Raw genomic sequence first — 257868 nt, forward strand, 5'->3', positions numbered from 1 at the left:
ACTTATCAGGCTATTTTGCTCATTTTATTAGGTAAGTTCTAGAATAGTTCCTCAATATAAATCACTTATAAATAAATCACAGAACACAGCCTAGTTCTTCAAAGTACCCAGTGTGTTCATTGAAAGTTACAGGAAAGTATATGGGCTATGTTCTGCAGCGTTCCCATCTCAGTCCCAATAAAAAAGTCTTTGGCTCCAGAATAACGCAGATAAACAGGTTTTGTTCATCAGCTCTTCCACCAGTCAGGTTTGCTCCTCATGTTTTCCCACTTCTTCCTGCACATTTTCCACATCCCCACCTTTTGAATTGAGTTTTTTCCGTCCTTTTTCACAAACATCAACGCAAGTCTCTGTCATTAAAACGATAGTTTGAGAGATCCATTTTCTGTGCCGTATAGCTTCAGTTTTCCCCCTTCCTCTTTTTCTCCCTCCATGCACCTTTCACTCCCCCCTCTCCTCCTCCTCTTTTCCTCTTCCTCCTCCTTTCTCTGCTCCCCACTGGATATCAATCAGAATCTATCACTCCACCTATTCCTGCTGCCTTTGTGTCAGAATTCACAGGAACTTCACGGAATAGGAAACTGTTTTATTGTTACATCGAACTCTCGCTGTGTGTGTTTTTGTGAAGGAGTGCGTTGAGCTTCAGTGGCAGAATTAATGGAATGCATACACACACTCACACACACACACGTCCTTGCCACCCAGCATCACCACAACGCTTCCACACACACTCATGCGTTCATGCACACATTAGGGTGTTAATTGTTGTGATAACACCTTCCAATAACAAGACTCTAATTATCAACATGTTTGGCTGTGGGAGTGTGTATCTGGCACTTGCGCGTAGATCGTGGGGTGAGCGTTTCTGTGTGCGTGCCAGTGTGAGGTGTGGCACCGAGGGAGGAAGGTTTGATGATTTTCGAACATGCTGCTGTGCCTGCTTCGGTGTGAGGGGTGGATGCTCTCATGTATGGGGCGATGATGTCTCAGTCTCAGTCCGGATTTGCATATGACAAGAGGTCTTTTGTTGTTTAGTTAATTGCAAAAGGCTCTGCTTGAGAAATGACACCACCGCAATGCATTCCACTGAATGTGTTTGTTGTATTCACAGAGAGAGATTTTTGCAGATCTTTGTCATGTGCTTTGCAGATCATATGGTGTCACAATCATCCTGCAGAGCCAAACTGGAAGACGCGTGTCATCATTTGAAGGAATAGTTTTTGAGTTTTAAATCTGGACATGAGCTATAGTTGTCAACAGTCATTATCTGCTGACTCTAATATCAGAAAACTGGCTCTGTCTTGGCAGCAAGAAAGTTTTACTGTCCAAACTGCTTTGCTAATGCTAGCTTGTACGTAAACCAAAGGATTAAATTTAGGACATTTAAATTTAAAACTGGACAATTTGTTTTGATTTATGTTCTCCATTGCTCACAGAGCTAATCATTCAGTATTTTACTGAGATCTTCTGGAAAATACACACTTTCTTGGCCGCTGCTATATTTTTGAGCACACTGTATCGCTAACTTTCAGCAGCTAACTAAGGGATCTGCGTGGTTGAGACAAACTGCCGAAAACGGTTCTCAATGTCGCAGTTGCATGACAAAAATCACATTATTTTGTTCTCAGTCTCATCTCGTCCCCTAAATCTTATCACAACCCAGCTGGCAAACTTTTTGCCCCCCTCTCCATGGAAAAATATTGTGTGATGGTTTGCATATCGGTTTGAATTATAAAAACTGTTCAGAAAAAACAGTAACAAACCAGATTTGTTTGAGACAGCTGCTTGCTGAGATAAGAACAATATTTCTTCCCAGCTGGAAGAAATATTTTGAGTTTCACATATAAACCACTTCAGATTTTAAAAAGAGAACTGGTCCAATTTTGATACTGGTTTGTATTCTTATCCAAAGCCGAGATTGACCAGTAGGCCAATGCACCAGAGAGGCCAAAACGTAGCAATACAGGTTTACTCACAGTTACCAGTTTGGCACATACACTTATGTTCACCCTGGACGGATTTAGATTTAAAACAATTTTTATTCAACCCTGAAATTAATTTCTGATCAGAAATAAGATAAGTGTTTCAAAAAAAGATAAAACGATGTAAAATTTGATTTATACCCTGAGAAAATCTTTAAGGATCTCGCAGCAATCAAACTCTCCTTGACAATTTAACTCTCATGATGATGTCCAGGTCAGTGACGTTGGATGACCTTCTTACCATCACCCTAATCTTTAGCATCCTCCACTGTTTCTCTATCAAACTGAGGTCAGGACTTTTACTGGGGCAACTCAAATCTTTAATATTACTTTACTAAATCTGTAAGGAGTATGAAATATTTTTGGCTTAGTAGAGACTGACGCCATGGTGGCCCATTGGACCAACACATCCAGCACCATGTGGTGAACATTAAACCCTGGATACTGGGCAGTTGGACAATGCAAACCTTCAAGGTGACCTCCATGAGACCCTCCTCATTCCTGATGGTTTGCAAACTGAATCATTTATACACCTATCGCTAGGCTGCATGTAGAAGAAATTACATCTAAATCTGAGTGTTTATTGGTGTTTTGTTCATTTGTTTAAAGCTGCAGCATGTAACTTTCATTAAAATTATGTTTTTTTTACATATTTATTAAAATTATAATGTTGTGACAGTATGATATAAAAAATTATCTGAAAAAATCCTGCTGTCATCTGAACAAATACGCTGCTCCATCAGAAACTACCAATCACAGACAGGAGGAGGGTCTTAGGGTTGCCAATCACTCTTATGTACCAGCTAGTTCACCACAACATAGCCTGCCATGAACACTAGGGCTAATTAGCATGGCTATTGATGATGCCGGATAAATGGTTTTCCTGGACGTTGTTTGTCTGCACATTGAGCAGCATGTGCTCAATGTGCACATTGATTGACAGCACTAAGACCCACCTCCCGACCCTGATTGTTTGTTTTTGACTGGGGAGCCAATATTAGCATTGAGAGGAATTGGATTAGCTTAATCTGTTCACAGATTATCTGTCTCATGCCATAGTTTGATAACCTATTGGAGCCAAAAAGGAGCAGATTATGGCCAAATAAAAAGAAAAATCTGAAAAAGAAAATTTTGAAAGCTCAAAAAATTTGCTAGAAAATAAAAAAAAATTAGATTAACCTCAGAAAATTTCTAGAAAAAACTTGGAAATATTCAGTTTCAAAAGTCGAAAATTTTCCAGTTTTGAAACTCAGAAATTTCCAAAGTTTTTCTAGAAAATTGCTGAGATTAATCTCAAAATTTCAATTTTTTTCTTGCAATTTTTTGACTTTTGAAAGTCAGAAATTTCAAAACATTTTCTAGAAAATTTATAGATTCATATCAGTTTTTTTTCTTGCATATTTTGGACTTTTGAAAGTCAGAAATTTCTTTGTTCTAGAAAAATTCTTAGATTAATCTCAAGATTTATGAGTTTTTCAGTGGAAATACAGCTACTCCTAATTTTTATTTTTTTTTCTATAGAAAAAAAAAATATATATATATATGGTCCTATTATGCATTCTTACGGCACAGTCACGAGATGGTGTCAATTTTAGTAAATATGTAATGAAAAAAAACATATTTACACAAATAAAGCAGTGCTCTTTGTTTAAGAAAATCAGTCAGTGTTTTACAGTGGAAGATGATGCAGGCAAAAATAAGGCATCTGTCTTATAAAAACATATTTACCCTTGTTACAACAAAGATCACATCATGTAGACAAAAAAAAGCCTTGAGAAACCCGCAGCCTCTTCATGCAGCAGGATGTTTGATTGTGACTGGCTCTCATGGAGGCTTTAACGGCCCGGTAGGTGAACTGAACAGACTGCTGGTCGGTTTCCCGGCTGGTTGACTGTTTGACTGGCTGTCTGAGTGGGCGGCTGGCTTCTTGCCTGCCTACTTGGTTTACTGGCTGACTGGTTGGCCCGGTGCCTGATTGGCAAGCTCACCAGCCTTAGTCGTGTCCCAAGCCAAGCCCCTGCGCCCCTCCAGATCTTAATTGGGTTAAGTTTGTCCGCCACAGATAACACTTCCTCTTTCTTCAGAGAGTATGGAAACAAAAAAAAATGGCCTGGCAATAATGACGCTCTTTAACGGAGCTCTTTTCTGCTTTAGGTGGAGGAAAATTAGGATAAAGGGGGAGGCTCCCTGCAGAGGGACAGTGTCGGGGGAAGTGCGGCATTGTTCGGCGCTACGCACTCAATGAGAATCGAGAGAACGAAGAAAGAAAAGGGAGCGAAGGAAAGTAGATTTGGTTTTCGTTGTAGGGCTGTCACATTGCCACGGTTTCTTTTTAACAACGTCTCATGGCACAGACACACACGACCCTGAGAGACGGGGCACACACCCAGGAATACAAACGTGTCATTGTGTGTGTGCACATGGTTTTTAGACACACGATTTCCCACTTTCCTGTTCAAAACTAACACAAAGAAAATGTTATTTCCTGCAGCTGAGCCAAGAAATTTACAAAGAGAGCAGTAATAACAGCTTTCAGTTAAATTGAACAAAGGTGTGTGAAGCTATGACCAACTCAGGCTGAGCAAGCCTGCCTCATGGTGGTCATAATGATGCTTTTCACTCTCCAGGAATTCATATTTTACCTTTCCTATTATATGTGCTATCAATAAAAATGGCCACAAAGACAAATAACTCATATTTCATTTTACCACTAAGGGGCAACTATTATGCAAAATAGTTGCATAATAGTTTTTGCATTTTTTTGTTCTTCCATTTGGGTTTCTAAACAGTCCAAGTGCTTTTTCTGCCAATAAGTTATTGATTTTTTTGTTTTTGGAAAACGAGCCATTTCAAAAACCTCCCAGTTCTGAAGTCACAATCAGCTAGCGACCCAAGTGGAGCTGGTTAGCTGGTTTTACCGCTGTATGTGTTGTAAAAAAACGAGTGTTTTGTTGACATTGACTTACCATCCTGAAACTACTTACTGCATTCTTGTTGGTTGTGCAGGAGGCTCCACCACTGCTTTTCAAAGATACACGGTTGTATAGTTGCACATCTGTTTCCCGCCATTTTAGAGCGCGAGATTAAACGTTGATTTGGGGGCGTGGCCAGCAGCAGATTTGCATAAAAGTGACAGAGCCCTAAAGCAGCTCATTTCGAAAGAAACTCAAAATTTAAAATTAATGCTAAGCTACTTTAAAATCTAACTTTAAAAGCTTGGACGACCTTGAACCTGGATGAAGAACCTTTCGGAGACTTTAGATGTGTCAAGTTTTATCTTCTAATAAGATGATTAAAATTACTCCAAACTCAACAACAAGAACTTCTGCTGCATTCATTCTGCACAGAAACACATTATTTCCTCTGAAAAATCCTTGGCAAGCGAGTCAGGCTGGAAATGAGCAAAGCCTCAAAGCAAACATTAAAATGATGTTGATCTTTTTTCTCTGTCTCCACGCTGAATATTTATTGGTATATGGCTGCAGGCTAAACTCTCTCCCACTTTCTCACCTTTGGATCAGTTGACGAATGCAGCTTACACTGAGACAAACACACAAGCAGCAGTGAGCACACATAATCAGATTGTTTTGCTTTTTTATACATTCATTCATGCATGTGTGCAGCATGCACACCAGGGCATGTGTTAAATTGAAATTCAAACTAGTTAGGAATAATGCAGGAGACTGCATTGCATCTGCAGAAATCTACCTTCTTTCTGTTGTTAACAGCCGATAAACGATGCAGCTTCATGTTAGCATTTTAATCGGTCACACATGAACTTGTTTCAAATAAAAGAAGGCAATACAAAGTGTAAAAGAATGAGATTTGAGGAGAGGCAGAGCGACACAAGAGGCAGCAGAGGGATTAAGGCAGGCGGAGAGAGAGAGAGTGTGCTTTAGGCTACATAAATATAACATGAACTGTGTTCGCAGGTGGCAGGTGGGGAAGCAGCACAATGCAGAGGAGCCATGTTCAGCAGCACTTTGTTCAGCAGTGGAGAATAGACTTTCAGTGCCTCTTCACCTCAGGAACTCCAGGCTTTGATAGCTGGGAGACAGAGAGCGGGCTGACGTGGAAACGGCTCGCAGCGCTCTCTGACCCTGACTCCACTCTCACAGCCTCTCTGTCTTATTCCTGTTGCAGATGCTCTCACCTCACATTGTGTCGTCGTCCAGCTGACGCCAGGTGAGCTGCGAAAATCCTGAGTCTGGATGGAAGGATGATGTTTAAAAAAACTAATTCCCATTTTCTGAAGGCTGAATATTTATTAAAAGTTTCCCCTCAATTCATTTTAAATCAGTCTTTACATTATTCATTAATTAAGTTGTACTTTGTACTTTTCTTTTGAATTATCGTCATTTTTAAAAAATACATAAAATTAACTTCTTTTCACCTCTAAATTGGAGTGAATAATGTTAATTTTTGACAACTTATCTTTCTTTTGAAAGGACATTAAAAAGTGAAAACATAACAGATTCTGTCCTAGTTGGTAAAACCTGCATCTGAGAAAGTAAATGCACCTTTCCTGCTTATGCCAGAGGTTCACTAACTAACCAGGAGTTCAGGCAGTTTGCAGCTCAGGAGCAGAGAGGAGCGAAACACAACGCCAAGATGGGAAGAGATCAGCAATGACTGTTCCATCCATCCATCCATCCATCCATCCATCCATCCATCCATCCATCCATCCATCCATCCCATACTCAGTAATATGTGGTTTATTTTAAGTTTTTAAAACGATTCATAATGTCTAAGAGTTGTGTAACTCAATCATCCTAAAACATTGTCTTAATAAATTAGCCTAATGGCACATTTTTGTTTAATTGTCAGAGAAATTGAACACAATACAAATCCAGAAGAGAACATCATTATCTTCCTGGATACGTTTCTGAAGATGTGGTAGAATGTGTTTCTTGTGCATAGCTATTTAGAAAACTAATTAAATTCTAAAAACATTTATGTAAATGTTGCCTTCATGTAATAAGTTATGCAGGTTTAAAGTTTAATTTAACCGCAGCTCACTGAATAAACCAGTGTCCAGCCAGCAGCAGGTTTTATTTAATGTGAAGGTGAAAGATCAGTGAGATCTTCATGGAATCACCTCCGGCTCCTTGTTTTCCGTCTCGCTGCTGTTAAGGTATGAAATCTTTGAGCCAAATCCCCATTTTGGAGCCATAAAGCTACATCTGCTGCTGGTTTATTCCATTGATGTCCTGTCTGTATCAATTCCCGCTGCATGTCTGTTGGCGGACTTATTCAGAAGCTGCTGCTTGATGTTCTCTTGTTGTGTGCATTAAAAGCCAAATCCTTGTGGAGATGACAGAGGGTGTAATCGCTGGCTATGTGATTCAACAATAAGGCCCTTAGAAGCCATTCAGAGTGGGGCCTGTCCTTGACCCTTAAGGAGCTTGTAATGTGGGCTTTTTCCCCCCGCTCTTTGTATTTACAGGCATAAACGGGGAGGGGCGCCGGAGGTGGAGGGGGGACCGACCGCTGAGCGGGGGCTTTTGGCCCTCCATGCCACTGGCAGCATACAGGGGGAGCCTCACACACGCACGCACGCACGCACGCACGCACACACGCACACACACACACACACACACACACACACACACACACACACACACACACACACACACAAAGACATGCACACCTGGGTGTCTTGCATGACCAGAGTTGCATAGTAACTAGTTACATTTACTCAGTTACAGTTTATTTGAGTAACATTTTGAAAATTTACTTTTTACTTTACTTGAGTAATTTAATTATGAAGTATCGATACTCAAGTAACATTTCTGGATATTTGACTCACTGTGAGTACCTTCACCAAATGAAGAACAAGTTTATTTTAACCAAACAATTCACCAGACTCAGTCAACCTGCACAGTTTTAGTTAAGTTTATATCTGGGGTTCCCTCTCTACAGTGACACCAAATACTCCCGGAGTTTAGTCTTTCTGCAGAAGAGGCAACTTCTTGTACCAGGATCTCATTCTGTCTGTAAGTTTTATATTGAAAAAAATTTTTGGGAAAAACTTTTATTTTCCCTGATTTTGTTATGTTTTTTTAATGGAGTCTGTCTGATGGGAGAAAAAATTTAACCCAACTTAATCATAAAAGGTTCAGGGGTTTTTCTCCTATGGCACCAGGCGAGCTCTGTAATTTGAATGATAATTTATATAAATTATTTTCATTTTGGTCTTTAAACTATCAAAATTTCCACACAACTTTAAATTTTGGTCCATCTGATGATGGAATTTCTGAATATTAAATGATAATTTTGATCAGTTACTCAATACACAGGAAAACAGACTGTCTTCAGTCAGAGGCTTCTTCAAATTCACAGCAATACAGACTGCTGCAAAACATCTTTCCTGCAGTCATCACCATCCATAATAACTCTATGAAGGATTTGAGTTAATGAGTCACAACAACATTTAATTTTAATATAGTTGCTTTGAATTGAATTCCCACAAGTCTGAACCTGAAATGATCTGCGCCACTGAACCGCCATGTTGGTAGGCAGGGCACAGAACAGTGATGTTTGTGGGCGAGTATCAGTGATGTTCAGGTCACATTTGAAAAGATTGGATATGTATCGGATTTAGGAACATATATTCACACTGCAGCCTACAGAGACCCAATTCCGATTTTTTGTCAAATCTGGTTTTTTGCCGTGTTTGTTCACACTTCCAAATATATGCTACTGGTCCAGTGCGCATGCACAATAGAGGTCGCAATAGTGTCACACACAGAGAGCGTGCTCAGTGTTTGCAGAAGTAAACATGGATGCTAAAGGTGGAGCGTATCTTAGGACTTTAAAGTTGATGTCCGCCCGGAGTCAGCACATTAACAACTTTATCAACATTGTCCGCCATGGTTGCTGCTTTTCTTCTTTCAGGACGCAGAATAGTGACGTTTATCGAGTATTAATGACATTCAAGTCTATGGGATGAATGCAACCTGGCTGTTCAGATTCAGGACACATTTGAAAAGTTTGGATACGTATCGGATTTATGAACACATATCCAAGCAGAGTGGGTCGCACTCAAAAAAAATGCAATCTGTGTTGTTCAGACTGTCATGAAAAGATGAGATACAGGTCGCATATCAGATTTGGGTCACTTCAGGCTGCAGTGTGAACGCAGCTTTAGTTGGGTACATTTTTGGTCACTTTACCCACCTCTTGCTCTTTTCATTTTGGAGGGAAGGGTGAAGGTTTGTGAGTGAGACAATTGACGGGATGGAGAGAGAAAAGAAGTCCATCTTCCTCCTCCTCCCGCCTCTAGCAGCTCCAGCGGGGGGCCGATCTTAAAGGCTTCTCTGCCTCTCCGCGGGGCGGACAGGGTGTGGTAGGGGGGCAGGGAGGCTCAATCTGCGGCCCCGCTGGTCAGCACTGGGAGCTCCACGTTGCTGGGCTATCCATGACAACCAGAGCGAGAGCTGGGAGAGGGTTAGTCAGGGAACATGGAAAAGCTCAGCTGCGGTCAGAGAGCGCTCGGTTGGAGCAGAGAGACGAGAACAAAGCACCCAGTGATTTTCATTTCTCCCTCTTTGTTTGCTTTATATTGTCCACAGACGTGTCCCCTCTTTGCTTTACTGGGAATAAAGGAGCTTCAAAGGAGACACAGCCACACACAACCATGTAGACATAAATGCACACACATGTGTGGCTAATTGAATTATGTGTGTACAGTGAGTCAGATGCTTTCTGTTCGCCGTGAAAGCAGCTCTCCGAAGGGGCGCAGGACTCCTAAAGGCCAGCGGAGGACGCAGAGAGGCGCATTTTAAGGAAAATGTCACCAGATTTTAAACCTAGGAGTAACGTCCCCTTCGCACAAAGGGCCATGCTTGTCTGCGCTCACTGCCAGATTGTAAGTCAATGTGGTCCAGAGAAAGAACAGAACAGGAAGGTTAAAAGAATGTAAAATCAACTTTTTTTTTAGTTTTACATAATGTTATAATGTTAATGTTATCTCATCAAAAACATACTTGGAATATTTTCTTGATTCTTTCATGCATGTTTGAGTAATCCTTTAAGATTGCTCAAACCATTCAGCTACAAAACACCTGGTTGGACCTAGCTCCACCTTCAAGGCACAGCTCCTACTTGGAGTAGCGGTTTCCATCTCTGCTCCTTCAGACTAGCCTGCAGCAATTAGCAAACACTTGGTGGAACTGTACAAATGCTGAGCTGATTGTAGGAGCTACTTCTCAGTGAAATGCTGGTAAAAATGTTGTTAAATAGTAAATAGAGGAGCAATGGTGTGATGACTTCCTGATGGCAGAGTTTCAGAAAGAACAGCAGCTCTTAAAGAGACAGAGGCGCAATTTCAAGATGTTAAATTACAAAGTAAAAGTTATTTTAAGGTATGTTGGATCTCCATAGCTTTTCATAACCACTGAAGATAACATAACACCATTTTATAGCACAATCAAGTAACTATGTAGCTGGAAAACACATGTTACTGCCACTATGATAAGTTTTAAATCTCATGCGTCCATCCACTGGTCTGTCCAATCTGTCCAATGTGCCCGATCCATAAGCACAGATCTATTCAGTCTAATTCTGTTCTCTGTTATCTGAAAAATACAGACATTTCTAGATTGATTTCAGAAATTTAAAAAGGAAATTTCTGAGCTCCAGAAGTCAAGAATGTATAAGAATAAACTATTTTGTTTTTTAATTTAACCTCAGAAATTTGTTTGAAAATAGCCTGGAAATTTCAGAGTTTCAAAAGTCAAATTTGTGTTAGAAAAAAGTCTGAAACTTTAATATTAATATTTATATAAAATTCAAAGCTCAGAAAGTCAAGAATTGCCAACTTCTGAAACTCCAGAAATTTCTTCTCTCTGATTTTGCAGAACATTTCTGACATTAATCTTTTTCTCCCATATTTTTGACTTTTGGAGCTCAGAAATTTCTAGTTTATGCAAGTAAATGTAACTAGTTACTACCCAACTCTGGCCAAAAAGGAAAATGGTTTTGACACCCCTGTACTGTTGAGTCCAAAGGTGGACAGAAAACCCAAAAGTTGTACTCAAGTAAGAGTAGCACTACTTCAACATATTTTTACTCAAGTAAAGAGTAGCACTCCAAAAAATGACTCAAGTAAAGAGTAAAACAGTATTTGGTAAAAAAAAAAAAAAAAGTCTACTCAAATACTGCGTAACAGATCAAATTATCATTAATTTAATATTTAAAATGGCATCATCAAATGGACTAAAATATAAAGTGGAAAGTTTGGTATTTTAAGGGTGAAAATGACAATAATTCAAATAAGTAATAAAAAATAACAAAATCAGGCAAAAGGAAATGTTTCCAAATCAGTTTCTTCCAATAAAAAACTTATAAAACTTTAACCAAAACTGCAGGTCTGTGTCAGGTGAATTTTTGGTTAAAACATGTTTGTTTTTCATTCACTGAGTACAGAATCCAGAACTTTCAGTCAAATTAAGAGTAGCAATACTTCGTAATAAAATGACTCAAGTAAAAATAACTACAGCGTAGTAAAAATACTCCTAAAAGTAATTTTGGAAAGCTACTCAGGTAAATGTAACTAGTTACTACCCAACTCTGGCCAAAAATGAAAATGAGTTTGTCACCCCTGCTCTGTTGAGTCCAATTCCAGGTTGCAGTTGCGCCATTTGGCCACAGCTCGCCGCTGTTGCACAACTCTCCTCCCCTTTATCCCGTCTCTCCCTCCCTCTGCCCATCTTGTCTCTCTTGCTCTCTCCCTCTCTCTCTCCTGCCTCTCTGCCTCAGCCAACCCGGGCTGTGCCGAGCTGCTCCCTGCGGGATCAGAGCGCTCCCCCGCCGGGACCCTTCTCTCACATCCCCCTGCTGGGACGCGGCTACATTTCCAGCCAAGCACTGCCTGCCTTGGCTTTATTATGTGTGTCTGCGCCGCAGCCCCGCCAGCAGAGGCAGGCAGAGGAGGAGGAGGGAGGCTGGTAGCCAGAGTCAGGACAAAGAAAAAGCAGGGAGACAGAGGCTAGCGCAGGGTTAGACCGCTCCAAACATCAGCCTGCCGTTTATTAGGAAATATTAACAAACTGAACGGCTTGTAAAAGCAGCTTTCCCCTCGGGGTGGAGAGGCAGGGGGAAGCAGCGCACTGTCCATGCCACCAGATCCACAACACCTAGAGTAGAAATAACGGACGGTTCTGGCCGGTTCGGCTCCTGGAGGGGTGGGGGGAAGAGAACCAGAACAGCCTGAAACAGTGACACTAAACTAAAGAAGCTGAGAGGAAGAGGAGAGGAGGAAGAAGTCGCGCTTCAATCGATAGAAAATATTAGAAAAAATACCCAAAAAAACAAAAACAACAATCCGTACGAGGTGCTGGCTGTCACTTCTCTCTATCGCAGCGCGTGGAGGTCCTGTCCAGGTGTTGGTTGGTGTTTTTTTCTTTTCTTTTTTTTTTTTTTTGGACGCGCGCGTGGGTGGCAGCTCGCGCACAGGTCCGTCCGCGAGCGCTGGAAGAGGTCGGAGAAAGCGGAACGCGTGCGGCAGCGGCGGCGCGGCGAGGAGACGAAACAAAATCAAGGTTGTCGGAGTCGCGGCGAGCGAGGAAGTTGTGTCCGCTTCTCCCACAAAACGCAGCAGCTGCGGCAGCTGCCTGGCTCCAGTTCCCAGTGCGTCGTGGCCGGACTGACGGCAGTGACCGAAGCTGCCGCATTGCAACAGGCGAAGAAGCAGCGAAGAGGTGGTGGAGGTGAAGAAGAAGGAGAAGAAGAAGAAGAAGAGGGAGGAAGAGGAAAGGACAGCCCGGCTGCTCCGCCGCCTGCATGGGAAGCTGAAACCAGGAGCGGAACGAGAGCAGTTAGAGAAAATCCAGGTTTCAGAGCGCAAAGCGGAGATGTCCAGGCGGAAACAGGCCAAGCCGCGCTCTGTTAAAGGTAAGAAAAGTGCTGGTTTGGGAGCGGAACCGGAGTTTGTGCCGCTGCAGCGTTGACTCTTAATTTAATTTAAGTTGATTTCCCCCCAAAGGGCTGTAAGCAGGCTGTGTGAAGCTCTACAGCTGCTTGGCTTAAGACCTGAAGTTTACTGAGTCAGATTGTGGAAAATAAAAAAGAAGCAAGTCCTGTATACCTGACTGAGTGGAAATTGGTTTTTAATTAGCTGACACGGGTGGATCATTGTTCTGACAGCGTGGGCTGTTTTTTTTTAATTATTATTATTATTTTTACACCAACTTGTTGTGGTTCACTGAATAAAGCAAATTAGAGTAGAAATCCCAATTTTTAATTTACTCTTAAAAATGTACTACAGTAAAGAGGCTATTAGAATATGGAAAAGCGCATATTTTAGCGGTTTGAAGGTTTTCTGTCTTATTTAAGTCTAATAACTGCTATTTACTCGCATATTTACTATCTAAACATCGATCAAATTGATTGTTTCTGTTTGAAAAATAAGTTTTATTTGCTGCTAAACGAGGCGTGAGTTTTTCCGCCATCGTCATGAAGTGGCGTTCATTGCAGTGCATGGCTGAGTGGGCATCACGCAGGGGCGGGGTGGAGGGGGGGCATGTGGTGTCCTTGGCCTCCCTGTTTCCTTTATGGGACCCAGATGGGCAGCGGGACTGTCCGACCATGTGGTCACCAACCCACCTCCCCCCTTTTCCTCTATTTCCTAGAGCCATCCACGCTTTTCCTTTGCTTTTTTCCTCCTGTGCCCATGAAACCTTCCTGGTATTAATTATAAATCAGGATTGTTGGATATTTTTGGGGGAATGTTTGGTGGGTTTTAGCCTTTGCTTTTAGGCGGGACGCTTTTTATTCAGTCCACATTAGAGGGGAGGCTGCATGTGCTGTGCAGGAATCTCTGACGGAACGTGTTAATGCGCTCCCTCGGGGATGGGTTTGTGGTTTTTATGTCTTTCTACTGCGGGTTGCGTGTGCAGGAAAACGGTTTAAAACTGTTGCTTTTTAGCTCTCGTAGGGAGGAGGATGTGATCGGCAGTGACAGCTCTCGCTTTCCACAGGAATCCTGGGCAAACTCTGGTTCATTTTGTGTCGATTCCTGCATGGATCTGTTTCTGGTTTAAAATGTATCACATCGTCCACATCCTTCAACAGTAGCTGCGTTTCCATCGACTACATAGTTGCACGACTTGGATTTACAAAAATAAATTTGCTTAAGATTAAAAAAATTCAAGTGTTTTTATAAAAAGCTTTTGTACTGGTGTATTAGTTTATTTCACAAAGCTGCAATGGAAACACGAGTCACAAAATTAAAGGGAAAATGGTGAAGAAGACGACAGGAAGTGGTGAGAGGATGATGGCTTAATGACTTATCACGTGAACAAACTTTTTCACATGTGATTTTAATTGCATTTCTTAGTTAATGGAAACAACACAATTGTCAAATTGTGTTTTCTTTTCTACACTAGCAGAATATCAACAAAGTTTATAATGAAAACGCAGCTAGTGTTTCTATATTTTAACTGTGTGTGCACCGATTGCACCTTTTAAAAAACCTGACCTGCTGATTCTGATTTTGGCCGATGCAGATTTTTTTTCTTTTTATTCTGAAATGTCGCTAAATAGAGAAAGAACGTTGCTGAGTGGGCAACAGTGGGGCAATTATTGTTAACTGCAAACATGCAGACGTGACCTGGTGCGGGTCTGTCAGTCAAATGCCTCAATGCTGAGGTGGATAAGATCGGGTTCAACTGTTAGTATTGGCCAATCGTAGATCTCTCAAAAGTAAGGAAATCGCGGTGGATTTATTGAAACTTTATGTACAGCTGGACTGAAGAGTCTCCAATAAAGACTAAACAAAAATCAATACTGTAAAATAACAGAATTACTCAAAATTGCATTAAATAATGTCACGTTTAGATCTGGAGAACATGAGAATCTACAATCCTGTTTTTCTCTCTGATCGGAATGTGAGAGATGGGATGAAGATGGTTGTTGCATCCCGTCCAGATCAGTGGATCCGTGTGTGCATGTGTGTGTGCGGGCGTGCATGTGTGTGTGTCGGCTTGTGTGTGTGTGTGTGTGTGTGTGTGTGTGGGTGTGTGTGTGTTTGTGCTCATGTTTTTGGAAGTGGGATCTCGTTGAGGCCGGCAGGTCTCAGCAGCCTGGATAACCGGAGCTTAGCTTCAGTGAAGCAGTCGAGCGGAGCGAAGCGAGGCAAAGCCGATGCAGACGACCACCACACACACTCACACTCTCTCTCTTTCTCTCTCTTCCTCTTTCTGTCTGTTTCTCTCTCTATCTGTGTGTTTTCTGCAAATACAGCCCTTGTTGTCTTGCCTTAAGCACCATGTGTTGTGTGTACTCCTGTGTGTGTTTGCTATCTCCCGTCCGCACCTTGCCCCTCTGACAGTTTGGCACGACCTGGCGTTGGGGCGTTGGGGGGGTTTAGGGGGAGAGAGATGGAGGAGGAAAGTAGGGAGGGGGTGAGGGGTAAAAGGTAGGAGGGGTGCAGCAGGTGAGGTGGGCATCACCGAGGGATTATCTGTGTTTTCATGTTCTTCTGTCTTTCACCTGCTCACCCGACTCTGACCGGCTTAGCATCAGCAGCAGAATCCCAACTCGGCCGTCTCTGCTGCTGCTGCAGGTCCGGACCGGATCACAGCGACCCGATCAGAAACGGATCTTTCACTCACCAGTCTGAGGTTAGATAGCAGAAATATTGTCAGGTTTCTGTCATCCTTCATTAAAGCTGCAAAGAAAAGCTGTCTACATACGTTGGTCTTAATGAGATTCATCCCACCAAACTCCTCTTTCCAAAGTGCTTCTCTATATTATATCAAATAATATAATTTGCCTTGGGTAGTTTGTGCATTAATTGCAACATTTTACGTTACAAATAGCTTGCAAATAGTGAATCAAAAGCGGCGTGATAATACACGCATTTATAATTGTTGAACTTTAACTTGTCACTCTTTCTTTTTTTATTTTAGCATGAAATATAAAAGTAAATTCTCAGAATCTGGAATCAACCAATTTCCCCCTGCATTGTTAGATTGAGTACTAAAGTCTTTAAATGTATTTTCCCCCTATTCATTAAATGCAGCACTGTTTGTGATGTATATTCTTGTCAGCTGACAGCAGGTACTTTGTTGCACTTTTGAGTTTGATAAAAAATCTTCAAAATGTTTGCAACATGTTTTGATGCATAAAAGTTTTTGTAAAATCTTTAATTTGTTCTTTAATTACAAACCAACACCTCTGTCATAAACTTGAAGCTCGTTTTTTCAGAATGTTTCGTAATTGGTCAAAATCAGAATCGGTTGATCAGGGCTCGGTATTGGCCAAAAAATGGCTGATCAGTGCATTTCTAATCCTAATAAATGTCTTTTAGTCAAATATATTGCAAATCAGAGGATAAATGCAAAGAACTTTAAATATATCAGTGAATTTTTTTTAAAAGTGAGCTTTCTTCTCTGCTCATTAAATGCATAAAAGCTTGGAACTTCCTCCATTTTCAGTTGTTAAATGCATCAACCAGCAGCATGCACTTTGATCCAGTTAGTTTTTTAATATGGATTGGGGCTAAAGTTTGAAGAATAAATGAAGATAATCTTAAACCGACCACCTCATCAAGGAACCTTGAAGATTTTGATCTGATGAAAAACTGGTGTTGTCTCCTGAAAAGTCTGTTTGGTGTAATGAAGGACAGTAAACGTCCGTGCAATTGATCCAATATAATACAGTCATGCAGATGCTAATAATCTGATTCATTTTGTTTCAAAGTAGACCTTTAGGATTGTAAATATAGATATTGCCACGATTATTATGATTTAATGTTGTGCAGGCCGAACCTTGGTATATTCTTTTCCATCAGACAAATTAGTCTCACTCTTTGATCACCGTGTCAGATTATGATTCGTATCTTATCTATATTTCTAGGTAGAAAGCTAAAGTTGGTTCAGTTTCTGTAAAGAAGAGGTTGAAGTGTTTAAGATGTTATTCTGAATCTTCGGCTGTTTATCTTCTGAAACTATGAAGTTACATTTATTTTTGTTTTTCAGTTATTTTCTCGCGTCTTTACTCTCTGCAACATATTGCTTATGTTTTTTTTAATAGCTGAACAGATTGTTTTTCTCTCAGCAAAAAATTGAGACAGAGTTTTATTTGATGTGTTATATTTTTATAAAGCAGCATTCCTTTAATACATGAACACATCTTTACAGAAATTTTCCCTATATTTTGAAAAAGATAAAAATAATATGCATGAGCACTTAAAGGCATATTTTAATATCTCCGTCCAGTTTTCTCTGGATATTATTATTATTTGAATTAAGTGATAAGCAGCTGCTCTAAGGAATCCATAGCAGGATTAGAGTGGTAAAGCCTTCCTGTATTTATCAGTTGACATTTTCCTTGGAAGCCTGAGAGAATGAGACGTTGGTCAAGTTATCAGAAAGCTTTACATCAGTCAGAACTTTCACTCAGTCTGTAGAAACTGCAAATGTAATAAAAAAAAGTCTTGTTTAATAAGGATAGTAAGGATTGTCTATTTCACAGAATTGTAGCGTGAAGAAATGCGGTCAGATGTTTGGAAATGTCCTGATGAGCAGCGGTCCTCAGGTTTGTTTGACGGATTTGGTGGAACGGTCGAGCCTCTGCAGCGATTAGACCCTGTTAGCAGGGACGGGACCTGACTAATTGCTGTCTGTTAATTGAACATGGACTAATGGTGCGATGATGGAGCTCCTGGGTTAAAAAGAAAGCAGGGATGAGCCTGAGGAAGAAATGAAAGCAAGCTCCGCTTCCCTCTTATCTAAATATTATTTCAGTGGATTAATCCGTTTTTAATGTGTGTCTTTAGTGAAGCGAGGAAGGCAGAAATCTCATTCTGCGTCTGCTATCTCTCTCTCTCTCTCCCTCTCAGCCCTCAGCCCCTGGAGTCTCTCATGCATTATGTAGTGATGATTATTACTTAATTACACATTAATAAATCCGCTTCATTTGCAGGACATTAAACGGGAGCTGAGCGCATGTGACAGGGAGATGGAGGAGAGTGGGAAGACCGGAGCGGGCGCTCACTTTTTAGCTGTTCTTTGCTTTGTTTTCCACTGTTTGTTTGGAGCCAAATGATTTCTGTGGAGGTTGGATTTGCTGCTGGAGGGATCTGGGATAATGACATCACTCCGTCTCCTCCTTCCTACTTCTCCTGCTCTCCGCTCTTTCTGCTCCATGCTTACATGCAAACAGGGTCAGGGTTTTACCCATTAGTGTAAACATAGATTCTCAGCAGAGTTACATCATCGGGATCCTTTGTCTTTCACTTTGTTTGCTTTGTATTTTAACAGAGAATGAATTATAGTCAAGTATTGGACAGAATAGTCAGTAGTTAAGAAAAAGTCTAAATGTACACATTTACAGATCAATACTGGGGCAAGTCAAGGTTTTTGTTTTACACCATGTTCCAAATTATTATCCAAATTGGATTTAAGTCTCATAAAATTAGATTTTTTGTTGTGCTATTAAATTTATAGGTGGTATTGTGTGTCAGGGCTCTTTAAATCACTATAATTAATTTCAGAGAGCTGGTTGATTAGTTTGTCTGGTGAGCGCAATTAAAGGAAATCTACTTAAGAAGGATGTTCCACATTATTAAGCAGGCCACAGGTTTCAAGCAATATGTGAAAGAGAAATTTTCTGTCTGTCAGACAGTTTAAAGTTTCCCCTTTCCTTACGTTCCTGTTTTGTGTTTGTGCATCTCTGGAGTTTAGGAATGTTTTTCAATGACCGATGAATGGAAAGAAAGGAAACTTTGTCAGGGAAATTGTCATCTCTGTCTCCCATACATAAAACACCTAAAACTTTAAAACATGTGAAAACGTTAGCCCCTCCGAGTCTTGAATGACATGGATAATGTACTGAAATAAGTGGAAAAGCAGTTTCAAGAAAATTGTGGAAGACCTTATGCTCGACTGCATAAACCCATCCTAATATGGTAATTATTCTTTTCCTGGTGTTGTTGTCAGTTAACAGCTCAGGTGCCAAATAACTGCAACACCAACACGTCATATTGAAATTAAGTTATTTAGAAATGACATTCAGTTGGAAGCCAGTTCAGGAATAGCGTTTAACCAGCACTGAGAGTAAGTTTAATTTGGAAAGACGTTTCACGGTTCTTGTGTTTTACTATACAGGCTGAGGATTATGTCACACAAAGATGGTGTGTTCAGCACAGATCTGCTGTCTGTCTGTCTTCCTCCTTCCATCTGGCTTTGCCATCAGCGGGTCTTTAATGTCACCCTTTGGCAGAGCGCGGACTCTTTCACAGGGCGACCCGCTCTCATAAAACTCTAACCTCCAACATGTGGTTTTGATTACATGAAGGCTGCAGTGTTTCGCAGGTGCGCATGACTTTTAACAGCACTGTAAAGGCTGCGTTTTGCTTTGTGTGTCCTTTTTTAAAACATCCCGTTCAGTTAGCGCTGCTTTCGAACAGGTTTGTGACGGCTGCACGTCGCTCCTGTATAAAAAGCCTGTTGTTGCTTTGCATTAAGGCTTGCTGAACCATTAAATGGCTCTCTGAAAGCTTTGTTAGAAATTCCATTGACTCCTCAGCAGGAGGTGGATTTGAGTTTTTGCTATTTTTCTTTGATAAACGGGACAAAACAAGCTAATGTAATTGGTGATTGGTGGAGCCCAGCGGCACCATGAATTGAATGTAATGGACTCATGTGGATCTGCGCTCAATTAGAACCAAATTACTCCACAATGGAAAGCTTAGAGAGTAACACATACCTAAATAGATTAGGCCTTCTTTCACTCTGGGAAGAAAACAAAGTGAATGTGTGAATATTGAAAGTAGTCACTCTTAAATTTCTTTTAGCTGACCCAGAAAGGATTTCAGGTATCATTCAGGAATAAAAACCAGTGTAAACAACATCTTTATAATAATACCTTTTAAAGCAAAGACTAGTGAGATGTAAGCAGATATCAGGCTACACTTCCAGTCAGAAATGATTCATGTGGCTTTTTTAATGGTTGATTTTAATTGCTCTTTTTCAGGGTAGAAATATTGGCTGATATATGTACATGTATCCCATGAATATTTTGCCTAATTTCCTGTAGCAAGTTGTACCTGTACCACACATTTTTCTGGGTTTCTGATTACTGTTCTTTGCAGAATTGGTGCAGCTCATTTAAAGCATGGTTTCCAAATCTTTAAAGGGGAAGTATCATGTAAAATTACTTTTTTGGGCGTTACCTCATGTTTTAATGTTATCCCTTTTTCTAAAACAAACCAGGAGTGTTGCTTTGATTCTCTCTTGCATGTTTGAGAAATCCTTTAATCTCCATGGCAACCATTCACCTGAGCAAACGCCTGGGTAGACCTAGCTCCGCCTTCAGGGACACAGCTCCTCCTCCTCAGAGGTGCTGTTCCCAAGCTCCCACCTCACAGAACAGCCCTTCTCCATGGCTCTACCAATCGGCTCCTTCAGACTAGCCAGCAGCAATTAGCAAACACCTGCTGAGCTCATTATAGGAGCTACATCTCAGTGAAACGCTGGTTAAAACGTTGTTATCGGGTTAATAGAGAAGCCATGTTGTGATGACTTTCTGCAGGTGGAGTTTCAGGAAGAGCAGAAGTTTTTAAAGAGACAGAGGCCCAATTTCAAAGTTAGTTTCTTTTAAGGCATATTTTATATGTACAGCTTTTTTTTTCTTTTTTTCTTTTTTACAACTGAAGGTACTTGATAGTGCTGTAAAATGTCACTATGTGACTTAAAGAATATGTAATACAGCCCCTGTTAGGTCTTTTGTTAGGCCCTGGAAACTTAATGCTAGCCTGTTTAGCTAGTTGTTGTTGTTTAGCTGTTCTGAAACGTGTTTTTGATCATCGTCATGTTAAAAGACCAAACTAGTTAAAATCATTTATCTGTCAATTTGAGAACAATTTCCAGTTAGTTTTGCTCCTTCATTATTCCCATTAACTCAGTGCAATTTACCTCTACTCCATAGCAACATGCTGCCTCCACTATGCTCAGCAGTTTGTTCGGTGTTTTTACATTTAAACGACTTAGAGAATCCGTCTAACATATTTTCATCTGATGATAAAAGTTTCTCCAGAGGGAATCTGACTTTTCTCTGTGTGCGCAACTGCAAATTTTAGCGTCAGTTTTAAACTGACCTCTAATGTCTGCACCCTCTCAGACTTCGGTGATGATTGCTCATGGTTGCTGTAGATGACAATTTTCAAATAAATTATGAAGTCGTTTTATATTTCTACCAAATAATTAGATTTAAGGGGTGACGTAAACTAGATGTTTGAAATATTGGATGAGAAAATGTGGTACCAGTTTGATCTGGTTTGCTCCTCAGTGAGGTGTGCATCATGCCAGCACATCTCCTTATCAGCAGCCGGCCTGGTGCGGTCGGGCGGCTGCATGTGCGTGGGACCAGCAGACCAGGCCAATGCCACGGTAGCGGCTTAGCTAGTCTTGTCTATCAGCTGCAAACTCACTGAACCTGAACACCATCCCTGTCCCCAACGGCCTGGAAACAAACACACACTGAAACAAACAGAAACGGTGTCTTTAAGTGTGTAAGATGTTATTGTGGTGCATAAAGGCAATATTTTATTTTATTTTAGTCTCAAAGATGTAAATTCTTCACGTTTAGAACGGTGATTTTGTAAATATCTGTAGCTGTCTTTGAATTTTTGGGATTTTGGACAGATTTGCACCATTTCTCTAACACTTCTTAGTTATTTAAGCCTTCCTCTCCTCTCCCACCCCAACATATTCTGTACATTAAACATTAGTGGAGGGGCAATTAGCAGTTCCCCTTTGCACACCTGGCTGATGCATAATGAATTTACTGCACTCCCCTTCCTCTCTCTGCGCCACACACTGATGTTGATGAAAGGAGGACTTTTGGGAAAAGGGAATTTGCGTTTCTTAGGGTGCTTTCACACCAGCCATGTTTAGTCCGCTTTAATTTAGTCCGATTTGTGTGGGGAAGTGTGAATACATAATACTCTGATCTGGACAAATACATTGAACTCTGGTCTGCCTACAAACCTTAATGTCAGTTCGGTTGAAGTGAACTCTGGTGCGGTTTGAATGTGTATGTGAATGGGAAGCGGAATGGAGACCACTCCAAAAGCAGGAGGCGGACCTCAACCCAGGGCATTCTGGGTAAATACAACCAAAACAAACACGAGTCTAATGCTAGCAGGAGAAATGACTTGTGGTCTTTTACCAAAGACAAGAGAGAAATCCTACAACCGCTAAGATTTTTTTTTTTTACCAAAGTGTTGCGGAAAGTTCCTCCACTGTATGTGATGATAGCTCAGTAAGTGGTGTGTATGTTGAGTGTAGGTGAGCGAGATGTGTGGCAACCGTCCTCCGGTCCGAAGGGGGGCGCTGCGTGCTGTAAACAAGAAGAACCGGGATGCTGGGGGAGCGAAGAGGAGACAGTATGTGTGGGGGGTGAGCGTAGCCGACGACCGGAGCAGTGGCTAAAGGAAAAACGTCTGTTAACTTTCAACTGTAAGCTGGCGCTATTAAAAGTTAACTTCCAGCCACCGTGTGGTTCATGTTCAAGGCGTATGAAGGAGTTAACCCCGAAGTAGACTTCACTTCAGCCCTGGAGGAAGAACTGCCCTGTGTCCTCCGACCACGGCCAGAAGACTGAGCAGGAAAGGTTAACAAAAGACAAAAAACACAAGGAAAGGACCTCATGTTTCTTTCAACGTTAGTAAGAAAAAATGCTCGTTTGGTCAAGAAATGACTACAAATAAATGGTTCCTGGCCTAAACCTGTAATCATCTACAGCCAGAGTAATGACTGAAATGTTAAAACATGTCAGACAGTTCAGGCTGGGTGAGGAGCTGAGATAACTTTTAACATTTGCCACCAGTTTTTAAGTTCACAACCCAAAGCGATTCCAACATTTTACATTTTTGTTTCCAGTCTTGCCACTTCAACATTTGCTTAGTTCATACATATACATTTTGAAGCATCCACACAGTCCCCAAAACGCCCAGAACCCGGGCTGGGACCCAGACTAATGTTCATTGTCCTCTGAGCGGGGAGTCTTCTGCAGAACAAGCTGCTTCTGTTGTGTTTCTGCTTTTTATCGAGCGCTCTCCCAGCTCTTTGTAGAGAGCGCCCCGCTATAGACCCACCGATGTTTCCTTTCAGCACTGGAGTCTTCAGTTGGTTTTTCTAACTCCTTTCCATTCACCTCCCAGTCAAAAGGCAACGGCGTCCAGCTGAGAGGCCTACAATGGAGCGAGTTGCAGCAGGAGAAAAGAAAGAGTAAAACAGCGAGAGGCAGAGAGGCTCCTGGCTGAAAAAGATGTTGCAGAAACTGTTTCGGTGAAAAATAAGACCTGACGTGTGTCTGTAAATTAAGTTTTCTATTTTCTAAATTCCTCCTTTGCTTAAGTCTGAAAGAAATGTAGAAACTTTGGTTCATAAATAAAAATCTAAGGAACAAATTGAGAGTTCCTTCACATTCTTAGGGAATTCTTGTTCGTCTTGTATCTAATTTGACTTTTAACTACTTAAACCATCTTTAAACAAATGGAGACACGAACAAAATTGTGAAAAAATACTTCTCTTTCTGAAAAACAAAATCTGGACTAGTTAGAAATAAATACTCAATTAAGGTACATCTTCACATTACAGTAACTTAGTTACTCCTGATGGCAGCAACATGCAAACCTTTTTGAAAAGTTACTTATTCACTGCAGATTTTTTCTTATTTGTTGAAAAAACTGTTAATCAAAGCTATTTTCCCAAACTTGTTTATAAAGTAATTTTTTAGCATGCATATTAAAACCGAATGAATTTACAGAAGATCATTTCAGATGTGATTAGGAGGTAATGCTAAAACCGGAGTAGTTTGCTTCAGGAAAAAATTTAGAAGTGGAAATTCTGCAAAAATGCGGGTCATCGTTTGTTTTTTTATTTATGGAAAGTTTTGTTACCAGTCTGGTCTACAGCAGCCAACAGCTTATTAATAAATTAGCTTAAATCTGCAGAAAGAAATGATCAAAATTACCTTTTGAGTTTACAGATATACGTAAAGAATATAGTTTTCAGATAGTTTGACTTTGAATGATTGAGCATCAGGTTTTCTGTCTTGACCTACATGATTTCTCATGCTGACAAATGATTAGTATCACTGAAAAAAGCAGTGGGAAGATTAAGAGGAAAAAGAGACGATTATCTTACTGAAGCATGATGCAAACTCAACTTGGATGAGATTCATCACAGATTTCTCGTGCAATTTGGAGAAATTACTATCACAGAGAATGGGTTCAGGGCCTTTAGATATAAATCTGCTGCTTCAGCCATTTTCTACGTCCAGATTTATCGTTTTTGGCTTCTTCTGGTTTAGAATTAAGACGCACTTCTTTTACATTATTGTCCAGTAATCTAAAAGTTGGACAAAACACAACATGATTGTTCTGATTGCAGACGTTTTGAAAACTGTTGGATATATATTTATTTAGTGTCACATATAAAAGTGGCACAAATTGAATTTTTTGGGTGAAATTATTGAAATTGGGCTGTTAAAAATGTTGCATATAGATTGCATTTGCCCGCTGTGTAAACATAGTCTCTGTTTCACTTAGAAAACAATTAAATTTGTTGTAGTTCGTGGTTAAAAATGTTGAAAAATGCTCACAACTCACATCTGGGAATGACGTCACTAAAAGCTTTCAAGTTTTCAGGATAAAATCGTCTCAGGTGTGGGATTTCCAGGTTAACTATTAACAATTGGCTTTTCTTCTTTTTAGCACTAAAAATTAATTTGCCTTCGAAGCTTACAGTTTTATCCACAGAACTGAAGAACAATAAGTCTGTAACTGAGGAAGCCTTTTATACATACAGCAGCCATGTTGGATTTAGAAGTTAACAAACATCCAACTTCTGGGTATAAATGAAAATCATGGTTGCTGCAGGCCTACAGTGAAGATTTGCTCAGGTTGGGAGACTAATTGTTATCTTCAGAAAACTTAGAGTTGGTTTATATCAGCAGAGGAAGTGTGTTCTCTGCTCTCATGAAAAGTTCACACCATCTGAGACTAAATCAAAAGAGGAGACTGTGGAGAAGAACAACAGACTGTGTGGTGGGGTTTTGATGCAGGACTCAGTATCTGTGGACATTATGCAGGTTCAAAACTAAACTTGTTCTGTCTGCTGAACTCGAAGGCATCAGAGTGGAAAATGGGGTGAAATGAGGATCTTGAACCCCTGTGGAAACTCAGAAACAACCCAGCTAAACTTTAAGAAAACTAAGAAAAGAATGTATTTCTTCTCAAAAGTTATGGTAAAAGTTTTCAGCTGCTACGAAATAATTTATTTCCTGTTTATTTTGAACATAGCTTTAGCATTGTAGCGAAGTACACTTGTTTTTGTTTATTGCTTGATGGCAGCTGTTGTTCTCTACTGCGGTTCAACCAGTTATTGTGTTTAGAAGAAATTACTTTTCACACATGATCAAGTCGAATTGGATTTTAACGTTTAATGAATGAAACCATGATTTGAAAACTGACTTTTTGGATACTACTCATCATAAAACAAATTTCTCATTTGCTATATCCTCTCCATATTTTTGGCTATTTGCTTGAAACGGTTTTTTTAAAAAAAGTTGTCTGCAGCATAACAGTAGCTGTGTTTCCATTACAAAAGTGTGGAAAAAATTGTCGATGTTCTGCTAAAGTAAAAAAAACACGATTTTGCAATTGGAGTTTTTTTATTAAACAAGAAATCACACAGGAATAAGTTTGTTCACGACATAAGTTGGTAAAAAAGATGCTGCGCTGTCGTCCTCCTACCACTTCCTGTTGACTTCTTCGTCTTTTCCACCAGTAGTAACATCCGGTTGTCGATCATGTGACTTGTAACGTGTGGAAATGTTTCCATCGTAGTTTTGCAAAATACATTAATTTTGATAAACCAAAGGACCTCCTCATCCTAGTGGCAAAACCTTTTATTGAAAACAAGAATTTTTCAAAATTGACGTGTTTCCATTAAGCAAATTTACTTTTGAAATGTCAAATTGCGCAATTTTACTTCTAATGGAAGCCCAGCTACTGCTAAATACATGCATAATCTCTCTGTTCTTTAATTGTAGACATCAACATGGAGAACAAGCGAGTTTAACTAAACTTGGTTGGTGCTCGTGCTTCAATGCCTGCAGGGAAGGATTAAAAAATTATAAGCTGTGTGAAAAGGCTTTTAGTCTCTTTCTCCTTCATTATCTGTGACTGAGCAACAACCAGTCTCCACTGAAGGATTTTAAGGTTTATCTTCATTTTATGACAAAATATTGATAAGATATTGTTTTCCTAAGAGAAAGCTCACAAACAAGCTGAAACAGTTTGAGTGTTTCTTTTAAAAAAAAAAACAATTTAAAAATAGAAAGTATGGCAGCATATTTGATTATAAGACTGGTGGAGAATAATAAAGCAAACAACGAGGCACGCTCCGAGCGCACACTCGCTGTGCTGTGTGTATATTTTCCTCGTTTCTCCCAGAAGGAGCATGACGAGCGAGTTAATCTGTCCGCCAGCGACACAAAGCTGTTTATTTCCCTTTTTTCCTCTCCGACGGTCCCTTTCTCTCTCTCTGTCTCACCTCCCTTAAAGCCTAATCAAGTTTGTATCAAGCTAAATAATGCCTTAGCGTGAAATTGGTGTCTTCAGTCAAAAAGCACTCCTGAGCCTGCGCTACAAGAGAAAGCAATTATGTTCCCCTCCAAACCTCGCTGCCCTCGTTGTTCATGTTCTGCATATGTGTGTGCGATCTGCTGCAGCTGAGGTGTTCTGACGGTGAGCTCTGGGCCCAGTCTGTACTGGTGGATGCAGGCGGTGTTTACTGGGAGGTGGGGGTGTCTTCTAGTTCAGTTATTTCTGGAGGCTTCCCCAGAGTGGAGGTGCTCCAGAGGAATGTTTTCCTCCTCCTCCTGCTGCCCTCTCTTTTCTTTCTTTGCCCTCCTTCACCTCTCCTCCTGTCTCACATGTGTGCTTTTCTTCACCTTCTTCACATTTATTTCAAACACATGGATCAATACAAAGACAATAGAAGAAGAACTGAAACTAAAAAGACTTAAAACATTGTTTTATCTCATGAAGGCTGTTTTCAAAAAGCATGAAAAACAAATTTTCAGTTCAGATTAAAGATAGTACATGTGCACCTCCACTTAAAAATAACATTTCAGATGGATTTCTTTTCTTAAATGTATGTTAAAACAATGTAACGCATATGAGATATATATTTATTCCTTGTATTTGAGTACTTACAGTAACCATAATCAGAGTTTGAAATGTATTTCAATATTATGAAATGTTAAAATAAGCTATTTTAAAAAACCAACACCGCTAATATAATATTTATACATATATTCTGGAACTTTTTTATTGCATTTTTAGCACAGATGTTTCTGTGTTTTGTGGTTTTGTCCACTTTAATATTTGTAAACTCTGTAAAAACCACATTGTTCATATGTTTTAATTGGTTCTGAAATGATTCATCGTGATGAATCAATTATTGCAATAATTGTCAACTAACTTAGTAATCGACGAATTGTTAACTGCACTCAAATGTAATTTGGTGAAAGAAAATCATACTTAGAGCAGGAATTAAACTAAAACTATACAAAAAATACACTTTTCATTTAAGACACAAAATAATTTCAGATTTCAGATTTATTCATATCCCAAATTGGGCAATTGATGCTGCAGCAAGTATAAAAACTAAAAGACAAAGTATCAAAGATTAAAAAATAAGGAACAACAAAAAATACCAAAAACACATAATATACAAATCAACACATAATAATGGGAAGATACAGCAGTGCATTTCATTATTGACCAACAGTTACTACACTAGATCAGGTGCAAGTCCTCCTACCTTGTCCTGCATTTAAAAGAGATATTGCTGTAGGAACAAAGGAGAGTTTGTACCTGTTACTTTTTATACAAGGAAGTCTGAGCCTGAGCCAGAAGGCAGAAACTGGAACTCAGCATGTAAAGGATGATCAGCAATAATGGCTTTAGTTTTCCTAATGATTTGTTTTTTACACAGTTCTGTAAGTGAGCATTGTTCAACCCCTAAGATTTTATTGCTAGCATTGCTCTGCTAAGGGCATTTTTGGTCTAAAACTAAGATTCCCAAACCAACAGAGGAGTGAAAAGGTCAACAGAGATTCAATATAGGATCTATAAAATAGGATCATAAATGATTTATCAACTTGAAACTTTGCGAACCTCCTTAGACAAAAATAATCTTTTTTTGTAGGTTTTCTGAATGGCAGGTAAATTTTAACTTATTATCCAAAATAGTCCCAAGATATTTATAGTTTTCCACTGTCTGACCTTTAATCACTGTTTGATTTGTGTTATGGGGTTTCTGTCTGAAATCAATGCACATGTCCTTTATTTTCTGTACATTTAATAAAAGAAAAGCTTTATTACACCAGTCAACAAATTCATCGACCACAGGGCTAATGTAGAAGGCTAACTATCACTGAGTCATCTGCAAATTTTAATATTAACCTTTGATCATGCCGGGGAAAGGACGCAGCCTTGAGGCGACCCGGTAGACAGGGACATCTCTCTGGACATGCATCCATTTACTCTGACTTTCTGCGTTCTGGACAACAACAACGAAACTCTTTAAGTTGCAGTTTTAGCTTCACCCAGTTCATATTCACAAACAGAATGCTATTTTTTGCATTTTAGGAAATAAAACGATTATTTTCTCATTTAAAAATGGATCTATTGTTTGTTTATTTACATCTTTTAATGTATTTCTAATATTAAAAGGCTTAAGTGGTTAAATGAAAAATATCCAGAATATGGCAATTTTTTTATCCGATTAATCGTAAGAATAATTGATAGAATAATCAATCACTAAAATAATTGAAGTTGCAGCTCTAGTTAAAACCCTGGATTTGTTGTTGAGTGTACTGTTTTATCATGGTTGTACACCAGACCATATTGTATTTGATATTTGATTTTTACGTTGCTTCTTCCCTTTTCTCTCTCTTTTACTTTCATTTTTTCCCAACTCCTTTGTCGTTTTTAACCTTCTTGTTCTAAGTTTAGTCCTCCACCTCATTTCTTTCCCCTCCTCTACACGTTTCTCCTGTGATCGATTTCTCTTCCCGCCACTCTCTCTCTCTCTCTCTGACAGACAGAAAAACAAATGTCAGATCAGAGAGGCTCTTTAAACTCAAGCTGTGTTGTTTGGCCCTGAACATCAACTCTGTGCTCATCTGATTGTAAGCGTGTGTGTGAGAGAGAAAATGAGTGCTGTACTCCATAGATTTGTTCTGTGTTGGAGCGCTTTCTGCATTTATAAAGCTTTGTAAATACTCACTTTTTTTTTTGTTCGGTACAGATAAGAGACGGAGGTAAAACAGTTCAACCCTTAAGCAAAATAAAAGCTTCTTTCTTGGTTTTAGGTTTTAATATCATTCAGTTCAACACAATTTGTCACCACTGACCTCCTAACTTTCTTCTTTAACATATTTTGCACCTTCTTGTCTTTATCTGGTCAATTTAAACTCTAAATTAATGTGAATTTTATTCCTGTCAATAATATAATGTAACAGCAGTTAAAGTTTTATTCCAATTTAAGATGTAGCCACAGAATCCCAGATGCAAATAAAAATTCATCAACGTAACTGCTGTTGATGAAATAGTTGAATTTATTAACTTTGCAGTTGTAACAACTCGTTAGGTATTTATCTTGTGAAGTTTATAGACGGTTTTAAATTTGTCTGTTCAATTTAAAACAGTTATAAAGTACTTAGGACCACAAATATTCAGCAACTTCTATTACCATCCAGACCTTTTATACACTTTATTAATTAAACTTAAGTAAATGCAGAGATATTTTGAAAGATGAATTGACTCATATCCTCATCTTGTTCCTTAGAATAAACTTTTTTGTTTTGTTTTAGCAGACCAAGAAAAAGAAAATGAATTGACTCCAGAATTAAAGCATTATGTGTCTTTTGCTTAATGATCCAAAAATCCAAGACCCTTTTTATTTTCCAGGCTTATAATTTACAGATTACATTTCCAGAATGTTGGATTTTCAGTTTTAAGCAGGAAAAAAAACATTATTTGTTCCCCACAAGTTTTTTTTTAACTTGACAATTTTGCCCTGCCTGACCAAAATATTGGGCAACACTGACTAAAAACTAGCCTAGTAACTAATAACTTCTTAGCTATATAACATTTTAGCTTATGAAATCATCAGCTAACAATTGTGCTGTTACGTTGTTTGCTTATTATCCTGTTTGTAGCTAAATTGGTTAATTACGTTGTAAAAATATTAACCTACTTCATGTTGTCAGACATGTTCTGCTTAGGTCATTTCTTGGTTATTCAGATCTGGCAGGATTTGGCTTTTAAATAACAGTTAGTCTGTATAGTTGTTTTACTTAAATGGGACCTATATTTGCACTTTTTGTTATATAATGGATTTGTTTTACAATGGCTGCTGGAAAAAAAGTTTTACTGTTGGCTTACCATCCAGAAACCACTTGCTGCATTCTTGTTGGTTGTCCAGGAGGTTCCACTTCTGCTTTTCAAAGATGTATGGTTGTGTAATTGTGCATCTGTTTGCAGCCATTTTCACTTGCTAGTGCAAACGCTGAGTTGAGGATGGCTGGCAGCAGCTTATTTGGATTTAAAGTGACAAGAGTCTCTAAAACAGAACTGACCAGACTAAAACCTAATTATCTAAGAATGTGCAAAAGAATAATGGAGATGTTTGGTATAGGCTATGTTCAAAAAAGCATAATAGGTCAGCATTAATAAGTAAAAAGCCTTTTTACAAATAGTCTTTTGTGCTTCCTTTGGTTGCTTTATTTGATTTAAATTTGAAGGACTAGCTAAAGGATTTAAATGTGAAACCAGAACCAGAATAAATCTGCAAAGGGTGGAAACTGTAAGTTGTACAACCGTGTCTCTCTGACCGAAGGTGACAACCAAACCTACTTTGCCGTCGCAGCTGGAGACAGAATCAGATAGCGCAAACATTTTGGGTCAAATCAGAGGAAAAGGGAAGAGACTTGCGATAAGAGAGGCAGCGGAAAGGGAAAAGATAGCGAGGGCGACGGAGCTTGTCCGCCAGGCTTTCTGTGCTTGTTTGTCTTCCTCTCTGCCATCCATCCAAGCCCGCTGCTAACTCTGTCCCCCAACGCGCTCACAATGTCACAGACAAAAGCAGACATGGACGAACACTCGCCCAGTCCCAAATCTCTGAGTGGCCTGGTGTTTCTGGCCCGTGACAGTGCTGGGGATGTTTTTTTGTGTTTTAAGGCTGTTTTGTGCAGAGTGCAGGCAGGCAGAGAGAGCAGTTTCACTGCTGATAAAAGTATTTGGTTAATCAGCTTCTGTCCCCGTCCCTCGAGTTGATCTGTTTGCGTGTGTGTGTGTTTGACACAGGCCATTGAAGTTTGTGATGTTGGGATGGAGATGGAGAGGGTGGGGGTGATGGTGGTCCCTGAGGGCTGGCTGGGGATGGAGATTGGCATCAGCTCCAGGCCAGTAGCGTCACAAAGTCGCTCCGGAGGGATGTGAGGGCTAGCCAATGAGAGAGTCCTTCTGGACCCAGGAGGGAGCGCTGGTCTGGGTGGAAGATATGGGGGAGGAAACGGGTTGTAGAGGGGACACAGGGAGCAGAAACAGAGATGGGAGAGACAGACAGATAAAGAGGGGGAGAGTGTCAGATGACAATTAGCCTCTTGACTCCCGTCCAACACCGGTTGTCAATCAGCGCAGCCCTCTGAGAGGAGAGCCCGCCTATCATTGGCTACGCTGACCCAAAGTCCCGCCTCCTTGGGCTGCCTGGCCGACGGAAGATTGGCCGCGCTGACCCGTTCGTCAAATAGATGTGGGAATAACCAGAACCTCAGGCTGCTTTGGGAATATATGGCCCTGATACTGTGGGTGCAGGCTGTTTAGACAGAAAAAAGACAAAGAATTTCCTTTGCTCTGCTTTGCTTTTGCTGGATAGTTAGAGATAAAACAAAGATTATAGCGAACTAATGTGTGCTTTAAGTAGGCCGCTGCGATAATCAATAAATCAATTAATGACATGATAAATTAAAAAGAGCTCAATAATTTCCATTTGTGTGATTTATCATTTTTCTTTTTTCTCTCTTTCTACCAAAACCTGGATCTTCAGTTTGGTCCTCTGGTCTCAACTAGCGCTTTTTTCTGAAGGACAATTTTGTTTACGGACCCCAGAATTAATTTTATTTGTTAATTATGTTGCTTTGTCTATTTATTTTGGATAAAAGTTCCAGTGTTAAATATTCATAAGAATTTAAATATTATTGATCTTTGTGAATGTGTTCAATTTATTGTCCAGCAAAATTTGCTGGAAATAAACATAAATCAGTGAATCGCTGTGGTTGATAGGGGATGAAATCACAAGCAGTTAAAGTATGTAACTTTTACAAAAAAACACATATTTGTTAAAATTATCATTATGTCGTGACAATGTAACATAAGAAAATGCACCGCTCCCAGTCAAAAACAACCAATCAGAACCAGGAGGAGGGTCTTAGCGTTGTCAATCACCCTCATGCTCACCCTCTAACCGATGCTCTTTGCTACCCTACACCTGGTTCACTATAACTTAGCCTGCAACAGATGCTAAGGCTAGTTAGCATAGCCTCCCTGGACGGTAGAGAAATGTTTTGTTTATGATTTACACATTTAGCAGCATACACGACTATTGACAGCTCTGATTGGTTGTTTTTGACTGGGAGCGGTGCATTTTTGCAGACTGTAACAGTAGCTCAGGGAGGAGGTGGAAGGGCTTGATGTTTTTATGTCTCATACTGTACTGTCACGATGTGGAAAAAACATATTTCTGCAAAAGTTCCATACTGTAGCTTTGAGAGACGACGAAAGGAAAACTAGAAATGAGGTGTGTGGCGGAGTAAACAGTGGAAATGGGTTAAAAACACAGGAGGAAAATGGGAGCGACAGGGAAGGCTGGGCTGCTTTGCTTTGCAGGAGCGTGAGCAGATAATTAATGACAACAACAACTGTGTAAATATTTGTACTTGAGAACCTGGTGATGATGATGCAGAGGCATGCTGTAGCAGTGCTCCACCATCTGATCGTCTGTGATGAACGGAAAAAATATGGAGCGTGAAAAAAACTCCAACCATCATGAACCAGAATTTATTACAACGGATGAGGCTTGTTACTCCAGTTTGTCTAAAAGCAGCGTGAAGCATGGCCTGAATCTAGTGAAAGGTTTGTTAGCAGGCCTCTGCAGAGCTCAATGACTGGATGCTGATGAGGAAATGTATTTGTTCCAGGAACCTCTGCGTTAGGTTATCCAGTTTTCTGGGCTTCCTCAGATAGTTTCTTTTCCTCAGCTTCAGAGGTTTTCTGTAGTATTTTGGTCTGAGATTGTCTAGGAAAAGGTGAATTTTGTGTCTGTTGAACCATTAATGGCTGAAAAGAAACAGACAGAATCCACCAGATTTAGGCTACATTCACAATGCAACCTGAAGTGAACCAAATCACATTTACTTGTCTTAATGTGACCCATATCTAATCTTTTGAATGCAACCTGAATTTGTATCCAACCTTAATGTCATTGATACTCGACAAACGTCACTATTCTGTGTCATAGAGCCCAACTTATAACGAGAACAAGGCCCACAGGATCCTGGATCCTCCACTGTACGCGGTACTTGGTTTCACATCTGGAGTGATTGTTGCTGGAAAGCTCAACTTTACTCTCATCTCATTCCTCCTGTAGTCACCTGAAATTCAGAAGATGAAAACTTTCCTAAAAACAGCATCAGGAAGTCATATTTGTGTTGGGTTTCAAATCCTCATGTTCTGGTGTTTTGTTAATCAATCAATCAATCAATCAATCAATCAATCAATCAAGTTTATTAGTATATTAGCATAGCAACAAGTGCTTTACATCATAAAAACACAAAAAATCAACGACTGAAACATCACAGTTTTCCAAGTTCCGTCATCACACATCAAAATGTTGGTCAGTGTTTCATTTATTATGGTTCAAAAGTAACTCTAAGCAGCTGGGTTTTTAGTCAAGTTTTCAGTGTTTTGGCAGTTTTGGGGTTTTCTGGAAGTTTGTTCCAGATTTGTGGTGCATAGAAGCTGAATGCTGCTTCTCCATGTTTGGTTCTGTATGCAGAGCAGAGCAGAACCAGAAGACCTGAAGGTTAATACAACAACAGCAGATCTTTAATGTATCATTACGTTAAGCCCTTTTAAAACTAACAACAGTATTTTAAAGTCTGTTCTCTCAGTGGAAGGACTTTAAAACTGGATGATGTGCTCTATCTTCCTGGTTTTAGTCAGCACGCCAGCAGCAGCGTTCTGGATCAGCTGCAGCTGGAGGATTGATTTTTTTTAGGCAGACCAGTGAAGACGCTGTTGCAGTAATAAATACGACAAAAAATAAACGCATGGATGAGTTTCTCTAGATCTTCAGAGACATTAGTCCTCTAATATCTCTGCTCTGGTTTCACTCCAGGCTCCTGTCTGCTGTTGACCGACAGACCCTGGTTTTGGTAAATTCTCATTTGCATCTCAGGTTCGATTTGCATGTAAATGTGTGTTTTGTCGCTGTGGACAACCTGGTGTAATTGTGTGCTTAATGAAGCGTAGCATCTCATTACAACAGAGACAGGAGCGTGCTGTTGTTTGGTTCTGTAGCTGCTGTAATGCAGAGGTTACTGCTGGAGTGTGTTCCTCTGCTTGTGTGACGCATGTTTTTGCATCTGACTACTCTGTTCTCAAAAAGAAGCAGGCACTAAAAACTCGGGTCACCTTACGGGAGATAAATAATGAGATTAGACATCAATATATGAACTATGAACAAACAAATTCAGTTTATTGATTTGGTTCAAACAAAATAATGCAAATAATGTTTAGAGCAAAATTAAGTTTATGAATCCAGAGATTATTTGTGAATTTACAAAACATCAATCAATCTAGTAGATAAAAAGCAGGTATTTTGCTGTAGTTTGAATTAAATTGTGGAATAATACAAGCATGGACTTAGCGTAGAGTGTAGTTCATTATGAGTTTTCAAAAAAAATTGATAAAGAGAAAATAGCTGATGGCTACAAGAATAAATAACTTCAAATTGTGTTGCATCTATTTTGGTTTTCTTTCCTTTTATGTTTCTGCTTAATGATTTTATATATAAAAATTATTTGTTTTGTATTTATATATATATATATATATATATTAATAGTTTATGAAGGGGTATTTTAGTTTAATTTGATGTGTAGCATAGAAATAAATAAGCCTTGTGCTTTTGCTTCTACCTTTTCAGTCAAGTTATTTAAATTGTGGCATTATTTTAAAGTATCAATAGCAAATTATTTGATAACTATTTGAATAAATAAAAAATCAATCAATCAATCAGTTAGATATTTAAACATTTATTTAAATATTTGCATATTCGGAATATTTTATATTTGAATATTCGGAAAAGAACCGAATATTCAGCTAATTTCTACTAGAGTTGGACATAGAATCAATAGCCATACATATTGCGGTAGACGCATGATCAGTATCAATATGTTTGATAGACTTTTCACTGAGCTCTGATTCAGAACCGCACGGCATTCTGGGGGATGTAGGCAGAGGAAAAACATTAGCTGCTCAACCTCTCATGGCTGGTCACCTTTTTTTGGAAGGAGTAATGTTCTGCAGTGAGTCGTTTCAAGTTTAAACAATAAATTTTTATCAGTCAAAATTTGAAACAAGTTTATTTTGAAATTGAGTTAACTTATTTTAGCAGCAAAAGAACATTTTAAGTTGAACCACCCTAATAATTTTTACATTGAACGACCCGAAGCATCCAGCTGAAACTACACAGACGACAAGAAGGTGGTTGTTCTGTAGTGGCCTAGTCAAAACCAAGATGTCAACCTAATAGATAATTTTTGGGAAGACTTAACAAGAGCTGATCAACCTGAACTTTAGCAGGAAGAATGGAAGAAGCCTGCTGTGCATCCATTAATACTAACTAGAAAAAGGTGAATATTTATGCTATAACTTGTTTTAAGTATTTTTATTTAGTTGTCATTATTTTTGTATATATTATGAAATAATATTCAGTTATTTTTTCAATAAAAAATTATTATTTTTCAGTTATTTTTTAATATATTAACACTTATTGAGGAAGTAATTTAGTTGCACTTTAACAACAAACTTGATCTTGTTTTCATCATTAGAAGCTAAAAATGTGTTGAAAAGATTCAGATACCCTAACTCACGTTCACATGAAATATTGTTTTTTTGTGAAAATAAAAATCCAGATTTTGTTGATAGTGCTTGTCTTACAAAAGCAATAAAAATGTAAAACATCCAAGGTGGAGAGTACTTTTTATTAGTTAGGAAGCATCTAGAGGTGTAATTATATCATGCCGGGAGCCTTTTTCAACATTTTCCGTACAGATTTAATGAAACATGCTTCATGTTTTGTCTTCTGTGTGAATCAATGTCTTCTTTCATGCAATGACGGCATATTATCTGCAGAAAATCCTCGTCCTGCTGTGCCAAAATGTCCAGAGATTTCTTGATTTAATGTGCGAAGACTCACTGGACATTACTCCTGCGCAACTAAAAACGGAAATCTATTAATTGACCCGTTTCTGCAGGTGTTCAGGAGGAAATGAAAGGAGTGGAGTATAAATGTGTTGCTTTTGGTGTAAAAATGAGAGTTACTGGTGTTGGGTTGTTAATTGTTTTCTTGTGCCAGTTTTAAATTTCCAAAGGAAGGATTTCTTCTTGTTAGTGTAAAGACATTAATTGGACTTTTTTTTTTTTACCTCTCCCACTCATTCTTCCTCTCAGATGTTAATAATCAAATGCAGATTTCTGCTCCCTCATTTTCCCTCCCTGCACATAGTTGCACATGTGCTGCACAAACGCTAACGGCTCACGATGTGCGAGTCTCCAAGGAAGACACAGAGTCTAAATAAAGCTGTGTGTGTGCGTGCCCGGCTAATGAAACACATGTTATTCCCTACAGCCTCATCAGGAAAAATGGACTTTTATCGGATCCAAAGTTACTCTTCCAATCGTAGCATTTTATTTTTAAAAATCCAAAATCTTCATTTTGTTATAGATGCTTCAGTTTGAGATTTGCAGCTTTTCTTCGATCTTCAGGTTTTGTAATACTTTGATTTTCTCAGTCCAGGTCAGGCAGACTAGCAATCCGATCCAGGATTTGTACAGAACTTGATATTGATTTCTTTTAAATGGATTTTTGGCTGATTTTACTTTGGAAATTTAAGCATTAAGCCAGTAGAAAAGTTGCATTTTGAGATTGTTTTCAGAAATATTCTAGAAAAAACAAGGAAATTTCTAACCCTCAAAAGTTGAACATTTTCAAAGAACAAACTCAGAAATTTTGAGATTAATCTCGGAAATTTTCTAGAAAAAAACTTTGAAACCTCTGATTTCAAAAGTCAAAAATTTTCGACTTCTGGAAATGTGACAGATTTCTTCTTTTCAAACTCAGAAAGACGTTTTCGCTCTAGAAGATTTCTGAGCTTATTTTAGAAATTTCAGAGTTCTTTTGGCAGAAATTGATTCTTTTTTTTGCTATCTACAATGGCCCTGACACGCCGCCATAGTATTGTCATAGCCTATATATAAATACAAACCTTTACGCAAAAATCTTGAATCGGAGCTTTCCTGTTGAATTCCCAAAAATCAGATTTTTTTTCTTGTTCATTGAATACATCAAACTGAAAATAATTTTTTCTGGGTGGTATCAAATGCACTTCAGTTAAAAAAAGACAGAGGAAAGGCACAGATGGTTTGATGGATAAATTTGGATCACCATACAATCATTGGAAAGAAAATTAGACTCTACAGAAAGCCAGAAATCGGTCAGAAAAAAGCTTGATCTGTACTTTAGGGGGATTCCCTTCCTTCACACACAGCTGACGGCAACAACCGGTCAGAGCATCAATACTCCACACAGCGTGCAACCAGAAAGCATCACTCTCTGTAAAAACCTGCAACTGATCCACGATTGTATTTATTTACAATCAGAAAATTACAGACACTTGTTTAAAAGCTTATAGAGAGCTAATCAGATTTTTCTCTTTACAGAAATGCAGTTCAGCCCCATTCCTCAGTGTTTATCTTTACGAAGGAACAATCGGCTGATTTATAACTTCTTGTTTTGATCCGAGTTCTTGGCTCAGGTCTGACGCAAGGACGGCGGCGGTCCGGGGGGAGTTGTTGCGGACGTGGAGGGAGGTGTTGCTGTTCTGGGAGCGGAGGGAGGGTGGAGGTCAGCGGTGGGAGTGGGGATAGAGTGGAGGATTTTCAGGGATCAGAAGCGGCCGTGCGTAAGCGGGGAGAGGTGCGATGCTGCGTGCTGGGGAAGGGGAGAGGAGGAAATCCCATTGTGTGCTGACTCCGGCCGTTTCCTGTTTGTGTGCCAGCTGTGCTTCCCTTCTTCCCGTCGTACCCAGGAAGTTGGTATCACATTCCTGTTGTGATCGGCTCAGCGTGTGAATGTGAATGAGCTTTAAAGAAGTCGTCCTGAAAGTTCTCCAAAAATAAAACTCCATACAGTCGTCAGTTTAAAACTACTATGAATCAAATAGATCAATAAAAACACCGACCACATGTAATGGTTCATGTTTCTGCTGAACTGTCCTATTACATAAAATTCATATCTTTCATGTTGGTTCTTATCTTTGAAAATGCAAGTTGTTGTATGCAAATCATAAAGTTTCCGTCTTCTTTGTGTCTCTGTTTTTTTCCCCTCAGCGGTGGAAGAAGGAGAACCGTCGGAAGGAGGAGGGACTTGGGATGAATCCGCCGTCCAGACAGGTCAGTTTTTATGACCTGAAACATTTTAATAAACTTCCAGAGACTTTTTCTGATCCACACCAGGAGAGAAAGGCCTGCTGGGAAAGATTTGTGAACTAACATGAAGGATGAAGGGATTTTTAAAAAGTGTTAGATGAAGGAGAAGGATGTAGAGGAGAAACAAGGGGATTTGTGAAGAACAGGAGGAGAAGGAGGGAAGAGCGAGAGATTTTCTCTCTCTGTTGTCTGATATCTGGGGAAGAAGTTTGAGAGATAGATGAGCTTTTCTTCTTTTTTACTTTTTCTTCAGTAAGATCGTCTCCAAGTCTGTCTGTCGCTTCCTTCTTGCTTCCGCCGCCAACTGGAAACTTAAGTGCATTTATGTTTCAACATTAGCCTTTTGTTTTTTTACAAGGAAAAAAATTCCAAACATTTAAATTTTTCCTTACATCTTATAAGCATCTGCAGTAATAATTGCTTAAATTATCTTCCACAAAATCACAAAAGAAGAAATAGTTGCTTAAATTTACTATTTTTACCTGAGTAGCTTTATGATATAAAAATATGCAGTTTAGTTCTGCGTATTATGAGCTCCTTTCAGAATGAGTGTCTTGTCACTTTAAATGCAAATGAGCTGCTGCTGGCCAGGACCCATAACTCAACGTTTACACTCGCACGTCAAAATGGTTGCAAACATTTACAACCATATATCTCTGAATAGCATTAGTGGAGACCCCTGTACAACCAACAAAGATGCAGCAAATGGTTTCTGGATTGCAGGTCAACAAAAAACAAAATGCATACAACGCTGGATTGTATGTGTTGTACAATCCAGCAGCCATTGTACAACGCATATGGTGGTAAAACCAGCTGACCAAATGTGGTGCAGCTATGCTTAGGTTGCTAGGTAACCAACTGGGTTCTGCTTGGGTTGCTAGGTAACGGGCAGTGCCTGCTGATTTGTGATGTTACATTCTGGAGGTATTTGAAACTGCTCATTTTCCAAACACACAAAAAACAAAAAAACATTTTGCCAAAAAATGCAAGGGTGGTTTTTTAAGAGCTTATCCTGTTTTTAGAAGACATAGAAACCCAAATGGAAGTAAAGAATGGAAGCCTTTTTACCAAATATTTTTTCACAGTTGCTTGAGTAATTTCTTGGATGGCTTATTTTTTGCTTTTACTTGAGTAAAAATCTGTTGAAGTAGTGCTGCTCTTACTTGCATATAGTTGGGTATGCATCTGTAAATGGCCTTGTTGTTCCAGGTGCCTCCCTTACTTCAGAGTAGTTGAAACCTGCGGCGTTACCAGGTTGACGTTAATGTCCACGTCTGTCCTGTAGGTGCGATCAAACTGCAGAGCATGCTCCCGACCTGTTGTCATGGACACCCCGAATGTTAGCCAGCTTCATCCTCGCCTTTTGTTGCGAGTTTTTAGCAAGTATCAACACACTTTTTCCCATATCTTGGCAGAAAAAGAACAGTTAGGTGTTTTTCTGCTCTAGTGAATTTTCCCTGCTCTGGTTTTCAACCTATCAGGGAGCGGTGAAGCACTTCCTCTGACTGGATCCCTGCAGGGAAACGAGATACTGCTGAATGTGGTAAATATCCAGTTAGCTCCCTCTCAGCCTCTCCTGGCCCTGTCTCTCGTTCAGCTCTACGGGGGATGAAAGGGAAGGAGAGGAATCACTCCTGGGGTGTGTGTGACGTGCCAAACCCTCCATACCTGCGCTAACGCTCCTCCAGGGGCCGCCGTGCAGCCTGAAGTCTGCAGCCGTGTGTGTGGGTGGGTGTGTGTGTGTGTGTGTGTGTGTGTGTTTTCAGCAGGGTGCTGACTTTGGTCCTGAGTGGTTCACTAGAAATGCTGTGTGTGTCAGTTCCTGCAGGAAGCTGGAGTCCCATGACACACACACACACACACACACACACACACACGCACACACACACACACACACACACACACACACACACACACACACACACACACACACACACACACACACACACACACCTATCAGAGTGTTCCTCCAATGAAAACATTCTGTCCCATATTCCCTTACTCAGCCACACTTTCAGTTTTACCGCCTGTACCTGATCCCAGCAGCTTTCTGCATCACATTTTTACAGTTTCTCTGCAAATTTCTCCCATTCTGGCTCCTCTCTCTCTCTTTATCTATCTCTCAGTCTCTCTTTATCTCTCTGTCTTCCACAGCTCTAACTTCTTACTTTTCCATCGTTTGCTCGTTAACTGTGTGTGCAGAAGAAGTTGGGAGTGAGAATTACGTCTTATTCCCCAGATTCAACGTGACGACTCCCTCATTCTCAGGGATGCAGTGAGAGCGATGTAACTAAGACAAGATTCTGAAACTTTTACTCATCTGTCACTCTTCCTTTCTTTCTTTCATTCTGTCTTTCTCTGGAAAATGTGTGTTAAGTTTGGAAAGAACGACAGGAGAGAAACTGAACTTATCCTCCCTTTTTCTCCTCTTCTCTTTCCCTTTTCTCCTTCGTCTTAAAGCTGCAGTATGTAACGTTTATAAAAATATTTTTATGTATTTGTTGAAACTGACACTTTGTCATGAGACAGACAATCTGTGGAAAAAATCTGGCTTCTCCCAGTGCTCCCAGTTCTAACTAGAAACAACCAATCAGAGTGAAGAGGCGGGTCTTAGCGCTCCCTCTCTTGCTCCCTGCTATGCTGCAGCTAGCATAGCCTGTTGTGAATGCTAGGGCTAGTTAGCATAGCCATCGATGGCGGTGGATAAACTGTGTTTCTGTAATGCTACACTGCAAAAAACTCAAAATCTTACTGAGTATTTTTGTCTAATATATTAATACAATTAAAATAAGACAAAACTAACATAAAAGTAACTTTTCAGCAAAATATAGGAGCTATTTTTTTAGAAAATAATTTCTTAATTTTGCTGAAATTAGATTATTTTATCAAAATAATCTATAAGTTTTTTTATAGATTATTTCTTGTTATAAGTGACATAATAAGAATAAGATTATTTCACTTATAACAAGGCAACACTGTCTTGTTATTAATTATATAATCTGTTAATGAAATAAATATCTCTTTCACAAATTTTAAGGAATCATTTACTTAAAACATTTACTTAAAACAAGCTCATATGTCTTGCTGAAAAGTTACTTGTAAGTTAGTTTTGTCTTATTTAAAGTGCATTAAGATATTTGCACTAGACGAAAATTCTTGGCAAGATTGTGTTTTTGCAGTGTAACATTACAGGAGCTTGTTCAAAATGTTGATTGACAGCTCTAAGACCCGCCTCCTGGCTCTGATAGGTTGCTTTTAGTCGGGAGTGGCTCATTTCCTCAGACGGCAACAGCAGCACAGATTGATCTTTTTACAGATTTTCTGCCTTCTGGTAAACTATCAGAACATGGTGGCAAATCTGTAAAAACACATTTCTTACAAAAAATTATATACAGCCGCTTTAAGATAAGTTCGCTGCAGCTAAAGTTGCCCCAACAGAAAACTTCTTCTTTTCTTGTTTTCTCCTCCTCTGCATAGAAAACGCAGAAGAGACGGCCTCTTTCTTTTCTCTTCTCTGGACGGTGTTTCTCTCAAACTACAGTCAGCAACCCGTTCCGTGTGTTCACGCTGACACTTAAACAGCCGGTGAGTCATCGTGGAAAAGGTTTGTCAAGTCCCCAGGCTGAAAGCGAGAAGCTGAGACCAACCGGATTATTGTTATTCGCTGTGTGGTATCACACACTCGAGTGGAGCACCGAGAAGCAACTATCACATGACGGATCTGTGTCAATTTTAGAGCCGCAGCTCTCCGCTTGTCTAGTAATCCAACACTCCATCGATTATTTTGAACACAAGGAGACATATTTACAGTTTTGGATAGAAGTTTCTCTCTCCCTGAGTAATTATTTCTATGTTGTAATGCTGCTTCTTGGCGGTAAATCTGTGCCTCATTTGTAAGGAAGATGCAGTTAGCAGAGACGCAGCTTTATTCTGATTCTTTCATGCGTGTTTGAGAAATCCTTTCATCTCTATGGCAACCATTCAGCTGTTCAAAATGCCTGGGTGGACTTAGCTCCGCCCTCAAGTACGAAGCTCCTCCTCAAAACTGCAGTTTCCAAATCAGCTCCTTCAGACTAGCCAGTAGCAATTAGCAGTCACCTGGTGAAACTGCGCATATGCTGAGCTCATTGTGGGAGCTACTTCTCAGAGCAACGCTGGTAAAAACTTTGTTAAAGGGTTAATGAATGAATGTTGTGATGACTTCCTGAAGGAGGAGTTTTAGAAAGAGCAGGAGTTTTTTAAGAGACAGAGACCAAATTTCCTCCTCAGTTTTGTTTTGTTAAATTTGGATGGTTTGCTCAGACAAACCAGGGAAAATGGTTTATCTTTCCAGATTGTCTTATTTTTTTCTTTCTGAGGAAAAAAATAATCTGGAGAAATGGAATAAATCATAAGACATAAAGTATGACTTAAAATATTTTTTATATGCAGCATTTTTATAGCAACTGAAGTTAACATAGTAACTTGATCGAGCTATAAAACACACAATTCTGCCCCTTTAAAATGATTTGAGGAGAAGTGGAAGAATTTTGAGGTTGTGCAATGCACCGACACAATGGTAGGAGACCTGATCCACAGTATCATACTGACACCACCATGCTTGACAGGTAATTCAGTGTTTTTGTTTTTTAGGTTTGAAAGCTACTGAGGTCAAACTGTTCAGTATTTGTCTCGTTTGTAGATAAACATTTTCTCCAGGACTTCTCCTTTCTATGCTGCGCAGAGACCCGACCGGTTGTCCTCAATCATGATCACAATCACAACCTGTCCAGGTTGTTCCTTGCCTCTAGTCCCGTGATCCTGCACAGAATAAGAACGGCACTGGAAATGATGGATGCATTGATTTATCAGTGAGAAAACAGGATTTGCAGGTCAGATTCCCTCTTATCAGTGAGCGTCTTGTTGTGGCCGGAGCTAAAAAAAAAACGAAAGGGGACTCTTTCCTCTCCTTCGTTCTCCTGCTTCCTCTCCCGTCGCCCTCTTCCTCCGTCGCTGTCTCACTGCTCCCCTCTGGAGCTCCGTAATGTAGTTTTAATTTCCCCAAGGCTGCCACAGGAAAACAGTTCCTGTGTCTCTCTCTCTCTCTCTCTCTCTCTGTCTCTCTCTATCTCTCTGTGTGTGTGTGTGTGTGTGTGTGTGTGTGTGTGTGTGCGTGTGTGTGTGTGTGTGTGTGAGACTGAGCTCCTATTGTCTGCTTGTGTCGCTGCTTCTGCGTTTTCTTCTGTCTCTGTTTTGCACCATTTAAGCACATTCTTGTTTTGTTTTTTTTGTGAGTTTATGCGAATCATAAATAGGAAAATTGCCCAGCTGTCAGCATATTTGTGTTGTGTTTCTGCTGATCTGTTTGTGGCTGGTGTTGCTGCTTCAGGTTTGCGTTATTTTAGCATGTTTTTATATAAATTTATTGTTCAGCCTGTGTGTTTGTGTGTCTCTGTCACTTCCTTCCATGACGTTAATGGCTCTTTCATCATCCTGTTTCCAGACATGGGTCTTGGGTGCTAACCTCCCTGAGCACATCCTGTCCCAGAGGAGTGTGTGTGTGAGTGTGTGTGTGCTCAGCTACATGCATGGATCCCAGTGTGGTCTCTGTAGGTCTTGTCCCATGAGGATTGGAGGCCTTACATTGTGGAAACAGACACATACAGGCTGCAGGAACCTCCTTATGTAGAAATCAGCTTCTTCTTCACACACACACACCTGAGTGATGACTCAGAGGAGGCAGACGGTACCGCAGAGGTTGGTGGGCTCCTGGGACACACGGAGCAGGCGTGTTGTTGTTGCGTCCAGCTGCACCTGTTCAGCCACTATGACACGTTCGTTTCTGCACCTAGAACCAAACCTGTTCATCTCTTTACCTTCACAGCACCTCTTTAAATCTTTTTGTGAGAAAATCGAGTTACAGTTGCATGATGTTTGAGATGTGCACAATGGATAATACACTGTGTTCCAAATTATTATGCAAATTGGATTTAAGTGTCATAAAGATACATTTTTTTTGTTGTGCTATTAAATTTATAGATGGTATTGTGTGTCAGGGCTCTTTGAATCACTATAATTAATTTCAGAGAGCTGGTTGATTAGTTTGTCTGGTGAGCTCAATTAAAGGAAACCTACTGAAGAAGGATGTTCCACATTATTAAGCAGGCCACAGGTTTTAAGCAATATGGGAAAGAAAGGATCTCTGCTGACGGAAATGCTCAGATAGTGTAGTGCTGTATAACAAGGTATGAAAACATTAGATATTTAACAAAAAGTGAAGCGTTATCGTAGTCTTTCAACTGCGGAGATAAGTCAAAGTTAGCGCTTTAGTATTAGCTTTTGCTAAATGCTAAGGAAAAAGTTTTTGCGTTAGCAAAGCTAATGTTTATCATTAGTGCTTTAGGGTTAACCTAACTTACGTTTCAGTTAGCGGCGTCCACCACAATTTTTCTTTTACTTTTTTCTTTTTTTTTGTTTATTGATTCTGATTGATTTTTATTTATTTTGTTTAGATTTTTTCCTTCATCCCATAAACAGAAATTAAGATTTACAGTTCATGATAAGAGTATAATTTTACCTAAAACAATAACATCACTGTTTGAAGTTATTTTAATGCCTGGTAATAAAAGTGCAACAGTTGTGGAATCAAAAAAGTAAATTTTTTGAGTCAATGGCACAAAAAATCTTGAGATTTCTTTAGCTATTTGCATTGGAAACTTGACCAGAAATACTTGGTAAGATTTGCTTTTGCAGTGGAGGTCAGGGGTCAACCTCTGCCTGAAACAGAGGAGTTCAGGTATCTAATTGTTCTAGCATTAAGAAAGGAAACTGGGTAAATAGAAAAGGTTTTCAATGATTCAAACATCTGGATTCAGCTGAAAATGTTTTTCTTTAATCACTGATGAAACTAGAGTCCCTTAACTGATGATCTGGTTTATGTTGGGTAAAATATGTCCTTTTTGTGCATTTACTTAATAAAATAATCTGCCAGATGTTGCTTATTTAAAGTGTTGGTTGTGTTTTGAAGCCCAGCCGATATCACACATGCTCTGATTACAGTAAGCAGTCTATATGAATAAATAATGCGGCGCAGGTCTGATGTGAACCCGGCGGCCAGGACAGAGCGGTGTGGGTTTCTATTACTCAGCTACGTTCCTCTGAAACCGGCTCTGCTGCACAGCAGAATGAAGGCCTTGTGCTGAAACTGCTGGGTTTCTAAACATCCTCCTGGAAGCTTGACACACACCTTTTCAGCCGCTTTGATTCCTCCTTTAGCATGTGGACTGAGACGCGTGTGTTTTATTCATGCTTGGCCGGCAGATCTGCAGAATGTGTCCCAGACAGGCCGCAGTACCTGCTCCTGTTTGCCAAATCAAACATGGGAACCTTTTGCAGGATTACAGCATGTTTTATTCCCCTTTAACTCCCCCTCCAGCTCTGCCGCTCTCCTCCTCTGCACTTCTATCACCCCGGGGCGGTTCAGGAGCGTCTCCCCGAGTTCATTACTTACCGAGGTTTCTTCCCACAGGATGGATAGGCGGGTTTGGTGGTCGCTGACTGTATGTGTTTGATTTTTTTCCTGTTTTACTTTGTGCATTAACTAGCTTAACCTGGCAACTGCTCACAGCAAAGAAATGAAGCCAGAGTCGGGTTGAAAGGTAACTAACTAAGCTGGGAATGTTTGAACTCAGATCCTCCAGTTTGCTTTAAGGCTGCAACACACCAGCCATGTTTAGTCCTCTTTAATCCAATTCTAGTTCCGATTCTCTTGGGGAGATGTGAATGTAAATTATTATTGTTATTCTACTATGAAGTGAACTCTGATGTGGCTTGAATGCATATGTAGATGCAAGCGGACCAGAGAGCGCTCCAAAAGCAGGAAGCGGACTACAGAGCTGCGCATTCTGGGTAAATACAAACGTGTGAGTCGAGCGCTAGCAGGAGAAATGGCTTGTGCTCTTTCGCTAAAGACAGAAGAGAAATCCTTCAACCACTAGAATCTGTCACCACTCCATTTTGTTGTGCTCAGTGTCTTCTTTGGATGTTTTTGTTGTTTCTTTCAGTGGTTCAGTGGTTCACACCCATAGGCGAGGAGGGGAACTGGTTTTTCAAAGCATTTAGTTCATCTGACATGGTGTAGTGTGGAAGTGAATCACAGCAGCTGAAAATATATCAAATGTTGCGATTTGGTCCCCAATCGAACAGATTCTACCAGACTATCAGGTGTGAAAACAACCTAAATATTCAAGTTATGTGAGCTGACATGGAGCAAGTTCTCCATCTCCACCTAATCTGTGAAGGCTACAGCTTTATTATCACTAAGCTGACTAATTACCTCTCTGAACTTATTTTGAATGTGTTTAATGAGAGAAAACACACACGCAATCTAATAAACACAGCGATGCTCTGAAAACACACTAGCCTCCACATGTGAGCCTAACGAGCGGTGATTAGTGGGTCCCAGCTAGGCGTGGTTCGGCTGTGTAACATCATTTCTGCGCGGTGGACTCTGCTAATTCACTCCTCTTTATCTAATTACCCAGGGTGAGCATGAACACACTTATATGCACCAATACACTGCATATAAACACACACACACACACTCTTAAGCAGCACCTGCATGCATCTTGTTCTGCAGATATGCAGAATGACCTCATTATTCCTGTTATATATTTATATTTTCATCTATCAACAAACATTTCCTTGTCCTCAGGTTACAGAGACTGGTGGAGACTGAAGAATAATGCTTATTATCTTTACTCTAGAGACACACCGCCTCATACATTATGTCACACAGTCAGGCCTGCTATTTAAGGGCTAGTTTGGTGCGCCGGGTAGTTATGAACTGTCAGTATCTTCCTCCTTACCCTTTTGCACAGAAATTACTTGAAAATTTTGAAATTGTTACTCAAATGTCTGGTTTAATATGAACATGCAGATGTCTTTTTATGTTTTTCTCCTCAAGCTCAGGCAACCCAAAAACCTATTTGCAGTTGTTTGTGTCAAAACTGTTTATTTTAGCTAAACATCAATTCAGTTCAATTAAAGTCAAAAATGCTTTATTTATCCTAAAGGAAAATATTTCAATTTCATAAAGAAAATATTTCAAGTTACTTAAGTTAAGTAACTTACTTAACTTGTTGGATAAGTATCTTAACTTGGGTATCTTAAGTAAAGATACTTACGACTTTTCTAAGTATCTTTAAAGAGTCTTTGTGGGCAGTTTTTCATACATGTGTAATGGAAATGCAGCTAGTGTTTGGTTTATAAAGGGGAAATTTGGAGAAAATAGGATTTCCTCATATTTTCTGATATTTTTTTATTCCTCCTAATATGACATAAGAATCAACTGGGTGTCTGTTCTGAGGTTGGAATCAGGTATTTAGCCCATTTTCTGTGCGTCTGGCTGAGAGCGTGCAGTAATGCCTGGTGCAGGAACAGTCTGTGACTCTGAGATAATGGTTTTCAGGAGCGTAAGTGTGTCTGCAAGCGGCTGCAGCTGCATGTCTCACCAACATGAATGCAAGAGATATTTGCTGGGGACCAATGTCATAGCATTCAATCAGCAGCCAAACAGGCAGACTGCTCTGCTCCCTCAGCCCCGATGGGAGTAATGTCTGCCTTCATTAAGTAGGCCTGCTGCTGCTTTCTGCTGGAAATGGGCTGGGCATGGAGCGTCGCACCGGAGATGAAGGGAGATCTGGAGACTTTTGTTCAAAATGAGAGAGAAAGATGAAAAGTTCATTCTGCAATGTGAAAATTTACACCGAAATAAGCTCAAATAAAACTTCCTAATTACTAATTAGAATACACAAATTATTAAAGTTTAACATTTTGTTTAACATTTTGACCGATTTACTGGTCGATCTACGTTCCCACCCTCATCTATGGCCATGAGCTTTGGGTCATGACTGAAAGAACGAGATCGCGGATACAAGCGGCCGAAATGGGTTTTCTCCGTAGGGTGGCTGGGCTCTCCCTTAGAGATAGGGTGAGAAGCTCAGTCATCCGGGAGGGACTCAGAGTAGAGCCGCTGCTCCTTCACATCGAGAGGAGCCAGTTGAGGCTCGGCCATCTGGTCAGGATGCCTCCTGGACGCCTCCCTGGTGAGGTGTTCATGTCCCACCGGGAGGAGGCCCCGGGGAAGACCCAGGACACGCTGAAGGGACTATGTCTCTCGACTGGCCTGGGAACGCCTCGGGATTCCCCCGGAGGAGCTGGAACAAGTGGCTGGGGAGAGGGAAGTCTGGGCCTCCCTTCTGAAGCTGCTACCCCTGCGACCCGACCCCGGATAAGCGGAAGAAAATGGATGGATGGATGGATGGATGGATGGATGGATTTTGTTTTCCTAAAATGTGACATAGCCGAGTTTCCTTTACAAATGTGCGCAAAACTTTGTTGATATTCTACTAAGAATTTTGCAATTGTGATGTTTCCAATAAATGACAAGCAATTAAAATCACACGTGAAGAAAAAAATATTTATTTTTGACCAAGCTTGTGAAGCTAATGGTGTATTTAACTGTGCTGTACTGGTGCAGAGTTATCAAATAAATTGTAATTCAATACATTCATCAAAGTTTCATTTCAGCTGTTTTTCTGTACCGGATTGGTACCATCCGATGCTAAACCTCAGATATTGGTATCAGAAGTGAAAAAAGCGGATCGGTGCATCCTTAACTAAGACCTCCTGTATGAACGTAGTGTTAGCTTGGATCAGCTTTTATGCTGACACCGCTCCATCAACGGCACATCAAGTGACGAATTCTCACCGCCTCTTTAGGCTAACTGGGACCAGAACCCGATCACACCGTCTTCCCGGAGCCGCGCGGGGTCAGCATTCCTTTGAAGCCTCCAGAATCGGCTTCCCTGGGAGATCCGTAAGAGGAGCCGTAATGATCCCGTCCCTGAGCGGAGTGAGGTGGGTGGGCGGCAAACCGACAGAGAGAAACGCTCCCAGCTGCCATCCGTTCTCACACCCAGCTCTGGTTCATCCGCGTTCCCGAGTCCAAATGAAGGAATGAGATGAAGAAAGGAGAGGCGGTTACGCCAGAGAGCAAGATGGAGAGGTTTCATCTGACTCTTTCCTCTGTTGCTATGACAGCAGGTTGTGTTGGCATGCGCTGGAGCTGGCGCTGCCCTCACCTCTGGCATCAGGGCGCCCCAGGGAGAGCGTGCACGTAGCGTGTGCACGCTCTGATTGTTTCCATGTAATGATTCCCAGCAAAATGTAGAAAGAAACGATTTTTAAAATTTTTTAATCAAATGTTTTTATGTTTTGGCAGCTAAATGAAGAAATCACAGCAGAAACACTGATGATTGTGTTTCATTTTTAGCGAGACGTGTTTGTGAGCATGTGCACGTGAGCGTGCACGAGGGGCTTCTCCCCGGCCAGACGGCGCTCCCACCACTGGACAGATGGCCAGCACCCTCCCATCGTTCCCTCCATCACTGTCCTCCTCTCTCCTGCAGCACCGCTGATCGCCCCAGTCCCTCGTTCCCCACCTCCCACAATCCCTCCATCCCAGCGTACCTCTACCCATAATAAATCAAGGAGGGGAACCCGGTTCTGTCCCTCTTTCTCTCTTTAAAGCAAGGCTTTTTTCAAAATGCTTCATGAATATGGAAAGCAGTGGGATGGAGTTGGGTTATTTATGTTTAGAAAGATTAAAAATAATAATTTTGGTCCTCTCTCTTTTTGTTGTAACTGAACCAGAACCACGATGCGTCTTGATTGATGGAGGATATTTAGGGTGCCTTCACAGCAGCCATGTTCAGTCTGCTTTAATTGAACTCTGGTTCGTTTGTGGAGGTGTGAATGTGCAAAACTCTGATTTGTACTAAGAAGCGAACTATGGTCCGGCTACAAACCTCGGTCTCTGTTTGGATGAAGTGAACTCTGGTTCGGTTTGAATGCTTATGTGAACGCCAAGCGGATCATAGACCACTCCAGAAGCAGGAAGTGGACTACAGAATAGGGCATTCTGGGTAAATGCAACCAAAACAAAAGTGCCAATCTAGCAATGGCTGTAGAAATGAGTATGATTTGTTGCCGAAAACAAAAGATAAAATGTGATGCTGCTCCATTTTTGTTTACATTTTGTGAAGGAGGAAGTTGCACTGATTTTTTTTTTAGACGTTATCATGGTGTTTCCTTCGATATTTCTTGGTGCAGCGCCCCCACAGGCGAGGAGGGGAACAGGTTTATAATTAGTTTGGATCGTTTGACTCAGTCCAATGAGAAGAAAGTACTGCAGCAGCTGAAAATGTACCAAATGTTGCAACTTTGTTCCCCAATTAGACCGAGTCTACCGGACTATCTAGTATGAAAACTTGATAGAAAGTTGATCACTGTAAAAACTTATTGGTTCAGTGGTGATAAAATCAATATATGTATTTTAAAGTACTTGTTTATGTTTCTCAGTGTTTTCCAGAACACTGAGAGCATCTTCCCTAAATGTTAAATGCTCTCTAAAGTTTCTCCTAACCCGTTTATGTCGCGCTCTCATTGTTCTCTCTCAGGTTCCAGTGTGACCCATTTAAATCACCCTTTTTACTGGTTTGTCTGCTGGTTTAGCTCCGACAGTTAAATGTTCCACTGTGTTTTGTAAAAATTGGTTTTTACTCTTAACAATCAGACTTTATTAAGAGTTTCAGATCTCTTTTTCTTTCCTTTCCTTTATTCTCCTCTCCTCTCTTTTCCTCCACTCTACTCTACTCCTCTTCTCTCCTTCACTTCCTCCCCTCTCCTCTTCTCTCCTTCACTTCCTCTCCTCTCCTCTTCTCTCCTTCACTTCCTCCCCTCTCCTCTTCTCTCCTTCACTTCCTCTCCTCTCCTCTTCTCTCCTTCACTTCCTCCCCTCTCCTCTTCTCTCCTTCACTTCCTCCCCTCTCCTCTTCTCTCCTTCACTTCCTCCCCTCTCCTCTCCAGACCTCAGAGTCTTCAGTGTCAGTCCTGTTGGATCCTCAGCATTTATAATGTGATAATAAGGTGTGAAAATGGAGACACAATGGAGCGGTGAGGATTGGGCCGTCGCAGCCCTCCGCTGGTGTCCTCTCACACTCTGACTGCTACCAGAGCGCGCGCGCACACACACACACACCCACACACACCCTGTCAGAGTGGAGTGAAGATCAGGACAGGGTTGATCATCTCTCTGCTCTGGTTAAATACTCAGAAACATCCAGTTTGTTCAGCTGGGAGAAACAAAATCAGTAAAAATAAAAGAAAAACATGAGATGTGTCTGTTTAGTATGACAGACGGAGTATTAGAGCCTTACTAAGGAAATATAAAAGATCATATTGCAACTTTATTCTCATATTATTTTGACTTTATTGTCAAAATATTGACTTATTTTCATTATTTCAGCTTTATTATATTTATTTTGACTTTATTTTGATAATATTGCATATATTTTCATAATAGACTTTATGCTCAAAATATTGACTTTAATCTTGTATTATTTTTACTTTTTTGTAATTTTATGACTTTATTCTTGTATTATTACAACTTTATTTTCATAATATTGTGAATTCTCAAAATATTGACTATTCTAACATTACTATGACTTCATTTTTGTATAACTTTATTTTAGTATGATTTTGACTTTACTCTCGTAGTAATAAGACTTTATTTTCAAAATATTGACTTTATTCTCATATTAGTTTGACTTTATTCTTGTAATGATAAGACATATATACACTAGCATGAGAATTATTCTCATAAAGCTTTCTCATATTATTATTACTTTATTCCCGTTAGTTTGAAAGAAAAAAATTCTTATCCCAAGTGATTCATCATATTTTAATAATTATTTCATATGCTCTGATTAAAAACCTTTTCCTCGTTTCATCCTCAGACGTTCCGGCGCCCAGCAGAGAGGCGGGGCTTAAGGACGGCCAACGGGGCGTGGCCGAGGAGGGCGAGCAGGAGGAGCACGACGACGACCTGGACGACGAGTCCATCTTCACCTGCGATAACTGTCAGCAGGACTTCGACTGCCTGGCCGAGCTCAGCGAACACAGAACCAACCACTGCCCTGCCGGTGAGACAGCGCCCGGTTCCGGTTCTGGTTTTAACGCAGCGCTCCCAGTGTGACGCGGTGATTAAACGTGCTGCAGGTTCTTCAAACACTCGGGTGGCTCGGTGTTGGAGTTTCCTTTCTGCATACCGTTAGCTATAATCAGTAATATCCACACGCTCCGCTGGGACCGGCACAAAGGCTGCTGTTGGTGCCGCTGTAATTAATGGAGCGGCTGAAAGGAACGCGACAGGCCCGGCTGGTTCCCCCAGATTAAACCAAAAGCCCACACACACTCTGTCTCCCTGTGTGTGTGTGTGTGATGAGGAGGTGTGCAGTTTAAACTTAAAGATGATGTTGTAACTTTTAATCAGGGTCATCTGACAGCAGAGCTCTGATTTTAACGTTTTCCAGAAAAAGAAAAAATCCCTTTCCAGACTTTGGTTCTTGTTCCTGTTGTCGAAAAGTTTAATCTTTCCTTTCCTTCCTTGCATTGTTCCTTCTTTCCTTCCGTTTTTGTGTCCTACCTCCATTCTGTTCTTTTCCTTTCCATCCTCCCTTGTTTCTTCCTTCTTTACTTGTTTCAGTTTAGTTTCTCTTCATTTCTAATGTCCTCTCTTCCTTCCATTACTTCTTTGTATCCTTCCTTCCCTATTGCCTTCCTTGTGTTTTCTCTCTTTCATCCCATTCTTGTTTCAACAGTTTTCTTCATTTTATCATCTGCTTTCTTTCTTCAGTCTTGTTCTTTCTTCATTTCCTTAATGACTTTTCTTTCCTTCATCTTTCCTTACTTGTGTCATTTTTGGTCGTTCTTTATCTCCTTCTATCCTTCCCTTTTCCCTCTTTTGTTCCTTCCTTGTGTCTTCCTTTGCTCCTTTCATACTTCGTTCATTCCTGTTTTCCTTAATTTCCTTTTTCATTTCTTCCTTCCTTTTCTCCCTCCTGCCCTTTGTTCCTTTCCTTATTTTTCTTTTATATTGTCATTTCCTTCCTCCCTCATTTCCTTCTTTCCTTTCCTTCATCCCTCATATTTTTCCTCCTTTCCTTCCTTGCAGTATCACGTTTTTAAAAACTCAACCATGTAAAATGTTAGAAACTGTTATTATAATTCCATGCTTGAAAATCTTTTTTATTTTTTGATCTGAATCTCATTTCCACCTCTAAATCTTAAAAAGTCTTAAATCTGAGTTGATGAAATCTGCAGAAACCCAGTAATAGCATTGCTTCAAATGCACCAGAAGCTTTTAAAATACAATTTTTCATCAGCAGACCCTGGACAGAGGACAGAAAATGCAAGATATAACATCTGATATATGCAAACAACTATTAAAATATAAATACACACAAAAGACTGACTAACTGCTATAATCAGGCATTGAATAATAAACTACCAAAGGAGAGAAAGTGCTAAAACTACCAACATGTTGTTAAAATATTCTAATATTTAAACAGAGACGGAAACAGAAGGACAAGACGATAAGGTCAGGACAAACTTCCTGTGTCAGTCCATTATAAAGCTGTGTTCTTCACAGCTTTATAATTTTTAGATGAATTCAACAGATTATATGAGGCTCATTCTCTGATGTTCACTAAAACAGAGTTAAATTTTCCAAGAACCAGCTGCAGTTTGCACCAATCTGTACCAATCAATGTCCATATACAGCAATTTCCATAATCTGTGATTAACTAGGTGATTTGATTTTATATAAGCTGTGTTGCTGTTGCTGTTTCTGAGATATTCCGTATGTTTGCTCCCGGCCTGTGCGTAAACACACAGCTCCGGTCGTCTCCGCCGTGTCGCACTCAGACTCCCACTCAGAGAGCATCACACTGGGCTGCTGTCAGAGCGCAGGATGTGGCCTGTGATTTCAGCACAGGAGTCTGTGGAGGGCTACATGTTGCTGAGCGAGAAATCCGAGGGAGGGAGTGAGTGAGGGAGCAGAGAAGAAATGAAATGATAAACCATGTTTTTCCCTGGAGAAGGAGCGGGTGAGATTGCAGCGTAATCCCATGGCTCTGCAGGATCTGCCGCACTTGGATGCAGGCTTTTTCTGTACTTGTTTTCATATTTATGCCGCTTGGTCTTTAACATGTGAACTGCTGCTGCTGCTGGTTGTGGTGGGATGACCCGGTTCTGGTGGCTAAATGAGATTGGACACAATGAAGAATCCTCTTTAAGTCTCTGGGGGCTCTTGGGAGTCGGGGCATGGGGCAAAGATGCTCAGAAATGTTCGGAAAATGACAGGAAACTCGCAGTCTGCCGGGGATAAACACACGCCAGAGAGAGAGAGTTAATGCGTTCGTGATCTCTGCAGTTTGATGTTTGTCCCTGAACAGAAACACTCACACATCAGCCATGTTGATGGGTTCTGATGGATGGGGCCATCTCTGAGGAAAATTAATCTCCACCATGTTACTTTATAGTTAGCTTTTTAAAGTACAACAAATATTGTTTACATATTTGTTAGAAATGTCTCCATGTTGTGACAGTTTATGAGACAGATCTCGATGTGCTACTGTTACCTTCTGAAGACAAAAAAACAACCAATCAGAGCCAAAAGGCAGGTCTTAGCGCTGTCAATCAATGTTGTCTAAATGCTGCTAAATGTGCTAATGGCAGAGAAACAACTTACTCTGGTTGATTCTGGTCAGCACTGGGAGAAGGAGCTCGATTTTTATTTTCACACATTATCTGTCTCATACTGTCACAACATAGTGAGAGTTTCTACAAATATTTTAACATTTTTTTAATAAAAGTTACATACTGCAGCTTTAATGGTGTTTTAATGGGTTTGACTGGGGACCACAATTGCGACATTTGTTGCATTTTCAGCTGCTGCGGTTCTCTTTAACTCTAAACTGTGTCAAACGATCCAAACCCTTTGAAAAACCTGTTTTCCTCATTACCTGTGGAACAAACCACTAAAGGAAATGACATGTAAACGTTTAATTAAAACGCAGAGATCAACTTCCTTCTGGAGTAAAGTCAGATTTTAGTTGTTTCAAATTGAGCAAAGTGTTTTTTGCTTTCTCACCGAAGCCCTACTCTGGTGAATTAGGAAAAATCAGCAACAGAGTTATCAAAACTCAACAACTTTGAAACTGAAAACTTTGTTCTACAGAATCACTTCCTGAAGCAAAAACGGGTACAGGTGAGTGTTTAATGACATATTTGATCCTGCTGAGGGCGACTGGCACATGTTGGGTATCAAAATGGCTGAATTTGGCACAGTAGCATTATCTTCTGCTAAATATAATGTGAGTGTAGCACTTAAGTGTTCATGTTTATCATTATTGCTTTAGGGTTAGTGCTGCTAATGTTTTAGTTAGAGGTTCCTAGCACTTGAAACTATTTTATAAAGATGTGAAAACAGTGCTAAGTAGTTCATTTCATTGCACGTTTTAGGTCAGAAGTACCTAGTGTTTGTTTAACTGGTTAAAAATTGACTTTAAAGAAGATAATTCATATTATTACAACTTTGCTTTTTTTAATAACCAAGGTTGGATATCTTGCAGGGTTCCAGCTCAGAGCAAAGCTTTAACGAAGATTGTTTTCTTTATTTCTTGAGCAGATGTTTCATCTTCAGAGCTTTTCTTTAGCCTTAAAGCTTTACTCCTAAACTCTGCGGTATTAACTGGGAATCAGTCACCTGTTCTTCACAGCTTTATTTATTCTAGAAACTGAAACAGACTTTTTTTAAAATTTTCATTTCATTAAAGGCATTCTTCACATTGAAAAGTAATGAAACAGAACATCTGTGGCGATAATACTGATGTTTGACCCGTGATGCTTCCTGGTTGTTTATGGTTTTGCTGACACTCTTTAAGTAAACTTCTGGTCATATTTGTGAATTTGAAGGTTCAGAAAAGGAACTTTAAACCACTTCATGATTATGACATTTCCTGATATTGCTTGAAACTTGCATTTGTGTCTTGAGTCTTGATTTAAGAAGATGCACAAGATTTTCCTACTTGACAGGAATCATCACATTTTCACTACTCTATTGCTTTGCTGTGCTTTAAATGGAAAATGAGGAAAATAGAAGACATACTTTTATGCAAAGGCTGAACAAATCTTTGCATTTTTAAATAGCTGTTCTGAGTTTTTTTTTAAATAAAATTTTAGTTGAAACATGAACTAATGCTTGTCCCAGGTGGTGGTTTGAGAGCACTGTTCGTTAGCAGCGGCGTTCAGCTGGTATCTGTTATGCTAACTACACTGTGGTAGTAAAATGAGTCCCAGGTTAGCAGCTAGCCGCTGCATGCTGTAACACTGAATGGGTCCCAGGTGCGGGAGTGAAGCACCAAGTAATTCAGAACCCACTCCAGCAGAAGGCCTGTAAAGAGGCTCCATTAATTTGAGTGGAAATTGGACAAACACACGCAGACACACAAGCTGCGGCTGCAGATCAATGACGAGTGCGGGCACTCAAACACGCACATACCCACAGACACCGCGCGTCTGCTTAATGGAGCGCTGCCTTAATGTGCACAAGTGTGATAGCTCAGCTGGCTGTGTGTGTGTGGGCGTGTGTGTGTGTGAGGGATATAAGGATTACATGTTTCTGTCTCTGCAGCGTTGTTGTTATTCTGCAGCGCTGCAGCTTTAAGCCGCCGTGCGACGGCTGGGGTTGAATTATGGATCAGTTATTCAGGTTGTGTGTGACCTCGCATTCGCTCCCTGTGTTGCTGTTCATTACATTCGGTTAGATCTAATTAGACATAAACAACTGTCGTACTGTTTTAATCAGACTTGAAACAATTTTTTATGTTGGATATCCTCACAGTACCGTTGATACTAAACACATAACAGTAACTGCAGGCCCCTGAGGTCCTATAATTGTGTTTTCAATTAAGTTTTTGGAACTTTGAATTAGATCTAAAATGTTTAAAAATGAATCACAAGGTGACTAAATAATCATTCTCAGTGCTTCAGTGTAAGGTTTTTGGAATGAAATTTTCAGCATTCATCCATTCATTATCCTCCACCTATCTGCATGGCAAAAACACAAAATCAAACCAAGTATTTTTGGTCTAGTTTCTAGTGCAAATATCTTATTACATTTAAAATAAGACAAAACTAACTTACAAGTAACCCTTTAGCAAGATATCATTGTTTTAGATCAATAGTTCCTTAATTCTGATTAAAAAGTGCTACTTACACTGGTAGATGATTTCACTTATAACAAAACATTTTCCCCATGTTATAAGTAAATTATCGGCCAAAGGTACTAGAACCTTTTAATAAACATTAAGAAATTATTGACCTAAAACAAGCTTGTATATCTTCCTAAAAAGTTAATTTTGTCTTATTTCAAGTGTAGTAATATATTTGCACTAGAAAGTTGATCAAAAATACTTGGTAGGATTTTTTGTTTTTGTGGTTCATTGAGAAAACAAGTCCAGGAGAGAAACTAAGGCCTTCATCCTCCTTGTGACTGTCTCCATCTCATTCCCAGGTGACCCCAGGGAGTTCCCAGGTCAAAAGCGATGTATCGTCCCTTCAGCGTCTCGTTTCAGTGAAATTCACCCATAAAACCTTAAAAGGTGGCGTCCTGATCAGATTATTCACCTCAGTGAAATAATTTCACTGTGAAGAAAGTTTCAGCCAGCAGCTTTTATCCGAGATGAAATGTTGCAGCCCCCTAAAAATGTTGCACCCTGGGTGCTTTGCCACGTTGCTTATAAACAAACAAACAAAAAAGAAATCACCCTCAAGTGTGATGGTTGTATCAAACTGTGTGGTTATCCAGTTTGCATCCACTAAAAATGTTGCAGATTTCGTCACATGACGTTTGCTCGCTCCAGCTCTCAGTTCTGGTTAGACCGTAATTTGTGTAGCGTGTCTGCCCCCTTTTAGTCCTGGCGGGGTGTGTGTGTGTGTGTGTGTGTGTGTGTGTGTGTGTGAGCCCTGGATATGTGAGCGAGGCAGGCCGAGAGCGTGAGTCGAGGGAGTGTTGATGGGTCTCAGTAGGAGTCAGAATGTGGAGCAAAGGCTCCCTTAGGAGAGGAGGAGCGGAGAAAAACCTCCTGCAGATCAAATGGAGAACATTCTCTGGCCGAGCACACACGAAAACACACACGTATCCCATCAGGGAACACCGAAACGCTTCCCCGAACTGCCGCAACGCTCCAAGGTTGGGTCAATGTGAAGTGTTTGGAGATTGAAACCGATTTAAAAGCTTTGTGTTTGGCCGTTTTGCCACCAAGCCTTCCACAGAAGAAGAAGTGCGAGAAAGTTGTTAAAGATGGGGTGAGTAATGCTGCGTTCCAGTTGTACTCAGAAATGGGGGATTCCGACTTCCCAGTCGGAAAACATCAACTGGAACGCCCTCTGAAATCGGATTTCCCACTGGGAAACCGAGGGCAGCACAGACTACCCCCAATCGCGACTCCTAAGGTCGACTTTGGCCGCTCCTCACATCAGCAGTAGTAAGCTGTGATGAAAATATGTTCATTTTGTAAAAGTGCGTCTTAAATCAATGTTTCATGTAACAAATGCAACTCCAAGCTGAACAAATTCAAAGTTTGTTTATGGAATGTAAAGCTTAAAATGTTGTTTGTAAGTGATACTGCAAGCAATGTCTATGTCGAGTGTGTGTTTTATGCTGCGTTCAAGTCTGAACTGGGAAATCTCAACTTCCACTAAGGAAAATCAACTGGAACACCCGCCATTATCAGATTTCCCCCAGTTACAATTTGTAAGCTTGACAATATGGCCACTCCTCACATCGACTGTAGAGGAGGGGCCTCTTCAACTCCAAAGATGTTGGACTGGTTGTTTTTGGAAAGTAACGATAATGTTTGTAAGAGGTACTGCAAACAATGTTTATAGGTGTCGCCATTTTAGAGTTTCAACTTCTTAAAGTTACTGTATGTAATTTCTATTTAAAAAAATATGTTTACGTATTTTTTAAAACTGTTACTATGTCAAATAACATGAGAAAAACATCCGATCAGAGCCAGGAGGAGGGTCTATCATTGTCAATCATGCTCATGTACATGCGCTCACACCTTCCTGCATGCGCTCTGCTACGCTGACAGTTGATCCAGTCATGAATGCTTGTTAGCAAAGCCACCGATGACGGCCTATAAACAGTTTATTAGGAACAGAAAGTTGTTTCTCCGCCATTAGTACTTACACGTGGTTGATTGGCAGCGCTAAGACTTCCCCCCTGGCGCTGACTGGTTGTTTTAGATTAGGAGGGATGCATTTCAACAAGAGTAGCACAGGGAGGAACAGGAGGAGCTTGATCTTTTCGCAGATTATGTGTCTCATTCTATACTGCCAAGAAGAAGTGACAGCTTTAACGAATATGTAAAAATCATAGTTTTTATAAATGTTACATACTGCAGCTTTAAGTAGCCATCAAACCCAGCTCAGAGTTCCCACTTCCCAGGTAACTGGAACGCAGCATAAGTAAACGAGGGAGCTGTCCGTCATGGTGGTGGGCAGAAAGCGTCGCTGTCAGTGACAAATAGCTCGTCATTAACCCAGCTAGCTGCTGGGAAGGGGACACAGGAATACCGAACACACTCCTTCTGCTCTCTTCCTCCCTCATAGGAGACAAAGGAGAGCAGGAGGAGAGAGGGGCCTTTAGGTGGTTCTCCCTCCTTTGGGATGTCCTCCCCCCTGCAGAGCTCTCACCGTCTGTTGCAACCCGCAGAAAACACACACACACACCTTGCTGTGTCTGTCGTCAGGAAAGCAGCTGAGTCCTGCGAGGCCGAGACTCTTATTAGAACCACAGATCACTTTCTAGAGAGGAAGGAGGGATGTAATTCAAACCAGAATGACTCTGATCTCCATCTCTAACCGTTGTTTCAGTGGCATCAAACATTTGTGCTGCAAAAAGTTTCATTTGTGCCGATAGCATCTTAAGGATACTAATAAATGTTTCCAGATCATCTAAAGTCAGATCATATATTTACAAAATAAAACAAAATATGGTGTCAGTCAATTGTCCTACATTCGTGCAGCACAAATTTGTGCTGCTGTAATTTTTAAGGTTTAATCTTAAAATCATTTTTAAGATTTAAGAAAAATAGTTTCCAGAGATCAATCCCCAAACCCACATTAACAAAATCAAACATTTATATACATTAATATTTTGTATGCTTGTGCTGCTTTGTGCAGCTAAAAGTTTCATTTGTGCTGCTGATAAAAGGTCATCAGAGGTCAACTGGCCTTCCCTACCACATTTACAAAATCACACAATATATGGTGTCAATCCATTGTGCTACATTTGTGCTGATTTGTGCAGCAAAAAATTTAGTTTGTGCCACTAGCACTTGAAAGATATTGATAAATGTTTTGAGAAATCATCAAAGGTCCCGCATTAACAAAATCAAACAAAGCATTCTGGGGGATGTAGGCTTTCGCCACTCAACCTCTCCTGCTTGCTAAGTAAAGTTGGTGGCATCAACTAAGTCACTGGTTGACCTTTGATGACCTCTGGAAACGTTTATCAATATCTTTCAAATGTTAGCAGCACTATTGAAAATTTCTGCTGCACAAAATTTATCAATTTTGTTCGATTTTCTTATGTGCAGGGGATGACAGTTGGATCTCTGCTGGACTCTGGAAACAATCTTTTAAGATCTTAAATTATAGCGGCATAAATAAAAAAAATTACTGCACAAACGAAGCACAATTTGTGCTTGAAACTATATTTTGTTTGATTTTGTAAATGAGGTGGGGGCTGGCGGTTGACCTTTGATGACCTCTGGAAACTTTTATCAATATCTTTCAAATACTAGCAGCACAAATTAAATTTTTTGCTGCACAAACAGACAACAAATTACTTTATATCAATTATGTTTGATTTTGTTAATGGGCGCGGGGAGAGCAGTTTGATCTCTGGCGTGTAGAACCTTTTTTTTATCTTAAAAATTAGAGCGGCACAAACGAAAATTTTTGCTGCACAACTGATTGACACCATATGTGTTTGATTTGAAGAAGGTGGAGGGATGGGGGGCATCTTCGCTCGGGTCCCGCAGATTCCTTCACTGAGCTCCTGGCAAACACACAAGTGTGCAGCACACACACACACACATGCGGACACACACACGGACACAGCTGGCTGCCGCTCAGGTTTTCCAGGGAGAAAGCCGGAGAAGCACCAGAGGAGAAGAAGAAGAGGAGGAGGAGGGGGCTTGGGGGTGGCGGTGCTACGGAGAAGTCATTTTTCATCACGGGGTTCATTTTTCACTGCAGAGTTCTCCCAGTCTCTACATCGCTCTATTTCTCTTTATCTGTCCTCTCCTCCTCCTGTTCCCCTCCCTTGATCCCGCTTTGTCTCTCTTTATCTTCCCTTTCCTCTCCCCTCCACCCCCTCCTCTAAACTCTTTCCATCCTCTCTCTGTCTCTCTCTTTTTCAGCCTACTTTCTCCTTTATGAAATATGGATGGGAGCAGTTTTGGGCGCGCTGAGAGGTTTGCAGTCGGAGGGAGGGATGGATGGAACTTGGGAACCGGCGAGAAAACGAACGGAGGAAGGGAGGGGAGTCGGTGTCTCAGCAGACGTGCCTTGTGCATGCACCTAAACACCTCACTGAGCAATCTGTCAACATGTCAGCAACACATGTTTGGTTAAAAAAAAAAAAGGAAGGAGAAGAAGAGGGAGAGGTGGCAAGGAAAAAAAAGTTTCCCCCTCCGGTGGGAGTAATGGCTCCCACCAGGACTCTGGAAATGCTTTGAATTCAGCAGATTTCTATTGCGGGGTTCTCCCCCGAGGCCCCCTCTCTCTTCCTCTCACTCTGTTTTTTTTTTTTTTTAACCATGCCTGCATCTCAGAAATTTGAGACCAAGGACCCCTGGGGGCGTCCTTTCATAATGCCTGAAAATGTAGGGTTATATTGTGTGCTCCTACCCATGGGGCTTTTATTAATACCTGTATTCACTGCCACTGGAAATTACACAGGCGGCGCTGCAGGGCCCCGCGCTCGCTCCAGGAAGGCAGAAAGGCTCTGCAGGGACGTTTTCTCTCTTTCTCCTCTTCCTCCCTCCTCCTCTTCCTCCTTCCCCTCCTACTTTGACTCTCTTCCCTTTTCTACTTACTTAATGCAAGAGTGAAAAAGAAGAATTTGCCAAAGGACACAGGGAAGTGAGTGTGAGTGTGTTGGCACCGGCTAACCCTCTTGTATTCATCCCTACTTTGCTCCGAGGAAAAGAAACACTCGATTAAAAATGCAGCTTCCTTCATCCTCTGTGTCCTTGTGTGACTGAGAGTAGATCTGGCAGCGAGTAAATATTTGTGAGTGAAGTTTAAATCCATCGTCCAGTGCAGTGTGTGCGGTTCATTAGAATTCGATCAGCCGAAGGCTTTCTCTCTCTGTGTTTACGCATATTGATCCAATATTTACACAGCAAGTTATAGAGATCTACATTTGCATTTTACTGAATAAATAAACTGGGATTTTTTTTTTTGCAGTTTTTATTTCACAACCAGGAGGATCTTATGCTTGCTGTTTTAAATCTGGATTTTTATTGTGACTTGTTGCTTAATTTAAACACCTTTTAAGTCCACAGACCATCAGTATTTTTCGGTTTCTTCAAATTAATAAAAGTGACATAATGTCAACATTGAAGATTTTAAAAAAGTGCAATTCTATAGCAAAATGAACATCTGTAAGTCCATTTTAGGTTGCTTCAGATAAATAAAAATGTAGAAATGGAAACAAATGATAAAAAATAAAGTTTTCAGAATGTTGGAACATTTGTGTCTACACACATCTGAAACACATGTAAATAAAAATTTAATCTGTTTGAAAAAAAGGAAAGGAAATATTGATTTATAGAGAGAAAAAATAAAAAGCAAAATAAATATTAAAAATTGAGGAAAATATAAACAAATATGCCTAAAAAAGGATCAAATATAAGAAAATTTAAAATATTTTAAAAATCCATTAAAAGCTATAAAAAATTATAATTATAGATATTTAAACCCGTGTATAAATGTTTAAAAAATAATAAAATAAAAATTAAGCGTCTCTAACTCCTAGCCCTAACTGCCTTCATCTGGCTGAGAAAAATACCAAGTAGAGTTTTCAAAAAAATTCTGATGCGAAGTTGGTTCTTTTAATTTTATTTTGGAGCAACAGTTTTAAAAATCAGCTTCTGTGACTTTATCGCCACCTGATGGACAAAAGCCTGGTACTGTTGCATGCAGCAGGAGTTCAGTGCTGGAGTGAACTCTTCCTGACGTCTTGTGAAACAAGCTGAGAATTTATTTTGCTCCTCTTGAACCCAGGGTCAAGAGCGAAGCTTTAACACATAAACATGGAAACAAACAGTTGATTAATTCAGCTCTCAGAACTCGTGTGTGGAAGAAAAACACTTCAGTGTAATGTTTTTCAAAGCGGCAGCCTGAAAGTTGGAGCAAAGGTGATAAAAAAAAAAAGCAAATAAAAAAAACATTTAAACATAACATTTTAGCTACATATATTTTATCATCTTTTTAATCATTATTATAAAAGATGCTAAGATAACTTACTGATATGTTTTTTGCTATGCTAATTTTTCTGATTGGCTGCCAAATTTTGTGCATAATACTTTGCTTTTTAAGCTAGCGTAGCGAGCGTGAAATAGAAAAGTTAATGACATTAAAAAACCAAAGGAACCACCCAGCTGCCCTGCTCTGGATGACGACCCTCTGAAAATCCCCCTAATAACTCATGGACGACTAAAATCAGAAGGTAGGAGGCAGCAAACATGCTAAAGGAATGTTAAAATGATTGAAGATAGTAGTAGACTTGGTTTGATTGAGGATCAAAATTGCAATATTTGTTACGTTTTCAGTTGCTGTGGTTTTTCTTTTTCACTGCAGTTAGTCAAACGAACCAAAATCTTTGAAAATCTATTCCCCTCCTCGCCTGTGGAGGCGCTACACCATTGAAGGAAATGACTCAAAAACCTCTGAAGAAAACACTGAGTGCAACTTCCTTCTTCACCAAATGTAAACAAAAATAGAGTAGTGTCAGATTTTAGTGGTTGTAGGATTTCTGTTTTGTTTTTGGTAGAAGACCTCAAGCCATTTCCCTTGCTAGCGCTAGGCTAGCACATTTGTTTTGGCTGTATTTACCCAGAATGCCCTGCACTGTAGTCCACTTCCTGCTTTGGAGTGGGCTCTGAAACGCTTGTCGTTCACATATGCATTCAAACCGCACAAGAGTTCACTTGAACCGAGCTGAGACTGAGGTTTGTAGGTGGACCACAGCTAGTTTTTGTGGTTCGCACCAGAGTTTTACACGTTCACACCTCCCAAACCGAACTGGACTTTCGAGTCAAACGAACTGGAGTTTAATTAAATCAGATTAAACCAGGCTGGTGTGAATGCAGCCTAAAAGTCAATGGTTCTTTAAATATTTTGTTGCATTGTCTCAAACAGAAGCTAGCTTCCACTTTAGCAGATTCTTCCTCCATAAATCCCAGGTTCCTTGAACGCAGCATATGAATAGAAGTGTATATTCGTTGCTCTCCTCCTGCAGACTCTAAGACCCGGCAGAGGCTCAGGGGTTTCCTACGTAGCGACGCGTCCTGGTGGATCCGGGCTCTTCTGCGTGTTTGCAGTGTTTTCAGAGAGTCGGCGGGTCAGGATAGAGCCGTCATGGGGCCGTGTGGGGCCCCCTTCATATGTGTGTACATGTGGGGGGTGTTTGGATAATGAGGAACAGGCCATTGCCTTGGATTCCTGCACCCCTGCCAACAACCCTCCTGCTGCCATCTGGGACGTCTCGTTTTTTTTCCTCCTCTTCCTCCGTCTTCTTCATCTCGTTCCTACCTTCCCGACTGGAACTCATCCCTCATCCCTCAACCCTCCCTCCATTTTTGCACACCTCTCCCCTCTCAGCCCTTGAGCTCAGAGCCCCCAGTGTCTTCGTCCCGCCCCCCCACTGAGTTCTCAAACTCCAAACTGACCACATCCTTTCCTCTCACCCTCTTCCACCCTTCCCCCACCGCCTCCCTCCATTCTCTCCCCATCATCCCTGCTCCCTGTGGAGCTGGCCCCAAAGCTCTGATCCCTTCCTCCATGCCCCTTCAAAACTCCCCACTGTGCCCTCCGAAGTCACACACACACACGCACGCACGCGCGTACACACACCCTGTGGTAGCTGGCCCCAAACCAACCCTTCTCTACCTCCCCCCTCCTCTGTTTTTCCACTTTTTCTTTCTCTATTTTCCCCACCTCTCGCTCTCTCTTTCTCTTTCTCTCTGTCTCTCCCACACCCTGTTTGATGCTTTGGATTTGATATGCAGGATGTTTTTCTTTACTTATTTTGTTTAAATTTAAGAATAATTGCATTGATTACGGTTCTGGGAAATAATTTTAATCATATTTTTGAATCTCATTAACCTACACACTGCAGAAACACAAAATCTTCCCAAGTATTTTTGGTCCAATTTCTAAAGCAAATATCTTAGTACTCCTGAAATGAAATTAACTTAGAAGCAACTTTTCAGCTTGCTTTAGGTCAATAATTTTTGAATACAGATAAAATATTACCAGTTTCATTGGCAGATTTGTTTGCTTATAACAAGATATTTTTCATATTAGTGAAGAAATCTGCCAGTGGAATTAGTATTTTTTTATTGACTTAAATCAAGTTCCTAAATCCTGCTGAAAACCTGCTCCTAAGAAGGTCTGTATTATATTAATTGTACTAAGATATTTGCACAAGAAGCTGAGCAAAAATACGTGTTAAGATTTGGTGTTTTTTCAGTGTAGATGCAGGTTGCAGGTTAGGATTGTGCAGCAAACTGCAGACTTGACAAAGTAATCAAACAATCCCGATGCATTTTTTTTCTGTTCTCTATATACAGTTAGAAATTATTTAAACTAATGAGACATTTCTGAGTAGATTTTGTTGAGACATCAAAGTTTTTGTGCTCTGGATGTCAAGAACTGGGAGAAATAAGTAAATAGACGACGGGAGATCTGTCATTTTTCCATGTTTAGGTCCATAAACATTAATCTGAGAGTGCAATGTTTATTTTCCATTCATCTCTTCTGCTTTTTGGAGGTCGTTTCCTGAGGTGATAGATTTAAACTACAGATTTATTTCCCCCTAATAAAACATTACAGCTCCTGCTGAGATACAGACCAGTTCTGGGTTTACTTTTAGTTGGACTTGCCAGCAGAACACTGCAAAAACAAAAAGTCTTACCGCGTATTTCTGATTGACTTTTTAGTGAAAGTATTGTAGTAAACCTGAAATAAGACAAAACTAACGCAAAACTAACTTTTCAGCAAGAGACGGGAGCTTGTTTTGAGCCAATAATTCTTTAATAATGATGAAAAAGTTGTAGTTGAAAGTGAAATAATCTCTTATTCTTATTTTATAATCTTTTTGTAAATCTGCATTCTTTCATTTCCTATCACTCTGCTACTGTTATACCTGAATTTCAACACTGAAGGACAATAAAGGACATTTCTGTTTTTCTGTTCTGATCTGGGGACAGTTTGAAATCACCCAGAATGGAGAGGTGAGGAGAAGAAAGTCTGTTTTTCCTCTTCTTCTTTCAACACATCTCTGATTTGTTTTTGTGCTAACTTGTCTTAGACTAAAGGAGGAAAATTAGCTATTGTGCTAATTGCTGCATATTTACACTGCCATGAATTGTAGTAATGTTAATGCACAGTGTCCCAATCAAATCAATTAACTAAAAAATAAATAAGTGGAGAGGAATGAATAGATGAAGGTCAAGTTAGAAGTTTGAATTTACAAACAGGAAGGTTTGTGGCGTTTTGTTTGTTGCACTATTCTCTGGTAATTTGAGAGCATATTTTGATATTTGAGCTTTGAATATTTGTTTCATTTCATATATAAATCAAAAATTAAAACAGCAAAACAGACCCTGATCATGATTCTCCCTAAGCCATGTTTCACTGAAGCAATCCGGTTTCATTGATGATGATGTTTGAAAATCGACCTGCTCAGTTAAACGTATATCTTTGTCTTCCTGGAGGTAGCAGCAGAAAATGTCATTTCTCTTACTTAAACAATTTTTTAAAATTACAAACAAAAACGCTTGCTTTGCAATTTTTGTAGTTTTTATTGTGAACAAACTTCGGCCTTCTGTACTTCTTACTTTGACCCAAACTGCAGGATGTTTCGCTCTCAACGATGCGCAGTGCTTTATGTCCGACACAAAGGTGCATCCAGGTGCACATGCACACTCACATGCACACTCACACGCGTGCTGACGCGTCGGAGTGGCAGACATGGCAAAGGGCAGAGTACCGCAGGGAGAGGACCTATAATAGTTTTAACCCAGTGCTCAGGTGTGTCTCTCCTTTGTCCGGCCAAATGTCAGAGAAAAGCAGAACCAGGTGGGGAGGGGGCAGCAGAACATGGATGGGAACTTTCATCTCCACTGCAGGTGAAATTTTGATGTTTAAATCTGAATTTTATTTGGCAAATGGCTGATTTTTGTTTTTTACTGTCTGCGCCGACGTTTTGCTCCGTTCTCTCCACTCCTGAACAGCTCCCTGGGGGACCAAGAGGGCCAAAACTCTGCCAGGACACACACACACACACACACACACACACACACACACACACACACACACACACACGCACACACACACACACACACACACACACACTCACCCCCAAACTGACGTCAGCTGCTCCGGGCCTTCTCCCCTGGGTGCTACCAGAGCCCTTTGTTTCCAAACCCCCCTCTCCATCTCTCCTTCCACTCCTCCTCATGGCTCCCCCTGTCCTTTGTCCCTGGAAATAGCTGTCCTGCTTACTGCCTGATTGGAATTCACTTCACTCTGAAGTCACAGGGGAGGGCCTTTGTGTCCGTCATTATGTGTGCACATGCATGCAATTTTTTCTTTTTTTCATAATGATGAGGGCATCCATATTTCAGATGCATGTGTGGCTTATAAACGCAGGCGGTTGCTGAGAAACTCAGTAAACATTGTTCTGATCTGGAATCTGAAGTTCAGGAAGAAAATATCTGTTAAAAAAAATAAGTATTTTCATAAATGAAATGTTTTATACAGGCTAACTTTTTGTAGATCAGGACATGGATCAGTGTTTCCTTACAAGTTCAGAGATAATCATGAACTTTAGAGGGAATGTTTGTATCTATAAAAATGATCTGAAACGTACTGAGATATGGAAACTTCAATATGAGGCAAATTTATTTACACATTATGTTCATACATGAGGATGTCCAAAATGCTTTTCAGGACAGAAAGAAATTGTTTTTTAATATACAGATAATAAAGGTGTAAATGAAGGAACTCTTTCAGTGTATTAGTCAGGTTGTTTGATTAAAAACTGATGAAAACTTTTGTTTTCTGTTCTGATTTAAAGGAACCATCAGTTTCTGCACATCTCAGGTTTTCAGGGAGTTTGTTCCAGATCTGAATAGCATAGAAACTAAACGCTGCCTCCTCTGGTTTAGTTCTGGTCCTGCAGATCTTTAAACACCTGATGGCTCTGCATGGTTCATATTTGAGAAGCAAACAAATGTAGTAAAAAAAAAGTAATTTCAGTCCAATCACTCTGTCCGAACTGATCCCAGTTAGCAGTTAAATTCAGTTTATTATTCAAATTAATTAAAAATGTTTCCTGTCGGAGGAAACCAGCTGATTGCATCAAGTCGATTTCAGTTAACTTCATTTTTTTTTACTTTGTGATGGAAGATTTCCAAAACCAATTTGTCCGTTTGTTTTCTTTTTTTTTTTTTTTTTTACCAAGGTCATTCATAAGTAACAAAACTAAGTTTATGATACCGAATTTCATCACTCAGGAAAATACAGGATATTTCGATTCTATTTCTGAGTAGGTTCTTGGCTGTAACTGAATTTATTTAAATATTATTTCTGCGTCAGTAAAAAAGTTTTGGGCCAAATCCTGTAGAAGTTGAATTGTCACCTCTAAAGAAGTGATTAGTAGAACTAGACAAGCTACAAAACATTTCTTCCCACAGAGTTAGAATCCAATGAGAATCCTCAAAATACATTTTCTTTTTCTGGTGCAAAACCACCTTCAAGATTCAGAAAGATTCAAAATGTAAGCGCTGGTAAGACGGCTTTCATCTCAACTCTCCAGACTGGTGGACATTTTACTAAAACGTCCAACTTCTAAAGGTGATAGCAAGAAAGAAATGGCTTAAATGGGACCAATTATGCAAAATTCACATTTTGTACATTTTTGTACTTCCATTTGGGTCTCAGCCTCTTCTGAAAGCTGAGACCCAAATTAAACATTAGTTAATGTTTTTTGGTGTCTGGAAAATGAGTTGTTTCAAAAACCTTCCTGTTGTTGAGTCATATTCGCTGGAAGCAGCCAAAAGGACGTTCAAACAGTTTGGCGTTTGGCTCCATCAAACCTGAATCCTTTATATACCATCAAGTTCACCAGACATCTGGTCATTAATCATTGATTTTATGCAGGTGTTTTGGAGCATTGATGTGTCTAAAAGCTGCAGGACAGTGGGACCGGAGGACTGGAGCATCAGATCCCTGATTGAGTCTTTTTTTTAAAAAAAAAACAGCGGTGAATTCCTGAGTTTCTGTCACAGTTTTAAATCCCTCCACCTGCAGATTTCAAAATTTTGCAGTAGTCATTCTGCTGTGTTTTATTTTTTTAAATCAACATTTTCTAAGCAGCCTCCTTTTCATTGTGTTTTCTGGCTGTGTGTTTTTGTGTTCATGCATTTTTCTGCTCCCAGCAAGAATCCAAGTATTGGGGTTAAGGAACAAGAGAATTCCTCCTGCGTGGTCCCTCTTTTCCTCCCCTTCTTCCCCTTCCTCCCCATCTCCGACTCTCCCCTCCGTCTTTGTCTCTCTCTCGCTCTCTCTCGGCCTCACCCCTGCAAGTGGGATGTCTTAAAATATTAACCGATCTGCTCCTCCTTTTTTTTTTCTTTTTCTTTTCCAGATATGATAGAAAACATACTTGTGAATAAGTCAGGAGCAGAGCTTGCTGGGGAGAGCAGCAAGACGGATAAACAACATAAGACAAACAACACCACAGAAGAAATGGGGAAGGAGAAAAGAGGCGGAGGGCTTTACAGCCTTCCATCAGCTTATCCTCCAAAACTACTTTTATTTAGTGGCTTTTCCCGTTTTTCTCTCACTTTGCGTTTATTTCCTTCATGCTAATGAGAGCTGCTTTGTTCACTCAGGTGGCTCTGAGTGTCGGTGGGACAGTCTGGTTCTGTGGCGGCATTTGTGGGGGTATTTGGGTTTTCCTCCTCCTGCAGGCTGCCAAGCAGTGCGGCCTGCGAACCGGCAGATAAAACAGCGTTTGTGAAGTCAAGAAGCGCGCAGTTTTGTGTTCAGAGATTTGCAGTCGGACGTGTTTGCAGTGCATGTGGGTGTTTAGTGTGTGTGTGTCCTTGGAGAATAGTTTGTGTGGTGGTGGGGGTGACAGTGACAGCTGCAGAGGGGGCCAGGAGGGCTGACTGCTCGCCGCCTGATAACGGGGGGGAATCGCATCAGAGACACAAGAAGAAGAAGAAGAAGAAGAGTGATAATTCTGCAGTGTAACATGAAGGCCCTCAGACGTGAAGCGAAGCGGTGAGGGAAAGCGAGACGAGCATCAGGACAGGAACGCCGTTCGGTTCGGTTTGGGTCGGAACCATAAAATGTCCCAGAAGTTATTGCGACCATTTTCATGTGATGTAATAATGCAAGAGCACATTCTCAAATATGAATAAACGTTCAATTCTAATGAACATTAACATTAAATAGCAGTAGTAATATTTAGCATAGTCATAAAAGAATGAACAAAGTTATATACAAATAAAATAAATTTAAAACAAAAGCAAACAAAGCAAAAGAAGAGCAGCAGTAAGGAGTGGGTGGAAGTATGAACTTATTTTTACAACCACCTCTCTAATATCCATTAAATTACTATTCATGTTGGTTTTAACAGCCTTTATCCAAAATAATTAAACAAAACAACAGAAACAACAAACCAAAGCGCCAGACTGAAGATTTTTGTCTCCCATTTTGGTAGAAAAAGAGAAAAACTCATTTATTGTGCAGTTAACTGATTGCCTTCCTGTGCAATTCCACTCAAATAATAAGTTTTTGAAGTTTCAAAGGCCATGCTTCCATAACCCTAATAGCTCCCATCCGCAGTTTCTCTATCAGATTTATGTTAATCTGAGCCTCTTACTGAAACTTTAATCTGACTTCAAATTCAAGTTAAACGATTAATTTAAACCTAAATCCACCAGATTCATTTCTTACTCTATAGGTAGAATAATGAACTTGTTAGAATTGGGGAAAAAATGTGTAATAAATTCAAACTTGTGCACCAGACTGCACATAAAATCATAGTTAATCTATTTAATCTCTTTAAACCTAAACCTTTCCACTAAAAACAAATCAACTTCAGTTGCAGTTTTTCTTATAGATCTTTTGAAATCCTCCAGCTTTTGCTTTATGGAAATGATTTTTGGACAGATTTCAGTGTTTATGGTGAATTGGTTGTTTGGAAGATCAAGTGTTTTTGTTTGGAGCTGCAGCCTGTAGGATGTGATGCTTCTTATATTCTCATTTGTCTGCATTGCAGAACGCACTCAATCTCCATGCACAGGTTGCTACACTTCCTAATATGCTCTAAAATGTTTTACTCTGTTCTTTTTTCTAAATTAAAACTGTCATGAAGTAGGTTTTGTTCAGGAATGTCAGGTTGCAGTAATTTGCATGACAAAAACTCATCCTATGCAGCTGAAGTGAAACCATTTCCCATTAAATCCATTCCTGCAGCCTGATACATTTCTCCTCATCTTTCCTGATGTAACATCAGCCCCCACCACTCCTTAATTATTCATATTTTAGTAATACAATCCAAGTTAGCAGTTCAAACATTAGTACATAATAAAACTCCCGAGGCTTCGCTTTTAATTTAATTCCTCCGTTTAAATTAATTTTGGGGCATGCTTGTGCTTTTAGCTTGTTCCTCCGCAGAGGGGGGGTGGCGGGGGAGGAACAGCGGTGCGGGTGGGGTGGGTAGAGGAGATGGAAGAGACGGAGGAATCGGCTGAGGGAGACAAATCTCCTGCAGGTGGAATAGGAGAAGCAGCAGCAGTGCAGGTGTTTGTGCATGAATGATACTGGATAAAAAATCCAGACAGAGAATAAAATGGCTTTAAAACAAGATCAGTCACTTGAACAGACACGGCTAAAAGCATCGCCGCCATACTTGCATGTTCATTACATGCTTCATCCTTCAGTTATATGAAGCATTTTCAAGTTATGGCATCAGGTTTTAAGAAAACTTTTAAACCTTCATTGTATAAAGAGTTGTGTTTGTATTAAGGCAGATCTTTGTTATATTATGAGTTGGTCTTGATCAATAGTTCTCAAAGCTCTTTATTTGTCTTTAACTGTTCTCCTTTTTTTAATCATCAACCAGTTCTGTCTGTGAACTTGAATGACTGCATGCTGTGCTGGGTTTTCAAAAATTAGAAAACAGGTTGTCCAAATATAGAAATATTTTCAAAAATGGGATAAAAGGAACTTCATAGAAGACCTAAAACTGGATCTGAGAGACTCTTCAATGTTCAACTGGTCATTGTATGCGATCTAATAAAACCTACCAGCTCTTATTAGACATGATTTTATGTGTGCAAACCACATTTAGACAGATTAAAGTACCTATTGACATACAATATAAGTATATTTGATGCTAAAGCTATGGAATAACATCAAATTATTACCATCTATAGCTCAGGTGTAAGCTTTGACACAGACATCAGATTCAACAGCAATTGAGTAGAGCTTGATTTTATTTTTCAGATTATCTTTTGTCTTATTTTGTCAGACAGTTTTAACAAACTTAAAAAAAGAACATATAAAGTTACCTTCTGCAGCTTTAATGTGGGTTTAATATGAAATTTTGAGTGGAGAAAAATTTTATAAATATAAAAAAGATGCAAAAAACCCATAGAAATTTATTTTGGTGAATTTTATAAATCTTCATGTGAAACTAAGTTAAAATAGACTAATCTTCAACAAGCTAATATTTGCTAAATTAAGCTAATTTCAAGCAAGACAATGTAGGCAAACATTTAGCTAAGCTAAGTTCAACTAATTAGATGCTAAGCTACAATAAGTTAACATAAACAAAGCTAACTTAAAGCAACATACATCAATGCCTTGTTTATGTTTATGTAGGATAAGCTAATGTCAGTCATTAAACTACTAGGCATCTTTTATCTGCTTCTACTCAGAGATGTGAACATAATTGAGGGTTTGAATGTAGATCTTCCCAAAACTAATACAAATTAAGTTACATTTTTAGCTACATTTAAAATGTATTTAACCATACTGTAATGAGGCTACCCTACGCTAAGCTAAATCGAGCTAAGCTAAACTAGCTGTTTTAAAGCGTAACAACATTTCGCTCTTTTTCTGTTTCAAGGACAATTCTTGCTGTTTCTGGGTAAAAAAAGTCCAACACTACTACTGATTTTGTTACAGTATTTCTGTCTGTTTAAAAATAAAAAAAAAGAGATGCATGATTTTGTATTCTAAGTTTTCAGTTAGTAGCTAACCTTGTTGGAGCTAAAATCCTATTTAGACTGTATTATATTTAAGATTTTTCATGTCTTCCATTCAGCTAAAAAACAAAAACAAAAAATCAGGCTTTTTGGCAGAATGCTGGCAACAAAGAGCCTAAAAATCCAACCTATACTCAGTTCTTTGCTAAATTCTAAATGCGTCGACACAGCAGTGGTTCATCCCTGGAGCTAAGGAACCTTTTTGTACCTGATTGATTCAGAGGTCAAAATAGAAAATAAGATTTGGCTGCTTAAAAGGGAAAAGGGATTTGTAACCTCTCCATTTGCATGGAGAAGCTGTGATCTTCTCTCTCCCAACCTTTCCTGCTATATGTTGATGTGCCTCTGGGCAAGGCATTTCAGTTGATCTGCATATTATTGTGCAAACATTGTGACCATTGAGTAGAAATCAGTTATTTCCATTCACAGTCCCTCTGTGTAAAAAATACTGTACCTTGACATTAATGTCTGAAACAGTTTATATTTTGATATGTAAGATTTTAGTCTGAGCTACCAGTTCTCAGGTGTTTCCATTTCTCCGTTGCGTCTCGTTTTACCAGACATCCTGTATTCTGTTCATGTTCCTGTTCATTTGTGGTTTCATTTCTTGTTCTTATGTAGAAGTTGCAGTGAAGAGAAAGGAGTGTGTTTTTGTCTGCGTGGCGTTTTAGCCTAAAACACCTTGCTTTGTTCCCCAACCACACGCCTGCCCTATACCTGTGCGCACACAGAACCGCAGCTCAAAGGTTGCTATTTGTAATTACGGGACCCCCTGGCCTTACTCTCGCTCCGTCCCGTCGACCTCTCCCCCTTTGATCTTGCTTCTTGTCACACACAGATTTTGTCCTCCAACTAAATCCACCTTTGTTTCTTTCTTTGCACCCCTCCCAGTGTGTTTTAGCACTCCTTTTTGTTGCAGACGCTGTGGGGTCTTTAATTCACATGAGCCTCTTTTCTGGCCGGTTTGCCTCAAAATCCCTGCTTCTCCTGCAACGTATTGATCCCAACACTTAGGAATATTCCCCTCTTGACTTACCCTAACACTGGAATTAAAGCTGAAAACATTGCAACATACAGTGAAATGTTTGTAATGTTGTTGCACTAAATGAAAGCATCAAACTTTGCAGGATTTTTGTTTATTACTAGAAAGGAGATGAAGGAACATTTGAGGTTTTGTAAAAAAGCAGAAGAAATACAACATATATCATTAAAAAATAAAATTTGGCATACAAAAATGTTTTAAATAATCAAAAATGTAATAAAAATCTTTACCGTAAGAAATAAAATTTGGGGTAGAAAAATTAAAATTAATAAAAATGAAATGATAAAATAAAATAAATAAAAATATAAAAATTAAATAAAGAATATAAATATATATAAAAATAAAATGGTGATTTAAATTTTTTTAAAATAATGAAATAAAATGAATGAAAAATATAAATTTAATTTAAAACATATGCCATAAAAACAACATTTTGTGGATTAAATTTTTTTTAAAATAATGAAATAAAATTAATAAAACATTAAAATTTTATATAAAATAAAAATATGTACTACAAAAATAACCTGCATTTAAAATTCATACATTATACCAAGAAATGCAACAAGATTTAACTTTATTTTATGCATCTTAAAAAGTCAGAAGAAATAGCACATAGTCACAGTGATAGCTGATGGTTTTAAGTTACAGCTCTTTTGCATCACAGATTTTAAAATCTTTAAAGCAGTGAAGATTTGGATGCATTTGTAGCACTCTAAAATAATGCTACGGCTGGTTTAGTTCGGCTTTTGCACATTTTCTTACTATCGTCTCCATCGTAGCATCTTATTCACAAATCAAATAGCGCTTAAGCAAACATCCAGTTTCCGCTGGCAGTTATTCTCTCTTCTACAACGTTTATTTACACATAATACTGAGGAACTCCTTCAGACTGCGTGCACACAGATAACTGTAATGAGGGATCAAGCATTAAAGTGATGATGTTTAATTTACTATTGATGCATGATTCAGAGCTGTAAGAGGCAGATACATTTGGCTTAATTTAAACGGGATTGCTGCATATTTGCAGGTCAGCATTCACAGATTTTTCTGCGGAACTTAAATCAAAATTATTCATGTTTTTTTGTGTATTTTGTGAAGATGAAATACATAAATTTTCTTTGGCTCTGATTGGCTCTGCACTTTAAGAGGAAGACTGTTAGATTCTGTGGTACACCAAAAAAAAAACCATTACCAAGTACTTTAGGTTTTGTTTCTACTGTAAGTATCTTAGTACAGTTGAAATAAGACAAAACTAACTTACAAGGGAGGCATTAGTAAGATATAGGATCTTGTTTTAGGTCAAAAATTCCTTAATATTGATTAAAAAGTACCAGCTTTACTGGCAGATTATTTGACTTGTAACAAGATATTTTGTCCCATCCTGTAAGTGAATTAATTTGCCAATGGAATAAACATTAAGGAATTATTAACCTAAAACAAGATCCTACATCGTGCTACAAAAGTTACTTATAAGTTAATTTTGTCTTAATTCAAGTGTCCTGAGATATTTACATTAGAAACGAGACCTAAAGCACTTGGTAATGTTTTGTGTTTTTGCAGTGCAGTTGTAAGATGATTTCCACTGTGCGTATTAATGTATATTACGGCATATTTGCACAATTAATATAGCCAGTTATTGTGTGGAAATCCAAGTGTTTTTAACCTTGGCTGAGCTTTTTAATGGCTCCTGATCTTAAAAATGTTTCTGACCCACACGGTGCGGCCCGGTTTGTGCTCTCCAGAGGAACCTCCCTGGTTCTGCCTGCTTATTTTTGCTGCAGTTGTCATTATTTCGTGCCTGTGAGTGTTTATGCAGATTACTTTCTGGATGCTGCGTGCATCCCAGTGTGCGTTCTCCCTCTCCATGCCTCCTGCCGTCTGTGCCTCTAATCCCTGAGTGTGTCAGTAATGGCAGGTCCAGGTGTTCTGCACCGCTCCGTACCTCCCCCTGGGGATGTCTCTTCCATGTGTGTGTGCATGTTCTCCTCTCATCAGGGGGTTTAGGAGCTGTGAGTGAGGGGGCTGTCCAGGATCCCGTCCTCCAGAAGGGAAGGGAGGGAAGGGGGAACGTTATGCTGGAGGTACCCGCCTCTCACAGCTTGCTCTCAGGCCTCCCTTGGGTCCCAGACCCCCCTCTACTGGTCTCCCCCAGGACTTCAGCAGCCTCATTGCCCCGCTTGTCTCTTTCCCCCTCGTTTTCTCTCCTGATCTCCGCTCAGATCCAGCTCTTGCTGCTGCACTGCAAAAACACAAAAGTATTTTTGGTCGAGTTTCTTTTACAAAAATCTTAAAATACGACAAAACTAACTTACAAGTAACTTTTCAGTGAGATATAAGAATAGACCTGTCACAATAAGCAATTAATCAAGTAACTGCATGATAAATTCAAAGAAACTAAATGATTTCGATTTGCATGATTTATCATTTTTCTCTTTTCTCTCTTTCTACCAAAAACTGGATGATAAAAGTCTTCAGTCTGGTGCTTTGGTCTCAACTAGCTACTTTTTTAAAAGACGATAATTCATTTTATTTGTTGTTTCTGGGATTTTTTGTTAGTATATTTTTAATATTTAAAATATCTTCCAGTTCCGGTGTTAAATGTTCATTAGAATTTAAAGTTTATTGACCTGTGAGAACTGCGATGGACTGGAGAACTGTCCAGGGTGACTCCGCCTCTGGCCCGAAGTGTCTCGCTGGAGATAGGCACCCACCCGACCCCACTAGGGACAAGGGTGTAAGAAAATGGATGGATGGATGGATGGATGGATGGATGATCTGTGAGAGTGTTCTCGCATTATTACATAACCATTACCATTTTATTACTGGAAAATGGCCTCAAAACAAACAATTATCATTTATCGCAGTAACTTCAGGGACAATTTATCTATAACTTTTTCATAAATAATAAGGAATCATTTAAAACAAACTCCTATGTTGTCCTGAAAAGTTACTTTTGTCTCATTTCAAGACTACTAATATATTTTCCCTAGAAATTGGATCAAAATTACTTGGTAAGTTTTTGCAGTGTATGGAGCAGAAATGTTTTGAAGTGGGATGAAAGATTCTGGATGTTTCTATCGGATGGCAGTGATCAACTCCCAGTAAAAAAATGCTTCTTTTAATGAAAATTTAAAATCGCTCTGTAGTTTGCAGTTTGGATTCTTTTTACTATGAACCTATTTGTAATCAGGACAGGAATCAGACTTTGTTCCATAACTAGTAGAACCATTTGCCTTTAAATTCAACCTAAAGCCTCATTTTAAATCTACTTTACAAGATTTTGTGTTTTTGCCGTGTGCAGTCGACCCGCTGAAACAAACACGGCCTTTGCAGGTTTTGCAGCTTGACTTAAAACCTGTAAAGAAAAAAGTTTACCTGCTGATGATTTTGTGTTTCTCCTCTGAACAACAAGCTGCAGCTGCTTCACTTATTTATAAGTCCCACCCCTGCGTAGGTGAAGACGTGTGCGTTAATGCCGTTTCATTCATCAATCAAAGCCATTTCTCACAGAGAAAGTGTGTTTTAAAACAATCTAAACTTTCATTACCAGCACATATATCGCTAAGAAGCGAACCAGCGCCTGGTAATTCTGACTGTGAGTGCTATCGCAGAGAAGTGGGAGCTTTAATAGCTGGAAAACGCCTCAGACGTGTGTGTCCGCTGGATGTGCATTGTGTGTGTGTGTGAGACTCGGGTGAACATGTTTCTGGGTTAGTGAGCGGTCTGCTCGTCCAGCAAACCTCATTCTTATAAATAGATGATGTAGCCGGCGGCGTGCACACAATGGGATGGCTGCTGAGTGTGTGTGTGGGTGTGTGTGGGTGTGTTGGCATGATGTTGTTGTTTATTTAACACTCCTGCCTGACAGCTGGTTCTCGTTTCTCAGCGAACAAACAGCAGAAACAAAGACGGACAGAAGCAGAGAGAGGGATAGGTGGGAATAAGTTGCCACATAGGGAATTGAACCAGCAACCTTTGTAGGTTTAGCTGCAGCGACACATGTTTGGTGGATTTACAGAGGAAGACAGCAGAGATGAAGAGTCTGTTTAAAACCTGATGAGGGGAAACAGATGTCAGCTTTGTATTTTAGTGAGTAATTTGCATGTAGAGGTGGAAATACTTTGGACTTTGTTGGGATTGTGTGTATGAATTTTGTTTTCTTTAGTTTATTTACTGTTGAAATTGGTGCAGCTGAGATTGGAAATGAATCAAAAATGAAGCTCCGTTTGGAAATCACAGGAGAAAGATGGAAAAATCCTGAAGACTGTCAGTTTCCATTACAAATGTCCTGAAAATGTTTTTGATATTCTGCTCGTGCCAAAACAACAGAATTTTGCAATTGTGATGTTTCCATTAAATAAGACATGCACTTAAAATCATGTTTATTCATTAAAAATCATTTCTAATTCCACTGGCAGAATATTTCACTCATGGGAAAAATGTTTTAGATAATCTGCATGTTGAAGTAAAATCTTTCCTACTGTCATCCTGATGATTTTGCACTGCAAAACACAATTTCTTACCAAGTATTTTTGGTATAGTGTCTAGTGCAAATATCTTTGTAAGTTTGAAAGGAGTCAAAACTAATCCACTCGAAGCTTTTCAGCAAGATATACACACTTCTTTTACGTCACATGTATCAAACTCAAGGCCCATGGGCCAAATCTGGCACGCCATAGTTTTTTATGTGGCCCTCTAGATTCTAGACTGAACACTAGATGTGCTTAAATATTGTTATCAATCAAATTAATGCAGCTTGTATCTGTTTACTGCCAAATTATATCAATCAGTCCCTCCAGTTTCTTGACAATTATGATGGAAGTTCATGCAAAATCAACAAATCCTCACACTTTAATTAATTGGGACTTTATTGCACATTTTTCTCAAAAATTGTCGAAAACTTTCTTACTTGTACTAAACAGCTACTTCAGACTTAATTGATGTCGGACAGTCCATAATCTATACAGCGAGTAATAAAAAGTCACATTTACTGTCATAAATAAGCGCATATATTGCAAATATTTCCAAATTAGTGCCACAAACACTTGGATTTTTATTGCGAAAGATTACTAAAAGAATAACAAAATCCTGGAAGGACAGAAAAGATCTTCAATAAAATCAATTCATTTTAAGGATTCATTGATATTTTAACAGTTTGTGAACAGGTTTTATCAATACATTCTGGCACAGCTGGCCCTTTAAGAGCCTTCATGATCTTGATTTGGCCCCAAACCAAAATGAGTTTGACATGCCTGTTTATGTCAATAATCCCTAATATTGATGAAAAAGTAAAATTTTCACTGGCAGATTATTTCACTTGTAAAACAGGTAAAATGTCTTGTTATAAGTAAAATAATCTGCCTATGAAACTTTTTCATCAGTATAAAACACTATTTGATTTAAAACAGGCTCCTATTTCTTGCTGAAAAGTTAATGTTTTATTTCAAGTGTACTCAGATATTTGCACTTGTCGTTTTCCCAATCGTTGCAGGTTTTAAAACCGATTTTGCAGCTTGTCGTGTTCTCTGCCTTGTTAAAACTTTTTTTTTTTTGATATGTCAGGACAAACTTGTCATCTGTCTGCCCACCCCCATCCTTAGCCCCCTGCCCTTTACCTTCTGCCCTCCAACAAATTTTGCACGCACACACAAGCCCACTCCGGCCATATGGTGCAGTTGGCGCCCAAAAGCAGCCGGACCCATTCCCAGGGCAGGAGGTGAGGGTCCCTGCAGTCTGCACAGAGTGTACCAATGCATGTGTTTGCCTCCTCGAGGGCCCGGGCCCCGGCCCCGGCCAGCCTGCCTCATCGCTGATCTCTCACTTATTTATTTTTCCTGCACTTGTCCCGATGGACTGCCTCCCGTCTGAGCTGCAGCGGAGGATTCTGGAGTCCTCCAGAGTCCTCCAGAGTTGTGTTTGTGAACCGTTTCACCCCGTGCAAAACCTCACTGTGAATGCAAGTTGCGTGCATTCGAAACCATTCACTAGGGTTCAACTCCATGTACTCATATAGAGCCAATTCAATGCTCTTTACAAAAAGAATTTCAGTTAATTTCAGTTCAATCATTTACATTCAAACAGAACAGTATGCTCAATTTATTATTCAAAGTAGTTTAAAGTTTTTATAACTGCAGTGTCTCAGGATTAACTAAGCCAATCTTAACTATATGCTTTATCAAAAAGGAAAGTTTAAGCCTGCACTGCAAAATCACAAAATCTTACCAAGTTTTGATTGTCTAGTTTTCTAGTACAAATGACTTAGAACAATTGAAATCAGAAAAACTAACTTAAAGGTAACTTTTCAGCAACATATAAGAGTCATTTTAAGTTATTAATTCCTTAATATTGATGGAAAAAAGTTCCAGATTATTTAACTTAAAACTTGGAAAAATGTCGTTTTAGCAAAATAATCTGACTTGCAAGAAACTAGTACTTTTTTATTTTGATCAATATTAAGTAGTTATTGACTTAAAGCCAGCTCCTAAATCTTGCTGAAAAGCTACTTGAAAGTTAGTTTGGTTTTATTTCAAGTTTTCTACGAGATTTTTACTAGAAAACTTGGAAACATTTTGTGTTTTTATAGTGTAGTCTTAAAATTAGACAGGGTTTCTTCCTCACTGACTAAAACTGGGAGCTGATAACTAAAGGATCTACTTTTAGAAACCAGCAGTAAACCTGCAGCCTGAGAGCGAAGCGCTCTGTTAGGAACCAGTCAGATGTCTGATGTGAGATGAATCTGATTCTATATGCTGTTCTTCATATGGACTCTGCAGCAGAATGAATTCGCATCCCTCTGCAGCAGCAGAGAGACGACACAACAGGTAGTTTCAGCCAAACAATACGACTTGTCAAAGAAGCCGTCCTACTGCGCCGGTTTCATTATGCATGGCAACCAATAAGCTGCTCTTAGCTTTCTGGTTGCCATGTGAACTCGTGGTAATCAGTCGGCCAGGTAGGGATCATTCTTCTGTTTTCTCGTCAGTTCTCTGTGTGCAGCATTTGGAAAAAACCTCGGAGTGTTTCGGTGCAACGAGAGCCGATGGGTGGCTCATTATTCCTGTCATTTATTGTCACTGGTGGGAGATGACTTTGGTTACATCTCCTTTGTTATTTTGCATCAAACGGAAATAAGAGCCTTCAAACACTCTCTTAGAAATAAAGATTTTCAGTAGCAGCTCTTTAAATTCAAAGAGCTGTAATTTCGCGATATATTAAGGAGGCTTTTCAGCGTGAAGCTCAACAGAAGGAGGCCCTATATGGATACTTTAGCCCTTTTTATTCAGTATTGAACATTAAATATCCCCCTTTTACGTGTTTGCATGTGCAAGTCTGTGCAAAACAGTGAAAGCCAGAATGAAGCCAAGGGTGGAAGTTGTTTTTCTGCCCCCTGTGGCGAGTCTGGGGCTGCATGTGTGCACGCCTGGGGCAGCCTGGGGCCATCGGAGGGAGCCTGGGGAGCAGAGGGAAGGAGGGATGAGGCTCTGGTGAACGGAGGGATGGAAGGTCAGCAGGGGTCTTTCAGGGAAAGGTGCCCGTCTGGGCCGAGGGCCAAGCAGAAAGGTGGGACGGAGAGTTGGATGGATCAGGCGCGGAGGAGGAGGATTAAAATAAGATCAGACATGACGCCTTTAAAACGGCAGAGGGTTAACTTTAACCTAAAATTTCAGCTTAATCTTCGTAGCGGTTCATTGCACGTTTACAGCGCTCTTCGTTTAGGTTGTTAATTGAGATGTTGCAGCACATAGCTGCAGGTTGTCTGCAGTTTTAACTTTTGTAGCAGCAGCTCTGGGACAGGAAAACCTTTTTGCTGCAACCAGCTGAGCTCCTTTGATTCAAACATCAAAGCAACAGAGAGGAAACATGACATAGATAGACGGTGTTTCCATTCCAGGCGCTTTGCAGACAACGCTATCCTGATGTTCAGCTTCAGACCGGCACTCAGGTGAACTCAGAGAGGCGATACAAACCCGAGAATGTCTGTTTTTGAAGCTTCTACCTTGCCTGGAAAATGTATTCAAATACCTGGAATATTTCCACATTTTGTCACATTACAACAAAAATCAGAGTGTATTTTTATTGGGCTTTAGGTATTGCATCATTGGAACTGGTGAAGAAGATGACGCATGCATGCATTTGCATCATTACTTTTAACGTTATATTAAATTAGCAACCAGAGTCCAATAGGGTGTGATTCAATGTTTTCAAGTCTTGTTTAATTTGGGACCAAACTTTCAACATTTGCTTCATTTTCAGCTGCTGTGGTTCTGTTTCACACTGCACTGTGTCAAATGAATCTAATTGAGATGAAACCAATTGAAAAAAACCTGTTCTCCTCCTCGCCTGTGGGGGCACCACACTAAGAACAACTGAAGGAAATGACATAAAAATCTCTGAAGACACAATGAGTTTTCTTAAACAAAAATGGAGTGGCATCAGATTTGAGGGATTGCAGGGTTTCTTTTTCGTCTTTGGTAGAAAACAAGTCATTTCTCCCACTAGGTTAGCGTGTTTGGTTTTGGTTCTATTTACCCAGAACGCCCTGCGCTGCAGTCCACTTCCTACATTAGGAGCGGTCTCCACTCTGATTGGCGTTCACATATGGATACCCACCACACCAGAGTTTGAATAGCATTCACACTTCGAACGAACCGGATTTTCTACACAGACGGACTGGAGTTGGATGAAAGTGAACTAAACCTCAGTATTTCTTCTATTTTCCAAAGATGCACTACTTTGTTTTGTTGTAGCTGATAAAATGTGTGTCGGCTTTTGACGTTATGGCAGGTGGAGCTAAAGGAGCGACTGATCAGTGTGTGTGAGGCTGTTTCCTCCACGTGTTGCCTTGCTGTCTAGCCTATTAGAGACTCTGTGTGTGTGAGTGCGTGGGTGTGTGTGTGTGTTGTTTCAGGTAGACGCAGGCGGTCCGTTCTTTTTTATCCCCGACCCCTGGCTCTCTCTTCTTCTCCCCTCTTTCATCCCCCCCTCATCTTTCCCTCTTTTTTCCGAGTTCAGAGTCTGTCCATCTGGAGCATCCCCCCCCTTTCCCTCTTCTCCTCTTTTCTCCCCCCCTCCCTCGGTCCCATCCAGGCCGAGACGACGGGGGTGAAGGCCAGAAACTGCCGGAGACGTGGCGATACGGAGGGCGAGACGTGGACGCTGTAATGAGTAGCAACATGAAAGATGACGGAGGGAGGGAAGAAGATGAAGCGGGAAGGGAGTGGTTGAGTTTTCAGAAGAACAGAAACAGGAGGAGGAGGGGGGACAGAGCTTCATTTTCCCAACACTTTCTCCTGCTAACCCATCCATCAGCACTCCTCCTGGAGGACCTTTCTCTAATTTAACTTTTCATTGAGCTTTTCCCTGCTCCCCCTCCACCCGGCCCTCCAGTGTCTCCCAGTTTGCCGTCCGGCCTTGTCTTTCCAGGTCCCCTCGCGACCGACCGACAAAGGCGCCGTTAAAAAGCCGTGTGATCCTCCATTTTAGCGCAGCCACGCTAGTCAGAGGATTAGGCCTCTTTAATGACGCTAATCTCCCTCCCCTCCAACCCACCAACCCGCTCTCCCCCAAATCTCTGCAGGCCGATTCTGCTGCCTCTTCACCCCATTTTCCCACCTCGGAGAACCTTGAGCTTCCCGTAACGATCCAGATTTCTCTCTTCTTGTGTCCCATCTTTAGGAATTTCTGATTTTATTCCTTCTGTTTGAGTCAGTTGGAGTTTAAACACTTCCACCTTGTCATGCAGCCAGCAGGGGGTGTCTGGATCGACCTTTTATAGACAATTTTTACTGTTAAGCCGCCTTTTCTCTGTGCAGATGCTTTATTTATGGGTTTCACTTCGTTGCAGCTGTTCAAATTTATCGCTTCACTGCAAAAACAGCAAATCTTACCAAGTATTTGTGCTCTAGTTTCTAGTGCAAATATCTTACGTTTTATCTTATTTCAAGTTTACTAACGGACAAGTAACTTTTCAGCAAGATACAGGAGCTTGTTTTCAGTCAATAATTCCTTACTATAGAAAAAAAAGTACTAGTTATAAGTGAAATAATGGAAAAATGTCTTGTTCCACTTGCAGATTATTTCACATGTACACTGCAAAAATACAAAATCTTCCCAAGTATTTTTGGTCTAGTTTTATAGTGAAAATATCAGTTTGTTTTATTTCAAGTGTACTAACTTCAAATAACGTTTTAGTTGTTTTATTATCTTGTTTTAAATCAACAATCCCTTAATATTGATGAAAAAGTCTTGCCACAGGAATGAGACATTTTTCCATACTGTCTAATTCCTAAAATAAATCCTAAGTCATTTTGACAAAAGATGATTTAAACAAAACTAATCACTTTTGGCAAAAAAAGACTTATGCCATTATTTTAGAAAGGCATGGCAAAATGTTTTGTTCCACTGGCAGATTATTTGACTTGTAACTAGGATTTTTTTCAACAATAGCAGAAAAGAAAATATATTAGCTTGTCTAGCTTAAAACAAGCTAATATATTTTGCTGAAAAGTTACTTGTAAGTTAGCTTTGTCTTATTTCAAGTGCACTAATATATTTGCACTTTAAACCAGACCAAAGATACTGGGTAAGATTTTGTGTTTTTGCAGTTTACTATTGTGTCAGATTTCTCTCTGAAGGTGAAGTTAAGCTCTGGATTTGACTGGGCCATTGCAGCACCTGGATTTTCTTTTTCCGCAGCCATTTTGTTGCAGGTTTTCTGCTGTATTTTGTATTTATCTTGTTGACCCAGTTTGGGCCAATCGGCAGCTGTTCCACAGATGGCCTCTCTTTGCCTCAAAGGTGATTTTTTATTTTTAAAGAAGTTAGCGATAGCGTCACTGTTCACCTTCCAGGACAGAAAGAAATGGCTGCTTACATCTTGGTGCCTGTTTCTACTCCAGTCCCTAACTTTGCTGTTTGGCATCGAAAAGACAACCAACACAGTTGCAGGCAGGTGGTCATAATGTTTTGCTAGATTTCTGTTTAATTAAAGGGGATCTATTCATATTTTGCATGTTTTTATACTTCCATTCTGTCTCAACTGCTTTTAAAAACAGTTCAAGCACTTAAAAAAAACCACCCAGCAATATTTTGGCAATAAGTTTATGTTTTTTGGTGCCTGGACAATGAGTTGTTTCAAAAACTTTCCGAATGTGGAGTTACAATTGATGGGAACTGCCCGTCACCTAGCAACCCCAACAGAGTTCCTGCCCGTCACCTAGCAACCGCAGCAAAGTTCCAGCTCATTTGGTCAGTTGGTGTAACCGCTGTACAATGGCTGCTGGAAAGAACAAGTGTTTTATTGTTGACTTTCCATCCAGAAATCACTTCCTGCATTCTTGTCGGTTGTGCAGGAGTCTCCACTTTTCACATATGTGTGGTTGTATAATTGTGCATCTGTTTGCAGCCACTTTCACTTGTGAGTGCAAACGTTGAGTTGAAGGGCGTGGCCAGCAGCAGCTTGTTTGGATTTAAAGTGACAGGAGGCCCTAATGGCCCATAATGGGCAGAACTGAGCAGACTGAAAACTCCTCATCGAAGAATGACTTTGTGTAAAAACAAATTTATGAACATGTTTTATTTAGACCATAGATCTATCCTAACCTGCTTAAGGAAGCCTAATAGGTCACCTTTAATGTTGATTTAGTGACTGGAGTCCAAGCACGCCCCCATCATCAGCCCTCCACCTCCATGTTTAGATGTTTTCTTAAGTCAGTGAATTTATTTTAGAGCCTTGCTTTAAGGCTTCATGTTTGTGTTCCTTTAGTCTGATTTTTGAGCTCGGTGCCCCCTGCAGAGTTATATTTGCTCATCCCAGTGCCTTCATTTCACCCACCGTATTTTAATCAAACAAATTTGTTTTTGTCGCCTCTCTGCACGCTGTGATGCAGCTTCCACTGAAACTTCACTGCGAAAACACAAAATCTTACCAAATACTTTTGATCTGGTTTTAGTTCAACTATCGTAGTACCCTTGAAATAAGATAAAAAATAACCTACAATTAACTTTTTAGCAAGATATAGAAGCTTATTTTAAGTCAATAATTTCTTAATATTGAACTGAAATAATCTGCCATTATAATTAGTAAATTTTTTATTAATATTAAGGAATTATTTTCTTAAAACCATATATCTTGCTGAAAAGTTACTTATTAGTATTTTTTTCTTATTTTAAGTGTAATAAGATATTTGCTCTAGAAACTAAATAAAAATACTTAGCAAGATTTTGTGTTTTTGCAATGTTGCAATATTTAGTACACTTGACATAAGACAAAGCAAATTTTCTGCAAGATATAGGAGCTTGTCAATAATCCCAAATTATTGATAAAAAAGTATTAGTTATAAGTAAAATATTCTGCCAATATTATAATATGTAATATGGCAAATGTCTTATTTCACTTATGTCAAGTAATTTTTCAATATTATAGGATTATTGACCTAGAAGCTCCTATATCTTGCTGAAAAGTGACTTCTAAGTATTTTTTTTGTTGTGTAATAAAATATTAGCAGTAGAATTTAGACAAAAATACTTGGTTAGATTTTGTGTTTTTGCAGTGTTCTCTGCTTCTCTTCTGTCTAATCTGACATTTTCTTCTTTCTCCGTTATGCCTCTCCAGCGTTTCTCCCTTTTTTAATTTGTTTTCTGGCTTCACTGATGCGACTCTCAGATAACGCGGACGCTGCTCTCCTTTACATTTTCCAGGCGAACGTTGAATATCTTCGCCGCTCTGCTGCGGAGCGCACAAAGAGCAACAGAACAATATCAAGCATAATTCAGCCCGCTCTTTTGTTGCATCCAATCCATTCTGAAGTGTCTATTAAAGGAGCTGTGGCCTTTCTGTCGCCTCCGTGCACGACTACGCCGGAGGGGGGGAGAGAGAGAGAGAAAAAGAGAGAGAGAGGAAAAAAAGAGCAGTGCATAATCTGGTATGTCTGACAGATAAAGGGAGCGAGTATCGCCATCTTTCCGCTCTGTTCTTCTCATCTCCTAATCGTTTTTCTGACGTTTCAATCTGCCAAGGCCCTAATGAAAATATGATGAGGCGGATCTGCGGTCCTCGGGGACGGAAGGGAGGGATGGAGCGAGGGATGGCTGCAGAGGGAGGATGAAGGGAGAGAAAATACACTCTGTCCTTATTTCCGGGCTCCGGTGGGGATACATAGTTCTTGGAGCTTTCTATTTAGATGTTGCCACTGCAGGAGCGCATCTCTCTCCCTCTCTTTCTCTTCCTCTCTTTATCTCTGCCATCCTCATTTTTTTATGTATATTTATGTATGAATGTTTGTGTGTGACTAGGATAAATGTGTTTATTTTTTGATTATATCCTCCTATGAACTCCCACAGGCTTCTCCCTTTTGCCATCCAAGAAACATAAGACTTCTCCTTAATCATCCCACTTCGCCCTGCTTTACCCTCACTTTTCCTCTTTTTTTACGATCCTGCAGCTGTGAGTTAAAATACGTCTCCCCCTCCCTCCTTTCCTCTAGATGGCGACGATGACCCCGCCGGATTGTCCTGGGTGCCCTCCTCGCCCTCCAGCAAGGACGTGGCGTCGCCCTCCCAGATGCCCGACGGCTGCTGCGACCTGGGCATGGCCACCGGTGGCGAGGAGGAGGGCGGCGCCGGCCTGCCGTACCCCTGCCAGTTCTGTGACAAATCCTTCAGGTATCTCCTCCACATCTGGATCCCGCTCATGAATATCTGGGTGCTCATAAATAAGCTGCAGCCGCCTCACTGTTATTTCCATAATAAAGTGGAACGCTAAGGCAACAGTAAAGGGAATGAGGTGAATACATTTCTCACCAGCGTCTCCGGAGACTCAGTCAAGAGCCATTTTAAGAACAGCTGTCTTACACACACTCCAGAGTCATCATCATTATTATTCTCTGTATTAATCGTTCTGCCGAGCTCACCTCCTTCTGTCATTCTTCAACACTCACACCCTTGTTCTGCCGCGCAGAAGCATCTAAACCCCTTCAACTTCTCGCACATTTAATGACATGTAATGGATTTTACTAGGATTTAATCTGACAGATAAACTCATAATAATTATATATTTTCAATTTATCTGCTTAAAAAACATACAAATAAACTAGGTGTGAATTTGCTTGCAGAACTGCTTAGTTGGATACCCCTAAAGGAAATCAAGTGTAAATATATGTACAGCTGTGGAAGAGGATCAGGAACACTGAAAAAAACTAATTCAGACTCTCATCTTGTGAAATCAAGAGCAAAAATTCTGGGGGAAAAAAGTCAGAATTCTGAGATTAAGGTATGAATTCTAAAAAAATTACTTTAATCTCAGTAATCTCAGAATAAAAAAAAGAATTCTGAACTTAATCTCAGAATTTTGACTTTTTTCAGAAATTTCACTTTCCATTCAGAAGATTAAAGTCAGAATTCTGAGATTATATTTGAGATTAAAGTCAAAATTATGAGATTAAATCTGAGCCTGAGAATTTTTACAAAAAAAGAAGAACTCTGACTTTTTTCTCAGAATTCTGAGAAATAATCAGAATTTTTAGTTTAATCTTAAAACACAGAGCAAATTCAGACGTTATTCTCAGAATTCTGATGAAAAGAAATTAGAAATCTGAGCTTGAAGTGACAATTCTGAGATTTATCAGATTTTTTAAAAACTGTCTCTAATCCTCTTCCTTAAACAGCTGTTCTGTGAACATTATTGGAGTTTATTGTGACGTTTACAGCAGATTTGAGTTATGAAACAATTTTCCAAGCTTTGAACATTTAAATGAATCAGCCAAGAGACTCATGAGAACTCTGGGGGAGTTGCAGAGATCCACAGCTCAGGTGGAAGGTAGCTATTTGTTTTACACGCCACAAACCTTTACTCCGTCAGCCCCTCCAGGATATTTTATTGTAATCAAAATCACAGATTTTATGGTTCTATTCCAGAAATATTTGCAAGGAATTTTCCTCATTATATCCCTTCCAAAAGATACAGATTTGAACTTAAAGAACTTAAATAGCTTGACTTTTGTTACTCACCAAATCGATTTCGAATAAAAACTTGACATCAAGTTAGGCTGAGGCAGCAGTGTTAGTAGAAGTAAGTAACACTGCCACCTGTAGGTGGGAGGTAGCATCACTTAATCGCAATGTTTTTGACTATTTTTGCAGAAAATTAGCAATAAGCTCAAAATTATGCTTTAGATCTGTTGGTTTTTGGTGAATTTCTGTGATAAAGGATTTGCAAAAAACTAAAAGGCTTAACTGGTTTTCCAAATTAAGTGGGAACATTTAGTTTCAGTGTTTAGGTTTATGTTAGCTAGGAGCTGAAATAACACCTGGTTCTGTCCGCTTTCAGCCGCCTCAGCTACCTGAAGCGACACGAGCAGATCCACAGCGACAAGCTGCCTTTCAAGTGCACGTTCTGCAGCCGCCTGTTTAAACACAAGAGGAGCAGAGACCGCCATGTGAAGCTCCACACAGGTTCGTTCAAACGCCTCTACAGGTCATTACTCCCTCAGCCTGGTTCTCTTCTCTTATTGACTGAAGATTTGTCATCAGGTGGCCTCTCAGTCCACCTGATGACGGAAAAGATCCAATCAAGTATTAGAGTTACTGGAAATAGATTTATTAAACCACAGTTCTCCACCACTTGTCAAACATTACATGCTTCTTTCTGTTACTTTCCCAGAGTTGAAATCTTTCTTTACAGAAATCACTGAGCCTGAATTATCTCCAGATTATTGAACAGATTGTTAATAAGTCAGATTGTATGCATTATGCTTAAGCAGCCTTGCAGTAAGCATTAAAAATTAAAAAGCAATAAGAATTAAAAACCTCCTCTTTAACTTTTTTTTGTTTTATTAAACATAAACGGACATGTTCCACCAGGAATTTCATCTTTAGTTTTTTTCGCCTGCAGGTGATAAGAAGTATAGCTGCCAAGAATGTGAAGCTGCGTTTTCTCGCTCCGATCACCTGAAGATCCATCTTAAAACACACAGGTAGTAGCATTAAAAATCTCTTAACAGAAAATTTGTATTTCTGTTTCTTCAGTCTGATTTGTGGCTCATCGATTTTTCCTCTGCAGCTCCAGCAAACCATTTAAATGCTCAGTGTGCAAACGTGGCTTCTCTTCCACCTCATCACTGCAGAGCCACATGCAGGTAAACGGCTTTTTATCATTTTCTCTAGGGATGCACCGATCCCCTTTTTTCACTTCTGATACCGATATTTGAGGTTTAATATTGGCCGATACCGTTTCGAAAAACAACGGCATCGGTACTGATACAGATATTAATATTGGGTCGGTGCATGTCTAATTGTCCTCCAAAGCTAATAGATGAGTGTGTTAAAATGTTCGGACCTTGCAGGCTCACCGTAAGAACAGAGAGCATCTGGCGCTTCGGAGCGAGAAGGACGGCGGGAAAAAGGGGACGGGCGGAGACGTGGACCTGGACCAGGACCTGTACATGTGCGATTACTGCGAGGAGACGTTCAGCCAGACGGACGAGCTGGAGAAACACGTCCTGACCCGACACCCGCAGCTGTCCGACCGGGCCGACCTGCAGTGCATCCACTGTCCGGAGATCTTCCTGGACGAGGCGTCGCTGCTCACGCATATCGAAACGCAGCACGCCAACCGGAAGCACAAGTAACGGCGGCGTTCCGCGTTCTGAATGCTCCTCATCGGAGAATCGCTGCAGCTGGAGCTCACTGTGGTTCTCCTTCCACTCCCAGATGTCCGGTCTGCTCAGAGCAGTTCCCGTCGGTGGAGGACGTCTACTGCCACCTGGACAGCCACCGCCAGCCCGACTCGTCCAACCACAGCGCCGCTAGTCCCGATCCGCCGCTCGGAAGCGTGGCCTCCATGAGCTCGGCCACGCCGGACTCCAGCGCCAGCCTGGAGAGAGGCTCCACCCCTGACTCCACCCTGAAGCACAGCCAGAGCAGCGAACGAGGTCGCAGGAGAGGCGGAGACTCCGGGGAGGATGCAGCGATTAGTCTGGCCCATCAAGGTACTGGTACCATCAGCTGGTACCATCAGCACCCTAACAGGTTTGCCTAAAAAAAATCAGTCCGGGGCGTGCTGTGGTGCTGTGGTGGCGTTTGGAGGCCTTGGGTCCTCGACCCGGCCGTCACGGGTTTGGTTCCCGGACCCGGCGACGTTTGCCGCATGTCTTTCCCCTTTCCTTCCCCCTTTCCTGTCAGCCTACTGTAATATAAGGGACACTAGAGCCCACAAAAGACCCCCTGGAGGGGAGAAAAAAAAAATCAGTACTCCACCTGGATTTGATCCAGAATGCTGCTGCTGGCTTTCTGACTAAAACCAGGACGATAGAACACATTACTCAGTTGTACAGTCCTTCCACTGAGAGAATAGACATTAAAATACTGTTATTAGTTTATAATTCACTAAACGGCTTAAAAATATTAAAGATCTACTGTTGTTGTATCAACCTCCCAGATCTCTCAGGTCTTCTGGTTCTGCTCTGCATCCCCAGAAGCAGAACCAAATGTGGAGAAGCAGCGTTCAGCTTCTATGCACCGCAAATCTGGAACAAACTTCCAGAAAACTGCAAATTGAAATTTGCTGTACAAATAAACTTGATTGATTGTTTTAGCAATTAAAACTGTTTAAGAATTAAGTGCAGAGAAGATACTGACTGCTCATGCATACCTGTTAAAACCCCAATTTAATAGTAAATAATTGCGGAGAAACATTTTCCTGCCAATGATTGACAGTGTTAATGTCCAGCTCTTGTTTCTGCAGGCTCGGGAGGGAGTTGGTCTAAGATGACGTATTCTTGCCCGTACTGCTCAAAGAGAGACTTCCACAGCCTGGCCGTGTTGGAGATCCATCTGAAGACCATCCATGCAGACAAGCCGCAGCAGAGCCACACCTGCCAGCTCTGCCTGGAAACCCTGCCCACGCTCTACAACCTCAATGAGCACGTGCGAAAAGCCCACCGCGCCAGCGGCGGGAGCGTCGGCTCGGCGGCGGCAGCAGCGGCTTTCCCTCTGCTCCAGTTCACAAACGTCACGGCGTTTCACTGCAACTATTGTCCGGACATGTTCGGAGACATCAACTCCCTGCAGGAGCACATCCGAGTGTCCCACTGCCTGCCTGGGGGGATCATGGCAGGATCCACCACGCTAGGTCTGCTCACTCTGAAGCTAACGGCCTCTGTCTAAAATATCTGTCAGTCTGACCAATCACCTGCTCCCACAAATACTGATGTTTATTTATAGCTGCCACTTGAAATAAGTCATAAAAGGAATAAAAATAAAAAAGTAAAATAGGATAAAACATATGAAAGCTAATTAGAATTTTTAAAAAAGACTGACTTTGGCTAATTAAACATTTTTATATGCTTTTCATTGTATTTATAAGAATAAAAATAGACAAAAATAAAATGAAGAAAATCATAATAATCAACAAACATTAAATAGCAAAATTTCTATATCCAATTTGAAAAAGAGTAGGAAGCTTATTAAATAAGGAATAAAAATAAATAAGTAAAATAATAAAAAAACCCATAAAAAGCTAGTTAAAATGAAAAGACAGCAACTTTAGCAAATAAAAGATTTTTATGTTTTTCATTATATTTATAAGAAAGAAAATGAATAAAAATCCGCCTAACGGTTTTCTAAAAATATCGCGCATTATACATATTTACACATCTAATGTTTATAATTATACAAATCCTTTGTGTAATCCTATAAAATAGGATTAATATTTGGAACTTGACTTTTGTAAAATGGGAATGTTTAAGACAATCTCGGCAGATTCATTATTTTTTGCTGGTACTTAAAGTAAAGTATTGAATGATAAAAACTGATTTCTGACTTTAACTGATTTTAACGTCCTGTCGCTCTTCCAGAGGGGAACCACGCCTTTTTCTGCAACCAGTGCTCCATGGGGTTCCTGACGGAGTCCTCGCTGACGGAGCACATCCAGCAGACGCACTGCACCTCGGCTACAGGAGGCGGGACGGCGGCTGGAGGGGCCGTGGCCAAACTGGAGTCCCCCGTCCTCCAGGCTGCGTCTCAGTCCTTCATGGAGGTGAGAATCAAAACAAATAAGAAAATCTCCCACTACTTTAATTCTCGGTTTTTGTTTGTTTGTTGTTGTTGTTTTTTTTTGCAAATGAAATGCCAAATTTGAGTTTATCTGTTGTAGTAAATGAAGCTAAGTTTGATTTGAGCTCAGCTAAAATCAGTTAGCTTACTCATGAGTTAGCTTACTTTTAAGTAAGCTAAGTTAAGTTAGCCTATTTATGTTGGTAGGCTAACCTCATATTAGCTAATTAGCTAAGCCTTGAATTAAATTTAATTTTCTTGGACATTATTAAAAAAAAGCTTCATTGTTTAGATTTTATTATTGTGGATTAGCTAATTACATTAGCTAATATGAGGTTTACTAAAGTAAGCTAATCTGATATTAGCTTATTTTATTTAACACTAGCTAGCATAGAACAAAAATAGTGGATTAGTTAATTTGTGTATTTAGTTTTAGGACATAGAAGGTTATTTCTAAATAACCTTTTTCTGTCGATCAAAGAGTGTTATTTTTTCATGGGTTTAATTACAGAAATGTGAACAAATTGTGGTTCTTTCAGTTCAGAACCGAGAATGATTCATCGATCAGAGTGAAGTGGCTTAATTAGCACAAAAGCCTGAACTTAAAGGTCAAGACCACTTTAAAGATTACTCACACTTTGGAAGGGAAAGGAGTTTAAAATTGACTCCAGATTTCTGCACAGCTCTAAAAACAAGCCGTCAAATCTAATTGTGATTTAAGGAGTGTGCTTGTTTGTCTTCCTTCTGCTCTGCATATCTTTCTCCATTTCCTCTCTCCCTCCACAGGGACGCAGCGTTCACCGTTGGGGACTAACGGTGAATGCTGATTTTTATGAAAATGTATTTTCCATGTCCAGGTCTATTCCTGCCCTTACTGCACCAATTCTCCCATCTTTGGCTCACTCCTCAAGCTCACCAAGCACATCAAGGAGAACCACAAGAACATCCCGCTGGCTAACAACAAACGGCAGGCAAAGGTGGCTGACCTCAGCCCAGCCTCCTCCGACGTGGAGATCTCCTCTCCCAAACGCCACCGCCTGGCCGGTGACTCCACCCCATCCCTGGGAAGCAACGGCGATTATCCCTGCAACCAGTGCGACCTCCGATTTTCCAGTTTCGAGGGTTTCCAGACGCATCTAAAGTCTCACCTGGAGATGCTGCTGAGGCGCCAGTCCTGTCCGCAGTGCAACAAAGAAGACTTCGAGACACAGGACGCGTTGCTGCAGCACCTCACGGTGCATTACACCACCACGTCGACGCAGTACGTGTGTGAAAGCTGTGACAAGCAATTCTCCTCCGTGGACGACCTGCAGAAACACCTGCTGGACATGCACACCTTTGTCCTGTATCACTGCACCCTCTGCCAGGAAGTCTTCGACTCCAAGGTCTCCATACAGGTATACCACACACTGCCCTGGACAACATGGCTGCTGGACTCATGCAAATGAGACGATAATAAAACCTCTAAAGTCTTTCTATAACCAAACCCTAAAAGATGTAGATAAAAAAAACATCTGCTTTATTTCTATTCTAAAAATTAAATGTAATTAAAATCACACGTGAAAAAGTTTGTTGTTCTTTAGTTTTTAATGGCAGCTTGCATCCATCAATGTTACACTGCTGCCAACTCGAGTTTTTTTACAGAGTCTGTACTGTTGATATTGTTGTAATTTTATGATATTTTATATTAATTGTATCTATACAGTAGTTTATGGGTACTTTCATTGTGTCTCATGATTATGTTTTATTCACTCACCTAGTCAGGGACTAAAGATGGAAACAAGCTAAACTAAATCTGACACAAAGTCTCTTTTATTAGTGGTTTTTGCACATTGTCCCTATTTGAAATAAACTAATAAACTGAACCAATGCATGTGAAGAAAAACAGTCTGGAAAAGTCCAGTGAAGCGTTTGATCTAAGTTTCACACCGTTATTTGTTAAGTGTCCAGCCATAAAATCCTTTCCTCTGTAAATCTGCTGCACAACTTTTGTATTTATGTTTCAAAATTTGAGGAAAATGTGGAAAATAGATTAAGGAAAAGTGTGGAAATTTAAAATAAAAACCCATGGATTTATGTCCTCCTGTCTTCCAGGTGCATTTGGCTGTGAAACACAGCAACGAGAAGAAGCTGTTTCGCTGCACAGCCTGTGCCTGGGACTTCAGGAAGGAGGCAGACCTTCAGCTCCATGTCAAGCATAACCACCTGGGTCAAAGGTCAGGCCTTCCAGGAGGACTCGCAGGTACATTCATATCTCTCCACACATTTTCTCTGTTTCGCTTTGACCCTCACACTTATTTTAGTATCTTTGGCCATATTTTCTTATTCAACCCTTTACGAAGACAAAAACTGGGATTTCTACCATCTGATGCATCAAGAGAGGTTGAAGTTACTACCTTTAGCAGCTAAAGGAGCCGAAATGACGAGTAGGTGGGAAGTAGAGGGCAGTGTGAGGCGGTTAGATTTATTTTTAAAGACCTTAGTTGTTCTAAGAGAAGCTCGTATTTGCAACCTTCCAGCTCTGCAAGCAATGTTTCTGCTCTAGTTTCTAGTGAAAATATTTTATTACACTTGAAATAAGACAAAACCAACTTACAAGTAACTTTTCTGCACAATATAGGAGTTTGTTTTAAGTCAATAATTCCTTAACATTGATTAAAAAGTAATTGAAATAACCTGCAAGTGGAACAAGATATATTTCTTATATTAAGCCAAAGTGTCTTGTGTTACTGGCAGACAAGCCAGAGATGAGAGAATTAGCTTAAAATGTCATTAACAGTAGAGTTAAAGTAAACACTTTAGATATTAATGTGCTAAAGTGGATCTATTATGTAAAATTCACATTTTGCATGCATTTGGGTCTCAACTGCTTCTAAAAACAGCCCAAGTATTTAAAAAAGCCATTTTTTGGGAATAAGTTAATGTTTTTTAGTGTCTGGAAAATGATTATTTTCAAAAAACTCATGATGTCAATCCACATTTGACAGGCACTGGGCTGTTACCTAGCAACTCCAGCAGAGTTCCACACGTTACCTAGCAACCTAAGTGGAGCTCTAGCACGTTTGGTCAGCTAGTTTTACCGATGTACAATGGCTGCTGGAAAAGAAGTGTTTTGTTGTTGACTTATTATCCAGAAATCACTTTCTGCATTCTTCTTGAATGTGCAGAAGTCTCCACTTTTCAAATATGTGTGGTTGTATAATTGTGCAATTGTTGTGCACTTCCTGCATTCTTGTTGGTTGTCCTGGAGGCTCCACTTCTGCTTTTCAAAGATGTATGGTTGTAAATTGCGCATCTGTCTGCAGCCATTTTCACATGTGAGTGTAAACATTGAGTTTGGAGGCATAACCAGCAGCAGCTTAATTGGGATTTAAAGTAACAGACGCCCTAAAACAGCTCAAAATATGCAGAACTGAGTAGAATAAAATCTCATTATCTAAGAATAATTTTGTACAAAAATAATAATAATGAACATGTTTTGTATAGACCATAGACCTATCCTAATCTGTACAAGGAAGCGTAACAGGTCTCCTTTAAAGCAATGTGGATTCTGAAATCTTTCCTATCTAGGGCTGAGAGGAGAGAAAAAAACGTAACAGCACACAGTTATCATAGTTTTGACGTTAACGAGATGTTTCTTCCTGCAGGGCTGAAGCCTCGGAAATGCATCTTCTGTGGGGAAACGTTTGGAACAGAAGTGGAGCTCCAGTGTCACATCACCACCCACAGCAAGAAGTTCACCTGTCGCTTCTGCGGCAAAGCTTTCCACGCCATCTCGCTGCTCGAGAGGCACCTGCGGGAGAAGCACTGTATCTTTGATGGCAGCAACGGCGGTGGCACCGGCAGCAGTGGGAGTCAGAACGGGACGCCCAACGGCCTGGCTCAGACGTCCAAGCGGGGAGGAGCAGGAATCGGCGGTGGCGCAGCGGCAGCAGCAGAGAGAGCGACGGTAGCGGCCGCCGAACAGGCCGACCTGCAGAACATCCTGCTGAAGGGCGGGGTCGTTGGGGGTGGGGGGTCGTCACAGGCAGGAGACACGGCCAACAGTCATGAGGCGAGCGGCGGAGAGGAGGAGCTGGACAACTCCGAGCCCATGTACGCCTGCGACATCTGCGGCGCGGCGTACACCATGGAGTCGCTGCTGCAGAACCACCGGCTGCGGGACCACAACATCCGGCCGGGAGAAGACGACGCAGGTAAAACTGCTCTACTATTCAGTTGGGAGGGCTGGACGATATGTAAAATGTTACAAGTCATTTTGGCTTAGTTTGTAGTGAAAGTCTTTCAGTATTCTTAAAATAGAACAAAACTATTCAAAACTACCAAAACTAACTATAGTGACTTTTCAACAAGCTATAGGAGCTTTATTGAAGTCAGTCATTCATTAATATAGATAAGAGATGTAAGTTAGTTTTGTTTTATTTCCAGTGTATTAAGACATTTGCAGTAGAAATTAGAGAAGAAATATTCTTGATTCATTTCATATGAGTCCATATCAATAATTACTGGTTATTTTTTTGTTTTAAATATCTGAAATGCAGCCTTACTAGTGGCGTAACCTTTCCTTTATTATCCAACATTTTCACACTGGACCATTGTTTTTTTTTTATTTTCATGACGGAATCTTAAACTGCTGCTCTGCCACTTACTCACACGTTGTTGCTAGGCAACCAAAAAAAGAGTGAGTTGCTAGGTAACCAAAGAGAGTGCGAATTAGTTGATTCTACCAACCTTCATTGAAATTATTGCTTATTCTACCTCATGTATTGTCTATTGATATTTATCTTATGTCGATTGCGATATTTATTGTTATTGATTTATTGCACAGGCTGGATTTCAGATTGTTGTTTTTTTCTTTCTGCTTTCCAGGTTCCAGGAAGAAGAAGGCAGATTTCATCAAAGGGAACCACAAGTGCAACGTGTGCTCCAGGACGTTCTTCTCTGAGAGCGGGCTGCGTGAACACGCTCAGACGCACCGCGGCCCCGCCAAACACTACATGTGTCCCATATGTGGGGAGCGCTTCCCGTCTCTGCTGACTCTCACTGAACACAAGGTACAAACTGATCTGCAGCTCTGGGTCTGTGTTTCAGTCCACTAAATGTTTGTTTCCTTATTGATGGCAGATCAAGAATGCTGAGAGGTTGCAGTACCAGCTGTAAACTGTTTATTTTCCTCATAATAACTTATTAAAGGTTTTATTTATTGGGTGAATTTTTGAGACGGATAAATATTATTATTAATGACATTTCAGACTGAATGAAGTGTCTGATGACTTACCCATCAGATGGGCCAGACATTTTATAGGCTGCATTCCCACAAGCCCTGTACAGTCCAACTAAAACAAACACAAGAGTCTAACGATAGCGGAAGAAATGACAAACGAGAAATCTAAAATCTGACGCCACTCATTTATGTTTACATTTTGTGAAGAAGGACGTTGCACTCAGTGTCTTCAGAGGTTTTTGTTGTTTCTTTCAGTGGTTCTTGGTGCAGCGCCCCCACAGGCAAGGATGGGAACATGTTTATAATTAGTTGGGTTTGTTTGTCTCAGTCCAGTGTGAAAGAGAACCGCAGCAGCTGAAAATGTAACAATTGTTTCTATTTTGTCCAATGGAACCGAGTCTACGGACTGTCAGACGTGAGAACAGCCTAAGAGTTTCCTCATTGTTTTTTTCCCTGCCTTAAAATGCAAAGCAACTGCTGCAACTAATGCTGCAACTAGCAAGTTCAGCTTCAGTCTGTAGAGTCTGAGCTTTCAACCCTGGATTTCTCCAATCTAATAATAGTTTCTGTTTTCTGACCTTCTATCTGTATGCTGTTAATTCCTGGGTAAACTCTTCCTCCAGGTGACCCACAGTAAAAGCCTGGACACAGGAACCTGTCGGATTTGCAAGATGCCCCTGCAGAGCGAGGAGGAGTTCATAGAGCACTGCCAGATGCACCCTGACCTTCGCAACTCGCTCACCGGCTTCCGCTGCGTCGTCTGCATGCAGACCGTCACATCAACGCTGGAGCTGAAGATCCACGGTACCTTCCACATGCAGAAGCTCTCCTCCGGCTCGGCGCTGGGGGGAGCCGGAGGAGGCAATGGCGGAGCGGGCGCAGGCAACGGCTCGGCCTCCTCGTCCCCCAACGGGCAACTGCATCCGCACAAGCTCTACAAATGCGCCTTCTGCTTGAAGGAATTCAAAAATAAAGGGGATCTGGTGAAGCTGGACGTCAATGGGCTGCCTTACGGCCTGTGTGCAAGCTGCATGAGCAGGTAGGAAGGGAGACCACCAACCCAGTTTAGCTATAAATTAAATGATAATTCAAGCATTCTCAGTTCTAAAGATTTTTTTTCTCTTGATTGTTATTCCATCTTCTCTGTGCATAATCAGTTCTTCATATTTCAACTGATTTTAGCTACTTGTATGTCGAAATGTTCAGCTTTTTCTGGAGAATTCTGCTGTATCTTTTTGTAATTTCAACTTTTATGCAAATTTTTCCTCAATTGAAATGCACTGAAGTTTTGTGGAATTTCACAAAATTTAGCAAAAACTTTCACAAGCTACTACTTCTGCCTACTTCAACCTAGAAACTCCATTCAAGTATTAAGCAAGTCACAAGATGTAAAGCTATCTAGAAATGATTCGGCTTTTTGATATCTCCTACAGTTTTTCTAAAATCCCTATTTAAGTTTTATCAGATTTTGGGGCGTTTTCAGTTTTACAATGTAATCCAATGACGTAATTCTTCAACTGACAGAGTGCGCCATCTAGTCGCTGACACTTGACTGATTTTTCACAAACAAAATGCTGCTGTTGGTACAAATGTTACTCTAAAGAAATAATTTATACATCAAAACGTAGCCTTAGTTGTCTGTTTTGAGGAAATGTATGTGTCATTAAGTAGGTTTTCCGATTTTCTTTCAAACACTTCCTGAGAGCAGACATGTCACCCCTTCCTCCATTGGTTTATCCACCATATATCTGGTGCATTCTTTCAGCAGATTAGCATTCTTATGTCTGTTTCGCTAAGTATTGCCATTTTTCTTATGTTATGATGTTTAATCCATTCAGGGGAACGAACGGCCAGAGCCCCAGCCAGAGCGGAGGAGCGGTGACGCCGGGGGACACGCCAACAGAAAAGGCCCTGACCGGGCTGAGGTGTCCGGAGTGTGGCGTGAAGTTTGAAAGCGTCGAGGATCTGGAAAGTCATGTCCAGACGGATCACCCTGAGGTCAGCCCCGAAACCAGCGCAGCAGGAAAGAAAGCCGAGGCTTCGCCTGCACCCAAGGTGAGACGGAAACTGTGGAGTATTGGAGAATGTTGTGGTTTAATTCATGCAGCTCATCCGGCTATGGTAGTGTTGCAGCAATTTACACTAATATGAATTACAGAACATTAATAGGTAATTCTGCAGATGAACACATGATGCCATCGAATGATTGTGGGTCTAATACATAGTCATTTTAGAGCAGGTTGTGGTGGAACGGACCTTGAGTTTAACACATGCATTACAGAGTAAACCACGCAAACAGAAAAATTATAAATGGTCAAAGTGATAATGTTCTGAGGAAAGGAGATTAAGGCCACATTTGACTTTTTTTCTTTTTTGTCTGAAACTAAAGTCAGAATTTTGAGAAAAAGAGTAAAAATTCTGAGATTAAAGAAATTATTCTGAAAAAAAGTCAGAATTCTAAGATTAAAATCAGAACTCTGTGATTCCAGTTAGAATTATGGAAACAAGCCAGAATTATGAGATTACGGTAAGTATTCTAAGAAAAAAAGGGTCAAATTTCTGAGAAAAAAATGGCAGAATTCCGAGATTACAGTTAAAATTTTGGTCTTTTTTATAATTCTGAGATTAAGATAAGAATTATAGAAAGAAAAATCATAATTCTGAGCTTTCACTCAGAATTCTGGAAAAAATGGTCAAATTTCTGTGAAAAATAGTAATAATTGTGAGATTAAAGTCAGAATTCAGAGAAAAATGTCAAAAGTCTTCTTCTTTTCTCCTTTGATCCTCATCCTACTCTGTAGCGTACAAGTTGTCCTCTGCTGGTAAGATGTTTGTTGCCGGTAACCTCTCAGCAGCATCCCTCCCGTGCAGTGTTTGATACCTGAGCAGGAGTCAGCAGATGGAGACGTTTCTAGGAGAGCGGCAGACAGTTTGTGTTTGTGTCGGGCGTTGCTGCGTGTTCCCGCGGTGGATGTGCGTGTGCGCACGGCGTTGTGTGTGTCAGCCGGGCCCCAGCGGCTCCTGCGGCTGGGCTATGCTGCTGCATTGTGGGAGCTGTTCACTCTACTTGATATTGACAGTCAGGCTCTCCGGGACCTGCCGTTGTGTTTCTGAGTGAGTGTGTGTGAAGGTGTGTGTGTGTGTGTGTCAGTTCCCAGGGACTCCCTGTCTTACCTACACCTTTGTTTCTGCTTAGTCTAACAGCACAAAGCAGACAAAGTAGGATTTTTCTGAGTGTGTGGGGGTGTGTGTGTGTGTGTAGTGACTGTAGCAGAGTGAAGCAGCAGAGGGAAAGTGGAAGTGGGGCCTTTGTGTATTTTGTATGTGTTTGTGCATGAGTGATCGCTGTGTGCAGTGAATGGATAAGCAGAGCTGCTCCTCAGCTCTCACTTTCTGTGACTCATCCTGGATTTTCTGCATCTTTCTTTCTCTCTTTTGTTCAGACATCTTTCCTAAATGTTTTCATTACATTATTATTCTTTATTTCTCGCTGTTTCTGCAGCTGTTGTGCATCTGAAACATTGTTTTCTCCCCCCAAACTTTTATTTAAAAAATTAAAACCAAAACAGGGGCAAAACGCAGAGTTATTACCTTGCTTTATTATGATCTTGTTAAGCTGCTATGTTTTGTCGTTACAGTTAGAAACTAGAGATCAGGCTGAAAAAGGAAAATACCAAAATTGCATTGTTCTGGGTGTAGTGATGAACTCTGACCTGAACCTTAAAGACGATAACAAAGTCGGCCCTCTGTCACCTGAAGAACATTTCCAAGATTAAAGGACTAATGTCCCAGCAAGATCTAGAGAAACTAACTCATCCATGTGTTTATCTTTAGTTGCATTAGCTGTGTTTCCATTATAGATGTTTGCAAAATTGTGTCAATATTCTGTTAATAATTTCGCAGCTGTGGTTTTCCATTTAATAAGAAATGCAATAAAAATCACAATACGTTAGTTCACATGATAAGTCACAATCCTCCTACCACTTCCTGTGATCTTTTCTTCGTCTTTTCCGCCAGCAGTAACATCTGGTTGTTGATCACATGACTTGTGTGCAAAAAGTGTTTCTATTGCAGTTTTGCGGAACATACAAATTTTGATACAGCAGAAAAACCGCCTCCTCGGAGCGCAAAAACTCATCGGTCACCCAAATGTTTGAACAAATCTTTCTTCCAGATTTGCACCTGAAATCTGTAGCAAACTACCAGAAAACTGTAAACCAGCCAAAACACAGTGTTCCTTTAAATCAAGACTTAAACCAACCTGGTTACAGTTGGATAATTGGAACATTGATCAACTTATTTGATGCATTTTTGCTTGATGACTTTGATGACGACATTTGACAGAAAGTAATGTTTATCGCTTGTTTCATAATTGTGTAACTGTTAGCACTTTGAACCACCTTGTTGCAGAAATGTGACTCGTTTTGTTTGATGTCTTTTGTGTTTTCTATTCTAGAAAAAGACCTACCAGTGTATTAAATGCCAAATGACGTTTGAGACGGAAAGAGAGATCCAGATTCACGTGGCTAATCACATGATCGGTGAGTAAAACTGCTTTCTTTTTAATGTGTGTGTTCTGCCGTTGTCATCTCGATGTTGGTTCTGTGGCGCTCCAACGCGAATATTTTCCCCCGATAGCACATGCAACACACTCATACATGTTCAGAACACACAAACTGGATATTTGTCATTTGTTGGTTGTTGTGTTGGAGCTGCTGTTCATCTTCTACCTTCTGAGAGGTTGAAATTGTTGATGTTTTCACATCAGATGCTAAAAAGAGTTGATTGGTTCCTCGGTTGTTGTGTTTATTTGTTGCCTAGGTTCGCTTTTGCATTAAGCGATATAAGCGTACAGACATTCAGAGACTTGATTAATTGTGGGAAAGGGCTCTAAAGTTTTGCTCTCATTGTTGCCGAGCAGCACAAGTTAAACTAAAACCCTTCCTTGTGGCTTGGATGTTCTTTTGGAAACCTCCTGCGGGACTCTTATTATTTTTTTCTCTGCTCACCACTAATTTGCTGCCTTAGCATCCCTGTCGTCATGGAGATTAACGAGGTGGACCCTCGAGTTGTTCTGGAGGAAAAAATGCTCTGCTCGCCCCACACACACACACACGCAGACACGCACACAAACACATGCACACACCTGACAGGTAGAGGCGCTGATGCACTCCGAGGGGCTGCGAGTGTGTGTGTCTGAGTTTTCCAAGTCGGCTCTGATGCAGCTGCAGAACCTCTTACTTCATCTAGCCAACACACACGCACAACACACACACACCCCCACACACACCAGATGGGATTTTAGGTATTATCAGGTCTCCCATAATTGCTGCAGTATTGCTATGAATAGTAAAAAGCTGTTGGTGAACCAGTTATTTTTGGAGCTTATTCGAATTACAGAAAAAGACGGAAACTGGAACTCAGTAAAAGTTGACGTTAGTTGGTCCTGAAGACGAGACACAGAGAAATATCTGCTGCCGCCATATTCGTTTTTAACAACAACAAAAAGACTTTAGACACAAACGTTAATAAAATGTAATGTTGAGAACCATTTTTGGTTGAAAGCTTTTCTAAGGTGTGACTTATTATTGTCAAAATATTGATATTTCGGGATGTAACAACTGCACACAACCCTGTTATGATGGATGGATGGATGATGGATGGATGGATGGATGGATGGATGGATGGATGGAAATGTAAAAAGGTACATTTTATATATAAATAAACAGAGACACTGTTACTGTAAATGCTTGTCAGTCTTTTCGTAGCATTACTTTGCTCAGATGCTTCCTAATTCCTGAAACTGCGATCAGCTGAGCGAAGTCCTGTTTCAGGTGCTTTACTGCTACTTTCTGAGTGAGGAGGAAAACTGTGTTTGACCTGGAAATGCTAATGAAGAGAATTATTAAACCTGAAAGAGGAAGACGTTAATTATCAAGTCCTTTTGTTCTCTCGGCTGCAAGGAACTTTTAGTTGGTATTATGAGCAGAAATTAATCCGCAGCTTCATTTACAACACAAAAAGCTCCGTAACTAATGGTCAAAAGGATAGAAAAGTAAGTTATGATGTAGAAACGCCAGAAAACATCTAGTAAGCTTCAGACCATCTTCAGATAGCTGGGATGTCTTTTCGTTTGGGATTTCAGGAGGATAATTCAGAGCAAAGCTACAAACTGTTTATAGAGGTCTAAATGTTCAGCTTTTGATGCAAACAATGCAATTTTGGTATTTTCCTTTTAGAAATATTATTTTTATGCAGTAACAAGTAGTTCACAAGCTTGGCAATGATGCTGTGTGTGTTTATGTCTGTATGCTGGTATAATGGTGCAGAACATGCAAACATGGTGGGAATATTTCTGATCTGGTCCAGTTCTGCTCTTCATTCTGTTTCACCGATTCGCCTCACTTTTTTCTCCCTCAGTGACAAATTCCTGTCATAAAATCGTGTCATAATCTCTTTTTATGTATCAATTTTTGAAACGGTAACATTCAGCAGTTTTTAATTTTCATTCAGTTTAATTAATATACAAAAACCTGAAGAGAGAATCTGCATCTCGCAGCCAAAGTTTTGAAATCAGGGAACATTTCTCCAACTGCAGAGATCAGAAGTCGGTAAGACTCTCTGAAAGAAGAGTTTCTTGTTCCACAAGTTTTCTCTTCAATCCTGCAGCAGTGGTTCAGCTGCTCCAAACCACAACTGTTCAACGTGCTGTTAGCTCCCAGGTAGCGAGATGCATGGAGTCCAGTCAGGTGTGTAATTCACACATCTGTAATTCAGGTGTGTGAATTACAATCTGTCAAAATGACTGCTGGCCTTCAGATTTTTATGTCACTATTTTAAGAAAATGGTCAAAGACAGAAAATATTTGGTTAACGCCATCCCTGCTCCAGCCTTACATCTACCACCTCATGGTTCTTTTAGTTACACCATCACAACCAACTAAGTGACATAAATCATAAAGGATGAATATCAAAACTTATTTTTATTCCCTTATCTACTTTTTTGACCAACTAATTTATTTCTAGATTTATAGTCCTCCACTTTACTCAGCAGCATCTCTAAAAAACAAAAAAATAATTAAGATGTTTTTTTAGATTCAAAAAGTCCATTTTGTAAGTGAACCTGGAATGTAACTGCATCCCAAAAATCTGGATCAATAATATCCAATCAACATGAATAATAAGATTATATTTTTATTCTCCAATCCATATTTTTTTGATGAACAAGACGTATTTGAACTTCGATTTGACACAAATGTAATGTATTATTCTACTTTTCTCATCATCCTACTCAAAAAATGAAATGGAAGAATTATTTAGAGGCAGAAATCTCATTTTGCTTGTGGCTAAAATCTTCTTTATTATGTAAACAATACCTCAAATAATAACTTTTATCTATAATTTTCTGATAACTCTGATATAATATCTTGTTCTTCTGTGTAAAACTCTGATTTTTTTTCTTTTTTCCATCTGATCCGACCGGGTTTCCTTTAAACTTTTCCTGATCTTTTGTTCTCCGGGTTTTCTGAATGAAGCAGAAAAAAAAAGAAACGAAAGCTGGTTTAAAACTTTTGCTCAGTGTTATATTTATTCTGAATTATTCTGATGATCAAGGGCCCACACACTGATCTCACTTCATCTTCAAAGTGAGGTCCTTAAATTGCTGCTGGTTCCCAGTTCAGATTCCCTCTGATTGGACCGTCACGCCCCGTGTGTGTTCTCCCTACCTCCGGCTCCGATGTTAATTAAAGCACCATGAGGCCTTTGCTCCGAGACCAGGAGAGAAGAGCCGCTCAGCCACAGGAGGGGAAGGAGGCAGGAAGGTTGAAAGCAGCAAAATTAGCAAAAAAAAAATCTATCTCTGAACCAAGTTTTTATTATGAAAGTTTCAATTGTTATTTTCTTTTTTGAGACATTTTGCTTCTTCCTGTGTTTCTACACTTGTTCACTCTGGACTTCTTGGATCCGGAAAGTCATTTTTACCTGCAGCTTCATCAGGTTTCAATTCCTTTTTTGCAAATCTGTGGAATATACTACTTCCTGTTTTCAGCAAACATCTATCTATTTATCATTATCAAATCAACAACAAGGTACTTCTCTGCATTTTATGGCTAGAATAAACAGTAGAAGAACATGTTTACACTTCAAAAACAAAGTCTTGTCAAGTATTTTTTTTTACACCCCTCCAGGGGGTCTTTTGTGGGCTCTAGTGTCCCTTATATGATAGTAGGATGACAGGAAACAGGGAAGGAGAGGGGGGAAGACATGCGGCAAATGTCGTCTGCTCCGGGAGTCGAACCCGCGACGGCCGCGCCGAGAACTCAAGGCCTCTAAATACGTGTCGCGCTAACCGCTACGCCACCACGGCACGCCCTCTTGCCAAGTATTTTTATCTAGTTTCTAGTGCAAATGTCTTAGTTCACTTGAATTAAGACAAAACTAACTTATAAGTAACTTTTCAACCGTAAATAAAAGCTTGTTTTAAGTCAATAATTTCTTAATATTGATGAAAAAGAGCTACAAGTGAAATAACCTACCAGTAGTAATCTACCCATATTATTATAACTTGCATTTGGAAAAAGCTGTCTTGTTCCACTGGAAAATTATTTGTATTATAACTAGTATTTGTTCAATATTAAGGAATTATTGACTTAAAACAAGTTTGCATTTCTTCCTAAAAAGTTAGTTTTGTCTTCAAGTGTGCTGAGAGATTTACATTAGAAATCAAACCAAAAATACTTTAACATTTTGTGTTTTTCAATGCAGCACTAGTAATTCCAAATTATGAATGGTTGTGTTTGTTTGGGTTCTGGACGACCGAGCGGTTCCTGGACTTTACTGGATGAGAGGAGGAGGAGAAGACGAAGGTGCACTGCAGACATTGATGGACGTAGTGAGTGAAAATGAACGAGACATGCAGTTTTTTTCTATTCTTTTGCATATTGCAGCTGCTGAAACAGATCAGCTAATTTTCCAGAGCAGCAGCTGTAACAGTTTCATCATCTGCTCTCCTAAATTTGATAGATTTTCTTTTGGGGTAGCGACTCAGTGTGCTGATTTGTTTCGTTCTCCTCTCTCCTCTCACCTCTCCCTGTCACCATATGAACATGTATATTTGTTCCTGCGTCTCTCTGGACTGTGTCGCAGTGATTTCTGGCAGCCTTTATTGTTTTCTGCTGTGCAGCTGCACATCATGAAGTAGTTCCCTCCCTGTGTGATGGTGTGAGGCGGTGAGACGGATCACCGAATGTGCGTTGCTTCTGTTTCCTGGACGCCAGTCAGGAAGCGAAAATGGGCTGTTGATTTTTAAAGCTCTGTTGTGACAGAAGCTGTTTGAAATGATGCACTAAACTCATGCATTTCCCTTAAATAAAGTCGTCAACAGCAGGTTTGAAATGTTGCATGTGGCCACTAATGCTTTGCTAATCACCTAGGTTAAGATTTCACAGCATGAAACGTCACATTTAGAAGCACAAACAGAACAGTTTCATTGCTCAAAATAAGACGTTCACTTTATCCATGAAACTGTTTTTTTCTTTTTTTTTTACATTTATTATCGCTTTATTACTTCTTATAGTCGGTAATGTTGGATTTCAGCTAGTTTTGTTGTAGGAATCACCTAAACTAAGATTAGAATCACCTGAGATCAGACCCAAAACCCGAACCAGAGACCCACAACCCGACTTTATTTAACATCTACGGAGAATTTGTAAAACGTTTTGTAAATTTGATTGGAAGCTTCTATTTAACAGGCTTTAAAACCTTAATAATGGACAAGCAATTGTTATTCTGATTCTCTTGTTTATTTCCCAGATATAAAAGGAGTAAATTAAAACTAGAAAGTATGGATCATTTTGCTTTTGTTTGAAAAAATACTTTGATTTTTGCATGAATAAATACAAAAAAGTAGCACTGAAGACTCAAACACAAATTTCACTCTAAAGCCAACAAAAGAATAACAAAACATGACCAGCAGTGTGTTTGTTTTGTTTATTTTCTTCAGCGTAACGATGAAAGATGTTTTCCCTTAATGACTGGTGAGCTGCGTTGTCTGTAACACTGCTTCCTCCTCTCCCCTCCCGCCTCATTCACAGCACATTTTACTAATCCTGGTCATTCTCTCCTCCGTTCTCCCCCATCCCCACCTTGGATGGCCATAGACGAGCCCACCTGTCAGCAAGGTTTGTCCGCTTTCTGTCTATTAGCTCGCTCTGTGAGCGAGGCAGCGCTGCTGTCTCTCTGCCTGCTCATCACCATGAACATTACCCCCCTTTAAAGAAAATGCAGAAAATTTTACCACCCCTTTATTTCTTTCTTTACATTTTCTTACCAAGCAGACAAAGCCATAAAACTAGGGATGCAAACAATGAATTAACTTATGATTAATTGTCACTTAATGGTTTATCAGATTAGAATTTGATCGATTCACTAACATCCGCTTAGATCTTACTTCAGTGTTGTAGTTTGGCCTCCACCCAGAAGAGGGCGCAGCTGGTAATCTGTAAACGGAGCCAGTTGATACAGAATCAAAGTTGGTGGGGCCATACCAGAATGGGAAAGAAAAAAAGGTCCAAACAGAGTCCGGTGTGGGATGCAAAATGCACTTTATGAGGTTTTGTTTAGAAATATAAACACTCAACAAGCTTCTTCAGTTTCAGAATGGTTTTTTTTTGTGTGTATCCAACATGTTATAAACAATTTATTCCTTTTTGTTAAGGTAATACAGTCTCTTCACTGCAAAAACACAAATTTCAGTTTTGCCTTGCACAAGCAAAAATCTCACCAAGTATTTTTGATCTGGTTTCTAGAACAAGATCTTAATACACATTAATAACTTATAAGTAACTTTTCAGGAAGATGTGGGAACTTATTTTAAGCCAATAATTCTATTGATGAAAAAGTGCTAGTTTCACTGTCAGATTATTTCACTTATAAATAGACATTTTTTCCCATGTTCTCAGTGAAATAATCCACCAATGGAACTTTTTCATCAATATTAAGGAATTATTGACCTAAAACAAGCTCCTATGTCTTGGTAAAAAGTTATTTGCAATCTCATTTTGTCTTATTTTAAATGTACCAAAATATTTGCAGTAGAAACTATATCAAAGTTATTTGGTGAGAATTTTGTTTTTGCAAGACAAAACTCAGGTTTTCCAGAAACTGGCTGCTTATCAAATAATTGCTAATTGATGGATAAGCTAAATCAACTATAGATCAACTCATTAATCAATAACATGCATCCCTAAAAGATACAGCTCAGAAATCCTGGAGAACTTCAGTTCTGATCCACTGCTTGGAAAGAAAATGCAAAGGAATGAGGAGTAACTGAAGATTTTTGCACAAAACTACTATTTGAAAAAGAAAAACTCAGATAAAGTCCAGATTGTCGTAAAATCCAGATTGCATGGTGTGCAGTCAGCAGATTCCTGCAGAAAACTTCCTTAAATTGTTTTAAAGAGACAGAGATTTTAATGTGACACATCCTGCACACTTAACTCCCTTCACCTCCCCATTTACCCGATCCCTGCTGCTGGCTGCATGCTCCATTGTCCTTCATACACGCACACACACCTGCACACAGCTGCCTTGGAGGTATCGAGTGGCCACTCACCTGTATCTAAGTGCTCCCCGTGGACTGTGGTGGCTAATGATGTGTCCTCAGCATGAGCTTTACTTACCTATTTACATCAGTGCACAGTAATAACTGGAACTCACATTCCTCATATGTTTCTGACGTTCGCTTTTGGAGTAACGGAGCAAATTTCTGTCTAAAACACCAAACAGCCTCCTGAGAATCAGCTGCTCTGCGACCCTGGAGTCCGACTTTATCAGGCATCAAATCATCTCCGTTTGCTTTTTTGTTTTGTACCTGGAGGTTGCATTTTTTTGCTTTCTATTAGCCTGCAGTCAAATCTGTGATGCGTCCGACTGCTAATGTCGGTGTGCTGTCTAAGCAGCGGTCCCGCGGGTTGTGGCTGAGCCGATGTGTGTCTGCGCGCGCCGCTAAGTGCACACACCTATTGGTACATACGTTGATGCGGCTTTGGTCTGCTTACTTTGTGTCACTGAAGACTTAATGAGGCGAATAAGAAGCTTTTAGAGTCAGTGGAGGTGGATAATGTGGTTTAAGGCCCACTCATGTAGGGGTGTGTGTGTGTGTGTGTGTGTGTGTGTGTGTGTGTGTGTGTGTGTGTGTGTGTGTGTGTGTGTGTGTGTGTGTGTGTGTGTGTGTGTGTGTGTGTGTGTGTTGGCCACCAGATACAAACATGGCTTCTCGTTTCTGCCCTGCTGCACTTCAGCTAATAAGACGGTGGCTGCTCTTCTGTTGGTGTGGAAGATCAGACTCTGCAGCAGAAACAAACGCAGCATAACTCAGCCTCTCTGTGGGGGGGAAGGAGGGAGTCAGCTGGTTTTCTAGATTTACACCAATCAGGCGTAACATTATGACCACTGACAGAAGGGGAAACCGCTGGTGCTGCTGTTGGATCTCCATATGGACGGGATCTGGAAGCAATCACCGCAAAAACAGAAAAATCTACCAAATATTTTGGTCTATTTTCTAATGTAAATATCTTATTACACTGAAATAAGACAAAACTAACTTGAAAGTAACTTTTCAGACAGACATAGGAGCTCTTTAAGATCAATAATTTCTTGATGAAAAATGGAATAAGCAATATTCTTGTTTTAAGACAATTTTTATGTAATATATTTATAATGGCACAATAATGAAAGAACACATTCTCAATGATCAAAAAACTTTAAAATCTAATGAACATTTAACACTGGAACTGGAAGATATTTTAAATATCCAAAACAAATTAACAAAACAACAGAAACTTCAAATAAAATTAATTATGAAACCTCTCTAAGCAAAATTGTTCTTCAAAAAGGGGCCAGATGGATCAAGTGGTCCAGACTGAAGACTTTCGTCATCTTGGTTTTGGTAGAAAAAAAAAACAAGAAAAACTATTAGGCTTGTTTTAATTTATCATGCAATTAATAGATTTATTGTTTACTCTGACAGGCCTGAGTGGAACTAGCATTTTTTCATCAATAATAATAAGCTCTGGTAATTTGCTGAAAAGTTACTTGGAAGTTAGTTTCATCTTATTTCAAGTGTACTAAGACATTTGCACCAGAAGTTAAACCAAAAGTACTTAAGATTTGTGTTTTTACAATGATGGAAGGCGGTAATGGACTAGATGTTTTCTATCATGTATGTAGCTTTTATATATACAGCTCTGGAAAAAATCAAAAGGTCACTTAAAATGATCAGATTGTCTGATTTTACTTTTTATAGGTATATGTTTGAATAAAATGAACATTGTTCTTTTATTCCATGAACTACTGGCATGTCTCTGAAATTCCAAGTAAAAATTTAGTATTTACGTATTTGAAGAAAATGAGAAATGACGAAAAAGATGCAGCGATTTTAGACCTCAAATAAAGAAAACAAGTTCATATTCATTTAGAAACAACAATATTAATGTGTAACTCAGGAAGAGTTCAGAAATCAATATTTGGTGGAATAACCAGGAGGTTTTCAATGGAGTTCAGTTCAGTGGGCTCTTCGTTTCTTCCAGAGCTGCAGATATACATATATAGATATGTGTGTGTACTATTGTGTTATATATGTGCTATTGGAAGAGATTCTTCTTAAATATTCTTCAAAGATGAGAAATGATCCTTGTTGTTTTGCTTGTATTTTTGCAGGGTAAGATGTGACTGAGGCCAGTATTAATATTAATGTTAATAAAACAGACTGAGGCAGGGTGTTGGGTCGCACTCTGATGGTATGAACACGGGAACAGATGACGGCCACCCCCTCCTCCTGTCTTCATCCCTCCCTCCATCCATCCTTCCCTGCATCCCTTCCTCCCTTACCACCTGGAGCCAGCGAGCTGTGACACCAGAGGGAAGGAGGGAGTGATGATGGAGGGGCAGGGGACTGGAGGAACGGAGAAAAACAGGGGAGCAGGGAGGGCTGGATGGAGAAGCAAACCAAGGAACTTCAGTCAATTAAATCGAACAAGAAGATGCAATTATCTTACAAACCAAATCCATGTCATCGTTGACATCACATTGTTCTAAAAGCTTATTTAATTTGGTCAAAAAAGAAAAAAAACACAATTATGAAAACAAAAATAAAAAGAAACAGCACCAAACTAAGGCAGAAATAGATAAACAATAATTAAATTCCTGTCACTATTCGTCTAATATACAGAGATGGGTAGGAAACCAAAAAATTATACTCAAAAATTAAACCCAAAAATTATACTCACGTAAGAGTAGCGCTACTTCAACATATTTTGACTCAAATAAAAGTAAAAAGTAGCCGTCCAAGAAATTACACAAAGAGTAAAAGTATTTGGTACTGAGTAATTGATCAAATTATCAGTCATTTAATATTTAAAAATTACATCATCAGACGGACCAAAATATAAAGTTAAGTGAAAATTTTTGGTATTTTCAGAATTAAAATGACAATAATTCATATTAGTAACAAAAATAACAAAATAGGGCAAAATAAAAATGTTCCAAATCAGTTTGTTTCAATAAAAAACTTATGAAAGTTAAACAGAAACAGCAGGTGTGTGTCTGTGTCTGATACATTTTTGGTTAAAACATGTTTGTTCTTCATTCAATAGGTAGAAAATCCAGAAATTTTACTCAAGAGTAGAAATACTTCAAAGTAAAATTACTGAAGTAAAAGCAAAAAGTACAGTGTAGCAAAAATAAATAATATAAAAAAAGTTACACAAGTAAGTGTAACTAGTTACTACCCAACTCTTCTAATATACCTACAGTTATTGACAGTAATTGGCTTACATAATATCAGTGTAATTGATTTTTACTTTACAGGAGTAGCAAAGATGTTCCCTCTCAATGACCAATAAACTTTAATTTTGTAATGAAAAACAATAAATAAAAACAAAATAAAACCACACACAACCAAAACCATAAATAAAGTAGATTGTGAAGTCTCTGTAAGCAAAATTGCCTTTCAAAAAATACTAATAATCAAAATGTAAAAGAACAAGCAAATTTTTTTTAAACTTTTTATTTTCAATAACTGTTTGATATCAACACATACACATGTCCACCTGTCACAACTCACAATTCACATCTTATTTACGCAGATTATTCCAGACATTTAACCCACACCAAGCAAGCTGGTCGAACAATTCCAGCTCTGCCGAAAGTCTTCCAGGGAATGTTGATGGAGGAAACAGTCCAACAGAGATACATTTCCTTCAGATAGACATTGGACCCGTTAAGAGACACTTGTATTCATCAACATCCATGGATATATACATTGCAATGATAGGGACAACAGTAGACATAATGAGAATACAAACTAAACCAGTAAAAGTACACAAAGATATTAATACAAAATAAATTTGAAAAGTACACAAACAAACAAATAGAGGTATCAAGGTTACAGAACAAGCTAATTTTAATTTATCATGTGATTAACTCATTGCAACAGGCTTAGCTGTACGGTTGTCCCAAACACTACTGTAGCTTATGTGTGTTAAATGAAGAAACTGTTAAATTATATCTTTTTTTGTCCAGATTAACCAATTCAGTAGCAGAGTAGGCTGTTTAGCATTGACAGGGAGGCTTTAAAAAGTGTTTTATGCTCAAATTGAGTCTCATTTTCCTTACAAATGTCACCATTTGAGAGGAAATAGACACATTTATTTCCAAGAAGCATAGCTGGAATAAAGATATGATAAACCAAACACAAATTTCCGTAATGAATTCCAGTACATCTGTCAGACTGTGACCTGTACGATAACTGGCGCTGTTGGCAGGATCGGCTGCATTTGAATCCGGGAACAGAATCGTTTGGAGTTTTTTTTTTCCCCGTCTGCGTGTGTTTGTGTTTTGAAGGCTCGGAGCATGGTGGTCCCCCGGAGAGCTCATTTTGTCGTCTCCTCGCTTGATTTACCTTCCTCTTCTTCTGCAGTTTATTACCAGTCATTACAAGCTGTTTGGAAACCTAATAGGACACGCTGACAAATAGACTGGGAGAGACTCAACCAGGATCAGCATTCCTAACACGAAATGACAATCAGCGTGTGCTTTTTTTCCTCCTCGGGATGTTTGTATGTGCAGCATCAGCGATCTTAACTTAAGGATATATGTTTTTAAGGAATTATGAGTTTCTTTAAATCTTCCTCTTTGCTCTGTTTGTGTTTAGAGAAAGTCCAGGTATGAAACACACTCTCTCTCTCTCTCTCTGTGTGTCCCATTCTCTTCAGCTCGTCCAGGTGTGGCTGCACCAGCTGCTAAAGAGAACAGGACACTCACACACGCCCACACACACACACACACACACACACACACACACACACACACACACACACACACACACACACACACACACACACACACACACACACCCACCCACACACACAGTTCCTCTCCATCTCTGCTGGCTAATTGTCAGAAGAAAAACAAGGCGCTTTGCCTTTCTGCGCTTCATAAACAGGGGCCAAGCAACAATTAACTCCCTGCTTAATTCACTAACTATTCTGAATTCATTTTCTCCTGTGACAGCCGCATCTGTCACAGCTGGTGCCGAGTGGCTGTGGTGTGTGGGTTCGCTACAGACCGCTGCAGCAATGGAACAAAGTTGTGACTTTGAGCAGAAAACGCTTTCCAAGGCTACGTTCACAATGCAGATTGAAGTGACCCAAATCCGATTTCTTTTTTCTGTGAAATTGTTCACATGTCCAAATATGTGCGACCTGTATGTGATCTCCAGTGTGAACTGCAAACGCCCTCTACTTATTGCGCAGTAGAGGGCGCAATAATGTCACACATAGAGAGCGTGCTAAGTGTTTTACCAATCACGATAAAAAAGAAGAAGAAGAAGAAATGCTCTGTGTTTTGCGGGGATTTTACAATTTTAAAGTTGTCCAACCGGAGCCAGCACATTAACAACTTAATCCTTGTTATGGTTCACCATGGTTGTTGTTTTTCTTCCCGCATGTTCGACTCCGGACGCAGAACAGTGACGTATGTCAAGTATCGGTGACTTTCAGGTCGGATAAATGCGACCTGGCCGTTCAGATTCAGGTCAGATTTGAAAATATCACATATGTATCTAATTTAGGATCACATATCCAATCAAAAAATCTGATCTGTGTTGTTCAGACTGTCATAAAAAGATCAGATACATTAAGTTTTTTTTTTTTTAAACCCCTCCAGGGGGTCTTTTGTGGGCTCTAGTGTCCCTTTTACGAAAGTATGCTGACAGGAATGGGGAAGGAGAGGAGGGAAGACATGCGGCAAATGTCGCCGGGTCCGGGAGTCGAACCCGCGACGGCGCGTCGAGGACTGAAGGCCTCCAAATGTGGGTCGCGCTAACCGCTACGCCACCACGGCACGCCCCCAGATACATTAAGTTTAAAAAAGTCTGATTTGGGTCAATTCAGGCTGCAGTGTGAACGCAGCCTCAAACAGAAAATGGATCACAAGTGTAGGTGTTTGATTTCCACATCTTCATCCTGCAGGATGTTTCTACAAACAGGTGCAAATCCTTCAATGCCAATTGCTGAATGCAACTGAATCCTTAAAATATGATGATCCTCTGGTTGTTGTTTGTTTTTCTGTTGGGGAGACGTGACTTTTAATTTAAATTAATTGTCAATTTAAAGTCACTTATGCAGCAAAACAATAAAAAAAATAAAAAATCTAAATATACGCTGCAAGAACACCAAGTCATGCCAATTATTTTTGATCTGGTTTCTAGTGCAATTACTCTTAAAATAAAACGAAACAAGTAACTTTTCAGCAAGTTATACAAGCTTGTTTTATGTCAATAATTCCTTAAAGTTTAGTTTAAAAGTACTTGTTCCACTGGCAGAATCTTTCACTCATAATACAGAAAAATTGTCTCGTCATAAGTGAAATAATCTGCCAACTGGAAGATATATTAAATAACCAAAAGAAAACTCCACACAATCGAAACCATTAATAAAGTTGATTATGATGTCTGTAAACCAAATTTCTCTTCAAAAATATAAATAATCAGAATGGAAAATATTGAGCTCATTTTAATTGATCATGTGATTAATTGCTTGTAACGACAGGCTTACTTTTCAGTCAATCACAGAATTTAAACAGAACAGATTAACTAGATTTTGAATTAAAAATTGTGACCCTAAAAATTGGAATCGGATTGCTCGACACTGAAAGATAGAGAACATTTACCTGCACACAGTCTCTCCAGATCCACCAGAGTGAAATTATTCTGAAATCAGTGCATAAACTGAATGAGTTTGTTGTGATTGCAAACCAACTGAGTGAAAAACAACAGGAGAGGCAAACAAACAGATGCAGACGAAGAAGAGTGCAGGTGAAAGCCGATCAATAGTTAAGAATGAGGAAAGAGAGAATGACGCGGCGTGATCGGATGGATGGAGACGAATAGAGAGAAGGATGGAGGGAGACGGAGGAGGAAGAGAGCGATCTCTGGCAGCTTTTGGCTCGCGCTCCGTCCTCTCGCCGAGCAGCTGGACTTCATTAGTGGCTGGTGTTAATTACTGGGACTGGACACGCGTACGTCCGCACACAGCGGATCTGCAGCGCGCAGTGGCGCGGCGTGCGCGCTGCCGCGCATCCGGTGATTCAGGGTCACCTTGTTTGGACCAGCAGAGAGACGGAGAGGTGGTGCCAGACTGAAAAGCAGAAACCAGAGGAGCTCACACAAGGAGGAAGCTGCTGTGGGACTTATTTATTTATTACTTTATTAGTTTATCAATGTGGTGGTTCAGAAGTTGATTAGTAGAGTAATTAGTGATGGCGGACAAAGGCCTAATACAATAAGCAATCAATCAATAAATCAATTAAGTGCATGATGAATTAAAATGGGCTCAATTGTTTTTCTCTTTTCTCTCTTTCAACCAAAAACTCGATGCCAAAAGTCTTCAGTCTTGTACTTTTTTCTCAACTAGCAACAGTTTTGCTTAGAGGAGCTTCAGAATTCATTTTATTTGTTGTTTCTGTTTTGTTTATTTATTTTGGATATTTTAAATGTGTTACAGTTCATTAGAATTTAAAGTGTATTAATCTTTGAGAGTGTGTTCTTGCCATTACTTCTCTATTGCCTGAAAATGGTCTCAAAGCAACAATATTGTCGTTTATCCCGATAATGTCTGGGACAATTTATCGTCCATCAAAATTTCTTACGGTGACGGGACTTGGTGAGTTTGATCTGAAAAACTACAAGCAAAGCTACAGACCAGAACAAGCATAGATAGATATGTTAGCCAGGAGAATAACTACTAAAAGTTAATATTTTTGTCCAAAATTGCTATTTTCCATGTTTTATATTTCCTCTTGCACTTAAAAACACACTCAGCTGTTTTCTTGGGAATAAGTTAATATTTTTTAGTGTTTCAAATCACCACCCAATTCTTTAGTCACATTCTACCGGCTCTGCGCTGTTACCTAGCAACCCAAGTGAAATTCCAGCATGTTTGGTCAGCTGGTTTTTCGGTTGTAAAATGGCTGTTTGAAGAGACTAGTGCTTTGTTTTGTTTGTTTTTGGGTTTTTTAAGCATTTTTTTATGTACTTAAAAAAAAAAACACTACTAGGTATTTTGGTACAAACTAAAGTGTTAAGAGCTTAAAAATCACTGGGATAGAGAGGAAGAAAAAATAAACACATAGATAATAACATAAATAAAGGATTATAAGTTATTATTGTTGTTGACTTACCATCCAGAAACCACTTACTCAATTCTTGTTGGTTGTGCAGGAGGCTCTACTAGTGCTTTTCAAAGATACATGGTTGCATAGTTGTGGATCTGTTTGCAGTCATTTTCATGTGAGAGTGTAAACATTGAGTTGGGGGCGTGGCCAGCAGCAGCTCATCTTAATTTAAAGTGACAGAGGCCCTAAAACATTCTGAAAAGAGAACAAAATAGGCAGAACTAACAGACTAATATTACATTATCTAAAAACGATTTTTTGCAGAAAGTGTAATGAATATGTTTTGTATAGGCCACAGACCCATCCTAACCTGTTCAACAGGTCACCTTTAAATAATTGTAGTCAATATTTTTGACTATTTCTTTAGATTAAAGCCTTAAAAAGTTTCTCTCCATCAGCTGGTGACCTGTTTAGGTTTTGTCTCATTGATTGTTTTCCGTTTCTGATGTTTTCCCCCTCTGGCTTCGCTGACGTGATGTTTCAGGAGACTCCCTGCTGTTTGTGTGTGCGAGGGGATGAAAAAAGGAATAAAAATCCCATCAAAGCAGAGAAGATGAAATCCATGTGAGGCAGGAATTAGAGAGGCGTGTTGGAGTTCATTCAGAAATATCTGCAGAATAAATCAGCTTCCTGAAAGCTGCAGCGGTCGGTGTTTGTGTGGATCTTACAGTGACTCACTGAGTCAGACCGAAGCAGTCGAGCTGCAGAGCAGAGAATCCGTCACTCTGGACTCAGAGCTGGTTTATTTATTTATTTAAGTGTCTGGAAACGCCCAGAATTAAATCTATCCATCCATTCATCCCTTCTTTCTTCCTTCATCCTTCCTCATTTCTTTTCTTAATTCCTTCCTTCTCTCCTTACTTCCTTATTTTCTCTTTTCCATCCATTTTTCCTTCCTTCATTCTTCTCTTCCATTTGTCCTTTCTTGAATTCTCTTTCATCCGTACTTCTTTCCCATCTTCCTTTCTTTCTTCCTTCCTTCAATCCTTCCTCTCCTCCCTCCTTTCTTTCCTGCCTTTATTCTTTCCCTCCTTCTTTTCTCCCTTCCTTTCTTCCTTCGGTGCTTCCTTTCCTACTTCCCTCATTCCTTCCTACCTATCCTTCCCTCTGTTCCTTTCTTCCCTCTATTCCTTCTTTCCTTCCCTTATATCTCCTGCTCTTTCCAGGACAGACTCATAATACATCTAAATTATATTACATATTTGCATTTTCTCCTTGAACTTTGTAGTGAAAACATGAAACTGAGTTCTGATTCATCACATGAACCCGGCTGCGGTTCTGCTGATGTGTCCAGGTGGGATCCGGCTTCATGGCGGTTGATTTAAAACAGCCTCCGTCACAGCAGGAGGCGGGACTCTCTGTCCTGCTGTGACGGAGCCTGAATTATAAGCAATATTTTTATTTTTTATTTTATCTTAATTACACAACAGAAAACAGGAGGAGGAAAGCGCGATCACGAAGAAGAGAGGAATGTTAAAACAACGCTGCAGACTGCGGCTTTTATCTTCTGCCTCTAAACAGATGTCTCTTTATTGCAGCACAAAGGCCTGCTGACAAACACACACACACCTACCTCATCCTGAATAAATCAATGTGTTCTGGTTGCTGTGATTTCCCAGGGTGCTTTGCTCTAACCCCCTCTGGGTGAACAAGGTGACAAAGCGAAGGAGAGACCCTCGCCTTTACTGCCCCGTTTTTGACCCTCTGTTTGCTTATTCTTCACTGTGAATAGATTTACCCTATGATTATTTCTATTTATTTTTTCTCACAGTTTTGAACAAATTCCAGAAGTTTTTTTCTTTAATGGCTTTCATTTTAAAGTGCAGCTAGATTACATTCACTGTAAAAACACAAAATCTTACCAATTTAAATTTTAATTTTGGTCTAATTTCTTAGCACACTTGGAATAAGACAAAACTGACTTACAAGTAACTTTTCAGCGAGATATAGAAGCTTGTTTTAGAGTCAATAATTCCTTAAAATTGATGAAAAATTACTTGCTCCATTGGCCGATTATTTTATTTATAATAAGACATTTTTCAAATGTTATAAGTTAAATGGACAGATTACTATGGAATGAAGTGTATTAAGATATTACAATTCAAAAGAATAAATACACTCCTGCATGTAGCCACACACATTTCTTCAGGCTTTATGCAGCCTGTGGCTGTTCACCATGTAAATACAGATAATAATGACAGTTATATGCATTAGAATATTTACAAAGCCTAAAATCTAAAGGAATCCATTCATTCCCTCAGAAAACATTCATCTGGAATGCTTCGTCAGTTTATCCAGTTTTTCTGCTCGTATCAAATTTGTGCCGAGGTGTTTAAGGGAGACAGATCTCGTTCATCTGAGGTTGTGTCAAGTATCTCTGAGCAATCAGTATCTTCCCTGCAGCAGACAACAGTTAGTGCAGTCTCAGTTTGGAGAAACATAAAAAATGTCTCATATAGAAGTCAAACCAAGAAACTTTTTTTCCAGCTCCATTAAAATTCATGTTATTTTATTCGAAATCACCTCCAGAAAAAAAACTAGCTCGTTGTTTAGTTCATGTGTTTTAAGCTTACTTCTTTTCTTCCCATGTAGCCTGAGCACATTAACACTTAACTAGTCCTCAGGAATTCCTAAAATCTGTAATTAGTTAAATGTAAACTATGGATAATAACGTTTTTCACCAATTATCATTTTAATTATAGCATCATGCAGCTTATTTACCGTATTTTTTGGACTATAAGCTGCTACTTTTTCCCCATTCATTGAACTATGCTGCTTATAGCCCGGTGCGGCTTTTCTGTGGATTTTTCTTCAACCACCAGGGGGCTCTTTAGCAGGAAGGGAATCATTGGAAGTCAAAATTGGAAATCAAAGGAGAAAGTGTTAATTTTCATTTAGAACAAGTGCATGTTAGCAGCAGGCACGACGGAGAAATGTTTTCAAAATCATATGCCCTCATCAAGAAAACAACACGTAGAAGTTCATATGATGCAGCTTTTAAGTTGAAGGCTGTCGATCTGGCAGTACAGGAGGGAAATGGAGCCGCTGCACGTAAACTCGGCGTGAACGAATCCATGGTTCGGCGTTGGAGACGGAGGGCTGCGTCCTTAATAGCAGATTTATTGTGAAAACCGAGCGCAGTGGAGATACCAGAGGCTTAAAGCCCGGTGCGGCTTATATATGTATGTTTCCAGTTTAAAAAAAAAACTTTGTGGGTGCGGCTTATCGTGAGGTGCGCTCTATAATCCGGAAAATGAGGTACATTTCTAATGGGGCAAATTTATCAATATTTGTAGATATTTTTAAATATTGAAATATTTTTTCTCTTTGTTAACTTTAAAGGAATAAGCTGAATTCAGTTTAACTGTTGGCTTTTTTAGAACAAAAAAGCCAACAACATAATGCAGCTTGAATAAAAAGTCTGATTTACTCTTTCTGAATGGTGAACTCATTCATAGTCTGATCAGAACCAGCGTTAAATCTTCTTGCATCTGCAAACAGATGATCTCACAGCTTCTCTGAGGCGTCTTTTACATTTTTTAACCATAACAGTATTCAAGGCATGTACATAATGCAATAATAAAGCTCTGAAAGCAGAGAAAATGTGGATAAAGTAGCGGGGTGTCTGCGACTGATGCACATTGTCCCACACAGCATTAAACGCCTCACCTGCGGCGCTCCGTCACCTGGATGTGCCGCCTCTGTTCTCTGGTGGTTTTTATGATCTGCAGCTTTATGTTATTAAATCTGCTGCATGGTTTAAGGAGAACGGGAAGGTGCTTCATTCTCTCTTTTTATTTATCAGATTTTGTTTTCAACGTTGTCCCTCCTCTTCCTCCTGGATGGGAGACGGATCATTTGCGTCTGAGCCAACCTGCTAATGGTGGATGGCAGGAAACGATATACTTCATGCCAAATATGCACACATGCACAGGATTTGTACCAACAAACATAAACATTCATCTGGAAATCTGCATACTGACACATTCCCCAATTTCCATCCATATGTACACATCCAGATATACAACATTCCCACTAATGCATCTGCATGCTCCCCGCTGCATTGCTCCTGGTGCTGGGCTCCCTCTCTGCTCTGTGCCGGTCCTCCTCCACCTCCTTCTCCTTCTCCCAGTACATCTGGCACGCTCAGCTGCCGAGGAGCGCCATAATTATCCCGCCGGAGACGCACACGCCTGCACGCGCACACACAAGGCTTCCCGCGCTCTTTGACGGGCGCTCGTCTTCGGCGATCCGCGCCGCTCCCTGCTGCTCTCCGTCACTACCGGGGCTTCATTAGAGTGTGTGCACCGTGTTTATGCGTGTGTGTTGTGTGTGTGCCGATGCGTGGCGCCTTTGGATACCGTCCAGATGTTTTTTCTTTATAGTGGAGGAGCCGGGCGTGTCCTAGATGCAACTGCCCTGCACTGTGTTTTAAACTTTTCTGTCTGTCCTACATATAACGTCATTTTTCTTGCCAGATACTTACACCAGCGTCCGGTCTAATTAAGCCGTCATGTAGCAAAGCTGTGAAACAGCAACTCAGCACCTCGGTCACACATGCAAGTCTCATCTTTGGCAAGCAAACCTTTAACAATAAATCTAACAGAAAACTGTAATACAGTAATACAGGCCGCTACAAGAGATCTTTCTGCCAATAACCATCACTATCTACAATAACTGTTTGAAGAATCTGAACTGATATGATTTTAATTTCCCTTTGGGATCAATAAAGTATTTCTGAATTTTAATTTGAATTTGCTCGCTAGAGTAGACCTTCAGAAATCTTAACTTTGGCAGAAATGTCACCTTCTGACATTCTTCAAGACGTCAACGTTGGCTCGTTGAGAAAATTTCTTTTTCTGCAGATGACGACCTTGCTGATGTTAAAGAAGGTTGTTAAGAACTCTGTAAGCTTTTAAAATAATCTGTTCTTGTCAGTTCCTCCCTTATTTATAGTACCAGCCATTATCGTTTTTTAGGAAAACGTTCTGTCTCTGGAATCTTTAACAAAATGGTTTGTGTAAGTACTATGGAGTAGCAGTTGCACAAACTAAAAGACTAGTCGGTTCTTTGCTTTGCAGTGACTTGTTACATATCAAGTTGATTTTTCCAAGAAGATGAAAGATGAGGAACTTGACGAGTTTGTCAGATAGCTTGAAGTAAATATTTTACCAAAACGGTAATGCAAACTCCAGCAAAGGCTTCTGGGATAATATGCGGCATGTTACATTTTGGGCTCTTTTTCATCCATCCAACTGATCAGCGTCACCCTGCATGTTGAAATCTCTAACCTGACAGCTTTACGCTCTTATAAAAATATGCTGACAACATTTGGAAACATAGTTCAACCTGCATCCTGAGGATCTGACAGTCTGTAGCTGTCAGTTCATCCTGGAAAGTCAGAGAGCTGCTGCTGTGAGTCACCGGAGCAGCCCGCTGCACATCGAGGGAGAGCTACCTGGAGTGGCAGGCAGGTCCTCTGAATTTAACTATAATCAATGAAGTTTGGTTTATAATGTTCCTATGTGCACAATTATTTGTTTGTCTAGAAAGTCCAGTTCGTTTAGGGAAGGGTTAATGTCTAATCGGAAGCAAAGTCTGGTCCACCTACAAACCTAGGAATTGGTTTGACTAATGTGAACGCCAAGCGGACCGGAGAATACTTCAAAAGCAGGAAACGGATCAAAGCGCAAACCATTCTCGGTACATAAAACCAAAATAAACGTGAAAGTCTAATGCTAGCAGGAGAAACGGCTCATTGTGTTTTACCAAAGACAAACGAGAAATCCTACAACCACTAAAATATAACGCTACTCCATTTTTAAAATTTTGTGAAGAAGGAAGTTGCTCTCAGTGTCTTCTCCTGAGGTTTTTGTGTGCTTTCCATCAGTTGTTCTTGGTGCAGCACCCCCACAGGTGAGGATGGGAACATGTTGCTCAAAGGGTTTGTTTGGTTTGACTCAGTGCAGTGAGACAGAGAACATCAGCAGCTGAAAAAGTAACAAATGTAGCAATTTTGTTCCCCAGGGGAACCGGACTATCATTCTACACCAGGGGTGTCCAAAGTCGGTTCTCGAGGGCCGGCATCCTGCATGTTTTAGTTCTTTCCCTGGTTTAACGCACCTGGGTCAAATGATGGCTTATTAGAGGCCTAAGAAGAACACTGACCTGCTGAAAAGGTTGTTACTACCACCAGAGAGAGAACTAAAACATGCAAGCTGCCCGCCCTCAACGACCGACTTTGGGCACCCCAGCTCTACAGTGTCCAAGGAGATGATACTGCTTTGGGTTTCCATGATGAAACATCTAAGGATGAGTTGCTAAAGATACTTTTTCCATAAACTGAGGTTGATATCAGGTAAAGGAGCAGGACAGATGTCAGTCATTACCTGTACCTACCTACCTACCTGTAGGTAGATATGGTCTCATCCACTGGAAAGAAACTAAAAAATGTATCTTCAGGAAACTCAGATCAGTTTAATGTTGTGTCTGAGAAACAGTCCTGATTTCAATCTGACTGGTTGTTTGTGGTGGAAACTGGAAACAACGCTCCGTCACGAGGAAGGAGCTGGTTTAGGGGAGCCATATTGAGCTGCTTTACAGGTTAAAACAAACCGTCAACTCATCATCAACACAACACATCATGTAGAAAAAGAAACAGTCCCGCTCTGCGCTGCAGCGGTGGGTTCCAGTCCGTCTCTTGTCAAAGTATAATTACAGGTGCGTTCAGGTGAAGGAGAGGCTGAGGTCGGAGCTCCGCTGTGTCCGCAGGTCGGAATTGTGTTTGTGAGTGTGTGACGGGAAAAGACTGTGATTGGCGGTAATTGTGTGTATTTATAGCATGATTGGCATTCGGCGTGTCGGTGTGTGGGTTCGCTTTGTGCCGGCCCACCGCGGCTGCACCGGGTGGGGCCGCAGGTCTGATTCCCGGTGCCACTTTGTGTCAGACTTACCGCCGAGCCAGAAGCAATTCAGCTTTGTGGAAAAAAGCTCTGGAAACGCCTCCCACCACTCCACTTTCAATCCAAGCTTTTAGTGCCGCAGGAAACGTGGAACAAAGGCACCTGCATCAGTCACATGGATTGGCGCTAAAGAGCGACTGGCGACATGCTTTGACTGCGTCCCTGTGTCACTGAGACAATTGAGCTGCTGATTGCAGGATTTCTTCAGTCCCTTCCTGCTTTGGTAAACTGTTGCTCTTTACTTTTTAAAACTATGTGCTTTACCGTCAGAAGAAAAAGATATAAATCGCTGTTGGGTTGTCAGTTTAAATCGTTGAATTTGAGTCCTTTCATTTTTGTGAAACTTGAGAATTATTCATTTAAAATGTCAAATTAAGACAACAGTGAAGTTTTAATTAAAGTTCAAGGAAGACTGTAGATGTTAGCTTCTGGAGTTATGTCAAGATTATAAATTTAGGGTTTGAACTCTGAAAATAGCCAAATATAAGAGATTTTAGAGAAGTCAAGTATTCACAGGCAGCAGTGGTCAAAAAGCCGCCCAAATACAGTTCAACTGTATGAAACGGCGGTGATTAACTTATTAGGACAGAAAAAAATGACACTTATTATTAATGTTATTATCATTATATCAAATATTTGTCCTTTCAGACATAGAAGAATATAAATCATAATTTAAGTATTGCTTAAATACTTAAAATTTGAAAAATTTGAAAGAAAACTGCTGTTTCATTGTATACTTCGGGCATCAAGAGTTAAAATAAAGAAATTTGTTTTTAAATGAATCAAATGTTCTTTAATTGTTATGTCCACTAATTATATATTTTTTAGTTTAGCTCTAATTAAAGGTTTCATGCTAGAATCAGCAATAGTTTCTGCCAATCTCCGTTTTTGGTAAAAACTGAACCTCATTTTCCCAAATAAACCTTCGGGTTATCAAGTTTACGCAGAAATAGTTGCATCCTAGAAAAGAAAGAAGACGATTGTGAGGTCATCTGTGTTGCCAAACATGGAAATAGGAGCTTGTTTAGGATTTCTGCTCCGACAAAAAAAAACAAGACAAATACGAGGCTGCAGATGGGGATGAGATGAAGGAATCAGACTGTTTGTTCAAGTTCCAGTTTCTCTTGAATTAACCAAAGAACTGCGCGGCTAACATCCATCTGCAGTTAATATCATCGCCAAACAAAGAGATCAGCAGTTTCAGCGACGGCTCTCAGACTCCAGCTGGATTCTTGTGCACAGAAACAAACAGATATATTTTATTCCGTCTGCGTTAGCAGGTCGGTCGGCTGGTTGCCGCCGCAGCAGTAGACGCAGGTTAAGATTGGAGATGCGTCTTGGACTCGGTGATGGGAAATCCTCTCCCACATAATGAGAAGCGAAGGGACCGGTCGGGCAGAGTTGGCTTCTGTTCCTCTGTCCTCTTCATCTTTAATCCCTGCAGCTTCTCTCCTGCACTCCATCATCATCCTCCCCCCACCCCAAACACACTCTCATCCTCTTCATTGTCCGTCAAACCCCCCTCCCCTTGAGGTAACAGGTTTACCCCAGAGACGTTTCCCCTTTTTCTCCTGCACACACAGCACTCGGGGCCTCGGCAGAAGTGTAATTTCCCCAGTGTTCTCCCTAACCTGGAATATCTGACACTGTGACACCAAAAGAAAGGGGTTGGGAATCTGGGTGTGTGTGTGTGTGTATACCCAGAAGTGCATGAAAAGATGTGAAATGTTGCAACAGAAGGGAGGTCTGATGGTTCAAAGGGGGGGCGGTGGTGTTCAGTTTGTTATTTTTGACTTTGTGAGCGTTTCCAGGCGGTTCTGACGTTCAGAACCAAGCTGGACGAACCAGAACATGTGGCTAACTCTCAGGCACTTCCTGTTTTATTCAAGGTCGCAGATAGAGATACAAACAACTCAGACTTGGGTAGTAACTAGTTACATTTACTCAATTACATTTATTTGAATGTTTCTGAAAAAAGTACTTTTAGGAGAATTTTTACTATGCTGTACTTTTTACTTTTACTTGAGTAAAAATATGTTGAAGTATCACTGCTCTTACTTGAGGTCAGTTTTTAGGTACACTGTCCACTTCTGATTATTAGATGAAAATGAACTCCAATTGATTAACTCATAACAACCGCTTAGACCTTTTTTGGTGTTGTATTTCGGCCACCATCCAGCAGAGGGCGCCGCTGGGCATCCTTAAACTGAGCCAGTTGATACAGAAACAAATATGGCGGCGGTATCCCACAGAAAAATGATCAAAGATCAAAGATCCCTCTAATCAGCGATGTCACCGTGTTGACAGGTGGAAAAATCTGAAACATCCAGAATCGTGCTGCTTTCTGTCAGCACCGCTTCTCCAGTTTTTAATGTCCGGCTGGCTTTTATAAGACATTGGTCTCGCTGTCTGTCTCGCTGTCCACTCCTCCCCTTGATTAAAGTGTGGACAAACGGCTTTTGGATCGATAACTTCCTACAAGCAATATTTGGTATCGATGCGTGTCCTCCTCATTACCGCAGCATGCTGTCTTCTCCATGGACCTGAATTATTCACACACACACAGAGTCAGGCTTTTTACTCCTCCATCTCTGTCGTCTGTCATTTGTTTCCTCCTTTCTGCATTATATCTCTGACTCCTTTCAACTTTCTTATTTCTGTCTGGATATTTTCTGCGTGGAGCAGATTGTCTCGTTTTCTCATTGTTGCATACTGGGAGGACTAATGAAGCCGTAGAAGTGACATTTAGCATCAACAGTGTGCAATCAGTGTCAGACGCAGAAATATGATGTGCATATTGCTGAATGAAAATGGATGACATGATGCATTTCAGTGCATCTATCTAAATTACCTTCTGCGCACCTTTCCTGCTGTCTGAGCGTTCAAACTATAATCGTCCTCCGTAATGGCGATCATAAAGTTTAATAGCTTGGTGCTGTTGTAGCCGTTAGCCACTTAATGTTGTAATTTAATGTGTGAAAATTGTTTTTAATGACGCTCCTTCTGTGTGTGTGTGAGGTCCCAGAAGTCCCATCATTTCTGCTCTGCAGGAAGAAAATAAACCTGAGTTTGATGTTAATTACAGATTACAAAGAAAAAGAAGGCCTACTCAACTTTCCTCCTCCTGTTGCACGGACAACATTTTATGAGGCTACATGTAGGTCACTTTTCCAGGGAGAATAAACTTAAATCTGAGCTCATTTCTACTGCTAAAGATTTTAAACATACCCTTTTGCACATTGTAAATAATTAGATGAGTGTCTTATTTCCCAAATTCAACCAAATTTGAACTGGACAAAGATAACCCGAGTAAATAGAAAAGTTAGTTTAAATTTTTTACTTCATTTATTAAAACAAAAACCCATCAAAACCAACCTGACCCTATGTAAAATTTAATTGTTCCCTTTGGTAAATCTTGATTTAAAGGGGACTTGTAATACAAATTTGTACTTCTCTACAACTATAGACTGTTTTCACACCTGATAGTCCAGTAGACTCAGCTCGATTTGGGACCAAAATTGGAACATTTGTTACATTTTCAGTCTCTGTGGTTCGCTTTCACACTGCACTGTGTCAAACTATCCAAACTAATAGAAAAACCTGTTCTCGCCTGTGGGGGCGCTGCACCAAGAACCATTGAAGGAAACAACACAAAAACATCTGAAGAAGACGTGAGCACAACTTCCTTATTCAGAAAATATAAAGAAAAATGGAGTAGCGTGAGATTTTAGTGGTTGTAGGATTTCTCTTTTCTCTTTGGCTAAACACCACAAGCCATTTCTCCCTCTAGCATTAGACTTGAATGTTTGTTTCGGTTGTATTTACCCAGAATGCTCTGGGCTGTAATCTACTTCCTCCTCTGGTCTGCTTGGTGTTTATGTATGCATTGTAATCCAGAGTTCACTTTTACCGGACCAGCACCAAGGTTTTTAAACTGACCAGTGTTCGCTTTTTTAGACCGCGTTCGATTACTCATTCACACCTCCCCAAACAAACCGGACTTTCTATGCAAATGGACCAGAGTTCGATTAAGGCGGACTAAACGGAGTTGGTGTGAAGGCTCCCTAAAAACAGCCCAAGGACTTAAAAGAAACACTGAGCTGGTTTTGTGAACTTAATGTTTTTTGGTGTGTGAAACATGAGCCATTTCAAAAACCTTCTGAATATGAAGTCGCAATCAACAGGCACTGCACCGTTTCCTAGCAACCCAAGTGGAGCCTGTTTTTTTTTTTAAAGGAGATTAGTTTCACAAAGCCAGTTTGCTGCCAACCCTCTAGAACCAAAGAAACAGTTTTAGAACCCATCCACCATCATGAAATAGACTAAAAGCAAAGAAACATGATCATTTATTAGTTTGGAAAAGATTTCAAACCGACTAGCCAGCTGCAAAGTTCTTAATCCTGCTACGTTTTGTTCTACTGCGGTACAAGTTAATGCAGGAAATGATAACCAGCTAACAGCTTGGTCGGCTTAAATAGTGAAGCTGGAAAAACAAACCGGTGCAGCCTGCTCTGCTGCTGTAGTTAATCACTAAATAAAATATTCAGCAAAATAAACAATTTCTACAGAGCTTTTATTAAATACCTCTGGATGGACCAGATCCTTGTTTACACTGTAAAAACTGTTTTAAATGATTCAAATCCATCTTTGTTTTGAAACAATTTATTTTAGTCTAACATGAGCCTTTATTTATCCCACAGTTTTTAAATATATTTGTATAAATTTCAAAATAAACAGCTATATTTGCACAACTGACTTAAAGGTGCATACTTTCATAAAGGATGTTCAAGTAGAAATATATTACAGTAAAATGGAGGTTTACCAGCAGCACTTTAAACAGCAACTTAAGCATACCTAGTTAACAGAATAAAAGATAAGACTGTACACTATGGGGCAAATTTGTTCTATAAAGGGAATAATACTTTATAGTTAGAAATATTACTTAACACTTAGTCTCAGTGTTATTTTGTTTACAATTTTTGCTAAACAGGAAAGTGACATTTTAAATTATGTAGTTATAAATGAGGGTTAAATTTTCCCCTACTGATTGGTTTTGCCCTAATTATACAGAGACTAAAATAGACAAATAACTCTGTCCGTTCAAAACATGTTGACTTGATATCTAAACTAGTATTGAGTATTTTTCTCAATATTGGTGTCAAGTTTGAAATTTTAGTAGTTTAATTTGTTACAACCTTGTTGTGGACCTGATATTTGGAGTCCTTTTGAAATGATGATACACAAACTTGTTTTTATAAATTTTTTACACTTTTGACTCTTTCTAATAATCTGCCAATGTGTGTACATATATATATATATATATATATATATCAATAGATAAGGCATCGGTATATCACCCGAGAGGGCAGGGTTCGAATCCAGTCTGGGTCCTTAGGCAAGACCCTTCAAGCTACTGCCTACCTCATACCATGAGAGACACAAAAATGAATAACATGCCGGCTCAGACGTCGCCCGGCCAAACAAGGTCTGCGTCAGGTGTTGGGGAACCAGAGCACCTTGATGACAAATGGGCTACTGGAACAAGACGGAAATGGGCGAGAGATGAAAATGTGGATCTGTTGGAATGCTACTACTCAAGTAACCCTAATCAGAGAGGTTACATGCAAAGACTGGTGAAGGAATGGTTACTTCGACATCCCCAGTCAACACTAAGCGCTAAACAACTAGTAGCTCAGTGTTCCAACATCCGCAAACGGCAACTGCTATCACAACTTGAGATTGACGAAATACAACACAAATGCTACGGCAAAAAGGAGGAACCTGGATGTCAGAACTGTGGGGACTTAACTACAAGTCCCCACCCAGTCAGGGGATACACGGCCCCATTGAGCGAATCAGAGCTGAACGAGACGGCTGCTGACCTGAGAGAGAAAATCTCAGACCTCCTCGGCGCCAATTACAACGGCTGAGTGAAGTACCAAGTATCAGAGATCATTGAGAATGTGAATGCAGCATTGAGAACAATCCCTACCAAACCAATGAGCTGATCTACAACTCAGCATCAGTGATCCTTGAGACACTTGGCTATAAGGGACTCTGATGAAGCTGTGGAAAACCACCCTTGAAGCCAACTGCAAACCACTTGCACAAGTGTCCATCAAATGTGGCATATATATCCCCGCTACTGTTCTGCATAGGCCTGAACCCCCTCAGCCAAATTATCAACAAGACTGGCTACGGATACCGACTCAAAAATGGGGCCAACATCAGCCACCTTCTCTATATGGATGACAAGAGTGGATCCAAGAGTGAGCGAGACATCGACTCACTGATCCACACCACCAGGATCTACAGCACGGACATTGGGATGTCATTCGGACTAGAGAAGTGTGGTCGGCTGATCACAAAGAGGGGGAAGGTCATCCGCACAGAAGGGGTCTCACTCCCAGAAGGAACAATAGCAGACATAGAGGACAGTTACAAGTACCTAGGTATACCACAAGCAAATGGCAACCTCGATGAGGTCACAAGGAAAGGAGCCACAGCTAAATACCTCCAACGAATAAGGCAAGTCCTGAGAAGCCAGCTCAATGGCAAGAACAAAATCCGCGCAATAAACAGCTATGCCCTGCCAGTAATCAGATACCCTGCTGGAATAATTAGCTGGCCAAAGGAGGAGATAAAAGCCACTGATATTAAGACTAGAAAACTACTAACAATGCATGGAGGATTCCATCCCAAATCCAGCACCCTGAGACTGTACACGAGCCGCAAGGAAGGAGGCAGAGGACTAGTGAGTGTGAGAACCACAGTCCAGGACGAAACAACTAAGATCCATAAATACATCAGGGACAAAGCCTCAACAGACAATGTGCTCAGTGAATATCTCAGACAACAGGGAACGGAGGTTGAGGTGCCAGAGATACCATCATGGCAGGACAAGCCCCTACATGGGATGTACCACCAGCAAATAACCCAAGTGGCTGATATCAGTAAATCCTACCAATGGCTGGAAAAAGCTGGACTCAAGGACAGCACAGAGGCCCTCATCCTGGCCGCCCAGGAACAGGCCCTAAACACCAGAGCAATAGAGGCCCAGATATACCACACCAGACAAGACCCAAGGTGTAGGTTGTGCAAGGAGGCCCCTGAGACAGTCCAGCACATAACAGCAGGGTGCAAGATACTGGCAGGGAAAGCGTACATGGAACGACATAACCAAGTTGCAGGCATAGTGTACAGAAACATCTGTGCAGAATATGGACTGGAAACCCCGGGATCAAAGTGGGAAACACCCCCAAAGGTGGCGGAGAACGCCAGAGCTAAGATCCTGTGGGACTTCCAGATCCAGACAGACAAAATGGTAATGGCGAACCAACCAGACATTGTTGTAGTGGATAAACAACAGAGGAAAGCCGTTGTGATAGATGTAGCAATACCAAGCGACTGCAACATCAGGAAAAAGGAGCACGAGAAACTAGAGAAATACCAGGGCCTCAGGGAGGAACTGGAGAGGGCCTGGAAGGTGAAGACCACAGTGGTGCCTGTGGTCATCGGGGCCCTCGGGGCAGTCACCCCCAAACTGGACCAATGGCTACAACAGATCCCAGGAACAACATCAGACATCTCAGTCCAGAAATGTGCAGTCCTTGGCACAGCCAAGATACTGCGCAGAACCCTCAAGCTCCCAGGCCTCTGGTAGAGGACCCGAGCTCAGAGGATAAGAACCACCCGCGGTGGGTGAGAAGGGAAATTTTATAAAAGGACTCGTCAAAGAAATAATTGTGCTTTTTTGTGGCTGTGTTTGAAAATCCTGACGGTTTTATTTTATTAATCAGCAGCAACTGTCTATAAAACACAGACAGTGGGACCCCTGCTGTTGTAATTAAAGGTGTCCTTGACAGAAAGGCAGGCCACTTTCACACTTTTCAAAATCAGAGCTCCTGTTCGGACGCACACACCACCACAACCAGTTTGATGCTCCATCTGGTGAGTTCACTGACAGCTGGGAAAACTCCACATTTTATAGCTGACATGTAAACTCTACACCAGGGCTGGGTTTACAAGGATCTGGGCCCCTCGGCGGGAGGCAGTCTTCGTGCCTTATTGACTGAAGATGAACTATTTTACTTGTGCTAGTTCTGCTGCAATGGGCAATAAATCAATTAATTGCATAATAAGTTTATCATCCAGCAAAATTTATCGTGACATTTCTAACCAGTGCCAATTACAGTAAGTTAATAGGTAACCCAAAACATCAGCAGGTATGAACAGGTGTGTTGTACGTAGGTTTAATACAGCCTGGAGTCCAACGTTTTTCAAAGTAAGGGCCACCAGGGGGTGCTAGTGGGGCCTCAGAAAAAAAGCAAAAATAAAAAAAAATCTAATACATTTTTTAATCAGAAAAGTATTTTTTATTGTAAAATCTAATTTATGTATCTGTATTTCAAGCCATTATAATATATAAGTTAATATAATTTATTGAAATGTTATTCGACATGCTCATCTTTCTGATCAGCTGCCAGTCAAAGTTATCGACCTGCTTTGCTCCTCAAGCTAGTTTTGGCCAACAAAAATCAAAGTGTGAGGCAGCATTTATGCTAAACAAATGTAATAATTATCGAGAATAGAGAATGAAAAACATTGTGAAAGTTGATGTTTCTTTACATATTTTGTAGTTTGCAAAAGGTTCCCAGTCAGCAGTCAATGATGTTTTAGGGATCATGAAAAAGCATGGAAAAGTATGAGAACCTCTGCTCTAGGCAGCACTTCCATGTTGTTCCTCCCAAAAACCCAAAAATCCACCATCTATCCATCCATTTTCTTTACACCCTTGTCCCTTAGAGGGGTCGGGAGGTGCTGGTGCCTCTCCAGCTAACGTTCCGGGCGAGAGGCAGGGTCACCCTGGACAGGTCGCCAGTCTGTCGCAGGGCAACACAGAGGCACACCATGCACACACACACTCACACCTAGGAACAATTTAGAGAAACCAAATAACCTGACAGTCACGTTTTTGGACTGTGGGAGGAAGCCGGAGAACCCGGAGAGAACCCAGCATGCACAGGGAGAACATGCAAACTCCATGCAGAAAGACCCCGGGCTGGGAATCGAACCCAGGACCTTCTTGCTGCAAGGCAGCACCTCTCAAAAATTAACTACAACCTCATAATTTTAAAACTCTTAAATATTGTTTATATTCATATGAATCCTAAAATAATACATAAACATTACTGAGTAACTGATCAAATTATCAATCATTTAATGTCTAAAAAATACATTAGAAGGACGGAAACATAAAGCTATGTAGAAATGTAGGTAATTTAGAGATCAAAGTGAATATTATTCATAAAAACAACAATATCAGGAAAAAGAAAACAATTCCAAATCAATTTCTTTTAATTTAAAACTTATTAAACTTGTGTGGGTGTGTCAGTTTTTGGTAAAGTTTGCATTAAAACGAGCTTGTTCTCCATTCATAGAAGTTAGAGTATCCAGAATCTACTCAAGTAAGAGTAGAGATACTTCATACTAAAATTACTCAGGTGAAAAGTACAATGTAGTAAAACTACTCCTAAAAGTAACTTAATGTAACTGAGTAAATGTAACTAGTTACTACCCACCTCTTTAAACAGTTCCAGGTAGCCTTAATGTGTGTAAATATAAAATGTGACGCTTTTTTATCTTTTTCTCCGGCCGTTTTTATCTCCTCCTCAGTGGAAACACCTGGAGGCGCCATCTTCCCTGGGTGTGTTTGCGTTGATGCGCCGTGCTGCTGCAGCGCTCTGCTGTGTGTGTACTCATTGTGTATGCATGCTGTGTGTCAGAGAGCGACACCGAAAACCAGAGAGGAGTCACTGTGTGTGTGTGTGTGTTTGGTCCTGGGACCTCTGTATGTCCCTGGGCAGGGAATAAAGTGTGTGTGTGGGGTGAGGGAGTGCGGAGGATGTGTGTCCCTGGACTCTATGTTGCTTCCTGCTAACTAGACACACACTTACATACGTTTGTTACACACCGCATCGATCAGGGTGAGGACGAGGGTTGCTCTGCGGCCCGTTAGCCCACCGCTAAGCAGCGAGCGCCTTGGGGCATGGTGCACCCCAACCTCCCTCCTACATGCACACACACACACACACACACACACACACACACACACACACACACACACACACACACACACACACACACACACACACACACACGTGCACACGCAGGAAAACACACACTCCGATCTTCCATCTGCATTCAGGTGCACATACCAAAAAGGCTTCACTGCCAGGCCATACGACGATTACCATAACAACTAACACGGTGGACGTTCCGCGTTTCCATGGTGACATGACAACTCAGTTCAACTCATTTCACTTCATTCATCCCAGCAGAGAAATTGAAAAGGCAGAGACAAGGTGCATGTAGAAATGTGGAAGTGGAATGCATGACTTACTCACCGGCGCACCCTACTGGCAGTTTTCAAATAACCCTGCCGATGATCCGATATCACAAACTGATGTAAATATTTACATCAGGACTGCAGATGTTGCTATGGCTGCTAAAAGGCTCGGTCACAAAAACACAAAGAAATAGTAATGTTTGTCTGGGAAGGTCAAAGTTCACATAGCTACCCCAGGCTTAGCTAATATCTTCCTTGTTGGTCTTTTGCCAATAAAACTGCTGCAGCTGAGCTTTTTTTGTCCTGGATTTTAAAGTGGCCATCAATAATAAACACATTCAATCAATAACAATACATGTCACAATAGACACGTGATCAGTAAGCATAGATAAAATACCTCTGATAGAATATTCAATAATCAATATATAGAGTGAACCCTAATCCAGAACCACACTGCATTTTGGGGGATGTAGGCAGAGGAAAGACTTTAGCTGCTCAACCTTTCACAGCTAGCTAAGCAAAGTTGGCAGCATCAACTCTTTCACTCTTTGGTTACCTAGCAACTCTCTCACTCTTTGGTTACCTAGCAACAACCTGTTGAGTAACTTGTGCGGCAGCCGTTTAAGGTTTCGCCACTATGCCTCATAACTGCTTAAAAATAAATGAAATACTGATGAAGCTAAGGACTGTAGCTTGGCAGTATTTCAGATATTTAAGACAAAAAACTAATCAATAATTATTGGTATCGACTGATATGAAACGCTTATATCATGATACTTTCTAGGGATAAGTGGATTTAGATGGAAAAGTTTGTGGTGGTTTGCAACCACACAGGACACACAACATTAGGAGTCAGGACCAACTTACATGAGCAGAGAAGTTTTATTAAAACTTATTGTCTGTACCCAAGACAGACTCCATGGGGAGTCATGGCAAAATAAACAAAAGAGTGGGAGAAGTCATAAACCAGCCAGCAGTTGGCCGTCGGATTTGGGCCACCCTCCTCACCCTGCCTCAGGATTTCACCCTACAACCAAAAACCGGAAAACCCAGCTTAGCCTACGATTCCCAGACCAAACAGGTTAACAGGTGGTCTAAGAACAAAAGATGGCATCGATTAAAACAGGAGCGGGAACAAGGCTCGGAGTGACGCGAACAACCAGGTGCTCATCTGAAGTCCCTCCCTCGTCTGGTGGGAGGGGCTTGTTCCTTTAAAACCCCTTCCAGCCAATCAACTGCAAGGAGAAAGCACATCAATTAATCAGGCACTCATTCACAAAAGTGACACAGGGACACGTCACAGCAGCATTTATACATTAAAAGTATTTCCAATTAATAACCAGACTTAGTCTTTCAGCTGCTTCACCGAAGCTGCATTATGTAGTGAAAATGTCTGTCATAACTTAAATATATTTGCATTATTTAATGGAACGAACTGCTGGTAATGCGGTACAGAAAGTTTTTGGAGTTTCCAAACATAACCACAATACATATCACAATCACAATGCATGTAAATTGGTATTACTGCGACTCCTTTTCCTGAGAATAAATATAATTACCCTTCCCTCATTTTCCTCCTTTTTTATTTCCTCCTCCTCTGAGCTTCCCCCTCCTCTCTGCAGGAGGAGCTGGATGTTGGGGGGTTTATGAGTTGGCAGTCGGACTGTTGAAAGGGTGGCCACCTATGGGGATCCTCACAGCAGCCGGCTTACGCACACACACACACACACACACACACACACACACACACACACACACACACACACACACACACACACACACACACACACACACACACACACACACACACACACACACACACACACACTTACTTCATAACCAGAGCTCAGGGAGTGTGTGTGTGCTGTAAGTCTAGCAGACTGTTACTGTAGCTCTTTGTTCAGCCCTGGCTCGACTCCACTGCATGCCTTTCTTTTTCTCTGACGCTTTGATTTTACTCTCTGGCCATTTTTCCTCTGAGTCTTTTACCTGTTTTTGTCGACCATTAAGCTCTTTTTTAGTTCCTCTCCTTTTTGTATTTCTGTTCTTTCTTTAAAGGTTCTGACATCTTATTAACCCGTGTCTTAATATCCAGCCATAAAACATTTGGATTTTAATCTGAATCTAATCGCATTGGATTAAATATAAGTTTTGCATAACATAAACTTCAATTGATTGCACTAAAGTTACTTCATTGTGACTTTCTGCTTTTTAATAAATATATGGAGCTAAACTGGGGTCAAAATGTTTATTTGGGAGAAAAAAGATATATGAAACAGAAATGTTGTTGTTTGATTTAAACCAGAGAGCTGAGAGAATAGAGCTCTGTGTAGCAGCATTTACATTTTAAATATGCGTAAAACTTTGTTGCTACTCCTCTAATGTCCAAAAATCACAATTTCACAATTGCAGTGTTATCATTAAATAAGAAATGCAATTTAAATCACACATAAATAAGTTTGTCGTAAATAACAAGTCATTAAAAAACAAGTTGCGTCATCATCCTCCAACCTCTTCCTGTCTTCTTCTTCGTCTTTTTTGCCAGTAGTAACAGCCGGTTGTTGATCATGTGACTGATATGTTTCCTTTGCAGCTTTACGACACACACTAAATTTGATGAAGCTGAAAAACCACCTCAACCGACACAAAAACTTTTTATTTCTGGCCAATTGAAGGAATAATTGTCGCTTTGTCTAGAAATTACAGTGTGCCTTCAAAAAGCACAATGTGAAAGCAAACCAGTAAATGAAAAAAAACAAAGTTGGCTTTTAGTTTCGACCAAACAAGCCAACTATAGGACTTTCCTGGTGGGAAAACACATTGAAAAAGCTAATTTCAACAAAACAAAACTTAGAAATATCAAACTTATCTACATTAAATCTTTTGCCTTACTTCACTTTATTTTAAAGACAGTTCAACATGTGTCATGTGTTTAACTGTTATTTCTTCATTTGTTTCCTGCATGAACTTTATGACCCTAATTTAGCTCCAAATAAAAGCCTTAAAGTGCAAGAAAATAGTTCCACCTGCAGCTTAAATCTCTTACTGACATGCAATCTTTGGCTAAAAACACTTTCGCTCCTGGTTTCACGTCCAAAGTGAACAGAAAGAGACGAAGACAGTCAGGTGAATTAAAATACTCAGCAGACGGGGGCTTGAATTTCCAAACTTTTGGTACGACTCCAAGATTGAGCCATTTTTTCTCCACTTGTCACTGCTGTGAGCCCCCTCACACACTTTCTGTGTGTGTGTGTGTTTGCAGTGCTTCTCCCAGTGTTTGTGTGTGTAACTCATCCTCCCCCACATCTCTGTGCTTCTATATAACAGACATATCAGTGGTGTGTGTTTACTTTTTCCTCGCCCGAGTGTGTTTTAGTGCGTTGTGCCAGTTTTTGAAGTGAGGGGATGAAAGAAGCCATCTTCAGCCGCCACGGCGATCAGGCTAATTACAGCAGCTTAAGTGCTTTACCCACGGTCATCACACACTGTCAAAATACACCACTGAGCTCGAGTGTGTGCGGTTTAATTTTTAAAGGCCATGAAAGCTTGCTTTTAACCAGCTCGGCTCGACTTTGGAGCTGCACACACGCATTTGTCAACGCACTGCAGGGGGTTTGAAGGCACTTGATGCTTAGTTTTTTTTTTCCTTTTTTGGGATGTTTAATCTTTTAAACTCTTTACTCTTTTTTCCCTCCTTGTCTCAAAGCAAATTAGGCGAGACGATCTCAGATGCTCGTGTTCTTCGTTTGTCTAAATAGTGACAACAGCAGGGTAACGGCCGAGCATTTTCTCTTACATGGAGCTACGTTTGCAGCATTGTGTCCTTTGTGAGTTAATAAGTGAATTACTGGAGTAGTGTGTTGGTGTGTACCTGTCTACCAGGGGTTTTTAGGTTATGTGGTGCTTGTGGAGCCCTAATGGAGTGTGCAATGTGTGTTTACTGGCTCCCAGGCTGCTGTTTATCGCTTGGCGAGCTGGAACTAATTTACTAATTGAGTTTTGAGTTTTGGAGGAAAGAAGGCAAAATAGTATGAGAGGGAGGAGGAGATGAAGAGACACACCAGAGGGTTCAGACAAAATATTTTATACGTTTCCTGAGGAAAGAGGATTTGAATGACATGAGAGGGAATCTAATTTGATTCTTTGTTTTGTCTTTGTCGTGGTGTAATCATTAGACCATAACAAAGCAGCAATCCGCTAATTGTGGAGCTAATTTTTAAAGCTTAGCACTTTAGCACACTTGCTAACTTTGAAAACGATTAGTGCACATAGCTTCCTATAAAGTAATTTTTCCTAATAAATTATAAAGCACTATTTTACTTGTCTGGTTTGTAAACATTCAGTCGAATAAAGTTCGACATCTGATTAAGTCGACATTTACATTGACTCATATTTTAAAGACTGTTTACAGCAGTTTTGTTTCCTCTTTTCACATTCTCTACTGCCAGTGGTGTTAATTAAACTAATAGATGCTAAAATGTATATGCACCTATTCAATAAAGTAGATTATTATTGAAATGTTCCATTCATTTCAGGAACTTTATCACTAAGGAAATCAAGTTACACAGATTAACTACACGCAGATCGACATTTGAAAGCCTTTTTTCTGTTAATTACGACGATTTTCCACTTACAGTTGATTAAAATGACATTTGAATTAAGAATATTACATCGGACCAAATAAAAAAGCTATTTTTAATTAAAAAATGTGGACTTAATGAAAAGTGTGTTTAATACCTCCTGAAATGTTGTCACTTTTTAAAAGGTACTTTATGAATATTCTAATTTATTGAACATGACCATATGAATTGTTTTGAGAGCATTTTTGTTGGTAAACACAAAATCTAAGTTGCTTCTATTGTCTACCCAGAATTCATAGCTGTACGTTTGACCCTGTTGAGGTCGATATATAACATGTTGTGTCATTGACATGGATTTAGCAAAGGTCTGCATACATTTACATGTTGCATATTTAAAACTTAAAAACCGTTATAAATTTAATCGATAATTTAGTAAGAGAAATAAAAACGTCCGTAGTAAACTCTGGTTTTGGACTTCCTAACCCGACACTGGAGGATCGGATCATGTTTTGTCTGAAAAGCGTTTTGTGAAAACGACGTTTCTCTGCATTAAAACATCCTCCTGATCGTCAGTCATTGGATGAGCATGGCAGGAGTGATTTTTATGATACATCTCCGTTCTTTTTTCTCCGTCTTGATCTGTTTTGCCTTTATCCCCAGTCCTCCCTCCCTCTCAGTGGTTCTCCTGTTCTCCTCATTTCTCCTCCCTCCATCTCTCCATCCCTCCTATGGAGAGCAAATCCCTCTTTTCCTAGTTAGGAGTGCAGGGAGGAGTGCTGCGTCTTAGATCTCGAGCCCCCCCATGTCGTCCCTTCATCAGGTTCCCCTCTGGTCCTCCCACCCTTCCATCCTCGCTCCATCCCTCCATCACTCCTCTATCTATTCTCTTGTTAAATTACGGCTATAAGCTCCCTCCTCTCTCCTCCCTCTGCTCTCCCTCTCAGCAGACGTCTCTCTTCTTTCTCATTACTCTTGCATTTACATTAAAGGTCTAGCACTGAGCAGATGTTCTTATCTAACATAACTCTCACTGTTTTCACTTGAATCATCTTTAAATCCTGCATCACCTGCAGATTAACTCGCACTCTGTGAAGCTAAACATGAAAAACCTGAACGTTCGTCTCTTTAAATGTTATTCTGCTGCCATGTTTGTCACTTTCACTCATTCAAGTCTTTGTTTCCTATTAGACCACTCCAGATTTATGCTTTTATTCCTCTTAATTGTTCATATTTAAACATATTTTGTTACGTAAAATATTTGTTTACGCCTCCACAATCCCTGCCACTGAAGCAATGACACAAAGTCAGTGTACTAGTAAAACCCAGGTGTTATGAAGAAGAAAGAAGTCAACTTTGGGAATCTTGTGCTACTTGTTCTTGAGGTGATTTTTAACTATTTTTATTTAAACGTTGTTTCTATTTCAAAGAACCAGTTTGAAGCTATGCTAACCCATCTGAACTGACTTGAAGCTACGCTGACCTGTATGAACTGGCTTGAAGCTATGTTTACCCTTCAGAACCGATTTGGAGCTATGCTAAGTTTTTAGCAAAGGCTTAGAGCTGTGGTATCATATCATAGCATCAATGCTAACCTGTTAGCAATGGTTTGGAACTATGCTAACCCATCAGCACTGGCTTGGAGCTATGCTAACTTGTATGAACTGGCTTGAAGCCAGAACCGATTTGGAGCTATGCTAAGTTTTTAGCAAAGGCCTAGAGCTGTGGTATGATATCATAGCATCTCTGCTAACCTGTTAGCACTGGCTTGAAGCTATGCTAACTTGTTAATGAACTCATCTCTTCCAGTAAATAGTTGACTCTGTCTCTGTTTTGGCTTTGTAAAGATGATCAGAGTCTCATTTACTGTCCTAACAAGTGCCTGAGTACTGGGTTAAGCTAGCATAGTTAGCATGTTAGCTTAAATTCAATTCAAATATACTTTATTAATCCAAAAGAGAAGTTAAATGTTGGTGTCTTATATTATCCAAGTTTCTTCAAAGATACTTATGTCTCTGCACAGGAAGGGCCGTCTGTAGCAGTCCATATTACAGCGGTTCTGAAGAAGCCTCTGATTTAAGACCGTAGAGCAGTCTGATAAAGAGGATTATCAGGGTTAGCCATAATTTTCTTTTTTTTTTCCTTCAACTTACTTCTGGATTTCCCGTCTTTACTGAGTCTCATATGACTTGGTGGTCGGCACCTCCTTTGGTCTGGAGTAGTTACTGTTATTTTTACTATTTGTGGGATTTTCTCTTTTGCTTCCACTTCCTGTTATGGCAGCATTTACTCTGTGGTTACAGCATTTTTTTGTATTTTCACTGTAGTGTGCATTTGTTTATTGTTGCCTTTGAGTTTTATCAACATTCATGAGTTTGCGGCACATTTTGCCATTTTCTGCATGTTTTCCCTTTTTGGCCACCGTAAAAATTACAACAGACAGACTTTCGCACAATGTGTTCCTGTAAGTAGTGTTCATCTTGTGCAGGTTATATCGAACCCAAATTAGACCAGCTCTGGTCTAACACTCATAGAAACAGCAAATTGTCCTCGCCAAACCAGGATGGCGTTGTGCCTCGATTAACCAAAGAAACTTTGATTATGTGAGGCAGAGCAGGAGCAGAGCAGAGAGAAAATACTTCTATAAGTGGATTTCAGACCCTTTATTCCCATTGAAGTGCCGTAACAGGCTGACGGAAACAGGAAGCTGTAATAAAATGGCCTCATTATTAGAAAGTGTGATTTGTTGAAAGGTTGTAATTTTCCACTGAGGAAGTTTGACTGGAATTACAGCTGTTGGCCAGTTAAGAGTGATGCATATTTTCTATTAATGGGCTTTAAAGGTATTAATAGAAACTGGTTTCAACGAGTGACTGTTTGGTTTAAAGTAAACGCGTCTCCCTCCTTTCTTCCCTCTCTCCGTTTATCCGCCTCTCCGACCTTCTCCGCTGCTGCATCCCGCTCTCTGGGAGGTGGTGGATGGATTAGCCATGTGTGGTTTCACGGCTTCACACACCGACACACACTGCCACTGGTGTGTAGCTGGTTGTGTTAGCATGCTGCTGTGGATTAACCGCTGGAAACACACACACCCACACACACTCTGTAATAATCCCGCTCACACCTGGCAGCACACACACCTGTAGATGCAGAAAGCCACCTACAGCCACAATGTGAAGACGTAATCCTGCTTTACTGGCCCACATGTTTTGGTTTTTAATGTGTCAGAGCAGAGGGGTGGAGGAATGCACCCCCTGCCGGGTTATGAATGGACCAGCCCACACCACGGGCCCCTGGGGGCCCCTTTGCTGCAGCAGCGCCTCTCTCCTTCCCTCCGATTCTCTCTGTTTGACTGCTTCCACAGATCGCTCGTTGTTTCTGCACGGATGTCAGTCATGTGTCGGTTTGGGTCAGATGTTGGGACAGCTGCAAACCCGGATCAGGTTTTCAGGTTCTGGTTATGAGCTGCGTGTCGTCGTTTTTTAGACCCTGGTTCCTTCTCTGCATTCATTGACTCCTTGTGGGGGTGTGCGTGTGTGTGTTAGCATCGCTGCAGCTCAGTGGGAGTGGGCCGCTGGGACCAGGCCCCTGCTCTACTGGCCTGGAAACCCTGTGTAATCAAACAGGACAATAGAGCCAGATTCCCGATGAATCAGAAAACAAACAGCTCAGGATCCGAAACGAGGCCTCGGAAATCTTGCCCTCATGTTTCAGATGGAGGAAATGATTCTTTCTCGTCTTTTTTGAAGTTCAAATATATATTTTTGGTACTTTGATCAGAGGTGAAGGCTTGAGTCACATGATAGTTTCATTAATTCAGGCTGCATTCACACCAGCCATGTTTAGTTCACTTTAATCAAACTCTACTGCGGACCATTCTGGGTAAATACAACCCAATCAGACGCGCTAGTCTAGCACTAGTGGTGGAAATGGCTTGAGATGTTTTGCCAAAGGCAAAAGAGAAATTTTACAACCACTAAAGTCTGATACCACTCCACCTTTGTTTACATTTCATAATGAAGGAAGTTGTACTCAGTGCCTTCTTCTGAGGTTTTTGTGTCGTTTCCTTCAGTGGCTCTAAGTGCAGCACCCCTACAGGTGATTAGGGGACCATGGTTGTTTGGCACAGTGCAGTGTGAAAGAAAACCGCAGCAGCTGGAAATATAACAAATGTTTCAGTTATTCCACTGGCAAATTATTTCATTATTAATACAGGAAAATGTCTTATTATAAGTGAAATAATCTGCCAGTGGAACTAGTACTTTTTCATCAATGTTAGAGAATTGTTTTCTCAAAACAGGCTCCTACATCTGGCTAAAATGTTACCTGTAATTTAGTTTGGTCTTATTTCAAGTGCAATGAAATATCTGCTTTAGAAACTAAACCAAAAATAGTTCAGATTTTGTCTTTTTGCAGTGTAATGTTCCTCTTTGTAGCGATAAGGAAAACACTGCAGAGTTTCCTCCTTTACTGTGTTGCTACAGATGCCCAGATGGGACAAACTGCTGCCTAAAAACTTGGCCTTTTGCTTTTTTGTTGAGTTGCTGATCATGTCGCTGGTCGAGTATCTGAAACTCTGGATCTCTGCGTAGAGTTGGACAAACAAAAGTTTCAGGATGATAAAACAGAAATAATTGTTCATTGTTCCACATCTTCCCGTCCCTGCTGAGAATTTCCCCTGCTGCTTATTGTCCAACATCACAGAAATTATAAACCAGTGTTTGGTCAGAGGAGGTGTTTTTTTTTTTTTTTTCTTAAATAATTTTTTATTCCTGCATGACATCGATGAAGGCTTTGTTAGATTTATTGTTGCCTGTCTGTCTGCCAGTGGGTTCATTGGTTAATGACTAATCATTAAGACAAGTGTGTGTTGTGTTCCTGGAAAACAGCAGCTGAAGCAGAGGTGATTAAACGATGCTTCTTCCATCGTTCCCTCACTTCGGACCACCCGTTTGTCTCTCTGTCGTAGCCGTCGGTTCTCCCGCTCTCATTATCTCTCCCAGCTCCTCTTCCTCCTCCCATCAAACGCTTCTCTACGCCTCCTCTGGCTGCTTCTCCCCCAGCTGCAGGACATTAGGAGATGAATGAATTAATAAATCACTCGCGCACTGACGTGACTGCGCGCAAACAACGCTGACAGACAAGCAGAGTGGGCGAGTGTTTTGCTGTCATTAGGAGAGACACACCAACTCTCCATCATCATGATCTGAGGAGCTGCTGAGAGCTCAGATGAAACCCACACGGACCGGGTTTTCACGTCCAAACATCGTCTCTAATTCATCCAACAGGACTCAGATGGAGACTGGTAATATTTTAGGTAGTATGAACTTATTAAAGCCATCATTCTGGATCATTTTTCTTATGCCGGGCTGTGGGAAATGTTTTATTCTATAGGGTTTTGATTGCATTTCAAAAACACAGCATCTTAGCATGTATTTATGGTCTACATTTTAGTGTACATATCTTATTACAGGGGTTCACAAACTTTTCCATGCTATGCCCCCCCAAAGAGCAAAATATGTAAAACTATTCACCGCACTAGCAATGGGATTCATCACCGCTGATGTGCTGCGGTGAGAGAGATTTTGAGAAAAATAATAGGAAATCGTGGTCTAACGTTGTCAGTGGGGAATATGTAATCCCAACAACCGTTATCCAGAGCGTTTAGGGGGCGGAGTACAATTTATTACATTTCCAAAACCAAAACAGTTTGAAATAACACAAGACATGAATTAAGCCCTGCAGCCGACCTCATGTCCAAACTACCACATGTTTGTCTCCTTGAGGGTAACTGGTGGTAAACATCCCATAACGACGCTGATTGATCTTTGATTGTCAAATCAAAGATCCATAAGTTAAGCTACTTATGCTTGATTTTATTTGTGTAAATTCCAATGGTAGCTCCATGGCAGCCTGAAAACATGTGCTGCAGTAACTGCAGTATTTACGTTTAAGCACCTTTTTATGCTAATGTTTATTTTTAAGCATTTTCCTGAAGGCAGATTTTCACAAGTCGGTATTATCTAAGTCATGACTCACCCGCTTTGTGCGTGTAAATGCATTCAACACAACATTCACACTCACATCCAATGAGACTTTGAACTTTTACTCTTGATTTCTCTCTCGTTTTCCCAAATAAACTTAAAGACCTGATGTAGGACTTGCTGTCTTTGCCTTAGTGTTGACTAACTAGGCGAAAATGACTCAAAAATCGGGTAGCGCACAGTTCCACTGTTTGTTTGTCGGAGGTTTGCTCTACTTCCGTATGGAGGTGGAGCCAGTGTCAGGTCAATTGATATTGATCTTGTGTTTGTTGTGATTTATTACCCCGCCCTACCTTTGCTCCGTAATCGGAATCTGAGACCAACTGATCCAGAACACCTCTGCTTTCTGCTTCCTGAATCCGTTCTGATGTTTGCTTTATGGAGGGCCCGGTGGGCTGCAGAGTGTTTGATATCTGACAGCTGATTAAGGAGAGGAACGCGGCGCTCCGACAGGAAGTCTCCATGGGCATCATGGGAGGTAGGACCAGGAGAGGGGGCGAGTCAGGTGAGAGGCTACAGGAAAGACGAATAATCTGGAGGAGAGACGGATTTTCTACCCTTGTTTAGTGGAAGTGAGGAAGAGGAGAGGAAATGGAAAACAAGGTGGAAAAGGAGAGAGCAAGGCGGCCTGGCACCCTGCCGCTTATCCTTGAACACTCCGAGGAGGACTCCCTCTTTCTCCTTCTCCAAGCACATATCCACGGTGCCCAACCGGCGCATGAGGGTGCTGTTGCAATTAAACCTGCGCAGCGTGGAGCCCAGATTGAGAGAGAAACGGAGGGAGGACTCCTCTCTGCATGAACGCTTCCCCTGGAAGACAGGAGAGGGAGGAGAGGAAGCTACCGAAAGGATGAAGCCTGAGTTTATGTTAGGATTATTACAGAGCTGGGATGAAAAAAATGTTTGGAGCAAGATTATAGTTAACTGACTGAAGAAAAACAATCTGAAATTGTTTTTTGGTCCAACTTTCAGAAAACTGCAAAACAGTCGAAACACTGATTTCCTTTAAATCAAGTCTAAAAAAAATCCTGGTTAGAGTTTCCTTTGATTAGTAGTAAGTGTGCAAAACAAAAGTATTTTTGGTGTACATTCTAGTGCAAATATCTTATTACGGATACACTTGAAATAAGACAAAATTAACTTATAAGTAACTTTTCAGCAAGATAAAGGAGATTGTTTAGAGGAAATAATTATTTAATATTGATGAAAAAGTACAAGTTCTAAAGAAAATTAGAAAAAAATTCTTTTTGTTACTGAAATAATCTGCCAGTGGAACTAGAACTTTTTCATAAATATTAAGGATTTGTTAGCTTAAAACAAGCTCCTCAGTTAAAATCACACGTGAAAATGTTTGTTCACATGATTTCATTAAACTTATTCTCCTACCACTTCCTGTCTTCTTCTTTGTCTTTTTTGCCAGTAGTAACATCCAGTTGTTGATCATGACTAGTGTGATGCAAAATAAAATGTTTCCAATGAATTTTTGTGAAATAAACTAATTTCAGTTTGGCTGAAAAACTACCTCATCCTAGTACAAAAAATTTTTATCAAAAAATGTGAGTTACGCAAATTTAGTTTTGAAATTTCAAATTGCCAATTATATGGTCAGTGGAAACTAGAAATACATCAGTCCAATATTAATATCTGTGTCCGATATTGACAAAAATTCTAGGATATTGGTAAAAATGTGTCTGATCTAGAGCAGATCTATTCTCTGCTTCTTTATTTACTTTACATCATATTTGGAATTTGTTGTTGCACTTTTTGAACCATTTGAGAGAAGGTTTGTTGCAGTTTATTTTTACATTTGACCAAGGTAGTCAACCTATTGTTTCAGTTTCTTTATTGTTTATTTTCCATTGGCTGTAAGTCTCCTAATTACACTGAGTTGTGTTGTTTTTACATATTTGACCAAGCTTGTTTGTGAAGCTGTCTGTGTATTTAATTGTGCTGTACTGGTGCAGAGTTTTCAAATAAGTTTGTAATTCAGTACATTTATGTTTGTGTTTTTTTAAAGAAGAAACATTTTCACTCAATTCAGCTGTTTTCTGAATCAGATTTGTATTTACCAATACTAAACCTCAGATATTGGTATTGGAAGTGAAAAAAGTGGATCAATGCATCCCTCTGAGAACTGCAGCTGTAGTTACTTTATTGTGCTATAAAATGTTGCTTTGTGTCTGGAAAATACATAACACTGCCTCTTTAAAGTAAATGCATGTAAATAAAATCAACATTTCTGGTGATTTTACTTTGAAAAACTTGAACAAGCGTTGCACGCAGGAACCCTGAGGCCTACACTCTTAAACGATCACAAGCAAAGTGTTGCACAGAAATGTTGTTTTCCATCTCTAGCTTGTTCACTGTGACACAGTATGACATGCTCACCCTGCTGTGATTGGTTCTTTAATTAGCTCCTAACAAGAGCCTTCAGGAAGCCAGTGTGCTGATTGGATGTCTTATCATTGTTAATTAGCTCAATTAAGTCATTAAGAGGGTCCTCAGCTTTTTGCTTCCTGGGGCCGCACAGGTAGAGCTTCCCCCCGCCTGCACGGTTTTTTAAAAAAACGGTCGGAAACGGATGGTTGTGAGGGGGCGAAACGGTGTATATTTAGACATGAAATCATTTCCAAGTTTGGTTGTGAATATGATCCAAACATGACAGGATTCAGCCGTGTCAGAGCGCCTGACTCCCAGATTTGTCATGTTTACGGGGCGACATGGATCGCTTGTTGTTGTTGTTGTTGTGCGCGTCTGCGGTGTCCAGGTGTGACGCAGCCCGCGGCTCTAAAAAACATACATCTGGAGCAGAGAGAGCGCTCCACAACCAGATGTGCTCCACTCTGCCACTTCACTTGTAGCTTTTTTTTTTACCGTTTCCGGTCGGTAAAGGTAGAGTTTGTCCAGACATCAGCTGAGTCTGTCAGGTGTGTTTGTTCAGAGGCTAACAGATGTTATTTTGATGTTTAAAAGTGACGAAAGGACAAAGAGAGGCGGCGGCGCAGACAGAACATCTCGTGAAACGAGCCATGAGACGATGTTTGGTCAAGCATGGATGGCTGGAGAGCCAATTAAAGCGGCGTAGGCAGAGGAGAGGCGCGCCTCCACCTCCAGCTGTTGGCGGGCTGCAAATTACTCAATTATTTTCACATGCGTGTGTGTGTGTCGCTATGCTTCAGTTAATGTGAACAAGTGTGCATGCATGATTCGCGTCAGCTCATAATTGTTAACAATGATTCATTGTTGGCTGAACAAAAGAGCGGGGTGTTTTGTTGTCACCTCCGCCCCCCATACACACACACACACACACACACCCCGACACGCCCACACACACACACACACACACAGACACCAACATGTTGGTCAAGCTCAACGCAACGACCCTAATTGCAGCCCAATGCTTCGCTCTGAAGCCGCTTCCCTCCTTTACGTTTCATCACTAATTGAGAGACACTCCACTAGCAGAATGCCTAAACCAGGGGTGTCCAACATGTGGCCAGGGGGCCTTTTGTGGCCACTGGACTGACATTGTTTGGCCTCTGACTTTCTTCCCTGTTCGAATTTGGCCCCCAGTACAAGGGTTTGATGTAAATGGGGACTTTCTATTGGTAATTAAGGCAAATTATCACAGATTAAGTAAAAAGATTTGAGGCATTTCTCAGAATTTTCGATTTGTTTTTCATGAATTGTAATTCTTTTTCAACCCATCTCAAAATCCACATAAGTAACCAAACATTTTTTGGTTAGATCTATATTAGTTATGTTCTTAGCACGTGAAAATAATCACATAACTTTTGGGATGTATGCACACTAAAATCTTGTTCCATTTTCATTTAGTAGATTTAAGACTATGATTTGCCTGATGGTGAAGGAACAATTTAACCTATCGCAGCCTTGAGAGATGGACTAATTTTTTTCCTACAAACTTTTTACTTTGTGCGCAGTCCAGCGGTGTCACTCTGACCCCGCGTGCGCTTTTAGGAGTTTTTTTGTGTGTGTGTTGTTTCACAAACTGATGGTCTAATGGGACAAGCTTCCCTGCTGTCTGACCGTGACGTTTGCTGCGCTCTTCCTGAGCGTCACAATAAGACCACATCAGGGTTAAACAATACTGACACTGAGGAAAAAAGTCAGAATTCTGAGTTTAAAAGGAAAATTCTTAACGCTGGGCTGTGTGATGGTGGCACCAACCAAGCTGTACTGTTGTAACCAATTTGAAAACTAAAGAGGGCAGCACTTAATATATTATGTGGCCATTATATATTATGGCCAAATATTGCAGAACTAAACATAAACAAATGCTGCAAAAATACCAAATTTTACCAAGTACTTTTGTCCTGTTTCTACTGCAAATATCTTAGTGCACTTGAAATGAGACAAAATTAACTTTAACTTTTCAACCAGATAAATAGTCTTGTATTAAGTCAATAATTCCTTTATATTGATGAAAAAGTACTTGTTCCGTTGTCATGAGTACGGAACAAACGTAATCAAATGTAATCAATTATGAATTTAATGATGGAACTTCACTTAATGTCATGTTTTGAAAGTTGATTCTATGTTGCATGACTTTGTGTTTTTGTGTTTGTTATGATGTAAAGCACTTTGAAAGGCCTTGCTGCTGAAATGTGCTATTCAAATAAAATTTGATTGATTGGTGAGTGAAATAATCTGCCAGTGGAACTAATACTTTTTCATCGATATAAAGGAATCATTGACTTAAACAAGCTCTTATTTCTTGTTAGTGTTGTCTTACTTTAAGTGGACTAAGACATTTGCACTAGAAACTAGACAAAAATTGTTTGCTAAGATTTTGTGTTTTTGCAGTGAAGATGTTAAAATGTGGACCCTTATGGCCCCATAAATGGGTGTTATATCCTGTTTTTAAAAAAAGAATCTGTTGATTAAGATTTGTTTCCCTACAAAAGCAGCATGAAGCTTTGCGTGTGCAGAGGTATGACTGGGAAGTAGCGTAGCGGCGGCAGAGAGACGAGTCTTGATGATGGAAACGACGCAGCGCTCCAGAGAGACACGGAAACATTCCCTTCTAACCACTGCGCTGACACCTCTCTGTTACGAGTGTGTGAGCGTGCACGTGTGTGAGCATGTATTAATATTGATTTAGCATTCTGGCAGGGGGTCTTTGAACCTCACTTTTCCTACTCCAGGCCTGCAGGGACATATTGCAGTGACACACACACACACACACACATACATACACACACAAGGCAGTGTCAGATGTAATTAATGGCATAACATAAAGACAAAGAGACAGAACAGCAGCGTATTAAACATGAGCCATATAAACACGTCTGTGTGTGTGAGGATGATGAGGTAGAGAGGAAGGTTTAAACTGTGAATCCGGGACGTGGTTCTGCTCCACATGTGAACTCTCTTAAGTTGCTGCTTCTCTTTGCTCTTGGATGGATGTGAGAAGCAAAACGTTTAATCCAAATGCATTGAGAAATCAGCTTTTTCTAGTTATTAGCTGCAGAAGAGCGACGCTTTCTGAATTTGCAGATACCAGGAGATCTGTCACAAACCATCACTGACATAAATAAAATATGTTTCTGCATAGTATTGCTTCAAATTAAAGAGAGTTTGAGATTTTACTGCTCAGAAAACTAAATACGTCTGAAAACATTGATTTTAACATCCTGTCTTAACTAAATACTTCCTCAAATACAAATTTTAACATTAGTGTTAAGATGCAGAAAACATGCAGAGAAATATGTTTTCTGGATATTAGAAGAAAATATAGAAAATACATGTAAAAAGTAATACTCAAAAAAATTACCAAGGGAAACAATTGAAAAGAAAATTTAGAAAAAAGTAATACACTGCTAAAACACAAAATATTACCAAGTATTTTGGTGTAGTTTCTAGTGCAAATATCTTAGTAGACTTGAAATAAGACAAACCTAACTTGCATGTAACTTGTCAGCAAGATACAAGAGCTTGTTTTAAGTAAATAATTTCTTATTATTGATTTAAAGACGTATCAGTACCACTGGCAATATGGAAAAATCTTGCGTCTTGCTGAAAAGTTACATGTAATCTATTTTTTCTTATTTCTTACACTAAGATATTTGCATCGTTCTAAGAAGGGTTTGACCATTTTTCCCCAAAACTTATTTTCCGTGATCTTTTATTCACCCTGGAAGAATCTTCTCACTATTTTACAGCGTTTACTTTGTGAAATCGTGTTAAAATCGCTTCTAAGTCAGAGGAAGTTAAAGGTGAATTGATTTTTCTGATTGTTTTCTTTGTGTCTCAGAACATAAAGTCCTTTCAAAGCAGAAGTTTCTGGAGATTAGCCAGAAACCCAGTCCATTTAGGGTAGACTTTATAAAGTCTATTAAAGTTATTGCTTTGTTGTCCATCGCTGATATTAGCGGATATTGCTTGTGAGTCAGATTTGCAGGTGTACCAGAAACACGAGAACAGGTTCCAGCTCAGGACTTTAGTATGTAAAAAACTAAATAAAAATAAATGGGAAAAATATTAATAATTGCAGTACAATTGTTAATATTTTAAAACTTATTAAATATATATGTATTTTAAAAATTCATTAACTCATTGATATTTAGGACAAGATTTCAAGCTCCCTGAATTTGGACACAGAAATGCTGAATCACCAGTTGCCATGGTGATTCCCACCTTTTCTACCTAAGGAGGGCGGGAAAAAACAGACTCTACAGAGATCCTTTAATTCTAGGTTTTATTTTCACATCCCAACATAATGGGAGTAAATTCAGAGTTTAGATATTTCACTCTGAAATGAGATCCAAGAGAAAAAAATCCAACATATTGGATGAAAGAAGACCTTTGAATATTAGAGGCTAAAACTGAAAAACCGTCAACATTTACAATTTTCACTTTTGTAAATTATGTTTTCTTCAGATAAAACATTCCAGCGTTACAGTTCATCAGAGGCGGCTGGTTTCACTTCATCAGCGGGAAAAAAAAACAGAAAACGTGTCTTAAAGCTGATCAATCCGGTGGATTAATCTGTTATTTTGTCTCTTCATGTGAGTGACCAACACATTTCCTAAGTGTAAGCACTTATTTTGTTGCATTGTTTAGTTTTTCCTGTTTACTGGTTTCTCCGGTGGTCTGCCTCGCTGTCTGTCTTTGGGGAAACTGTTTAGAAGTCTTCATGCACTCTCACACAAACCCCCAGACACATTTATATTTGATTCCTCCCTCAGAATAATTAATAACTTACTGTTCATTTATTTATTTGTTTGTATTTGAGGCTGACAGGAGGGGAGAAATGTGTTTGTGTGCTTGTCTTATGAGACCAAGCAGAAGTTATTATTTTATTCTTCGGTGCAGCGCAGTGCAAACTGGCTTTGTTTTGCCAGGTTGTTGCAGCTTTTTTTGTTCTGGTTGCTTTAAGGAAAGATTAGAGATGTTACTCATTATTTGGTTTTTACATCCGGTAATAAAAAACATGATAGAGTTTAAAATAGCATATTTTTTTGTCTGATAATTTTTATTTAACATGTTTATGGGTGAAAATGCATCTTAGTTGAGTTTATTTTGTACAGCCAATACGGATAACGGGTTTCGACTCTACAGTTACAATGTTTGGGTTTAAAAAATAAAAATCTAGTTTTCTGTCTGCTTATAGCTTTAATTTAAATCACTTGAGCACCACATTTAGCGATGCATAATAAAATTATTCCATCCATCTATCCATCCCTTCACACACCATCTATTGTTAATCCATTTGTTCATCCATATATCCATCGATTTTCCCATCCAACCAACCATCTGTCCATTTGCTCATCCATCCATTCTTGCATCCATCCATCTATCCAACCAACCAACCAAACGTTCATCCATCCATTGATGTTTTTTCTCTAGAAAATGAAAAAAAAAATTTCTGGATATTTCGGGGTGATTTATCTGAAATCCTGACATTTATATAAAACCATTAATGACGAAACGCTTCAGTTTTGCTGTCAGTTCTGATCAGTTTTGGACCGAAACGCCTGTAATTACCCACGCTGTCACCCCTCAGACACCAAATAATTCAGGTATAATTGCACATAATCAGATTATCCTGCAGCCTAATCTTCCAAGGTCACTCCTCTCGTCTGGATTCCTAATCTGCCGTGTTCCTCCTTTAAGGAAGCCGCTGGCTGATTATGCCTCTGCCATTACCTACTCTGCCCAGCTGGACGCGTCTTTTCACTCCAATGCCACCTTGATTAGCTGCTCTTAATTTAGGGGCACACCCACGAGTGCGCGGCGGCACTCGAAGGCTTCTGTGTGGTGAATTACGGCTGAACAGTGGGGGAACCTGAGGAGCTCGAACCGCGGGAGGGTTGTTCATTTAACCACAGAGTGAGAAATACAAGAGTTTGGGAAATGATCGGCTGCTTCGCACTGGACGTTTTTGTTTCTGCGGCTCAAATCAAGATGTTCCTCCTGTTTGTCTTAAGGTTTTCTGTCTCATTTCCTTATGTGTACATCCAGCAGGCATCTCCAGTTCTTCACCACCCACCCACACACACACAGACACACACTCGGTGTGCGGTGTGGGACGTCTCCAGCTGCGGCTGCAGGTATCTGGCAGGCTCTTCCACACATGACCTCGCAGTGATTAAGTGTCTTCATTAGCATGCTATTCTGCGCCGTGTGTGTGGGCGGTGTGCTGTAGGGAAGCGGGGTTTCAGTCGTGTGTATTTCGGGCCTGTCAGATTTTGGAATCAATAATAAAAAATAAAAATAAATCCGCCTCTGTTTGCTCTTCAGGTATTTTTTTTATGTGTTTTTTAATCTCAGATCTTTGGCGGAGTCGTTACCATGACCACGGCTCGGCTCGGGTTGGCACAGCCCGGTGTGGCGCTGTGCCGGCGTGGGTTCAGAAAGCAGAGACAGGAAGAGGGACTCGGTGGGAGGTTGAGCTGGCCGGGGCGGGAAGGGGCGGGGGGGTGAGGGCAGGCGGACCGGACCAAGGTCACTCCGACTGAGGGTGTGTGTTTGTCTTTGTGTGTGTGTCCACATGTCCACCTCAGTGTTGTGGAGGATCCAGACTGCCCCAATAAGATGTCTCTGCTCTGCTTTTGGTTTGTTTTGATCATTTCTAGATGCATGCAGAAGTATTCACATCCGTGTTATGGCCACGACAAACTTTAATCTGCCGTAGAAAAACACCAACCAGCTGCGTTTTCATTACAAAATGGTCACAAAGGGAGGTTGTGGTGGTGCAGGGGTAAAGCACAACCCACATATGGAGGCCTTAGTCCTCAACGTCACAGGTTCGAATCCCAGCCCTTCCTCTCTTGTTACCCACTTTCCTGTCTAACCACTCTCTAATAAAGGCTGCTAGAGCCAATAAAACCTCTAAAAAAACAAATTGGCACAAAATTTTGTCAAAAATAAATACATTTTGGAAGTGTTGTCCTTCCATTAAATTAGAAGTTCAGTTTATAATCATATGCGAATAAGTATGTTTACACGATATCCTGACATCTGTCAAAAATTAGGAACGCACAATGTATCAGCACCAACATCTGTATCTGTTTCTGGTTGTATTTTCCCCCAAAGGTGCCGAAACTGTTGGAAAATATATATAATATTGGCCATAACAGCAATTTCAATATCAAATATCGATTTTTTTTACATTGGTGCATCCCAATCATAAATCATAGGTCATATGTTAATGCATGTTATTTTAGGTTTTTAATCCCTTCCATCAGCCTGCTGGGAACCACAAATAAAAATTGGATGTAAAAATGAGTCGGTAAGAGGAGAGGAAGACGGTTGTTTTTGTTAGAGACCCATAGATTTGTAAAATGTGCTGTTTTCCTTCTTTACATGGAAAAAAAGCCTCTTCCTCATCACTGATTCAGTCGGCTACAGCCCTGCCTCCAGTCCTGTCTCTGTGCTCTCCTGTCTCCGTCTCCCCGCCGGTCTCCCATCATGGATCTCTCTGGGTCCAGATGGGCAGTTTGCAGGTTAACTGGAACAGCTGGAGCTGCATTATTAGCATCCTGCTGTGAGCTCTTATTGGCTCTGCTCATCTCCTTTCCTCCTCCTTGTTTCTCCCTCCTCTTGTCAGATCCTTAACCAACTGGAAAAGATTTTTCCTTTCGGTAATTTTAAATCAATCAGGTCCCTTTTAACCCTAATTCCTCCTTGTTGCTTAAACCCAGAAGGACGAGCGTTTGAAACCTGATGTTGGAATAAAAAAACATTTATTCTCTCAAAAAAAATGCGCTCAAATGCATTTAATTATCTCTTTGACAGCAGTTTGAAAAGCTTTATTAGATATAATTTGTGTGTAGAAGAGGTGCTTTTAGGGTGGAGCTTAAGCCGGGAGTCTCTCAGGCCCGTCTGTGCCTCGTGTGTGTGTGGGGGGGTTGGCGTGTGTGTGCGGGGGTGCACGTGTGTGTGTGTTAATGTTATTGTTGTGGAATGGAGATTGGCTTTTTAGTGGTATTTGGATGCAGAGATGCAGTGAGGATAAGCCTGCTAGCTCCCCCTGACGCCCCTTGGGAGAACAGATTAAAGAAACACACGCACACACACCCTCACACACACAGTAAACAGAGGGCTAGGATTAGATGGAGGTAGGTAAACACACATACTCTCATTTCTGCTGGATTTTATTGAACAAAAACACGTTTCTGCAGCTTTCTCTGAGATGAGATATGAAAACTCGATTGCTAGGTTCTGACCAAACAGAAGAGCTGCAGGTTTGTCCAGATGTGGAGGATCAGAGGCGTTGTTGTTTTATCATCTGACTGACCAACTACAAGCCTGGTTTTATGAACTTCAACCTTTCCTTTGAATATAAAGTTTGTCTACAGGAGCAAAATTAAAATAAACTGGCTAGAAATGTAATGTTATGTTGCAGTATGAAGCAAAGCTGCAAATCAGATTGATTATATGTTTCTTAGATTTCCCAGTTTTGGAATGGAAAAGGACAACTTAGGTTGCTAAGTTTAAAATAGTACAAATAGTGTCATGAAGTGGTGTGGATGAGTGGTGAGGCAAAACACTAGGAGACCCAGGTAAGAGAGATATGGTAGATTTAATGATGAAATGATGCACACAAACAGTCCAAATCCCTGGCAGCACTGCTGAGCAGAAGCTGAGGCTCAACACAGGTAGCAACAGAGAGCACGAATGGACTAACCTGACACACGGCAGAACAGAAGCCAAAATGAGACGAGGACCCGACAAAGACACAGACACACAGGTGACACTAAATACACAGGAGGTAATCAGGGAACGAGACACACCTGGGGACTAATCAAAGGGAGACAGGACAACAGGGAGACACAGATACACAGGAAACTCAAAATAAACACACAGAAAAACACAGATCCTGACAAATAGTTGCAGCCTAATTATCTAAATCAGAGCGTCTACACATCCTTAAAAAGTCTTACATTCATGCATCTAAAATAAATACTTAAATTGTCTTAAATTCATATAAAAACTATAAGTTGGCCTTAAATGTGTCTTAAATGTTATGGCAGGACAACTTAATGCCATATATTCTATGTAGTTTTCTTCTTGCTGTAATTTACTGTTAAGTCTATGTTCTCTATGTTATGCGACTCAAGGCAGTTCTGGTAACTAGCTGCTAACGTTACCCTTGCTAGCGAGCTGGCTAGCTGTCAAGACTGAAGCTAGCTAGCTTTTTCACATCCGTTCATATAAGTACAAATTTATCACCATTGCCTCACTTCACTGTGAGGAAATGGTTGATTTATTTGTGATTTTCTTTTGTACATTTTTGTCTTAAAATCCATTCATAATTGTTTTAAAAAGGCCTTAGAAAGTCTTAAATGTGACTTGGTGAAACCTGCAGAAACTCTGTAAATAATTTAATCTGAATTTAGTCTGATCTTTAACTGCATTTATTAGGGAAACCGCACATTTCTGATTCTGCCATGATTCATTATACTTTACATTTCAAGCCTGAAGCTCAAGTTATGTCTAATAAATAATAAATATAAAATAATCTGATCCTGCCCACTTCATGAATTAAAATAGAAGGAAGGTACTTTTGAAATTCATTTACTCTACTTTAAATGTTTGTTTCTGTTTAAATGAATTTAGAAAAAGGCTTAAATTAAAGCAATCTGATGCTGAAAAGTTTAAAAAAGTAAGACATTTATTTAGTGGAGAAATATCAAGAAAGTCAATCTCCTTAAATTTTTTTACTGCAAGGCTGCAGGAGAACCACGGTGGCTTGGGGTAACCAAGTCTCTAAATGTATCTCCGTTCCAACTATTTATGTTTTTTATTTTTATTTTTTCCAACACACTTCAGGAAGAGGAGTTTTCTGTCCTGCCAACACAGACATAAACATGTCGGCCTCTACTGGAGCTGCGAGCTTTGGTCAAATGAAACTTTGACCAAAGCAACAAAAACTCCAGCTGGGTCTGCTGTGGAACAAAAAGATGAATATGTAGTAAATTAGGTGTTTAAGCACGGCAGAGGATGTATTATGCTAGACTCCAAACACTGCAAAAATACAAAATCTTACCAAATAAGACAAAACAAACTTAGATGTAACTTTTTAGCAAGATATAGGAGCTTCCATCCATTTTTTTTCTATCCCGTTGTGGTCAGGAGGGCTGCTGGTTCTTGTATCCAGCTGTCAACAGGCGAGAGGCGGGGTCACCTGGACAGGTCACCTGGACAGGTCACCTGGACAGGTCGCCAGTCCATCGCAGGATATAGGAGCTTGTTTCAAGTAAATATTTCCTATTGATAAAAAAGTACTAGTTCCACTGGCAGATTATTTCATTCATACCATGAACAAAATGTCTTGTTATAAGTGAAATAATCTGCCAGTGGAACTAGTACTTTTTCGTCATAAAGAAATTATTCTTTTAAAACAAGCTCCTATATCTTGTTGAAAAGTTACTTATAAGTTATTTTTATCTTTTTTCAAATGTCCAAAGATATTTTCAGTAGAAACTAGACTAAAATAACTTGGTAAAATTTTGTGTTTTTGCAGTGATCCCTTTAGTTGTGGCAACAATGATTGATATTAAAACTGAATGAACAAACTCAAATAAAAAGTAACTTCAGTTTGACATCATTTATTTAAAGGCTGTAATAAATCATCTAACAGGTTGTGCTAATAAACGCCTCCTTCAGATGTTTCATCTTTAAACCTATAATTTTGATACCAGCTCTTGTACCTGAAAAGCATTTAATTCAGTCAGAGGAAGGAAAATGCAGTTAGGGTTGGAGTGGGGGGTATGACCCTCTGTCCGTCACCATGACAACTGAATAGGAGCTTTGATTACAACTACAGAGGTGATTAACTGTGGATACAGACGGGATCTTGGACCTGGGTGACTGAGTGTGTGTGTGTGCGTGTGTGTGTGTGTGTGTGTGTGACTCGCTTTACGCCTCATTCTGCCTCTCGTGCTGCAAAAAACATCTTACCAACTGTTTGTCTAGTTTCTAGTATATATGTCTTATTACTAGGCCTGTTGGAATAGACATTAAATCAATTAATCACATGATGAATTGAAATAAACTTTAATTTCCATTTGCATGATTTTTTCTTTCTCTTTTCTCTCTTTCTACCAAAAACTGGATGATAAAAGTCTTCAGTTTGGTGTTTTGGTCTCAACTTTTCTTTTAAGGACAATTATGTTTACAGAAACTTCATAACTCATTTTATTAATTGTTTCTGTTTTATTTATTTTGGATATTTAAAATGTCTTCCAGTTCCAGTGTTAAAATGTTCATTAGAATTTAACGTTTATTGATCTTTGAGAATGCCATCACCATTATATTACTTGAAATGGTCTCAAAACACCAATATTATCGTTTATCGCAGCAACTTCTGGAACAATTTATCATCCTGCAAAATGTATTATTGTAACAGGCCTATTTATTATACTCGAAATAAAACAAAAACTAACTTACAATTAACTTCTCAGCAAGTTACTTACAAGTTGCAAGTCAGTAATTTTAACTTTTAACATTTTAAAAATGTCCTGTTATAAGTAGGAAAAAAATCTGCCAGTGGAACTAGAATTTTTTTATCGGTTTTCAAGATTTATTGACTTTAAACAAGCTCCTATATCTTGCTGAAAAGTTAATAGTATTTCTTATTTTAAGTGTACAAAAATATTTGCCCCAGAATCTAGATGAAAATACTCCGTTAGACTTTGTGTTTTTGCAGTGCAGACGCCTCATCCTTCACTCTGGTTATTTCTGACTGTAAAAATGAATCGTTGTTTTACTCTGCTTCAAAAACATAAACACCCAATTGGTGTGAATCTGGAGGGTTTAGTTGTGTTTTCCAAACTATAGGCGAACAGATGTTGGAAGATGTTTCAGGAGGATGACAGGTGCTTCCATTTTAAACATTATCTCAGGGAGCAGTAAGCTTGTGTTTGTGTTGATGGTTTATTTACACACACTGATTAATCTTATTCCCCTCAGGCCCGTTTCAGACTTTCAGTTAAAAATCTAAACACAAATATTCTCCACATTCATAGCTTGCACGCCTCTTAAAGGCTAAAAAGAAACCTTATGTGGCTGTTAGTTAATCTAATCACTGATACGGAGATCCAGAATGATGGAAGGCTTGATGCAGTTTGATGAAATGAAAAGATTTCTGCAGGAAAGTTTCATGTTTATGTTTCAGTCTCTCACGTTCTAATTATTTGTAAAATATGACGCATTCACACTCTTTTTGGTGTTTTTGTTTTTTCACAAGAGGTCCTGTTGTGTTGAGAAACATACAAGCGCAGCTAAAATCTAATAAAACTGCGGTGAAAGTGTGAGACAATGATGTAAAACGAGTGCGCAGACGTGCACGTGCGCGCTTGTGAGCAGCTATTTGGCTTCACCACGGCCGAGCGCTCCAGCTTCCCACTGTTATGTAATCTGAGAGGGAAAATCCAAGCTGCTGCTCACACACACACACACACGCCCGCACGCAAACACACACTTTCCCATCACACACTCTGTCTCCTTCCAAGACTCACATGCACTATGCACTACACAAATATGCTCAATTTGTGCACAAACTGGTCACCACCATATGCTGATCCTGTCTGCCAATAAAATGTCTGCCTGGCTGTGTTTGCGCGTCCAATGTGTGTGTGGATAGTTTTCACAGGGTGTGTTTAGGTGAAGCGGAGGAATGTGGCTTCAGGTCCGGTTTTATTTAGACCTATAAACATGTTGTTTACCTTATTAAAATCATAACAATTTGATCATAATTTTTGTTGAGTTATTTCCACATCAGCTGTGAAATAAAGTCAAAATGTTTCAATAACAGAAAAACAAAATATATCAATGTGACTGAAGAGTTTCTCTCCTGTATTTAAGTTGATTTAACCATGGAAACAGTTCAGAAATAATGACACAAAACAAAAAATAATGTTGTCATTTATGATTTTGACAGTCTAATCTAATCGCTCAGTTTCTGTTTCAGGTGGATATTTACTTAAAAATTCACAAAATTACAGCCTAATAAACGTAACCACATCACAGTGAAATGTTGTGTTATAAAAAACTCAAAAAAAATCTGTAAATAAATAAATCATAAATGTTCCACTGACCTCATCTGGCCACTGATAAAATGCACCACATTGATTGAAACTCGACTAATTTCCAGTTTTAGTTGGTTTACAGCTTAACATTTAACTTCAAAATTCTTTCTCTGCCTCTTTCTAAAAACAATTTCATGTCTGCTTTTAAAGTGTTGGTTATTTTTCTAAACACTAAGGCAGCTGTGGCATCTTAGTTGATCTACAGTCACACATAAACCTTTAAAGCACTAAATATAACTTATGTTAAATCTATTTTATACAGTTATCTCTTCTACCTTAAATTGTTTCCTATTAAACAGTTTAAACATAATCATCTTTTATACAAATATAGTAATAATGCCTGAAAACATGGGGCTTAACATTCAACCCTGTGGAATACCAAAAGTAATTTTACATAATTTTGTATATTCGGTTGTACATACTGAAATTTTTCATTTAAGTAATTTCCTAAGTATTTGGCTGCAGCATTTTAGCCCAAACGTGCTTTCAGAGTTGAGTTAAATGTGATTATAAGATTCTTTATAAGAAAGGCAGGGAAGTTTCAGCTGATTTACCATATAAAAAATACTGGGATCATGTATATCACCACCAAAAGTTTTTTTTATCAAGTTTATGATTACATTTTTCTCTATTTATTTAACTTTTTATTTTAGTTTTATGTCTGAAACAATGTTATGTTTTAGTTAGTTAGTTATGACTTACTATGTTCAGTAATTTGCGTCTGTGTCTGAATTTTGTATTTAAATTTTTTTTCAAATGGGTTGCCAGTATTCAACCAGGTGGAACACCACAAGTTACATTCTGCGGTTTTATACAGTTTTTTTTGTAGACTAAAACAAAATTTAAACATCTTCATTTTGCTCCGTTGATTTACTTTTTGCTTTAAATAAAAAATGCACTTTCCCTCGTCTTAAATCATAAGCCTTACATCTGTATGAAAGGAGCATTTCTCTGCCTCCCATTTTGTTTGGACTGAGTTTAAACATCCAGATGGTTGGATTTCGAAGGGAACAAATAAAGAAAATAACAATCATCTTGCAGAGAAAGAGAGAGAGATAGAAATAGAGAGGGGAGATGAGAGAAAGGAGGGAGAGTGTGTGTGGGTGTTGGATACTCGCGGGACCTCAGCACTGCAGCATTCTTTCTCCTCTTTGTGTGTGTGTGTGCGTGTGTGTGTGTGTGTGTGTGTGTGTGTGTGTGTGTGTGTGTGTGTGTGTGAGAGAGAGAGAGAGAGAGGGTGAGTAAAGGTGGAGGCACTCCTGGGACCCCTCCAGCGCTGCAGCAGGTTGTGTGTGTGAGTGAGTGTATTCTCCAGCCCCCACAGTACCAATGGGTCAAGCTCACAACCTCCTGCATCAGAACCCCCCCCCCCCCCCCCCCCCCCCCCCCCACCACCACCAACCATACACACACACACACACACACCCTCCAATCGCCCCCTGGTTGCTATGGTAACATACCTTGAGCAAGCCCCCCAGAGGGGCTCACACTCCTTCTCCTCCTCCTCCCTTCCACTGCTCTCTTCTTTGCTGCACTCCTTCTTCCTCACAGCGCCTCTTGCTGCTCTCTCCATGGCCGTCCTGTCCGTCTTCTTCTTTCCTTCCTTCCTTCGTCCCTCTTTTGGACGCTTGTTCTTCTTCTCCTTGTTAAAACAACAGCCTGACTTCCAAATCGTCTGTAAATCAGTTCAAGAGTTTCAATACCTAACAGTTTTTTCCATCTTTGCCAATTTGTTGCAATACAAAGTGATTATCTCAACACTGCGAGTCATGCATGTGCAGCCGCTGCCCTCTATAAGCAGGTGGGAAGAAAGTGCTTCCGTCATAGATCTGCAAAACTTAGATGTAGCAATCGCATAGCTAGAGAATAATGTGGAAATCCTTAGAAAACTTTCAACAGTCTATTTTAATACACCCTGCAGTAGTGAGCACACTTCCACTGATCCGCTAAAAGCTGAGCTAACGTTTCATTTAGCGATTTTGCTAACTTTGGAAACTTTTAGCCTGTTTATCTTTCTCTAAGTTTAATTTCAGGGTAAATTCTAAAGCGTTAATTTACTTTTTGCTGTTTTGATCAGCATTTGTGTTAAAGTTTTGGTTATTGACTTAAGATTTCTTCAAACTAGACGCTTATATTCATGCTCTTATTTTGAGCATAGAAACTGTTTTTACGTAACTGGTCCGTTTCCTCTCCTCATATTCTCTCTCTTTTTCCCCAATAACTTTTATTTCAAACAGGAAAATACAGGAACAAAATAAAACACGGATAGTAGAGGACAAGATATAAACATTATTATATTAACTTAGGGCTTTGTGGAACATGTCAGTTATAATTTCAAAATGAAATTGGTGCACACAGATTTTAGTTTTTCAAGGACAAATATACTTTATATTGAATTGAAGTTAGTGCTTTAGGATTAGCTTGTAAGTACCATGTTGGTGTAGCACTTTAGCAATAGCAGAATTGTTTTTGATTAATGATTTAGGGTTAGCACAAATAGCTTTTAGTTAGCATCACCCTCCATTGTTAATATGCATTAAGATATACAGTGGAAACCATCACTGTTGCAGAAGCTAACAGTTCTGGTCTTACAAACTTCAGTCAATAAACTTTGCGCCTTGATTTCTCAGCTTCCCAAGTTGCATTTTCATTCTCAACAAAATATCAGTAAATATGATTTTTTATGGATATATTTTAGTGTTCGGTTCCACAGAAATGTCTGCAAATAGACGAGGTTTCACTGTATGCTGATGACAGACAACTTTATATTTCTGTCTCACCGCATGACCAAGCTCAACTAGAGTCAATAAAATAGATGTGTCTATAATATAGAAGGCCAGCTTTCCTCCAGCTTAGTGAAGATTTGGTGCCAAAAATGAAAAGTTAGACATCAACACTCAACTGGACACAATGAGAGCAAAGACAATTTAAAACAGTTTCAGTAAAAGCATGAATTTATGTTTGGATGAGTTTATAAATCTTATACTGTGAAGCTTTACTGTGGTAAAGTTGGTGGTGGTTATTTTGCTTTATTATACCGCAAAATATTTCATAGATATTTTTATTTTCTGCTAAAAGTATCTTATTTCAGATTCATCTCTAGGTATTCTAACCAATATAAGAAAACGCTGGTGTGTGCATCAACATCTATCCTGTATTAAAAATGAACATGGTTAACTAAAACCACATAAAGCCCTCAGGCTGTTGTTGAATTATGTGTGTGGTGGGAAAACCTGATTAAAATGTGAAACTAATATCAGCAAATCTAAGTAAGAGTATCTATATTTCCAGGTTTCTCTTAGCTTTATTAGGAAAAGTGTTTATTTCTCCTTTTTGTAGTCCTTTACTGTTGTGTACAGTAACCTAATTTCATACTGTTACAGTAATAAATAAAAAAAATACTGCAAAAATTAGAAAAATATGAACCAGGGCGGCGTTAAATGAATCCCGAAATCACTGAAAGTTACTTTTAAGTTTGTTTTGTCTTATTTCAAGTGTATTAAGATATTTGCACTAAAAACTAGACCAAAAATACTTGGTAGGATTTTGTGTTTTTGCAGTGTAGAATCAAAAGTAAACCAAAAAATGAAGAAACGACTTTAACAAAAAAAAGCATTGACGTCTTTACATCAAACATTCAGCTGATAGAGCTCATATAGCCATATTTTTCTATTTTAAGACTACATTACACATTCCCAACCAGGCTGAGTATTTTTTTAAAAGAATAAAACAAGAATTTTGTAAAATGGTTGAATAAATCTGAGTTACTTGGGTTTGTATTTTCACTTGAAGTGCAGATGCCTGTTTTACGGCACAAAGGACCGAACAGAGACATGCTCTGATATGGATTTTAGGGATGGAGGGGGCTGACAGGCGGAGAGACGGGCAGTAATGGAGGGCAGACGCCCAGGGGACCCCCGGCAGCTCGTTTAGAGCGACGCCGGGAAGGTGGGTGTTTGCATGCATGTCGAGGTGTTTAAGAGGGGAAGCACCTTAGGGATCCGTCGCCAGCACAAACCAAGGAGCTCATTTGTGTTGAGCTGCGTGTTGCAGGGGTCTGAGATGAGGCCAGCGTAAATGGGATGATGCCACCTGGTCCTGCTCCTCTGGTCAATTAGCAGAGAGAAAAAGGTGGTTAATGAGAGAGAATGAGACCGAGCAACAGCATGAGCAACAATGGTGTGTGTTTGTGTGAAATATGTCACGGTGGTGGCTTGTAATTGTGAGGATGACTACAGTATGGACCGTGTTTTCCTTCAACATCCATAACATGTATGTTCTGCTTTAAATTTTCTAATGTTTTTTTTGCTTCATGTGGAATCTGTGCAGTTATTCTGCTGATGCGCACACAGCGATTACCTGGGTGTGTGTCAGAGTTGCTTCATTGGCTCATTGTTCAGTGGCTTATTGTGTAAAACTTCATCATTCAGTGTGTCCAGATATAATGAGGGATGGAGATACAATTCAGTTCTTAGACAACATATAGACATAGTTCTCAATAATAAATCTTACTGAGACAACTCCTGGATCCACACTGCAAAATCACTAAATCATACAAAAGATTTTTGATCTAGTTTTTTGTGAAAAATGTCTTGGTACACTTGAAATAAGACAAAACTAACTTGCAAGTAACTTTTTAGCAAGATAAAGGAGCTTGTTTTAAGTCAATAATTCCTTAGTATTGATGAAAAGGTACTAGTTCCATTGGCAGATTATTTAATTAAAAACATGGAAAAATATCTTATGAGTGAAATAATTTGCCAGTGAAACTAGGACTTCCATCCATCCATCCATCCATCCATCCACCCACCCACCCACCCACCTTGGACTGTGGAAGGAAGCTGGAGAACCAGGAGAGAACCGACGCATGCACAGGGAGAACATGCAAACGGTGCAGAAAGACCCCGGGCCGGGAATCGAACCCAGGACCTTCTTGCTGCAGGGCAAACTGCGCCACTGTGCAGCCCGGAACTAGGACTTGCTCACCACTATTAATTAATTACTGACTGAAAACATAAATGTTGCTGAAGTGTTACATGTGAGCTAGCTGTTTCTTATTTCAGGTGCACTCATGTTTGCAATAGAGACCAGACAAAAATATTTTAAGATTTTGTGTTTTTGCAGTGCATAAAATAAAACACATTATCTGTGAAAAAAATAAGCTCACTGCACAAATACACTGCTTTGTCAGCAACAACCAATCTGAGCCAGGAGCCGTGTCTTAGCGCTGTTAATCACCCTCGTGTGCACAATGTTCACCCTTCACCCTGTTGCTATAGGCTCCACTACAGTTAGCAGAGTCTGCCAAAAATGCTCTGCCTAGTTAGCATAGCCACCGATGACGGCAGATAAACAGTTTTCCTGTAGCAGTAAGTTGTTTCTCTGCCTATAGCACATGAAGAAACACGTTCACATGTTGATTGGCAGCGTTAAAACCCTCCTACTGGCTCTGATTGATTGTCTTTGGTTGGGATTGGTGCATTTTTTCATATGCCAATATGTAGCTCAGTGAGGAGCTGAAGGAAATTGATTTTTTTTTCAGATTATCTGTCTTGCATCATAACGGTTTTAAAAATGTTTTTAAATTTATTATTTATTTACAAATGCATGTAAAGTTCGTCCACTTCCTCCCGGAGGTTCTATTGCCGTCTGAAGGAACCCACCACTTCTGGTCACAAACAACCAGTCAGACCCCGGAGGAGGGTCTTAATGCTGTCAATCAATCTCATGAACTTGTTGCTAAATGTGGTAATAAAGGAGAAATAACTTACCATTACATTAAAACTGTTTTATCGGTGGCTATGCTAACTAGCCCTAGCATTCACCACAGGCTGTGCTATCGGGAAGAAGCTATAGTGTAGCAAAGAGCAAGAGAGAGGGGGATGGACAGCGTTAAGACCCGCCTCCTGCCTCTGATTGGTTGTTTCTAGTTAGCAGAGGAGCTTTTTTTTCCCTCACTGATTATCTGTCTCATCCATACGGTCATGACAATATGGATGAGAATATGTAAGGAAATATATTTCTGTGAAAGTTACATACTGGGGCTTCAAGGTGTTTGAATGAGTTCTTTCTCCTGGATGAAACTAGCGTCTTGGGGTTTGTAGATAAAAGCGACAAAGGATTATTGTCATGGTTAGTTTGAGTTAAAATCCAGAAAAAGTTAGATTTGAGTTGGTTGGTAGAGAACTGTAAGCCCTAACCTTCACCCTTTCTCTTTGGCTGTGTCCTCCCCTATGTTCTCCGTCCCAGGGAAAGTCTCCCAGCGATGTGTGTGTGTGTGTTCATGTGCTGCTGGATCAAATACTCTCTGTGAGACAAAGCGTAGCGGCAGGACGCTCTGCGACTCTGTCATCTCACTATGGGTCACACACGGACCGGGCTGCGCGGGGGGACGGCACACAGAGACAGCCGTCCCCACACACACACTGATCAAAACAATGTATTTGTCAGAAAAGAGAAGTCTTTCATGGGACACACACACACACACACACAGAGGCGTTGGAGGCCTCTCTCCATGCCCTTGTTCCGGACAGCCCAATTATCTCTCTGCACCGCACTGTTTTCTCCTCTGTTCTCTCTGAGGCTTTCACGTTCATTCTGGTTTGGATTCTTTTCTCTTTTTTCCGTTTGCAGCCATTTTTGCTCTCACACTAATTGATTGACCATAAATGAGTTCCTAAAGTTTCTGTTGTCGGTTTGATGTCATAATGAAGCATGTTCCTGTGCACAAGAATTTATAAAGAAATGAAACGAAGCACTGCTAAAAAGATAACGGTCATATAAAACTGGATTTATTTGACTTTATGTCAGAAAGGGAAGACGGTCTCCTCAGTGGAAGTGATGTTTTCATCCTTTACCAAAGAGCTGGCATTGTATTTCTGTTGGTCCAAAACTGAATAGTTACAACAACTTTGTCCTAAAAAGGTTAAAAAATTAGACCAACCTTTAAGCTACTCAAAAAGTGCAATAAAAATATTACAAACAAATTATTTTCTATTTCTATTTTAATTTATACATGAAACTTAGCCTATAGTTCAACGTTTTGCTTCATACAGAATAATCCTCGGCTATTGAGAAATGATGGCTTGGTGGAGGCGAAAACTCTGAAGTTTTAAATGATTGGATCTGACACTAAAAACACAAAAATAATGTGTTTTTTACCAAGTATTTTTAGTCTGGTTTCTAGTGCTAGTATCTCAGTATGCTTGAAATGAGACAAAAAAGTTTTTTAGCAATATTGTTTTAAGTCAATTATTCCTTAATGTTGATATTTCCACTGGCTGATTATTATTTGTTTATTATTATTATTATTAATAAAACAAGTTTGTTCTTCATTCAGTGAAGTTAATCACAGGGGGTTGAGTATCCAGAAATTTTACTCAATTAATAATTCATAATAAAATTACCTCAGAAAAAGTAAAAAGTACAGTTTAGTGAAAATATTTTTTTTGGTAATACTTTATTAGAAGTGACATGACACTGTCATAAACATGAAGTGTCATTTGGTAAATAATGACACCTTTATTGTAAATTTGACAGATTTAATGAGCTTTTTATTCATGATTTAACACAACATTCTTCAAAAGTGTCATTATTTACCAAATGATGCAAAGATAACACTTTCAATGCAACTTTGCATTACAAATGTCATTATTTACCAAATGACACTTCGTGACAACAGTTATAAATGTTCCATGTTTATGACAGTGTCATGTCAGTCTTATGCACCACCAACTCGGACAACATCACCTGATCCTGCAAGGATAGACGATTACTGATCAGATATTGATCGATTTAGTTTTAACTAATTAAATCCACATAATTTCCTCATTGGTCTTCAGCACATTGAGAATCCATGTAAGCTAAAGTATCAGTTGTTAAAGTAAAATATAACAGCCTCCTGTTTTTTTAAAATATTTTTATTTTCAGTTTCAGATTGTCTTTGTAACTGCGGCTTACAAACTTGCAGGTAGCGTGAGCGCTGCCGAGCAGCTCGGATGTTTCTTTGTAGGATCTCAGAAAACTGAGCGTAGAAGTAGGTTGTTGTGTTCATGTAAAGGTGGCTGATGTTTGACCGCTCCCTCTGATCCTGGCAGCGTGGGAGAGTGGGAGGCAGCTTCTGAGGCAGCTTTTCCCCACCGAGGGCGCAGCTTAAAGATGCCTTACACACAACCCCGTACCCAAAACACACACACACACATCCTCACACACACCAACATCAATGACGCGTAGGCGATTCTTCATCTTCTGTACTGTAGAAACTCCAAATATTACCAAGTATTCTTTTAGCTTCTAGCAAATATCTGAGTATACCTGAAATAATACAAAACTAACTCAAAAGTAACTTTTCAGTTGGATAACGGATCTTCTTTTAGGTCAATAATTCCTTAATATTGATTAAAAATTATTGGTTCCTCTGGCGGATCAAATGGAGCCTCCACTTTTTTAAAAATCAATATTAAGGAACCTAAAACAAACTCATACATCTTGCTGAAAAGTTACTTTTAAGTTAATTTTTGTCTTATTTCAAGACTACTAAGATTTATAGTTAATGTTTTCTGAAAAAGTCATTATTGAAAGTGAGAATTTGGTTTTAACCAGGATTATTTGCTGGTGAAACTAGACAGAAATATTTAATAAATCCTACCAAGAATGTTTGGTCCAGTTTCCAGTGCAAATATAATTGTTTTGCCTTATTTAAAGTATACCAACTTACAATTAATTTTCAACAAAAGATAGGAGCTTGTTTAAAGTCAATAATTCCTTAAAGGGGCAGTATTATTTAAAATCGACTTGTTATAATGTTATTCCCTCATCAATAAACAAACCTCGAGTGTTACCTTGATTCTTTCATGCATGTTTTAAAAAGTCCTTTAATCTCCATGGCGACCATTCAGCTGTGAAAAACACCTGGGTGGACCTAGCCCCGCCTTCGAGGCTTAGCTCCTCCTCCGAGCTGCAGTTTCCAACCTTCAAAGCTTCTGTCCTCATCCACTCAGCTCCTTCAGACTAGCCAGCAACAATTAGCAAACACCTGCTGAGCTCATTATAGGAGCTACTTCTCAGTGAAAGCTGGTAAAAATGTTGTTAAAGGGTTAATAGATGTTGTGATGACTTCCTGAAGACAGAGCTTCAGGAAGAGCAGGAGTTTTTAAAGAGAGAGAGACCAAATTTTAAGGCGTTAAATTCTGAAGTCAAATTTATTTCAAGTAATATTTGAGATTTATAGCATTTTCATAACAACTGATGTTAACATAGTTACTTGATTGTGCTATAAAATTGCACTATATGCTTGGAAAACACATAACTTTAGCACTGATGAAGTTCTACCACTGTCATCACCTGTCACTTATAATACAACATTATTCATCAGTATTAATGAATTTTTGACTCTTTTATCCTGCTGAAAAGTGTTTTGTACGTTAATTTAGTCTCAGTTCAAGTGTCCTAAGACATTTCCATTTGAAACCCGACCAGAAATACTTGTTAAAATTTGGTGTTTTTTGCAGTGTGAATGTTTTCTGAACCAAACTTAAACTTTTTGCTTCTTAAACAATAAAATCGGAACCAATTGAAAAGCTGCAGCTGCACACCCTTCCTCCTGTCTCTCCCTCCGCCTCCCCTTGTCTCTCTCTGCATGCGTCGCTCCATGTGACTCTCTCTCCTGCTGCTTCAATCTCCTGGTAAATGATAATGAACCTCTATCTGTCTCAGTGTGTCTCGGACACGCTGGCGCCCCTCACAACCTCGCAGCCTTTGAGGTTTCTGTGTGTGTGTGTGTGTGTGTGTGGAGACGGGGCTTGTTTGGGGATCGGGACCACAACACACACACACACACACAGCTATTGAGATGGGATTAGGGCACCCTTGTGATGGCCTTTGAGGCAAGAAGAGATAAAAATCTCGGTGTGCGTGTGTGTATTAGTCAGTATGGGTGTCATGGATGCATGATTGAAGACGTTATTAACCCTGCGATCCCCTGCAGCGGAGATTTTGCAGAGTGCGTGTGTGTTAGCACTTACAGGACATGAGATAAGTGTTAAAAAAGAGGATGTGTGTGTATATATGTGTGTGTGTGCACCTCTCCATGGGGGTCACAGATTGGCCTGCAGACGACACCATCTGATGTCTCCCGGCAGTTCGGTCCTGTGGCGTGTGTGTGTGTGAGTGTGTGTGTTGCCTCGTGCTGTGTGTGTGGGCGACTGGGGTATCGGACCTGTTTGGTACGCTGGTGATAAGGACAACAGGCAGGGGACTCGATCACCGAGGGGTGCCTGTGTGTGTTTGTGTTTACGACGCCCACCTTCATCTGGCCTTTCACCGTGGGGGCAGTGATGTCACTCACACCGTCTTAAAATAGACACAAACACAAAAATAAAAAACACGACTGTAGATATAGCTCTGCACGCTATCACTTATTTTATTATATAAAAGATTATTTTTACTCTTTTTGCTTACTATTTGATGTAAAAGTGTTAGTACGGTAATCAGTGTTTTTAATTGTAGTTTTTTTGTGCTCGCATGTAGAAATCAATACCTCCTCATGTTTTTTTAAGGTGTTTCTTCAGGTCTTGGTTGCTTTTTGATGTTTCACTGCAGAAACACAAAATCTTACCAAGTATTTTGGTCTAGTACACTTTAGTACAGCTGAAATAAGGAAAATATAGCTTACAAGTACTTTTCAGTAGGATATAGGAGCCTGTTTTACATCAGTAACTCCTTAAAATTGATTGAAATTCTGCTTGTTTCACTTATAACATGGCAAAAATATCTTGTTATAAGTGAAATAATCTGCATAGTATCTTAACCTAAAACCTGGCACACATTTTCTGTTGCTGTTTCTTACACAGTCTGAAAAACATCTTAAAAAGCAACATGTAGTAGATAAGAAACAAAGCTTGTCTTAATGTTTCCCATCTCTAAACTTACCTTGCCCTACTTTATCTTATATTGGTTAATCTAACTGGACCTTTTTAAGATTACTATACACTTATTAGTCTAGTTGAGCCAATCTAAGCTTCCTTTCCTGCCTTGGATTGCCTTAAATTAGCCTATTTTACTTTAGCTTGCCAAATTTTTGCTTAGCTCGGCTTAATCTATCCAACTTGCTTTAGCCTACCTTAGTTTACCTTATCCTGCCTTGCATTAGCTTATCTCACCATACCTTTTCTTGATGTAGCCCATTTGTTCATTTATCTTGTTTAGACTATAGCTAAGCTATTAGCTTAGCCTACCATTCCTGATTATCTTGGCTTCATTTTGCCCCTGTAAACTTAATATAGCCTGCCTTAGCTTAGCTTACTTAGCTAACTTTTGTACACCTTACCTTATTTTAGCTAAATTGAGTTTAACTTAAGTTAGCATATGCAGATTTACTTTAGCCTTACTACTTTACCTGACATTGGCTTAGCTTAGTTTTTTGCTATTTATTTTGTTTGCCCTATTAAAACTACCTTATTTCGAATAAGTTTAGCTTAGCCTAAATTAGCTTATTTGGTATTAGCTTACTTTAGTTTATGTTAGTGTGTTGAGCTGCACTTCTTCTGTTCAGGCTAGTTTAGAGGATTTGTGAAATTAATAGAAAATATATACCAAAACTATTTTCAAACTTAACCATAAACATGTCTAAAAATACACTATGAATTAAAAACAAGTCAGTTGCGTTATAAGTTAACCGCTAGACAGTACAAATTGAGCAAACCTGATCTTTGTGGCAGTGGAGTTACAGTTGGATTTTTTTTTTTTTTTAGAATTTTTGAATAAAAACAATGTAAATATAAACCTTTTGTACCTCATGTTTTGTATTTACATTCATATTTAAAGGAGAATGTATAGAAATGTTCCTTAGCAAAATAATTAGGCTGTAATATGAAAACAACATTTACTAAAATAGCCTAACTTTGTTTCATTATAAAGTGAAGAGATTTTTTTTATTCTTCATGTTTTGGGTTTTGATGCATATTTTGTGTCCATCTGTGTCTCTGCTGCCGCCTGTTTTTATGTACATCAGACATCTGTCCTGAGTGTCAGGTTAATGTCCAGAATTGATGTCACATGTTCCGGTTTCCGTGTTTCGGCTGATCTAACCTACGCATGCGTGTTTGTCTCCTATTTGCAGAGGAGGGCATCAATCACGAGTGCAAGCTGTGTAACCAGATGTTCGACTCACCTGCCAAGCTGCTGTGCCACCTGATAGAGCACAGCTTCGAAGGCATGGGAGGTACCTTCAAGTGTCCCGTCTGTTTTACAGGTGAGGCGCATGCTACCATGTTCAAGGACGGACCAAGCACACAATACAATCCGAAATATTTAATTTAACTGTGGAAAACATCCCATTTGACAAAGGTCAGAGTTTTATATAAGAAGCTGAAAAGTGTGGCATGTAGATGTGTTTGCTCTCTTTGAGATAAATACTGAGATCTGATTGGTCACCCTGCCTGGCCACGACCACCAGAGCTGCCAATCAGTTTGTTCATGTCATACCTTACATAGGTTAGCATTTTGTTCCATGTTGCATGTGATTAGGTGACAGAAATGTTGCTTTTGTTATTTTACAAATATTTTTTGTTGTTTGTTTCTAGTTTATTGTTTAAAAGTCTAACATTACATGTTAATAAACATTTAAATGTAAATGCATGAGACTATAGCCAAGTGGCTAATTTCTATCTTCCCATTGTTAGGTTGATCTGTATAATGTTTAATAATAATTTAAAAAGCAACCTCAGACTATTGCACAAAAAAAAACTCTTTATGAAGGAGAAAAGTGGGTAATTAAACAGTTATTTAGAATTTGTAGTGTAGAATAGTTCAATAATTTTGGCTTTAAGTTGAGGAGTGTTAGCATAGCAGCGCTAAAGATAGAGTTAAGCTACACTAAGCTAAAACAGGCTAATCGCATTGCTAGAAAAAATGAGCTTGTGCCATTGGTTGATTTTGTAATAAATCAACAGATTTCTATGTTTTGTTTGGGTAAATAAATAATTTAGTTATTCATATTTTGGCTCACTGTCTAGTGCGCTATACTTCTACAGTTTGTATAACTGCGGAGATCATTTCAATCTCTATGTTCTGTGAGTGTGTGTTAAATTCAGATCAGGCCAAACCCGTCAAAGTTTGAGGTTGTAAATTGACTCTGATTAGAAGTGTCTAAAAACAAATCATTTTCAGAAACTTTTTGGCTTTATTCAACACAATTTATTTTGTCTGTGAGCTTAAAGCTGTAAAATGTGGGTTATTACTGCAGGAGGGTGTAATATGTGTGTGTTAACAACGTGAATGTTTTTAATCCGCAGGAGAGAGTAAATAAATGACCAAATTAGGTGTTCACATTCAGCACTTTTCCTCCCTGCGTTAACCCCCCCGCCTCCCGGTTGTTGAGTTTGTCTTGTGTTGTACCCCCTCATACCCCCCCATACCCAACAGCCCCCTTCCCCAGGCACAGCAACACTTTAAACTTTAACTGTATTCCTTGGTGGCTCATGAATTAGTAAAATGGGCTCGGCTCCTGTGGGGAGGCTTAATAATTCAGCAGTCTCGGAGTGAAAACCAAAAGTTTACTGAAACAAAAGAGGGATGGGGGGGGAGGTGGAGGGTATAAAACAACACTGGAGCTGGAATTAAAAAAACAAAAACCAAAGAACCGGATGATTAATTGATTAATATCACGTTCTGCTGACGGTGGTTCTTCCTGCTTTCTCTTTATTCAGATAAAATGCTTCTTCCTCATCAGTTACCCTCTCTTTTAATGATAATTCATATTTTACATTTTACTATCACAGATTTAACCCCTTTATGGCAAGCCGTTTTAATATAAAATCTGTTTCCTCTGACTACCTAAAAAAGTTTTGACTGTCCTGAAGGATAATTTAAGATATCTACATTTACATCCTGACTGGTAAGAATAACAATTCAAAGTACAGTGATCCCTCGTTTTTCGCGGGGGTTACGTTCCAAAAAGAACCCACGATAGGCGAAATCCGTGAAGTAGAAACCTTTATTTTTTTTTTTGGAATTATTATACAATGAAATACTCCATAATACATTGAAACCAAAGGACAAAACCTTTTTACAGGCCCAAGCATTTGTTTAACAAATAAAAGTACTGTATAAATGTTTTGGTTTTTTTGGGTTTTTTTACAAATAACTACTGTACTGTAAAATAATCATTTTAATCATCAATATGAACTGAAGGCTTCAAATTGCGGAGATCAGCGCCGCCTCACCGCGACCCGAGTCATTGGATTACAATGGGAGAAAATGAAAAATGATTATGAAAGAAAAACAAAGTACAGTAGGACAAATAGTGACTCACGTGTATTTCACTGCTCTTCTGACTGAGCCGCTGCATCCTGACTCCGCTCTGCAGCGATTTTTTCTTCTAAAGCCCGCGGTGCAGGTGTGTTTTTTCGAGAGAAGAACATAGTTATCAGTAGTTGTTGTCGCTCTTTTTAGCATCTTCCTCTGCCTTTTGGGCCTGACCGCAAGTGCCTTTGTCGGTGCAGAACGTTTTGTCGAGAAACTTGAAATTGCAAGAGAATTTGCAAACTTCAATTTGGCAATTTGTTTTACATACGTGTACATATTAAACCGCAACGTTGTCGACACACAGAAAGAGAAGAAGCGGAGAGACTGTTTAGCCAATCAGAATGCAGAACACAATGCACGATGCAAATCCGTGAAACAGCGAGACGGTGACAGGTGAACCGCGATATAGCGACGGTTCACTGTATCTTCAATTACATGTTGAAATTTTTTTCAAGCTTTGCAAAAACACATAATCTTACAGTATTTTTGGTCTAGTTCCTAGTGCAAATATCTTAGCTTATAAAACTAACTTACAAGTAACTTTTCAGCTTGTTTTAAGTCTAAAATTCCTTAATATTAATTAAAAGGTAGCAGTGGAACAAAACATTTTGCTTCTAATGTGAAAAATCGTCTGGTTTCACTGGCAGATTATTTCATAGTAAATGTGGTCAAATAAAAGTAAAAAGTACAGCAGAGTAAAAAAACTTCCAAAAGTATTTTTTTTCCAAAATGTAACTGAGTAAATGTAACTAGTAACGACCCAGTTAACTAATATGTCTAAACAAATTACAGATATCTGGAATGTAAATGTGGTGAAGCCGATTTTTTGTAAAAACGGCTTGCCGTACCCTGTTGCGTTAACTTCCATCACATCAGCGCTGCAACGCTTTGCTCTGTTTCTCCTCCTTGCAGTGTTTGTGCAGGCCAACAAGCTGCAGCAGCACATTTTCGCCGTTCACGGTCAGGAGGACAAGATCTACGACTGCTCCCAGTGTCCGCAGAAGTTCTTCTTCCAGACAGAGCTACAGGTAGGATCGGTCTCCTCCGTCTGCAGGTCGGTGAGGGGAATGTGGGCTGCAGCTGCTTTTCCATAAAACTCTGTAAAATGGAATAACGGAAACACGACAATTTTGAAAGCACTAAAAAGTGGCGGGTTTTTTGTTCGTTTTTATGTTTCTGCAGACAAATGCTAAATATTTCAATGTTATATGTTTATTCAATCTGAATGTCTTGCATTTCCGTGAAAAAATTAAAGTTTTTCGAAGACTGACCGAGCAGAACAAATTAAAAGTTTCTGATCCAAAGACGTTTAAAACCAGATTTAGTAGCAATGAGTGGTTTCAACCCACTTTTCTCTCCAGAATTGTTTCCCTTCACTTGCTGCCTTTCCATTGACCTTAATATTACACAAATGGGAATTATGAAAAATTTATTTACTTAATGGAAATGTTCATTTTTTTTGATAAAAAAGTTTTTCAGCAGTGTCAAAATAGATGTATTTCACAAAACTGCAATGGAAACACTTTTTCCACATCATGTGATCAACAAGCAGATGTTGCTGCTAGTGAAAGCGATGAAGATGACAGGAAGTGCTGGGAGGATGATGGTTTGTTTTTCCAGACCTCTCAGCATCGCAGTTGTACTGAAAGTTGCGTTAAAGGTTCATTGAAATTGTCAACTTTGCATTATTCTGTAAATACTTACACTTTTATTTCAAAGTTGCACTGAAAGTCCATTTAACTTGTCAACTTTGCATTTTTTGGCAAATAATAACACTTTAGTGCAACGTTCAATTAAAACTTTGCATTAAAAGTTTACACTTCATGACAACAATCATAAACATTCATGAAAACTCCTTCATATTTGACAGACACAACCATTTAAATAAAGATTTACCATTTCATAACAGTTTACATCCGTTGCTGCCATGTTTTTTAATGACTTATCGTGTGAACAAGCTTACTCACGTGATTTTAATTGAATTTCTTATTTAATGGAAACACTACAAATTGGGAGTTTTTTTGTTGTTTTTTTTTATATCAGCAGAGTTTAGACAAAGATTTCTTCACATTGTGATGGAAATACAGGTAGTGTGACCAAGGACACTCCATGGCAGAGGAATCTGATCCAGGACTCCACGCCACCTCTGTAATCACTCTGCCTTTTCTTCCCGTTTTTCCATCCCTCTCTCTCTGTCTCTCCTCATGAGGTCCTGGTAGGGTTCTGGCAGGCTTCGGATCACTATGATTTAGACTCATAAGTGGATATAAGTCACACTAGAGTAGGTCCTTAGCCAGCTGCAGTCAGCTCGGCGGTGATGTAAACCTTCCTTTCTTCTCCTACGGCTGCAGATCCTTCGGTCTTCAGGAACCTGAGAGGTGAAGGTCAGAGAGTCGCTTCATTCTGCAGATTTACTGCAGCTTCGTAAACTTTTCTCACTATAAAATTCAAGCACTTATCAAGAAGATTTCAAATTTCACCAGCAGCAGCGCACAGAAGAAAAAACAATACAAATGGACTAAAGTGGCAGAATTAACCAGAAGGCTATTTTTAATTGGTTGTCCGATGCTAGAAAGCAACAATCAGTCAAGTTTATTTGTACAACACATCTCAAGAAGAAAGCTTTTCAAAGTGCTTTACATCATAAAAGCACAAAAATCAGCAATTGAAGCGTTGCATTTTGTCAATTGCCGTCATGACATATCAAAATGTTGGTCAGTATTTCATTTATTATAACTCAGTGTTTCAGCTGTATTACAGTTTTACAGAAGTTTGTTCCAGATTTGTGGTGTATAGAAGCTGTATGCTGCTTCTGCATGTTTGATTCTGGTTCTGGATGCAGATCAGAACCAGAAGACCTGAGAGGTCTAGAAGGTTGCTATGACAACAGCAGATCTTTAATGTATCTACGCTGTTCTTTGATTTATAAACTACCAGCAGTATTTTAAAGTTTGTTCTCTCAGTGGACGGACTCTAGATGAGATGATGTGCTCCATCTTCCTGCTTTTAGTCAGAACACCAGCAGCAGCGTTCGAGATCTGATTGATTTTTTTTAGTCAATCAGTTGCATTGATTGCAGTAATCAATGCAACTACAGATAAACACATGGATCAGTTTCTCTAATGCTGAGACATTAGTCCTCTAATCCTGGAAATGTTTTTCAGGTCATAGAACTTGAAGAACATTTTTAGGCCTGTCACAATAACAAATTTTGCTCAACGATTAATTGTCTCAAAAATTATTGCGATAAACGATAATATTGTTTGAAGACCTTTTTACAATGATTTAATGGAAATGACGTAATAATGCATGCGATTTCCTGCCAAAGATAGATACACTTTATTTTCAAAAGAATATTTAACACTGAAACTGATAAACAAAATAAACAAAACAATAAAAAAAAAATAACATGGATTCTCAGTCTCCATTAAAACACTTGCTTGAATAAAACCTAAACAATATAAAAAGCCAAAGTGGAAATAAATGCTGCATTCAACCAAAAGAGTTCAGATTATGAAGTCTGTATATTATGTTGCCCTTCAGTAATAATTAGATTTAAATAGAGAAGATGGGCACATCGACTACCTGATGCAATAGTTCACTCTATTGTGAACTATTGAACTGATTCAATAGTTCACACTATTGTGAACTATTGAACTGATTCAATAGTTCACACTACTGTGAACTATTGAACTGATTCAATAGTTCACACTATTGTGAACACAATAGTGTATAGTTCTTGCGATTTTTTTGAGAAATCGCAAGATTGCCGCTTGCGATTTCATAACCGATCATCCTGTAGTGTGTGGTGTGTTACGGTAGATCGTCGTGGCCGCTCCGATCTAAATCGGGGGTTTTATTACGGAGGGGAATCCCAAACAGCTGACACGGCGCAACCCGAAGTCCAGCGGACATCGGAAATATGTGGAAACAACATTAATGTTTATTCAACATGCAAAGAATATAGAAATGACAAGAGGAGGAGTTGGAGCGAAATTGCTACTGCAGTTGATAAACCCGGTAACTTTTCAGCTGTTCTTCGTTAACGTGACGTAAATCGGTTATAATGATTTTCATTCAGTCAGGACTTTACGCTGACACTAGCAACATGCATTGCAGGTAGATTGTAGTAAAGCATTGATTAATGTCTGGTTTTAAAATTAGTTCACTGGACTTGTAGCCATTATTTTGTGCCCATTGTTGGACACCACACGGCAGGAACGAACCCGATCGAACCGTTATACCTAGGATTTCTGTCAGCTATTGTGTGGACTGTCAGGTTTTGAAAATGGGCCGACAATCGGCCGAAGCTCTAAGATCGTGTAGTCTGCGCTGGGCTTTACACTGAGGAAATGAGGAAGGGAGGGTCAGTGGAGAGCACCGGAGTTGAGCCTTTTTTCATTCGGTGTCATCAACAGAAAGAGAAAAAGGTCAGAAGAGATGATAATGCCGATAATTAAAATGACATCGATAGTTTTAATTCATCGTACGATTAATTGATTTGTTTATTGCGACAGGCCTAAGTGCAACTTTTAGTACAAGTCTGCATTAAGTTTGCATTAAAAGTGTCATTATTTACCAATCATGGAAAAGTTGACAATTTGTTGTCGATCACGTGACTCGTGTGAAGTGGAAAGAATGTTTTCATTGCAGTTTTGTGAAATGCTTCCATTTTGATACTGCTGAAAAACAATTTAACAAAAATGTGAGTGTTTCCTTTCAGCAAATTAATTTTTTTGTAAGGCGATGGGAATTACAAATCTATACAAACCAGATTAAAATTACTTAACTTCTCAAATTTTATAAAAAAAAAAATACAAGCAAAACAAACAATTACAAACAGGGAAACTACCACACGATTATCAGAAGTAATTAAATTTAACACTGGACTATCAGGTGGGAAATCACTGCCTTCAAAAGATTCAAATCCCATTTTTTCCCAGTTTTGCGAACCACACCAGATTTTTTAGAACAGTCTGAAAAGCACAGATCTGATTTTGATTGTAGTTTACATTCCCAAAGAGCTCTGGGTGAAGAAAGTGGAAAAAAAGAGAATAATTATTGAAAGGTAATAATGTATAACAGCTGCAGTGATGATGTGGTGTTGAGTCGGCCAGCTAAGCCTCCCGTCCCCCGAAGAGAAAGCCACTCAGTCAGGCACATAAAGTGGAGGTGATGTAGTGCCAGAGGTGGTGGGCATATGGCCGGCCAGGCCATTTAGCAGCAGGGCAACCGCTAGACCCTGTCGGTTAATGTCCACACACACACACACACACACACACACACTCCTAATAACCTCCATCACGGCTCTCTCCTGCCGTCTGACCCGGCCCTGAGGAAAACCAGGAATCATTTTTGTTAAACTGACGAGAGATCCTCAGAACTTCCTGAAGATCATCTTTAAATGGGAAGAAACACATCCAAAAGTTTGAAAAGGTCATAATTCAGCTACAGATGGTATCATTTTTGTTATTGTTATTGGTTGTGCAGGAGCCTCCACTTCTGCTTTTCAAAGATGTACAGTTGTATAATTGTGCATCTGTTTGCAGCCATTTTCACATTCTTTCAGGTCTATAGAGGCACACAGGGCAGCAAACATTAAGAACATCAATAGAAAACTTTTTTTTTTGTTTTTAATGCGTCGTTTTCAGCCTCCTGTGCTTGAGTCTGACTGCAGCGATTTCCCAGCATCCATCTTGTTACTCTCCAGTCTTGGCCAAACGTGTGTCTGTGGGTGTGTGCATGTGTGAAAACTTTCAGCCAGAGCCGGAGCCTGACCTGCCGCGCTCCACCGCCCCATGGGAGGGCGCTCTAAGTGGGCTAGACAGAGAGGCCGACCGGGGGAGATGGAGAGCCTCGGCTGTGGAGGTTAACGCGGGTGTTACTGCGTGTGTGTGCACATCTGCCAGAGAGTGGAATGGGCTAATTTGTGTGTGTGTGCCTTAATGAGGTAGGGATGGATGGAAGGCGGCTGCAGCGGCTTGGCCGGCCCGGAAAGGCTCTGGCCTCTTTCGGGCCCGTATGATGTCCGGCTCAGAAACGCGGCGGCGCCACCCGGGGGTGTTAGCAGGCGGGACGCATCCCTTCCTCCCTCCTGGTTTCGTTCCTTCAGCCCCACTTACACACACACTCCTCTCCATCACAGCTCCTGCCACAGTTTTCACTTCCTCCCTCTTCCTGTCTGACTCCCCCCCGCCGTCCCAGAAGATCCAGCCCCTATGCATATTTTAGCCCCTCTCCTCTCTTCCTCTCTTCTGTGCCTCTCCCCAGCGTCCCATAAATAGTGCAGACGTAAGCTGGTAAATAAGAGATGTTTTTGCTGTGTGTGTGCGTGTGTGTGTGTGTGTAAATAAGAGATGCTGTGGCCCTGATCACTGACGTCCTCCTGGATTGCTCTCTTTCTCTCTCTCCAGCTTCACAGTCGACTCAGTTTTAGTTTTGCCTCTTCTCTTTGTTTATTTCAGCTGCAAATATCAAAACTCCAACAACAGTTTTCACATCAAGAGCAAACAGCAAGCTGGTAACCATAGTTGCTTCTGGTTTAACATAATTTGTTTATAGTATGTATATGCACTATATATAGATATAGATAGATAGATATCCCAGACTCCTCAAAGCACCTTAAGCTGGAGCCTCACTCACCCAGTGACTCTTACAAACACACTTTCATGCATCAATTTAATACGCAGATATAGCATTCAGATTTAGCTGTTTTAGGGCCTCTTGCTACTTTAAATCTAAATAATCTGCTGCTGGCCACGGCCCCCACTTCAATGTTTACACTCACACCTTAAAGTACCTGCAAACAGATGTGCAATCATGCAACCGTACGACATTGAAAAGCAGAAGTGGAGCCTCCTGCACAGCCAACAAGAATGCAGCAAGTGGTTTCTGGATGGAAAGTCAACAACAAAACACTTGTCTTTTCCAGCAGCCATTGTACAGCAGTAAAACCAGCTGCCCAAACGTGCTGGAACTCCACTTGGGTTGTTAGGCAACGGGCGGAACTCTGCTGGGGTTGCTAGGTAACGGGTTACATTCGAAAGGTTTTTGAAGGGGCTCATTTTTCAGACAGCAAAAAATATTATCTTACTGTCCAAAAACAGCTTGGTGGGTTTTCTTTAAGCGCTTTGAATGTTTTTAGAAGCATTTGAGATCCAAATGGAAGAACAAAAATGTACAATTTTATTTTTAATTTAACTAAGGGTTGGATTTTTCTTAATATTCCTCCAGGAAATGCTACTGCTGCTCTAAAAACGTATGATTTTAGTGCTTGTCACACCTCTGTACCAGGAGGTTTCTAGCAATGTACAATTTATGTTCAAACTTTAACAAAAAAAAAATCATCTTAATCAGAAAACAGTGGAATTGAACCCTGTTTACTTATTGGGTTTGATTTAATTCTGTGTTGACAAGATGTTCAATATTAATGCATCCATTATTCACATTCTCTGACAGTTTCATTCCCTTTCCAATCCTCCAGAAGGCGCTATGCTGCAGCTTCTCCCCCATAACTCGCCTGGTCTCTGCACCTGTTGTTTTTTGATGAGCTGAAAGAAATACTTCCAACCAGCAGCAATTTTTACATTCGTTGCTTTATTTCAAGCCATATAAAAGAAAAAAAAATGCATATCATACGCTTTAGTAGGTAAAAAGTGTGTAAATATATACACAAATACATACAGAAATATACATACAGTAAGAACAAGCATTGTCTGAGTCATCAAATTCATGTATTATATAATAATACTGTAATAAGAACACATTTAGCTCGAAAAGAAGCTAAACTTCTTTACTTATTTATTCATGTATTTATAATTGCGTACTTTGAAATGTAGCAATTTGTGCTGTTTTCTTAACACCACTGACGTCACGTCCTTACCAAATTAATATTATAATTATATACTATAAGGAGGAATATGATTTTCCTCTCCTCTTTCTGTTCACTGAAGTTTTCATGTTTCTGTCACAAACATCAGGTTTTCAAATTAATCAAACCTGTCATGGTTGCTTCGTTAACGGAAGTTTTTACGAAACAAGCTTCGTTTAAATAATCCCGTCTCTGTCTGACTCTGAGCCTCTCCCTCTAACTGAATTATGGAAATGTGTGTGTGTGGGCGTGTGCGCAGGCGTGTGTGTGTGTGTATGCGTGAACTGGGAAATAAGGTTTAGGTATGTGTGGAGCCGCAGTGTGTACCCTCTGATCCGTGCATCCCTCGGCTCTGTGTGTGTGTGAATTTGATCCGTAGATCCCTGCGGCCTTCCAGGGGAGCGTGCTCAGCTGCCCCACTGCTCTCTGGGAAACGCTGTGTTATTAGAGCAGGGACCTGGGACTCACACACACACACACACACATATTTTTACCTCTCTGAATCCCCAGATCTTTTTTTATATTTTCCATCAGGGAGAAGAAACAGAAAGATGTTCCAAACAAAAGATCCACTCTGCTACGATTCTGCTGAAAACATTCATTGTTGTTAAACTACGAAGAATCAATCAAAGAAATCAATAACTGGGTTTGATTATTAGTGTGTGAAGAAACACTATCCAGACTCTCTGCAAATAAATCACTTAATTTGAGGTAAAAGTTTAAAAGAAATAGATAATTTCCAACAGAAGACATTTAGTTATTTTATATGAAATTAAATTAGTTTAAAAAAATCTTTGTATCGCATTTTTCTTCATTCTGATGATCGCATGAAATGTTTAAATCAGTTTTTAAATAGTTTTTAATTTTGTCAGCTTCATTAATTTGAACTAAACATTAAAACATGTAAGTAATTTTTTAAATGTTTTCTCATGTTTCTATTTTTAAGAATGTTTTATTTCAGCTTTATTGCCTACAAATTAAATATATGCATGTTAGTCCTTTTAATTTAAGTTTATATTCATTTTTCATTTATTTTTACTTTATTTCTTTATCCAGTTAGTTTGTAAATCAGGTCTTTTTTTCTTTCTGTTTATAATTTTGTTTGTGTATTTCTGTTTATTTATGCTATTTTAGACTTATATAACTGATATAAATTATTTTGAAAAATATTTGTTTATCCCATCATGTAATTTAAGAAAAATATTTACCTTTTTATTTTACTTTAATTATTATTCTAAATATTGTTGTTTTACAGTTTGGAAAGGAGTTACTTTTAATGGTTTGTTTGCTATTTTACTGTCATGTTAGTTTGCCAAAATTATCATTATGTATCAATGAAAAACACTGAAGTGTGATAAACATATTTTCTCATCCTTTCTTTCTAACCTGAGTTGGTTGTTTCGGTTTCTCTACATTTTTTTGGATTTTCTTGAAGCTCCAGTCTCTTCCAGTGAACAGTTACCTGGAAGCCAAACTAAAGGAAATGTGTAAAACAAAGATCCGGTCTAAAGAAGCGTCTTCCTCCTGCTCCAGTGAGCCTCAGTTCACATCTTTCTGCCAGGTTCCTGTGGATCGTGAAGAATAAATAAACATGTCCGCCTCACAGGGAATTGGTTTTGTGCCGTTATGACAGCGACATGGAAAGCCGGCACGCTCCGCTGCTTCTCCGGAACACATCTCTAACCTCTGGAACGCCGAACTTTAAAACGCTTTATTGTTTTGTCCCACATCTCCTCAGCCGTTCCCTGGAATATTTTCCCCTCAGATTTGTTTCTGCGCAGGTATTCCTGCTGGAAGTGAGGTCACTTCCTGGTTCAGAGCGCGGACGTCTGCCTGGCCGCCGATGTTTTTGTTTGCTCGTTTCGGTCACGCTGAGAGTGAGAGTGTATTTTTGGTAGTGTTTACCGTTCCGGGCCCGGCTGGTTGGGCCAGGAGCCGCAGGAGGGGGAAGTTCCTCAGGGGGACAGAAAGGGAGGGGGCAGCCCAAACAGGATGTGGTCAGAAAGGTCACGGGGTCGTCACCTGCACAATTTCATATGCTGGGAATGTCAGAAATATGCACTTTATGAAAAAACTAAGAGATTAGGAATTTAAATGTGAATTTTTTTTTCTATGTTGACTATGAATTTATAATTCAAACTTTTTTCTTTAAATTCCAACTTTAATGTTCAGAATTTTGACTTCTTAGTCATAATTCTGACTTTAATTACCAAAATTTTGACTACATTCTCATGATAAAAACACTTCTCAGAATTCTGATGTTTGTCTCAGATTTCTGACTTTTCATCTTAACATTAAAAAAGTCAGAATTCTGAGATTAAAGTCAGAATTTCAGTGGCTCGAATCCTGATTTGTAAAATACTGACTGATTAAACAGAAAGTTGGTGGGTTTTTTCATATTTTTAAACGTAAATATTAAGAAATGAACAGAATGAAACCTGTGAAAGACTGAACAGCCATCTTTGTTTCTCTTACAACTGGCTCCGATTAAAGATGACCAGTGGCGCCCTCAGCTGGTTGGAGGCCAAACTACAACACTAAGAGAAGATCTAAGTGGACATTAGTAGTTAATAAATTGAAACTGTTAATCTAATAAACTATTAATTGATACGACTATGTATTGGTGCCATGCTAAGTAAGTAAAGAAATTTAATTACGGGAATAGTCAGTATTATGACTTACTTCTCATAATACAACTTTATTCTTGGAATATGACGACTTTATTCTTGTGATACTTGGAATTTATTCTGGTAATATTATGACTTTATATTTTTTCTTAGCGTATAGCTCTAATACTTCATCATAAATTGCCAATTAATCGTTAGTCGATCAATAGTTTGTGTGGTGATGAGGAGCTGATGGGATGCGAAGGCAGACAGAGACGGATGGAGGAGCCAGGTTTATTTTTGATCTGCTCCCGAGGCGGCTTCCTGTCCTGGCTGGGCGGGGCTGATGGGGCGCCAGGGAGCGGCGGAAGAGGACGAAGACGGCCCATCTGCCGGCTCCAGGCGCGGCTGCAAACGCTTAAAAGTGGTGCTGGAAGAGCTTCAACTTGGAGCTAAAAATAAAGCGAAACTCTTGGAAAACCACAGGGGCGACTGAGGTGATCTGTGTGGCGTTGAAGAAACCCACCACACGTATCTGACACAGATTCCTGCGCTGACAGACGGTCCGCTGAAAGGTGGAGCCGCCACACACGGACACACCAACGGCATCGCTTCCCCTTCCTGTTTCTAAAACAGACCTGGCACCTGAGAGCAGACCTGATTTAAGGTCTGGTTGCATCATTACGAAGCAGCAAATCAGATTCCACCAGTGGTCCCCATGCAAACAGATACCTGTGTGATACCTGCATGCACAAACACACAGCAGCACATTAAAGGTGACAGAGCAGAATGGATTTTTTCTCATCCTTCTTTCTGCCCCTCCTCCTGGGATTCGCTGTGTCTGTGTCCGGTTCTGTGTTTTTATGTGAATCTGATCACATATCTGTTCATGTTTTCGTTTTGGGGGGGGCGGACTGCGACAGGGCCATATTTCCCATGAGCCCGCGGCTCTGCAGGCTTTAGCCGCGCTCTCTCTAAGCACTTTAGGAACAACAATAGCAGGCCTGGGATGGGTCGGCTGATTCCTGCTGCAGCCTGCAGGTTTTCAGCGGGAATCATGGTGAAGTAAAAACCCAAACCACAAACCAGGTGCTTCATTCATGCTCATTTGTCTTAGAGTGGGGAAGGTAGCAGAAAATGATTGAGTTATTTTGCCTCCCTGCTTGTCTCACTCACGGTTGCTCAAACTAGTTTCACATCTGATAGTCCAGGAGACTCGGTTTGATTGGGGAACAAAACTGCAACGTTTGTTACATTTTCTGTGTCAAACCAACCAAACTCATTGAAAACCTGTTCCCCTCCTCACATGTGGGGGCGCTGCACAAAGAGCCACTGAAAGAACCTCTGAAGAAAACACTGAGTATAACTTCTTTCTTCATAAAATGTGAACAAAAATGGAGTGGCACCAGATTTTAGTGGTTATAGAATTTCTTTTTTGTCTTGGTAAAAGACCACGACTCATTTCTCCCACTAGCGCTAGGCTAACGTGTTTGTTTTGGTTGTATTTACCCAGAATGCCCTGCGCTATAGTCAGCTTCCTGCTTTTGGAGCGGTCTCTGGTCTGCTTGGTGTTCACATATGCATTCAAACTGCACCAGAGTTCACTTCATCCAACAGAGGCTTTTTAGTTTGCTTTTGTGCGACATGCAGCCAACATCAAGAACAACCTGAGCAGCTTTCTGAAGTATCGTAACATTTTGGATCAAGATCAGATTGGAACAAAGTTCTTGGTGCTTTGTAGTGGAGATTGTTTGTCAAACCAAACATCCTATTTAAACATTCAATCAATGAGCCACTGCAGCACTGTGGTGCTTCTGGAGAAGACCAATCTCCAGAAAACTAAACGGTTGCTTTTTGCGGTTCATTTTTCCAGTTTGGCAAGCAATAAACAAAGATCAACCTTTCCAGTGTTTCCTGCTGCTTCTTGTAAAAACAAAACAAAAAAGAAATCATAGGCCCAACCCCAGTGCATGCTGGTCCTATTCCAGCCCCTATACTTATAATAATAAATGGCTCCTTAGTTCTTCCTGTTCAACATAGAAGAGTCAATAAGAAAAAAAAGCAAAAATCAAATAAGATAAACAATTACTAACCTACAAATAAACCTTGTGAATAACCCAAAAAATATGAAGTGAACTAAGAATAAATAAACACTAAATTAGGGGTGTACCGATTTGTTGGTGCCAATTTCCTTAATTTTGGAGGTTGTGATTGGCCGATACTTACGTGTGAAGCCGATTTTCTCCACTGATCTCATCAACCCAGAGCTCAAAGGTCTAAAAATCAGCCACTGTCCTCTTCTGCTCTGCAGTGAGAGAGTTTGTCCAACAGTCTGGCCCACCTGGTCATGTCTGTTTGCAGATAACAATATTTACCAACTCAGCAACTTTCTTATTATATTGAGCAACATTTCAGACAAAAGAAATTGATATTGGCCTAAGTTGGAATTGCCAGGTCAGATTTTTTAAACATTGGCAATTGGTGATCTGCGACCGGTGAACCCCTAGAATAAATATCTCCAACAATTCTTTGAGGGAAATGTTTAAAGAAATGGGGACTGCATTGATGTTTCAGCAGAGCACTGTGTGGAAGTGATGCCACACTAACAGACTCACACTGATCGATTTCTCTGCCTAATCAATACTGAGCCCTAAGAACCACAGAAACCAATTCTGTGATTGTGTTTCTGTGACGTAATTGGTCCAGCGTACCGTCATTCCTCCCTCCTGGACTATTCCCAGTCCACCAAATCTCTCCACCTTTTCCTTTGGTTTCACTCGGAGATGAATTTCTCCTGGCTTGTTTAAAACAGAATGAGCCTGACCTCTTCTGGCTGCCAGAGGAAGTGCGTGGAGCTGAGGCAGAGGATGGGTGTAAGCGATGAAGAGGAGGAGTGTTTTCTATCATAATGGGGTCAGCGGCCCCCAGTGAGATCTCCCTGCTCGCTGCAGAGGCCTCCGCAAGGAGAGGACACTTCCTCCTCACCGGCCCGTTGCTTATTGTGCTCATTTGCTGCCGTATTTCTGCCACAGCCTGCATGTTGCTCTCCTGAGGGGGGGGCAGGGGGGCATTAATACTCTTTACTTTCCTCTGGAGCGACAAGTTCAGCCTCTAAAGCCTCGCCACAAACATACCAAAGGGCTCAACCAAACATGCACGGCTAGATAAGCGCCCGTAGAAAGACAAATAAGTCTTTATTGAGCCCAAACCACGTTTAATCCGTCCCATTCCTGCCCCATCCGCTCCAGTCTGTTCATCCCTCCATCCTCCCCGTCTTCCCTCCTATCCACTTCTGTTGTTTTTTTCTTCCTGATCGGAGAGAAGCAGCGATTAATCTGAGAAAGCTGCTCTTAGTGGTGAGGAGGGGCGGCGTTGATTGGGGAAGAGCTCGCTGGGAATTGTGTGTGTTTGTGAGGAAGCAGAGAGGATCTCTGTGGGAATTGGTCTTTGTGTGCGACAGAGACAGAGAGAGATTTTTAGGAGGTGTTTTCGTCTGGAGAAAGCTTTGCCATCTGGGGAGAATCGCAGAGGAAATATCTCCACACATTCCCAAAGAAATCCCTCCAACCATTTCCCCGTCCTCCTGCTTTAGATGTAATGCTATCGCTAACTTCTGAACCGGCAAATCCAGATTATCCTGAGTTCAGTTCCCATCTGAAGCTGATACACAGCAGCCACACGACACATCCGTTTCAAAACCTTCAGATTTTACTGTTTTATTCACTTAAAGGGGAACTAATATGCAAAATTCACATTTTGCACATTTTTGTACTTCCAATTGGGTCTCAACTGCTTCTAAAAAAAACACCCAGCCATTTTTTTTTTTTTTTACAATAAGTTCATGTTTTTTGGTGTCTTGTAAATTAATCATTTCAAAAACCTTTTGATTAAGTCACAGAAGGGACTGCCCCGTTACCTAGCAACTCCAGCGGAGTTCCGCCCGTCTCCTAACAACCCAAGCTGAGCGCCAGTTGATTTGTACAATGGCTGCTGGAAAAGACAAGTGTTTTGTTGTTGACTTACCTTCCAGAAGTCGCTTCGATGCATTCTTGTTGGTTGTGTAGGAGGCTCCACTTCTGCTTTTCAATGCCGCATTTGTTTTCAGCCATTTTCTTGTGCTAGTGAAAACGTTGAGTTGGGGGGGCGTGGTCAGCAGCAGTTTATTTGGATGTAAATTGACAAGAAGATCTGAAACAGTTCAAAATAGGCAGAATTCAGCAGGATAAACTGTCACTGTCTAAAAATTATTTTAGAAATGTAATATGTTTTGTATAGACCAAATTCCTAACCTGTTCAAGGAAGCATAATTTTTAATCCTACGTTCACATTCAGCAGATTTTTTCCACCCTGTGTTGATTTAAAATAAAACTCGTTCTAAATCTCTGCAGCGTTTTACCTGGAGACCCTCCATCAGTTTCTGTTTGTGCTCTCGCTGCTGATCTGAATTTAAATTTTTTAAAAAGATGGACTTTTTTTTAATTGTAATCAAGTGTTGATGCTCTGATGCCTTTGGAGAGATGTGAGTGAAGGCGTCTCAGAGGTGCCGAGATGCTTTCTGTAAAATATTAATCACAAAATGGAAAGACACGAGGGTCTACCACATCTGAATAAACACGCCGCGATTCCATCGAGGTTCTGGTGGAAACAACAGAAACGAAAACACAAAAACAGATTAAATCCATGCTGGTTCAGACTGGGTTTAAGGTGCTGCTAAATGCACTTTAACTGTTTCTTGTTATGCATGTTAGCAGGTTAAAGGTTAAAGTTCATGCCAAGTCAATTGGAGAGTAGTGTTTCTTAGAAGAAAACCTTTAGCATCACAACTTGGGTTTGTAAAGTCCTGAAGACTTCTGGAACAACATTTGTTTCACTGCAGGAACTACGGTTTGAAACGATTAATCGTGATTAATCAATTTAAATAATCATCAACCAATTTAGTAACCGGTTAATAATTAACTAAAGCATTCAGACTCCAAAAAGGCCATTCAGTGAAAGGACAGTAATTGATTAGAAGCATTTATAAAGCCAAAACTTTTCAAAACACAAATATTTTTCATTTAAGATTAAAAACCTTCTAATCAAAACATTTATTTTCCTATTTAAAAATAAAATTGAATTATTTAGTTTATTTGTATTGTTGAATGTATTTCTAATATTGTATAAAAAGGCTTAAGTGGTTAAATGAAACTGCAGAATGTGGCAATATTTTAGCCGATTAATTGTAAGAATAATCTATTAATAAAATAATCATTAGTTTCAGTAAATGGCCTTTTTTGAGTCCGCATACTCCAGTTAACGATTAATCAATTACTAAATTAGTTGGCAATTATTTCAGTAATTGATGTTTCATGATTAACCTAATTGACCGCGTTAGCCCTAGCTTGATAGATTATTTTAGATATTCACCATTATAGTTTAATTATGATTAAATTGGATAGGTTTATTTTATGTAGTCATGCACGGTAGAGGAAGGATGATGATCTGCTTTCCAACGTTGTTGAGTCAAATTTGGTTAAAACGCCACATTAGGACCTTGTGCTCAAATGTTTCCACAGCTGAGCTGCATTTTCATCTCAAATGTGCACAAAAGGTTGCTGCTAATGTCTGGAAAAAACTATTTTGCTATTGAAGTGTTTTCATTGAATAAGAGTCACATTTAAAATCACATGTGAATAAGTTTGTTCATACAGTAAGTCATTAAAAGCATGCCACACCGTCATTTTCCTTCCACTTCCTGTCTTCTTTGGTGTCTCTGCCAGCAGAAGCAGAGACATCAGGTTGACCCTGTGAATCATGTGATGCAAAAAAAATTTTCCATTACTCAAATAGTTTGGCAAAAATGAACTAATTAGGATACAACCTCATCCTTTTTATCAAAAAGTGTGTTTCAATTAAGAAAATTTGTTTTAATAATTCAAATTTGCTCAATTTTACAGTCAGTGGAAATGCAGGCAGTGAAGTGAAGCAATTATGGAAAGAAAAATGCATCAAAACCACTTAAAAAGGTTCTACAACTTGCTTCTTCTGCTGCTTGGTGAAAGATGGAAAAACTTGATTCTTTTCACAGAAATCCAGGTGATTCTGATTAAAAATGGTCTAAAATTTAAATATTTAGTGTTTGTTTGCAGAAACACATAAACTGCACTTTCTGGCAACTCGTTTGGTTCTTTTTCTTCTTTCGTCGGATTGTCTGAACTGAAGAGATCTTGCTGTTGGTTCTGTGGGAGGCGGTTGAGTTTCTGTTCTGCTGCTGTGTGTGTGTGTGTGTGCGTGTGCGTGTGTGTTGGGGGTGGGTTGTAGTTTAGTGGAAAGCTCTCCGCTCATGCAGCCCATTATTTCTCCCATCATGTGTTCTCACTCTTGCTCCCGTTCTCCGTCTCTTCCCCGCAGAACCACACACTGAGTCAGCACGCGCAGTGAGACCGGCGCCCTGCGGGATCCCTCAGCTCAGCCGCGCCCCCGACCCGAAGCCGGCGGGAGACCCCCATCTCCACATCACAGCCAATCAAAGTGTCATTTGCTACTCACATGTAAAAGTGTAACGATCGCGCGACTGGGCGCGGCCATTAGGAGCAGCGGGTGACGGAATATTAATGGGAAATGCTATTAAATAAAGAAAAGGGGGAAAGTGGGAAACTGTAAGAGCGACATGACGGGAAGAGAAGGGCGAACAAAGGTATTGTACGTGCAGCAGTATTTTTTATTGTCCCTGCCAAGCCCTCTCCTCCTGACTCATGCTTTTTATTTTATTTTACAACAAACAGAATAAAAAACACGTTTTTCTTTTTCGTTCTACTTTCCATAGATTGTAGGAGAAGCTTCACTTTGTTGCGTCTTTGTTTTCGTTACTTTTTTTGTCCCTTTTTGCCTTTTTTTCAGTATTTTATTTGTTGCGGTTAGTAGGTACTCGTGCTGTGTTGTGATTGTTTGCCAGTCGTAATATCCCCGACCCCGCCCACAAACAACCTTTCCTTTTTATGATTGTTATATATATTTTCTCCCTTTTTGTAATTACTATAAAAAAATCATGAAAACAAAAATAAAGTGCAGAAAAACATACAGATCTTTTCTTTCATTTTTCTGCTCTTTTCTTATTTTTATTTGGGATTTCCAGACATGGAGTCTGTAATGGTTATTGTACAAATGATTATCATTGATTTCAGTGCGTCTGGTCAAAGACCGGTTTTTAAATGTGAATTAACCAGATTGCAATAATCTAGTACAGAAAAAAACAAGAAAACAAATAAATAAAAGAGAATAAAGAAGTCCTGTGTGTGTGAGGTTATTTAAACAGGAATTGCTGCTTTTTTGCAGCATTAACCTGAAGTGAGGTAAACAAACACCCAATGACCAAAAGTCCCAAAATAGTTACTATTTTAATAGTAATAGTTAATAGTTTCAAGTTGAAATAACTTGAAACTGACAAAAATAACAATAAATAAAAATTTACTGAAAATCAGGCAATTCATTTGATTTTGCTGATTTGCATTTCATTTTTTAAAATTAACTGGAGAAAATAATGTAGCAAAAATCGTAGGTAAATATTAAACCAAAATGTGTCTTCAAGCTTGTGAGCCACGTGTGTCAAACTCAAGGTCCGGGGGCCAAATCTGACCCGCCGTAGCTCTTTATGTGGACCTCTAGACTCCAAATTACATCAATAAGTCCCTCCAGTTTTTCCCAAATCTGCAAAATTCACACAAATCAGACTTTGGATATAGCCCAAAATGAAACTGAGATGTTAACAGTTTTCCTATTTAAAGGGGGATAATTAATCAGTAGCTGCATTTCCATTACAAATGTATGCAAAACTTTGACAATATTCCACTAATGTCAAATAAAAATAATCCCGGTGTTTCCATTAAATAAGAAACAATTAAAATAACACGTGAATAAAAATATTCATCCTTCAACCACTTCCTGTTGTCTCATTTGTCGTCTCTGCCAGTAGAAACATCCTGTTGTTGATCATGTGACTTGTGTGATTAAAAAAAAGTTTTTATTGCAGTTTTGTGAAAAACACTAGTTTCGATACAACTGAAAAATTACCTCATTTTAGCCCAAGAACTTTATCAAAAAGCTTTATTTCAAAATTGGTGTGTTTTCATTACGTGAATTTATTTTTGTAGTTCCAGTTTTTTGCAATTACATGGTCAATGAAAACCAGGGACAACACTAAATGTGTTTCCATTGGGATTAAAATTGCACAAACGGAAATTACAAAATAATTTTACTTAATAGAAACTCACCAATTTCTATAAAATGGTTTTGCATAGGATGAGGTGATACTTTGGTTGTATTGACATTAGTTTATTTGGTAACGCTGCAATGGAAACACTTTTTTCACATCATGAGTCATGTGATCAACATCCAGGTGTTACTACTGGCAGAAATGACAAACAAGGCGACAGGAAGTGGCAGGAGGAAGAAATTTTTAATGATTTATTGGATGAACAAACTTATTCACGTGTGATTTTAATTGCATTTTTTATTTAATGGAAATTACTAAATTGTGTGTTTTTTTACATTAGCAGAATATCAACAAACTTTTGCGCACATTCATAATGGAAATGCAGATACTAAAAATGTCCCAGGAGATTAAAACAAACATTTCAGACATGTTACAGGATAAAAACTCTGAAACCTTCTACAAGCAGCTAAATATTCCTGTGACTACAGTTGCTGATATTTTTCAGAAGTTTAATATTTTCAGAATTGTAAAGTTGATGACAAACTGAAGAGAAGAATGATATGAATGGTAGCTAAAGAGCCCAGGCTCCAAGTCGAGGTACATCGGCGTCGGATCGATCTGTCCGTCATCGTGAACTTCATGGGAGACGACCAAGGACGACGCCACTGTGGAATTAAACCGTAAAAAAGTAAAAGTGGAAATTGCTGACTATTGACGAACCACAAAGCTTCTGGGAAAATGTCATTTGAACAGATGAGAAACGCCAATTCCAAAAAAACTTGTTTTTCAATAAAATGGTGCTAAAATCAGGTGGAGTGTTTTTTGTTGGTTTATTTTGCAAAACTACAATGGAAATACTTTTTTTCACATCACACGAGTCACCTAATCAACAACCAAATGGTTCCACTGCCGTAATTTTGCAATTGTGGCGTTTCAATGAAATAATGAACATTATAAAAACAAGCTGCACCATCGTGTTGTCACCTTTGTAGTTTCCGCCAGTAGTAACATCCTGTTGTTGATCATGTGACCTTTGTGCTAAAAAAAATATCTCTTGCAGTTTTGCAAACTAAAGCAATTTAGATATGGCACAAAAAAACACCTCATGCTAGAGCCAAAACGTTTTATTGCAAAATGACTTTTTTTCTAAATCAGTGTCTTTCCATTAAGTAAATTTATTTTTGAAATGTCGAATTGGAATGAAAATGCAGCTAATGATGATCAATATATTTGATGATGGGATTTGACTGGTTGTTTCATAATTGGTTATTGTCTGATATTCTGATGCTGAAATGTGTTATACAAATTAACCTGACAGTTAGGTTAAAAAGCAAATTATTAAACAATGTTTAAAGATGAATTTAGGGACACGAATAAATCAATAATCAAGTGGGTCCAAGAGGAAAACCCTGAGGAACTACCTGGTACATGTTTCAGTAACTAAGTCCAGGTTTTATTTTTCTCAGTGTCTGTTTGCTATAAAGGCAACATTTGTGATGTAAATAGCAGGAAAACTTGCTAACTGTTGCATTTTGAACTCAAAAAGGTAACAAACTGTATTAATGAAACCAAATCAATACTGAATGATCCAATCCGGGTTTGACCAGTTTTAATACTTTAGGTCTTAAACCAGATTTTATTCCATGTAGTCCAGATTATTTGAAAATATTGAAATATTTTTTTACTTTAGAGCTGAATCGACATTTGTCTAAACTGCCAAAGCTAATAAATGCTAATGATCAGGGCCGGCCAAAGCCTTTTTGGGGCCCTAAGCAGATTTTCATTTGGGGCCCCCCATACCAACATTTCAACATCAGATGCTTCATCATTCCTGAGCTTATCTATCTGTGAAACATACCTGGGTTATTAATGTTACTTTTTTATTAGCTTACATCATGCCAGTGTTATTATGGCTGCTGATTTTGACATTACAAGAACAGCAAAATAAAAAAAATATATGTGTATTTTGAGATGCAAAGTGATATTAAATGGGCCATATTGTTTAAATTATTTGAAATTAACATCAGCTGATAAACAGTAAATTTACAGTAAACAAGTTAATAGGTTTGATATCTTATTTTTCCAAAACAGCGGCAGCAGCCAACAACAGGAAGAGATTAATCAATTATCTCTGTACCAACTATAAAAACAATATACAAATTGTTTTTCAAACTGTAAAAGCATTTAGTTTGTATTAATCAATGTTACATATTTTTTTTTGTTTTTTATAAAACATTTTCAACTTTTCAAACTCAGAAATGTTCTTTATTTTTAAGAAAATTTCTGAAATTAATTAAAAAAATTCTCAACTTTTTTAAAGCAGATTTTTTATTTTTCAGATTCAGAAATGCTCAGGCTTTTTCTAGCAAATTTCTGAGATTAAACTCAATGTCTTTACTTTTGTGCAGTAAGTTTTTGACTTTTCAAACTCAGAAATTAACTAATTTTTTTTCTGGAATTTTTTCTGAGATTAATCTCAAAATTTCTGCTTTTTGAAGCTCAGAAATTTCCTAATTTTTTTCTAGAAAAGTTTTAATACAGTTTTGGTCGGAAAATTACCAATTTTTTCTATCTACAATGGTTCTTATATGCCATTGTCAGTTTTTAATCTCCATAACTGACATTGCTGTTTATTTTTAGCTAATTTCCCCACTTTCTATCATAAAAGTAATGTTCAGTTGGTCTTCTGGGTAGTGAACTTTTGTTTTGTTTAATCAAATGAAAATGCATTATTCCTTATGAATATTAAGTCAGACTTGTCCTTGATTTTTAAAGAAAATTTCTGAGACTGATCTGAAACAATTCTGCATATTTTTCTCGTGAATTTTAAACTTTCCGAACTATGAAATTTTCATGTGTTTTCTCAAAATGCTTTGGGATAAATGTAAAAAATTCAAAATTTTTCTAGCAAATTTTCTAGTTTTAAAATTCAGAAATTTCTTTGCTCTAGATTTCTTGGATGGATCTAAAAATTTCTGAATATTTTCTAGCTAATTTTTTGATGTTTCAAACTCTGAAATGTTCTTGATTTTCTAGAAAAAAATTTTTTTTTCTAGGAACATTTTGAGTTTAAAAATCAGAAATATCCTTGCTTTTTCTAGAATTTTGGGGGGATTTATTTAAGAAATTCTGAATATTTTTCTTTCAAATTTTTGAATTTTCAAATTCAGAAATGTTCTTGTTTTTATTTTTATTTTCTGAGATAAACCTTGGTAGCATTTTTTTTGTTTGTTTTAAAATTCAGACATTTCCTTGCTTTTTCTAGAAAATTACTGAGACTAGAAAAATGTCTGAGTCTTTTTCTAGCAACATTTTGACTTTTCAAAATCTGATTTTTTCTCTAGATTTTTTTTGTAGAAAATTTCCAACCTTTCACATTTCCGAATTTTCTTTCCATCTGTAATATTCAGGTTCTTATCTCCATAACTGATATTGCGGTTTATTTTAGCCACGTTTCCCACTTTTTACGATAAAAGTAATTTGCAGACCATCCCTAAGACCCTAACACGTAAGTGTTATTTTGTTTAAACGCTTCATTCCTTCACATGAAGGAGCTTTTTAAAGTATTTCAGTTTTCCGGTTAAACATTAAAGCAGCGGTTGGTGGTTGGTTAAAAGTAGGTCTGTGTGTCAGCGGAGCGTTTCCGGGTTCTGCTGCCGAGTTGCCATCACCTGCTCCAGCCTCCTTCCTCCTGCTAAGTCAGCGTCAAGCAGCTCCGGAGGCCCGGACACGGAACCGACCCAGCAGCCGATAAGCTGGCCCGGTCCATGTCTGCTCGCTGAAAGCCTAAACCAGAGGAGGGACAGCGGGCAGCGGCGATGGCGGCGTCGCTTCTCTCCGAGACCGACATCAGGCACCGGTCCATGGCGGAGGAGGATCCGAACGGGAACGAGCATGGTGCGGCTGCCCGCAGCGCGGCGCCTCGCTGGGGGCCGCAGCACGCCGGGGCCCGGCAGCTGGCCCGGCTCTACTCCCCAGGTAAGCGGGTGATGCCGCTTCTCTTCCCGCTATTTTTGTTCGCGATAATCTGTTTTGTTTTGGAGAGACTGGGGCTTTCATTCAGCGGAGGCCGAGCGTTGCAGATGCCCGGGTATCAGCGCTGATAACCCGGGCAGCTGATAACAGAGAGGCTGCTGATGATGATTATGGGAACTGGTTCTGGTGCAGGCTGCAGACCGGCTCGGTTCTGTCTTGACGGGACACACAATGTGACGCAGCTCGTGTGGTTCTGATGGATGTTGTGCGTGGAGCAGCATGAGGGCCTGCTGGAAGCTGCAGCTGCTCTCCACGCAGAAACATCTGTTATCTAAAGCTCATTCTCAGCGTGGCACAGAGAAAACACGGAGCTGTAAATAACTGCCCATACCGGGCCGAACCAACCAGAACTGGGTTAACTTTTAACGTAAAGCAGGCTCTGGGAAGTGGTTCTGTTGGAGAGGCGACTGCAAACTGCAACACACCCTGGGATCTGGAAAAACTCCTCAGTTCAGGGTCAAATTCAAGAACTAGAACTTTTTCATCAATACTAAGGAATTATTGACTTAAAACAAGCTCACATAAAATGTTGAAAAGTTACTTTTCAGTTTGTTTTCTATTATTTCAAGTGTAATAAGATATTTATACTAGAAACTAAACCAAAAATACTTGGTAAGATTTTGTTTTTGCAGTGTAAACTCTGGTCCGGATGAGAAAAGCGAACGCTGGTCTGTCTGCTAACCTCAGTCTGGGTTCAGTTGAAGTGAATCTAGTGCACTTTGAATACATATGTGAATGCAAAGCGGACCAGAGCAATGCTAATAGTAATCATTGTTTATTTGTTGGGACAGATACAAAAACATAGAGCAAAACAAAAACAATCCTGTCTGCATCACAGTGTATACAGCCATAGCTAATTAGCAACACTCGCCCTTAAAAAGACCTTTAACATTTTATTAAATGAAAAATTACAATCAATAGTAAATAAAGCAAAGTACTTCAAATTACAGAGTCAAAAGAATTACAATTTTTAAAAATCGGAATGATTCTGGTTAATCTTTAGCCGCTCCAAAAGCAGGAAGTGAACTAAAATGCAGGGCATTCTGGGTAAATACAACCAAAACAAACATGTTAGCTTAGCGCTAGCGGGAGAAATGGATTTACCAAAGATAAAAGAGAAATACTACAACTTCTAAAACCTGACGCCAGTCCGTTTTTTTGTTTACATTTGGTGAAGAAGAAAGTTTCTCACGGTGTCTTCAGAGGATTTTTTGCCGTTTCCTTCAGTGGTTCTTGGTGTGGCGCCCCCACAGACGAGGAGGGGAACAGGTTTTTAATTAGTTTGGTCTGTTTGATTCAGTGCAGCGTGAAAAAGAACCACAGCAGCTGAAAATGTAACAAATGTTGGGGATTATTTCATTAATAACACAGAAAAAATGTATTGATATGATAGAAATAATCTACCAGTGGAACTAGTACTTATCAAAATGAAGGAATAATTGACTTAAAACAAGCTCCATATCTTGCTGAAAAGTTACTTGTAAGTTAGTTTTGTCTTCCTCTAAGTGCAATAAGATATTTGCAGTAGAAATTAAGCCAAAAATACTTTTGTGATTGATTTTGTGTATTTGTGTATTTGTGTATTTGTAATGTTCCCCTTTGTAACAAAGAGGAAAAGCTGCAGCTAGTTTCCTTCTTTACCGTGTCGCTACAGATGCACAGATGAGACGAACCGCGTCCTAAAAACTCATCCTTTTGCTTTGTTGTCGGGTCGTTGATCATGTCGCCGGTCGAGTATCTAAAACTCTGGATCTGTCTGTGTAGAGTTGGGTGAAGAAAAGTTTCAGGATGATGAAACAGAAATAATTGTTCATCGTTCAACATTTTGCGTTTGGATTGTTTTGGACTGCAGTGTGAAAGTGAAACAAATATTTTGATCCTCAATCGAACCAAATCTACCGGACTGCCAGGTGAGAAAAACACTCTTTGGGTTTCATCTATGAATCCGTCGAGCATCAAATTTACATTTCTGACTTCTCTGCTCCGTCTCTGCGGCTCGGAGGCCAAACCCAGAATGTTCTGCAGATTGAGTCGTTTTGTGACTTCTGGACGGCGCCGACTTTATCAGAGGAAACCTGTGTTACCAGTTGTGCATCAAGCTGGTTTGTGCCTGACCATCTGCCCCGTGTCTCACTTCACTGAGCATTTTAATTGCCTCCAGTTGAGCCCTGCTGGCAACCTGTTGACATTTTCTCTAAAAAAAAAAAGGATCAGACGAAGGGTAGGACTAAACTTCTGACTCGTTGTTTAACCTCCATCAGCTTCTTCTCTGCTGTCCTATTTTTAGCTGCTGTGAGGAACCGAGTCACCGTCTCCATTAATGTTATTGGATCGGCACCATTACTCAGTGCAATTACATTAGAGGGATAAGTGTCGGCCTGTTCTGCTGCCGCTGGAGCTCAGGTTACACACCGACATTCATTTAGACGCCAGATAACGAGGAAGACTGGCTATAATTAAGAGGAACTGGTAACAGCTGCGTGTTCAGGAACTCAGTTCAAACAACGACACAGTTAAACAGATAAAATCAATACCAATAAAGATGAAGTAATATCAACTCTCAGTTGGGTAAAAATATTTTTAGACGGGTTTTAAAAATGGACGGTGAAGGTTTCGGTCAGAACTGGTCGAAACTGAAATCAGCAGTTCAAACCAAAGAGTCCTGATGGGTACAATCTCTTAGTAAGAAAATTATTCTCAAAGGTTTGCAATTAATCAATTAATCACATTCTAAATTAAAACAAGCTCAATTTTCATTTGCATATTTTATTGTTTTTCTCTTTTTTTCTCTCTTTTGAACTAAAACCTGAACGATAAAAGTCTTCAGTCTGGTGTTTTGGTCTTAACTAGTCTTTTTTTGTAAGGAAAGTTTAATTTAACGAAACTTAAAAATTAATTTTATTTGTTGTTTTGTTTATTCAGTTTGGATATATAAAATGTCTTCCAGCTCCAGTGTTGAACTTTAAGTTTTAATGAGCATTTATTGATCTTTCAGAATTTGTTCTTGCATTATTATTATGCAATATATTACTTCAAAATAGTCTGTAAATAATATTATTGTTTATCACAATAACATCTGTGACTATTTATCATCCAGCGAAATTAGTTATTCTGACAGTCCAACTAAGAGTTATTTTTTGTTAAAATCATCCCTCTGGTTGTGTGTAATCTGAAAACTTTGTCTCATGTTCAGTAAAAAACTCAGAATGTTTCTGTTTGTGCTAAACTGAGGCGTTTGGCACAGAAACGTGCAGCATCACGTCAGGATAAGCAGGTTAAATCGGTAGTAAACATACCCGGTCGTGTTCGTTTCATCCCGACGGCTGCAGCCCGGATTGAATCGTAAGAGGATCAAACGTGATATTTTTTTTCCCCCCTCTCTATCAGCTGCGGTTGTGGTCCGAAACGACCCCCAGTGTTGGCTTTGGAACAGCAGCGCCGTTAAAATGTCAAAGTTGTTGCACAATCACACCTAGCAGTAAAGTTTATGAGAGGTCACAGATCCTGCAGCTTTAAGGAGTTCCTGTTTGCCTGAGTGCGCCGTGTAAATCATAAAAAGTTCATTTCTCACATCTGGAGAAACATTAACCTGTCAGGGTTACACGACTGAAGGCTGGGAAATCAGAAAAATGGTTTTAAGTTAAGATTTATTGCGTTATAGGATGTGTAAGACTTTAATAACGAAGCCCTGCTTAGATGTTATACACACTGTAAAAACGCAAAACCTTACCAAGTATTTTACTCTAGTTTCTGGTGCAAATATCTCAGTACACTTGAAATAAGACAAAGCTAACTTACAAGTATCATCACAGCAAGAAATATGAGCTTGTTTTAAGTCAATAATTCCTTAACATAGATGAAAAAAATACTGGCTCCACTGGCAGATAAATACTCTTGTAAGAAGACATGAAAATAACTGAAATAATCTGCCAGTGGAACTGGTATTTTTTCATCAATATTAAGGAATTACTTTCTTAATATTGATGAAACGTTACTTTTGAGTTAGTTTTGTCTCATTTCAAGTGTCCTAAGATATTTGCACCAGAAACTAGAGCAGGAATACTTGGTAACCTTTTGTGTTTTTGCAGTGTTTTGGTTGTTTTTATGATAATCTTTCAGTTGTGCTGCTGTTCTTTGTATTTTCGGAAAATGAAATGTCTGATTCTACCAAAACACTGAAAAAACTCAAAATATCACAAAGTATTTTTGGTCTAGTTTCTATGGTACACTTCAGATAAGAAAAAAACTAACTCAAGTAACTTTTAAGCGAGATAAAGGAGCTTGTTTTAAGAAAATAATCCATTAAATAAGGAACTATTGACTTAAAACAAGCACCTCTGGCTGGATGAAAAGTTACTTGTAAGTTAGTTTTATGATAAGGTATTTGCCCATAGAAACCAGTCTAAAAATACTTGGCAATATTTTGAGTTTTTGCAGTGTAATGTGTGAGTGTGTCAAGGATAATCAGGTGTAGATGACAGATGAACATAAGAAGAGCATTCAAAATGTTTTATCTTCCTGCCATTAGTGGAGGTGATGTCACACCGTGTGAGAAAAGGAAACAGTTGCCTCTTCCTCTTTTTTATTTCTTCTGAGAAAAAAAATTCAGGTTAGTTGGTTTGGTGGCGATTCGTAGTCATTATTCTCACTGTCACAGAGTGAAATGTAACCGTGAGCGTCCTGGAGGGGCCGGGTCTTGGTCCTGTGATTAAAATAATGGCCCTGCTGTTTCCCGCCTGCTCTGTTTTCGTCAGGTGAGTCTCTCTCCCCCTCCCTCATTTCAGCCGAAGGGCTCAGCGGGCCGCGAGCCGAAGATATGCTCAGCGACGCTAACAATGCAAGCGGAGCCATTTTATGGAAACTTAAAAGCAGAAATGTTCCCCCCACATGCTGACAAGTGTCTGTTTAAAGCAAAATAAACAGCCGAAATCCAAAATGTCAAAGTGTCCATTTAAGGGAGCGCCACGCTGTTCCGCGCTCGCTTGTTTGGGGCTCGGCTCAGCACCGGCGGGAGGTAAATCTAAATAGCAGTTTGGCTTGTTAGAGTTTGGAGAAGTTAGATGAGGCATCGGCGACGCGCCGTAGAGCCAAACACGGCCTCATTACGGCAAAGCAAGGATGGACAAACAGCTGGACGCTTCCCCCTCTGCCGCCGTTTCTCTGCTTTTCCATTTCTCCCACCAAGTCTGCCTTCATTCCCTCGTCTCCTCTGTCCTCCCATATGTGCTAAAGTGTCACGGTCCAGTGCCTTCCTCCTCCTCCTCCTCCTCCTCCTCCTCCTCCTCTGTATTTACAAGGCATCTTAGTTCTCAGTTTTATGAGCAGCTTGTATGTTTGTATTTATGATCATAAGTGTGTCTGGTCACTTTTCTAAAAGCAGTTCTTGTGGTTTGAGATGAATGTGTTTACAAACTGTTGGATCTTATAAACTACAAACTTTGCTAGATGCTAAATTATTCTGATAAACAATAATATTGTTGTTTTGAGACCTTTTTAAGTATTGATAATGGCATAATGATGTAATTTTGCCCTCTCAAACACTAATGAACCTTCATTTTACACACAACACTTAACTCTAGGCCTTTCACAATAATGCTAAAGCGCTAACTTCAATTCACATGATATCTGAAAGATTACAAAAATCGAGTGCCAATTTAATTTTGACATCATAATTAATATCTTCTATAACGGCTTTAGACATTGTATTCGTGTTTATATCTTCTTCTTTCCTGTCCAGGTTTTATTTTGTTCCTGTATGTCTTTTTTTTAAATAAGGGAGGGAAAAATGAGGAGAGGAAACAGTTTTTACTCACTTCAAAATAAGAGCATGAAGATAAATGGCTAAATACTTGAAGAATCCTTAACAGTCCATAATGAAAAATTCAACACAGACGTCAAATTTTATTCAACTGTAATTTTAAAAAACGACCAAATAAATCAGCTGTTTAGAATTTATCAGGAAAATTTACTGCAAGAGAAGCTAAGTCTGCTAAACGTTTTCAAATTAAATTCAACAAATTAGCTCCGCTGTGTGTGTGGGTGTGTCTGTGTCGCCTTGTATTTGATACATTGTACTGTAGTTATAATTTTCCTAACTTATACTACTGTATATTGCATATGAGAGAGAGCGCTGTTTTTGGGTTTGGTTTAGGACCAAGGAGTGAATTGATTTTCTGTCAGTTTTATGGTTGGGTATCTACTGGTTATGGTCAGGTTTAGGGTCAATTTCAGGGTTTGGCTGCAGAAATGAATGGAAGTCAATGGAAAGTCCCTTCAGAGGAGGAGAAACTTAACTGCTTGTGTAAGTGACCTCAGCTCTCACATGTTCTCCTGCTGTCATTAAACTTTAAACTGTGCCAATAAAAACCCGCTCAGTTTCAACCACTTTATTTACATCACAGCGGCGCCGAGCTTCAACATCAGAACCCTTAAAAACCGAACTGTGTGTTTCATCAACATCCTCCTGAAAAGCTCCCTCTCTTACTCCCTGAACCCAGAAAGGTCAAAGGTCAGAGTGGGTTAATGTTTCAGGCCTTTGAGCGCCATGTGGGTCTGCAGGGCTCTTTGACCTGAGTGTGTTGGTGTGTGTTCATGTGACCTCGAGGTGTGTAGAGTCACTGAGATCTGCAAATGAAAAAGAATCAGAACTCTGGAAAAATGTGGAATGTCGGCTTTTTACAGCTCTGGATTGGGATGCAAAAAGTTAAAATGATTGTAAAGTGCCTCAAGGCGACATTTGTTGTGAATTGGTGTTATAGAGTCAGACGCGCAAGATTCTGATTCAAAAACGACTCGCTGATGATGGCAAGCATTGGTTTAAAGTTATCAATGTAACGCACTAAATCTTAAACGTACGCCTGATGTATAAAAGAAAAAGGGACGCAGTGTTTTGCTACTAATTGTCGACACCAACACATCTGGATAAGGAGGTCAGGAAAAAGTTTCAATAAAAAAAAATAGTCAGGGAGAGAGAAGAAGGTCAGTTGTGCTAGCTTGACTTTGATGACCTTAAAATGAAAATGTGCTGCAGAATCAGAGCAGGTGACTAAATTAGCCAATATATCACTGCAGTGTTAGCTTAGCTAATAGCAGCAGTAGTGATTATTAATAATTTTGTTATTAATAATCACAAAATAAAAATCAAGCTTGAAAGCATAAAACTGGAACAGACTGAATGTCCTGTTCGTTTGAGTGGGAAATGTTTGCATGTCTTTTGGTGTTGATAGTGGAGCTGTTGTCAGTCAGTTGCTATGGCAACGGATTTATGTGTAGCATAGCTAACACAGAGAGCGAGGGGAAAAAAAATAAGAGTATGAAAGGTTTTGAGTTGTTGTTCATCAGTTTTTCTGTCGTTTCCAGACAGTGAAAAAAAATACTTAGGTGTCTTTTTATTCAGTGTATAACGTACTTCTATTCTATTCTATTCTATTCTATTCTATTCTATATAGCTCTGAATTGTATGTGACTAGTTTCTCCATATAAGTGGTGTTTTGAAGACATTCAGAAAAAAGTATTTACCAGATTTTTTTTATTTTCTAAAAGTTGAATCTGTCCATCTTTCCTTCCAATCACCTGTCCTCCCTTCCTCCCTTCGTGTTTTTATGAGAATCTTCATTTTGCTTTTCAATGAGGTTCTGTTTTCAGAGGATTTCTGTCCACTGGGACATTAAATTTACAGTTCTGTTTGGCCCGAAGCCATGGATGCACTTTGACACCAATTGGCGCTTTTGGACCAAACTGTTCTGGGGGCTCCCTGAGGGTAACGGGCGCCTGGATGTCCCTGGAGAACTGCCTACCTTTGAAAGGTTTTATGCTGAAGTTTAATTGGCACTGTGGCGTCATGGTGGCTGGAGTCACTGCTTTCTGATGGAGAAGTTCTGACTTTTTCCTTTTCTTTACATCTAAACAAATTATAATACTGTGAAAAAGCAATAAACATCGGGGATGTGGAACTCATTTTCATTTTGACTCTTTTTAAAGGGTCGGTTGTGCCAGGATATATTGATAAAACCCAACAAACTAAGTAGCTGTGTCTGCTTTTGATAAAATTAAATATTGAACATCTTTTCACATCGATCCGTCCCTCCATTTTTTAAAATCAAAATTACTGATTTTGTGGCGCTAATTTAGAAATATTGCAATATTTGTGCCTATGTATGATGTTAAATGTGACTTTCTGTTACCATATTGATCACAGAGGATAACTCATCCAGTAAGGTTGAGGCAGCAGAGTAGTAGAAGCAAGAAATGCTGCCCCCTTCAGGTGGGAGGAGTCAATTTAGACATTTTTAGATTCATCTCCAAAAGTTGAGAAAAAACTTGTAAATTTCTTAGTTTTAAAAGTCAAAACATTTGCTAGAAATTAGTTGGAAATTTTAGATTGATCCAAAGAATTTGAAAAAAATTGAAATTTCTACATTTGAAAAGTCAAAACATTTTCTAGAAAAAATTAAGAAATTTTAAGATTAATATCAGAAATTAATCTGAGAAATCTTTAAGAAAAACACTTTGAAATCTCTGCAATTCAAAAGTTAAAACTTTTACACTTTTGAAACACTGAAATTTAAAAAAAAATTCTAAAATTCCTGAGCTTAATCTAAACTTCTTTTGTTTTTTTCTATCAGGTTTTTTACTTTTCAAACTCTTAAATTTCCCACAAAATTTATGAACATTTCTGAGATTATTTCATAGTTTCTGAGTTTTTTCTATATCTTTTTTGACTTTTCAAACTCAAAAAAACCTCTGCGATCAATCTCAAAATTTTAGATTTTTATTGGAAATTTGCTCTATTTTTTGTTTATCTACATTCTCCCTGAATCATTATGAGAGGAGTCGGATGCATTTGTGAATGCGACCTAAACCACTTCTGTGTGTGATTATCTCTGTGACGGCTGCAGGAGATAAGAGGACAGCGTGCATGATGGGAAATGTCCATCGTGTGTTTTTGGTTATGAAGCTCCTGTGGGTTAAACGTGTGTGTGCATGTGTTTCATGCATCTGTTTGTCTTTGTGTGAGTGTGTTGCCATGTTATTACTGATCCTCCACGTTGGATCTGCAGGGAAATGGATTGCGTTCGTCTTTCAGGACGTTGTCCAGGCGGAGACAGACGTGACGTGTTTGTGCTGCAGTGTGAGTCGTTTGTCTTCTTCGCTGTGTGTTGTTGGTTTTCCGTGTGTGTGTGTGTGTGTGTTCGCATGTTCTGCCGTCCACAGAGATCAGATGAAAGCGAAGAGCCCTCCGACTGATCCACTCCGACTGATCGAGGGAATTCATCCCCCACTTCCCGTTCCTTACCCCCGTGTTTCCATGGCGGTCTCCCTCAGTGTCTCTCCTCCTTTATTTCCCTCTCTCTGAGCATGTGACCCACTTTCACCACCCACATTCCTCTGTCTACCCCCAAAGTCCCATCTGAGGACGGCCCGCTGAGAGAACACCAGCATGGAGGATGGAGGGGGAGACTGAGTGATGGATGACAAAGAGCAGCAGAGCTGAACATGGTAGAACTACGGCCCGCCGTGGTTCTGATGGGTTAGCCTTCAGAATGACAGAACAAGGACGAGGAGTGAAATGGAGGGGTGAGGGAACGTAGTGGAGTAAAAGAAGATGACAGAGTAGTAAGAGAACGTGGCATTGGAGTGAGAGAACGGGCAGAAGAGTGGGAAAACAAGGTGCACTGAAAGATGATAGCAGAGTAGTAAGAGAACAATGTGCAGGAGTGAGAGAATGTGGCAGAGGAGTGAGAGATCGTGTCTGTGGAGTGAGAGATCGTGTCTGTGGAGTGAGAGGACGTGTCTGTGGAGTGAGAGGACGTGTCTGTGGAGTGAGAGATCGTGTCTGTGGAGTGAGAGAACGTGTCTGGAGTGAGAGAACGTGTCTGTGGAGTGAGAGGACGTGTCTGTGGAGTGAGAGATCGTGTCTGTGGAGTGAGAGAACGTGTCTGTGGAGTGAGAGAACGTGTCTGGAGTGAGAGAACGTGTCTGTGGAGTGAGAGATCGTGTCTGTGGAGTGAGAGAACGTGTCGGGAGTGAGAGAACGTGTCTGTGGAGTGAGAGATCGTGTCTGTGGAGTGAGAGGACGTGTCTGTGGAGTGAGAGATCGTGTCTGTGGAGTGAGAGATCGTGTCTGTGGAGTGAGAGATCGTGTCTGTGGAGTGAGAGATCGTGTCTGTGGAGTGAGAGATTATGTCTGTGGAGTGAGAGATCATGTCTGTGGAGTGAGAGAACGTGTCTGGAGTGAGAGAACGTGTCTGTGGAGTGAGAGAACGTGTCTGGAGTGAGAGAACGTGTCTGTGGAGTGAGAGATCATGTCTGTGGAGTGAGAGATCATGTCTGTGGAGTGAGAGAACGTGTCTGGAGTGAGAGAACGTGTCTGTGGAGTGAGAGATCATGGCAGAGGAGTGACACAATCTGGAGAAATGAGCGAAGGTGTCTGAGGAGTGAGACTGTTAGACGTTGGAATCGTTGGATATTGTTGTAGATTCTAACCCGGCTTTAAACGTTCTCCCTTATCGTCATGTTCGTTCTCTAATGAAATATCAGTAAAGTTTCACAGAACTAATCGATCCTGGAGTTATTGATGCCTTTTCATGTCTGATTTCCCGGGCTGAGCTCGTTCTGGTTGTTCGGTTTCTGTCATTTACTGACAATGGAAATTATTTGATCGCTTCAGTCAAAACAGCAAAATACTCGATAGGTTGTGGCCTGATCACCGAGCGTCACGGCCAATAAGTTGAAAAGGTGTTAATTAGTTTCTGTTTCAGGGCCCAGTGTTCGGGTCACGGTGTTTGACCTTCTAACTACTGCACAACCAAACAAATGAAAGCAAATCAATCCCTGTTTGAACTGTTTACCACACTGCTGAGCACAAAAACACTAAAAGTTTAACATTTCTCTTGTTAAAGTGCCACTAACCCTCAAAGCATTGTTTTCATTGCAGATAAATGATCTAAATAGGTTATTTATTTAGCTTCTGGCTTCATGTTCAAGTGCAGATTTTGACAGTTTACTGTAAAATGTACCTAATTTTACAGTATTTTAACTCAAACCATCTCAGTGCTGCCCTCTGCAGGTTGAATATTGACTAATGCAGCTGAATTTTCCTATCCTGACGATGGAGCTTTTTCAGCGTCTACATCACAACAACGGCAGGTTAAAAATGTGATTCACTCCAGAATTATTGGTGCTTCACATGTTGTTGCCATAGACATCTCCAATGATTCTTGTTTTAGAGGGGTATGAAAAGTATGCAAATCCATGTTAATGTTCGAAAAACACAATTTTGCAATTAAATAGAAATTTAATGAAATAAAAAGCACAATTAAAATCTCACATGAATGAGTTTGTTCATACAGTAAGTTATTAAAAAACATGCTACGCCATCAACGCCCTGCTACTTCCTGTCATCTTTGTGGTTTGCTCCAGTGGCAACATCCGGTTGTTTGATCATGTGACTCATGATGTGAAAAAAGTGTTTGCATTGCAGTTTTGCGAAACACATTTATTTCAGTACGGTCGAAAAACCACATTATTCTGGCATGAATATTTTTTTAAATCAAAAAATTTACTTTTTTTTCTTTCTTAAATTGGTGTGTTTTCATTAAGCAAATTTATTTTAGTAATTTCAATTTGTGCAATTCTATGGTTAATGCATATTTCTCTCAGGTCTGAGCCGGAAGTGATCTGCACCATATTGCTAGGCAAGCGCATGCGCAATGCATAGAAAATCCATGGCTTAAGACCAACCAAAAGAAAATATGTGGACACTCTTGACCAATGAGAAAGATACATGAACAAAATCGTTCATGTATCCGTATGAGACAGAGAAGGAAAATGTGTGAGAGGATGTGGACAAGCTGCCCCAAATCTCCTACTACGACATAATTAACTACTTAGTGAGAAGAGAGCGTACAGCATGGAGGAGCTCCGCCTAAAATCCATGCAATGTTTAAACGGCTTTGTAAAGGATGTACGAACTACACGGGTGAATATCAAGGTTCAGATGACAGTCAGAGTAAGTACATGTGGTAAAAGATGGGCACATGTGTAACCTTCCTTGCTTGGTTGTTTGTCACCTAGTACACAGAATAAATCCCTCTTCACAATGTGACTTCTGACTGCATGCAAGTGGCTCCACAGCTGAAACATAAAAGACACAGTTAGTGTCGTGACTGAGTGGTCAGCCACTGGGAGCCGCAGCTCCCACTCATAGGGTCGTATTTTTCCAGCCTTTACAAATTATATTCGTAGATGTTGGATGTTCTTATAGTATTTCGTTAATTGTTGAACTAGAAAATATGACCCTAACCCTACATAGCATGGCGTTGCCCCTAGGCAACAAACCACATATCTGTACCTCATGTTGCTCCTTTATTTTATTTTTGGTGGGGGAATGATTTAAAGTACCACCAGACATATTTTTGTCCAAATAAAAGAAGTATTGAGGCTCATGTGATCTTTCACTTGGAAGAGGAGCAGACCTTTTTATGAAGCAGAGTTGCATGCTACACCTTGCCTCCTACTTGTAAGTTATAGATTAGTTTTCTTCTTTTTTAAATTTTGGGTAACTATTAACTAAAAATATTTTCATGTCTGTGAGTATGTAAAGAAGCATTGTAGATCATTTCAAGACATTGTTTTTATAATTTATATGCTAAAACTGTGTTTTTTTTGTTTGCACAGTTGGGGCCCTTTTGTTCAGACAATATTATTCTAGTGCATTGATATGCAGTTGATTACAAAATAATTATAAAGCCAATTTTTTTTTACTTTATTAATGACCAACAGCAACAGGAGATGGATGTAAGATCATTTCATGGACAAAAGGTGCATGGTTCATAAGTTGGGGTCATTCCCGATGAAAACATGAAGAACCGCTGCACAGCCATTATTTCATTGTTTGTTTATCCTCAAAACTAACTTGAGTCCTAAAGGGTGATAAGCTGGTCATCAATGAATAAATGTTCCTATTCCAAGGCAGGCAAAGACTGAAGCAATACCTGCCAAAACCAAAAATATGAGGTTGCAGGGAACTTCACATGGCTGGTGCAGATGGTGTTAAAACCTACACAGGGCGAGTCGTGGCACCACCAGATCTACCAGATATGGGAGCTGGTGGAGATGTTGTCCTTTGCTTGGCTCAAATTCTACAAATCAAAAACAACAGCACTATAAACTCTTTAAAAAAGAGCCTGCAGTCCTAACTCCAGTCACTGGTGTGAATCTGATCGCTACAACCCATAGATAATCAGATAAACAGATGGTGATTCACAGGTTTGTCAATAATCAAGTACCAGAAATGTTATAGATACTCTTTTTCACATCAACAAGCAATTCCTTCCTGATGTTTTACATATAATAGGGAAAAAGACTAATGGCAACATCCTTAGTGATTCTAACTCTGCCATACAGACAAACACACACAAATGCTCGTTTTAGTAATTTGCTTAAATGTAGCATTCATTAATGAACGTTGGTTGTTTATTTTAGATTTGGTGAGTTGGAACCATGTCTGATTTATTTTTGTCAAGAAAAGTTTCTTTTAATGAATGTAGGTTTTGTTTGATTTGTATTTCACTTCTCATAATCACGGTAGAAAACCTTGGTGTTCTAAACCCCTGGTAGCACAATGCTGCCCTGAGGCAACAAACCCAAATCTGGTTCCGGAAGGTGTCAGGGTCCGATTTTATGATTGATATGTAATTAGGAACCACCAAGCTCCCAAAGAATGCAGGATAATATTTTTTCCCCCCAAAAAATAAAAAGTCATGCCAAAGAGGGCTAAGTAAAAATAAACCTAGTGAAGGAAGAGCAGCTTCAGTCTCACCTTCCTCCACCAGCATCAGAGTTCTGCTGGGGAAGCCCTGAGAGCGCCTGAAGGACCCGATGCCTGCAGTTACTCATCACACCACTAGGTGGTTATAAACATACGCATTGATTAAAAATCTCATTATAAATACATACTATTATTATTATTTTGGATAAAATTCACATACACATTTTTCTCTCTGTTGCACATGTCCGTTTTAGCTTGCAGATGAAAGCTATTTCAGCTAAGCTAATTTTGCTAGCTCGGCAATACGTACTCCAGTAAACATCACTCGTATTTATCTTAGTATTACACAGAGGTGGGTAGAGTGCTCAAAAAGTGTAATAGATGTAATGTATATTGTTTATAAGTTAGGTATGAGGCAGGAGCTAGTTCTAAACTTGTAGCTTGTTTATTGTTGTCATAGCAACTTCCTCCCAAGATGGCTGCCTCTTACAAAGTTCACGGAAAGGAATCGGTTAATCTCGGATCTGGTTTTACTCGCGTCATATTCTTCGTAGTCTCACCTTACCGCACCATATTTGTGTAGGCTACCATGTTTCACTCATGAAACACAGAGAGGTGACGGGATCCTCTCCCTCCTTATTCGGTCATTAGTATTCAGGACGCGTTGCCTTCCTTCCTGCTGTCCGCCGCTCGTTCCCCTGACGGAGAATCAGCCGGCGTTGATTAATTTCAGCCTATTAGCACCCCTCGTCCGCCTCCCCCGGCTCCGCCCAGGTTAAGTCCCCGCGCACACCCGTGTGCATGCTCGCAGGCGGGGGTTGCTGCTGGGTGAGCGATGGCGGACAGGTTGCCAGGGAACCGGTTGTTGTCAGAGCGATATTAATGAGCGGGTTGCTGCGGTGCCGGTTGTTCGTGCCAGCATGTGTAAGTGTTTGGGTGTTGGTGTGCCAAAAGAAAGAACGAACGGCTTGTTTTTTTGTCCATGCGCCTTTACGCATAGAGATGCTTTTTTTTCCCTTTTTTTTTTTTTTTTTTTGTCTGTCACCGCCTCTGTGTGTGATATCCAGCAATGCCATGGCCTGAGGGACGCGGGCTTATGCGTGTGTGTGTGCGTGAGTGTGTGCGCTCTGTGGAGGCCTGTCCTAGTTTTCTGCTCCTCACCAGGGAGCCGGAGGATCCAAGGACTGACGCACATCACCTGACAGCCGCCCCGCTGCTCCCGTGCCCCGCACCATGGGTGTGTGAGTGTGTGACAGAGATGGAGCGCCGGGGTGCGTGTGTGTGTGTTGGCGGTCGATCTATGCGCAGAGGCAGTCATACTTAGAGGAGGTGGGAGAGAATTTTCCTGCAGTGACCCCTTCAGGCGGATTGGGGAGGAAAAGATGTCACACAAATCTTAAAACAACAAAGCTAAATGTGTTTTCCTGAAGTCCAAACGCACACAGTGGCCCAGATTTACAGAGTGGGAGCACAGGAGACATGCATGTTTATTTATTAAAAATTTCTGCAACTCATTACTGCTTTTATTACAGTTATTGCAGATGTAACTTAATAATTTAAAATATTATTGAAAAGTTTATTTTAGTGATTCATTTAACTGACTAGACAAATATTTTTGTCTATTTTTAATGCAAATATCTTGGTGTACTTTAAATTACACAAAACTAACTTACAAGTAAATTTTAAGCAACATTTTTGAGCTTACATTGAGTTACTAATTACTTAATGTCAATTAAAAAGCTTACTAGTTTCTAGTACTTTTAATAACCCACATTATAAATGAAATATTCTACTAGTGGAACATTATTAAAGAAACGTATTGCTGTTTTTCTCCATTTTAGGTTTCTTCATTAATAGAAACTTATGCAGTGAACGTTAAGCGACATTGAGATGATTAACCAGGATGTTAACCTGATCAATAAAATGTTGACTGCTGTGAAATAAGTTTCTTGTTTTAATGAAGAAACCTGAAACGGAGAATAACACCAAGAAGTTTATTCAGATTTTAGCACTAAAGAGTCTCAGTTGGTGATGTGGCATAAAAATAAAGTCTACTATTTCTTTTTTCACACCAAATTTGATTTCTGATAATATTTTTTCTCTTCTTTAATAAAGGTTCCAAATTACAGAAAATGTTTTCAAAAACCTTCTTTTAGGATAGGGTTAGGATTCGATGTGAATTCAAAGTCCAGCTTAATACGAACTGAAAAGTCCAGTTGACTCGGTTTGATTGGGACCAAGACTGTCCACTTCCTGTTGGGGCGGTCTCCAGTCCGCTTGGCACTCATATGCATTCCAACCAAAATAAGAGTTTTGTCAGTGGACCAGAGTTCACTTTTTTTGTTTCACATCGGAGTTTGGTTACGCATTCACACCTCACCAAATGAACCGGACTTTCTAGGCAAACGGACTGGAGTTGGATTAAAGTGGACTAAACTGGGCTGGTGTGGGGACGGTAGATCCTGGGTGGGCTGGCGCTACTCTGAATTATTCTAACTCAAGGAAAGATTTAGAAAAAAACAATTTCACAAAAATTAAATCTTCACAAACAGAACATTTGAGTGATCAATGCAGCTGATTTCTCACCTGATCGCAACATAACATTTTTTTAAAAGAAATTTTGTCTGAAGTGTCTGTGCAGCAGCAAGTTTCAGCATGAAGACCAAAATGATTCACAGATGTAAAACATTTCCCAACTTTGAGCTGAAAATGTGACAAACTGAGGACAAAAGAAAAGGTGCAACAACTAAACGAACTTGGTGACAGATTAAAACAGCAGCGTCTTAAGAGGCAAACCTAAACTTCCATCCACGTCTGTCTGTCTCGGGTGAAAGGTCAGCTTTCATGAGTTGTAAAATATCCATAATCACATATTCCAACCCTCCTCTGACCTCCTGAGTCGCAGCTTCATATTCATAGTTGCTCAGGTCTGTAGACGCAAACCTTTGCAGGCCCGAGTGCTTTATTAGGAAAAAATGTCATGAATTTCTTATAGGCTGCTAATGCTGTGAGATACGTTAGGATCTGGACACATTAAAGTTTCAGACACGTTAGATTGTTGAAGACAAAGAAAAGCAAATGAATGTTGTTGCTGTTTTTTGAGGGTTTATTTTTTTAATCGGTGAAATGTTGAATGTCCAGATTCTGGAAATACCGAAACAACATCAAAAAACAATGAAACTGAGAACGTAAAGTTACAGATCAGTCAATCCAGAAGTTTCCAGGAAAATTAGACGAGCAGCAGAGTAAAATCTCAATAATTCAGCAGCTCTGATGTTCTGCGGCGTGCAGCTTGAGGGTTCTCTCTCTGACCCTCCCGTCGCTCGCCGGTTTTCCTGCTGAATCCGGAGTTTGGAGTTAGTTTCAGTTCGACCGCCGCTCCCCGAGATGCTGACCTCTGAGTTTGGATCGTTCCCGCAGAGACCGGCCTCCCACCTGAAGCGGACTCTGTGTGGCCTGAGCGCCAGTGTTTCGTACCGCAGAGGTCGTGACCCCGCTGCCTCGAGTACATTTGTCTTCCTCTGAATGATTACATATTAACACTGGCACACACACACACACTCGGACTGATGGCTGCTGAGTGATCCTTCAACCTCCAGTAAGGAGCAGCTTGTTCTCCTGATGGGAGCAGAGACCTCACCTTGTTCAGCCAGGGTGTCCCTGCATCTTTAAAGTCTTTAAAAGTCTTACATTCATGCTTCTAAATTGATCTTAAAATGTCTTAAGTTCCTGTAAAAAAGCAATTTATTTTCTTTTCTGTCAATCAAAAGTTGGAGTCGCACTCAGAGAGCTTCATTGTGTTCTGTGACTTTCAAAACAAACAAACAACAACTTCATTGATTCCACTAAACAGCTGCTAACATAGCTAGCTAAGTAGCTTTTTAGCATTTGTCATGTCGTGGGTACGTTTAAATTTATCGCCAGTTCCCTGGACAACATTTGTAAATTGCTGTGGAGACATAGATTTAAATTTTATTCATAATAGTTGTAAAATGTCTTAAATCTGTGTATCTAAAGTAAGGTCTTAAATGTCTTTAAGTTCAATAAATTTTGACCAGACATGTCTATTTAATCTCTGGGTTCTGCGACTCAAGATGGTTGCAGAGTGCCAACTGTCTGCTAACATAACTTGCTATCTACCTAGCTTTTTTGCTTCTGTAATTGGCCATAAATTCTGTTCAAATTTATGGCCAGTTGGCTGGACGATGTTTGTTCATTACTGTGGAGATATGGGTCTTAAATTTCATTCATAATAATCAGAGTTGGTGAAACCTGCAGAAACTGCCATCATATCAGATCCTTTACTTATTTTCCCCTCATTCTGACCAGTTTTTCTTGTGCTTGGAGAGATAAATTGCTGTTTTCTTTGCAGGTAAACGATTTCAGGAGTGGGTTTGTGTGATTCTGTGCCTGTTCCTCTTCATCATCAACTTCTTCTTCCTCCTCCTGCACTTCTCCACCGTTCACATCTACAAGATCATCCTCGGCATTGGTAAGAGAACAATCAGAGACTTTTTTTCATCCTTTTTATTCATATTTTTTTTACATTACATACTTTTTCCTCCACTCCAGTTTTGGGAATAGTGACGGCAGATTTTGCCTCGGGGATTGTCCATTGGGGAGCCGACACCTGGGGATCCGTGGATATTCCTGTTGTTGGGAAGGTGAGCAGAAAAAACTGAACTTTACAGCAAAAAAATTATTTAATAAACAGAAACCATATCAAAGAAGCTCCTTTACATTGAGTTTTAATTGGTCAATAGAAATGCAGCTACTGGCACTACTGACTCCATTTCCCAATATGTAAATCACTGGCAGGTCAATCTCTTGACAATTTCTCCCCTTAAGAAAAGTAAAATAAATTATATTAAATAAAAATCACAAGAGAAAGGTGGTGTTAGAGCGCTATTGTAATTTTTCTCCTGCAGAAGTAATTTTTGTTTATGATTCTCTGAAAATCTTGATCTGTTTTATTTGAAAACTACATTTTAATAGGTTTGCACTTTGATAGAAAAATGATTATTTGCTCTGTTTTTACTTGTTTTTTCCCCTAAAAAGTAAGTATTTATTGTCTCTGAAGATGTAAAAAAGTTTCTGAAGTGTAAGCTTTCAGTTCTTTAGGCCTGAACCTCTTCAATTTCGGTTATTAGGCTTCGTTTACATTGTTATCATATTCAACGTGGGAGTTTTCTGTTTTACTCTGAAATAAAGGCCTTAAATTTATTTGCCTGGGACTCGGCCTGTCACCATAACAAATTTTACTGGACAATAAATTGTCCCAGAAATCATTGCGATACAAGATAATACTGTTATTTTGAGACCATATTCAATGAATATAATAATAGTAATAATTATCAATATTATCATTATACCCACTCAAACATAAAAAAAAACTTTAGTTTCTAAAGAATAGTTTACACTGGAGTGGAAAAACCTTTTAAATATCCAAAGTAAATAAAATTATTACAATCTTTTATTATTATTATTATTATTATTATTATTAATAAAATACAGAGACTTCATAAAATGGATTATGAAATCTCTGTAGCCAAAATTTTATTCCAAAAAGTAATAATCATTCAGCATTGACAGGGAAAACAGGCAAAAGAGGCAGGTAGTGTAAGCTAACTACAACGCACTTCAAAATGGCGACTTTTCAACGATATTAAAGACAATTGTTGTCCAAATGGAAATGATCTCCCTCATTTTAATTAATCATACAATTAATTGATTTATTGCTCATTGGTTGTCATAATTTGCTGTTGGTGTGCTGGTTAAAGATGGCTGCACCTACTTCACTCATTAAAACACATTTTACAACAAAGCCAATTAGATTAAAGTTCATCCTCATTTTATCCACTTAAAATCAGTGATCAGGTGCAGCTTGCAGGTCGTTTGTTTTGATTAATACCATCAGATTTTCACGGTTTGTGTGTTGTGTGTCTCTTACAGTTATGTTTTATTCATAGTGAAATAATTTGTTGAAATGTTAAAACTAATGTGCATTTTTAGAGCTCATGTACCCCAATTAGAGTGGCTACCGTTTGTGTTGCTCACATATATTATCAATGCATGATTAGTAATGAGTTGATATTAGTCAGAATTTGATTAAAATTTATGAAACATGGAAAACGTCGTGTGAAAGCTCGTTGTTCGAGGTAAGCGTGTGCAGAGTAAATATTAACCGGGTTTATTTTCTGAGTTTAGATTAAAATGAAGGATTTTATTGTTCGATTTTACTCGTCTGCAGGATTTCAGATTTTTCTGCTTTCAGTCGAGATTTTAAACAAATCCTCCGTTTTTAGAGGATCCTGATTCATCATTCATCCCTTCTTTGTTTCCTTCCTTCTCTCCTTCCTTCCTTAGTGTTCATCCTTCTTTTCTGCCCTTCCTTTCTCTTCTTTTTATTCTCCTTTGTTCTTTCCTTTTTTTGTGTCCTACCTTCCTTCCTCCTGTCTCCTTGTATTTTACCTCCTTCTGTTCTCTCTTTCTTCCCTCCTGTTTTATCCTTCCTTCATTCTTTCCTCTTTTGTGTTTCTTATTTTTCTCCTTCATTTATTCCTTCCTTAATTGTTCCCTTTTTCTTTTTCATTCTTTCTTTACGTTTTATTTTGTCCTTTCTTTCTCTTTTGCTTTCATTTATCTTCTTTTTCCTCTTTTGTTCTTTCTTGCTATTTCTTTCTCCATTTATTTTTCGTTTCCTTTGTCCTGTCTTTATTTCTTTTATTCAGCTCTCCCTTTTAACCTTTCTTTTCTTTCATTCATTTGTTCTTCCTTTCTCTGGTTCTTTCTTTTTCCTTCATTCCTCCTTTTGTGTTCTTTCTTACTTTTATCCTTTCTAATTTCCTGTCTTTTTCTTTCTTTCATTCTTTTGTTTGTTCTCTTTTCTTTCTTTAGTCCTTTTTCATCCTTTCATCTTATCTCCCTTGTTTCCTTCTCTACTTTGCACCTTTGTCTCCAACTTTCATTATTTCCTTCTCTCCTTCCCCCCTCGTTTTCTTCCCTCCTTGTTTTCTCTCCTTTCCTTCAGTTTGACCGTTACGGCTCCTTTCTTCCCCTGAAAAAGTCAGAAATTAAACTTTAAAAGTGAATAAATATGAAGAGTTAGAGCAGATGTCTACACGCTACACCTTAGAGTTTAACATGAAATCCTTCAGTTTAATTCAGAGCCTGATGTTTCTGATGTTTCCATGTTTCATTTTTCTTTACAATAAAAGTTTTTTTCCCTCCTGCATCACATTTAGTTTGACTGGTGTAATTTCCATGTTTTCTTTCCGAAGGCGTTGCGTGGGCGGACAATGTCCATGTATGATGTGGCATTTTTTGAAGCTGAAGACACAGCGGCATATTTACATGGCGTGTCCGCCGCCGTAGGAGAGCCCTAATAAATGCATTTAGTGGAGAAGAAGAATAGACGTTAGCGGAGAACAGACGGGCTACGTTGATGTGTGTGTGTGTTGATGTGTGTGTGTGCGGTTACCTCAGTGGTGGCTCTGAGCGGAAGAATAAAGCAGGTTTGTGCTTCTATTTAAGGTTAGTTTGAATATCAAAGCCTGACTGGATGCAGAACACCCGAGGCTAATAGAGCCACTTTCATTCTTTGTTTGTTTCCGTTTGCTGCCGTGTGTACGTCTGGTGTCTACATGAGCTCGTTCTGACTTCACTTCCAGCTTCCTTTGTTGTCCGTAATTGTTGGGACATCTCTGAGGACGTTGCTCAGGTTGAGAAACACACAGAGTGTAGAAGCGTTTATGCTAACGGTCTTCAGGCCGCTGAATCTGTACGTGGCTCCCAGAACGATGAGGCTGGACTCTCAGTCCGCAGGTTTAGTGTTTCTGTCATTTTTAAGCAAAAAAGGCCAATAGTGAAAAAATAACGACACCAATCAGATGTAGCGGCCTGCTTAACAAAGTGGGTCTTCTCAGGATTGGAATCGTTTATCCAACACATCCCACAGATATCTGATCTACTGTTTACTAACACCATTAGCAGGAGCTAACACCATTAGCAGGAGCTAACATGAAAACTAAAAAATTGTAAGATTATGAAGTAGATATTTTAAAGCGACAACAAAACGAATATTTAAAGCTGCAATAAGTAACTTTTACTTAAAAATGTTGTTTACATATTTGTTAAAACCTTCACTACCTTCACTAGCCTTAACATTCATGACAGGTTCTGCTAGCTGCAGCACAGCAGAGAACAAGAGGATGTTGGGTGATTGACAGCGCTAAGACCCGCCTCCTAACTGTGATTGGTAGAAACAAGAGCTCTTTTTTTAAAAGGTTTTGTTGGCTCTAGTGGCCTTTATTTGAAAGTAGAAAGTAGTTTGATAGGAAACAGTGTAGCTCTAGCTCTGTGAATCAAATGGTTTCCTTCTGGAATCTGGATTAACATCTTCCAGCAGCACAGACATCATTTTCTCTGACTCTCTCCTCTTCATCTGTTTGGTCCTCCTCATCTTCATCATTTCTCTTCTGTCTTCTTTTTCAATCCACTCCGGTTCATATTGAAGCAGCTGAACGTTACTCAATGTGCAAAAATGACTGTTTTAGCTGGATGTAGCTAGCACTGTAGCACCTAGCATATGTCATGTTTCCAGGCTGCATTGCAACGTAAAGAACATGGCGACGTCCATGTAACAATATTATATTTAAATTTAGAAAAACTAAACAGCCTACAGCATTTTCTCTGCACTGTTTATCATCTGAAATGAAGTCTATTGTTACAACTAATCAATTTAAATAACTATATCTATTCAAGTTATTTAATGATCTACAGTTCTGGCGGAAATCAGATTTGAGTATTTTTAATTTGAAGAAAAAGGTCATTTAATCAGAGCAAATTCATATCTTAACAAGAGGGCACTTCCTTTTAAACACAGGGTTAGATTAGTCAGACTGACGACCTAAAACATTTAAGAATGAGGAAAAAACCAAAAATAAGTGACGCTGTGTGGGGGTGTGAATTATTTTTTTATGTGAGGTTCGAAGGTAAATGAAACTTGAGCACATTAAATAAAGAGCGTTTGGGGAAAACGAAAACATCTGATATGATTTTAAAGAAACGTACAAAGGGAAACTCTCCCAATCATCATCAGAACATAAAACGATTTATTTTGAATTCAGCCCATGAAACGGGTTTTCTTTTGTCTCCACAGAACTGGAATTGCAGCCGCGTTTTAAGAAGAGCTGCACAGCCTCCCTGCAGTGCTCAGAACAATTCCTTCGCGAGGCTTCGGGCCACGCTGTATTTTCTTTAGTCTTCATGTCGTTGAGCTTTAATTGACTCAACAAGGATTTCGCAGTCCTCTAATGAGTCTACTTTGAGGACAAAGTCACGCTCATTAGTTCCCAATGATGCTCGATTCACTCTGAAATTTGCCAGATGTGCTTCCAGTTTAGGAGGATGTGTTTGAAGATCGTCCGTCCCAGTCTGCTCGGCTCCTCATTGTTTAAAAGCAGCTTTTCTTCCTGTCTGCCTTTTTTTTTTACATCTTTAACAAACATCTGCAGCTCTTTGCGAGGAGGATTAGCTTTCTAATGTGAATGCAGACACAAAAAACTGCTATGCTAAAACAAAATAACAAGAACTGAAATTGAGAAAAGATTTTCTTTAACTGCGATAAATAAAAACAGTAATTAATGGGGAAAAAACTGGAACTAATTGGAACTATATTGTTGATTTTATAAAGCTAACAAAAGCATACTGAAATTATAGATGTAATATATTTTATTTTCTGTTTTTTCAGCTTTCGAACTGTTGTGAAATAGATTTTTCTTTTTTTTCCTACACAAGCGGTTTATATCAGCTGTGGTCAAATTAAGATACTCCGCAAAATGGCTACAGCAAAAGTTTGCATAAAACACCACAGTCAGTTGCTTATTCAACAATAATTTAATTCATTACTGAAAATTATATCTTCTGTTGAGTATTTATTACCCAATCACACTGTACATAATCACAAAACTTTAATCTTCTTTAAATTCCTAAAAATTCACCAAATTATGAAAATAACTAAAACTAGTACTGTAACTAACTAAAACTAAACAATGTTTAACTAATAACTGATAAAAACTAGCAAACACTGTAAAAACCGATTTAAGCTAACTAAATTATACAAAACATAAAACTAATATGATGAAAAACCCCAAACTGCTATCACCCTGGCATTCACTGTAGGGGCGCTTTGCTAAAGGGGCGCCAAAATGATGGCGGAAATAATAATAACTTTATAAAGTGATGAACAATTATGAGGTTAAAGAAACCTTAAATAAAGCAATACAGTTAAAAAGTATATAAAATACCAATAACAGCAGGAAAGAATATGATGAAATGAAATTTAGAAGAAAAAAAGTGGGGCTTTTCATTAAGACGCCAGTTTTCTCCAAATTTTAAGACTTTCTTCAGACAATATTTTATCTTTATTCTGCTAATATCAACTTTATTCTTGTAAGAAATAACATTTCTTTAGTTTTGCCCTTATTCACCATTATGTTTGGATGCAATTTTTCTTTTCATTAGATGTTTCCATTTACTTTAAAACTGTACAAATTAGAACTACTGGTACATAGAGATACTTTAATAAATCCAGATTCACCTCAGAAACTACATATCTGCACCCCTAGACGCACAGAAGCAGGTTTCAAATGCCTAGCAGACATTATTTTTTTGCCGTATTCTGGCGCCCGCTCTAGCACAGCACCCCTATGTGTCACATGTAGTGCATACTCACTGTTTGGGTCCCTTAAAGTTGAAATTTCTCCTAAAAAGAAAAGAAAAGAGGAAAAAAATCTGTTGAAATAAATGTCAGAAGGACAAAAATTGGGGGTGTTGGGGCGTGTCTGCCAGAGCAGTGGGACGGCGCCGGTTGCCGGGGCGATGGGCGATGTGAGCCGGTGATTAACGGGCGTCGTGCCACGCAGGCCGCTAAACGGTGTGGGATTAGAGGACACGCAGCGACCGGCGGCCCGCCGTTGTAACTGGGAGCGCCGGAGCCGCCCCGCTCAGCACGACCTCCACGGCTTAGCCGGCCTTTCATGTGCCTGAGGGCCGCGGGGAGCGGAGAGGCAGCGGAGAGGCCCGATTCGACCGAGATGGAGACCTAATTGCAAAGATATCAACAGATAGCTTCAGAGTTTGCAGTGGCACCCATCGATGACGTGCACAGATCGGCGGCGGTGATTGTTTCGAGCAGCAAACCCGACAATAATGAGTTTTCATGCTGATGCTTCCGTCCCTACACACACACACACACACACACATGCAAACCTTCGCTTCTGTCGCCTTTTCTTCCACCTGGGGAAATAAATTACCTTTATCCAGCGTGTGCTCGTGGGTGTGTTTCCCTTTGTCCGCTTTTAAGCTTCTGAGATTCTGATTCAGCCTTTCATTTGAGACCCCTGCTCTCTCACAGACAGGTGTCTGCCTCTGCACAGCGCAGGTGGGGTTTGAGCCGCTTGCCTGTGTGTGTGTGTGTGTGTGTTTTGAAGCTGGTATTTTTCAGTTTTTGTGTGTGTGTGTCTGAGCAGGTCGACTGCTGTTCTGGGCTTTATTAGGATGCTGAATGTGTGCTTTGGGGTTGAGCTCGATGCTCAGCATTGCTAAGTGTGGTGAGAATTCCTCCGTGTGTTTAATCTGCATTGTTTAGCTTTGCAGTTTGTTTATTATCCAGAAAAAGAAAAAAAAAAGCTGCAAATGATTTACAGTGTCGGCTGGGTTTACTTCCTGCTGAATGTTTGTGTTAGCTGAGATATTTAATTGATCAACCACAACAAAACACGTCAAATGATTCATCAAATAAATAAATCCAGTTTTCAGCTGGAAGTCCTTCAAAATGCATGAAAGTAATTTAATCAGAATCAGATTTATTTGCACAGTTTGACTTTACACAGCAAAGACAGCGACATCTGTAAAAAGTCTCATCAGTTTGTGTCCAGGATGTGTGTGGTCTGCAAAGATGTTCAAATGGTTCTCCGAAATTTCTAGAGAAGTTCATAAAACTCCCTCCATCTTTGTTTCCTCAAAAAGATGTTAGTTTACTTTCAATACGTTCCTGTTTAATCTGTTTTACATATTAGAATATAATCAAATGTCTGGACTTTCAAGTAAACACACAGATTAAGACATTTAAAAACATGAAGCCAAAATTGAAAAAAGTACACCCTTGATGCTGTGTATCTTCTCCAATCGCTTGACGCCTGCCTGCAGGCGCCATTTCAAATTCAAAAAATTTAAATTTAACACTTTACTGACCCCAAATGGAAATAAAATGTTGCTGTAATTCCCCTTATTAATGCAGATTATTTACAGAGTTGTTGTTCAGGGTGATGGCAGGAAAGTGCAATGCTCAGAACAGAGGACCCAGAATTTCAATCAGACACAAATGGAAAAGCAAATGTTTTATTGAGAATCGGTATGGGACCGGCGGCCACCAGCAAAGGTACAGGAACCTCTGAGAACAGAGAAGCAGGTTAGTGGCTTGTAATCTTGGGGTCAAGGCTCAATAAGAAAAGCCACCGACCTTCTTAAACCTCCGTGGAAAACGGGGGAAGATTCTTGGTTCCTCAGCGAAGTGATGGCGAGGAGTCATCTCTGGGGTGTTGGTTGTAGAGGACAGACCAGCTCTGCAAGATGGAGACTGATCCAGAGCGTGAGCACTGGTAGCACAGTGGTAGGTAGCAGGTGATAAATCCAGGGGGAATCAGGATTCGGAGGTCAAGAGGCCGAGGCAGGGTCAGAACCAGGGAGCAGAAAGAGGCAAACTCATTTGAGGGTCAGGTGAGGATTGGTGGTCAGGGCACAGAAACGGGTCAGGCACGTGAAGACAATATCAGGCAGACAAATCCAGGGACGAGGCCGAGAGGCAGAACCAGGGTCGTGTCCAGAAACCAGAAGCCAGTGAAGAATCCGACGTGGGCTGGGCAAGGCAGGGAAATCCAAGAGACATTAAATGTGGTCGAGATCGTGGTCAGGTAAGGAGGGAACGCTGGATATCTACTCACACCAAAGGGCTTTGGTGTGAGCACTCAGGCACCGTCTGCCTGCCTGAGTGCTGAATGTAACAGCTGCAGGACAGGTGGATGACATGAGCCTGAATGCCCTGCAGGCAGCAGCATGCAGGTGAACCAGATGAGTTTGATTGGAGCGGTGAGAGGTGAGGAGGAAAACAAAGCAGGCAGACGGGCCAGAATCATCACAGAAAGCTCTCTTGTAGCAATTTGTTTTATAGCAAATTTACTTTGTATTGTTACATGTCCATAAAACCAGACCTTTCCAACGTGGGATGAACAGAAATCTGTCACAAAAATTTTTGTAGCGCCATAATTTCTTATCCAATTTCTATAAAATATGGCTAAAGCTAAGGATGAGAAAATTGCAGGTGTTTTTATGCATAAAGTATGTTTTCTTCCTAGATATAAATGTATAAACAGTTTGGTTTCTGCCCTTTTTTATTATTAAATGTGGGATGTGCATTTTTAGACTGTAAATTTAGTCACTTGTTAACTTCAGCAGCTTATTTCGTCTCAAAAATATACACAACTTTTTAACATTTTTGTGCAAAATTTGCAACAGTACTGCTTATAGTGTAACATAGCAGAAGAGATGAAAACATTTTGAATTCACAGTAAACCCAACAGTTATATAGGAAACACGCCACTAGCACATATACATGGGGATGATTGACAGCGCTAAGACCCGCCTCCTGACTCTCATTGGTTGTTTTTGCACTCCATCAGACGCCCAAAGTATATATTTTATAAAAATTACTGCAGATTTATTGTCCAAGCAAAAGAGAAACACAAAAACGTTTTTTTCTTTGCAGGCTTTCATCCGGCCGTTCAGGGAGCACCACATCGACCCGACCGCCATCACTCGGCACGACTTCATCGAAACCAACGGCGACAACTGCACGATCCCCATCCTGCCGCTCGCCCACATGGCCTACAGGTTCCTCACATGCACACCAGGTACGAACCGCTTCGGTTCCCACCGCGGCTTCCAGCTGCACTTCGTGGCATTCGGAAGTGACTCTGAGGACTCCCGAAGGTCAGATATTCTCCAGACTGTCAGGGTCAGAGCGGAGCGGCAAACAGGAAGTGGCTCCGGCGGTAGTCGTGTGCTCTGACCCTGAAGGGAGGACTTGGAGGAGGAGCAGCAGCGGGAGGAACAGACAGAGCGCTTATTGAGGAGGTGACATCTCCACCTGTCATGTCTGCACTTCAACTGCAGCTCAAAGGTCGCTGATGGGAGGAGGACGGGGGCGGTGACACCAGTTAGCCGGGTTAAAGGCGGCGCTACGCACGGCACTACGCACGGCGCTGCGGGGTTAAGCTGCTGCAAGCATCTGGAAGAGAGTTTCTGAGATAGAAATCATGATGGCTGAGCAAAACGAGCAGGCGGGACGCAACCATCAGTTGATAAATGCATTTACACCAGAACTGAGGCTCGGTCTGAAATTTGATCCAATCTAGTCTCCATGGTTACGGTTCGGTTTCCTTATGCCTGAGATTATCGATGGGCAGAAAGTTGCAAATTTCCTCGTCCAACATCAAGTTGCTCACATTCTCAGTTTCATGATTTGTTGTGTAACTTTATGTAGAAATAATCAAAGTCCTAAAATGTTACTGCTTAAAGTAATCAGTTGAGTGTATTTTAATGTCATATTTGAATAATTAATCAAAAATTTGTGTTAACATTAAACTATAAAAAAGTAACGGATAAAAAATATGTTTACTAATGTTAATATGCTGTATATATAATTTCTATTTTAAATTGTTTCTAAATGATTACTATAATTATTTACAATAACTAATTCAGTCAAATTGTCTTGAGATTTTTTATTTTATTCCATTTTATATTTTGATAATTAATAAAAGAATTTTATATTAAAGTAAACTACAAAATAGTAATGTATAAATATTAAACTACATTAAAAAAAGCTAATGAATATTTTTAGCAATGTAATTAAACTGTATGAATAATTTCTATTTTTCTAAATTATTACTATAAACATTTACAATAAATAATTATTTTAAATACTTACATTTTCTTGCATTTTATGTCAAATAATCAAAATCAGAAAATATGTTTTAACCTGGAGAAACAAAGAGGATTTTGTGACCTGGAGCTAAAAACAAACGGCCGATCTTCATCATGAAGGCTGAGCGTGAGGACGATGAAGGATGAGAGGACAGCTGAAGTCCACCTTTAGGGGACGCCCGCCCCGCCCCCACAGGGGGTCAGGGGTCACCGAACGGGGACGCAGACGCAGCGACATGTCTGCCTGTCATGTCTGCTCCCGAAGAGGTCACCGCTAAGCGCTGGAGTCGGCCGGCCGGAGGGCGGAGACGGGGCGGGGGCGTCCGAGGGTCACGCAGCGGCTGGATGACATCTAAACCTGTCATGTCGACGCCTTGCCGTGTCACAAAGACGGAGACGCAGGACGATTCGGAGAGTTGACGTCTCCAGCTGTCATGGCCGCTCCTGAACCGAGGTCAAGAGATTGTAGTTTTTATATCTGCAGAGACGGAGAGGGGACGTGTTGTGATGAGGACGGATGTAAGTCGTTTCAGCAGAGAGGCATGAAGACGGTTAGCGAGTTCATGTCTGTTGGATCAAACGGTTACAGAAATCTGGTGCAAAGATCTGATTCTCTTTTTAAAATGAAATCAGCAGAAAAAAACGCAACAAACTCCTGGTTTTATCATCCAGAGATCAGTTTGAAGATCATCAGCCTGCCTTCTGTTTCAGTTTCACTCAAACCAGAAAAAAGAGCGAAATATGGTGGTTGTGCGGAGCATTACTGGCAGTCAACGGTTATAGAAAGCATGATTTAGTTTAAACCTGTCATATGTATTTATTATAAGAAATCGTTTTTTACAAATTTGTTAAAACTCTCACTATGTTTTGATAGTGTAATATGGGAGCTACTAATGCTAACAACCAAAAACAACCAGGAGGCGGTTCTTAGCGCTGTCAATTAATCTCACATACTCGCTGCTAAATGTTTCTAATGGCAGATAAACAACTTACCATTAAAGGAAAACTGTTTATCAGTTGTTATCGGTGGCTATGCTAACTGGCCTTATTCATGACAAGCTATGTTGTGGTGAACCAGCATAGCAGAGAGCAAAGGGGAAAGTGTGAGCAGCGCCACACTAAGGGGTGATTGACAGCTCTAATACCCCTCCTCCAGGCTCTGATTGGTTGTTTCTTGGTTTCTAGCTATGCTTGAAGGCAGAAAAGCTAAATTTTTCCTCCTTCAAATTAAAACTGTTAACATTTGTATTTATTTTTTAAACCAAAGTCCAACAAGAATCAACCGTAGCATGTTCTTACCGCACCCTGGCCTGAATATGCAGCTCTTATTTTAAAATAAACATTTATTTTGAAGCGTTGTGCATTGTTTTAAGGAGCTACTTCTGCACCCAGTGGGTAAATGAAGTTTATGATAACTGCACCGTTACAATTTCCATCTAGTAAGTGTTAAAGGTTTTTAATTTTAACCCGTTTTGTCTCTCAAACCGTAAAATAAAAGCGTATTTGAACAGTTTCTCGCTCAGAAGGATTTGGAGGTTTTTTTTTCCTGACTCCTACTTTTGGTTCACAGCTTTGCATCGCCGCTCGCTGTGTGAAATTCAGTTTCGGTGCCACTTTGTCACAGTCAGAAAACCACTTATCTGCTGTTCGCCGTCCCTCAGCTGAGCTGCAGTTTACCTGCATCAGAATATGGATAAACACACACTGTCCCAGGATGGGAAAGATGTGTGTAAAGGAGAGGAAATGTGGAGGATTGAAGCATTTAAAAGGGAACGATAATGATGCACTGTCTTCCTTTTGACCTTTTCTCCTGTAGTTTTGCACCAGAAACCATGCCTTCATTTCCCAGAATGCTATGTGGTTCTGTATTGGAGTTCAGTGACATTTTTAAAAATCCTATCAGATGTATTATCCACGATATGGATCACGTGTTTATAACGATATATACTATTGATTTGTTGTCCAGCCTAACTCTCTGCTAACTACTCATAACTTCTCCAAAGAACCGAGTCAAAGATGTGTAATGTCCCTTAAACGTGTACAAATGCTGCCTGAATTTATAAAACTGAAACAAAAGGTTGATCTGACTCATGATAGACATTAAAACTGTTAGAATTCCCAGTAAAATTTAAATAAAAATGTGACTTCTGGGGTTAATTTCTTTTGTTTTTCAATAACTTACTGTTTTTAAAGTATTTGCATCACAAACTTTCAACGTGTTTCTGTCTTGATGAGTCATTAACTCTTTCATTCTTCTGGTTTCAGAGGCTTTGGCGGCGTCTTACCCCTGGGACTGCTACTTGTTCGCCTTGGCGGTTTTTGTGACGCTGACCAACCAGATCCATAAGTGGAGCCACTCCTACTTCGGCCTCCCGCGCTGGGTCACTCTGCTGCAGGACTGGCACCTGGTGTTGCCACGGAAACACCACCGGATCCACCATGTTTCACCACATGAGACGTACTACTGCATCACCACAGGTACGGCCATCATCGCACCGCCTAAACCAAGCTGAGGTCTGGACTTTGACTGGGCCATTGCAACACCTTGGCTCTTTGTTTTCAGCCATTTTGTTTTATCTGGGATCCTTGTAAGAATTATTTTTATTTTGACCAGTAAAATACTAAAATTTCCACATTGCTTTATATTTTTGTCCATCTGATGTCATTTTTAAATAATAAATGAATATTTAATATTCATTTAATATCAGTTACTCAGTACTTTGCTTTTAGAAAATACACTGTTACTCTGACTGGTGAACAATGTTGGGATACTCTACCTCTGCTCACCAGATGTTAAAGGGGAAATATGCTAAATAAAATTTTGTTTACATTCTTGTACTTCCGTTTCAGTTTCTACTGCTTCTAAAAACGCTTTAAAAAAACCCACAACCATTTTTTGGTAATGAGTGTGTGGAAAACGAGCCATTCAAAAACCTCCAGAATGCAACGTCACAAATCAGCAGGTGCTGTGCCGTTGCCTAGCAACCCAAACCGACCTCCATCATGTTTGGTCAGCTGGTTTTACCGTTCTATGCGCTGTACAATGGCTGCTGGAAAAGACAGGTGGCTCCACTTCTACTTTTTAAAGTTGTACAATTGTATAATTGCGGCCATTTTCAAATGTGAGTTTATATGTTATGTTGGGGGGCGTGGCCAGCAGCAGATTATTAGGATTTAAAGAGACATTTCTCCCTAAAACAACTCATTCTGAAAAGAGCAAACTAAAATATTATCATCTAAGAATTATTTTGTGAAATAAAATGTGATGGACATGTTTTGTATAGGCCACAGACCTATCTTAACCTGTTCAAGGAAGCATAGAAGGTCACCTTTAAAAGCTTATTAAGGACACATAAAGTCGGCCATATTGGGTGGTTATAACAGAAGATGGCGATTTCCAGAATAATTTAACTTTCCCTGCATATTCACATAAAATGGCGACTGTGTGTGTGTAGGCTTATAAATAACTAAAAGCAAATGTTGTGCTAGTGTGCGTGTAGGTCTTTGGGGACCCGAGGCCTCTGTCACACATCCACACTCTGTATTCTGCCTGCATCTGGGTGAGAGCGGGGGGCATCCTCCGGGGGCGGCTCGCCTCGTGCGTCACCCTGCGCCCCAGCGGACGCCAGATGTGAGCCGGAGCTGTCGGGGGTGGCACAGCGAGCGCTCCAGTACATCTGCATCTGTTAGTGCGCGCTGGTCGCTCTGACCTCCTCTCCGGTTCCTAACCTGTGCGTGTGGAAGAAGGAGGTGGCGGTCGGGGACGGTGGAGTCGTCCCCTGCGGTCCCCTGCGCGCTCTGCCTGGCTGCCTGGGCCCGGCTCGGGGGCCTCTGGGGGCCCGCCTCGCTGCCTTTGTGTTCGCCACCGGCTGACAATCCCCATGTATATTTAATGCTAACCTGCTGTCTGTTCTAACAAATAGGACTTCACAGGCAGCGGAGGGGAGGGTGGAGGACAGGGGAGGACGACGGGGGTGGAAGCAGGGATTTGGATGGATAAAAAAAGGGAAAACATGGAAAAATGCAGGAAATAAAACAAAACCTCTGGATACTTTACCATATTTAAACCTGTCGAGGGTTTCTGTTTAATCAATAGATGCACCCTCAGTCTGTCTGTAATAACTAGATGTTCATGTGTACTCTGCTGCTACATGGGTGTCATGCATTCATTCATATGTAGATGTAAATGTATTTTGGCCTGCAGCCACACATCCATGAATGTGCTTAACTCAAAGATAAATTCAGCTGCTGTACTTCTGTAAACATCACAGGAAGTGAGAAGGTGTGTGTGTGTGTGTGTGTGTGTGTGTGTGTGTGTGTGTGTGTGTGTGTGTGTGTGTGTGTGTGTGTGTGTGTGTGTGTGTGTGTGTGTGTGTGTGTGCGCGTGTGTGCGTGTGTGCGTGTGCGTGTGCGTGTGTGTGTGTGTGTGTGTGTGTGTGTGTGTGTGTGTGTGTGTGTGTGTGTGTTGGTGAGGTTAAGGATTTCTCCTGGGATGGCCCTCCATCTTTCTGCTCATGACAATGAGAGTCAGACAGGAGGCTTCAAATTTAAAAATGGAGGCATCAGATGATTTGAAGTTTAGGTGATGGCAGTTAGCAGTGGAGGCCTCTGCTAACTAAAATGTTAGTTCAGCTAACACTAAAGATCTACACCAGTGGTGCCCAAAGTCGGTCCTGGAGGGCCGGCATCCTGCATGTTTTAGTTCTCGCCCTGGTTCTACGCACCTGGATCCAATGATGGCTCAGTAGAGCCCTAAGAAGAACATGGACATGCTGAGAAGGTTGTTACTACCACCAGGGAGAGAACTAAAACATGCAGGCTGCCGGCCCTCCAGGACCGACTTTGGGCTCCCCAGTTCTACGCCAACCCAGTATTTAGCGTTAGCAAAACTTGAATTCAAAAGAAACTCTACAACCCTTCAACCTTAATTTAATATTCCATATTTATGTCTTGGTCTATATTTTCATTGTTTTGCTCTTTTATGTTTCTTGTTTGAAATAAAGTTAGAGAAAAATTTGAGGACAGGAAATGGAACTGCTGTATTAACTGTCTTCCTCCACTTCAAAATAAGAGCATGAACACAAACGGCTAACTCAGGGGTCTCAAACTCCAGTCCTCAAGGGCCGCAGTCCTGCAACTTTTAGATGAGCCTCTGCTGCACCACACCTGAATAGAATAATTAGGTCATTAAGGCTCTGGAGAACTGATCTACACAAGGAGGAGGTCATTAAGCCATTTCATTCCAGTGTTTTGTACCTATGGCACATCTAAAACCTGTAAGACTGCGGCCCTCGAGGACTGGAGTTTGAGACCCCTGGGCTAACTATTTGAAGAGTTCTTAACAGTTCACAGCCGAAACTTTGGCACAGATGTCAAGCTTTATTCAAATGAAAGCTTACCAAACAGCCAAATAAATTATCACTTTAGAACTGATCTGGAAAAAATGTATTTAAGGGAAGCTCAGTTAGCAAACGCACTAAATGAAAAATTACCTTCACCTTCTGGAAGGTGCCGTTTACAGGAGGGTTACAGAGAACCAGTCTCCATGTTGGCATTCCTAACTCCTCCCTGTACAGATATGGTGAAGAGAAACTGGCTCTCCAAAAGAGCCAAAGCTCTTCTTCTCTTTTACCAAATATGATTTAAATAATTATCCTCTTATCCTCCTTTTTGATCTTTCCTATCTCCTTCCATTTTCAGGATGGTGCAACTATCCACTGGACCAGCTGGGCTTTTGGAGACGGATGGAGTGGCTGATTGAACATCTGACGGGCCAGAGACCGCGATCCGACGACATGGCGTGGGCCAAGAAGACCGACTGACGGACAAACCCAGTGAAACCAGTAACAGGGGAGAATCAGGCGTGTAAATGCAAATATGCAGATGTAGAAATGATGGACAAATGTTTAGAAACAGAGACAAACTTTTTTTTTCTGGTATCGCTGCGCTTCTCGCTTTTTTTCTGCTTCAGAACAAACGACGTGTTCAGAGAAAGAAAGTCTTTGTTGTTGGTGTAAAAGCTTTCTGGATGTTCTGCATCCATCGGTTTGTCTTTAGACTCCTGAGGTGTTTGTTTAGTCGTGTTTCAGGTTTCTGGAGGTTGGGCTCTCCAGAAGAGACGCTGAGCTGTTTGGGACCAGCAGCATTCGGTTACCATCTTTATTTTAGGTTTCTTTCTTGGTTTATTGGGTAATTTTTTTGTCAGAACCCACAAAGCAGGTGGAATTATGTTTAAAAAATGGCTACATTCTCACAAAAGTGTAAAAATCTGCTAATTTTATGATGTTTCCATCTAATATTTTGGGATCTATATTAACTTACAAGATTTAACGTATATTTACTGAGTTAAACACTTGATCTTCATGAACAATCAAAAATCCTAATAACTCCAGTTGGATGTTATGATTTGTATTCAGATGTTTGTTAGATCAGACCAGACTTAGACTTTAACTTTTAAGATTTTAGATGAATTCATTCTTTGCTAGAAACAAACCACATTGGGATCCAGAGGAGCAATCAACTATAAATATCCGTCCAACTCACATAAAATGGGTAAAAATTACAAACATAAGATCCTAATGTTGGTTCATCACTTCATTCATTAACTTAATCATCGATCCCTCAACCTCACCCAAATTGACCAACCAAATAGACCACCCATCCAACCAAACGAACCCCAACTTAAATCTATTAACAAATCAACCAACCACACCCAAAGTGAGCACCTAGCCAGACCCAACTGAATCAGCCACTCAACAACCCAAATTAACCAATGCAACCCAAATTGAATAACCAACCCCACAAAATTCAACCACCCAATGAAGCAACCCCACCCAAATCCCCAACCAAATAGACCACCCATCCAACCAAACCAACCCCCACTTAAATCTATTAAGAAATCAACCAACCAACCAACCAACTCCACCCCAACCAGCCCAATCCACATAGACCAACCCAACGTAAATCTATTAACCAACCAAATCGACAAACCAACAAGCCCCACCCAAACAGATGATCCATCCAACCCCATCCAAAATCAACCAACTCCACCTTAATCTAAATAACCAACCTCACCCAAATAAACAAACCAACCAGTTCCACTCAAATCAGCCACCCAACCACCTTAAACCAAATAGACCAGCTCCACTTAAATATGTTAACCAACCAACCCCAAATCAGCAAATCAATCAACACCACCCAAACAGATTCCACGACAAAACCCACCGAAATTGTCAACCAAATCCTAAATTTCAAGGACAAAATTAAACCAAATCAAGTTACCATTGTTGCAGGTGCTTGTAATGACAGACGCAACTCACTAGGTGGCACTCTTGGCAAAGAGGGTAACATATTTTCACATTTATCAGTAATGTAATGTCTATCTTTTCATATACTGACATATAAGCTTACAGATGTGTCTACATTTAGGTAGATCCATCAAAATGTGCAGCATTTTATTTAATATGATGTCGGCAGTGATGGTATAGTACAGTATGTACATTTTCCAAATAAAGGCGAAAAAAACAACTAAAGGATGTTCTCTATTAAAAATAATGTGATTTTGGTGAAATGAGTAGAAGCCCCTCCCCCTTTCTGGACCTCCATATATTGGCCCCTCCCCTTTTTTGAGCTCCATATTTGGGCCACTCTTTACTACTGAAACACCAGTGGTGATGCCAGACACAGGCCAGAAATGTCTTATTTTACACTCACTGATGCATCGACTGTATGAACAGTCGATACATCAAAACGTAGGTATTTCTGTCTACTTTCACCCAGTGAGTCTCCCGCTGCTGTCAGACTTACAGTTTTCTGTCAGATCAGCTCAGAGTGCAGAGAGCACTCACCCGTAATATAATTCACCTTCATTATATGTCTTTCTAAATTGGAACATACAGTCTCGGTCACTTGTTGTATTTTCTACATAAAACAGTACAAACTCTTAAAAATGTACATGCGTGTCTACCAGAAGGTTCTGGAGCTCCTGGTTTAACGATTTTTTGATACGACTTGTGGTTTTTCCGCAGCATCTATTTATTTGAGTGTTAAATTTTTTGTCTCTGCTCTCTGCCAGAAATCGCCATAGCAACCAGTGACTCAGCATTTTCTCTGGTTCTTCTGTATTAATCAAACAGGCTTGGTCACACAGACCGTGATAATTTCAGTTATTGTGTGACTCCTAATTAAAATTGATTAAATCAAGAACTGGGAGGTTCTTAGGAAAAACAGGAAAGGGGTTCTAGCTCAGACTTTCAAAATAAAAACTCCAGACAGCTGCAGTGTCTCTTCAAAATTTCTAACATTTTATTGATCATGAAACGAGAGAATCTAGACTGAAAATAATGTGAATAAAACTTTAAGATCTTCCATTTACCAAATAAAAATGATGTTTGTTTCAGTTGTGACTTCTGGGTTTACAGCTCAGTCACATTTATCAGGTCGTCGGAACCGAAAATAAAATGTAAAAGTTGGTCTTTGATGCTGCTTCAGATGTTTTCATTAAAGTGATCGCTTTATTGGCAGCAGAGGGAGGCCGTTTCTGACTGAACCCGAGCATGAAGTCAATTTTCTGGAGGAAGAAACTCCCAGCTCCGCTCTGACGCTCGATCAAATGAGAAATGGGAAAATAACTATTTTGGTTTTTGCTTCTGTAACCGTCCGCTGCAGAGTCGAGCTGCTTCACTCTTGGCTTAATTTCTGAAAGCTGCTCCAATCACAGATCAGCAAAAACAACAGCATTTTATGGTTGCACCAAGTAAACGGCGTCTTTAATGCTTCACTCAGATGAAATCACAGAGGATGCATGCACACTGACAGAACGACTCTGTGTGTTCTGTTGTTTTTCTCTGGCTTTATAATTTTCTATTTTTTTATGAACAGATCGAGCCTTGTTAGTTTCCATTTTGCAGCTCGCTGCTGGTTTGCCTTAATGTTTTTATCTGCTGTTTGATTTGAATAAAGATTTAGTAACTCCTGATGTCTCCTCAATGTTCTGATCTGTTTTCAAAAACTTTTCTTAAACTAAAGATTTTCTCTGTCGCTTTGAACTGCAGATGAAGAAATGTTTAAACAATCAAATCTTAAAATCTAGGAAGTTGTCTGTGCTGCTTTGATGTCTCCATTATTTTTTTAAGTTTTCTTAAAATATGGATTTTTGTTTTTCCCTAAATAAGAGCACCAAATGGCTTGTTTTATAGTAAATTGCATTTTTTTTCCATCTGCTACTCCAAAAGCTGAAGTTAAATGCCAGAGCTAAACCAACAGCGCCCTCTAGTGTCTGCTGTTAATAAATGTGTCAGATTGAACTATGGCTTCAATATTTCACAATAAAATATTAGTTTTAAATACATTTATTTATGAAACTTATGATGGTTTTAGTTAACTTTGAGAATAAGATCTGACTTGTAAATAAAAAAAGGAAGGAAATATTACTTTGAGTGAATTAGTTTTCAATTAATCTTAATCAGAAACTTATATCAATTAAAATAAAAACTTTGCACTTTTTTATTTCCCTAAATCAGAGCAAACATCTCATCCACTAAAACCACAAAAAAGGCCAATTTATTTTGTCAAGTGTATAATTTAATCCAAATAATCCAGTTTAAACCCTTTCCCAGAGAAATTAGACTCGGCTCAGTGAAAAATGTTAAGTAAACCAGATGATTACCTTTGATCAAACTGATCAAGTACGGGGCGACAGTGGAGAGGAACGAGTTCTTTTAACAGAACTAGAGCTGCATAAGCTAGGTAAATATTTAGGTTTAACGTAATTATTAAAGGAAATTCAAAGAAACTCTGTTGAATCCAGCAGTCTATGCATGTAGCAGTAAAGCTCACTTTCATTTAGGCTGCCTAGACTGAATTAGTGGTAATTAAATCAAAACAATTTGGACAAATAAATACGACAGGGTATTAGGACCACACTAATAATATCTATCTATCTATCTATCTATCTATCTATCTATCTATCTATCTATCTATCTATCTATCTATCTATCTATCTATCTATCTATCTATCTATCTATCTATCTATCTATCTATCTATCTATCTATCTATCTATCTATCTATCTATCTATCTATCTATCTACATAAGAAAAATACAAGAAGAAAGTTATAATATTACAACTTTATTTTCATATTATGATTTTATTCTCATTATTTTGACTTTATTCTTGTAATATAATGACTTGTATAACTATTAATGTAATAGTCTGACTTTATTCTCATACAACTGTATTCTCGATATATTATGACTTCATTCTCATATTATTGCAATTTTTCTCGTAATAATCGAAATAGTATGACTTTATTCTTGTAATATTATGCCTTTAAACTCGTAATTTTATGATAATTGTCATTTTACTTGTTTCATTTTTTTTTCATTAATATACTCCGTCGCATGCTGGTAACTGAATATAGTTAAAAATCCAGCAGAAAGCCGATCAATAATCCTCGGTTTAGTGGAACCAGACTGCAGCGTTCAACAAAGTATCCTGATTAATTTCTGCGATGTTGCGTGAAATCCTAAAAAAAAAAAACCTTCAGCCGCTAATCATCATGTGTCAGACTGTGTCGCCATCAAAGCCCGGCTCTCGGTGTGGCTGATGGAGGCTCTAATGGCTGCCAGCGTGACGCCCTGATCAGTGGAGCACATCAGCCTGGTGAGATCCAATATGTCACCGCCCTGAGTGAGACGTGCCGCACGCGGGCCTTGTTAGCGCCGGCGCGCGGCGGAAGTGATGGCGGTTCAGTGGGAGTGACGAAGGCCACGCCCACTGTGGATCTGTGGAGGAAGGAGCGACGATGGAGGAGCTGGGCGGCATGACAGGACGGGAGAAACGCGATGAAGGATGTTTCCATACCGACTGCAGCAGAGTTGGGTTGGTAACTAGTTACAGTTACTTTATTAACGTTTTTCCTAGTATTTTTTTTTACTACGCTGTACTTGTTTACTTTTACTTAAGTAAAATTTCTGGATTTTCTGCCCACTGAATGAAAAACAAACTAAAAATTCACCAGACAAAGACGCACCTGCAGTTTTTGTTAAGTTTTAAAAGTTTTTTATTGAAAGAAAGTGATTTGGGAAAATAAATATTTTACCTGATTTTATTATTTTTTGTTACTTACATGAATTATTGTCATTTTCCTCCTTAAAACACCAAATTTTCACTTGATTTTATATTTTGGTTTGTCTAATGATGTAATTTTTAAATATTAAATGACTGATAATTTGATCAGTTACTCAGTACTTGAGTAGACTTTTTACCAAATACTTATTCACTATTAGAATAATTTCTTGGATGTCTTTTTTTCTTTTACGTGAGTAAAAATATGGTGAAGTATTCCTCCTCTTCTGGAGTACAGTTATTGGATGCTCTGCTCACCATACAGTCCAGAATTTACTGAGATTACGAAACCTTTACAGTTTAAAGTTGTTGTTTTTTAACTGTGGCGCTTTGAGACTTTTGATGGAGCGAGCTGCGCATTGTGTGAAAAGAAAAATACTTCCTGTTGTCTTCTTTGTGGTTTTCGCCAGACGTAACACAAAATCACACAAGAACCTTTCTCCAGTTTCTTTCAATTAAAAAAAAACCTGCTGAAACTGTAACAAAAACTGCAGGTGTGTCTCTGTTTCTGGTTAAAACAGGTTTGTTTTTTATTCAGTGGGTCGAAAATCCAGAAATTTTACTCAGGTTAGAGATACTTCATAATAAAATTACTCAATTAAAAGTAAAAGGTACAGCTTAGTTGAGTTTTTTTTTTAAAAAGTTACTCAAGTAAATGCAATGGTGTAAATGTAACTATAGTTACTACCCAACTCTGGGGTTTAGTGCAGCTAACCTGTTAGCTATTGTGCTAGCAGGTTAGCATTCTAGCTAACCTGCTAGCAATGGCTCAGTTCCTGACTTTAGGTATTAGTGATGTTTCCACCCTTTGGACTAAAAGGGCAGCAAAGAAGCTTCTTCTGCCGAAGAAAACCGTAAGACTTCAAGGACAAACAGATTCTACAAAAAGAACAAAACAGAAGAACAGAATGAGACAAAACCAGTCAACTGCATTTTTTAAAAAAATGAATAAACGTAAACTGGTGAAAATCAAAGGCTTTATTTTTAAGATGTACGGAAAAATACGTATTTTTCTTCATTTCCTGCTCTGGATCCGCGGTCAAATTAGTTCCCAATTAGAGGTAAATAAAACCTAATTAGGGTGATCACAACTTGGCACAAAAAATCCCAGTGAAGTCAGCAAGTGGAAGTAACAAAGAGCTCCGACTCCTCTCTAATGACATGTGTAAGTGAGGCAGCAGGTGACTTCTGTCAGACGAGGTGTGAGCGTCGTCTCGTTAAACGTCAAGGTGTGTTCACACTCCTCGGTTCTGCACGTACAAGAATGTGTTTCAGTTTCCGCCTGGTGTGGATGCCTGAACCTGCATGGCTCTGCGTGTGTCGCTTTCACCTGCAGGCGCTTCTGCAAGTGAGAAGGCCAATTAAGTCACTGTGGCCCATTAAGGCTAACTGGGTTCTGTAGTTTTCTAATGGGTTTTGGAATAAAGTATGAATTTTACATTTTTCTTCTTAAACTTTAAGTTTGCAGAGAAATAATGACTTTCAAGTTACTGAGCACTTACAGGTGAGGTTAGGGAGAAAACTGAAAGTTTAAGGAAAGGTTAAGTTTTGTCAAATTTTCAGTATTCTACGGAGGCCCTGAAGTGCAAACAAATCACTAACCACAACTACAAATTAAAAAACACAACATATTCAAAAACACAATAAGCACAAATATAAATTAAGAAATCACAGAGATAAATAAGTGATGTTTCCAGTAGCTATTTTTATGTAACATATGTTCATATTTTCAACAAAAGCACAAAAAGTTGGAATGTTTTCCGATTCTAAAGCCAAAAATGGAATCATCCAGTCAGTGTTATTTTAAGTTGACCTCTAACATTTTGTTAATGTCATTATGTTTTCTTAATTTGTAGTTTTGCTTATTTAATGTTGTATTTTTTCCATATATTGTAGTTGAATAATTTGTAGTTGTGTTTAGTGATTTGTTAATATGGTTTCTTTTCCTAGAAAGTGTCAGTTTGTATTACAGTTCTCTAAAGGTTTCTTATAAAAGATAATCTGTAAAGCACATGTGTCCAACTCAGGGCCCCGGGGCCAAATCCGGCCCACCATAGCTTTTTTATATGGCCCCGTAAGCTAGGAATTTATTTTATTTTTATTGTGAACACTTCCTTATCATGACAATTTTGATTTATCTTTGTCATAATGAATTTCAGTTATTGATGGTAAATTAAAACATAAAGGAATATTAGCTGTTTCAAAAACCTCCTGAATGCCAAGTCAAAATTGAGGGAACTCAACTTTTACCTGGCAACCACAGCCGAGCCTAGTTCGTTACCTAGCAACCCAAGCAATGCTCCAGCACGTTTGGTCAGCTGGTAATAGCTGCTGGAAAGAAACCACTTGCTACATTCTTGTTGGTTGCGCAGTGCCCATCAAATGTTACTCAGCAATTTGGAGGCTTTTGAATTGACACATTTTCCTGACACCATAAAACATTCACTTATTGTAAAATAAAACAACAGCTTGGTGTTTTTTTAAGTGCTTGGCCTGTTTTTAGAAATAGTAAAAATCCAAATGGAAGCAAAAACATGTGCTGTTTAAAAAAACCTCCTAAAAACAGATTTTTTGCTGTTCTTGTTTTACTGAAATTGAACAAACAACCTCAAATAATAAGTCGATCCCTTTAAATCTCCTATGTAACATCGTCCTATTTGACTTGTACAGTTCTTGACCAAACTGTACACTATTTTTACACTATTTTTACCTATAGTGAAACAAAACCAACATAGTGATGACCTTTGCTTTGTAATGTAAACAGTAATTTCATTCGATGTTTATTCTGTAGGCGGGTTCTGGGGAAAATCTGGATGTTTTCAGTGTCCTGGTTAATATCTGACATCATACTGCAGGAACCAGCTGACAGACTGCCACACCACTCCCACTCCACTCACTGGGAATGTTAATTAGATATCTGGATTGTGCATTAGTTTGTGTGCTGATGAGATAGAAGAATTTAAATTACTGATAAGTTGTTGCTAAAGTTGTTTTCCCACCTGATAGTCTGGTAGAATCGGTTCGATTGGGGATCAAAATTGCATCATTTGTTACATTTCCAGCTGCTGCGGTTCTCTTTCACACTGCAGAGTCAAACGAACCGAGCTAATTTAAAAACCCGTTACCCTCCTCACCTGTGGGGGCGCAACTCTCTTCTTCGGAAAATGTAAACAAAAATGGAGTAGCGTCAGATTTAGCGGTTACAAGATTTCTGTTTTATTTTTGGTTAAAGACCGTGAGCCATTTCTCCTGCTAACGCTAGAGACTCTAGCGTTTTGTTTTGGTTGCATTTACCCAGAATGCTTGGCGCTGTAGTCCACTACCTGCAATGGAATCAGTCTTGATGTTCACAAACTGCACCAGAGTTCACTTCAACCGAACTGGACTTTCTAGGCTGAACAGTGCTAAGTTTTTGGGTTAAAGGTTGCATCCACACCAGCCCTGTTTGGTCCGCTTTAATTGAACTCCAGTTCGTTTGCCTAGAAAGTCCAGTTTGTTGAGGAGGTGAGAATGCGTAATAAAACTCTGATCTGCCTATAGACCTCAGTCTCCTTCTAAAAATCTTTCTAAAAACAACCAACTGTTGTGAAAAGCAGGAAATATTTAAAAACCCACCCAATGCTGTATATTTTTTATTTTCCCCCAACCAATTGTTTTCAGAAGCAGCTCAACGCTGAAAGTAATCATGCCCTAGACCAGGGGCGGGCAACTCCAGGCCTCGAGGGCCGGTCTCCTGCAACTTTTAGATGCATCTCTACTTCAACACACCTGAGTCAAATAATCAGGTTATTAGCAAGACTCTGGAGAACCTGACTGCACCTAGGAGGTGATTCAGCTGTTGGATTAAAGTGTGTTGGACCAGGGAGACATTTAAGAGTTTCAGGACACCGGCCCTCAAGGACCAGGATTGCCCACCCCTGCCCTAGACGTTCACTTCCAGGTACAAACTTAAAAAAATATTAACTTTTTTATTTTTAAAATCCTTCCAGTAAATGTCCAGCAGATGGCAGCATTGGATCTCAGATTGTACCAAATCAGACCTTAACCACACAAAAACACAAAAAGATATTTTCTTTCTTTCTTTTTTGTTCCCAAGATTCCAACTTTTCCTGTTAATACATTTTCTTTTCTTCTTTAACTCTTTTTGGCGCCGCTGTCGTAGTTTTAACATGGCAAACTCCTCTACTGTACTTCAGCCACTTCCTTCCTTTACCCATCTGCTCAGTCTTCCTTCAACCATTCATCTCACTCATCTGTGAGATATTCAGCTTCACCTTCCTCCATCTGTTCCGCCTCCTTTTTTTAATTTTGCGCAGTAAAAGAAAAAAGAAAAATCATGCTGATGTTTAAAAATAGAACAAGAGACGCATGTTTGTGTTTCTGCAGGCGTGGGGAGAGAGGTTTGCGCACAAGTTGCACTGATGTTATTTCCGGATTAATTTAAAGGAGGTTGGGAAAGAAAGAAAAGGGGAATAAAGAAGGAGGGGGGTGGGGGGAGTGAACATGAAGTCTGAGAGACAGGAGGAGAGGATGACCGCAGAACAAGGAATAATAAACAGCGGGAACAAAAGGAGGAGAGCCGTCTGTCTGTCGGCTGGAACAACGTGGGCTGCTGTTTTATTTCCTCTGTGGCTGCACAACAGCAGCCTTGTCTGTCTCAGGTGCTGACACAGCATACTTTCACACAAACACACACACACAAACACACACACAAACACACACAACACGCTCACAAACAAAAGGGTGCTTTGGCACAAACTGGAAGAAAGGTCCGACTTTCAGTTACAGTGAATCCCCTCTGAGGAGTCAGAGAGACTTTCTTTGGTCCAGAATACAGACAAATTGTAAATTAATGGTTTATTAGATTAAAATTAGTTCAAATTGATTAACTAATAATGTCTGCTTAGAGTAGATCTTTTTTAATGTTGTAGTTTGACCGCCATCCAGCAGAGGGCGCCGCTAGTCACCCTTAAATGGAGACAGTTGATACCGCAACAAAGATGGCAGGGAGATAACAGAACAGGAAAGAGTAACGTCCAGAATCCGGTTTGGGATGCAAAATGCATTTAATCTGTTTTGACATTTTAGCCCTCAACAACCTGAGTTAAATTTATTAATTTATCATCTTAAGATGAATAGATAAATAAAACAGCAGCGTCGGGTTCTTGTCCAAACACGATGTGCTACAAAGGTGAGGATGTGAAGATTATGACCATGTATTACGGCCGTTATAAACAAAATAAAAAGACTAAACTCAGAAATGTTGAGATTCAAAAGAAGGGAAAAAAATGGAAAATTTGAGCTTTAAAAGTTGAGAATTGACTATAAAAAACTCTGACATTTTCCATAAATCTCTTGTAAATAAACTTTCTAAGAGTAACACTAAAACCTTTATTTTAATGTTCAGTTTTGTTTCCAACAGAAATCAGACATGTTTGGCTGAAAACGAGCATTAAACGTGTCTGAGTGAAAACGTGTGCAGCGTCCCTGGGGCCTGGCGGCTCTCCGGCTCTAATCTGACCAGTCAGGCGGTCGAAGCCGGGCTTCAGCAAATATAAGTGTGTGGGCCGGCGTTGATGTAGAGGTGAGGCAGAGATCAATGCTGAGGCAAACAGAAAGGTTGGGACCAAACTCACCATCCTCTCCACCTTCCTCCTCCGTTTCTCTTCAGATCTGCGCTTTCCTCCCTCCAGTCATTTCACAGAAACAACATGGTGGCTGGTGATTAGTTGGAAACTATGTTGTCAGATTCAGGTATGTACATGAACACAGCATTTCTATTCAAGTAAACGTTAACTAAAACTTACAAAACACCAAAAACCAAAATTCTGAAAATATTTTCATTAACTGAGGTAAATAAAAACGGTAATTAATTTGGAAAAACTGTAACAGGAACAAAATCGCAAATTTATAAAACTGAAACATACTGAAATTATGGGTATGATATCTTTTGGTTTTGTGTTTATGAATCTTTTTTTAGCCCTATGAACTGATATGAAATTGATTTTGTTCCCCATAAGCAGTTTAAATCAGCTGTCGGCAAATTACGCAGGTCCGGAAAAATGGCGGCAGCAAAAGTTAGGAGAAAACACCAGAGTCAGCTGGTTGTTCAAAATGCGATTAATTGCAATTAACTAATTACAATTCCTGCAATAAATCGAATCCCAGCACAACTAGAAACACAACTATAATATATCAACACAGCTTTGTTTCTTTTTACAGACTTCCAAGAAAATCTGGTGCCATCAAACTAAACATCAACCGGATTTTATTTTCTGCTCACGCAAAACTAAAATATTCAGCAGAGATCTGTTTGTGATCTTTGTGTAGCCTGTAGTGGTGTGTGTGTGTGGGTGTGTGTGTGGGTGTGGGTGCGTGTGCGTGTGTGTGTGTGTGTGTGTGTGTGTGTGTGTGTGTGTGTGTCTGTGCGCACATGTTCTGGTTTTGAAGCAGAGCGATCGTAGAGCTGGATTTGTGTTGTACAAGGTCACACCTCGGGGTATCTTTGCTGACACGCACACACCTGCGGTGTCGACTCTGATCATGTGACTGGCTGTCATGGCAACCTGCAGCAAGCACAGTCACTGATCAAAGAGTTCAGTGTGAACACACACTCTCACACACACATTTGCACTTCTAGGAACATTAGGACTTTGACTTCCCTTCACTTTGGTAACTGCATTTATGCCAAACTATGTCGTTACCCTAAACTTAACATTTATCTGTATTTATCATAACATAACCTTAATGAAAATTTAATCATGCCATCCCTCTAAAGTGGGATTTTTAATATACTCCCATAGGGGGCGCCAGAGCTTTTCAACTTGAGGATAAAAACATTAATTGCAGAGATTTAGCCAAATTCATCAGGCCCATGCCAGAGACAAAATTCATAGATTGTTTTGTACTTAAAGCTACGGAAAGTGTAACGCACTGCAAAAACACAACATCTTACCAACTATTTTTGGTCTAGTTTCTGGTTCAGATGTCTTAGTAGACTTGAAATAAGACAAAACTAACTTATAAGTAAATAATTCCTTACGATTGACAAAAAAGTTTTAGTTCCACTGGAAAATCGTGACTATTTGTGACTAATCTCAGCGCTACAGTGAGATTAATCAGACCAGTGATAAACCACATCCTACTGGTAGCATCAACATGCTAATTATTCTACATCCTAATGGTAGCCCTCATGCTAACGTTAGCCTTACAGATAAAATGAACACATTAGCCACATTCGGCACACTGAATCAAGTAAATCAATGTTCCCAACACACTAGTGACACCATTGACGCTAACCTTAGCATTTTAGCTCATTCTCAGCATCAGAACACTGAACCAGTCAACTGGTAGTGTCAACATGCTAGTTGCGCTATATGCTAATGATGGTCGTCAAGTTAATGTTAGCTCCTCAGCTAAAATAAGCATTTTTACTCATTTTTAATATATTAGCTGCATATGGCATGCTGAATGCAGTAAGTCGATGTATGCCAACATGCTACTTACACCACTGAAGCTAGCCTTAGCATTTTAGCTGATGTTTAGCATCAGAACGCTTTACTCCAACTGACATGCACTGTGGCAGCCCCCATTTAAATTTCTTCAGGAATTTTCTACTTTGAATTTTGTAATCTTGTGTAATTCAGCAGGTGTGATGAATGAGTTGAGTTGATGAGAATTTTAACCTAAGAGGTGCAGCCATTTTATTACATTCTGCTGTTTGAAACAAAGCAACAAGTAAGTTGCCTCATTTTGCATCAGATTCCATGAACTTTTTGCATTAAAATTTCATGAAATAACATCAGGTTTTATAAGAAAACTTATAAAACTGTCTGTTTGCTCATCCTTGCAGGGTCCCAGGTTCACAAGAGGGGCTCTGAGTGTGTGAGTTTCTCACATAATGTTAAGTGACATGATTGATAGATAGCGTCTGCATTTATTTATTAATAAAATGTCTTTTTTTTTTTAAAAGAATGAAGCAGTGGAACATCCAGACCAATGCTAATTATTTTTTAATGAGAGAAAAATCACACAAAGCATCTATTCAGCGGCGCAGCTGAATGGGAGGATGCGTCACCGTTTCTTCATAACCGAATATCTGAGGAGGCTTTTCACACGTGAAACTCTCAGCATCGGGTTGGAGATGGAGTCGTTGATCAGCGGATGGCAGGTATCGATCCGATGCTTCGCGTTCTGCTTCCTGTCTGCAATCAGACGCAGCAGAAAGGTCAAGGCATAAAAGAAGCAGTCAGAAAAACTTGTTTTCAAAGTTTCCATCTGTTTTCTTCACTTCTTAATCTGAAGGATCCTCTACTGTTTGTTTATTATCTGTGCATATTGTACCTGCAAGATGCCCTTGAACTCTTCACAACAGGAATCTTTACATTCTGAACAGTTCTTTATGTTCAGGTTTTAGAAAAATCTGTATGTCTGCTTTTATCCTCGCATTTAGTTTTAATCAGTTAGAAATAAGGAAGTATTGTCTCTCAATGATCCAACCATTCATTAGAGTTACAAACATCAGTGTGTTTTTGTTGGAGTTTGTGTTATAAACTTGGGGATTAAAAAATAACAATTTATAGTTTTGAATGTAAATTAGAAGATTTATAATTTTTGAAAGAACCTCAATTAAAAAAAAAAAATAGATATTTTTACATTTTAAAATGGAGCAAAGCATAAAAAAATCAATTTTCATCCAAAAATTCTGTAATAAAACCAAGAAGGTGCATTTCCATTAACCTTATATTGGCTCAAATTGGAGTTACAAAAATAAATCAGCTTCATGGAAACATATCATTTTAAAAAACAAAAAAAACGAGCTTTTTTGATAGGATGAGGTGGTTTTTTTCATATCAAAATTAGTTTATTTTGCAAAACTGCAATGGAAACACATTTTTCACATCACATGAGTCACATGATCAACAACTGGATGTTACTACTGGCAGAAACAACACGGAAGAAAACAGGAAGTGGTAGGAGGATGATGACTTTTAACAACTTACCGCATGAAAAAACTTAATTGCATGGTATTTTAATCGCTACTCCAATTTAATGGAAACACATCAGTTCCAAAGTTGTGTTTTTTTTACATTAGCAGGATATTGACATAGTTTTGCACACATTTATAATGGAAACACAGCTAGTAACAGTATGCAGCCAAGTGACTGCAAATTGGAGTTATGAAAATAAATCTGCTTAATGGAAACACACCAATTTCGAAAAAAAAGTTTTTTGATAGGATATGGGGAGTTTTTTTTTTTTGGCTGTATCACAAAACTGCAATGGAAACTCACACAAGCGAATGTTACTACTGGAGAAAAAGACGAAAAATGTGACCGGAAGTGGTAGGAAAATGATTTTTAACAACTTATTGCGTGAAATCGTGTCTTCACATAGGATTTTAATTGCGTTTCTTATTTAATTGAAACACCACAATTTCGAAATTGTGTTTTTTTTTTTTCAACATGTGATTTTTGTTTGGCGCACATTAGTAACTGAAGCGGCTTGTGTTGGATTTTCCTCCAGCGCTTCCGGTGTGATCTGACAGGAAACTCCCTCATCTCGTAACACCTGCTCCTCTCCTGCAGATCGGTCCCGGGACTCGGGCTCCCCGCGGAGCGCAGCTCGGGTTTGATGCTGTGGAACTGAGCGTCTCGGCCCGATGATGTTCATGTCACTCGTCTCTGTCTTCGGTTTTCCCTGCGGGCCGAAGAGTTTCTCTCTTCCTCTCGTTTTCTTCCCTTTGCTTTCTAATTTCCTCTCCACTGCAGCGCCGAGTCCCTGTCGAGTCTAGCGGATGAGGAGAGGAGGGACACGGTGTCACTTCCGTCAGGGCCTCCCATCTATCCCCCCTGTGAGTGCATTCATCCCAAACACGTGGAGAAAAAAAGACTTGCAGCCCGAAAAGCAAACCTGTGTTTTTGTTTTCATCTCTTAAGCTCACTGGCATTTCAAAGCCTTTCTTTGTCTTTTTTTTCTTCTTCATGTCCTCCACATGCAACCTTTCCTTTGTTTCTGCATCACTCCTCTGCTCTGCTCATATTTTCAGCTTTCAGGTTTGTTGCTCTCTGCGGCTTTTCGTGATTCTCTGAGGAGGTTCATCACTGATCACAAAACAAATTAAATTAAACCGACGACGAGACGAAAGGGAGGCGCTGAAACGACACTGAAGTTTTTCACATGCTGCAGCATTAAAGGGAAAATATGACGCAAAATTCACATTTGGAATGTTTTTGTATTACAACAGCATATTAGAGCCATTGTAGATAAATAAAGGAGGAATATATTTCATTTAGTCTTTTACTATAAAAAAGGAAATTTCTGAACTTGAGATAAAAACTTGCTTTTAAAAATCATAAATTTTACAGAAAATAACTTGGAGGGTTTTTTTGAAAAGTTGAGAAATTTTCTCAAAAAACTTGGAAATATCAGTTTCAATATTCAAAAATTTTCAACTTTTGAAACTGATAAAATTTCCAAAAGTCAACAATTGTAATCCCCCCCCAGGGGGTCTTTTTGTGGGCTCTAGTGTCCCATATATGAAAGTAGAAAGGGAAGGAAAGGGAGAAGACATGCGGCAAATGTCACCGGGTCCGGGAATCAAACCCACAACGAGGACTCAAGGCCTCCAAATGTGGGTCGCGCTATCCCCTACGCCACCACAGCACGCCCCAACAATTGTAATCTTTTGAGAACCTTTTTTAAAAAATTCTGATAATAATCTTGAAATTTCTGAGTTTTTGGTAGAAATGTACTTTTTCTTTTGCCTACAATGGCCCTAATACTCCGTTGTACTTCCATTTGGGTCTCAACTGTTTCTAAAAACAGCCCAAGCACTTAAAAAACTACCACGCTGTTTTATGGGGATACGTTATTGTTTTTTGGTGTCTGGTAAACGACCCGTTTCAAAAACCTCCCAAATGCAGTGCACATTCCATGAGCTCTGCCCGTTACCTAGCAACCCCAGCAGTGCTCGCTCCGTTACCTAGCAACCCCAGACTGATTTCCAGCAGGTTTCGTCAACTGGGTTTACTGCCGTATGTGCTCTACAATGGCTGCTGGAATAGACAAGAGTTGAAACTGTTAAAACTTAAACATATTGAACAAAAAAATTAAGCTTAAAAACAATGAACACAAAAGCAAAATTTGTAGCTAAAAGAAGTTTGAAAAGTTGGAACATAAATTAAATTGAAAAAAAAATCAGTTTTGTTTCTTTTTTTACAACTATTTAATTCATTTTTTGATGTTCATGATTAAATTCAATCTTTAAATATTTTTTCTTCACTTTAATTCCCCTACACAGACATTATAGTCCTTATTAGGCTCCATATAAACTGGTTGTTGGGTGAGATGAGTCTCCAGGATGAGAACTGGAAATAAACCATTAAGGTTCCAGTTGATGCTTCTTAAACTAAACTGCATGAACATGAGGTGGGAGACGTCTTTAATCTGCTGTGCATCATTAACTAACCTCTTCATTATCGCTACATTTACACAGTTTATAACTGATTTCCCTGCAAATGCTTTAAGATCCATCCACCCCGACGCTGCATGTCTGCTCTTCATCATTATCATCATCTTCATCATCTTCCACCCATCTGCCCGGTTATTGAGCCTCTTCCTTCACATATCAGCCGTCCGTCTCTTTTCATTCCTTCATGTCTGTTTCAGCACATTTCTTCTCCAGCTGCCTCTGTTTTCCTCTCTGAGCTGTTGGCAGCATCGCTAAAGCGCTGTCAGCGCCGACCTTTACCTGCACCCCTCCCTCTCGCTCACACACACACACACACACACACACACACACACACACACACACACACACACACACACACACACACACACACACACACACACACACACACACACACACACACGGTGAAGTCTGCAATCCTGATGCACATATATACAGGAGAGTACAAAACACTGCATCAGTAAAGGACAAAGAGGTGGAGGACAGTTAGTGAAGGAGTGACAGAAAAAGATGGAAAACAAAGCAAGAGAAATTAAAAAAGAAGAGGAGGAATCAAAAACTTGATGCAAAGGTATTGATATTTTCTAGACTTCCTGATAATCTGGGAGATTCTATTTGGGCCCAAAGTTGCAGCATTTGTTACATTTTTAGATGCTGTGATTCTCATTTGCTGCACTGTGTGAAATTAACCAAACCTGTTCCCCTCCTCGCCTGTGGGGGCGCTGCACCAAAAACTATTGAAGGAAACGGCACAAAGACCCCTGAAGAAGACACTGAGTCCATCTTCTTCTCAAAATGTAAGCAAAGTGGAGTGATGTCAGATTTTAGCAGTTGAGGATTTCCCCTTTATCAATGGTTCGAGCCATTTCTCCATCTAATGCCAGACTCGGACATTTGTTTTGGTTGTATTTACCCAGAATGCTCTGCATTTAGTCTGCTTTCTGCTTTTGGAGCGTTCTCCAGTCTGCTTGGAGTTCACATACGTATTCAAACTGCAACAGAATTCAATTACGCATATACAGTACCTCCCCTAACAAACTATTATGCTTCCTCGAATATGTTAGGATAAGTCTATGGCCTATACAAAACATGCTCATTACATGTTTTGTTCAAAATCATTTTTAGTGAATGAGATTTTAGTCCTCTCAGTTGATGTCCTTTAGCTGTTTTAGAGTGTCTTGTCACATTAAATCCAGAGAAGCAGCTTCTGGCCAGGCGACCCAACTCAACGTTTACACTCGCACATAAAAATGTTTGCAAACAGAGGCGCAATTATACAACCGTACATCTTTGAAAAGCAGAAGTGGAGCCTCCTGCATAACCAACAAGATTGCGCTGGATGGTTAGTCAACAACAAAACACTTGTCTTTTCCAGCAGCCATTGTACAGCGCATACAGCGGTGAAACCAGCTGACCAAACGTGCTGGAGTTCTACTGGGGTTGCTAGGTAACAGCGCAGTGTCTCCTGATTTGTGATGTGTCATTCTGAAGGTTTTTGAAACGGCTCATTTTCCAGACACCAAAAAATATTAACTTATTGCCACGAAACTGCTAGGTGGATTTTTCTAAGAACTTAGGCTGTTTCTAGAAGCAACAGAGACCCAAATGGAAGTGAAAAAATATGCAAAATGTGAATTTCGCGTGACAACTTTCCATTGAGATCAAAATAGCAATAAGTGAACTTTTGTTGCAGAAGCTTTGTTGTGAGTTCTGCAGAGGCCTGATAATGAACCATGACCTGATTCAGGTGAGAAAGAACAAAAGCGAGCAGGATGGCGGCGCTGGAGGCCCGACCTTTGGACGCCTCCTGGTCTGGATGCTCATGCCGAGCGCCGCAGCTTCCTCACTGGGAATAATCAGGCCCGTAACGTGAGCAGACAAGTGTGAGCACGCGCCACTTTGCACAGATGTCAGCCTTCCTGTCGGATCACGGCAGTGATTTTTCACAGGAGAGACGGAGGGGGAGGCCGTGACCGCGACTCGCCTCGCTAACACGACTCTGCTGAAGCTTTCTGACGAAACTGCAGTAAACGGCGACACGATGGCAGGAAAACGGCTTTAATAAAGACTCAGAGGAACATCGGGGCTTGGTTCAGGCATAAAACTTTACAAATATAAGCATCAGGGGCACAATCTTGAATATTTTCTGGATTTCTGACTCAAATGTTTACATATAGCCCTACTGATACATAGTCAGATCCAGAAGTAACTAGTTACATTTACTCAACTCCATTTACTTGAGTAACTTTTTCAAAAATATTTACTATTAGGAGTATTTTGCTACATTGTACTTTTTACTTTTACTTGAGTAATTTTATTATGGAGTATTTCTTCTCTTACTGGAGTAAAACTTCTGGATTTTCTACTCACTGAATGAAAAACAAACATGTTTTAACCAAAAATTAATCAGACACACATTTTATTGGAAATTTTGGTATTTTAATGACCAGAATGACAATAACTCATAATAAGTAACAAAAAAAATAACAAAATCAGGCAAAAAATTTTTTTCCAAATCAGTTTCTGTCATTATGAAACTTATGAAACTTTAACAAAACTGGAGGTGTGTGTCTGTGTCTGGTGGATTTTGGTTAAAACGTGTTTGTTTTTCATTAAGTGGGTCGCAAATCCAGAAATTAGACTCAAGTAAGAGTAGAAATACTTCATAATAAAATTACGCAAGTAAAAGTAAAAAGTACAGAATAGGAAAAATACTCTTAAAAGTAAGTTTTTCTTTCAAAAAGTAACTCAAGTAAATGTGAGTAAATGTAACTAGTTAGCCAGCTGGGCTAACAAGAGGTTTCACTGCATTTGTTCTCAGCATTAACCAACAAGTATTAACTGCACAATTTTGAATATTTTAAGCTATATATAACTAAAACTTATAAATATACCCAAACTAATATGCTTTTAGATCACCTGCACTTCACTTTTTTATAGCCTGGATGGATATTTAGCCTTTCAGGATCATCAGAGTTTCTTGATAATACGGCAAACATCTGTCTAAGCAGAGAGTCATTTCAACAGGTCAGGGTTGCCCAGAGTGTTGGGGCCATTTGTTGACTTTGTGGTCAACAAATTTTAATTTATTTAAATTTAAATACATTTATCTGAATTCAAATACATTTTAATTTTATTAGGTAAAATAAATTATTTATTTATTTAAATAAATACACACATTTTTATTTATTTAGTTAAATTATTAAAGTCCCCTTTGGGAGAAATAAAGTATTTTTGATTTTGACTTTGTAACTGGGACGGTTGTAATGACAATTCATGAAACTTCTGTAACTGATCGGCTGCAGACTGAAGTGAAACATTGGCTGTAAATACATACATTTTTTATTTTTACATTTTTCTGCCCTCTCACCCATTTCTCCCTGCATGTTCTGTATTTCTTTCCCTCTGTCATCGCTCCGTCTTTTCCATTAACAGGATGCGACCTGAAGCTAAGTGCAAGCCCGACTCATCCTCCGTTTTTAAATAGCTCCACTTTTCACCAAACTCTCCGACTTCTGAGCTCTTAGCATCTCCCTGCCTGATGTTACTGATTTTATTTTCAGCCTCTAGCTCTTTTCTTTTCTCTCCTATCATACTCGTTGGTTTTTTAAAGTCTTATGTCTTGCTGGTGGAAACAAACTTTACATTACAGTCATAATTACAGCCTCAGTTTTTTTCCTTTTGCTGGTTTTGTGTTGGGAAACATTGAGTGTTGGAGTCCTGCAGATTCTCCAGGTTTATTTATTTAATGTTCTTAGTTTTCTTTCACATCCCAGCAATTGAAAAAAAAAATTCAGTTTTACATTTAAAGCATTTTAAAAACAATGATAAAGCTGACAAGTGTTGTGTTAAGAATGTAAAACGAGTACAAAAATAGATAAAACACAGATATATACATATTAATATAGATAAATATTATTTTAATATCATTCTACGATGTATTGGGTCATACCACGAAAAAAAATCAAATTAATGAAAAATATAGTCATATTTTAAAAATATTCATAGTATTGAGAGAATAAAGTAATAAAATTATGAGAATAAATTAATAAAGTTATGAGAATAAGGTTGATACATACAATAAAAAACCATTAACCATTTTTAATCCTTTCTAGCCAAGAACATTATGAGCCACTGTGGACAGGCCTCCAGTCCCTCATTTTATAAAATACATAAACAAAAATAGTTTTTCTAGCTGAAACAAAAGTTAGGACACCCTAAAATAAACTTTAGTTTGCAGAGTTCTGTGCACAAATATATTACATTTGTATTTTCTGCACATGCATGAACCTGAATATAGATTAAAAAGTGGTTAACAGGTGTAATTTTTAAAAACAAACCCCAGATGACTGGCGCCTATGTATCAAGCAGCTTTTTCTGTTCTCCGTTTGACTTGTTGCTTTTGGAGCGAGACCCAGCCCAAGCCTCTGTCTGCTCATTAATGATTCAATTATGGGATCGGGTCGTCCAGACGCCCCCACCCTCTGCATACATTTAAAATAATTGGGGGGATATGAGGAGCAAACTCAAATTCTCATCTTCACAAATTAAGCGTGTGCCTTTAGCACAGCAGCAGTCTGCGATATTAGATACACACACATTCAGCTGAGAGTGATAATTAGTGTGCTAAGCCACCGAGCAGCTCGAAGGTAAAAACAGCAGCACAGGAATGCGTTAAGATTATCCTGTTTAATTTATGTATAAAACCCTCAGTGATGTTGGCGTCCGATGGCCAGAATGGACTTAATGGAACCAGGAGATGAAATTATAATTTTATTCTCTGATCAGTGTTAGAAAAGGGAGAGCTGAGGGAAACGTTGCCACTGTCTGGGATTATTGTGGAGGTATTTTGGCTTTGTGCGATTTTAACCAGTTTAATCCAAGCACACTCTTTTACTCTTAAGATTGTTTTTCACACCTGATAGTCGGGTAAACTCGGCTCGATTGGGGATCAAAATAGCAACATTTGTCACATTTTCAGCTGCTGTGGTTTGCTTTCACACAAAAATGAGCCAAAAACTTTAAAACACCTGTTCCCCTCCTCACCTGCGGGGGCGCTGCACCAAGAACCACTGAAGAAAACAACATAAAAACCTCAGAATAAGACACAGAGTACAGCTTCCTTCTTCACAAAATGGAAACAAAAATGGAGTGGCGTCCAATTTTAGTGATTGTATGGGGCTTCTTTTTTGTCTTTGGTGAAAGACCACGAGTCATTTCTTCTGCTAGCACTAAGCTAACATACATATTTTGGTTGTATTTACCCAGAATGCCCTGCTTCAACAAGTCAGGTCTCCAGTCTTTTTTGAAAATTGCCATGTTTGCATTAAGTAAATTTATTTTTGTAATTCCGATTTATCCAATTATGCGGTCAATAGAAATGAAACTAGTATAACCTCTGCTGTTCATGTATCAGTTTTAAAAGATGCCTCCTATTTAGGATAATGTAATGTTTATTTGTTATTTGGACCAATAAAATAGGCAGGTATCAATGTTTTCATTGGTAGATCTCAAGTATTTGCTTATTCCAACTTCTGCACATCAATATTTCACATCGAAAGGTGGGAAAAAATAATTTCTTTCCATCTAAAAAAGCTGGCATCATAACAGTTGGACTCTTCTGAAATCTACCGAAACATCTAAGTTTATTGCAGCTTGTAACGACTGGGTTCATCACACCTACTGAAAGTTTTTTAAATTCATAAATAATTTTCTTCCACGTTGACGATCGATTTAATTATCCTTTCTGAACGTTCCTGGTTTCATCCTGTTGCACAAACAGCCGTTGTCGCAGTTTCTTTAATCTCCAAACACCATTTCGAGGCCTTTTGTTTCCCCTCGCGCAGACATGCGTCAAATTGAGGCGTTATTACAGGAGGAGATTGGCCTTTCTCTCTCCCTAAGACATCAGCCATCGATCTTCAGAGTCAACATGACACCCTGAGCCTCTCTGATATTTACACACAGACACAAACAAACAATGAAATCCTCAAATGCAGAAAGAAAAGACTGTGCAACCTGAGAATATCTTCCTTTATGTAAACAGACTTGTGTGTAAGATGACATTAGGGGCAGAAAAGAAAGAGGAATACATTTCTGCCCAAAAACTCAAAAAATTTGAGATTAATCTCAAATGTTTCCAGAAAAAACAGACATTTCTGAATTTGATGAGTTAAAAATTTTCCAGAAAAAATCAAGTATTTCAATATCAGTCTCAGAAATTTTCTAGAACAAACAAGGAACTTTCTGAGGTCCAGACATAGAACATTTTCTAGAAAAAAATTATTTAAGTTGCAGATTAAGCTCAGAAATGTTCTAGAAAAACTTGATTTTTTTATTATTATGAAGTAGCTTCTCCTGAGCAAAGTTTGAAAAGTCAAAAATTTTCTAGGAAAAAAAATTACAATTTTGGGACATTTTTCTGGAATGAATTAGGAAATTTCTGAGCTTCAAAAGTCAAACATTTGCTAGGAAAAATGAGGAAATCTTGAGATTAATCTCAGAAATTTTCTTGAAAAAAATTATACA

General features: G+C 39.6%; 2 protein-coding genes and 1 long non-coding RNA gene across 4 annotated transcripts; 2 read left to right on the forward strand and 1 right to left on the reverse strand.

Moving 5' to 3' along the window:
* The first annotated feature begins 11729 nt into the window (after positions 1–11729).
* Positions 11730–194966, forward strand: znf423 (zinc finger protein 423). Of its 2 annotated transcripts, XM_023353140.1 has the most exons (22): positions 11730–12878; positions 38746–38808; positions 52683–52868; positions 88911–89088; positions 90752–90876; positions 91316–91397; positions 91484–91559; positions 91767–92047; positions 92134–92411; positions 93167–93553; positions 94278–94459; positions 95334–95873; positions 96571–96718; positions 98124–98672; positions 99346–99530; positions 100324–100739; positions 101539–101755; positions 104157–104241; positions 109860–109880; positions 175043–175174; positions 178141–178256; positions 194095–194966. In XM_023353140.1, exons 1-22 carry the CDS (start codon positions 12839–12841, stop codon positions 194122–194124), a joined length of 4317 nt encoding a protein of 1438 aa, XP_023208908.1. In that variant the 5' UTR covers positions 11730–12838; the 3' UTR covers positions 194125–194966. The 2 variants fall into 2 exon arrangements, with proteins under 2 accessions (XP_023208908.1, XP_023208912.1); XM_023353144.1 differs by lacking the exon at positions 109860–109880.
* Positions 194967–199406: 4440 nt separating this feature from the next.
* Positions 199407–237720, forward strand: LOC102229207 (transmembrane protein 189-like). The gene is made up of 6 exons (XM_005795789.2): positions 199407–199873; positions 218074–218193; positions 218274–218365; positions 227527–227671; positions 231009–231221; positions 234444–237720. Exons 1-6 carry the CDS (start codon positions 199714–199716, stop codon positions 234563–234565), a joined length of 852 nt encoding a protein of 283 aa, XP_005795846.1. The 5' UTR covers positions 199407–199713; the 3' UTR covers positions 234566–237720.
* LOC111611855 lies at positions 200733–203347 on the reverse strand. The gene is made up of 3 exons (XR_002754275.1): positions 203227–203347; positions 201572–201686; positions 200733–201256 (listed from the first exon to the last, which is right to left on the reverse strand). It is a non-coding gene; the product is annotated as an uncharacterized LOC111611855 (long non-coding RNA).
* Positions 237721–257868: the final 20148 nt, after the last annotated feature.

This window comes from Xiphophorus maculatus, chromosome 2, assembly GCF_002775205.1.
Source record: "Xiphophorus maculatus strain JP 163 A chromosome 2, X_maculatus-5.0-male, whole genome shotgun sequence".
Lineage (NCBI taxonomy): Eukaryota > Metazoa > Chordata > Actinopteri > Cyprinodontiformes > Poeciliidae > Xiphophorus > Xiphophorus maculatus.

What these genes read in the sequence shown, in the direction of transcription:
- LOC102229207 (XM_005795789.2), top strand. Translation starts at nt 199,714, where the DNA reads ATGGCGGCGTCGCTTCTCTCCGAGACCGACATCAGGCACCGGTCCATG. An exon ending in GTTCCTCACATGCACACCAG is followed by an intron (nt 227,672 to 231,008) that starts GTACGAACCGCT and finishes TTCTGGTTTCAG; the next exon opens with AGGCTTTGGCGGCGTCTTAC. An exon ending in GTACTACTGCATCACCACAG is followed by an intron (nt 231,222 to 234,443) that starts GTACGGCCATCA and finishes TTCCATTTTCAG; the next exon opens with GATGGTGCAACTATCCACTG.
- znf423 (XM_023353140.1), top strand. Translation starts at nt 12,839, where the DNA reads ATGTCCAGGCGGAAACAGGCCAAGCCGCGCTCTGTTAAAG. An exon ending in TTCTGTGACAAATCCTTCAG is followed by an intron (nt 89,089 to 90,751) that starts GTATCTCCTCCA and finishes GTCCGCTTTCAG; the next exon opens with CCGCCTCAGCTACCTGAAGC. An exon ending in CACGCCAACCGGAAGCACAA is followed by an intron (nt 92,048 to 92,133) that starts GTAACGGCGGCG and finishes TTCCACTCCCAG; the next exon opens with ATGTCCGGTCTGCTCAGAGC.